This window comes from Solea senegalensis, linkage group LG3 (assembly GCF_019176455.1).
Source record: "Solea senegalensis isolate Sse05_10M linkage group LG3, IFAPA_SoseM_1, whole genome shotgun sequence".
Lineage (NCBI taxonomy): Eukaryota > Metazoa > Chordata > Actinopteri > Pleuronectiformes > Soleidae > Solea > Solea senegalensis.
This window is the reverse complement of record NC_058023.1, coordinates 22,474,611-22,700,045: the sequence shown is the minus strand read 5'-3', so window position 1 is coordinate 22,700,045 and position 225,435 is coordinate 22,474,611. Positions and strand designations below refer to the sequence as shown.

General features: G+C 40.0%; 6 protein-coding genes and 1 non-coding gene across 14 annotated transcripts; 4 read left to right on the top strand and 3 right to left on the bottom strand.

Annotated features, from left to right (window-relative positions):
- Window positions 1-156: 156 nt before the first annotated feature.
- On the bottom strand, window positions 157-15,254 carry LOC122766229 (plexin-C1-like). Its single transcript, XM_044020920.1, has 22 exons — window positions 14,089-15,254; window positions 13,386-13,511; window positions 10,794-10,928; window positions 10,602-10,702; window positions 10,417-10,522; window positions 10,172-10,337; window positions 9,705-9,798; window positions 9,509-9,584; window positions 8,925-8,966; window positions 8,043-8,176; window positions 7,304-7,483; window positions 6,303-6,411; window positions 5,084-5,263; window positions 4,565-4,729; window positions 4,140-4,239; window positions 3,917-4,018; window positions 3,329-3,432; window positions 3,191-3,232; window positions 2,335-2,459; window positions 1,394-1,592; window positions 350-496; window positions 157-246 (listed from the first exon to the last, which is right to left on the bottom strand). The coding sequence occupies exons 1-22, from the start codon at window positions 15,121-15,123 to the stop codon at window positions 157-159; spliced, it is 3,558 nt and encodes a 1,185-aa protein (XP_043876855.1). The 5' UTR covers window positions 15,124-15,254.
- Window positions 15,255-17,246: 1,992 nt separating this feature from the next.
- On the top strand, window positions 17,247-17,319 carry trnak-uuu. Its single transcript has one exon. It is a non-coding gene; the product is annotated as a tRNA-Lys (tRNA).
- A 2,208-nt stretch (window positions 17,320-19,527) lies between these two features.
- Window positions 19,528-47,750, top strand: rerg (RAS-like, estrogen-regulated, growth inhibitor). Of its 2 annotated transcripts, none has more exons than XM_044020259.1 (5): window positions 19,528-19,802; window positions 26,711-26,845; window positions 39,830-39,886; window positions 45,099-45,172; window positions 46,351-47,750. In XM_044020259.1, the coding sequence occupies exons 2-5, from the start codon at window positions 26,785-26,787 to the stop codon at window positions 46,759-46,761; spliced, it is 603 nt and encodes a 200-aa protein (XP_043876194.1). In that variant the 5' UTR covers window positions 19,528-19,802; window positions 26,711-26,784; the 3' UTR covers window positions 46,762-47,750. The 2 variants fall into 2 exon arrangements, with proteins under 2 accessions (XP_043876194.1, XP_043876195.1); XM_044020260.1 differs by having other exon boundaries at window positions 19,785-19,821.
- An 11,408-nt stretch (window positions 47,751-59,158) lies between these two features.
- Window positions 59,159-176,334, bottom strand: LOC122766362 (synapsin-3-like). Of its 5 annotated transcripts, XM_044021140.1 has the most exons (15): window positions 173,427-173,581; window positions 158,622-159,163; window positions 147,550-147,607; window positions 136,301-136,392; window positions 124,092-124,248; window positions 121,822-121,911; window positions 83,091-83,153; window positions 77,023-77,165; window positions 75,932-76,006; window positions 74,810-74,912; window positions 67,815-67,946; window positions 66,718-66,736; window positions 66,455-66,611; window positions 65,786-65,948; window positions 59,159-65,195 (listed from the first exon to the last, which is right to left on the bottom strand). In XM_044021140.1, the coding sequence occupies exons 2-14, from the start codon at window positions 159,101-159,103 to the stop codon at window positions 65,825-65,827; spliced, it is 1,695 nt and encodes a 564-aa protein (XP_043877075.1). In that variant the 5' UTR covers window positions 159,104-159,163; window positions 173,427-173,581; the 3' UTR covers window positions 59,159-65,195; window positions 65,786-65,824. The 5 variants fall into 5 exon arrangements, with proteins under 5 accessions (XP_043877075.1, XP_043877073.1, XP_043877071.1 ...); XM_044021138.1 differs by lacking the exon at window positions 173,427-173,581 and adding an exon at window positions 176,273-176,334 and having other exon boundaries at window positions 59,159-65,948; XM_044021136.1 differs by having other exon boundaries at window positions 59,159-65,948.
- Window positions 105,525-120,018, top strand: LOC122766363 (metalloproteinase inhibitor 3-like). Its single transcript, XM_044021141.1, has 5 exons — window positions 105,525-105,836; window positions 113,429-113,511; window positions 115,081-115,192; window positions 117,411-117,532; window positions 119,115-120,018. The coding sequence occupies exons 1-5, from the start codon at window positions 105,707-105,709 to the stop codon at window positions 119,310-119,312; spliced, it is 645 nt and encodes a 214-aa protein (XP_043877076.1). The 5' UTR covers window positions 105,525-105,706; the 3' UTR covers window positions 119,313-120,018.
- Window positions 176,335-178,910: 2,576 nt separating the features above from the next.
- si:ch73-252i11.1 (uncharacterized protein LOC553517 homolog) lies at window positions 178,911-189,963 on the bottom strand. The gene is made up of 14 exons (XM_044021957.1): window positions 189,605-189,963; window positions 187,596-187,731; window positions 186,499-187,210; window positions 185,834-185,860; window positions 185,707-185,757; window positions 185,474-185,603; window positions 185,089-185,254; window positions 183,871-183,991; window positions 183,685-183,781; window positions 183,522-183,600; window positions 180,297-180,427; window positions 179,817-179,968; window positions 179,203-179,540; window positions 178,911-179,140 (listed from the first exon to the last, which is right to left on the bottom strand). The coding sequence occupies exons 1-14, from the start codon at window positions 189,862-189,864 to the stop codon at window positions 178,970-178,972; spliced, it is 2,571 nt and encodes an 856-aa protein (XP_043877892.1). The 5' UTR covers window positions 189,865-189,963; the 3' UTR covers window positions 178,911-178,969.
- Window positions 189,964-194,075: 4,112 nt separating this feature from the next.
- etv6 (ETS variant transcription factor 6) lies at window positions 194,076-224,528 on the top strand. 3 transcript variants are annotated; one of them, XM_044021539.1, is made up of 8 exons: window positions 194,076-194,497; window positions 199,921-200,047; window positions 213,924-214,088; window positions 218,745-218,879; window positions 220,960-221,568; window positions 222,295-222,437; window positions 223,742-223,842; window positions 223,942-224,528. In XM_044021539.1, the coding sequence occupies exons 1-8, from the start codon at window positions 194,468-194,470 to the stop codon at window positions 224,042-224,044; spliced, it is 1,413 nt and encodes a 470-aa protein (XP_043877474.1). In that variant the 5' UTR covers window positions 194,076-194,467; the 3' UTR covers window positions 224,045-224,528. The 3 variants fall into 3 exon arrangements, with proteins under 3 accessions (XP_043877474.1, XP_043877473.1, XP_043877475.1); XM_044021538.1 differs by having other exon boundaries at window positions 199,918-200,047; XM_044021540.1 differs by lacking the exon at window positions 199,921-200,047 and having other exon boundaries at window positions 194,078-194,497.
- Window positions 224,529-225,435: the final 907 nt, after the last annotated feature.

Genomic DNA, 225,435 nt, shown 5'->3' with positions numbered 1-225,435 from the left:
CTTGACTTTCACTGCGCTGGACCTGTCTGACTACATCAGGAGCTATTTCAGTTCACTTCCCTGTCAAGCAAAATCCAGGAAACAAGTCGAGTTATTTTAGAAAACGTGCTTTCCGAGTTCATTAAGCTGTTACATGGTGGAGGAAGTGGTTCAGTATCAGTTGATGTGCACCGACGAGCTGTCGCCATACTCTTTGTTGTTTTGCACTTTCTGACACACACAAACTGTGGTTTCGCTCTCTGAAAACTGATGACAATCTCCATGAACACATGAACAGTGTTTATATGTAGGAAAAGGAGTTGGACTTGATGTGTGAAAGTGAAGATGTAACAAGTGTGTATTTATTCACCAGGGAGCTGAAGTCCTGGGCCTGCCAAAGCAGCCCGTCCTCACTGAGTGTGTAGAGAGCTTTCTGTGTCACACAGTCCACAGGTCCTTTGGTAATCTGCTGTGTGAGAGCACTAACCATCAGGAACAGGTGCTGGCCGACACTTTCCTGCGCAGAAAGAGAAAAGGGAACACAGTCAGTCAAATGAGGCACTGAAGCCATGCTGACTCTATGAGTGTGCTGACACTTTGTCTGGTGTCAAGTTGAAGTGGTTTAGCTTAATGACCGTGAATAACCCCACTGACTAATGATAGAAGCTTATGTCTATTGTCATGCTAATGCATCTACTCTCTGCAGAACAGGTAGGTATGTACGTTCATAACCTGCTGGGATGTCACAGAATATCCGGTTAAGAGATGAATAACACATCAAGAAAATAGTCATTCACAACACAGATGAGTGTTTTAGAAGTCATGCACAGTAACAAACGCACTTTTGATGCTTAGTCTGTGTGGGGGTGTGTGAATAATTTGAGTGCAGAAGCGGTTGTTCACTTCTGTAATACAGTGCATTTCCTCTAATACCAATGCAAGCCACAAGTAATAAATAGGCCCGAGTGACAGCGTCGCGCTACACTTGAGAACCACACTGTGAAGCAAGTTGGATCCAGATGAAACTGACAGTTTGATGTCTACTGTGTGAACACTTTTGTTTTTCATTTAGAGATACAAAATTTGGACATTTAACATTTGACTTCAGGATGGTGCAAAAACTCAAAACTCAACCCAACACTTAAACCAAAAGAATAAGGAGGAGTAACTGACGGAGAGAGTAGAAGAGTGGAGTGAGTTGTTGCACTTAGGGATATTCATATTCATATTCATATTCATTGGAACTTTAGTCGATACTGAGCTATTTCACTTGATAAGTGAGAATGTTGACCTGCTGGTGGCACTGGATAAAAACCAATCAAAACAATCAGGGTTAAGAGTTTTGACCAAACCACAGGTTAACACTGAGCGACAGCAAGTCGAGAACAAATATTTAAAGATAAGAGCAACAAACCCGTAGGAAGCCATAAAGGCATATGGACATCCAGTTGGCCAAGAGTTTCTCCACTATAGACTCTGTGCGTCGTAGCAAAAGTTTGGGCTGAGTGTTGCTGTTCTGCTGCATCAGATCCTGCAGCAGAGTCTTCATTATCTCCGTCAGGTACGACAAGTCACCGTGGAGTGCGACTGTTAGTAGAGATGCCAGCGCACACCTGAAACAGAGAAGTGAGAGCATAGGATAAGAACTGCATACAACTCGGCTGCTACTCAGACACGCACTGAGGTTGTAATGTTCGAGTAAAGTGAGTCTCCTCACTTAAATGTTCTGGACAATCTCTTGCTGCATTCTTCATTGTGGATCACAAAAATGGCCTAAAATGTATACTTGAGTAGTTTTTCTCCCACAATAGAGCTATATCACAGTATTACAAAATCCTCCATTTATAAGACTTTATCTTTTTACTGAATTGGATGTGGGGCGCGGCCTCATCACACATATGTTGAAATAATGAGAGGATCATGTTGGCTTATGGCTTATTATGTTATATGGGTGTGTTTATTAACACTCATTTACACTGTAATGAAGTTATACAAGTGGTGTTTTCAACAGCATATCAAGAAAACTGAGCTCAGCTTTTACTAACTGCATAAGGCTCCAGTTTGGGTTATATACAGGAAGACTGACTGAGGCTTGGTTTGTTCTCTCTCTGAACTGAGCTCTGCTGTCCTGATCGATTCTCTGTAGTGTGTGAAGCTGAAGCAGCTGCTGCTCTCTCTCAGAGTCAGTAGTCACAGCTGCATTTATTTTTCATTGGCGTTAAAAAAAAAAAAGCTCCTGTGAGCAAACCGTGCTCAACAAAATCATAACAGAATGATTGACAAGGTACAAGATGACAAGAAGAGAATAAAACAGCGCTCTATAGAAGATTCTTACAAGACTTTAAAAAGACTCACTTGTTCTTGATAGTGAAACTCTTCTGCTCCTCTAGCGCATGAACCATAGAAGTGAGGAAGAGCTGATTGTGGATCAGTCTGGAAAAGCTGTGGCAGCACTCATCAAGCTGAACCTTCACTGTGTCCTGGTCCCATGTGAGATACAAAAATATTCAATACACTAAATGTTACAAAGCTGTGCCTCCTGATCAGTGGCGGTTGCTGGTCTTTGAAACAGGGGAAGCTCATTTCAGGCCCAGTTATTTATAAATACATTTTCACATAAATTCTGCAAACTAGAACAAGGAAACGCGATAATTACGTAAAAGCGAAATGCTATAACATTGTTTTTATTTACGGCGTATATGTGCAAAATGAAAATAAGCTATACTGAGCAAATAACATCTACTGAGGCAGAAAAGGCTCCGCTGTTGTGTATGTTTCTGCAACGCTGTCAGTCAAAAACTGGCTCCTCCTTTCAGACAGTCCCTCTAATCATCATGCAGAAGCCCAGCATCTGTGTCCGCCCACTGCTCCGTTGACTCCCAGAGAAGCTGAGCTTCTGTGGAAGTGACGTTTTTGCTGAAAAAAAAAACTATTCTGTGCCATCCCATAGAGAACAGCTGAAGCTGAGCTAGAAGTTGTTTTAATGTGGAGGCAGCTATGGGAATCAGAAATCACGTCGTCCGCGATAAACAGCTGATTTTGAACAAACTAGTGACATGTTCTAATCGCGTTCTAGTGCACGTTTAGTATTGAAACCTAAACAACACGGTAAATACTTGATGATATATTAGAGGAAGCTGAGTTTCCCTTGTTGTCTTAAAGCAATCGCCACTGATCCTGATGTGAACCACAGCTGCTGTTAAAAGATTACCTGATTTATGTCTTTGATACACAACTTCATCAAAGCTTCACTCTGGGAAACAGTAACAAAAAGGAAACTCTGTTATTCTGGTTTTGATTGGATATTTCACAACATACACTGCATACACTACTGCTTTCTGTGCTGCACCTCAGGAAAAAAGATTCTGGAAGCAAAGTGCTTGTAGTCCAGGAAAGGAATGGCTCCAACATTTTCCATCAGCTCAGCTTTCTCTGTCTGCAGATCAACAAAACCTGTGCAAGACAATAAAGTGACAATGGTTTTATGGACAATGGACCTAAATGATAAAGCAGGCTATACGCATTTGTATGCAATGTCACATAAAAAAGCTAATTTTTCAAGCAAACATCAGTTAGCAGGAGGGTGTGAATATTAAAACAATTTCAAACGATATAATTTATATCTAGTTGGGTTTTTTGACCTCCGCTGACTAGGACAGGCAACGTTTTTAAAACACTCCTCATTTTGATTTACAATCAGCTGCCTCTGTAACAAGTTTTAAAAAGCAAGACCTTTGTATCACCTCCAATGCTTTCTTATCTGTTGATATTGTGTGTCGACTATGTCTGTTTTCCTTTTTTTCTGGGTCTGGGTCTGAAACGTGGTCTGTTTATAATTGACCTGGACTTTACAGTATTAACTGAAAGTAAAATATTAACCATTATCTGCGCTTTATTGTTATAGCAGAGAGAAACACGGTGAGTATTTAAGACTGACCTTGTCTGATGTCATTCCTGATGTCAAGCTCCAGGTTTTCCAGGAGTTGGTTCATCCTAGCCGTGAGCTTCCTCTGTTTGCTTCGGTACATTAACAACCCAACTGACAGACAAAATCCGGACGAGAAGAGAGAAAAAAAAATAGGGTTATCCTATTTAAGTTTGACTTAAAGCCTTGTAAAAGAACATGGTATAAATCACTCAACTCTACTTAATGTACTCACAGACAATAATGCCAATGATCAGCAGAAGAACAAGCACGATCCAGAGGAAGGATAATGAAGTTTGAAGGTGCAGTTTTACAGTCTTGTCTCCATACTTTAGCTGTAAAAAAGATTTTTTTTTTTTGTTTATTACATTTTGTTGATGTCTGCATTTAAAACCCGTAAACGCCTGAGACCCCCCCTTGGATTATTGTGAATAAAGCTACATCCATACTAATGTGTTTTTGTTTTAAACTGGCATTTTAAAACAAAGAATCTTGTATAGATGAGATTCTGATTATACACATACGACGACACAAGACCTTTGCATCTTTATATCCCTCCATTAATGTTTATAATCCATTTATGTCCATCGCTTTTGATTTACTTTTTAACATTAACTCTTTTAATGGAGTAGCAGTGTGGAAGTAGCCTGCCAGACTTACCACCAACTCTTTAAATTCAATGTTCGGTGTTGTTTCAATATCACATTGGATAATGTCAGTCTTGTGTGGGTTGTTGTCCTTCATGATGCAGGGGAATTGTTGTCCTCTGTGAACACCCCATGCTAATAATTCTGCTTTGGTCATCTCCAGTTTGTCTGCCTTTTTCTGCAAAATAAAACACACTCTTATAAGACTAAGAGGATCAGGTGCATTTTTTTTGGCATGACACCTGTATACAAACAGCTAAAATAATAATAAAAAAGAAACAAAAATAAAGACACAAAAAGTAGAGGTTTTTTTTTCTTCTGTGGCTGATTTTTTTTTTAGCTAATTTTCCTTTTTCCCCGCCATCTGATAAAATAGAACAGTTTAACAATAACAAATTAAACACTTAAATTTAACAGTAATGGATACTTTCTACAAACATTTTGTGTCTCCACTGCAGTCTTTTTCAAATAAAAATATAGATATAGATAAACCAAATATGCTTGATGCTTGTGCAACAGTAACGTTCCTCACCTTGATGTAGATGCGCACGATGTCTCCTTTACTGTCGTGTTTGAAGCTGATAAACGTTGGGTCTGGGTAGTAGGTGATGTTCTTGGAGCAGGGCAACGTTTCATTGGCTACTTTCAGATACACTGAGCTGGTAAAAGGTGTCTGAGTGTCTCCAGCTGCAAGTGTGTCGTAGGTGAAATTCTGCAGCAAAATTAAAGGAACATTCTGTGTTATATAGAGAATATTAACTATACATGTTACATGACACAAAGCCAGACGATAACTTAGGATGATATGATGCGACATGTACATGGTCATTGTTGTTGATCTGGTTTATTCGGTATTCTAATATTAAATCATTTAAAACCCTTATTCTCTGTATAGATATGTATGCCCATTTTGTACACCTAATTTGATCATTATATTATAAATGTGTATTCCTTTATTTGTATACAGTTATTTTTTATTGTACATATCTTATTCTTCTGTTATATTGCATTTCATCTCTTATAGCATTCTATAGTTTATATTTAAGAGTCAACGCCATGCTGGTGAAACACAAAAATGTCCCAGTTTTGGAATCAATAAATCAATCACCTATTGCAGAGATGTCAAACTGGTGGCCCGCAGGTCACATGTGGCCCACCACTGAATATCATGTTATAATAATAATGAAAACATGGCCTACAGCCTCCTCTTCCTTTAAACACAGCACATGTGGATGAGGGACCAGTGAGGTGATAGAATATAGAGAGACGATAATACTAAATATGTTTGCAAGCATTCTTTTTTATTATAATAATAATAAAAGGACATTCGGTTGTAATTGTATTATTAAAAGTACTGTATTCAACATTCAATTACAGTACATATATATAAGCTTGTTGGTGTTTTAATTACAGTTGTTCACATTATTGTTTACTTAATTTTAGAATTCAATTCTCTACTAGCTTTATTTTGCATCATAAATATGTTATTATTGCCAAGTAAACATCATTCCATATCAAAACAAGCACAGATATCATCATGAATATCTTAACTGCGATATCATGTTATCATGTTATAATTTACCACTCTTGACCATACTAGATGCACCCATTTAATTTGTGTTGGACACCCCTGACCTATTGTGTAACATATCTATAATAAAATAATGTGACAATGTAATGTAATGTACAATATATGGTAATTCATGTAAGATGGCAACACAGTGGAGCACTGTGCTCATCTGCAGACTCACCTGATATTTGCTCGTTGCATGAACTGGGATTTCCTGCAAGTTGTGACTGTGTCTGATCCCCTCCACAAAGTCCAGGAGAGAGACTGTGAGTGTGATCTTCCTCTTTCCACTACAGGAGACAGTGCAGCAGAGCATTAACGGCAGGAACAAGATATTTTTTTTGTTGTTCTTGTTTTTTTTTTTACAACCACAGCATGTTTTGAGTGCAATCACAGAAAAGCAACTTCAATGTCCAATTGACAATGACTTACCAATGTGTTGGCAAGACTTTTTTCATCTCTTTCTTAGCATTTTAAGTTTTGTGTCGATTGATCTATGACTTGTGGTTTTAAAACCATACGTTTCTTATCTATTGTGTCAGAAGTGTAACAAAGGCAGAAGTGGCACTTTCATCTAAAAAGTGAAGCGGTCGACTGGTAAAAGATGTTGCTGGGGGAAGTTACTTCAGTTCCTCAGTTATTACCACTGTTTCCAAGAATATGTCGCAGCAAAGTCTGCCTCAGAAGCACTGGCAGTAGATTCAAAAATAACGTGCACTTGAAAATAGTTTAATGGCGCTTTTTGTGGTTTTTAGTGTTCAAAGAGCCAACAGAGAGCATTGAAACAGCTTCATCAGTTAGTAGATATATATATAGGATTAATTCTAATTTTAAAGCAATAAAGTGAAACTAAAATATGCACCTTGTGGTTTTCCTTTAATTAAGATCATGTTTCCTTTCTGTAGGCGTCATCTCACGGCCTTTCTGCATTATAAAGATGTCAGTGTTTGTTTATATTCTTTACTATGCCAGTAATGATTTGGTGATGCTTCACTGATGGCAGCATGTTAGCTGTGTCAGGCTTCTTTGGACTGGTGAAACATTTCTGCATCACTATACCTGATTGGAGCTGTCATATTTGCATATGAGCAGCGTTTACACTGTGTTAATAAGTTATTCTTGGGACTTGAAATCATTTATTTTTCCCATCTATGAGTTTTGCACCAACACATCTAAACATACCTCATCCATGTGCTGCTTGGTTCGATGTTGGTGCAGGATGGTGACGAGCTGTAGGTGATTTTAGCACTGCCGTGACACGTTCCGTCTGGGAGGACAGCACATACGTTGACCACACCTTTACTTTCGATGCCGGGAATGTGAAATATCAGACTCTCGCCTGTGTTGTTCCAAACAGGAGCTCTGACACAAGAGCACGGAACAAACCACTTCAGCTTATTCAGTTTAAGACACATCAAGGATGCAGCAGACATGACTACACCATAGCTTTAGACTCACTTTGAGTTGTGCAGTGTTTTTTCTTAATTCTAATTATACTTCTACAAACATCTGTGCCTAAAAATTTGGCACAATCCTATACAGAGCATGAAAATAAGCCCACTTTTTTGTGTTTCACAGTAGACTTGAATTAAATTATTCCTAAACCTGTCAAAACAGCATTAGATAATGTGTCTGACTATCTGCAGCTTTAAGATAGAGCAAAGATGTGACACTGAACTGAAATATTGCCTATGTTTTGCACATTCAGTATGTGTCAACCACAACCAAGACAGAACTCGCACAAGATGTCAATAAATGTGTGTGGAGCAGAGACATAGTTTACACCAACCTCCAGTTTGTGGATTTAGTAAAGAGAAACACATTCACATGTATTGACTGGGCCGTTGCTGAGTGAATGTGTCACTTATATCACAGCCATTATTTGATGAGCATAATCTTAGCCGTGCATGTGCTGACTCACTCTTTTGGATTGCAGTCTGTGTGTCCCTTCATCCTCACTCTGGTCACATCACTGAGGTTATGACCTGACAACACCGCATTGTTTCTGCCGTGGTAAGACACCAAACTGGGAGTGATGGAGGAGATCTCTGGCCCCTGAGGGCAAGAAAAAAAAAAAAAAAAATATTAAAAGAATAATTTTCAATGTTTCTCTTTTGAGTGATGGTTATATCCCAAAAAAGCTGATTCAATTCAATTTAGGACAATGTCCTGAATTCAGCTTCGCAGATTTATGCAACAGAATTTGTGCAAAAATATTTCTACAACAAAAACATCATAAACCAATGCAGTCAACTCTATAATTATTAATAATTCACAGCAGATAATTTTGGACATGAAGTGTTAGCACAAATACAGGTTTTAGCACAAATCTAAATTCTTCAGACACTACACGATTTTTAAATAATATGAAGAATGAGCCGAAATGAATTTTAGTAAGTCACTGTCAATATTAAATGACAAAAAAAAAGCTTCAAACATATTTAATTATATCATCATTATATCTTATTTTATATTGTTATTATTCATAGTGCATTTTATTCATTTTTTTGTATCTTCATTCATGTTGGGTTTACAGTTATACAGGCTCCACCAAGCCTGTGCGCATGTTGTTGTAATAAAGGTATACAAAAAAAAGAAGCTCTGCCACTGGCTATTCTGGGACAGCCTCACCCGCAAAGGAAACACAAATACAACTAAGACAGCTCGCGGCGCAGTGCTGTGACGCATTTTGACGACATCCTGGCTATGAATACACAGTTAAAGCATGCAGTCTTGACTACTGAGACACGGCTTGTGTGTGTGTGTGTGTGTGTGTGTGGGAAAGTCGAGGGTTTGGACTCACAGTGAAGTTCATCGTTGACACCGTCATTTGGCAAACACTGTCCTGCAGGAGGAAGAAACAGAAGAAAACGGCTCGTATTAGTTATATTCCAACACGTATGATGCTTGGCCTATATTATGATCGCAATTTGATTTCTGGTATGACGTTTAAAGTCCAGTCTTCAGTTCAAAGTTGACTGTGTTTATAGGTTTAAAACGTTTAAAAGGAGACTCACCACATGAGATACATCAAAATGTCAAAATGTTAACTCTTGTACTTTAATGCAAGAATACAAACTAAAACATATGAATTATTGGCATTTTTATATCCATTTATTTAAAATTTGAATTGAAAATTTTATTAATTAATTAAATCTTTTATGAGCTGCTAAATGAATTGTTTCAAAATGTGTTTTTCATTAAAAATTACTAACTATGAATTGAAAATTAGACATTTTGCTTGAATATGCAAATAACTTAACACACTTAACTCCTTTTCTGTGATAGATATGCCATATTTGTACAAATGTTTTCATATGAATGTTGTACACAACATGAATGAATAATGGAAGAGCTCATTGTATAAATAAAAATGTGCATAATTACATTTGTGACTCCTTGATTTGCCCAAGAACACATGTTATTGCTCCAGCCACATCCAGCCCTGATACACTGCTGACACCTGAGGAGAACACAAATCATATCACGTATCATGGACACTGTAACACAAAATAAATAGATTTTTCTGACATGACATTACTAAAATATTAGTTCATTTGTTTGGAAACATCAGTGATCTTACAGCAAAGGTCCTCTGATGTCAGAGCAGTTGGTTAGTGTCAGGTGTTCCAATATCTCCGTCTTCCCGAGTTTGATGCCTACGTAGACTTCCAGACCTGGCATGTAAATAATACAATATTATTAATTGGCAATGGTTTGAATGTATGACATTTGTTTGTTTTTAAAAGTTATAAATGGTGGTTTTAAACTTAGTTGCACCAAAACCTTTGTTTTATAGTTTGGCATCTTTAGGTTTCAAAGTCACATTCCTACTATTCAAATGTCTTTGTCTATGTTGTTGCTGTGCATTTCACTATATTTTACTGTAAATAAGAGTGATCCCCTCAATGATTTCTCATTATGATTAATATGAAAATAATAATAATTTTAGAAGATGCTGAGCTTCCCCTGCTATCTTAGAGCAATCACCACTGATATGACAATGTTAAGGTCTTTGTTTGTCAGGTATTTCACTCAAAAAGTACCAACCTTCCTCAGGAAGTATGGTATTTGTGAGGGTGCAGGTGCATTGTGGGAACTGCGGCGGAGGATCTATCCCATCACAAAGCACACCGGATCTTGCCAAAAAAGCACAGGTGAAAGTAGACTGTGCCCTGTGGCCTGCGGTCAGGTGTGTCCAGATGTTCAGCGTGATCTAAAAATAAAAAGGTGGTGAAGTGAGCATTTAAAGGACTAAAGAGTGACGCAGTTAAAACCTCGTGCTTCATCTCTACCTGGCCTTTTGGCGCCTTCTCAACACTGTAGGTAACCATTTTCTCTTGGTAATCTTCGGGAATGGACAACCAGTCAGAATCTTTACAGTCGTCTTCAAATTTGCAACTAGGAGAATAAAAGTATGTTATAATAACCAAGTTTGTAGTTGTTTAAAGACGATGTCAGACGCAGACGTTTCCCTCACCTTCCCTCAGAGCCGCACCAGACACAGTGAGGATCCTGTGCAGACCAACACTCGTGCATATTTCTGTATGTGCTGCATTTTGACATAGGTACACGCCTCAACTAGAACAAAACACAAGCTGCTCAAAACCATTGATTGTTCAACACAGACTCACACGGGTATGTTTGTACACATACTGTACAATGAACTCACCTGGTTTGTCAGTGGCACATAAATATGTCTATGATCTACTTGATCCAGAAGCATTTTAGGAAGCACTGGACGATCGTCACTGGCTCTGTAGAGAACGATGGGACAGGAGGCGTGATAGTTGTTGTCCACAGCAAGCTGAAAACAAGAATGAAGCTGCGCTTATGTTTCTGAGATATTTTTTTGTTTCATATACATGGGTGGACTAAACAACAGGAGCTTCAGTGATCAAAACAAAAAAAAGACTAATATAGAAAAATGTGTCAAATTGTTTTTATTTTTTGTCACTGGCACTTGGGGATTCTCTTTTGCAAATAGTTTGAATGTTATGAAATGGGTTGGAACAAACTTTCTGGGAATGAGCAGTGTTAATGTTTGTTGATTACGCAAGTAATAAAATTAGTTTGCGTAAAGAATTTAAAGTAAAGAGGCTCATGTCCAAGCTATTAAAGTCTTAATTGAATCTGTCGACTCAAACCTGAAGTCATTCTATTTGTTTTTGGACAAGATTTTACCAGGACAGATTGAGTGTACAGACTATTATTTCAACCTCAGTTTGATGATCTGTAGCACCATTGTATCAGGTAAGCGGTGTTTCTACCTCGGTTTTTAATCGTTTTAGAGAAAAATTGAGCTACATCATGCTTCAGATTGCTACAAGGTTGCAGACTCAATTTTGGTTTTCATCTGTACACAATAATAACATACAAAATATAACCAGACCTTTTACTACTACTATTGTACTTGATTTACCAGCATTTTCACAGTAAGCTCTACTCAAAATCAAATTTGGACCCTGGAGATTTGGATCAATCTTAAAGGACTGTTATTAACAATTCAACTAAAGTTTAGAACAGTATAAAATATCACCAGACTTCTGTAATTACAAGATTATCACACTATAACACTGTATTCTGCTCTTTATTTTCAGAGACGGTGTGGAGCTTGCAGCTGATGTCGTGTTACGTTTGTGGTTCACTCTTTGTGGAAGACAAGCCACGAGCTAATGACAACAACCATTATGGTTGTTGAAGAAAAACCTTCATCCACTGTTGCTTTCAGACCTAATGATTGCAAATTGTTGTGTTTGACGCCACAAACAACTCACACCATCACAGAAAAAAGAAATGCATTATGTCGAAATCATGCTGGCAACACACCATGTCCACATCATGTAACTTCCCTCATGCTGCCTTACTTGGCCATTATCAAGTTAACAGGATATGTTGCAATCATATGTTGTGGTCACTCTTTACCCTTTATTCAACAGTTTTTGAGCATTTCTAGGTTTTCGCCATGTGTTCCTCTCCTCTGCAGGTCACATGACCTCTCATTCACCCGCACATCTGTATGATTTCACTGGCATGTCAGAAAATGTTGATTGGTGTTGCCCAAACGTTGACAAAAATTATTCAGTTTTCAATGATTTCTTCGTTAAATGGAGCAAATGAACCACAAAATGCTCACATTTAAGCAACAGAGAAATTTGAAAACGTATTTTTGCTCAAGAAAAAAAAACAGTGACAAATAATTTATTATTTGATTAATCGTCGCAAATGTAGCACCAGCAGCAATTTCCTATGCTACAAAGAAACCAAAACAAAAGAGCAATTTGCAATCTTAAGCAAATGCAAAATCTACTTCTTTTGTGTCAATATACTCCTCATATTATACAAGGGGAACAACATTTTTTTAAAATCCAGAATTTAGTTGCATATCACCACCAAAACGTAATATTTGTTTTCCTTAAACCAAGACCTACATTCCCAGATAATTTAATCCAAATCTCTCCATCTCCTCTCACATTTTTTTTATATTTTCAGTATTTTAATAATCTGTGGATGAACCTAACAATCAACTACTACTACTTCAGTTACTCCCTGAAGTGCTTGCTGACTTGTGATGAATTCTGTAATCATGTGAGTGTGCATGTATAGGTGTCCAGATATCAGCAGCTTTATCAGATAGATGAAGGGAAAAGTGAATGGTGTGATGTAGAAGTGGCAGGGTAAATAAAAAAGGGACCCACAGGAAACTGATCATTGTCGTGTCAGAGTAATTCGATACATGGTGCAATATTTCACAGGCCTTATTAGATAAGAGTAGAGTCAGTGCTTCTGCACTTACTCAGATCATATAGAACAACAATATGGATCAAATTCAATTATCTAATGGATCCACTCCAAAGATAAGGATAATGGCAGCATTTTAGAGCAGCGTTCTTGGCAAATTATTGCGACAAAGCAAGAAGTGTCTTCCTGAATGGCAATCTCACTCTGTTTGCAATGTCACAACAACGTCTGACAACGTTCCCACATTAATGTGACATTACAGGCCCGTTAAGACCTGGTATAGACACTCATCCTCAGTGATCCCATCATATGAGATGTTGATTTACATGGCATTCATTAAATTACACACGTCATATTTGTTTGACTGTATGGATGTGTCTGATGTCAGCGTGTTTGTTAGTATCAATGTGTCTGTGCTTCTGAGCGAGCGAAACAAAGACCCACTCACGCTGCTGTAACATTAAATAACATTTTAACCTGTAAAATAAAGAAATCATATGACAACGTATGGGTGATTACACACCTTAATGAGCTGCCCATCTCTTGTACCGATGAAGAAAACAATCCAGGTCTTGTGCCTCACAGCCAGCACAGAGGTCATGTTGTTCTGCCTGAAGATCACTGCCACTGGCTCCCGAGTGACTGGGATCTACAGAAGAGCAGAACCTTCAAGAAGGGATACTTGAAATAATTCTTAAAGCTTGCCAGATATACATTAATTATTAGTTGTTGTTATTATTATTAATTTAGGATCATGCCTGCCTTCTAATTGACCTTTTTATGCTCAGCTGTTTACAAAAAATGTATAATAATCTTTGTTTTGGATTTTATGGATGATTCGATATGATACACAGTATCGTCCAATAATGGTCAACGATTACTATTTGGATATCTGAATTAGAAGAGCGTTAAATCCCATATGATCATTTAAGCCTAAATATCACATAAACGCTTCACTTAGCACGAGTGAAGATATTGACAATTGAAGGTGTAAAACTAGGTTAGGAGGTGAAGGACACTGCATTTAAGGACTCTATAAACAGCTACCCAGCCTAAATATCTTGTCAGTTCGGAACTGGAGAAACGTCTTGAGAGGAAAAAAGTCTTCAACTTAACTTAAGTCAAGTTCCCTAACATTGGAGGTACAATGGCCTGGGTGACCATCACAGACACTAAATGAAATTAAATGCATGCCAACAACAATGTTGTCTATTAAAGCTTCATACTTTCAAATCAACCGTAGAGTCTGTTGAGCCGAAGAAGAATTCTGGATCTCTATTAGGTGTCCCCGTGAGATCAGGACTGATGTCAAACACCACCAGCTCGGTGTTGCTCCGTGATGCGTCCGCACTGAATATTCCGCTCCACAGCACCTTCAGAGACGCGCCCGGGATCACAGAGGAGGCCACGAGTTTGGGGTCTCCCCCACCAGAGTCAGTGATCTTGAGAGTCACACCCCGCAGCGATTTGAGAGTGTCGGTCTTTCCGAATTTGCCCTCGAGCCAAAGCAGACGCACATTGTTCTTCCTCCCTGTCAGGCGTGTGTTGGAGAGCAGATATATGATCGAATTTATCTGAAATGCGTCCACAAACTCCACCACGTCGGCTTTGTGTCCGAGGGTAGGAGTGCCATGGTTATCAACGAAAGAAAAAATGCCTCTTGCGTGTTTTTTATCCGCGTCTTGGATGTTAACAGTACGTGAGTCAGAAGTGCAGTTTTTCTTCAAGGATTTACTTTGATGTATCGCGCTCAGAATGTAAGTGTTGCTTTCGGTTGGATTCTTCAAAGTTATCAGAACTGCGACGGACGCTGTGTCGCCATGCTCCCAACTCAGTGATCCCGCCTGGATGGTCTCATTGTGAGTGCTATTGGAGATGTTGCTCAGCTCCAGAACCTCACAGTGTCCGCACCTGTTGTCTGTCACTCCGCAGCTGATCAAAACGTTGTCCTTCACGACCGGCAATAAGACGTTGATTCTGAAATTCGCTTTCCACGGTGCAGTCTCAGAAACCCGGTTAAACACGGAACCCTGCGACCCCTGGTTTGAGCCAGTAAAGACCCCTCTCTGGCTCACATTCTGGACCAGAGTCAGGTCATGGCTCAGCTTGTACAGCACCTCGTTTGTAGCCACGAACACCGCGTCGTTGGCCACGGCGTACTGGCGGATATCGGCGCCAAAGGTGAAGCCTCCATCCTTCCTGAAACAACAACACAGTTCTCCACAGAGAAGAAAGAAGAGCAGCGCAGGCAGCAGGATCATTGTGCAGCAGTGATGATAAGAGACACTCAGACACGGACAGCCTGCATGACTCCTTACAGTCCGCTCCGCTGTCACCAGAGCCGTGCGTAAAAGCGCAGCGAGCCCCAGTAGAAAAGAGAAGTACTGAGAGTGGGAGGAGGCGCGCTTCGAAAGTGAGAACTAAGAGTGAAACAATGACTGCATCATTACCGTTTTCACCCAGCTCAATGTTAACTATGTTTTCAAAACAACTAACGGGGTCTGATCACATGATTGACATGAATGCGCTCCTGACGATGGCAAGGTTTTGATGCATTCACTTGTTCACACTGTTAATGAGTATCCATCTCAAGAAGAACCACAAAGCAGTGCTACAATACGACGGGGATAAACCGGATCCTATTCATCTACAACACAGTAGGAGGCAGAAGGGAGTTGGCACTGGGGTCGCTGAGACCTCTCTCTCTCTCTCTGCACAGGAATCAATCTCCGATGAAAACGAATGGAGAATCAAAACTAAAACAATGTCAACTGAAAATCTCATCCAACAGCAAAGATTATAGCTTGAGCTCATCCTGCTTCTGTGTAATTATCAGTAAACAACTAATGGAGCAGACAGCTACTTCTGGGAATGTTCCATGAAAGGTAGTCTTTGGTTGCACATTGGGTTCCCAGAACATTCCCCTAATGTTACTTCTGTCACAACCTTTGTAGAACACTCTATTTGGTTGCATTAACATATATGACAGCATTTGGTACATGATTTTATTAATTTAAACAGTCTATACATTAGTACTCATGCTTGCAGTCATTGAACATGCAAACTTGATTGGATTTAAAATGTTTTATATCGATAAAATCACGTAGAAATAGAGATGTTTACTTATTTGAAATAAAAACAACAAACGCAATTAAAATATGAGGTCCTGAGGCCCCACTCCATCAATCTTTGTCAGATGGCTGAAAAAGTTGAACAAGAAACACAAGTTATATTTAGAATGAACATGCAAAAGTATACAAAAGTAAGACAAAGCACCCTACTAACAACCCCGGTTTTTGTAATCACAAAAACTGACTGTTAAATTTCACATTCATTTGATTAGTGTGAACATATAATCACCAACACAGCAAATAGAGGGATAATTTCAATTTGTTACCTTTGTCTGTGTGGGGCAAATGTGAGTGTTTTCCCAAACAGGTCTTTTATTTCTGCTGCAGTGAGTGAATGAAAGTTTTTCTGACAGGCCTCTAGAGCAGAGGTCAACGTGTAGACCTGCTTACAAATCAAATGAAAACTTAATCTGCCAAGCATAATAACGACGTGGACAACAAAATAACCTATATAGGGACAGGTCTTGGTCTTTCTCCCCTCAGGCGATATTGTGACAGAACATCATTAGTAGCTACTTCTGTTCTGTCCACCCATGGCCACGAGGAGATCAGTGAAGTTATACAAATTCATGTTTGAAGACACAAGTATGACTATATATATGATGAATACAGATTATGGCAACTTTATTACCATTTTGGTCCAATGTCGCAAGTTCGAATCCCACCTCACCCAAATGTAACATCCTGAATTTCGTTCATAATACTTTGCTACAATGTGTTTATGCTTCAAGGGGATTACATTTAGCATTTAAATTGTGAGGAAACAATAAAACCTTAATGATGATACTGAGATAACAGACCTTCATTTACGACCACTTCATTTATTGTTATTAAACGTTAATATAATAATACTGCCTTTACATGGTGGTTTTGGCAAAGATTGGAGTGGATCTTGTGACCACGTGGCCCAAAAACCTGCGTGGTCAAAAATATATTGCACCCATAGTGGTAAGCACTACCATAGAGAATGCATTGGAAAAGTTAAGGAAGTTAAGGACTACTATACCCGCGCAGGTGAGGACGAAGTGAAGTATAATAAATGAATCCCTCCGTTGTTCATATGTACAAAGTAAAATGTTAATGAAGCTGGGTGAAATACTAACATTATAACCCACTGGACAACAAGCTGTGTTCGGATTATTTTATTTCCCAGTGGTCCGATCATAGAGATTTACTCCGTGAAGTAGTCATTTCTTTCAGCGTGATGGTAAGTTTAGAGCTGTGATGGAGCGTAGCCTACCCTCCCAGCCAGAGCCCGGATAGCTCAGTCGGTAGAGCATCAGACTTTTAATCTGAGGGTCCAGGGTTCAAGTCCCTGTTCGGGCGGAAGTTTTTTTTTTGCCGTGGAATCACGGAAGTTACGATCTGCTGTGAAAATGGACGTCGTACCAATAATAATGACGACTTTCGCCCACTTTAGTTGGCGTTAATATATTGCACGGATGTACGAACATTCTTGAAGTTTGTATTTTCTTCCAGAAATAGTCATAAACATTATTTTTTCAACCGTTACACAAAGACATAATTGCAGACATCTGTAAAACGTGTAAGTGCACTTTGATAAGTTTGTTTACAAGCTAATTTGTTTTTTTTTAACATTATGTTAAGAAAACGTGCATAAAAAATGTGTTATTAATGTGGCAGATTACAAATGTACTGAATCTGTACTGAACGGCACCTGAAGTGACTACTATTTTGTCATGTCCTGCACAGATGTTCATATTGGAGATATTTGTTGTCAAATATAATACGTTGTTTCTTAATGTTTTATAACTTATTGACCCTCTTTGCTTATTTTGCTTGCAGCTAAAGGTTTATTGATCCTGATACGTATTTAATATTTTCTTGTAATATTAAGTTTCTTTGCTATCTTCTTTTCAACAGTAAAACATATTCTAATGTCTTCTGATGTGTACTGTAGTGTGTACTGTCTATTCATTAGCCTCCACACTGTCTGATGCATCTACAACAGATGCTGCTTCCTCTCTGCTGTGTCCTCCCTGCCTGCCTGCCTGTCTCTTCCGAGGATGACACATAGGTATGTACATACAAAAGTCTATATATATATGAAGAAATATAATCTTGTTTCTGCATGTTTATCCCACCTCGCTCTAAAAATGTGTTCTTTTGTCTGTTGTGTATTAGGCTGTAGACTACTCTGGCATGCCAAGCCTGGACCGAGTTGACAGCTTGGCAGTGTCAGTTTTCATTGCTGTCGTACATGTGGTTTTCTGTCATCGTTCGGTTCAGGTGAGCTCTGTGGCAAAATCTGCTGGGGAATGTTGAAAAGGGGGACTGGCACAGTGTCCAGATGGGATCTCATCCTGGTGGACACAAGCCAACCACTTTATATAATAAAAAAACCAACTTAAGACTCGCTGAGGAAATAAAGACAAACATCCACTGATTAGTTACACAAACAGACAAACAAAAACAGACAAACATAGCCAAATACACCACCTCCTTGTTAGAGGTAACAACAATGACAACAGTGTCTGAGAAATACTCTAGTTTATAAGCGAATTTGTATACATACAGTATATAAATATAAAAATTAAATATAATTTTAAATATAAAATTAAATATAAATTAATTTGAGCTTTAAATATATTAAACTAAAAGTAACTAAAAGTGACTAAAATGACTAAAGTGACTATTTACTTCAACTGCCCTGCAAACTGTTATTTCAAAAAGAAAACCCCCCAGATATGACTGGAAATATGACTACACTAGTGTAAGGACAAAAAATGATAACATAATAGGCCACACACCCTATATATTTTTCAAGAATTTCATTTCAAATGTTAAGAGGTTATTAAGTCCAGTTTTTTATGTATTGTATATGTATTGTTCTGTGTAGCAGTGTAGCTCACAAAATAATATCTGTGCTCCAGCTTCTGTGATGAGAAGTAGCACATACAGAGACGTGTGCTCTCTCCTTTTGGCCACAGGGTGGAGTATCTGCTAAAGTAAACACTGCTTTTCCTTTGTTTTTGATTGACAGGTAAGTGGCAGGTGAACTCCATGGGAGACGTGCTTGTTCCTCCCGGTTCTGTAGCGATTGCAGTGCGCCAGATTAATTTATACTATAATTCTTTTTCAGCGTGAGAAATACAATGTGTGGCGGGAGTGCGTGACAAAAGACCGAAAAGCGTGACTGTCACGCTCAAAGCGTGAGACTTGAGAGCCCTGGTACTGTGGCCTCCTGTCGCTCATGTCCTGGTCGACCAGCAGGTTGCAGGTAGCGTTTACAAGCCGATATAGTGACAGCGGGGACGGTCAATCATATGTACATTCGCAGGAAACTGCCAGAGCCAATCGGAGAGCGATAGTTAGGTTAAAGGCGGGACTTCTAGCAGAGACCATCTTTACCTTGAAACTGTTGAGCTTTCTCTGCGGGAGTCTGTGCTTTCACTTTCTGCCACTAGGGGTCAGTGCCGCCCTGGTTATAGACATGCAGAGGCATGCAGCACCAGTCAGCTCACAGTGACGAGGCTCGGGAACTCCATCAGCTCCGCTCCATATATTTCCACTGACCCTCGGTTTCAGAGATTCATTCATCTCCGTCAGAGTTGCTGTTCAGTCCATTCACCACCGCCTCCCTCTCTGTCTGTGCATCCAGCTGACCGTCTCTCACTCTCTGTGTGTTTTCATCCTGCGCTGCGTCCACATTCACACACACACCTGACGTCTTTTTTTTTACCCCAAACCAGCGGACCTGACAACTTTTGCTTTTTTCTAACCGAATCTCCTGGTCAGTGTTTGAACATCGGGACAACAACACTGCTTTCAGCGGGTGCTGCTTTCCGGTGAGTCTTGCATGCAAAGGTGCGTCTCTGCGACACTGACGTGTGGAAGATGTTACATCTTTTCCTGACTAAAGTGAAATCTGTAGGTACTGTAGATGACTTGACACTACTCTGATTCTTCTACGATGGAGATTTCTGCCATTACACATGGTTGTTATGTTTATGTTTCACACAAGGGCTGTAACAACTAACTGATTCATAATCTAAAACGATTTAAATAATTGATTTAAAAAGAATTCTACAATGTCAGCTTCCTAAATGTGAACATGTTCTGGCTTCTTTGCTGCTCTGTGACAGTAAACTGAATATCTTTGGTTTGTTAAGATACTTGACACCATGTCATTATTTTAAGGTTTGGGAAACACCTATTGACATTTTTCACCATTCACAATTTACAGATTAACAGAGAAAATGATTAAACAGTTAATATTAAGAAAATAATCATTGGAAGCAGATATTTAGATTTTTTAAGTAGTAATTTTTTAAAGTTGGAGAAATATTTCTAGTCCATTGACTCAGGATGTCAAAGGAAATCAAACTACAAGTTAAAACAAAGAGTGTCAAAATAATACTAATACTGTCATGTATCAGTGTTCATGAATATGCAGCTTCGTCTTAGTCAGCTACTTGATGTCCCTCCACTGCCCCCCTCTTGGGTTTCGGAGACGTGATCGGCATTCGTAAGCAGCTCTGAATGTTGCATAACAGCCCACGTCTCAATGGGATTTAGGGTCAATCATCACATCCTTGCCAAGCCAGAGTCCAGAGAACTCTGAGAGGTCCTGAAGATGGTTGTAGGAAGGATGCCAAGAACATTAAGATTGGCTTGATATCGGTGCACTAAATTCAAATCAGGCTTGAACAGCCCTGAAAACACATTTTATTGTCATGTGCTTATCAGGATAAGCTGTTGTTGAATGGATCATAATGACTTGTAGTGGAAAAACGCAACTGCCCTAACTTACATACAGTCCTAAAGTATCTGTAACCTTATCTGAGAAATGACTAAAGGATCTCTGGACTACTGTGTGTGTGTGTGTGTGTGAAGTTGCTCTTTCCCTCACCAGCATACAGAAAGAAAAAAATCTTATCTTAGAGAAGTGACTTGATCAAACAGGGGTCCAAAGTCTATCAGTAAGTAAGTCTTTACAATGCCTGGTTTCCCATTCAAATATACTGCAAATTCTGACCAAAGACTGAAAGAAAAGATTCCATCAACTGCTACAAAGCAAACATTGGGAGTTAGTTCACCAAGTTACAGTAAACAGTAGCATTAGTCAGCTCTTGATATATGGTTGTGTTTCTTTGCAGCTTCAGTTCAGTATTTTAGTACTATTTGTGTTTTGCACTAAGTCTAGGAACATTGTAGTTTCCTCATCATCCACATGTTCCCCCTCTTATCCACTATATTAGCCATTCTACTGTTTCCAGTACAGAGAATGCAGTAGGGTGAAACATTTCAGTTAGTGATTTCTAAACCTCCTCCTTTATTCATTAAAACAGTTTTCGTTGCACTGAAATGTAAAATCTTAAATGCAGATATTTTTTTATGCGCAAATTAAAAGTGCGTGTAAACACGGGGTGTCAGAAACCCTATTAACACAGACTTATGTCTTTTGAAAATGACTTAATATTCAATGGGAAATATCAGTAATGTAATACACTCGGGTAGGAAACTGCAGCATTCTTTCCCCCACTGGTTGTCATCCTGAGGCAGTGCACGAGTTTTCTATGTCTGCATGTTGATGACAGGCCTGTGGTTTTTGCAAGTCTTTCTATAGCCTGTGGAGCAGCAGGTCTCCTCCCAGGGTTTGGAGCTCAGAGGTCTGTAATCTCCCTCAACCGCAGCACCACCACCCAGATTTGTTTCTCAGGGTAAGAACGACATAGAATCCAGCTGGGCACGGAGTGGAAAAAAATACACGTGTCAAGATTGACAGTTTGATTGGAGCCCCTGTACAGCAGAGGAAAATTGGCTTCTTGGTGGAGGGCATCAGGTCCATACAACAATGTCATGGATTTCATGATTTCAGAGTGTACTGAGTAGTGCAGTGGTATAGTAGTGGTGTGTGATATAAATTGTCTGAGATTGATTTGAAATTGAATTGATGTTTTAGTAACGTGAAAGCTGATACAGCAAGAAATAGGCTGAAACACACCTTGACAGTCCACACATACACTGAATCATGTAATGCAGTGTGAGTGCAAGGCTGGTGTGCAAATGATCACGATGTAGTCCAACACCATCTGCTGGACAAGTTATCCTGCACAAGAGGAAATAAAAAAGAAGAAGTAATAAACCATCAGCCTCACAATCCACTTCAGGGGACTGACCTCACCCGCATTGGGTTTTGAAAAGATGGGTGTAGCTCAAGACAGAAATGTGCAAAATATATAACACTTGGTATTAAAGACAGCCTGACAGCTAACTAGTTTCAACAACCACAACATTAATCACAACAAAAGAATTATGACCACACAGAACATACATGCAGCAAACAAAACCATTCATACAGTAATAAAGGAAGTGAAGAAAGAGGAGAGGAAAACACAAACACCAAGAGATTTTACATTTTAAGACTTAAGCCGAATTTTGTCAGATATTTTCAAAGGATATCTTGATCGTCAAAGTCACAAAACACAGAGGTATTCTGTTTTTACGTCATATTGCACACTCACCCAGTATTAGTATGACTTAGTTACTGGATGTTGTTGTCTCCAGTAAACAAATTAGATACATATTAATTTGCAGTTATACATTGGGATAATTTCCTGTCCAACAACCACAGGATTCTCCAGTGTCTGTGCACTGGATGTAGCTCAGATAAAGTCAGTGGTGATGGACATGTTTGACCATGTTAAGTTGGTAAATGAGAATGAAATATTGTACTGGTTATTTAATTGCGTGCTACTGCTACTGTTGTGCAGTAGTACTGTGATATGTTATTGTTTTGTTTTTTTAAAAAAGCTTAGAGTTCACACCATATCATTTTGTGTATTGTTGGGAGTGTAGCAGTATGTTTTTGTCTCAGATTCAAACTGTCACTATGACTTGTTTTCTGTGTAATCAAGCAAAGAGCTGAACATCTTGCAACTTCATCATGTTCTTGTAGTTGAAGTTGTAGACATAAAAGCATTTTGGTAAAGGGAGGACATTTTGGCAGGTCCTCACACTCTGACACAAAGGCCTGTTTATGACTTGGTTTTGGGGTTCAAATTAGAATTAGACATTTTGTTTTGATGGTTTTATGGTTTAGAGTTAGGACCGGCAGGGTAGGAATAATGTGTGTTTGTACAAAGATAGAAGAGTGGACATTATTTTGTGGGCGTGGGTGTAAAAGAGAACGACAGAAAGAGAGAGGTGAGTGTGATTCAGGGTGATGGGTGGAGTGGGTGGAGGCCATAAATGGCAAAATCTGAAGAAGAATGGCCGTGTCATTAGGAAGACACTGCTGCATCTTTCACTGGTGTGTTTCCCTGGTGCTGTGTGTGTCTGCTTACAGTTATATGTGTGAGATATGAAACACAGAGCGGAAGTACATAACAGGAAACAGAAAGAGGAAATATCATGATATCACATTATTTAAAGGAATACTTCACCGATTTGCATGTGGCTTTGTATTGCTAGAATAGCAGTAGTATTTTTTTTTTTTTAAATCGTGCTTCCCTCCCTCAGTTTTCCACTGAATTGTAAAAAACTGTGAACTACATAGTTTGACTCAGTGTAGGGCAAACGTCGGTTCAAGGTTTGAAACTACAACGTCAGTTCTGCTTTTTTTAGACTCACCCATCTTTGCTAACAGGGAAAGGGAAAATACCTGTATTTCGGTTAAAACTAGAAGCCGGTGGTTGGCGGCGGGTGGCGGCAGGTAGCGGCGAGCACCGGAACTGGTCCATCTTTCCAACGGTGAAATATTCCTTTAAGTCACAATAAGACATTATCAGGATATTGCTAAATCATATTGTGACATTCTAACACCTCTAGTGAGCGAGCACTTTCTAGTGGACTGAAACAAATTATTTTTTTTTAATGCTAATACACAAAAAGTTTCAGTGAAAACATGACATAATATCACCACACAAAATATCATTCATTTAGTTCATGTTAGAGTCACTGAATACTGAGGGGGAGAGAAGTGTTTCTTGAGAAGTATTTGATGACTGATCATGACGAATATAGTCATTACCATATTAGAGAAGGGATGTGACACACGTGAGTATCAGGGTTTTTCCATTTCATTTCTTACTGTACACATATACTGCTAAATGCTTTCACTAAGCACATGCTTATGTTTTTCTTCCCTGTAGGAGCAGGATATTTGTTTCACAGTTGCATGATGTAGTTTTTTAAATGGCTTGTTAGTACTGGGGGTGAAAGCATCAGCACTATTAATAGATTTGCAGTTTAAAAGATGTAAAAACAATAGTATTGGGCTGAAATCAGTATCGGTTGAAACTCATGATAACGACAACGACGTGTGTTTTGGATGAGAACATTTGGTATTGATCCGTCGCCATAAAATATGAATAATTAACTTCAAGTGCTACTGAATAATTATACATTTTTTGTCTATTGTCAGTGCTGATGTGCGATGTGCAGTGTAAATGACTGCTGATACACACATGCTGTAAACAGATACGTAATGAAAAGCCCAACCATGTGACAAAACAAACCTAAAGCTAATTATAATTTCAAAATGAGCCATTTGTCCCTTTGTGAGCAGAGTACTACATGCACCAGCTGCCTGACAGCGCAGGGAGAGAGAGAACAGCGTCAGCACACGTCATGTTCATCATGATTCATTTGCTCTCACAATGAGACACTTATCGAAGACTCAAAATCACAATTAAATCACAAAAGTCACAGTCTGTACAGACAAACATCTGACATTTCAGCTTCACCGTGATGATCACACAGGAGCTGCTTCATGCATTTTGTGGCGCTAAAAGTACTGACTGAAATGAGAATGAAGTAAAAACTCATCACTACACCGTGGAGAACCACAGTGGACAATGGTTGGAAACCTTTGTACTGACAAGTTAATCCTAATTTAACATATTTGGAGTCATTGTGATGGTTAAATGTCTTGTTGCGGGGAGATTGGGGTCTGTCTCCACTCCCCCCTACCTAGGTTAGCAGAAAACCAGCCTTGCACAATGAGGGCCGCCGAGCCAGAGTTCTCAGAATCAGAAACACAAATTGCTTCACAGCCAGCCATACACACACACACACACACACACACCCTATATCCTGGTACCTGCTTTAAGATCAACGCACCAATAAAATATTAGCAAAGGGCCACACACACGAGTAAACACCTGAGGGTTTTTTTCAAATAGTGAGAATTGAAAACACAGAATCATGTAAAACGGATGCCGACTGTCATGGACATGGCTCCACGGCTTGTGTTCGCTGGCTCCATCAGCGGTGAGGTTTATAGTAGTAAGATAATTATTCATAATATTCAGCCCTAAATCACCAGGTTCTTTGAGTTTCACGACACCAAGCTGTGAGCCATGTCGGTTTATGTTGAGTGTGGATATGACGTGCATCCAATCATTTTTCTGTATTTTCATTTTGACACTGTATTGCAGCACAGTACTGAAAAGAATTTATCTATAGCTGCTATTCAGCCATTTAGCGTTTAACAGCACTGACCTTCCAGCTACACTGCTGCCATTGTTGCATAACATCAATGTGTGTGTGTCGGTTGTTTTATTATCTCAGTCAGCTTTGCAGATAATTGGAATGGCCTTGCTTACACATTAGCAGATCTGAGGATTCTTCTGTAGTCACAAGATATGGTTTTCAATTATTTTATCATCACTGACTGCTTGTTTTTAGTTACAAGTTGGAACAGCACACAGGAATAAAGTTGGGTTTGTTTTAGGCACAGCTTTCAAACAAATTTTATCTTCAAAATAACCGCACAGTGGGTTGTTTTCTTATTAAACAGACTTGTGCTTGGTTGTTTCATTGGACTGCAGTCGTTTTTTTTGAATATGCATGTCTTCAATCTTTCCCATTCTCTCCATCCTCTCCTCCAGTGTTTCCCATACTTCTCATGTTTCTGTAGGGTTCTACATTGAGACTCTTTGTCTCACTGTTTGATTTCTTTCTCCTTTGTATGGTTTATTATGTGCAGATAGACGATCAGGAGTGTGTGAGGGTTGTCATTTTCAGCTTATTAAATTTCCACATTAGAAAATCTTAGTGTTCTTTTTTTTTTCCAGATTTCATCTAAATGTACTCATAACCATAACAGCACATCACTTTCTGGCCGAAATTTGCATCAAATATGACTGTATTAATATTTATGTTCAAACTTGAAGGGGACAGAAAGTTAGTTAGGGTTAGGGTTAGACAGTAGCTTTTGTTATACTTTTAGATGTAGGTAATATGATCTTCGCATCAGCAGCTGAATTTATTTCGCTTTGGACTTATACAACTTTAACCAATCAGAAAGTGTTGTTAATGATGTGACCTAAAAATATTAAAATTCCCAAAATAGGGAAATGCACATAGCTGGGCCAGTTTCTGTACAAACTGGACATTTGCCAGATCTTCAAATTGTAAAGTTTCTGATTTTGAAAGTAATTTTCTCTTTTATTAGGTAAAAGCACCAGCTCATTATGGCTATACACAGGCGCCACCTGTGATTTCCTGCCATTTATTCCCATTGCCAAATAAAATGAGAGTGTCAGGGTTGTTATATTCTGATGTACCTGACTCTGCACCTGACCTGTGCAATTATTCACAGCCACTTATGTAAATTGAAAACTCAGGTGAAGGTCACTGAATGACTCTCTGAGAGGAATTGTGGGGGAAACAAACATATCCTTCTTTGTTGTGCTAAAAGGTAAAAAACCCTCAATGAAATCTAACCATCAAAAGTATGTTTTTTCAGACACTGCTGGATGGATGGCTGACCTGGGAACTCACTGACTGGCTCTTCGAGCTTTGCTGGTCACAGCTGCTGTGATGGCCAAAAGCCCAGAGGTGAAATTGGCCGTGTTTGGCAGGGCCGGGGTGGGCAAGTCAGGTAAAGTCTATGTCTATGTTTATTTGTATAAGAATGACGGTATTTTGGTCAAACCCTTAATTTATTTACAGGTTAAAAAAACCCAACTAATTTTGCTTCTGTGCATCCACTGAATAATATTCTTAATGACAGATTTCAAATGAATTTCCAGGACAAACTGCTGGTTATCATCTGGTGCTAATGTTTTCCTCCATCAACCTTGCAACATTTTTATCCTCGCCATATATTCATAACCAGTTTGTTTGTGTTGTCAGCATTTCAGTGGGAGGTTGTTTTTGGTCTGTTGAATACCTTTACTCCCACAGATAAGTCTGGTGAGTCATTACCTATTTGGGTTTAACATTCCTCTGTAAGCAGCAGCAGCAGCAGCAGCAGCAGCAGCAGCAGCAGCAGAGCGGCCTCGGCTGTCATCTTGTCGGTTTTCTCCAGTAGCTAAAACAATAACACAGACCATATGTTTCCTGTCAGATGCAAATCAAGACATATTGCTTCTGTGTCTCAGTCAGCTGTTTGAAAACATGCTTTGGGATGGTGTGCATGTTGGAGGAGGAAATTAAAATGGAGGTCAACTCAAGTTCTGCTCCACAAAGTGTAATAAATGAGGAAAGGAGTTTGTAATCTTCAGATGAATAGACTGGGGCTGTAAAATATGGCAGTGCAGATTTCTGGGTCTGACACAGTACTCCAATAACAATACTGGTAAACTGAGACCTTTAAGTAACAATCAGCAGGTTTTTAACTTCAAAATATATTGTGTACTCTGAGCCCAGCACATCAGCTCTTATTCTCTCTAAACAAACCCTGGAAGAAAATTCAAATGTGATATATTTTGGCATGTTATTTCTGCAGTGGATTAAATGTTAAAGGCTATATTTAACATCTTTACTTTCTTCTCTGAGTAACAACAGTCAATAACAGGTTTTGCATTCTAGAGTAGACACCTGTGCTGTATACTGTATTTGTTCTGATATTTCAATCAGGACCACGGCTGTAAAGCCCTTCTATCAGATTACTTTCACGATGGTCACCACATCAGATTATCAATCACAGTGGCATGGACTCTGGCATTCGTAATCAGGTCCGACACTGGAAATATGTCGGTCACGTCTTAATCTAGAAAAGAGTCTTTTTGCGCACAAATAATACAATGTTTTCTCTGGAGACGTGCGTCAGGCACTCACATAAATGAGAGTGACGCTTTTGCAACACTTATCTGTTGCACTGGGTTGAAAATATCGCAACTTTTTCAAATGTAGCAAGACTTTTGAAGCACAACTTTGATACTTAGGCCAAAAAAGCTAGCCAATCAGGTCTTTGCCTTCTTTGAGATAAGCTCTGAACCTCCTATCCAACAAACAAAGCTCCTGAGACAGTTGATGAAAGATAGGATTATCCCAGACCCGGCAAGAAATAATGACTTTAATTTAAATTTAGTTTAATTAATTCAGTAAAGCTGCAGCAACTTCAGTCACCTCAGCACCTCCCAGGTTTTGACTGATTAGTAACAACGAATGTGACAGAATTGCAGCCCCACAAGCGCCCTGGGTAAAAACACTCATGGCTTCTTCCCCGTGTCTTTTTTTTTACAAGCTGCTGCATATGAATGGCCCATAATTCTATTGCACGTGTCCTCTGGAGATACAAATGCTTGATTTTCACATGGACAGTTAATTCAGGCAGCTGTCACCTGCATGTCTCCTGCTGTCCCTTTTAATGGACAAAAACACACATGCAGCAGAGGAGTAGTCATTATTGTCACATCTGAGTGATCCATTTAATCACTCAGGCCATTTAATCCCAAATTCTGTACCAAATGTGGCTATAACCAATGTGACAAGGTTCAAGCTCACGGAATCTTGAATGCCTAAATACCTAGATAAAATTGGTACTGTGCATGTGACATAGCTATACAAGCAGCTATGTCAATAATGACAAAAAATTAAAAAAAGATATGAAATACGACTTGGAATTAAAAGATGCCTTTATTAAAAGGCATCTTCATTACAAAAGAGCATTTGTGTGTGTATCAGTCTTGACCAAACTACAGGACTACATGTTTTCAAACCTTGTGATAGACAAACTTAAATATTCAGATCATTTAGACACTCCATGTTCTCAATTCACCAACATTTCCCCTTTACTTTGGACAGCAGTGCATGTACATGTGCATATTTGTGTGTCTTTGTTTATGCGTATGGTTCTTGTTTTAGTTCGGCTCTGGTGCTGTAATAGGGAGCATTTACATCCAGAAGCTGAAAATAAGAGGGCACCAGACCCGCTGAGTGTCTTGGCGTCTTCATAGGTTAGTTGGCTTCTTTATAATGGTTTGACTTGGACTCCCGCGGAGAGATCCAGCACTAACAAAGAGTGTATTAAGTTAACTGTGGTTGTTCTGGCACTTGGAGCACTTCTGGCTTATTGACTCAGCTAAGGGGAAAATGGGGTTCAAGAAATACAATAAATTTGTCCAATTACTATATAGTCACTGTCCCACACACACGCAGTGAACTGTTAACCACAAACCTAAGTATTTAGTGGCAAGGTTTTTGAGTTGTCCTGCCAGCTGAGTAAACTGCACTCAACTGGCAAGGAGAAATACAAAAACAGGTAAAAAACCTGTCTATAATAACATTCATGAAGGCTTAAACATAAAGAAAATATAATGTCATTAAAGCTGCCAAGATGAGGCAAGCACAGACCACACTAAACTCAAACATCATAGCTTGTAGACGCAAACATTCAGAGAATAATATATTCTGACTCTGCAATTACCCTCAGCCCTGGAGAGCATTTTAGCATCTTTCAGCTAATTGCTTTGGCTTTATGGCTCATATGTACTTCACTCTTGCTGCAGTCACTTTTATTTTGGAAGCAAGCATCAATCTTATCCTAACCCTAACCCTACCCCACCACCACCGCAAACAAACCCTCTATAAACAAAAATGTTATGTAAGTGAAGATTACATTCAAGATACTTTAATGACAACAAATGACAGCAATAAAACCTGACTGTTTATGCTATGACGAGACTGACATGCACTGTGATGTGGGCTCTCAGGCTCTTTCTCTCCCCTGATTACACACTGCATGCCAGACTCTGTGCAGTCACAAGCTATGATTGGTGAATACATTAAACGGTGGTACAAAAGCTCTAATCAGTGTGTCACAGATAGATTTTATTCTTTGAGATAAGAGATGTGAAAAGGTTTAAAGTGGTTTTCAGAGCGACTGGAGTGACGTGTTCAGATGATGGGTGTGTCTGCTGTAGAGGATGTGAAATGACTGTAATGTACCAGGTGTTGCATAAGACTGAACTTGAAGCCTTTATTCTTTGAGATTGTGTTTATTTGTTCAGTTTCTATGTCGAGTTCAGAATTCATGATATCTCTCTGCTGTGTGGGTGAAAAGTCAAAGAGGCCTTGACAATTTGTGAGGATGAGGGAAAAAACATTCTGTCAGTATTCTTCTCAGGTATTCACTGAGGTTTAGTGGATGTGGGTGTGATTCAGACAAAGAAAAATCAAGTAGCAATGACATTAATGGTGTATCAGAATTCTTTAGACTTGGATGTTTTTCCCCACAGTCCAAAAACATGCAGATTTTGGGATTAGGTGAATTGGACACTCTAAATTGACCCTAGGTGTGAGTGTGTCCCAATGCTAACTACATTTTATGTGATTCAATTCAATTCAATTCAATTCAATTCAATTCAATTCAATGCAAGGCAAGGCAAGGCATTGGTGGAGAGAAAAAAAACCCTCCCTTTTAACAGAAAGGAATCTCTGACTGAACCAGACTCAAAAATGTGTGGCCATCTACCGTGACCGCCCCTGGTCTAGGTAATAACAAAACAATAATCATGTAGCCTGTTTGATCTTAGGGAAGTGGGCATACTAAAAAGATATGCAAACATATAAAATATGTGTATCTATTCATATGGTCCTTCTTTTAGAAAAGAAATTGCAACTCACTTTGCAACTTCAAGAAAATGTAAATGCTAAAAATCTTTCTGTAATATATGTAAGAAATATCATTTGTATCCATTTTAAATAAAGGATGGTTGTTACAGTCTATCACATTTCTTGTTAAAATATTTTGGGCCAAAATAAATATAGTAATCAGTCAGTCAAACAACATTAAAACTGTACTAGCGATCATTGATTATCTTAACCCTATTCAAGTATCAGCATCAAGCGTCTTTGTAAACTTTAGCATTATCTTGATGTGCAGACATTAACAGAGACAAATGGATGATGAACTAGTGTCTCTCCCTTTGGCCAAATAAAGTTAATCGGTGAAAACACCTTTTAGTTGTAGATAAAATGATCTAAATGCATTGATGATACTCGCATGTATCAAACAAACAGCTTTAACACCTCTGTTTGGTTCTTTTCTTGGTAATCCACTCATCTATGTGATATTATGGAGGTCATTCAATTTAAAAGAAATTAGTAGGTCATTTAAGTTAAAATAAGAGATTAAGCTGCGGTTACATTTATCTTTATTCTGTCTTTGTTAAAAACAAATGTTGTTTAAATAAAGATCAGGACTTTTGGATGCAATTCTCTGGTTCTGCAGTCTAACACCTCTGACTGTGATCACACCGTCTCACGGCATGTTAACTGCCACATTTCGCATACATTGGGCTTGACGCGCAAGTGACGTGATTTACAGAAGCCTGCGTGGTTCCGTAGGAAGAGAAGGGAGGCGTGACTTTTTCTTTTCACTATCAACTGTGGCTGAAGTTACTCAGATAGTGAGTAGAAGCTGTAGAAGTGTCCTAGAACACAGGGGTGACCACATGTCCTTCATTTCTGAAACTACAACATGACAATAGGACACTAGAGCTTCGGACGTCACGTGAACACGACCGGTGTCAGATCCAACCTGTCAGAGTTCACTGCGCACCTTAAATCCACAGAGATCGACCAATATACAGTATCGTAAAACTTGACGGACTGAATTATATCTAATCCTTGTAATGCTCCGGCGTGTTTACAAGTTTGGAAACAGCTGGAGAATGTAAAACCCTCTTCCGTTAGCCTGTCTCTAACTGTTTTGGCATCGCAGGGCACAATAGCTAACTCCAATCTTCACTTTTGTGGTAAATAGAAGAGTTTGCTTGCACTCTGCTTAAAGCTCTCCATCCTACACACTTCCTCCTTCACTGAAAACACACATAAAGAATATCTGAAGTTTGCTTTGGTCCTCAGAGGGAAAACAAGGTGCCACTGCAATTCACTTGAAGCTCTCTGAAGGACATCAATCCACTTCAGCGTCCAGACTACCTCCCTGAGTTTTTGTTCACCAACACTCCTTCACTCTGCACACTCACACTGGGACAACTAATATTAGGTTCCAACAGAAAAGAGAAACGTTTTTTTTTCTGATGTTCCTGCTAGCTTCATCCATATAAATATAAGCAAACAAATTACCCAGCCATCTCTTGACACTAGTGTAGCAGACACCTAAAGTGAAATAATCGTGTCATGGCAAGGTGGGTTTCTGGAGTGGTTATGCTTTCTTTCTTCTGCTATTTTTAGAGCACACCTACAACTCTCCACATCCTCCACATATTGTCCATTCCCCACTTGTGTGTCCTAACTTCCGCCGCTGCTCTCGACAGGCGTGCGTCATTGCTGGATATTTTCCTCCTTGCTTTTAAAAACCTTCCTCTCTGGGGATAATCATGGCCATTTAAAATTTCATGATGGATCCATTAAGTATTTCCCTTTTTGCCCCTAAAGCTGCTTTATCAGCTAAAGTTATGATTAATGTTTACTACTCAGGGCCACCTTCAGTTATAGTTGATTCATTGGCACTGTTTGCTTCCACCTTATATTTGCTTTATTTTGAGATAAATCAGACCGTCTGTTAATTACCTAGAAATGAAAACATTTTGCATAAATATTTTCTGGTTCAAGCGGCTCACAGCACCCAACACGTTGCGCTTGATGACACAATTTGTGTCATTATACCAGGAACTATAACTATAACTACAAGACAGGTGCCGCATGTACAGTGGATGAGGGAAAATTGTCGAAAAAAAAATGGTAGATTTTGTCTTTATAAGCATTTGGATGGACCACAGAGACAATCACAGCTTTTTTTATGGCATAATTAACAAAGCTACGCAGGGAAGGAGATGCATATTAACTGAATCAAACACTGTCTGAGATACAGAGACTTCCCTCATCTATCACACATCACAGAGGATTACAGTGTTTGGTCCTATTGGAGTATACATTCCTCTTCCTCTTAATCCACACTAATTTCTTTCTACGCTGCCTTGAGGTTCAGACGTGTGTTCAGCTTACTAGAAAAAAAATAAACAAATGTATTTTTCAATCAATCAGCTGAAGATTTTAATAGTCTGAGTCAGTGTGTGATAATATTTTAAATATTTAATAAATTGTCAGCCACAATAATGAGCCTCTAGTTCCACGGCACTGTCTACAAGTCAGCCTTAATGGTAACAACCAGCTGCTTCTCTTTTCCTGAGCCTTTCTTTTTTTTTACATTTTTACTTGATGACTACAGTGAAAATCTGTGGTTGAGCATCTCAGCCTTTATCTGCCTCACACATGGCTCTTTTTGAATAATGCTGTGGGGCTATTGTTAGACTAAATAAAAGGGATGAATGCAGTGTCTGAATCCTCACGCCCTTCCCGTTCTAACCACACAACTACAAGCTGCTGTCCTTTTGCATCTTCAGAGATGTGAAATCAAAGCCTCTCTGGTGTCCCACTTTACTGAGCCGCAGGGCCCTCAGGAGAGCGGCTGCTCCGCCCTTCTCTGCCATTGTGTGTGCACATGGAGTTTGTCCAAAGTGGAACTCACACGGGGGAGTCTGTCTGACCTTTACTGTCATTCAACTTGAACTTGATATTTACTGGGATTTGTTTTTACAATAAGACACCCAACTTCGCACTGCAACGGCAAAGTGTATCAAACTAAAGGTGTATTGAAAGGTTTCTTCTGTATGAGGCAGACTGGGGAGCACGTCACATCTCAAGCGTGAAGGAAGTCAATCACACTGGTCACTATGAGTCGTATTAAAGATTAAAGGTCTGTCTGATGTTTGCGCTTTACATAAGAGAAAATATTTAGTTGCTCAGGATAGTAAAACACTGCAAGGCCCGATGGTTTGATTTATTGTGAAAACATTACAGAGCTTGAGGCCAAAATGCCATTTTGTGACGCAGTGACTGTGTTTCCTGCTAAACAAATTTAAATGGTAGGCTGCCTGGCAGCATCAGACTGGAGGCCATACCCATGAATACACTAGGACATTTCACTTCTCTGTAGGTCTTCTGTGGCAAAACACCAGTTTCATGATTATTTGAATCTTCAGAAAGAAATCTATATGTCATATGTTGACATTTTTCAACATATGACTTAGTCTTAGTCTACAATGTTTACATTGACAGTGGAAACATTAATTAAATAATTAAGTAATCAGACACAGGAGACGATGTCTCTCATTTCTAGAGGACAATATTGATTTAGTCAGATCTGAGATGTGTATCAGTTGTAGCTAGGTAACTAATCTAATGATTAATGATTGAATTTTTCATGTTTACAGCTAACTTCCTCTAGACAAAGTGCTTTAACTTTTAACACTTGCGATCCCCCCGATCGCAAGTGTTAAAAGTTAAAGCACAAAGTTGATGTTTGACTGGATGGTTGAGGGTTTGTCTTCCACACAGAATTCCCCTGAAGCTCTGCTCCCTCCAAGTAAAATATTTGTCTCTGATTGGTCCAGACAGTGACGCTATTCTGATGACATGTTTACTGATGACTTGCGTTATTGTTAGTTTGCTCACTTTAGACGCCCTAAATCCCCTTCTTAAAGGCTATCGGTTAAAACCTAGTAAACCAAATAAATATGGATGGAGCCTGGTTGGTGAGCTGTGATCTGATCTGGAAAGGGTCAGAGATGATGAGATGTCTGACTCGGTCTCATTTATATTTGGCTGAAGACACAGATTGAATGTTTCCCCGGGGACTGTCAAGAATACTCCCAACAGTGCCTTTTCCACAGGGATGAATGCATAAATTTCTCTAATAAGAAATGTCATTTTCATCTGTCCAACTGAGAGACCGGGTGTTGGTAGTGTGGGATTCAGACATGCCCCAGGGAGAGGCTAGTGGTGAAAAGAACTCTGGGAAAGCTCAGGGACTGAGAAAAGTAGCCTGGCCTCTTGTTCAGGAAGTGGTTTTGGGCACTTTTGTAACTAATTTTGCCTGTTTCTATCATCAGTGCTGCCACATCACAGTGTGAACAAATAATAACCCCACACTATAACAAATACAGACGATGCTTTTTCACTTTGTACAAACTAGAATTTAACTGCGAAACTGGGAAGAACTAACGGAAAAAAAATGATTTATCACAGTACTTTTAGACTCTTTATTTGTCACATTATTTAAAAGGTGAATAAATCTGTGTGAACTCTGGAAGCAACAATTTCTCACTGTATCCATCTTTCACTTCATATTATGCTAAGCATGGTGTTCTTCAATTCAAGTAGTTTATTCCTGAGGCTTAAATCTGTGTAACCTCTGTCGCCAAAACACTGATAGTGTCACTACCCGCCAGACTTTCCCCACGCCTCAGGTGAGACTGCTGAGTTTTCTAAAAGGACAACTCTAGGACAATATTTCAACTGTTCCCTTTTTAACATTCAATTTGGTATCTTACAACCTCACTCAGGTTTCAGAGAACAGGAACAGAAAAAGTTTGCCATCTTCTCATTTTACTAGCATAGCTGTCACGCTTGCTCATGTTCAGAAGAATGGATTGAGCTTTGACAAAATAAGCCTTAGGATCAGAATGTCTTCATTTTATATTCTTATTTCCAGGAAATCATAAATTGATGATCACTGCACAGAGCAGTGCCAAATGTAAGCTTTATCTCAACAACAGGCAACAAGTGCTGGGGATCAGAAATGAAGGCTGCAACAAAAAGCAATTTCATTGTAAAGAGACTCAGGATCTTAAACCACTTGAAATCATTGGAATAAAACTGTTACTTGTGTTTAGGAGAAGATTCATGACTGATTCGATGGTGGAGGGCTCCTCTAAACGTCGTTTTTATGCCTCAGTCCTTTACAAGCATTCAGGGTCACATCATTTCTTAAATTGTAGCCGTGTGTCTGCCAACAGAACAGCAGGACAGCAATCGTCTGCATTTCCTCTGACAGAAATGCAATAAAACCCCAGAAACTGCTCGTCTGGTTAATGATTCACTGCTCTACTATCACGTAAAACATGAGGAAAACAACGTTTGTTGCCAGCTGAGGAGCAAATTTACACCAGATATGGTGATTATAAACACCATGTACCATGAGCATCATGTAAAACTTAGTGGATTTTCTTGTAGAACATTGTGTGCATAGCAAAAGTTTAGTTTGGATTAATTTTAAATTGCTTTAAAATGCTATTCACAAGAAAAAATATGACTATGCTATTTTTAAACAGTATTTTGATTCTGCCATCTGATTTCTTTTCAGTAAGCCTCCCTGTTTTATCGGCAGTGCTGGCCAGTATGACCTGACATGACATGACATGAACACAATAGGTGCAGAACTTAACTGCAGCTGAGCAGCACTGGGAGAGCACAACCTGCCAGCCAGTAAAGAGATGTTATTGTGGACTAAGTGACCAAAGAGCTATGGGGGTCCGTCTGATGACCATGGGGAATCAATAGAGACTGTTCAATCAGTAACACTGTTGGGCCCCTCTAATTGCTCTTACTTTGTTTGCAATTAGTCCAACATTCTGCTGCTAATGTGATTAGGTCATTTCAGACAAAGGCAGTTTTTGGCAAACTTTTGTAAATCTGAGAACTTGGTTGGCACTGCTCAGTTTATGCAAACAGCAGCAGCTCTGTGAAGTCTGGACTGAGAGATTTGATACAAATTGGATCCGTTTTATAGCTCTGACTTTAGCTGGAAAAGCTTAGAGGAAACGTGATGTTCCTCAACAAATACTGGTTGAGGAATATCATGTTACCTGTAAACTTTTCCAGTTTGCGAGAAGACAAAATAAGAACTGAGATGTTGCTCTGGAGAGGACCAGTAAATGCCTAGATCCAGGGTTTTCCACCACCGAATGGTCAAGGTTGCATGTCCGACGGTACAAAAACACTTATAGCGCCAGTTATCGCTATAGCATGAGTTGAATTTTGAGGAGGTTTTGCTCCAAATGAGGACAGACGAGTTGCCTGTGTTTTCGTAGTTACGTCTGCGTCCTTATGATGCATGCAGAGATGTCCTGTGGTATGCTACACGCGCATAACATAGCTTACACACCATGGGTTTTTTGTTGACAATACGAAAGTTCAGCAGTTTTCATGGTTACTATTAGTTGGTAGCAGCTTCAGGTTAGCAGCAGGAGGGAGCGTGTCATCGTGGTACAACGGCTTCAACCACACCACTGTGTTTTTCCCCTCTGGCACATTTGCAGAGGGAACATTTTTACCAAATAAAAATGAATATCAACAAAACAAAACTGGTGCAATTAACACCAACATTTATCAGCTTTTCTCTCACTGACCAGTCAGTGAATCACCTGACTTTGTAACCTTGTCATCGTAGTGAAACACTGCACACGACTATTCACACTATTCCTTGTGCAAACCTTCAGTGAATCTGGGCCACGACGTCCATACTGGCGCACGTTAACAAAGGCTCCTTTCTATTATGTGTACATTTCTTTCCAGTGGCAGTGAAAAGCAGGAGATATGGTTACCTCTAATGAGGAAAGGACTTCACACCCCATTGGTTGTTCTGTTCACCTGGAATTTAGACCACTGTAACAGAACTTGCATGGCAGAAGGTCAGTTGGAAAATGAAGCACAGAAGTAGAGAGTGACCAGAAAAGAACTTAGTGTGTCAGTCCACCTTCTCAAAAAGCGAGACAAATAATCTGCTACTGCTCTGCGTTCAGTACATTCAGAGAATGGTCTAAAGTCACGCAGTCTTTGTTGCATGAAAACACAATTTCTCCTAGAAATTACATTAATATTCAACTAATTAGCAGCAGCCAAGAAACCAGGATGAAGCGTTTCCACGGCTACTCCATATGTGCAGTTAATAAATTGAATCATCAAACACTAACCTGAGCTGAAAGGCTGGACTGAAGTGCTGTAGAAGCATAATGACATCTCTGGCTGATGTAACTGCTTTTCTTCACACTATTTGTCCTGCCTAATTATGAAAAGAAAAAGGGGTTGGCTGAGACGGGTGGTTTGTTTCCCTAGTTCAATAGCACAGCTCTTTCCTCATTATCTCCTTTCCTTGAGCAGCAGCTTAAAAAAGACGTGGGGACAGAGACCTAATCTGGACTCAAGTGGACCACTCCTGTTCAATTGTCTCTTGGTGTCTGTTCGCAAATAATTTACCAAAAAGCAAAAAAAGCTCCTGTATTTATATAAGATTACATAATTCAGCAACAAAGTCATTTACTTTAGGTTTAAAGGGTGTGAGGCAAAAAAGAGCATGCAGCAGTAATTGTTTTCTTTCTACATGACTTCTAGGTTTACAGTTTGAAGCTGAACCAAAGAGCAAAAGAATTTCCTCTTTCTCCCTCTTTCAAATGAAAAATGCTGCATTATGATTTCTGACAACCGCCCTCTGTACCTTGAAATAGACCATTCTGTTGTAACTTCCTGTGCAAATTACGACCACTGATGTGAAATATAGCACAAACGCAGTACTACAATATTCTTAAATGTTGTTTTTTTTAAACTCAGCTCAATATGCACAGATCAAGGACGATTTGTCACCTGCATGATGAACCTAAAGGAGATAACTCAAGGAGATTCTAGATATCCATCTCTACATGCTGATCACCTCCTTTCCTTTACTGCTAACCAACATACACAGCATTCCATTTCCAAGAACACATTCTGTTTTCCATTAAAAGAAACAAAAAAAAGGATGAACAAGAGGCAAAGAAGGGCCCTCCTCAATAATCACCTTCTGGCTGTAGCTCAATATTCATGTACAAAGTGGTATTGACATTCACCATTTATCTCTTACATTCAGATGGATGAACAGGTGCAAATGCATATTTGCATATATTTGAGATGATAACTATTGCTTAGTTGGATTTTACATTTTTATTTTCCTATTTGAAGTCATTTTGCACCTTCATAGAAAGGGCAAGTCTCAATGGCATCATGCTTTCCCATTGAAGGGTGGGAAGCACTTCAGTGTTCAGATAAAACAGGTGCAGAATTGTTGCACAGACCTTCAGCAGTGACTTGCTGTTGTTTCAAGGATGAACAAATGTTGGTGTTTCAATTAAATTACACTGCAATGCTTAGTTTGATGTGCCTAAAAATAATTTGTTTTCAAAATTACAAAACACAGTCCAACGGTCCACATTTTAATGTGAACAGACTCTGAACCAAGGACAAATTGTGGCTCTCTGCAATACACATTCAATGGCCTCCTTCATTCTAAAAGAACAAGACAAGCATCTCCATGCAGCAGATTACTTGTTGATGATGAGCCATTAACAGAGTGAGTCACTGACCTGCGGGAGATGCTTGTTTATACTGGTAATGAAGGGCAGACTTAATAGCCAATATGAAAGAAGCATCTTATGATGAAGTTTGAGAGCCCATGTCTCATCCTGAAGGCTGTGTGAACACGACCTCAATGATGCAGAACGGTTATTGTAGTTATTAGCATTTAGATGAAAGTCTCTAAGTGTTTTGGATCTCACGGCCTCTTGAGGGCTCATCCACAATTGATTAGCTACTGAAGTAGGACTGAGTGGATGTACATATTAGGACAATAATCTCATAGATTTAGCAATATTATTAACCCACAGTCAGAAATTAATGTTCAAGGCACAATATGAAAAAAAATATCCTCGTGATAATCCTACATTCATTTTGCAGAATGTATTCTGGAAACCATTAAGATGAACCTGCTGACTGAACATGTTTTTATCTCTCCTCTCTGCAGCTTTGGTGGTCAGATTTCTCACCAGGCGCTTCATCTGGGAGTACGACCCAACACTTGGTAAGAGACTTGCCATATCTGTTTGTTGTTATAACTGCTATGATCAGTACAACTGCTGCTGCTGCTGCCTCTGCTGCAATGGTAACTAAGCTTGACTGCTGCTGCAACACCATACTCCAGTGTGACTACTGCAACATGCAGCGATGTAGTTTTCAACTGACATATTCTTGTAGAACAGCTTCATTAACTTTGCATTAACATGAGAAACAGGGGAAACAGCTAGACTGGCAATCAATCTACTAAAGACACAATAATAACTAAATAAATAAATTAAAAAAAGGCACTTTTTTTAATTAATTACGTTTTTAAAAACTATGAATACAGTTCAGCCATCTTTGGTCTATTTATTTAGTCACTGTGTGTGGGCACCATCAGTCTTTGACAGTGTTCAAACTGTCAGTCATTTGTTTCCCTGTAGTCAAATACAGAACTACTAACATCTTTTTTATTTTTACAAGATAAATAATAAACCCTGAGTAGACTATGTAAAAACAATAAATCAGGACTGTATTATACACAATATTACAAGCTAGTATCCTGTTTCCTTCCATCAACTATAATAACTGTATGTAAGTACTTTTTTTTCCCATGTTTTACAAATATATATTCCATTTATTTTGAAGGTACAAAAACATTTGTCATTGATAGGTATTGGTGGCATGAGCAGGAACACACCAGTAGAGAGAGAAGGAGGCGTCTCTGTGCTACAGTCATTTATAAGCAGAGACGAGCAGAGCAAGTACAGGACAGGGAAACAAAGTATGTTTTTGGCCTTCAGACACGTACAAGGTAGCTAGGTGAGTTAGACGGGTGAAATTTAAAGCTAGAGTCTGCAAACTGTTTCTTAAAAATACTTAAGGATTCATTGAAATAAAGACAATCCAATGTGGGAAGAGTCTGGGAAAGGTTGCAATAGCTACATTGCAATGGGTGCAACCAAAACATCCCATGCGCTCATGTCTGCTCTATTGTCAAAGCCCCGCTCTCACAACACGCAGAACACACCCTGCCTGACGACCGTGAGAATCAGAGTGGAAGGTTTGTTGATACTGGCTACATTATCTCTGAAATAACTGTAAGAAATCACCAAATACATTGGTTAGTGACAATTATACCAAAGAATCCATCCATTCTTTGTTTGATCAATGGATGCATGGATTAGATAGTAATTGTTAATTAACAACAATCTAGTGCTTGTAATGATATTTCAAAGTATAGGTTTGCTTTCTGTGCATATTATAGGTCTGACCTTCTTATACACTGATGCCAGTTCCACATACTATAATTATAGGGCACAAAGGTACCGTGGCCTCTTTGTGAGCTGCTTTTCATTTCCTGGCTGTACACCAGAGTTTAGAGTCTGTGGACTGCTGCTCTACACAGCAGCACATCTGCTTTTAATGATATATCAGGTGCAAAAAAAAAAACCCAGCGCAATTACCAGCAAAATCAGACCTTCAGTAACATAGTTGCTATTTTTAAATCAGTCACCTCTTCATGGAAAAACATGATGATCACAATCTTGTAGCCATTAGGCTCGTGTGTCATAGCTAATGACTATGACGACCACTGATATTTTTAGGTGTTGTTGGGGTGGAAAACAAGACTTTAGGTGCACCACTCTAACAATGTATGTCCTGAAGCTTGGTCCTGCTTGGTGAACTTCATAGCAAAACTGATGAGGATGTGCAGATGGTGTCAGTGCTTGAGCTTGTTGTTCATTTCTGAACAAGCAAAGCAACAGACCCACAATGCAGTTTAGCAAGGTTTGACACTGCTCCATTCAAAGTCAAGGAGAAGCACTTTCAGGTGACACCTCCACCCCATACCGTATGTGAAAGTTGGCTGCTGGAGTTACTGCTAGAACCTGGGCGACATTTCATTATCCATTCCAGTGTCTGCTCCAACTTTAATCTACCTATTTATTCATTTATGGGTTGTGGCAGTCTCCAATGCTCTTTTCCACAGTGGAGAACAGGCATGCTTGGAGATTGGGGCCTTACAGTGTGGGGCAAAGCAATGAACATGCCATGGAGATATATGATTTTGTTCAATTTCAACAGTCCAACCAACATCCATGCAAGATTGAACTGATTATAGCACACATTCGAATACAAGACAAACAGCTGCCAGTTCTTGCTCTTGCACAACCTCATTCTTATTAAATAGTGATGTCTCACTTACCACTTACCTCTAAAAGGTCAAATGTGTAACATTTATAAGGGTTTATATTGGCAGAATTTGATAAATTAATCATAAGTATGTTGATGTTACTGTGTCATCACAAAAGAATTGTTTAGTTTTCATCTTTGAAATGTATGCATTACATTATTATATATGTATATATATGTATATATATACACATACATATGTGTGTATATACAGTATATGTATATATATATATATACATATATATTTGTACTTTGTACATTTGGGTACAAACAACAGCTAGAAGTAAGTAAGTGTATGCCTTGTGTATGCCTTGTGTATGCCTTGCTTTACAGAGGTTCCATCTTATAAACTGCCATGTTTCTACAGCAGCTCCAAATCAGCTTGTGAAGTGAAAGCTTACTACACAAACAAAGAATGTATTTTTCCGTATTAATCTGATGTATACACCAACAGAGAGAGTGGGAGATAGTGAAAGATTGGAGAGAGAATTGTAAGAGTGTTTACATCCTTAATGGTATGTGTAATTAGGAAAAAAACAGAATTACAGTGGCCTTCAGTCTTACAATTAGACATGACCAATTCTCACAGACTGAACCTATGATAAAATGAGCATGGACCATTAAAATGATGGAAAAAGGGGTAGCTTGGGAAAAGATATCAAATTCCTCCTTTTAAAACATGTAATTCTGCATGAAAGTTTCAGATTGAGGATGAAAAGTAGGTAATGCAAACACTTTAAATTCAACAATAGATAAGCAGTTTTGGTAACCAACAACTGGCAAAAGCTAAAGCCATTGGTGAATGTACATGCAGATCATTGCAATCATATTTTGGAATAATACCAGCAACTGAATGCCTGATTTTCAGTAATCTGACATTTTATTACTACAGAATATTATTGTAGGGAATAAATACCAATGAATTTATTGCACTCAAATCAGTTTGGCATTGTAGCATCAACTGTGCTTATTATTGCATCACTTTTGGGCAGTAAGAACATTTGAAATTTAAATATGTGGGGATAGAAGTTGGCGTAAAGGAACTGGACCAGTTTCAGGGAGCATGCATTAACGACTGGTTCTTGTTTTTGACACTTAAGAGTCTGGCGTGATACTTGCTCTTTCTGTTGTATGCCAAACGGCCTTCAGGCACTGAGGGGTTTTGAATTATGAGGTCTAGATTGCTTGCTGCCAGGAAAATTACTGCATTTGTTTCTCTCCAAGACCTTTAAAAAGAATAGCAGGGCAAGGGTAAATCATCTTGGCCCTGCCCATTGTCAGTGATTTTAGCAACAAATAGACAGACGGGTGGACGTAGACAGATTAGGTGCTGTTTGCCGCTGACAGAGTGATGTCTCCTGAAATAGACTGTCCCATGAGTCGCAGGCACATATCTCCTTAGAGCTGCTCCTCAAGCCTCCAGCCAAACAACTATAAATCGCCATGCTACTTCCGCCTCTGGCTCTCAGTGACATTTCATTTTCGTCAAAGGATGCAGTTCATCCTGGAGGAAAGTGCACACCTGGGACACAGCAGGCCCTACATGCAGGGACTGGAGCAACAACAAAGATTCAGACATGCTATTTTAGGCTCTCCTGTCACAGAGAATCTCAGAAACAATACTGATCTTACGTGTTACTGTCTGCACAGGCTAAAACAATTTTCATCAACAGCCAGGCAATTTAGCAAGGAAGTAAAAAAGGTTTTCAAGATACAGCACATAATTCTTTTTTTTTTTTTTCTACCACAAAATAAAACACTGGTGGTTAGCATAGTTTACTGGTTTACAATTCCACTTGGTTTTCTAACCAGTAGCCTTGGAAAAGTTAGTTATCCAGTCAGATCACTAAAATGCTAGCTTCAGTACAATTTATGAAGCTTCCAGTTTTAGTACAAACTGATGAGGGACATGAACATTTATTTCAGCATGGCATCAGGTGTGAATACATTTTGAGATGCCATTTTGCTAAGAAATTTGCATTTCTATTAAATTAGCATTTAAATATGAGAGAGATAAATCAAAGATGTAAACTGACCACACTAATCAGGCAGACACCAGGTTGACATTATCTTATCATGTCAGTCAGATGGATCAATAAAGTAGTGAATGTGATGCGTTTTTTTTTCCCAGTAAATCCTCAAGCTTTAACGTTCAGCAATGGCAAAATCTCAATCCCAATGAGACCACAAGCTTCATTTATCACTGACATACACCACTCTGGATAGATAAATTCATCAATGCCGTTTTACTAATTCTGACATCACAAGAAAGAGTGAAATAAGAGTGACGATAAAAAATGAAAATGCCGCCAGATGTGTGCTACTTCTTCAAATACTGATTTATTCTTTTAATTTCCTTGTAAACGGAATGCAGTATTCCAGTACTCTTCCTTCACAAATTAACCATGAGTCAGCAAATAGCAGAGCAGAAAAAACACATAACTCACAAGCTGAAAACAATTGTGAGACTGGGGTCACAATCTCAAACAGCTTTGATCAAGTGCTGGCTTAAACCCTCAGGTAGAGATGACGGCGAAATTGCATGGAATCTCTTGACAAGGAGGCTTTGGAGGGCGTCAGTGCACTCTTTGAGGTGTTTACACAGATGGATTTTTTTTTTCTCCAAACAAGGGAGCAATTCAGGCAGATAACTCCTGTGCTGTCCAAAGTGGAAAGAAAGGTCACGGTCACAGTTCACACCTGTGTTCCTAAGAAGATCTTATCCTGTTTTTTTTTGTTTTGTTTTTTGAGCCAGCTTGCGGTGAAGCTGCAGTCACTTCAGGTAAATGCAGGAGTTCCATCCTTGGTCAACCAAGAGGGTCCAACAACTTGCTGATGTGTGCAGATTTTCTTTTTTTTTTTACCTTCCACAACCCAGTGATAGGAACTGTGGTCAAACAAAGATCCAAGCAGACGACTAAATCATGTCTTTAGCACCCGTTGTCCCTATCAAGTGTCACTAACATCAAATTATGATTCACACTGGATTGAATGTTTACAAAATGGATTAACTCTTTGTCTTTGTCTTTTGTGTTTTACAGAATCCACATATCGGCATCAGGCTAACATTGATGACGAGGTTGTTACCATGGAGATTCTGGACACTGCAGGGCAGGTGAGAGAAATGATCCCACCATCATGTCAAACAACTGTATTTGAGTTATAACAAAATAGTGATAGAATAAAATAAATTTTATTCTATAAAAAAAAAGTTATTTTTTTCATATCCACTTGAACCAAGAGAGGAGACAGCAGACACAAGGAAATATATTATTCAGTATGATGATTTGGCTCCACTTGTTTTTAATGCAGCACACCTTCAGAAACTCAGATGAATACTCAGGTTACAGCTTTCTCTGGTTGCCTTCAGTGCAGCTATTTGACATTTACTTTGGGAAGACACATGGGGACAAGCTGTAGGAGTGGTTGAGATCGAGTGGCACTTAAAAATGATTATTTTCTCAAGCTGAAGATTAAATACCAGTGGTGTGTGTGCTGTCGGTGTTCTGCTGGCAACAGAATTCTCCTGCAACATTTAAACCAAATTATTTCACTCCAATTACAGTGTTGCCTATTTTCAGCAGGGATTAGGCAGAGGTCTTAATGTTTCTAGACTTGGCTGTGGTGTGTGTCAGAGCGCTCTTGACTCTGATTGTATCAACGCACAATGATTTGTGGAGTTGGAGTCTTCTAAGCTCATAAATCCCAGGTTCAAAAGCTGGTCAGCAACACAAACGTCAAGCTCTCCTGGAGGAATGCTGCATTTCTAAGCTTCCTTGATTAACAACTAAGAGATCAGACTGTGTGCCTCTCTTCAGTCAGATCTACATGGAGTTTGGGCCCACTTAAATGGGAATAACACGTTTATGCTTTTACGTGATAGAATAAGGAGCAGGACTACATTTATTTTGTCAAACATAACATGCCTCTTCGATGTTGTCCTCTTTGCCACCAGGCTGATTGCAGCACACAAAGAAACTACAATGACTCCACATCCAAAACACTGCACACAATAGCATTACCTCGATATCCACTGTGTTTCCCATGAATGCTGCTTATTAGGACACAACACAACAACAATGAGGAAAAGTACACGCGTCATTACAGGCGCCTTTGCTACTGCTGCAACTTCCTTCATGGCAATCACTTAACAGGATTCATGGGGACACGAAACCTGTGTGTTGCCCCTTTAATTCAGGTGCAAGTGAGCAGAGAGGACAAAAGCACAGGGACTGAAAATATTTCCCAGAATGCTCAACTATTACTTTGAAAATGTGGTTTATTTGATTTCAGGAGGACATCCAGCTGAAGGAAGGGCACATGCGCTGGGGCGATGGATTCATCATAGTGTATGACATCACAGACCGAGGAAGCTTTGAGGAGGTGGCACCGCTCCGGAATTTGCTGGAGGAAGTGAAAAAACCGAAGAATGTCCCACTGGTCCTGGTGGGCAACAAGTCAGACCTAGACCATGTCAGGCAGGTTGGCACGGAGGAAGGCGAGCGGCTGGCGGCTGAGATGGCGTGTGCGTTCTACGAATGTTCGGCATGTGCCGATGACGGCGGTGCTGTGGCCGAGGCTTTCCACGAGCTGTGCCGCGAGGTGAGGCGGCGCAAGGCCATGCAGGGAAAGGCCAGACGCCGCAGCTCCACCACTCACGTCAAACAGGCCATCAACAAGATGCTGACCAAGATCAGCAGCTAGGGAAGATACACACTATCGTCTGACGACACAAAATATTTGTATGTAAATATTTCAAAGTGCACAAAACATGCCTGATTTGATGTGGAATGTGTTCTTTACTTATTTTTCATTCATTGTCCATCAAAAGATGACAAGTGCAATGCCATTGCATTCTTCCAAAGGTAACTATTGTCGTCACTGGAAGTCTGTACAGATATTTTTTTTTGTCCAAACATTTGAACTCATTTGGACCAAAGTAATTCTGTTAAAAAATAATATGTTCTCAACTATTTTCAATCCAACTCTTTATAATAATAAATACGCCACAGAGGGCAGTCTGAAATGTGTGCATGCATACTCTCTCTTAGCATGCAATGAATTCAACCATCCGTTATGTGAAGAGTGGTTCTTTCTTCTCTGTATGTTGTGCCAATGTGTTTATCTGTTCTGTCAGCAGAAGAGGAATGAGATCAGAGAAGTGACGTTAGATAAAAGTAGGTCCACTGTCCTTCACCCGTGTCGGTCCTGGAAAATCACCAGAGGTGTTGATGGCCATCCTCCACGCCAACCTTGTAACAAAGTCCTCTATGTTCTGTTGACGTGAACCGTGGCTGCCTGTGTGTGTGTGTCCACGATGTGTGAACTCAATATCGCTTTCCTCAAGCTCAAAGCACAGTTTCAAAACATGTCAAGGCTCAGGAGAGAACATTTGCACGGTTTACTCTACCTACGAAAAAGAAGCCGTCGCCAGTTACAACTTATTATGTCACATTCCAAAGACACTTCTTATGGTTGTAATGTTAATACTGTAAACTACAGTATGTATGATATTGTATGTTGCCTTAAGCACTGCTGTGTCTTAGTTGTGTACAAATTCCAAAGAAATGTACAGCAGGTGATGCTGTATTTATTCAAATGTAATATCTGTTTGTTTCTCAAGTCATGTGATCTGTCACTACACAAAACAACCAGCTGTAAATTTACAATTAAAAACCAACATGTATCCCAAATGTCTCTTAATCACTCTGTTAATTGACTGAAAGAGCCACCCTAAACAACACAGAAGGCTGGACAAATAGATATACGGAGGCAAACAAAGACTACAAACACATACGTATATATATATATATATATATAATATATATATATATATATAACTCCTTAAACCCAACCTCCAGCTCAACCAATCAATATGTATGTTTTAACGATCCATGTGGACACTTAAGTTACATCTAATATGACGTTGCAAATGAACACCTGTTGCCCATTCCAGTGTATTATGAGAAACTACAGTATATCCCCACATCATGAAATGAAAAGCCGTTTATTTGTCCATTGTAGCTATTTTATACACATTGCACTATGAAAGACCCTGTGAAAGAGAACCTTCCCCTGGTTTAATATAAGGTCTCATGCTAGAGCAACAAAATCACAACAGTTCTTAATTAATTAAAACACAATTAAAAATACCATCTTCAATTTTCAGTTAATAGCTCCCCTCTAAATCCCCTCAGAATTGTTTTGTTCCCCCCTTTTTTGCATCAAATTGTTCCCTAAACCATTCGAGACCAAATAATTACTACCTTTATGCTGTAATTATGGAGGCAGCAGTTGAACATTTTCTGAGAGCTGATGCTGGTAAAAAGCATAACAACCATACTTCTTTGAAAAGTGAAACAGCTGTGCACTCTGCACTTGAAAAACCAGTGTCATGAGTCACAAAGCCTTCATCTTATTTATATAAATTCTCGGACAGAAAAAAATGCTGATTTGTTGATGTTTTTTTGTACCTTTGTCATTTTTTTTTGTTGAATAATAAAAATGATGCTGCCTAATCAATCAAAAAGGCTTAGTACTATTATCATAATCAATTAATCAAGGTTGATTTCTATTTGAAGCATATCACAAATATTTAATTGAAACTGAATTTGGTTTTTGGACAAAACAAGACATTTGAGTACATCATTTTGAGGTGTTGGAAACACTGATCAACATTTTCACCATTTTACTTCAATTAAATTAAATTAATGTATATAGCGCCATATCACAATAAACAGTATCTCAAGGCATTGCACATAGTGAGGCAAAAACCTTTTAATAATCAATTAATCAAGAAAGTAATTGACAGATTAATCAATTATGAAAATAATCATTAGTTGCAGCCCTAATTATAATACCTAAATATAGATATCTTTTCAAAGTTGAAAACACATTTTTCCACATATAGTTGCAGAGAAAAGCAAAGCTAAGTGTTACCCACTTCCAACAGTGAACATATTAAACAAAAGCCTCCCACTAAATACATGTTGTTATTTTAAATAGACTGCTGACTCAGGAGGAGGACATCAAAACAAAGACTGACTGACTTCAGACTGGGCGAAGCACACAGGAGTGGCCCTACTTTCTGGCAGTTAATTACTAGAGGCAAAAATCCCATAATATCCACAGAGATAAGCCACAGCGTGGCACCTCATTCTGACCTGTGAGACTGTTGCAGGTTTTCCCATCACTGACTTAACACAGAAAACCATTGTTGATGTGGTAAAAGGTCAATTATCACAAATAAAAACGTCTCTCTCTGCTCAAACAGCAGCTACTGCATTAAAATGAAACCATTGGCTATTTTAGTCCATGTTTACATCACTTGTACACTCTTCCGTCACTTTCTTGTCCAATCAGCATGCGACTCATTCTCCCAGAGCCGTCCTCCTTTTGTTGCCTCTCTCTCCACCACGTGAAAGCATGAAACACCTCTCAGACAGAGTTTGCAGTAGAAGAGGAGTAGTTACACTTTAACTGTACACATTGCAAACCAAGCAAAGCAACAGGTCCATGACATGGTTCAGCAGCACTTGGTCACCTGGCCAGGCTGAGCAACACTGACATATTCAAGAGTTCAGCTGGGAAATCCACATGCAAACAGCTAAGCTGTTAGGCAAAATTGTATAAATATGTTTTCAATGTGGTTTTCTGCTGCTTTCTGAGCAAATGTTGCCTTTTTATCACTTGAGACCAGCCTGGTCACTTTCCTCTGACCTCTGGCATCAACAAGGAATTTTCTACCAGAGAACTGCTTCTCACGGGATTTTCTTTTTCTCTTTTTCCGTCAAATCTCTGTAAACCCTGAAGATGGTTGTGTGTGAAAATCAAAGCACATCAGCAGTTTCTGAAATACTCAAAACTAGCCAGTCTGGCACCAACAACTGTATCGCATTCAAAGTCACTGAAATCACCTTTCCTCCTCATGATGATGCTCAGTTTGAACTACAGCAGGTCATATTGATCATGTCTACTTGCCAAGCTGCGTTGCTGCCAAGTGATTGGCTGATTAGATATTTAAGTCATGACATTAAACAGTTGTACCTAATAAAATAAACAAATTAACTATGTGTCAAAACATGCAAAGCCTTGAGTTTTCCCCCACAAACTTCTACTTTTTTAAGGACTGCAACATAAAAATGTCTTCTACACTTCAAAACATTTCAAATGAAACCAGGCTATACAGAGTTGGTAAACAGCAGTCCAAAACAAAAAAAGTGAATAACTTGAAAGACATGATACATATATATATATATATATATATATATATATATATATATATATATATATACACATACATATATATACATACATATATATGTATAAGTATTAATATCATATGTATTATATTATTATTCCTATAACTACTACAAAATGTATTGAATTGTTCCTATGGTACAGTGTTGTTTCTTTTCTGCATACTTTATATAAAAAGGTCAGTACTCACAGTTCCTTTTAAACTCAAAGCTGGTCTCCACTATCATCGTCCAGGTGACTAACAAGAAACCAAACAACATTAATAAAACTATTTTTTAACAACATATGTAGACTTGTATGTAGTGTATAAACAGTGACCTCACCTGTTGGTCTCCTCTCAGTCCAGCTGGTGAGGGCGTCAGCTAATTAGCTGCTAATGTCGCAGCTAGTGGCCTAAACATCTAAATTCCCCTTTTTAAGTTCCCATTTCACATTACGACCAATGAATACTAGACGCTTTACGTTTTGACTCATGTAAAACACATTATATAAACACAATATCACTGAAAACAAACATTTTCATGTCAAAGTAATCAATAAATTACCCTCGGTCCGTCTTCTGTGGGCCCACCCTCGTCGTCACTGATTGGCTACAGCAACATGACAGACACCTGCCTGACCAATTAACAAGGGAAAGAACTTGAGACGTTCAAACACTACTATAAGCGTAGGAAAATTGAGTCTCTTACCTCTATGCTTTATAGGGTTTGTTTGTTGAAATTTTCTGGGGATATATGGTTGACTCAATGAAAAGAATAGTAGATTTTGGTAATAATATTGACACTGATGCAGCATTTTCTTAAAACAAGTAACCATCCAATATTAGGGACTGTATTGCTCTCTCTGAATGTTTTCTTTTGTTAAATTAGGTTTTATTCAGTTCAGGGGAAAAAAAAGTACTTTGAGACTCATTGATTTTTAAAAGTTCATCCTCTGGACAAAATATGGAAACTCACAATCACAAAACAAAATTATGTTGAATGATCACTTGTCAAATAGTTCTTTTTTTCGTTTTTATTCAAGTGCTAAAAACTGTCCAAGGTCAATAACTTCCAAGATAAACTTTAATATCAACCAGCTGTAGGATTTGAACATGTCACTGTTGTGGGTGCTCAGTGTGTGTCAGCAGGGGCAACAAGTCCTTTGTGGTTAGAGTTTATTGGCTGAATATAAATATACTACCCATAAGTATGATTGTATACCCACCATCCCACCCACACACTATTTTAGTTTTTGTAGTCTAAGAATAATCCTTTTATATGCACTTTAAGCGAGGGTCTTGCTTTACAGAGGCTGCAATCTTGAACGGCCATGTTTCTACAGTGTAAAAAAAAAAAGTTTATTTATTTCAAACAGCTCCTCCCTGCTACTTTGACTGGTCAGTGTACTAAGTTGTTGGGCGCTTTTTTCCCCTCACCCTTCTGAAGCATTGGGTTAAGCTGAAGGAGAAAATCTTCAGCACACACCACTCCTGAAAAGCATAATATCTCTTGAGTGAAACCAAACTTCACCAGAGTGGAAAATAATTCCCATATCCTTGCAGAGGCTGATATCCCCACACATCCTGTTTAGATATGCAGTCAGGGGGAAAATTAGCTCTGCAGTGATTTCGGCACACTCCCATAAATAACCATGAGAGAACACGATGACAGACAGACGGAATGACTGAGGTAAAAAAAACAAACACACAACACAGCAGAAGACGACACGAATAAACAGAGCTAAAATGATCCGAGACAGTCAAAGGAAGAAATTACTTTTTGCACTTTCTTCCTGATATGTTTTTTATTCAGCAGAGAAAATGAAAGACCTGCAGAAAGAGCTAACAACCTTCAGCTCAATCTCACACAAACAGTTCACACGTCTTTCCCTGGTTAGAGAGGAGAGACACTCACATACTCACATGATTAAGTTCAAATAAGGAACGTTTATTTCCAAAGTGCTACGAAGCTCAAGGGATGGGCAGCATTTCTAATACATGCATTTCAAATAGAAAATATTACTTTGTAATTTCTCTTTTGTTGAGATGGTGAAAATGCCTTCATATTTTGTATGACAATCAGATCACACATAGTATCAACATAGTGGCTAAGCTTTCACTTCAGGCATGTTTTTCTTTTTAAATTATTCTTAATTACTCCATTTACTCATTGGAGGATTAATAATGTATCTTTTCTAGGCTATGAATTTGAATTGTTCTCGATCCTTTCAAATGGTTTAGTGCTATGGTGTGAAGGTCACTTCCTCCCTCCAAGCGTTTTATTGCACATTTGGTATTTTTGTTTTAAAATACATTTGCAATGATTCAACGACTGCAGACGCAGCAGAAAAATAAGCAAAAGCGGCAAAGAATCTTTAAGAATGTCAGACAATAAACAAAAGAAAATAGTGTTTCCGAGATGGAGGGGTGACCTCGAAGTCACCTGTCACTTTCGATACCTGAAGTAATTTCACAACTTGAAAGAGAAACTCAACAATCAACGCCATGATTTATCAACTATTTTACTCTAAATGGGAACATATTTTTACAAATTTGACATCACGTACTATTTATGAGAAGCTGTGACGTGCAATTGAGACCATTTACTCCTCAGGAAAAATGTTTACAGCTGTTGTAATAGCTTTTGCCACGTGACTATTTCTAATTATAGGGAAAAATAAAACTTTTACTTGAATCAAAACTTCATCTTAGCCATACACACTGTATGTGAATCAAGAGCCCACAGGGCCTTAGCATAGCTTTATAATTCACAGGCAGATGGGACTGATATCGTAGAGGAATAAAATCAACACATTTCTAAAAGGTATGTGTGGAATTTTCTCTTTACTGAGCCAAACATTTATGTTTCAGAGATAGCCCTCCTTAAGATTAATGGAAGTTCCACCAGTATGAATAAACAGTGCTTTAATAAAAGTGCTACGTCGTTTGATATCAGTACTATTTATTTTATTTTATTTGAAACGTGATATACTGCAGTAAACGGTTATGTAAACTGTAACTGTATTAAGGGAAATCCTCCCTTATCAGCAGTGCTTTTAGTGTGTTTAGTTCCACAAAAGCAATGCTGTGTGTCTGTATATATATGAATATATATATATATATTGAAAACGAAATAAATTGAGTGCTAAGTTGAGTTTTGTTTTGAAATACTTTCCCTACAGTACACAAAAACCTAGTGCCACTGAATAGAGCTGAGCATTTAATGACTTTGAAAATTGCAATCAAAGTTTCAAATATATTATTTGATCATTCTATGCCGATTTGATCTCCTCTGTGATATTGTAAGGGTTTGGGTGAGGGTTTGTTGTGATTTGGCGCGATATAAATCAAATTGATTTAATATGAAATGTGTAAATGAGTTCTCGTCTGTGAAATACAGCAGTTGATATTAAGAGGGTATCTCATGGGAAAATATTCAACTGAAGCTTATATTGCAAATTAAATTGCAATTGCAAGAAAAAAAACAAAAAACACAATGACATAATTTACCCACATTGTTTAACCCTGTGGAAAACACTGTGTACAGTGAGATCTGTGGAGTATCCTCAGAAACAAACATGTAAACAATGTCTTTTTTTAAGTGCAGTGGACGTGACTACAGTACTGGACTCTCCCTGTGTGTGTGTGTGTGTGTGTGTGTGTGTTGGCTAAACCCTGTGCTCCCATCCCGTCTTCCCCCAGTCACGTCTTCTTTGACGATCTTTTGTTTTATGTCACTGAGTGAATCTTGACCTCCACTAAGTCTTGACCCAACATTCTGTTAAAACAGGAAACACAAGATCATCAGCTGTGTCTCAGTAGATGGACCATGTTGTGCACTGGTCACTGGGTTAGAGGTTCAGTCCTCTGGACACTAAAGTCCAAACCCTCGCTCCTGTTGTTTACTCCCGTTTTGTTTGTGTGTGAGCGTTAAACAGAAGCACTATAGAACCCCCTCATTCACAAATGCATTTAAAATCCAGACCACATTGTTCTCAAACTGTGGTATGTAAGCTTCATCTGGTGGTAGTTGGAGAATCAGAAATACTGTTTTACTGTATATACTGTACAAGGGCATGTGATCAGAGTGGAGCCGAGGAATTTCGGCCAGAGTGCGTAGAAAATTAAACAAATAACAAAAAGAATGTATGTAAGGAAGAGGAGGATGACGATAATTGTATATAAGAGCAAATTGTCTTAATAGTCCATGGCCGTAGTCTATTTACACCACTGTATTTTAACATAACACAGTGATAATGGTGTTACTTTGAGAGCTCAGTATTTTCTCAGATGGTACCTGGGATAAAAAGATAAAAAGCCACATGTGCCTTAAAAGGGTCTAAATGATTCATATTCTTATTAATGGAGTTCATATGTAAACGTTTAACATAACAGTTGTATACGATATTTAAGTCATTACCAAATGAGCTCACGCGATGCTGATTAGATCAGCTGCAGTACAGCGTACGGTGACGACATTCCTGCGCCGCACACAGGAAGTGGTTCTTTTTTGGAGACAGACGGAAGCATCATTGTTTAAAAGTTCAGAGTTGCACTGAAAACAGAAGTGAATTCGACTGCTCATAAAACAACGATTGCACAAATCGCGTCTGTAGCTCGAGTTGAAATATTTTAACTTTTGCGAGTTGATTCTCAGAATGACGTCACGTACTTGCCAGCTGCCAGACTCTGCTTGGGGAAACATTTGTATTTGTGTGTGGACGCTCGGAGCTGTACGACACTTTTCTTCCACGTTTCTTCTCTGCAGATGTTTCCTCAACAGAGAGTGCAACAAAGCTTTGCCTGTTAAAATACGGGCGACTTGCAGCCAGTGCTCTGATTTAGGGAGAGATAAAAAAAAAAAGTCACGTTGTTTATGTTCACAAAGACCAAACAGGGGCAGAATAATAACATCAACAACCAAAGATACGCATTGCAGCTTTAACTCTGCACAGCTGCATGTGTCAGCCTCTCTCCCTCTCTGTGTGTGTGCGACCACAACCATGGAAACACGCGACAAAGAAATGCAGACAGACTGTGAACCAAAGTCGAGGATTTCCATCTCTCTCGTTCCCCCCCCCCCTTGTCTTTCAGAGCTTGGAAAAGCATCGCAGTTGCCAAGACAACCATGGCCCGTCCTTGTTTTTAAGATACTCACTATGGTGACCAAGTCATTGTTGTGGAGTTGCAGATCTGATAGGGTGCTAATGCACCCTATGCAGAACACTCAGATCCACCCACACATACTGTGTGTGAACATGTGCTCAGGTTAAATGAGGCACTGAACCCTCTGATGCACACTGACACCTTCAGAGCCTCAAACGCTGACATGAATGATGCTCTTTCCGTGGACTGGTCTGTGTCGCGCCACTGTGGAGCTGCAGGGAGGAGACCAAACATCAGCTGTTATTAATGAGAGAGAGCACACATTTCTGCAAAAGTGTCAACACGGATCAATACATGACGCTTCCCGAAGGAACACTGTTTTGCAAGGTTTAAGAAAATGATCTCCACCAAAATACACACATTTAGAAAATCCACAACCCTCAGAAAATGTTATCAAAATCTTGTTTGGGTTATGATGCTCAAGACCAAAATGGTAACTTGTTGAGATGCTTGTTTGAGGCGGATGAACGAGGATGATTAGATAAATTCATAAACAAACATAAATTACTCTCGGAAAGCCAGAAAACGGATTCAAATTGAATATTTCAACATCACGAGCATTAACTGAACTAACTGAGGAGATCACCAATGCAATAGATCGCAAATAGTATGCAGAGGGAATATTTTGGATCTTAAAAAAGCATTCAGTGCCATCAATCCTGACATCTTAATTAATAAATTGGAACAGTTCAGGGATAAAGGGGGTGAGAATTTATTTAAGGGACAGGAAGCAATCTGTTATGTTTCTAAAGTATTAAAGTTACTATCATTTGCAGATGACGGTAATGTTTTTTGAAAATTTAAATAACGCTATTTGGTCATTGTAACAAAAAGGCTCAAGTACAAATTTGGATACATGGTGTAAAAAAAAAGGTCTATGTTTTGTAATAGATGATAAAATAAGCTGGAAATCTCTCATAAAACACTCCACATTCTCTACTGTTCACCGGTACTAAAGTATTTGAATTACCTGTGTCAGAGATCATGCAAATCCACTATCAAAAATGTTAAAAATCTACTTTTTTACTGGTTCATTTTAAAAAGCATGCATAGTATAGAGCAATCCACAACCCGCTCCCAAAAAACATCCAACAACTATTTTCACTAAATTTATGGGAAAACTAAATTAAAACCTTCTGTGCCTGCACAATATTAAAAACCTTTCCTTCTTTCAATATGTGGTGTGGATAATCATGTTTTAGGGGTGTTTTTGTTGTCTTATTTCACACACTGCATGCTTATTTTGTTTGGTGTTTTTGATTCAGTGGAAATGTGTCAATATCACGAGTAAATTGCAAGTCACTTTGCCGAGACATGGAGAAGGGCTAGGGTTAAATAAGCATTGCTTCTCCTACTCCTTTTCGAACATGTTCGTTTTTGCATTTTCAATTATACTGTTTTGTCTTTTTTTGTAATACAGCAGCATGTTTGAAGTAAACCTTTGAATTGAATTGAAAATGGAACTACATGCGAGGTGTTTTAGTTAGAAAGCAGAATGGAGGCTGTAAGACCAAAAGCTGAAGGACACGTCCCTCCTGTCTTTCATCTGACGCACAGATATTTTTCTATTTCAAACATAGAAAAGCTGGGAATATAAAGAGTAACATTTGTGTGGGATTCAGACTTTTTAAGGATATCCGTGTCGCGTCGGGTCAGATTGGCATTACTCATAGTTGTGTAGCTTTATGCTGCATTCATATTCTCATGCAACACTGTTATTTTTGGTACGTTCAACTGTACAGCAATGTCAGGAGTGCTTGTGTTGCTGTTGTCATTATCATTATGTAACATTTAACACATTTACAAGGTGACTCACAATAAAACGAACAATGCAAGTGTTTGCGACTATAGATAGAATAAATAAATAAATGAATATGCCATATGATAAAAGTCAGTTTTCAAACACGATAGAGACAGAGTTTGCCTGAGAATGACATCTGAAGTGATATTATACTAGACACTGCAGCTGTATATGTTTGTTTTTAAGTAAATCACCTCTAATATCGCAGGTGAACTAATGTATGAATTAAAGTGAGCACTCGCCATGGAGACTTAATTTTGTTTCTCTTAAAAACAAGAGGTTAAAGATCACGTCCACAGACAAAGAAGGGTGAGTTTTGTTTGGGGGGACAACGCCCCCTCCTGGTTTGTAACTTCAGTTTGCTCGCTTTAGTTGTTTTGTTGTTTTCTTCCTCACATTTCCTTCCCTCGCACATGTACCCTCTAAAATGCTGCCCCTACTTCCTGCGGCTGTTGTGTAACGCACGTCTATCACCTCGCAATTACTGCCCAGTCTTCACAGAATCATCCTCCAATTCATCAACCACCACCATCATCATCATCATCATCTGGACTCTGAGTCCAAGACTCTACAAAGACTTAATCATCGCATTTCATGTATACAATCTGTAATAAATAGTTATTTTTCCACCGACTTATCTCTCCTGATTAATTAACCTATCGTGGGAGTGTGTAACAACCCTGAGCTCCACTTTGGGGGGGAAATGAAGAATTAGGACATAAACTTCAGGACCTTTGATTTATACAAACAGGATTATCCTCACAGAGCTGGTATGGGGGCTGCAGGAGCGGCAGGAGAGGCAGGTAAGGACCTGCGGCAGATGAGAGATTTGACATTCCATCTCCAGGGAGCCAGAAATAACAGAGGCAGTAGATTAGCATCAGGGCTGCCTGTAGTCTGGTATTCAACAACATGTGCCTCAGACTGGGACATAAACACAAAGCACAGCACAGTGGCAGAAGTGAGTGAAAAAAATATAAAAAAATGTGCAGTTTTGAGGAGAATTCTTTTTGGACATGGATTAAAGTGTGGTCACTTTTTTTTCTCTCGGGAGACCTCCTGATTCTGAGGACAGCAGGTCAGTGGTCCTGATCTCTGAAGGCTGGTTTTCCCGCTAACAGACAGAAGAAAAAGTGGAGAAAGGCCCCAATGTCCCCACAACGAGCCATTTACCAAACACAGTGACTCCCAAGCTGTTAAAGTAGTAAAAATCCTCCATTGTTCTGCTTGACAATATGATATTATGACAACAGTTTTTGGCAGAATACAACATTTAAATTTTTTTTTTTTGTCCTGTAGAATGTACACATGTATCAAGCAAAATAGAAAATGTCACTCTTCACCAGCTATAGCTATGACAGTGTCCGTTTTGTGTTTGTTATCAATTGATATTATTGTTATCTATCGTTTCAATAAATACCCGCAGTTCCAAACACTTTTCACCTGCTGTTTCACCAAATATTGTCAGAAATGTCTGAGCGATGAGGCCGTTGTTGGAAAGGTAATAAAGCGTGCAGGTGTGTGTGCAGCGACATTCTCGATACCCAATGTGTTTCACATTATCTTTTAACATTGGGGCGGATCACAATTAATGTGCAGGCTGGACGTGAAGTGGGCAGCACATGAAAGGCTGCGTCTGAGTCCAGCAGATTTCACTGTTGGCTTTTAACGCCACAAGCTTCGTGCCAAGTGGAATAAAATATGGTAGTAATCCAAGATGAAGGGATTTGGGGATTATCACTACATTTTCCGAAAGTTGCGTGCTGCAGACGGGACATTTTAACTGGAGAGTAAAGAGCCAGGATTTCTCTTGGGGTGACCATAAATGGAGAAAAGCGCTGAGACGCTCCCATCTCTGCAGATGACTTGTAGAAAGTGGAATGCGCAGCCACATGTATAGTAAAACGTGTTCCTTTTTAATAACAGAAATCTTGAACTTTGGGACAGAAAGAAGGAAAATTACAGAGAACAAAAATAACCTTGACACTAATACTGTAAGTTACAGAAACACATGAGATGCATCGCACGTCTCACAAATAAGCAACCGGACATTGATATCACATGACGACCAGATTTACACACCTGAGGCACAGAAGGACGGGCGGGGATGGGGGGGTGGGGGGGTCATGCCACATTTACACCAATATACAGAACATCACTACACTTTAAGTATCGCACAGTTCCACCCACCATTCAGCAGAGAGGGAGGGACACAGTGGACTGAAGGGAGCGGCAGATAAAACCCATGCAATGACAGTATTTCTCACATTTACAGATATGACTGGATTTGGACTTGGTTTGGCTATAGTGATACTATATTCAATTCAGATTCAGGTTATGTGTCAGGTCAACACACCCCCAAAGCTAAAAGACAAATAAAAGCTCAGCGTAGCAGAATATTGCATTTCTCTCCAAAGCAGTTCAAAACTAAGAGTGGAATCATAAAGGTGATAAATTAAAGGTGGGGTGAAGGGATTTTGTGAAATGAGCAGTGACTGTTTTAAAACAAAACAAGAAACAAACCACCTTGGTGTTGCATCTGTGACATCAACAGTAGTTTCTGGAAGAGTTGATTGCACGTTAGGAAGGGTGCGTGAAGCTGAGGCTGTAATCAGCTGAGGAAGCTGCCCATCTAGGAAACAGCATTAAAGGGCCAGTGTGTGATATTTAGGACGGTTTATGTAAACTACCCATGAGTATGTTTGCATAAGAGTGTACTTGCTTTCAGCATAACAATCATTTTGGTTTTCATAGCTTTTGAAAATAAAGGCCTTGCATTACAGAGGCCACCATTTTGTGTCGGCCATGTTTCTACGGCAGCCTGAATGGAAAAACATTTTGAAGAGGCCGCAAACGAATGACATCCTTTCAGAATGCCTTCAATCATTTGAAGTTTGAGTTTGTTTGTTTTCAAATGGTGCAGAGATTTTAGGACTGGGTTCTGCATCACAATTTCCTGTGAATTCTGGAAATATTCCAAATTGGAAACTTTCCATGGGAATTTATGAGACAACAGTCCACACAGCAGACAGCGTATACAGCATTTTCCTGTTGAATAAGATGAGAAAAAAAACAAAACTGTATTTGCATCAAAATTGGATTGTTTTAGCCAAGATTATGATGCAATACATTATTTACCAACTGGTTGGTAGTACCCAAACCTCCAAAATTGAAGATTTCCAGTTTATTCCCGTTAATTCCCACGGAAAGTTTCCACTTTCCAATTTCCAGTCCATATCAATCTAGTGTCAGCACACATGTATTCTCGCATTCCATTTTAGTAGTGACCATTTCTCACTAGGAAATACCCTCATTTTATGTCCTTGTATTCTTTAAACGACGAGCAGACTTCCTCTTTTGAACTCAAGCAAGTTTCCATGGTTACCATCTTCTTTGTTGTTGTTTTTTGACCAGCTACCTACTGGACTGCAAAGCATTGTGCTACAGTCGATGTTACGGTCTGTGCTGAATCAAACTGGAGGTGTCCACTCAGGGTCTGAGTTGACCTGTGCGGAAATGTATATCATGGCGACGCGGAAAGTATGACCTGACCCTTAAAACTGCTTCTTTAGAGGGCATCTTAGGACATAAAGAGAGTAACATTTTGAAAATGATTATGAACATATTTGAGAAGACAAATGTATGGTTACAGTTCAAGAAGATGTTGGTGGAGTGAGTGAGTAACTGAGCAGCTGCATGCAAATGTTTGAATATTGGAGGAAATCTATAAACACACTGATGTTCTTCTACAGCCCGTCAAACGCGTCTAAAAATGCTGCTCATTTCACAAAATCTTCCAGTACTACCACTCTACAGTCAGTTTCTGCAGAGCACTGCTGAACTTGAGGTAGTTACGATAGTAAACTTTGCAGCTCAGTTCAAATACGGTCCAATCAAATACATTAGCAGGTGTGTTGAGAGACTACACTGCAGCTGAGCCAGAGATAGACACACACGTGAGAAGCGGAAATCATCCACTCAGTGATTATAATCTGACCTCAGAGATGAGCACACACAGCAACAACTAGAACCTCAACTCCATTTTAAACCAATAGTGCAGAAGAGCTGTGAAACATGACATCAGAGTTAACCCCGACTTAAATTATTCAACTGTGTGGTGAATTCACTGATACATCAGTGGCTGTGCAGGACAGGCCACTGAACGCCTTTAAAGGTAACAGACACAGTGATCAAAGTCAGTTCATCAGTAACGTCACAGCTGTAGTAAAAATCCTCATGCTTTTAATTATGTTTATGGCTTATCACACTGCAGTATATAAGTGGTAGGCATCTTTACAATGAGAAGAAAACAATGTGACTTTAACCATCAGTGGGCTCTCACAACAACAAGATGCTAATTTGGTCCATTTTGACATGGTGCCAAAGGCAAAACACGGCATTAACTCAGAGATTAGTACCCACTGTATGAACACAACACTCACAGGATTAGGAACAAGGCAATAAAAGACAAGATCACTTGCGCACACTTCCTGGTGTTTAGAGGAGAACAGGCTGAGTTTGCTGACTCTAGAACTACACAGTTTAAAGCTGCTGTCAGTTTAAAGCAACCATCACATCTCAAGGGGGTGTAAATTGTGTTTTGAAACAGAAACTGCTGAATGTAAACTTGCCTGTGATTATTTATGGATTGAACTGTGTTTTAAATGTGCTAAGTTTAAATGACCCGGCGGCAGTCTACATATACAACTACATATTGGACATTGGTTCATTGTTCTCCCCGCAGTGGCTTCAATAAATAATATTTTCTATTATACATACTGAATTGAAAGGCTCATCATTCACTTAAAAGGGAGTGGAATGAAGTGACGCAGAACTGCATTGTGGGTCTAATGCTTCATTTTGCTCATGGTGCACCTTGCGGGTGTTAGCGCAAGGGCTGGCCAAACAAAGCACATTATGAAAATAAGCATTTAGCTCAAAGACTACACAGACTCTGCCCAACTATGAATCATGGGTAAAATCGGGCAAAAAAATCTGTTAGCCGTTGAATAAATGCTCCCCAGTCATCAAATATGTTCATGAGGTGACATAAGGAAGAAGGAAAGTAATGCTAACGATACAACAGACAGGACGTTAGCCAAAAAGTAAATTTCACTGACAGCAGCTTTAAATATAAAGGACAAATGCTCTAACAATAGCTGTAAATATTAGCAGTGTTAACCCGCGTACAGCTGCTTACATTACAGTAAGATGACTTCAGAGTTAAAGGAGCTTTCAGCACTACAATGTTTTTAGCATTCCGTCACTAACGTTCTAACCGTTTACTGTTACTGACATGAAAAGTCAAACAGACATTTTAAATACAGATGTAGCAACTCAACTTAGCAACTACACAAACAGCTGACCGTGTGCAGCTCCACACACACACACACGCACACGCACATCATTGCTTAGTGAAGTTGTTGGTTATGAGCAGTGTTGTGTGCATTGTCTCGAGCTAACACATACTGAGCTTTTTAGTTTTTTTAAAGTTACCGCCAGTTACACCGGACGAAAAATCTCCCCACAAAAAGCAAGAACCTAGAAGCTCTTAAGGTGTCAAGCTTAAATAACAATGGGGTAATTCTTATTTTTATTATTAACATAATTATTGCAAAGAAGGGCAGTCGTTTAGTGATAGAATTATTACAAACAGAAGTTTACAACTGTACACACACATACACACCCACACATTACTATACATTTTGTACAGCTTCATGCATTTGAATGTTTTTTTTAAAAACTAGGACCATATTTTATTTTTATTATTCTTATTATTGATAACATAACAATGAAAACTTCTGACTTTGGAGTCAGGACAAGTCCATTTAAATGACTGAATACTACTAACAGATACACTTACTGCATTTTATGATTTCCTAGTATGTTCAGGTCCCTTTAAACCAAATTGGAGAAAGAAGAAAAAAAATGATTAAAACATATCTGGGCTTATTGAGTTTGTAGCTCAGATAATCAAGGAGCCAACTACCTACCTACCTACCTCACATCTCATTCATTTCCTGCAAAACACTTTGGCTTTTCTCTGCCTGAAAAGAAACCTTCACTCTCTTTCTTCACCACGATTACAGGGAACGTTTTTCTGGGGGAAAAAATATATATTTCAATCAAATTCTTGCAATCTCCTATTGTAACATTTCCTGTAAAAGATGTAATTTGGTGCTGATAATAAATTAATATCAAATATGCTCATAATGAAATAGAAGTTTACAGCTTCAAAATAATAGAATAAAAGAATTAAACATAATAGAAGGTTAACCTGAAAGCAATTCCAATTAAATTAGACTTCAGTGAGGGCAGTGGCCCCGTAGTGGGTCCTGCAGTTACTGCAGGTTGGCCATGAGAGACTATTAAAAGTAAATTTATAAGAAGATTTGACATTTTCATCTTAGTGACAACATGAAATTACGTTAAAACATATTTGTTATTAAATTAAAAAAGTTGCTTTGCAAATTGTTGTATCCACACGGATGGATAATTATGAACAATTTATGTAACCTTTTGTTTTGTAACCTCAACAATGAAATGTCTGATTCAAAATAATGCATCCTCTACACTTTTGTGTTGATTAGAAGTATCAACTGTGCTGTGGCTGCCTTTTAACATTTGTGTTTAACACTTGAGTGATAATTATATCATTAAGCAATCACTGAATTTGCACAATTTCCTCATTCTTCCCAGGAAATTAGAAATAAATTACAGTTGCTGTAAAACAAGACTAGTTAATCATGAGCTTGAGTTGGTTTTCTGTCAAGTACATTCATTTCCATGCATTTCCAAAGCAGGATTTGTTAGAGCAGCGACTGTAGCTTCTCTCAATGCAGATAAAACACACGCACACACAGACACGTTTGCGCAGCAATCATAGTGAGGACCCTCGTGGAGATAATGCATTCATTAGAACCTTAGCCTAAATGCCTGATCCTAATCCTTACCCTAACCTAAACTCAATTCTTTCTCTAAAACCAGGTCTTAAACCCCCAATAGCCCTTTACAGATGTGAGGACCAGCCAATATTTCATCACTTTCCAAAATTCCTTCACTTCATATGGATAATACATTTGTTGGTCCTCACAAAGCTACCCATACAAGAACACACCCACACGCACAGCTATTCTTCTTAAGACAGCATAACCCATCATCCCTAAACTTAACCATAACCATTAATGCTTAATCGTAAACATTAACCATAACCACAATTCTCATCTAAGCCCTAAACTTAACCAGCTCTTCAGAAATGAGGTTCCGCCTCATTAGGACAAGGTTTTAGTCTCCATGAGGACAATTGGTCCTGACAAGGTCAGTGTATATGCCAGAAAAGCTCCTAAAGAAATGCAAAAACACAAACACACACGAGGCAAAAGATAGAGAAGGATGATGATGAATTAACTCCAATCCCAGCTGACACTTTAAGAGCATAAAGAGGATGAGGATATAAGAAGCAGTGTTACACAACTATTTCAAGCACATTAAACATCTCAGAATTCACCTCAAGTAGTTCTTATTTTACAAGCCCCCCACAAACTTCCTCCACTGTGCTTCTCGGTGCATCAGACAGAAGAGTGAGTGCAGGGGAAGATCTGAGCTGTGATGGAAGACGACGGCTGCGAGAGCCCGTTCAGCAGATTGCACCATGTGAAATCACAAGCGCATGGGTTTGATGGCTGTCTGATTGTTTTCCTGACCCAGTGCAGGTGGGGATTTTTCTTTTTTTTTTTATTTCACGTTATTAAAAAGCACTTTGGTAGTTTTAAGGATTCGAGGATTCAACTATGTAAAACCAATGTGTGTCTACAGCACAGGTACGTGTGAGAAAACGTGGCTGCTGGCGAAGATCGCTGGTGAAGCGTGCGGGTTCAGGTTCACGTGGGTTAGACTGCGACTGTTTTCAGATAAGAGTATTGCTGTTGACATCTGGAAAACAGATTGGAAGCTGCGTGTCAGTTGAAGTTATGGGAATACATGTGTCATAAATAATACATAAATAAATCACACGGCAAACTGTTTCACAGGTTGGACAGACAAATGATGGCAAGCAGTTACGGCAAGATCATGATTATTTACGGCAATGATTTACCACTAGAAAGGCCGGAGTGTGAACACTGATGTGAATGCGTCAATCACAGATGCTTTCCAACTGCACTTTAACTTGAAACATGCCAGATATCTCTTTAAAAAGGCTCAGTCCACCTACTCAAACCATGAAGAACTGTGGGTCAGACTGAACTTACCTGGACCTGGTAAACTGTATGTGTTCATGTAATCATGACTGAATAACAAAAAGGAAACAGATCACCAAGTGGAGTAAAACTTGCAGAAATTGAAATCATTACTTCAATGTTGGGCCTTTCTAGTGACAAATGTACGGTTCGTTTGACGACAGCGGGTTTTTCTGGGTCTTAAATTTCACAAACAAGGAGAAAGAAGAGGAAGCTGAGGCTCAGTGGAAGAGGAGAGACCCCGTAACAGTTTCACCAGTCAGGTTTTTTTTTTAAACCCCACACCTGATGATTAACAGGAAGAGGAAGCTCCCGGGAAAGTTCTTAGTCAGAGAAGAGGCTGGCGAAGGACTGTCGGAGGCTGCGGATGGTCTCGGCTTTAGCCTCGTCGTCGGTCAGGCTCCCGCGTAGCGTCTCTGTGAAGGTGTTGGTCAGTGACTGGGATTTGCTGCGCAGTAAACAAAAGAGCGGTTATGTTTAGAGGAAAGATGAAAGGGAGAAAAAGTCTAATCTTGAATATAATTTGTACTTTACAGATATGTAACAATCAAAAACAATGTTTTATCAGCAATTTAAAGAATAATTCAGGCTCTCACTGATATCACTGACCCACACCAAGGTCCATAGAGAAAATCAACAATTTTACATTAAGGCACAAAGGAGTTCAAATGTGTTATTTTGTGATGTTTAATGTTTGAAATCTTTTGTCCAATTTGCCTAAAGAGCACAGACTTATCAAACGAGGCAGCAGAAGACCAGCATCTCTCGTGTCCCTACAAGCTAGAAATACTCATTTTCTCTATGGACTGTTTTAAAGATATTGTGGACTTAAGCTGGTGTAGAGGCTTTCGTTAAAGCTAAAATCAGTTTTTCCTCCTGTTCCTGACGGCAGCCATGTGACATTATTACCTATATTTGAATAAAAGGTAAAGCAAAGTTTGCGTGTGGACTCACTTTAGCTGGGGTGACTGTTTCTGAGATCCAGGACCAGAAGGGGCAGGGATGGGTCCAGGCTGGAAGGCCTGACTGGGAGAGGTGGTGGCAGACCGGGCTCGCTGAGGTGAACCCTGCGCCGACTGGGATGGAGAGGTGGAAGAGGAGCGGTGTCCCCCTGTGGCAGAAACTGTCATTACATGTACTGAACATTGATTGTCATTGTTGTCCTGCACTACATCACTGCAGAGGTGAAGTGTCAAGGCAACGGAAGGATTTCTTACCTCGTCTGGGCTGTGTAGTCTGTCCATGCAGAGGGATTTAGAGAAAAATAAAATGTTACACAGTTCAACATCATTTTCTGTGTTCTGCCGGTACTTTGTGCAACTACTACTATTATCTTCAAATATATTTGATAGGAGCATTAGTAATAGTAATAATCGTAGGAGAAAAAGTAAAAATAGCAAAAGTAACGTCACTTTATTAATACTCGGTTACTTATTTATGCTTCAGTGAAACGTTTTAGTCGTCTTGGTTTAATCACACACCTCCAGTCTTTCAGTTGATAGTTGACATTGTATCATCCTGATTGGTAGTGTCAACCTCTTTATTTTTGTGCTACATTTTCATCATTTTGATTTCTTTTTCTTTCGGGTACTGCCTTTTTACGGCTCACCACATCTATGAATTGGCAGAGATTCTTACGCCGGATGTCCTTCCTGTTGCAACCCTCTCATATATCCGGGCTTGGGACCGGCATAAGGAGTACACACTAGATGCGACCTCCCCGTGGCTGAAGTGAGAGTGAGGTGAGCAAAGGGGATTGTGTACCTTGCTCGGGGGTACCCCAGCCCTTGACCTGGTGGGGACCTGAACTGGCAACCTGTTGTTACAAGCCAAGTTCCCATTCTGCTTGGCTATGGGCTCCCCCAAAATGAAGAATTTTTAATTATTTTATTGTACAATGTTTCTTCTTTATAGAATATAACTGTTACCATGTATATCATCTAGCTGTAGCTCATTTTCAGTCCATGTCCCAGGTCAGGCTGTTAAAGACTAAATCGAAGCTAAGCCATATTATTTACAGCTACTGTCAGTGATGTTGCCTTTTGGCTAATTTCCAGTTTGTTGTTACCCTGCCCACTCCTTCCTCCCAATGTCATTAAAGGAACATGACTGGTAAGATGTCATTTATTCACCTACTAACAGTTCTGGCTCCCGAGTGGATACAGTGGAAAATACCGTCAGCGCCGGAGATTAAGCAAACACCATAATCAGCATTTCAATTAAATTATTACATTGACAGCAGCTTTAAGTACTTTTTTGTTGGGCATAAAGTACTCGGAGTCTGAAAATAGCAGTAGTGCCTGTGTGAAGGTACCTTGACAGCAGACGGCTGAGGTGTGGACACTCCCAGAAGCACCTGGGCCATCTTGTTGAGGACCAGCTCTGTGATGAGCTGTTTATCTTCCTCCACATGTTCACCAATCAGAGGCATTGAGCTGTCCATCACCTACATAACAAAAAAAAAAACAGCCAGTCAGAATCATATACTGAACTGTTTCCCACCACTGAATTCACACTTCATAATCCCACCACTAGATGGCCCTGCTGTATTTCTTATCTTGAGAATCAAGTGTGACCATGTCACTGATAATAGACTCGGCGTTGTTTTGCCAGCAGTGATGAGTCATTTTCAGGGATCACATACATAGCAATGTTCCCTTACATGAAGCTATGATCTACACAGCAATCTGACAGCATTAAATACCATTAATCATCATATGCACTGAGCATGACACTGTCTTCTCTATGTTCCCATGCACTCTCATATTTCGTCCTGTGTCCTGTAGAAGGGTAGTAGACAGATTTGTTCTCTTAAATTTCTTTGAAAGTCATCATCCATCTCCAGTCGCTCAGGCTGCTCCGATAATACATCACATGAATAATGTAATAGTTAAAATTTAAACTCATTTTGTTTACTCTGCATGTGCAGCCTGACATGAAGTATTGCTGCATGTTCAGGCCTCATGAGATAAAAATGTTTAAACACGTTGACATAATCTCTACTGGAACATGGAGAGGAGTCAAAATGGTAAATTTGAATGCACATCTAATCTCAGATACAGCTATTTATTGGCAAAAAGGCACCACATTTAATATTTTTACCAATAAAACGTGACTCCATGTGTAAATATTATGTTACCCTTGGTATGACTCGGAGGCGGCAACACATCAAATCCACTGCCACACAAATAATTAACCTCAAAGGCAAACAAAAACAACAACTTTCCCACCACTTGAGCTCACGTGCACGCACACGTGTAACTCGCAGAACCGCAGAGCACATGAGGCTCAGAGTCCCGACGTTCCTGCTTCCCAGAAGACCAAAACAAACAGGGGCAGAGGAGTGTGGCTGCTGGTACTGATGGTTTGGATGCATTTGCCTGGAGTGTTGGACGAGCCTGCAGCACCGCGCCCCAGCCACAGGCTGTAAACAAAGCGCAGGGAATGCAAGCATGTGCTGATCCTCGCGTACACAGTTGACGCCAGCCGCAGCCCAACCGCGCTGCAGAGAGAGTGCACAACTCACACTCTAAATAAACACTGTGCCAGCTCACTCAATGTGTTTCGCCCCTTTTTTTCTCTGTGGCTGAAGCCGTTTTATTAGTGGCACCAACAGACTTGATTTGTCTCTCAAAAGGCAATTTAACCCTCATTTGTGAACTAAATCAAGGTGGTGTGGTTTCGTTTAAAGTGAAATGACATGATCTTTAATAGCACATGGCACCAGTGATGAAGATAAACACATTACAGAGACGGCAGCATGCAGTCCATAATGATACACTGATATAAACGTCTATATATCAGCAGCTGTTCATGAGCTTTGGATTGATTAACACCATTGGGGACATTTTAGGATCATGCAGAACAACCTGGAGCTGATTTTAAAATCTTTTTCTTCCTTTAATCGATTGCTTGTCTAGTCTATGAAAAAGATGGAAAAGAAAATCAATGCAAACTCCACCAGCCTGTGACATACTTAATCTGGAAAAATCTCTAAACCCCAATAGAACTGAAACACAGAAAAGCCTAAAAGAAAATTTTATTAAAGACCCTTTTTCAATAATTTCAACTCCAAACACACAAAAAGCAACTGGATTAAGCAGTGATTGGTATGAAAGGACAAGTTTAATAAATAAGCTAACTAACTGCAGGGGTAACTGATAACCACTGTCATTCAATGACACCAGTCACACGTCAACTGTGCTGTATCATTCTGAAAGTCTTCTCAATTGTAATGTCTCTTCCCTCTGAAGTTTGAAAAGATAAGTAGCCTAACTGAGCCTCACATGCCAAATAAGGTCAGAGTGATAACAATAATTTGATCACGACTGACTTTTCTCTGACAGAAACTTAATCAGATCCAAGTCAACTGACTCTACATGGACTGTCTTTATAAACACATCTACATGGATCATAGCTTGTAAGCCTTATCTTGTACCCCACTATTGTGACTGTGAATTCAAACAGCTGCATATGGAGCCATTAATTGGCAGCTTCAGGCAGGAAAATGTCATAATTATTTGTTGTTAATGGTATTATTATTCTGCCTCTGTTTGGTCTCAGAAATGATGAAACATGTTGCATCCTCCATCTGAAAACTGTCAGGCAATACTATCAGACGGAGGGAGCGTTTGTTTGTATACAGCTGCACTACAGGGGAGGGCGGGGACAAAAGGCATTTATCTCGTCAAACTGCTGAATGTGTTTTCAGTTTTCACTTCCTGTGTGGACCATGGTAATGTCACCGGGTGACAGGAGATCTGAACACTGTTACACAAGGAAACACAGACAGATTAGTCTTTGAGATTAGAGTTTGAGAAATTAAAATGTCAGATGTTTTTTTTTTAAACAGAACTTTGCGAGTCTGGATGCTTTTTTTGACTTTTCCTCTAAGGAGCTCCCCGTACAGTTTCGGAGTACATATTATGGCACCACTGTAAACATCCATCCATCCATCGCCTACTGCTTTATCGTCACTGTTATAAAAAACTCACTGCTGAAGCTCCCCCCTCCCTTCCTCTCTCCTGGCCATGTGCATTTGTTTTCAATGGAGCCGGTGAACACAACCAGTTGAGCCATGTCCATGCCGGTCGGCATCTGTTTTGCATGCTTCTGTTTTTTTCAGTTCTCACCATTCCAAAAAAGCCAATCTGATATTTACTTATGTGTTTTCTCTTCCTCGCTTCCTCTTACAACGGTTTTCTCTGCTTCTGCCATGATGAACATCTAAAATAATCTTATAGGTGGTGCCTGAGTGTGTGTGTCTGTGTAGTGACATTAAACTATTTGTGTTTCTTGCAAGACCAGAGACTTTGCGAGAACTCCTGATTCTTAGGACTCGGATTAGGGGCCCTGATCTTGCAAGGCTTGTTTTCTGCTAAGAGACAGCCCTCAATCTCCCTGCAACAAGCCATTTAACCACTGACAAAGACTCCGAAGCTGTTAAATTAGGGTAGAAATCCTGCATAGTTCTCCTTTAACCAACTAATTTCCTCTTTGTTTGCATGGTGTTGGTGTTTTAAGTTTTAACTTCTCCTCCTATTCCCAATACAAATTTTGCCAATTTTATTCAGTTAACTGGATCAACAGGAAGGCGCGTAGGCCTCAGTCAATGGTGAACATTTAAGTGCAATGAAATTGAATCTTGTAAAACTATATACTGCTCTGCCAAAACCAATGTTCAAGTATATCAAACATGACATACAGTATGTTTGGGTAAGACCTTCCAAAGCCTTCCCTGATGTTAAATCCTGTGTCAACCTCCTGTTTCACATGGAAACCAGCAATTAAAACATTTAATGGGAGCAGATTATTTCTTACATTCTTGAGTGGAATGTGTGCACCGGAATCTGGATGACTGAGGGAAAAAATATATAAATCCAAACATCCACACTGTGTTTTTATGTGCACGAGTTAACCAGTAGTGGGTTCACACGGTTCTACACAAAACCCTCACATCCATATTCGAGAGCCCCTTAAAGCCCGTCCTTTGCTGTGTGTTGCCAGGTTCTTGGCTATGGGATTGGTGGCGAGGTGGGGTGTGGCCTGGTGTTTTGGCCAGCTGAGTCATTACCACAGGGGACTGAGCAAAGGCCTGGCAAACGAGCACCAGGCTCCACTTCAAACGCTTTGTGGTGGCGAGCAGAGCTGAGATCCACCCTGCTGATTTATTGGGAAACAGAGTCATCTTGCAGAAGACCGGAGCTGCCACTGGCCTTTTGAGTGGTGGAACACAGAGGTGTTTTTCTGCACTTTTATTGAGCTGCAGTGTTCTGTCTGGACAATGTACTGCGCAGAGAGCACAACATGTGACATGTGCTCATTGAAAATGATGGTGCAGTCATGATTCAGGGGTGGGTGGTGGGATGTTTCCCTGGGAAAACAACTGAAGCTGTAAGATAGCAGCACTTGTGCTCCCTCTTGCCAGCTTAATGATTTTTATGATTCACCCACAAAAGTTTTCCATATGCTGCTCTTCTTCCTCCTCCCTGTCTCTGTATCATTCAAACAGCTGCTGTTTAGTCTAATAAGTGCACGTACTGAGTGAACTAATGTCATGCCATGTCCCTGTTGAATTCTGCAAGAAACAAAAAGGGGGAAAAAAAGCAACTTCCACATGTGTTATCAGCAAAGTGACATGTGTTAAGTACATGTCAAAAATTAATTTATAATGTACTCCTAAGCCTACAAAGGGCCTTTCTTTTCAAGTGTTGTTTTATTGTATGGTTGTTGACATGTGACATCATGCAGGGTTGGAAAATAATGTAAAATCTGCAATATGTTTATTCTCAAATATAATACCAGGAAGAGCTTTTTAGATGTTCAGTTAAAGTGGCAGTGTTGATGTATGAAAATACAGCAACACAAGTCTTTCGTTAGGTTAAGTCAAAATGAAATATGAGCTACATGTAAAGTATAAAAACATAAAAGGTACATTGTTTCCCTCTGAATATGGAGTATAGAGCAAACTACAGGCCAGTCCAGATGATAAAAAAACAACATGCTCAACAAATCACACATGATTCTAATTTTTGGTAATGTGAAAGCACTCTAAGAAGTAACTTTTCACAGATGGTAATGCTGCAATGTTAAAAAAAAATAGAAAGATTCCCCTGTGGTTTTAACAGACAGTGTTTAGTAACGCTGCATGTTTTCATGTCAGTACTTCGATTATTTGAAATAACATCATCAAGTCGTCTTGCACAACGTGTTTTCTTTTCGTGTTCGTTTTTTTTGTCACGTCACATGTCAACCCCTAATGTATAACACTGTCATGTCAGTTGACATTTGGCTTGTATCAGCTGTGTTGCGGGATAATCACGGCACATCATCCTCCACCAAGCACGTTTCCAGTAAAGTGTCACAAAGCCGGAGTTTGCGTCATGCAGTAAACTGCTCATGAAGAGTCTTCAAGCACCTTGTTACTTTTCATTAGGAAACGGTGTGTGATGTCTTTGTCCGGAACAAATAACAAAGTCCCACTGTGATGGGCCAACAGCTTGTCCCTGTTGTGGTTAATTAAATTCCATCATGCCGAGGGGTTGGAGAGAGAGAGACAGTTAGACATTGATGCGGAGGAGGAAATAGATCGTTGAGGGAACGTTGCTACGCCACTGTGTCACTGGTTTCACTGTCCAAACAGTCTGGCTCTACAACTACACATCTCTTGGGAGTCGCTAGATATTTCCTGAGATAGTTTGAGGTTAAAAAAGGGGCAGTTATTTTCTCACTGCTGACCTCACACAGCAAACAGATAGAGATGTGTAATGTCACGTTCTCTGCTTAAATGTGGACATGCCAAACGTCCTGTGGCAGCCTGTTTCCTATGATTTGATGGCACAGGAAGCCGCTCTAAAAACAACACTCACAGCCGATGATACAGCATTTTATCTCCTGGGTGTAATCCTAAAAAAGGGAATTTCCACTACTTATTATCTAATTATATAGTTTATCATCAGTAAACCATATGTGAAGACTGTCCTCAGGCAGTGTTCATCTTTCTACTATTCTTTTAACCTCCTGTACATCCTGTTTGAAAAAATAACCCCAACACAGTATGGCTAAACCTTTATAGTTTTTTCATGTGTCAATTATGAAAATGACAGCGAGACAGTGAGAGCAGAGTGAGCTCTTCTATTTGGGAGAGAGCATGGCATGCCCTTTTCTAAAAACCCTTGTTACTATATTGCATTCTAGTCTATTTTAGGCTCCTTATTGTCATTTATACCCCATATATACTGTATGACTGTGCCAAAAACAGCATCTCTAAAAAGAAGCCTGTGTTCTTCTTTGTGAGGGATGATAACCAAAAAAGGATTCATACTAAGAGCTAATGTTTTCCTAGTTTGGTATCAAATTGCCCCCCTGCCCCTAATATTTTTATATTAAACCTATATGATCTCTTTTTAGCTACTTGGTGAATGTTAGTCCAACATTCACTCTACGTTTAGCACAGTATTTGTTTTCACCAACTGTATCTTTAGCTGCTTATCAAAACCTTTTGGGATAAATATAAAATAAAAAAAAACCCAGATAAGGACTGTAATGGTGGACACACACAAACACAGTGGCGGGGTCAACAGGTGCTTAGTTTTGCTGACATGGAGAAATGTTCAACTTTTCAAGCATCAGCATGAGTCTCAGCTAATCAGATATATCAGATATAACGTATCTGAAAAGTTGAGTAGTGTGGTTTAAACACATAAACAACAACTGTAGAAGAGACATCAAAGCCCAATTTCAATAATTGTCTGTGAATTAATTACCATGAGTGATGCCTTTTTATTATTATTTTGTACATTTTCAGCACGTGTGGCCTTAGTTGGGTTAAAGTTAATTGTTTTACTGCTCATGTTCATTCCACTGGGGAATACAACCCTCCATATTTGAAAGGATAACCCTGCCAACCCTGGTTGTGTCAAGTCAGGCCAAAGCCATTTTAATTGTCTATAAACCTAAGGCTACAAGTCCAATGCCAAACTTAACCGCTGCTCAGAAATAAACAGCCCGTGCTGGCAAAAGCAATGAGTCCAACTGTTGAATCCTGTTTGTGTTTGGTCTCCAGACATATCATTATTTCAAGGTTCTGATAATCATGTGTAATTAGAGTGGCTGGACCCTTCTTCTGCTGACATTAACTATGATATGACAAGTATTATCAGCAAGGACAGAGACCAAATCCAAGGCACTCTTGACTTTAAAATGAAGCTGGTACAAACACACAGATGGTGCAGAATATTAGGGATATCCTGTCTCGTCAAACAACCCCTGTACAGAATTGGGTTGAAGTTATACTGAAAACACACTGACCTCGATGATATAGTCTTTGCCGTCTTTTCCGTGGACAGCCTTCACTGCACAGACATCAAGGCCACCAAACATCTCGGCGCAGGAGTCCACCCACAAGCGATATCTGGTACACAGCGACACAAATAACCGATAAGTCAGTATTTAAAGTGCTAACATGCTCCCATGATACCCAAAGTGTAATAATTAGTCTTTGGTGATAAAACAAAGCCATATAATGAAAATGTTGTGTGTTGCAGTCAAGTATAACAGGTGTCTCAGTATTCGTTAACCCCCTCAAAATGTCCTGCATGATGATGGAGCAGAGGCTTTCAAAGCATGTTCTATGATTTAAGTTTGGCATGGGCCACAGACGATTATTAGCATTTAAACTGGGCTTCTGCATTCTTGGCTGCTATGGAGGTATTTTAAAACATGAGCTGGACTTTACTAGACTTGAGACTGATTTACACCATTACTCGTTTGATAAATGATGCTGTACAAAGTTGCAGAAAATGTTTTATTTATGCTTCATTGAAAGGTTTTTAGTCATCTTGGTTTAATAACACACCTCCAATCTCTCAGTTATTCTTTCCACAAGTCGGCCCAGAATATGCAAGTTGAAATTTCGAAGAAGCCACTCAGTGCTTCAAATCACAGTATTGTGGGTATTAAAACCATAAACTTTGTATTTGAATTAGGGTTGTTTGATCGCTGTGAAACGATTCGTAGTTGGGGTGTGGAGATATCACATTCCAGTGCTTTTGTTGTTTTTTCAGCAAATCAGCTGCATTCCACAGAGGAAACACATGGCTAATTAATATGCAGCCTCTGTTGAGGAGGCTCCTCACTGTTACTGCTGCTTTGAGAAGCTGCATGAGTTTTCAATAATTTTGATTTCTTTTTCCTTTGGATACTCCCTCTCTAGGGGTCACCACAGCATATTGATTTGGTGGAGATTTTTACACCGGATACCCTTCATGCTGCAACCCTCCCATTAACTCGGGTTCAGTATCTATGAGTAAAAGCCACAAGGTAGTGGAAATAATTCATGATGATGAACTGATTCATGACACACAAGTTTCTTCAAAGGCGTAAAATCTCCAGGTTGGCATTCAACATTCATGTAATTGGAGGATTGCTCACCGGTCAGTCATTGCGATCTGTTCCAACATGGCTGAACCTGTGTTTGCCTTCCAGTTGCCAGAAATAGATGTTCTCCTGTAAATCAAAGGAAACAATCAGGAAAGACGCAACATGAGTGGGAGACGCTATTGTTAATTCCTCACAGATGATGATAATGACTGCAATCCACACCTACATTTTGTTTGTGTCACAGCCATTAACTAACATGCTTTCACAGTGAGGCCACCGAGGAAAAAACAAGAAGAGATAAGGTTTGGCTACTTTGGTGAAATCATTTCTTAGACATATCTTAGACAGAGAGACTTGAAAGATAAAGGGTGTTGACTCAAATTCTATGTAGCTATACACTTGGCTGCATTTACAGAAAAAGGGCTCTTGCTTCCAAATGGGTGTGTATTAAGGAGGAATGGGGCCGTGACTGTGTGGGAGCCAGGCATTGTTGCTGAAAAGTGCCTGCACAGGAAGAAACACAAAGTAGTATCTTTATAAAAGCACATTTCTGACAATCTTAACCTGCTATAGCCTGATATTGTTCTGATACCAAGTGACCTGCAATATTGTAGATGTAATCTTAAAAGTACATCATGATTAAATCATTTCACTGATGACCATTTATGACCATGACACTTTTTGATCATTTAGCTCTGTAGCTGCTTGAGATGCTTGCAGCAATAGTGCACTGCGGAGGCTAATCTGATATACCCAAGTTATATAATGTTAAAAAGATAAGCAGTAAAAATGACTTGGCACCACTGGCTTACCATTTTGCATTGGTCAGCATTAAGACAATATCAGTTATACTTTGTCCCATTTGTCTTGCATTGGCAATGGGTAAACTTCACCTATCATTGCAGTTGTAAGAATGTTCTACAGACTCCACCTGCAGACAAGAGAACACTTGCAAACCTCTACCTTTATGGCTGTAAAATACATAAATACATCCAAACAAGTGTGTATATATATATATATATATATATACATACAGTATATACGTATAGGGTTTGTGATTTGTGATCAGCCTTGACATACTTCATTCTACAGACTGCTCTTATCCTTAGTCAGAACTACTCCGGTTGTGTGAAACATCTTACATGTACGCCTTGTAGTTGTTGCCGATCTTCTGGATGCGGATATCGTACTTGGACAGGACGTAGGGCTCAGTGGTGACGTAGGTCCCGGCCAGAGCCACCACACTGGTGATGTCCTGGAAGTCCTGCTGGTTTTCCACTTTGATCTGAGGGAGAGATGACACTCGTTTTCAGCAAGTGGCTAATTACAAAGTGAGCCGTCAAAGCTGATAGTGGCTGCTGTTGAATCCCACAGGAATTTAACACTTGCACACAGGAGCGATGATAAATGGTGACTGGATGGAGACACTGCCAAAGAGACTGAAGATGTAGACTGAACATATCTGTTGCAGTAGCCACTCACCAACATAAGACAGTGATATGACATGAAACAGTTTTTACTGGAACTTGCAAGATCTCCTTTTCGATGCTCCTTATCTTAAATACAACGCAGTTCCCAGAGATCACCTGTCATTCAACGGTCAGACGTCTTCTTTAAAGATGTGTCTGTCCGAGTTGCTCTGTTCTTTGTAACATTTAACAAATGGCACACAGATTTATGAGGTATTTTCTATCAGGTCGTGGGAAAAGGTGCATATTAAGAGAAACACTCATTAATCAGCAGCTACAGTGTATGGTGGAGTGTCAGAGCTCGGTGTGTAGGATGGGAAATGATTCAGCCCAGAGTTTCCAATCACTCATCACGACCCGTCTCACTGGTATCATCACTGGTCTACACAGAGGAAGTTCCAAAAAAGACAAAACTCTTTGTTTAGCCATTCTGACAATGAGTTAAAAAATGTAAGTTTAAGTAAAAGTAGATGTAAGGGTCATTATCTCATTCTAAAAAAGCCATGTTTATATGGTTTTGGGTTTATTGAACAAATAGTGAAAACCACTTGAAGAAACACAAATTGCTGGGGTGGAACAAAGAAATTCAAAGACGCTTTTAAAATAAAGCAGCCCTGAATGAAAATGAAGAGAGCCAACAGTAGGAAAACAAATAAAGTCAAGCTGTGAATGGTGAGAATGATACCAAAGCTATGAAAGTAATGTTTAAAAGAAGGTCTAGCAACTTTAATGGTTTCTTGTGGTCTAATAAACAGTGTTGTCACTTTGAGGGGTAATAACAAGAATATGCTTGTTAAAACCCACATATGAAGCTGATCTACGGCAACAAAATCCATTAGCCTGTCAAATGAAGTCATGAGGCCGACTAGCAAATACGTTCACATTTAAGTTGGATGGAGCTTTAAAAACCATATTTAATCATCAGTATAGAAAAAAAAGGAAATAGTGACTGACACAATGGATGTCTTGATTACTATGATTATACCACTTGATGATCATATAATGTCCAAAACCTTTTATATGGTGAGCCACTTTTCAAAAAAGACAAGAGCAAATTTGTTCATGACATAATGTTTCTGACTACCTTTATAACCACATACTTTATTTTACAGCAAATATTATTTTGAATAGGTAAACCAGCTTTTTCCTGGATCTTCTGCTTAAGCGTAATTGGTATTCTTTACTTAAACTATCCGACTTTGATGTTTAATTAACAGTACAGGGGTCAGTTCATGTCAATGCTCATGCTAGCTTACTTCACAGGTGTGGCTGACATTAGCTGTAGTCTTTCCCTATCTTCTGCGATGGAGTGATATTGATATTGGTATTGGTGTATACTCGAGGTAGTGACGTTGTATTGTATATGAAAAAGAGTTGTCATAAGTGTCATAAAGAGATGTGTACCTAAACAGTTGTTATAAAGACGCGCTCAGGTAACTTCATATTGTGCAACTTACGAATCGTGAAAAACACTGAGGCTAAGCAGCTCTGAACCTTGTTTATTCACAGCAAGTGGGAAGAAGCTGAAACAACAAGATGAGGTAAATGGGGGGAAATGACTTACAGTTCACATCACTGATCTAAATGTTGAACCTGAGCAGAAGGTCCAGCACTGAGCTGTAAGCATATAAAGCCATCCAGAGTATGACACAATTCCTTTGAGCAACTGAATAGACCATGATGACGCAAAAAAGAAAGTAAAAAAGGTAAAGGTGAAACACTGGCATACAGATGAAGGAGTGCTTCTGGTGGAAAACTCATTTCACACTGGTCACTGTCCAGAATAAGTGACGTGCTAGCGGGAATACAAAGCCTGACCAGTTTGAAAAGACGTCAGGAGGAAACTGGGTGGAAAGTTTTCAGCTGCTGTAATGACACTAATATCTGTCAAAGGAAAGCGGCTCAGCAAGAAGCAACATTGAACACATAAAGTTCAGTCTTATGATCTGTCTATGTTAATATTATTCTCTCACTGATTAGCACACTACTATACGCACTAGCTGGCTCTGTTGTCGGGGGTGAGCATTTTAAAAGACACTGCAACAGCAACAAGGCTTGGGCAGTGGCCCACACACAAATTCACTTGATTGTGCTGACACAGCTTAAGTTGGTAGGTCAACTTGTAAGAGCCACTTTGCCTATGGCGACCACTTTTATTCATTTGCAGCACGCTCTGCATGTGTCCGAGTGATTGTCTTTGGGATCTTGGGAAAAGTCTTTGTCATTTTCCTTGGCGAGCCAGAGATCTTGGAATTTGGATTTTCCAGGTATCACATTATTGGCTCTCTCTTGATTAAAGTTACTGCCTGGAATCTCACACCATGGCAGAGAGAGAGAGAGAGTGTACGGTGCCCACAACACCGCTAGTAATTACAACTTGCCGTTTGAGCTACATACAGTACAAAGTACAAGCACTACAGGGTGCATGAAACAGTAGGTGGTGTCCTAACAATCAAGGCCACATCTGCGGCGGGAGACATTTACCTAAATATCAACATAACTTCTATCTTCCACAAAATACAAGCACTTTTAATGACCCATGTCTATTTATCTACTTTCAAGGGCCATGCATTTTCTTTTTCCGGATTCTCAAACTTTCAAGAACCCATGAGAACCCTGTAGTTATTTACACACACCTTTTTCCTTAGGCAAACATATTGTGTAGGAAAACATGCAAATTACATCAATACAAATTTGTTAAGAATGTCCTTAAATTTTAGGATTGGTTTTTAAGAGGAGACTGAAATGACACCCCGATAATTGTAAGCTTAATGTCACCAGCTAGCTTCAGTTAGGGTTGATGTAGGGCACCTGGGTCACTTTGGCCTGAAGTCAGAGAGTAATACACTCACTCACTGACTCACATTCTACTGCTTTATCCTCCACATAAGAGTCAGCAACACAGATAATAGTCTTGTCTAGTCTAGTCTAGTCTTGGCTACTCACTATGGCTCCTTTTATTCAAAATTATTGCAGATGTGAGATGTAGAATTCACATTTGAACTGTAATTATGTGCTAGAAATACAACTGCCTATTTAAATACTTTCTACCATATGATATGATGCAGCAGCACTGAGACTCCTCTCTCTCCTCTCTTTGGTATGCACCCCCTATTTTGGTGAAGAGACACAGTTAGCGTGGAATACCCACTAATGACCAAACCTAATATTCTCTGTAAGCTGGTTCATAAATACGACTGTGTACCAGGGACATCTGTGCACTTTGAGTGCATGTTCTTACCCTTGGGTAATACTGTAAATAAAAAGAGAGTAGCACTCTGGTAGACGGACTAGTAATCTGGTAAATAATATCAGAAATTAATTTGGGCCATTTTCCTCAACTTTTGGTTCTATAGCACCAATATAACATTATTACATTTTAGTTTAAAGCTGTCGGAGCTCCCTCCTGTTGTCAGCGATCACCCATTCACTAAGTGTTTATTCTTTCATATGTCTTGTGTGTTGTGAATACTCTAATTCTAGCAACACTGTTAATAGAGTAACATTTTATGGTGTATTAGGGAAGCGACAAAAGCACTGAAAGAGGCAAAAGCGTCTTAAGTGTCAAAAGCAGCAGGAGCCGCACATGTAGGGTGGGGTTGGGTGTTCAAATGTATTTGAACAAATTAGGGGTCATTATAAATTCGTCACCAGAAGCAATTTTGGGTTGCCCAGGGACATATCTGCATGTATACTGGAGAGCCAGGGATCAAACTCCTGACCTTTTAGTTGAAAGACGACCCACTCTACCTACTGATCCACAGCTGCCTTTCATTAGCAGAGTATACTATGTAGTTGGTGTTTGGCTTGGCAAATAGGGTTTTGCCAATTACTAGGACTTTTTAAGGTGGTATTTGAGCAAGAATAGATGTGTGTGTGTGCTCCACTAGCAGAGGCATTACAAGTGTCTGTCAAAAGCAAACAAAACTGCAACAAACGCTCTCAGGACTCTGTGAGGTCTGAGGGGTTAAATGGGGTCCTTCTCTTTAAGAGCCACAGAAGTTCCCCTCGAGTCTTATGGGAAATTCTATAGCATGTCCGGCTCCTGAACAGGAAACCAAGCCCGTCCAGACAGACGAGGGTAAAAGAGATAGGAAGTGCCGCACCCTGAGAATTCAAATGAGTGGCGGGTGAAGGAAACTGAAAGAGAAACTGCTACCAGTCTGAAAATTGTGTAATCATGTCTTTAGGTGAAAAATGAAACTACATCCATTTTTAGAAATACATATTCCACAACGTTCATTGCACATGTACTGTATGTACCAAACAGACATGATAGACATCAGTCTACAGCTATTTCCATGTTGGATCACAGTCTGGTATTTGCCCAGACAAGAACCAGGAAAAGTAAAACTGCACCTTATCAGTGCTGTGTGTGTTTGTGTGTATCTGCCTTTGAACCAATCAGATATGTGCTCAGTGAGAGTACATCCAACAGCAACACACTTGTGTGATTAGAACTGATTTGGCCAACATAACTGATTTTACCGATCATGGAGCATACAACTGTGGTGTTTAGAAACTGTCTGATCTCCACAGATCTCTCGCTTGCGCTTTAAACCTCAGACGAGTAAAAGCTGCTGTGATAACATCACGTGTTTGATTTGCATGCCTGGAATCTGGACAAATCTGAGAGTCATGTTGTAATTGGAGCGCTGCAAATCTGAACTCGCAAGCTTCTCCTGAGACGCAGATGCCTTTGTTTTCAAGCGTCTTAGCACGAGATAAGAGAACCCACTCATAAACAGTATCCTTAATACAAAAAACTTTTTTGTTTATGCTTGTCATTATGATGTTAAAACTGAGTGCACAGTGTGATGGTGATGAAAAAAATCACACCACCCACCTGGGTGAGGGTTTTGTGAAAGAAAAAAAAAGGGCTGACTCAAAGGCTGGTACAAAGGATCTTCATTATACCATATCCAAAACAAGGAAGAGAAAAGTTTTCCCCCAGCAGTAATCATGTTTTTTCATGCAGGTTTGGTTAATATGACAAAACACATCACAAGATCGACGCAAAGGTCTGACAAGTTGAAACTGCTGCATCTTTATGCCTGGAACTAAGCCGTTGCAAATAAAGTAAGAACATTTGGGAGGGTTTATTGGGAGAAATAAATATACTACATATAAATATGTTTGTATAAACATTTCAAAATAAATGTGTTTATTTCATAGTTTAGAATAAGCTTTTAAAATGTACTTAAGGTAAGGGCCTTTAATTAAGTCTATCACCTTGTGTCGCCATTTTTCTAGAATAGACAATGCAGCAAAAAAAAAAGCTGAAACTTTTTACTCAAATGAAGAACGACAAGGTCACCATAGTTCATCCTGACGCACCTGGGAAAAGGGAAGGGTGAGCGTTTGTCTGTATCTGTAATCTGTAGTACCACCACTAGGTGTCATTAATTCTTACACACTATAAACATTTAATGAGGGGGTCAGGAAGTAAATTTGGCTAAATACCCAAAAAGATCATATCTTAATCAAGTAAAATGGGTAATTTAAGAGATCTGTTGGGTTTTTTTTTAAAAAAAAGTAACTTGACTTAACCACTAGTGTCTTAAAAGTGCTCTTTGACTTTTTTCAGAATAAAAGGCTCTGAATTCTGCATGACTTTGCCATTTTGGTGAAGATAAGTAAACACAACCACATGACACTGGTTGCTTACCACTGCTTAAGACCAGGTTTTTCAGGGCAAGGATGTAAATATTATGCTCAGTGCTAATATTCATTTTACTCACCTTTCCCATACCAGCGTGAGCGTGCCCCATCTTGACCACCACAGGGTAGGAGGGAGTTGTAACCTGCAGACAAGGACACAGTATATTATTATCTGATGTGATGTCCTGGGTGGTGCTCAGATTTGTTTTCTTGGCATCTAAATAGCATTCCAATACAGGCCAAGTTACAGTGAGTGATAAAAAAACCCATTTCTGGGCCAAAAGGAAAAGGTCAAAGTTTACATATTAACATATTCTTGTTAAATTCAGGGCAGTGGAAACAAAGTGTGAATACAATCACTCTATCAAATTCATTTGGCAACTGCTTGCTGCGTCAAAAGATGTCGATGAGCATGTACAGAAGAAACAGTAAATGTGTAAGCCGTGATGCTATAAAGATGTATAAAGCAGCAGGTTTTAGTTTTCTGTGAGTTTCACTACTCTATCCAACACCTTTGCCTACATATCTCACTTGTCAAAATGTCACTGTGCAAGGAGAAAATGAAAGAAAGAAAAAATACGATGTGTTTATGTCTGCCTTAAGGCCAAGGACACTCAGAGAGTGTTGGTATTAACACTGGATATCACATTAAGTCAGTACATTCAGAACTGCCCTTGGTGATTCTAAATATACTGTAAGACAGACATGTGGTAAACACCACATTAAGACACAACCAAAAGTGGAAAACTATTTCCTTTGCAACTGACGCCGATGTGTACATGAAGTGTTCAGGAGTGTATCCTCGTACAGAAACGCACTGGTTTTTGAACTTAAAGCTGTCCACTTTAGGAAGCATGAGTTTGAGTGGGAGGAATGTTGGGTTTTTACAACACAATCAAGCAAAGTTCTGGGAAGCTGGGTGGAAGATCCCAGCTCAATGGAATCGGTCTGGACAAACCCAAACATGCTATTTCTTATGGTTTGTAGAAGTAAAGTGGATGAACCGTCAACAGATGACATCAAAACACTCTGAGGTTTTTAACGCCCCTTCATGAATCTACTGATATGACTGCGAGTGGTCACAGGGAAATAACACTTTGGTAACAATACCAAGTTACAGCTTAAGGGACTCTTGTGCTGAATGATAAACTGTACAATTGGTAACTGTCCAATTGTTTAGAATTAATATTTCTGTAGGTTTCTTCAGGTGGTGGACACAATTTAATAGAAATGTAAGGTTTATGCCTGAGGCACGGGACCAGATTGGGCATTAAAAAGGAATTACTTCGTCCAAACCCTGCCCTGGCACTGACAGTTGCTGCCGTCAGCGTGTGTAGTGCAGAGGCTGAAACTGACATGGAGCTGGTTGAGGGTGTGACTGTGAACACTGCTTCTGTTGACAGGTTCTAACAGTGCAGTCCTGGTCGACACGATGCCAAGATAAAGAGCACTCTGTCTCCTTTATCCCTTCCCAAGTGCCAGAATTCAGACGGGAGCTGAGACTGTAATGAGAGCAATGAGTGTGTTCAAGGGTCCAGAATCAAGTTTATTTCATCCATAAAAATGGAAACTGTAGTGTTTACACCCTGCTTATTGCACACTTTAAAACACCTGAAAATATGGCCAAAGTAAACAACCTCGGAAATTCGCATACACAAACTTAATTTGGTTTAAATTGTTGTTTCATAGCGTGACCTGCTCCCATGCAGCATAGTAGAAAATGAAAGCTTCAGTTTTATGATTACAAGTGAGCAAAGGTATGTCAAAGCCTCACAACCTTTTCAGGTTATATCCAGAATATTTGTTTGTTCAGTTTAAACAAATGCAATATTGTTCCTTGGATTTGCGTGTGTTTACATTGCCTTTTTCCAAACTTCCATTCAATCAATTTTTAATGGAATTTTGACCCGAGGAATCAGAATCAAATTGAATCGTGAGATTCTGAAAGACTCCCTCCTCTATTGAGTAGTAGGTGACATAAAGTGTTTGACAGAGGTTACGAGTTACAATCCTCATGAAAATCATTCACAGAAGCATTCCTTTTCTTGAGATGTGATTTGTGATTTAAGATCAACAATTTTCAGCTACAATCTCTGACATCATTCAGAATTTCTAATTCTAACATGGCATTTTTGCTATTGGTGTGCCAAAGAGAGGTGTGTTTGACTGGCAACTGACTTGGTGTCTTCAGTGTGATCAATTTAGAAGGGTTTATTGGTAGAAATTGTATTAGAGTATAATAATAAAAAAACATAATAAAAATAAGTAGGTTTTCATAGCCTTAGATTGTGTATTTTTACAAGGGCCTTTTTTACAGACTCTGCCATCTTGCACCGCCACATTTCTATAGCATTTTGACATAATGAAGCAGAAGCTTGTTAAACAAATAAAGTAATAGAAGATGTGCTGCACATAGATGTGCTGTATTAAAGTGTGAGTAAATGGGTGTGAATGGGTGAATGGCAAAACTGAAACGTAAAGCAGCTTTGAGTGGTCATCAAGACTACAAAAGTGCTATACAAATACAGACCATTAACCATAACGAACCAGCCGAACTGGGAAACAGCATTAAACCTGAATTTCCTGAGACTAAAAATCATCACCTTTCTAATTACCGTCATGTCTATTTTACCAAACCTATTATAGTACAGTTACTTTATAACCAATAGCAAAAACATTGGCGTAATGGTTTACAAATACAAAATAACTAATTCCTTCAGTTTCAATAGTAAAATCAAAAGCAAGTCCGGTATGCAGCTGCTCACAAGCAGCTACCTGTTTGCGTCACATGATGATTGATAAGATGACTGAGGTTTAGCAAGTGTCTGAGGAAAGCCCAGTCTTAACATTGTGGATGTCTGTCTGTCTGTTAGAGAGGTTGGGTGGAAGGGGCTGGAGCCACCCACTCTGTCTGGACATGTTCCTTCCAGCCATTCCCATCAGCATGGCAATGACGGCAGACACTAAACATGTCGGGGTGAGCTGACCACATCCTGTGCTCCTGACGAAACTGGGGAGGCAGACGGAGACGTGAGCAAACGGTTGTTTTCGGATTGATTCACAGACCAGAGAAACGCACCGTCACCTAATCTGATGTGGTATTATCAGGGAAAGAGAAAAGAAAATTCCACTGGATCACTTTCTAACCATTTAACTGGACGTTACATGTGTCAGACACGCCATAATGTATAATCACTGGTATTTTGATTTTAGATTAGCTTTAGGTTATTTGTGGGGCTGCAAGGATTAATCGATAATTAATCGATTAAAGTAATCATCAACTAATTTCAAGTTTTCTGCTTGAATGTGGATATTTTCTGGTTTCTTTGCTCCATATAACTTAAAAACATAAAATCTGAATAATTTTGGTTAGTGGACAAAAAAAGACTTTTGAGAACGTCATCATTTCCAGGTTTGGAGAACACAGATTTAATCGATTATTAAAATAATTGTTAGTTGCAGTTTTTGGGACTCTTCCATAATCTGACTATTGGTTTCTTAAAAGTTTGGTTATATTGCAAAGTGACATAACTGAGTGATTATCTAACTTTTATACTCTATACTCTTCTACTTCTATAATAGTGTTCTATAATTCTAGTTTTTGGGTAACTCTTTGACAATTTCATTTAGATTTGGCAATTTAAACTCTATTTATATATTTTTTCTTCTTCTTATCCATAAAATACAGCAGAGAAAGAAAACACACTGCTGTGAACTTTGACGGGAACTTTTCCCTCAGACATAAGGGAGGCATTTTACGTGACAAGTCTTTATTTTACTGTGATTGATATTCTTTATGAGATTGTAGAACAAAACATGATTCGGTCGGTAAAAAAAGTATTGGTGGCCTTTTTGCGGCGGTGAGTTTGTTAGATGTGGAGCTCATGGTTTCAAACTTCAGCTTTCCATTTCATTGCAGCTGCATACGTGCAACTCAGCCTTTTGTTCCAGGCAGAAGTCTGTAAAAGGCATCTAGTGTGGTAAAGATGTTAAGAAGTCACATGCTAAAAAAGCTAATTATATGGTGGATGATTTCACCAGTCTAGTTTTTATTTCGTAACACAGGCTTGCTTAACTTACAGCAAATCCACTAGATGACCAATGCCTGGCACATGCTGGGAATACTTGAGGGAAGCCCATCCACCCCTGCAGACGGCCCCATCCGTCTGGCCATAAAAGTTTGTTTTACATAAGTGAGTCACGTAGGATCGTCACTCAGGTCAGTGTCTGAGGTGAATCATGACTCCATTACTCCAAAACCCCTCCATGTGACATTCTCATCCAAAAAACATCCATCTGTAGACAAGTGAAAGTTTCCAAATCCCACTGTGGAAATTTTAAATGCATCCATTGGTGACGTATTTGTGTGTTCTTTAGACGGAAATATGCATGCAAAAATGGTTCCCTACAATGATTAAACCAAAGTTGAGGAAATTTTAGATAAAAACTGACTGTGACCCCAGTGCCAGTAGGCCACTCACATGTGTTACCTGTATATTTTATGATTCCATCAAAAATCCACACGTGGGCCAAATTTACACATTCAGCAGACACGTAGCAACTATTAGTATTCATCTGGCGACGCCTTTCGAGCTGCCAGGTGGATGTAAGTTGAATGTTCAGACTTGTTTTAGTTCCATATTGGGCTCCAACCCCAGAGGGAGATATTAGGCATTTTAGCAGCTGATTGCTTTGCCATGTTCAAAAAAGCTACAGCCACTAACCTTGACTGTTTGCCATTAAGTAGTGGGAAGGTACAGAAGTGCATTTTTAGGGCTTTACAGGTAAAAAAGAGTTGCATAATATGACTGGAAAAGGAGTTATAAATACTACACTCAACCATGTCTCCTAAAAGGGAGGTTACCACCCAACTACACTGCATTCACAATGAAGTTTTGTAAAGATGGTCTATTTTCTGAAACAATATAACGTGACTTATATCATCATGACTTATATAGTCATCTTTCAAACACCTTGGTCTCCAAAGAAACACATCGGAATAGCCTCATAAACACAAATTCATTTGCAGACAGACTTCATTATATTCCCTCAGCCTCCACCTCCAGGAGGACTTGTGAACGACCCCACTATTGTTAATACATCAAAACGAAATGTTAATTATGACAAATACATAAAATAATCCAAGAATAGAATAGAATATTTGACTAGTTTTGGAGAGAAAGCATTGTTAATGTTGAGAGGACTGTAAAACTCAATGAACCAGCTTAAAAGCTGTATAGAATTGAGCTAAATGATGAATCACAGAATTATACGTGATTTCATTTTATCAGTGCAGTGACTTTCATGCTGTCACCTTAGGAGGACAACGCAACCAAGAAAAGGTGTATTTCTCTATGAAGTAGACGACAGACTGGCCTTTGTTCAACAACCCTCAAAATCTTGAGGACCACTTAAATGCCATAATGAGCAGTATAAATGGTATTTATTGCCAACTTTAAATTTATATAGTAAAATAAAAATAATGTACAAGTCCACTGTTGCATTTTTGGGTCACACATTTCATTCAAAGAAAAGCTTATGAGTGCTGCATTTGAATCTCTCTTAGGGGGCACATGTATTATCCAACAAAACACATGGTGCATTCATCTAGCATTTATGATCTCTTAATTTACATTACGGCCGCTCAAATCTGCCACATGAAGGAGAAGTTGTGAGGTGCGATGGCCCGGGTAGACGACGAGAAGCGGGTAACCCCGACCTAGAATCCTTTTCAAGAGTCCAACCACAGCAGGACCAAAGACAGCCTGTCCACATCAAACCCTGCCTGTGGATAAAGTGAGCCTCACGAGACCAGTAATGTTTATCATGCATGTCCCACTGCTCATTTACAGACTGAAATCAAACACCTGTCAGGAGCAGATTCAGCTGTCTATGTTGAGTGTAAAGGTTTGAGTCGTTTTAAATCAAGTGTAACCTTTCACTCTGGAGCCATATATAAGTATACAGCTGTGGATAAAGATTTATTAGTACAGATAAGTCCCAGGAGAGACAAACGTTATACTGTGATGATGGGTACAAGAGCTCAGAATGGAGTACAGATGAGCTTTTTCGTGTGAAGGAGCAGTGTTTGCACTGGCAGAACAAAAACAGGGAGGTAAACACCAAAGAAGCTCAGGAAGGGAAGTGGTGTCATGGTTACGGGCATGAACTGTCAACAGAGTGACGTGAACACTAACAAATAGTTCATAGTACCTGTTAAAGCTTTTAAACCAAGCCCATATACTCATACTAAATAATCCAACCCTTTGTGAAAAGTATCCATTACCTCAAAGTATGACTGTACACTAAGTATGAGGCTGAAGCCGGAAAGTAATTAGCGAAACACGGCCTAAAGCCTGGAAACAAGGAAACCACTTCTAAAGCTCACTAATGGTATCCATCCAAAAGGCAAAGTGTAAAAACGAAGAGTTGCGGTTTTACGAGGATATGCTGGAGGATACTGTCACTATGAGTAGGTTGTAAAATGATGACATGTTTGGTATTGGGTACTTTTAAAACACCAAAATGATCAGAAATATTATACACATTTCCAAACTGCTCAGATCACTCTAAGGGATCATGTCTGTCTTCAGGCGTATTGAGTTATATTTGAAATAAGGATGTCCCGATCCGATATTGATATAAGATATTGGTCCGATATCAGCCAAAAAATGCATATCGGATTATATCGTGCCTCTAAAAGCTCCGATATAAGCGCTCCGATACAACAGTCCATTCTGCTCCAGCGCCTGTTGTGATCACGTGGGCTCCGCGTGTTGGATGCATGTAGAGCCCACGTGATCACAACAACAGCGTGTGTGTGCTGCTGCTATTTCAGAGATTAAACATTTTTCTTTCACCTCTGAAATCAGAGGCTACGAAGCTGCACAGCGAGCGCAAGTTAGCCATTAGCACCATGCCAGCTCATCCTGAGGCGAGCTGCTAAAACAACATTATTTGATAAACCAGCGCCACCTGTCGACTTTCAACAACCTCCGTTTGTTAATTATACCCCAAAAACCAGCCATGCCAAGAGCTTTGTGTGTTTTAAATGAGCTAAGTACGTCTGTGGGGCCGGTCCTCGGGCTCTGTGTTTACCTGCGGGACGAGTCACTCACCCTGTGTAGGTTGGGCTAATCCAAAATAGGTAAAACAAGGGGGGTGTTCTCTGAAGACACGCTGTTACCTGAAGCACGGGTGCTCTGAAAACACCACCATGAGCACTTGGTACTTTCCTCCTGATGAAATTATCCAGAGACTGTATGAAATTGACATGGAAAAAAAATCCAATATTCTTATGTTGAAGGTTAAAATTGATGTAACCCATTGGTAAATAATAAATGGGTCAGTTTTTCCTCATACCTACTGTTGCTGACTGTTTGTTCTGTTTAAGTAATATCACTTGATCAAGCCTATTCTAACATTCCACACTACAAAAGTCATTAAAGTATGTATGATTCGTGCTGATATCACATCGGATCAATATCTGTATCGGCCAATACTCAAGGCTGCAATATCGGTATCGTAATGGAAGTGAAAAAGTTGTATCGGGACATCCCTAATTTGAAATTGTGTTATTAGCTCCGTGAAAGGAAATTAGGTTTTTGTCTCTGAGCAGCATAATTCACAAAGTAAAGGACAAGTGTGGATTAAATTATCCTGTCCAAGAAAGAAGTAATTATACACTCACCACTGCTTTATAATATCTATATAATTACAAATATATAATCAGCCAATCACTCTGGACAGACATTGTCAAGACGACCTGTTCAGACTGAGAAGCAGACTGAGGAAGAAAGGTGATTTACAGTATGTGACTTGGCATGGTTGTCCAGTTGCTAAGTATTTCAGAAACTGCTAAAATGCTGGGATTCTCACACACAACCATCTCTTTCATGTTTTCAGAGAATGGTACAAACAAGATTGATGCCAAAGGTCACAGGAGAATGATCCGACTGAAGCAGCAGTGTACAATAACATGTGTACCTAATAAAGTGGCCAGTGAGTGGATTTGGTGGTGATCTGGATATCGAGAATACCTTTTTTGGAGTGTGGTGTCACTGTGGATGAGAAGACGTTCACCTCTCATGCAAGAGGCAAGACCACTTGACCACAGCAACTCTAGCCAACTAAAGATGACTATGACCTGGATGACTGTGAACCTTCACAGACTTGTTCAAGTGTTGACTTTAAACTAAATGCTTTTCAGAGAACTTGACACCACCCATTTAAACTATCCAGATGGTAAACCCTCTTAAGAAAGTTCCCAAACTATACGTGACATAAGCATGACACATGCAGTAGTTCCTGTATACGCCTCCATAATAGATATTTATGACTTGTCATGGCAACCTCCAGTGCCAACATCCGCCCACAACTGCAACCAACAGTAGATAGCCATTGTGTTAAAGTCTATACAGTAAAAGCTGTCTAATTGGGCATGGTAATTGTTGTTGTGGAATTTAAGCTCATCTGGCTTCCATTAAGGTCCCTCCTGGTGAATTTCCATAAGGAGACAGTTGTCTGGAAAACTTATATATCCGAGGATGGAAGTTTCCAGGGCGGTCGCTTCCTGACGACATCGAGGTGCTGACGGAGAGGTGACTGGGATGTTTGGTGGCATCTTTCGGTGGCCAAGCCACCTGCTTTTTCACCACAGCTCGCTAAGTGAGCAGCAGCAGAGGAGGAGATGTTGCCTATAGCGTCTTTGTCATTTTCTATAAAGCTTTTCAGAGCTGGGAATCATGCTATTATGTACAGTATTATTATTTATTCTCTTATTAAACAATACACAGCATTTGCAAAAACACTACTGTAGCCTTGCGAGAGGTTTTAGATTAAATATCTGCTTTTGAAGTTGAGTCACTGTTGAATCACCATGGCAGCTGCAACAGCCACACACAATTGGTTGCTGTCTCATTTTGAAGGTTTCAGACAACAGTCCCTTTAAGAAAACGTTTTAAGGGAGAAAACTTAATTAATTGCTTAGTAAAGCAAAATTAAATCAAGAACTAGCCAAATTCTTGGAGCCAGGAATGGGTCCTCAGTCGTCAGCTTTCATGTGATTTTGATTTAATTAAGATTGTTTTTGTCATAACAGTAGGGTGGCTCCATGGATGACAGCGTGGGTCCAAATGTCCTTCAGTCTGTCATGTGCTTCAGACTGAAATCTCTATTACAAAACAGATATATGGATTTATTTTAGATGTTCAGGGTTCTCAGAGTAGTTGACAGATCCAGTGAAAAATATACACAGTATATAAAGACGGCCTGTCACAAACGTATTCATGTTCCCCAGATGAAAAATGACTGTTAATTTCATTCACTTTTCATCTGCTGGCATTATCAAACACAACTGGTAACTGATGTGACTTCCCTTTATCTTTGCTGCAGTCAATGCTGTAGCTAAAGCAGCTATATGCACTCAATGCCACTTTATTAGGTACACAGGGCACCTAATAATGTAGCAAGAGTGGCATCTGGTGTAGCCTCTATTTTCTCTGTTTTGCACTATTCTCTGTAAACTCTGGAATTGGTTGGGCATGGAAATCCAAGTAGATCAGCAGTTTGGCTCCAGTCTGGCACCAAAAACCTCGCCATGTTCAGAGTCCCGTTCAGTTGCTGCCATGTGATTGAAATGCGGTTGAACAGGTGTATCTAATAAAGTGGCACAGAGTGTGAATGTCCCACACTGAAACACCTTCAAGAACTCTAATGAATTCCCCTTTGAGCAGTCTTTGAGAATATATACACAAGTGCTCTCATGGAGAAATTGCTTGTAATATCTAAATGATCTCACAGGTGGTTAATTGTGCGGCTGGTTAACCAACGGGACTTAATGACAGAACACACCCACTATTTGTGTAGTCCATTCATTTTAAATAAGACACACAGATTTGTTTGAAAGCCTGTGTTAAGTACATGTCCAGACTGTACCAAAGAGGAGCTATTTCAGTCTAGCTTCTCCGCAGTCCTGCTGTAATAGGGACCCTGACATGCCTTATTAGCACTAATCAATTCACTAACCTACATTCCTGATTCAGAAGAAAAAGGGCAGACAGACCTCGGGTGAGCCAGTCCTGTAAAAACCATCAATGCTGTGCCACATTCCTCGCAGTCTAAAAAGGAAAAGAGATGTTTCTTTCCCATTTTCCAGAGTTTCCTGCAGTAATAGGTCTCGGAAAAGACTGCGCGGTAATGAGGTGGCTGTGTGCACTTTTGGATTCAATGTCGCATGGAATCATTCCGTCAGTTATTTCAGCTTAGTGATACTGGCGAAACCAGACATACAGTACATTCAAACCTTGGCACAAACAGGCAAACAGCTGAATTATGTCATTTGTGATGACATATATGTAGAAACAGGGAGACCACAGGTCAGGGGCACACACTGTCAAGAGTTTCCTTAAAGTCCCTGTAAAGTGAAATGTTCTTCTTCAATTCTAAGAACTTCATTTCAATTTAAGGACTTTGTCACAGCACAAAGAAATGTCTTACTGGCCACTTTGCCAAATTTGAATGATCAAAACAGAATTAAGTGTATAACAATTAGGTTTTTAATCAGGTAAAATTCAGGAACATTCTCCACTCTGAGAGACTGGGGGTGTAGCTGCTGGAGGAGCTGAACACACACACGTACTGACCGATGCACTTTAGTGGCGACAAAGAGTGGCTTTAAACCACTTATTTCAGAAACATGAAGAGACGCAAGCTTTCTACCAGTTTGGTCGCAGTGTAACGACACAATTTACACAGAGCTGGTTTAGCCACAGACCTGCTCTCTGTCTCCCTCTTTCTATGTTAGTGGTACTGCAGCCTCACAGCAGGAGCCTGTGTGTTTGCGTCGAGATAAGACACATATTCGGGACAAAGACATGTCAGCTAGCTGGCAAACCAAAGGTAGTGAGGAGCAGGGGCAGGTACTGATGGGTGACCGGCAAACCACCGTCAGCACATGCTGAGGGATTTTATATCGTTGAGCCATATTTTAGACATGCCTAAAATAATCCTGACTTGAGTGAAACAGTTTTTTTGTTTTTATTTGGAATTCTTTGCTCCATGTTATGTTCTTCACAGCCACTATTTTCTAACATAGACAATGTGTGAAGAGGAGAAACTCTGAATTTGCTTTACAGGGACTTAAAATAATTCTTTCCTGAATGAGGTCCCTTCCTAATATCCTGTTTCCACACAAAGCAAATTAAATGCACGAGGCTGGATCTTCGAAATGGGCAGCGTCATTGCAGCCTGCAGGCTTTGAGAAACTGTAGGCGTCAGGATTAGACAGAGCACATTGACTGTTCTACTTTTTTACATTCAACACTGCATTACACGGTCACAGTTTTATGCTTTTAGTGTTTAAATGCTTGATAAGACACAGTACTCATTTCTCATTTAAAAACATACATTTTAAGGTTGGCCCTGGAGGTTGGACTGGTGACCTGTCCAGGGTGTACCCCGCCTTTCGCCCGATGTCAGATGGGATTGGCTCAGTGGAGAATAAAATGGTAGACAATGAATGACCTTCAAATCTGAGTTGTAGGATGGCTGGGCTTTGGACACTAGACTCAATCGTGTGCTGATTTCCACTGTTTGCATGAAAAATCGCCACACTCAGTCATAGGCATGCCTTTGCAAGGTCTCAGTCAAGTTTAAACGCACAATACACATATTCTTCGATTTAGTGCTTGCGGAGAATATTATTAACCATGATGCACATCATTAATAAATGTGTTTAGAAGTGACACTCCTAGGCGCTCCTTCGTCAACAACGTCAGATCACGCCAGAGAATTCCTCAAGCAATAAAGTGAGAGTTGATGCACTACAGTTTTAAAGGCGTGACAAAGTTCCTTCATACCTTCTTTGTTTTCAATAGACACTATGAACTTACATTTGAGTTAACAAGAGACGGGTGTATGAAGGCAAATTGTGACATCTTAGTTTAGTTTGAGGCAAGACAGTGTAATACTGTCGCATGTATGTATACAGTACATTATTTACAATCTGCGTACAACAGGTGCACATCATTTTTTTTTATTTCCAAACAGAAAGAAGGCACAGCTGGAATTAAAAAAGTTACAACATCACAAGACCTTCAAGCATATATTACTGTATTCAGAAATGTCCCCTACTCCTTATAAGGCTCAGTAAATGAAGGGAAGAGGTGTCAGCAACTTTTTTTGATGGGTGAATACCACGGCTCAGCTGTAATGTCAGCACCGCCGCTGTTTTCAATTAAGACACAGTACTAAGAGAGGAGACAGGAGGGGCATCAAGAAGGAAGATGTTTGGGAACAGCTGGATGCAACAAACCTAGTCTGTATTTATACCAGCTGTGCAAGCAGCAGCAAGGACGAGTGGAATCACACACTCCAGCCATGAATAAATTACATTTAGTTAGCACTGAATTGTGCATGAAGAAAAATGATGGAAATAATCGAATCCTTAATCTAGATGATTTTTGCTTCATGATTTATGTCATGCAGCAAGAAGAATCGGGTTCACGACCCGGACGGAACACGGGCCTTTCTGCATGGAGTCCAAAAACATGCAATATGGGGATTAGGTAAATTGATTAGGTAAATTGGATGTGTATGGCAGCTGAGATTGGTACAGCAACCCCCCGTGACCTTCATGAGGAGGATAACGTGGTAGAAGATGGATGGATGAATGGATTTATATCATGGATCCACATATTTTATTTGAGATTCTTTACACTGAATGTCCCACCTGACATAACCCAATCTATCAAATTACAGTGTCAGCTCTGTCCTCTCTCTGCAGATATATAGTGCCCGCTGTTTGCATTGACAAATGTATAGATGTAACATTATTACATTTTAGATGAAGAACGGAATGTCGGAGCATTCAAATCAATTCATTATAAATCATATATATATAAATTCTTTAGAACTTAATTTTTGGAAAAAATGACAGCTCTTACTAGAAGTACACTGGATGTGGCCCCAAGGATGTGTTCAATTTCGAGTGTCCAATTAAGAATGAGCAATGGTAAACTCAAACCGACAACCCTCCAGGTACAAGCTTAATCCCCTACCTTGGTCATGGGCTGCTCAGTCTTAGTTACCCATAAGTATGCAAAAGAAGACATTACTGAAAGTAATCAGTTATGTCATGAGCCTAACTATGCACCTTTTTTTTAACCACACTTTTCATCTAATATAAAAAAATATCTGTATATTTCCTTAACATCACAAACTATACGTTTTGGTACAAAATTTGTAGCAACTGATGAACCTGCATTTATTGGACCCCACTTCTTTTTTACTATTTAAGGAACAGGACAGACAAAAAACCCAACAAAAACAGCCCATAATTTAGTGTAATAATAAACAAATTAATGAATTAATACAACAATCTTTTGTCCCCTCCCATCAACCAAAACTTCAGGGGAAAAAAGTGGACATGATGTAACTGCTGTATCAATATGCAGAGAAAACACTAAAAGAAAACAGCCTTTGTTGCATTTGCATTAGTTCAAATGTTATTTATTTCTAAATTAAATCCAGGTTCACTTCCAGGACAAATAAAAGCACAAACAGAGTGGAGTGCTTGTGATGACTCAGATAACAGGACTCAGATCTCCTTAACAAAGACACTGTTATTGTAAGCTATCTAAACACCATTATGAATCTCTTAACAGCTAGAAAAAATAATTGTGTAATGGGACTATGTTCCGTTGCCGTGCATAAATGTTTGTTTAGAGTCTCATGTCTGGTTGAAGGGGGACTCCAGCCATAAAAATAAACGTGGGATGACTTACCTCCTGCTGTGGTTTATACAGCAAATCATGGTCAGCTATGGTCAACAAAACCCACACCCTCTGGTCTCAGAGGCGAAAGTTCATCACCAACCACAGAAAAACTGAGCCATCCCAAAGACTTGTAAAGGGAGTTCTCCCAACAACAGTTCATCATACCCCAAAACAAATACTGGTGGAATCTTTCCATTAGGTACTGGCAAATGCTAATTTAGTGACTCTAAACAACAAGTGGAGAAAAGCCGATCAAAAAACTGTCCTGACATATTAACCCTGCAGGTCTGTAGTGCTGACTTTGAGCTATGAATTATATGAGTCATCACTCTTGCTAATTCAAGCTACCAAGTCTGGGTCTGAGGCAGGGAAACCAATCTAATCTGTTTACATGCCTGCCAATGAAAGTCTGTCTGAGGCACAACCCCAGACGTGCATGTGCATGACGCCGCCAGTGTGGCCCAAGTTAATTCAACATTAATTAATCAAACACTGTGCAAGTGAGCAGAGGAGGAGGGGCTGTTTTTGAGCCTACTTTTCACTTATGCTATAAACATTTTCCTGAGGAGTTCAACTCCAGCTTTTCTTTAATAGCCCATGGAATTAATGTTCCCATTTAAAACAAAACAGACAATACACCACAGCACATGGAAGTGGAAACCAGCGTAATTGATTCAACAGGTGCATGGTTGTAGGTGACATTTGAAGTGAATTTCCATTTGCAAAAACTGTCATGGCACTGGTCACATTACGGATCCCAAGGATTCAAAATGCCGTGCTATGATGACTCCGCCCACGTTACCAAATCATACCAAACCGCGTATCAGTGGAAAAGCTCCATAATTAAGCCGACAAGAGGACACATACACAAAACACTGAAACCAAAAGGCAGTCCAACAACATCATATACAGTATATGTATCTTATAATCTGTTATAATCTACAAAGGAACAGCTTGGATCATTGTTTTTTAAATGTTTAATGACTAACAGTCAATTCTCTGGCATTTTTCACTTCCCACACACACCAACAGAAATGATACTATTCTTAAAATAATAGCTCTTCTTCATGCAAAGGCCAAATGACTCATTCTTAAAACAGTAACTCCTAAACTGCCTGAATTTCCAGCCAAAATAATGAGAAGCTTTTGGAATGGAACACATGCTTGGGTAAGAGGAAAAGAATGACAGGGGTGTCCTGACAGTGTGATGTCACTTCTAAATTTAGACCTGCCCGTGTCCCCACACCCATCAGTATGTGAAGTCAGCATCCTGTGGACCCTCTGTTTAGACCCTTGACTTCTGACCTGCTGATGACTCACTCAACCATCTTCTCTATGTTAACTTTCTCTCCCCATACACACCTTCCCTCGCCTGTGGAAGTTTCAGGGAAACACTAACAATTAACAGTTTTCTGAGCAGAGGAAACTCTCTTTCTACTACTGCCGTGTTTCCATCATGGTACGGTTTGGTTTGGTACAGTATGGTATGGGTTGGATTGCTAAAGCCCTGGGTCAGTACCGTTCTGTACCAAATTGGTGGAAACACGGCTTATGTTCAACAATAGTTACTTGATGTAGTAAAAAGGGATAAAGTTAAAGTAAAATATCTTTTCTGACTTTGTCACCCCAGATGAATATCGATATTTAATCCACAAATGAAGGTGCTCTAAGTAAACAGTCCCTGTCAGTTTCACTCGCCAGGCACTGCTTGGCGGAGTTTACAGCGGGAAATCTATGTTAAAAGATGCCCCATCCATGTTCAAGACATTTGACTTTTTGTATTTTTCGTACTTACTCTATGTTGTGAATAAATGGAGAAATCCTTTGAACCTTTCAAGGACATTTTTTTTTTCTACAGATATCATAATGCTAATGATATGACAACTGTTTTCCTTTTACCATTCATACCATCAGACCAGTTTAGACATGCTGACAACCTTAAGGATTTCCTCAAAAGCTATTTCTATGTTGTCATATGCCCATGCTTACGGTTATATCTGGTGTCTTATTGTCTCATGCAGTAAAACAACATGGTCATTTTGTGGGGCTTCCTGACCGCACACAGACCAAGTATGCACAGTGGAGTACAGCAGGGGACTCTGCGTCTGAGAAGTGAGCACTGTGGTTGCATTTGGCCTGCCTGAGTAGGAAATTACTGACCGTACATCACATTTTTATTGCAGGGGGAGTCCCATTGTGAGCAGGATCATGGGTCAGGGCCATGTTTACATTTCCTTCACTAAAATCTTGACTCCACATCAGAAGACAAATATGCTGAACAACTGGGTGCAGTGGACTGACAGACTGAATGGCAAATTAAGGCGCCACCAGGCTTCAATGTCACCTCCTGTTCAACTGGAAGGGTGGCGACAAGGACGCTACCCAAACAACCAAAAGAGAATCACTCTGCTTTCACTTATACCAGGGTCAGACTACACCTTATAAGGAAATCACAGCAAGATGTTCACAGCAGATGTGGGATTTCGGTACCCGTCAGCCCCCCAAACTGATTATTTTATCCAGTGTAATATGTTAAAGTTAATAACAATGAAGGCTTAGTCTTGGGCGCCTCCAGACAGGGTCATGATGACTTCCTTCTTTCCATCTTTATCATGTCATGCGTGAGGTCGGTCAGTACTGTGTAGTCAGCAACGACTTTTGGTCAAGTCATAGCACAACACGGCTGTCTATAATCTGGTACTGAACCATCGGAAAAGATGAAAGGATCCTGTAGATTCTGACCTCAACGTAACAGTCATTTCCAACTGTTCAGCATGTTCTGATCAAAGCAGGGCACCTAATGTGAAGTCACTCCAAACGGAATACATTCTAAGATGCGTTTGTTTCAGTTGTTTCTAGGGTTGTAGCTAATGACTATTTTCATCGATGAATCTGTCGATCATTTTCTTGATTAATCAATTAGTTGTTTGGTCCACAAAATGTCAGAAAATGAACCTGTTAGAATTACTAAAATAACAAAAAAAACAATGAATCAATGATCAAAATAGTTGCCAATTCATTTAGTAATCGATGAATAATCAATTAGTCGTACTTTGCTGTATATTCATAAAGAAGATGTCTCGGGTAAAGAGCTTTGAATTTCCCTCTAATGATCCATTTATATATACATAGTAAACAGAGTCACAGTCCAATAACACTACTCCTCAGGACTCATTCATTATTCAACAGGCACATACAATCTCCAATCTAGCGAACAGTTAGAATGAAGCACATTTACTGAGTAATGAATTACATGTCCTCAATGCACCCTTCTGCAGACCAGAGGTTATTCTGTCTGTCCCACTTAACTTGAATGGCATGTGAGCTGTGCAGCAGAGCTGGGTGAGTCAGTGCTGGGCACTCTGCTCTCAGTGGTGCTATCTTTACAAAATTCTGCCTCTTTCTGGGTCTCTTTGGCAGCTTGTCAGTCAGATGAAAGATATTTCCACTGAGTCATTGCTCTGTTTTCTTTTATCAACCGAGAGCCACACGGGCTGTTAAGACCTCCCGTGCACAATGCTGTTGTCATCTCCCACAGCGACTGGCCACACTCTACGCAAGTCTTTTTCTATAATTGGACTTTTTAAAGTGAATTGCACTTTACTTCATGTTATGTTTGGAGTCTGTTGGCCTAGTTCATGCAGAATCATTTCACAAGATCCTTACTTTTATTTTTTTCATTTCAGTTACATGAATCAAATCAGGTTACATGTGCACACACACATAACAGACTGTCTTCCATTTCATCCTGTCCCAATCTTGACAGTCAAGTTAAAGTAGAGCATGCAGTGGCCCACAATTCTTTCAGTCTTGGTGCATCATTTAAACATAATGACCTTGTTGTTGGACTCAAACACAGAAGAAAGCTTCATCTCTTCTGGTGAATCCAAATAGTCCAATGACACCTGACAACTGACAATATAAATATAGCAATAGCCTAATAAATGGCAAATGCATGTTGGACATAAGAAAGGATGAATTTCAACTAAAAATTGGTAATAATAGATTTTGATTCTAACATTTTTATTTGGGTATTCCACAGACTGTATATACATTATGTAAATAAAAAGTATACATACATTCAAATTACCAATAACATTATAAGGATATTATAACATGATATTACTATAATATCATGTCCTCAGTACCACCGTATTACCAATATCACTACCAGGCTGGAAATGGCAGTAGAAATAAATGGTATTATGATAATATTACCTCCCTATTTTAAGTTATCCCGATACTATATTGTTTCTGTGCTGCCATTTTTAAGTCTTACCCACCTCTTCCTTGACCTCAATGGAAAATGTCATGACGTCAAGGAAAGATGTGAAAGAGAATTTACAAGAATGTAGAAAAATACAACCATGGTGTTAAGAGAATTTGACTTTGCTTGTAATGTAATTATGTAATTAGGCAACAGCGAATGTTAATGACAAAGAGTAGGTTTGCTGTAATGAAACTACAATGTTCCAAAAAAAAGTGCATTACTTTGCCTAATGCAGGTTCTGTAAAAGTGGACATAACTAAAAAAAATGTCCCCATCACAGAGGCTGGACGCAAAACAAAAACAAACAAAAAAGAAACCTGAATGGAATACAGCACCAATCACAAATGTCAGTGTACTTGGACCGTCAAGACTCCCCACTGTAGATGTCCAAATGTTTTGTCTCTTCTTCACCAAAAAGGCTTTAGTGTTAGTTATATCAGCACCAGTTGACAGTATTTTTAACAAAAAATACTCACCTATGTGTGGACTAGGCCTTTGATTGTAGTCTAAACTATTGTGTGAGTCAAGAAGATACGCTGATCACACACACACACACTCTCTGCTTATTAAACCCCTTGGCAAACTTTCCCATATGATGAACTTGCCACATTCCCAGACATAATTTTGTCATGAAGTGTAGTAGTTTGATTTGCCTACACTTTGAAATTACTTTGTATCAGCCTGCCTTGTATAATTCCTGCATTTTAGAGGGTGGCTGTTGATAGAAACCAGAGGCCAAGGTTAACTTGTTTCTTTCTGACCATATTATGAACAGACAGAAGAGAGACTGTTTTTATTTTGTACTTACTGTAATAGGATCAATTCCATTTTTTGGTTTTCATGAGATTTGTTTACAGTCAGTACCTTTACATGAACCACTAAACTAACTAAAAACTGGACTTTTAAAATTATATGTTAACATGTTAGTACTTGAATTTTACTGCAGATCAGAATCAAATTACAACTTAATCCATAGGTTCATACTAACATGCAGGGAAAGTATTACCACCTAGCATAGGGGAGGCTGACACACATCATTCAAAAAATCAGTTCCTCACTAGTGCTTGAATAATTGGACAAGGACAGTAGTAATTGAATGGCGTAGCTAAACTTAACTGCGCATGGAAACGTACTGTATAATAAACATATACTAGAATAGAACTCTGGACATCATGTGACTCAGTTTCTATGAATGTTGGCAGCCTAAGATGCAGCAAAGATGAACTGTCAGAGTTCACTGCGCACTTTAAATTAATGGCGATCAACCAATATGTTGCAAAACTGAATTTGGAACCGCTGGAGAGGACATTATTCCAGAACTGCATTATCCTCACACACACAACTTCCTGATAAACCTCCATTCATCTTACGCAGAGTCAATGCAAGCGTACCCATCTGGAGACAAGTGAACACAATCTGGGTTTGTGACAAACATTCAACTCTGAAGTCTGCCCGGCTAAAGATAGTGTAGTTGTGCTGCGGTAGCATAACATTAGCATGAGAGGCAGTGTAATGTAAATAAATGCTATGTTAACGTTGCTGTGTAGACTAGCTCTTGGTAAATCTAGTCCATGATTTACCAAGAGCTACCCATGAAATCCATTGCTTGTGTCTTTTTCCGCTCACTGTGAGCATGTTTCATTGCAGCAATCCCGGGGCACAATATGTATTCACCATCTTCACTTTCATGATGAAAATAGCTGGCAAAGACACAAGTTGTCTGACAAATTGTCTAGTATACGTCGTCTATAGAAGTGAACAGCATCATTTCCTGCCAGAGGCTTTTACCTCAGTTGTGTGACGTCAGCTACCGGAGCTCTATACCATCTTTTAATGCCATCTAGGAACTGCCCCCCTCCCTTATTTGGTCAATTTCCTTCTCACGGCCTGATTCATGTTATCTTTGGGATATACAGTATGTGAGGAATTCAGGGCTGTTTTGAGTCTTTGCATATAGAGACGTCATATGTCATTTTACTCAAGTGAATCACTCCTTTTTTCAGTTTCCACGACTCTGACTCGTCCTGGTTTCATCGCCTCATTTAAGAAAAAAGAAAAACAGACATCCAGCTGTCACGCATGCCAATCCACTGTCTAACTAAGGAATGTAACAAATCTGTTGATGCGGACTTTGGCATTGGGGCTGAAATAATATCCGGCTGGGCATTATCAAAGGTTAACTAAAGCTATGCAGCGGATGTGTTTCCGCTTTTGTCTGCTGGAGCCATCAAAGCAGGTCTGGACATTACAGATTAGACCTCACGTCTGATAAAACATGATGGTGATTATGATGATGATGATGACGATGACGACGATGAATTTACACAGCTGGTTAATGTGCTGTTGTTCTTGACATCTGGACTGAGACCAGGAATGTGTGGCTGCACTGAATCTACTGTAAATGTTCTGCTGAACCAACAAACATGTTTATTTTCTATGTTTCAGTAAAAGGACAAATACACAGCAGGTGATGAGTTTCAAGGGTGAAAGGTGAATGTAAAACTATAATTTTTTCTCCAGTTTGCTGATCACTGCATTTCAATCTGTAGCTCAACGTACAAAATGGACTGATTAGGAGGCTAATAAATGATTTTATTAAACTGGCTTTTAAAGCTGAAATCTGAAGCACAAGCTCCAGCTAGGTAAAAAACTAATTATATATATATGGCCATGTATTTTCTTTGACATGAGCTAAGTGTTAATGAAGACACATTAAGGGTAGAGTTCCCTGACCTGATTATTTCTGGCTTGGTTATATAAGTGTGACTGGCAGCAACTTAGCTCCGTCAGTGTCTGCAGATAAGCCTCTGCAGTGATAGCGCATTTCCGCTCAGGTCTACGATCACAGTGAGTTAGTGAATTTGACAGAAAATTACCGGGGAAGACATTTTAGAATCAAATCTGAGATGGAGCGTTGAGTTACGTCTGTAAGGACACATTCTGTAAGCAGTGTATGACAGAAGCGACTTTAGACTAATTAGACTAATGTAAACCAACCAAAAACAAATAAAAACATAAAGGGATGGTTCAGATTTATCCAAATGTGGTTTTGACATATTAGACCTGACTTTGTTGCGTGTGATATGTGCTTTTCCTCTGAAATGCTGGGGGCGTGTCCCCTGGAGGAGTACAAGAGGCAAACACACGTATACACACACACACACACACACACACATATTTTAGTGTCTTTGTTCTTCTGGGTTTGTATAGAATATAAAGGTAAACTCAAACCTTCTCAAACTGGTATCAAACCTTCTGTGAAGTCTACCTGCTTTAGTCCCTGTGTGTGTGTGTGTGTTGGATTTTCTAACATAATGTGTACAGAGGAGAAACTCTGCATTTGCTTCGTTTTCACCTCATTTAAAGATAAACAGTTGCCTCGGATTGTTGCACCAGACAGAAGGAACCACACTGTGTCCTGGATTCAATATTCAACACACACTACTGATAAAAAAAAAGGTGTAATGTAGGATGACTATTTAAGTGTCCAAAGTGTTAGTGTTTTTAACTAAATAATAAAAAAGATCAAACAATCGTATGCATTATTATGTCTGTAGTTAAAAGAAAAATGTGTTTCAAGGGCAGGGGTGGCGTTGGAAAAGTGAGAAAAGTGTGAAAAGATGCTGACAAAATCACAACCTCTCTGGTAGCTAATCAGAATATTTCTAAGGAATTTGATCTGCAGTAAATGTTTAAATCACTTGCTTAAAAAAAAGAAAGAAAAAGCTTAACAACTTGTTTTATGTGACGATAAAGGGCACCGACTGTGCACTGGTGGTGGAAGCAGCATGTCCGAAGTGCAACCTGGGGCCAAAAGCACTGACAAGCTGGGGACTGACTTTCATGTGGGCCTCTAAATGGCCCTTCCCACATTATTGTTGTTGAATTAAGTTCAAGTTGTGTTTTGTAGCAATGTTTATCACCTTTTTAAAGTGCTATATATTTGAAGATATACAAGGTCTACTGAAATATGTCACTGAAATAAAAATTGTTAATCTACTGTAGGTCACTGTGATTTTGTCTTCTTTTTACCGGCCCCCACATAGTTTTGTCATGACCTAATCTGGCCTGCATTCAAAACCCTGGCTTGTGACTCAAGAGGACACTTAAGTGGGGACAACACCTCTTGCTTTTGCACTGATGCTCAGATATAAAATAGAATTTGAACTCATGTTAGGTTGAAGGAAAGTGTGAATCAAACCAAGCTTTTTTTTCCTGATGCCTCTGTGTAGGAAAATTACAAGTGGTGGTAGTTTCTGCTATATTTCTGTAAAGAGAACAAACGAACTGTAAAAAAAAATGTGGCAGGGAAAACTTCCAGTAAGTCACCGTGTCTGTGATTACTGAGGGACATCCGCGGCCGCTGATTGGCCGGCCCACACACGCGCCGCTGGAGCGCAGAGGGGGCGTGAACGTCAGCTGCGCGCGCTATATGTACGACAGTGCGTCTGAGGGGATTCAGAGAAACGAGCGAGCGGAACGAGAAGAAGCAGCAGCAGTAACAACAACAACAACAACAACAACAGCAGCAGCAGCCACAGTTGAAAACGACACTTGGAGACTTTACACAGAGACTGTTATTCCTGCGGCACCAGCACTGACTCCGCGCAGTTAATTCCAGCAGAGAGAAGAGAGCGCAAAGTTTGGAGAAATGCAGTCAGTGTTCCAGCACCTCATCAGCCTGCTGTTCGTCTTCAGCAGCCTGAACGTTGAGCAGCTGACAGAGGGCTGCTCGTGCGCACCGTCGCATCCGCAGCACGCGTTCTGCAACTCCGAGATAGGTGAGTGAGTGACGGCGGGTTTTGTTTTATTCTGCCGCGAATCGGCCCGTTCTCCCGTTACCTCCAACCACCTGCTGCCGGACAGCAGCGCAGTCTGTCCGGCAGCGGTCTGCTTCACTGCACATGCTCCTCTGTTACTACACGAGTACACGCAACACTTACTGTAATCAAGGAGATATTTTGATTATCATTCAAATGGGTTTAACCACATGTAACATGAATTCCAGTAATACTACGAGTTAAAGGGGTAGTTCTTGTTTTATGAAGTGGCTGTGTATAATGTTACTGGAGTGTCAGAGTGTTATATACAGTCGACATGTGCAGTGAACACTGTCTGTTCAGAGAGGGAGACAGGAGGAGCTGAACACTATTTACAGAGTGTGTTGATGTGAATGGGGACAGTAGAGTAAACATGTTGTCGAAGGCTCACTAGAGCTTGGAAGTAATAATCATGGTTCAACATTTCCAAGTCAGTCAATATCAATAAATGTCAGACGAATAGTTGTGCGATAGTTGACTTATTTTGTTGTATAAAATATTCATAGCAATTTTGGTGTATTTGCACTATGCATACACATATCGACATACATTGATCCCTTTATCGTGTTGATATTAAAGACAGTTATATAATTGCAAAGCCTTAAAGCTCACCTGAAAATATATGAACACAATTCTTACTCTGCATTATATATATTTTTTTCAAGTTCACACCTCATGTTATGCAAATTTCCCGTGTGATAATGAAGCATCACACATAGATGCCACGTTTGGCATAATTCTCTCATGTTTAAACATTTGAACTTGAGACAAAAATGTAGGTTACTCAATGTTGCGAAAGCCAGTCAGCAGCACTGATTCTATGTCTCAATGTTGTATCAGAAATGTAGGTCTGTTGTTATGTGCACAACCCAGACAAGAAAGACTGGATGAGGGGTGAAGCAGCCTTGGTTGAAATGACTTACTGTAGGATGATGTACTACCTGGTAAGGTCTGAAAAAAAAGGAGTGTGTCACTTGACTGACTGTTGTTTGTTGGTTAGGTCAAGCATTATCCTCAGATGAGGAGTTGCTGGTTGTGTTTAAACACTAATGATCCAGTGGCTTAAATTGAAGGTGCATTCATTAGAGGATAGATGTCAAATAAACAATCTAATGCATTGTTATATACAGTAGCTTCAATAATAAAAAAAATATGTTGAAACATGCCCTGACATCATAGCAAACCGCTGAAAATGCTGAAAAAGTAGTGTACAGTTAGGATGTATATATAATGGAACCGACTTTTATGGTGGCAGCTAAACATATAGGTTCTCCATTCCTTCTGTCCTTGTTATCCTCAAACTGACTCATATCAATGAAGAGACGAATCAATGTCCCCACTTGATTCACTTCACCTCATATTCATATTCTGTTCAAATGGGAAGTTTTTCAGTGGAGTGGCAGAGCTGCAGCTGTGAAGCAATGCAAGTTCTCACAGATAAATGAGGCATGTCACAATTCTGTCTCTGCCCTCAGATCATGATTTTTTTTTCTCTTTCTGAAAGAATGTGTCTAGCTTTTCTTACACACTGGTAAAACACTTTGAACTAAAAATGGCTTGTAAAGCTGGCAGCGTAAATTGTCACCTGTATATAACACGAGCTTAGATGTTTCAAAATCTGCCTGCAATCAGTTGTAACTAAGATATGCAGAACCTCTGGTTCAGGAGCAGCAGGTGAAGGACGTTTTCATAGCTTCTTTTACTGCTTAATTATTCTTTCTTGTCCTCCCCACAATTATATGAACTTGGGAACTGGGTTAGGCTAGAACATAAATCCCACCTGACCTGTGTTTTTTTAGATAACAGTGGGAAAGACACAAAGATTGTCTGATCCACCCTGTAGGCAGAGAGGCTTGAGGTTTTCAATGGGTTTAGTGGCTGAAATGCAGTGCAGGGATCGAACTTGATTTATTGTGGAGAGTTTGTGTGGGGTAACACATGTGCACACGCTCACACAAACACAAGTGTAGCCCATGTGTTCTCCTTGACCTCTAGTTTCAACTAACAAGGGAAGTCCATGTTTCTGCAGCAACACCTCTGAACAAAATGTTTACTGCTTGACTTTCTGCTGGTCAGTGTTTACTTTACAAAGGAACTATGGTTACCGGTTGTTTGTTTTTTACACGTTTTGTTCATTATCCACATGTCTATAAACTCCAAACATAAAATAAAAAATTGCTCTCTCTATCAAGTCCACTTTCATCCAAAAGTCAACAATAAAGACGTCATTGACATACTCGTTGCCTCACAGTACGAAACACCTGAGACTTGTTACCCTCTAAACAATGCAGTGCTTTGGGGATAATTGGCAAGAGTGACTACTCCCCCCTGTGGTGGGAGGCTGGCAAGACAAGAAGACAAAATTACTCTTGCAACAGATATGGAAAGTCACATGGGTCATATTGCTTTATTCTTACGTTAAATGTCTACTACTTTAGACTCAAACCTATAATCTCAAACAAAAAGTACAGGGTTGAAAAAGCCAACGCTATTAGGGGGAAACCCTGTAATTCTGACAACATCAAAAGGTGACGGCCATGAATCTTCCAAGTTGAAAACCTATAACTTAAGTGCTTTGCTCTTGTTTTCTTTGGTCATAATCATGTACAGGCAAGCCACTGGACGAAGCACCATCAGGTGAAAGGGCTAGATGTTCAGAGAGCATCTTATCAATTTTCTCTTCCACATATCTGAGCTCCAGAAGGTGAACTGGCCCCTTTTTTTTAATGTAAAGACCGAGTTGGCTACTATTGGGCATCAGATTTACACCAGTCTATTCACAAGGTGAAGTGAGCAACGCTTGTCTCTCCAAAGCTCTTCGAGGGCAAGATTAGAGGCCCAGCGGTGAACTTTGACCGTGAGTTTTAATATTGCTGCGTAACGATGCTCATTCCCAAGCACTCGGGGTGATCGGAGGAAACCAACACATACTTGCACTGTGAACCAGGTCAGTTGCTGAGGATTAGTGTGATATGTGTTCATGCTTGGATTTGGCATTGGGGATCAGTACGAGAAAGGTATCCTGTGCCACTGTGTGCGTTTTGCTGTCAAACAAGTGCAGCAACGCAGGTTTAGAGCGATGCATTGCGCGGAGCTTTGTGACAGCATCTTCCTGGTTCCATTACATCCTCCTCCTGTTAATGAGTTATGTACAGTAGTTGAATCAATACACCCTCTGTCAGCTGTTCTACCCCAGCTCCTCTGTCGGTCAACAGGTGACGGATGATAACTAGAGCAAAGCCAGGACTCCTGTTGTGAGATGCATTATGCAAGCTTGGATAAGATATCTATAGTTTTCCCTAAAGTGAGTTCAAAAATGACGAGATGTCAAAGGCTCTGGATTCCGTACTAGCTTTGGATTGTTGTCCACTGAGCAAGGAGTATCACATGTCCCTGTCTCTGATGACCACACAGCCCCTGCAGGGTCTACCTAGTAAAATACAGTGACACATAAATCGTAAATTAGTGATTTCAATGCCTTGAGTTATACTTGTAAAAAGGCATTATGGAGAAATATGTGACCTTGACAAGTATAGTAATAAAAGTTATAGAATTCATTCCACACAGGCATGTCACTTTTATCGGAGATGGACTGTAACTGTCAGAAAAGCAGTATAATCCAAGTATAACAGCTGGGAAAAAGAGTGAGAGAGAACGACAAAGATATGAAGAGCAAGAGATGGAAAATATGAAAAGTAGATGCTTAGGAAGCACAGATAACACATAGCTGACAGTCAGAATTCCAGGTGTTGGTTGTAACTCTGTCCTTGTGTATTCATGGATACACACTAATTTGCAGGCAAGGTTTGTTGTGGAGCAATTTATTTTAAACACTTTGGTCAAAACCTACTAAAGGCAACAATTTTAGCCTTGACAGCTAGTGTTTTTGAGGTCAGCGAGCAAGACACTTGAATTTAAATGACTAGTTGGTTAAATATTCCCATGCCTCTTTCCAGCTGAAACATTGTGTGAAAAGAAAATGTGTTTTCTTGTTAAAAACTAGGGACGGTTGGGAAGGGGAAGATTTTTTTTTATTTGTTTGGTTCTTTAAGGTTACGGTGGCAGCTTATGTTTGGAAACCTAATCTCAATATGTGTGTACCTGACAGTCAAGGGAGCCTATTACGTATTAGATGATGGGAAGGCCTGATCCTTGGAGGTGGAGGCATCAGGAGATAGGAGAGCAGTATATGTTGTGGCCAGTGTCATAGCAAGAGTTGCTAGCATTGCTAAATTGATAGTGATTCCATGACTTGTGTTGCTGGGTGCACAGCAATGAAAATACAGTTCCTTTTCCTAGATCTCCATTTAGGCACATACTTGATTTAGCATTAATGCATAAATATGATGTAATGGGTTGGAATATTTGCATAACATGATTTGATTGACTGATGCCCACACTACATGCTGCACATAACGCAAATAGAGGCATTTCTGTTGTCACACCAACCCCCTATGTGTGAGTCAGCAATCGGTTTACTAACCTCATGTGGTACTTTCCCACTGTAATATAATATATGTATCAGTTGTTTTATGTTGAACTTAAATATGGCCAAACATTATAATGCTATTTTCATTAAAACCTTAAGGTCAGTACAAAGATTGTGACACAAGCGGAACATCATAGTATCGGCGACTCATAAGCTGCCTTTGCATTTCACCAATTAGTAAGTAGACGTCGACGACTTAATGCTCCAGGGTTTTCCATCTGACACATGGCTCTGTAGCAGGGATTCAGTTTCAGTGTTTATTTTTGAGCGCAGTAGCATGTCGTCCTGAGAATTCCTCTTCCTCCCACTCGCCTCCTCAAACTTGGAGCACTCACTGAATACTAAAATCACCGTCGCTCGCCCCACGCCTCAATGTGTTTTTCTCCCTCACACACACATATACATAAATGAGTCACCTTATTCATGTCATGCCTGCAGTTTGCCACTCTGTACGTAGGCTGAAATCAATGCCTAACTAAATTACATGCTCACCTTTAGATTTTGCATTTTGCATTAGTACACCCTGCTTTAGGCAAGCGATACAGACTAAAAACTGATTCACTCATTTCTTTTTTTTCTGTTTGTTAGACACTGGTTAGCTCTCTCATCACAAAATGCCTCCCACTCTTTAAAAATGTGTGTCAGTTCCTCTGCAGAAAATGAATATTTGTGCGTCACAGCACTGGCCTGTAATTTCTCATGGTTAGCGAAGTGAGAGAGACTCCTACATTACAGTGTAGAGTCGCTGAGAGATATTTCAACTCAACTTTATTTAACTGGGACATGTGATACAACAGGGGCTTCTAACCTTGCCCTCCAGAGAGACAGTAAAATCATTTAACATGAATAGATGTTACTTATTTAATGAAAAACAATTGCTGATATAACTATGCATAAGCTATTCTACAAGTTGAAAGGTATTGATAGTTTGATATAAATAAAATTCTATTACAAAATCTAATAAATCACATCATAAAAAAATAACCATATAAATTGGTGAACATATATTAATTTCTATATAGATAGGTTCCACTTGAGCCAGAGTGGTCAGAAATCACACTGTAAATCTGGGCTAAATAAACATTTCTAATGTAGACCTTTTGACATGAGCAGGCTGCCATGTGGGTGTATGTAAATATAACTGCTGAATGGATGGGAGGTCAAGGGTCACTATAGGGGAAAGGCACAAATCCTCCATCTCCAGAGCAGCTGAGGCCCTTCGCACATTCCTTTGGGTGATGCACCATCACTGGCTAATTAGTGGCTGCCGTCCAACAAGGTGGCTCTATCTGGGTGTACTTCATTTGAATTAGCTGACCTTTGGACCTTGAAACACAAACATCTATGTCCCCTGAGGGCTAGTTTTGAGGTAAGAGCAGAGGAAGAAACTAGGTTTTGGGGTGACAGTTGAAAAAACAGCACAAGTGCATTTAACGGAGCCAAAGGTATCCTTCTTTAGCCGCACATTCCTCTGTAATTGTGGTCTGGTTCCTCTGAAACTGCATCTGCAAATTTCTGTCAAACCCCATTTAGGTTCATTTAGCAGAGGTCGATCAGGTAATAGGAGTCTTGGGCTTACATCAAAATAGATGACAGATTAATGGATTAAATGTACTGGAGCAAATTGTTTGCGAAAGGTCATAAAGGGGAGGGCAGGCAGTGAGCCGGTACAGAGCATTAATACAAAAATGACCTACATCTGCGTTGGTTTGGAGATGCTAAGAAAAGATGTCAGGGAAAGTCAGAGAGGGCAGAGAGGTTAGTTTATGTTTTTGTCTCTGAATTTGATTGCATCACGACACTTGGGTGCTGATTTGATTTGTTTAGGATTTACTGCATTTCTACAATTATTACAAGTCGATGGTATTAGATACCCGATTCTATTCATCAAGTTAGCAGAAATTTTGATTTTGAGGGGGAAAAATTGTTAAAATCATCTATTGTGTTGAATTTTGCTACAATTCCAACAGGAATGATACAAATACTTCACGTACAGGCACTCTCATCACTTGTAATTACATTAAAATATACCCAACATACAATTTATTTTTCTGTGTAAAATTCTGGATGGCCACAGTTTTGAATCTCTTCATACTGGCTCAAAATAAAAGGGGGTTATATTAAGAATTGGACATGGATAAGGGTCGTCACGTCCAAAATAAATGTGTAGTTACCACTTTTGGGTGGTAAAAAAATTGACCTGATTCCTGTTTGAGTTGTATTTTCATACCCATTTCCATTTGCCTGGAGGCAGGGCAGCTAGACAAATCCAGACCAAACAGAAGATGCCACATGCCTCATTTCTTTCTCCAATTGAAAAGAATGAAAGGCTTCTCATTTTTCCCCCTTCTGGGGAATGTGCGCCCCCAAAGAATGTGGGAAGGAAATTCCTCTTGGAGATGATAACAAACACAGCCGGTGTTAGTTGTGTCTGTGGTCGGGTGCTGCTGTGGGCAGCAGGTGAACTTCACAGATGTTTGGCTGCTTAAATGCAGGGCCCGCAGCTCTGGTTAGACGAAGCACAGGCTCACATTATCACTCATTTCTACACTTGGCAATCTGGGCCTTCCACAATGAGCCCCCTTACTACCAAGATGTGTGAAAGCAAACAAATTCAAGTCGCCGCCGAGCATTTTCACCTTGCTAACGTTTACAGGTGAGTCCTGAATGCAGCTGTGATCCCAATATAGAAGGAAGCCTGTTTAAATAGAGGTGACACACACCGACACCAAACAACCTATATTGTGTTACATCTTCAACATCAATCACGTTTGTCCAACTCTCTGCAAAATCAAAACAGAGCTACAAAAGCTGCATGTGAAGTGTAAAGTGATTCTTTGAGGGAAACTCAAAAGGGCCTCTAGTTTTTCCCCCCCATTGGCCCACCTTGGCAAATGGCAGCAATGCAGAAAATCGGATAAAGAGATTAACTGTGGTGCCAACATGGTGCTTCAATAGTTTTTATAAGGAGGTTTGCTAATACCTCCTACCAGCCGAGGTAGTGAGTTGTTTGTTAAAGTTATCTATTTCAGAAGGGTTGACGTGTCTCTTCCTCTCTTCACAGTGATCCGTGCTAAAGTGGTGGGGAAGAAGCTCCTGAGGGATGGACCTTTTGGAACGCTGCGGTACACGGTCAAGCAAATGAAGGTGAGCGGATTAAACCATCTCACAAGTAACTGACCCTTTTCCAAGTTTCAAAGAAAGTGGAAATAATGTGGAATTATTCTTTTAGCACACATGATGAAAAGGGATGAAGACAGTTATGGTGTGACTGAAATGGACAGATAGCACAAAGCTATTTCAACTTGTGTTGAGCTAAATAAATTTAGCTCTGACCACGTTTCCAAGTTAGAAGAAAGCCGCTTCAAATATCTGCATGCATGTACATGTCCACAGTTACGATCTTACTTAAAATGGGGATTTATCAGTCTAGAATTCAACGCATGTACCGAGTGGTTCATGTGTTGGTGCCACTAGATCTACGCACACAATCTCAGGCAAGTGTCCATGCTCACCATCTTCTACGTTGTCTCTTTGATCAAAACAAGAGTGCATTCCCCACTGGACTCTCAGTCTACATAGGATTTGTGCATACTACCAAGGAAAAGGCGGCATAATGACATCTACATCACAGAGACACTAGCAGACTTCTCCAGAAGCAGAAAGTATTACCCAGCCCAGAAGTGCCTTGAAACATGTCAAATGTGATTTATTTGTGCTTATTCAAAATAGCATAGTATAGTTGTAGGTATTTCATTTGATTAAACAGGCAAAACAAATCTGTTCATTCCGTCTGCTACTGTGTGACAGCTTAATAGCCATTTGGGATATTTAGCCTGAAATTCCATTCTTCGCTTTCCCTGAATTGTTACATAATGCTGCACATTTCTGACGGATGCCGACATCGGGCCTGCTGCTCATACAGCAGTCAGGCTGGAGGATTAGCAGGCTCACAGACAATGTTACAGCTCACCCAAACTCTGCAATTCAAATGTAAACACTTGAATGCTCTGCATCTGTACAATCAATAAAAGCATTATATTAAGCAGCATCTTGTCAGTGAAGCACGCCAGTTAGCACTGTAAGGATTATCCTCAAGAACTAGATGTGACCTTTGCACTTCTTGGGTTGCTTGTTTGGATTGCAGGCTGGTTTCTAATGCAAACAGTGGTTTTCCTTTTTCCCTGTGGGCTGATGCAGAACACAATTGCTCCAGATTTCCAACAAATCCTATGAGATAAATGTCCTTGGCTTTCCCAAACCTCCACAGTTTTAGGCTTAAGTAACAGTTTGTTCTGCTTTTCTGGGAGCGACGCGTCTAAACAGGGATTTCCTGTTTTTCCCAGACAAATAAATTGCACTGGAAAAAAAGCAGTTCTCAGGACAAACACTGACTTCCAGTTCTTGCTCTGCATAGCTGAGCTGAATAGATGGACCTCAAGTCCACTGTTTAGCAATGACCTTGCAGACAGAGAATCAAAGTCGGAGCACATTACACAACGTAATTATGTTATCTAAGATTCAGTCAAGGGCTGACTCTAATACTCCATGAGGAATTCCTTAAGGAATGTCATCTGATAAGCTCAGCTCACTGTTTTCAATCCTCATTGTTTGTGTGAAACTGAGTAAGGGGTGTAGTACCAGGTGAAGGTGGGTGCAACATGGTACTTGTTTGTGTCATATCTTAACTCCATATTGGGTTGTTATGTCTTACAGATGTACAAAGGCTTTGACAAAGTCCAGCATGTGCAGCACATTTACACAAGCGCCTCGGAGGGTTTGTGCGGTGTCAAGTTTGACATCAACAAGTACCAGTACCTGATCACAGGTAAGACAATCATGCTTGTCATGGATCAACCACAACTTACTTTGAAAAGTCAAATTGCCTGGTTACATTTCTCAACCTTCTATGTGTGGGAAAGTTTGAGATACCCGAGGTCAGTCATCCCATCAGCTGTGGGTTTTTTAAACAAGCTGTAGTTGCCATTAAGTCAAGTGGCTCACTGTACATTTATCATGATGAAATCCATTATAATTATGTTTTTTACACATTACATTTTTATGCATGTTTTTAAGTATATGCGCATTTTGTCTGGTTTGTGCAAACAAAATTTCCCCTCGGGGACATCGTGGATAATAGAAAGATTTTCCAATCCAATCCAAATTGTAAAGCCATTTATACTGCTTTGATAACCACCATGCAGTTATCATAAGCTGCGCCAATTTTTCCTTACGTGCTCCCACATGATCACTGGTCATTGTTCCCTGATAACACAGATGTACTGTACATTGTAAATAACCATTAGTGTATAGATGAAAAATAGAAAACCCCATCAGTGTGACAGAAACCAACCCGGGGAATTGATTATGGTTTCAATATAAGCTATTTGTTGCCCTGCTGTGATCAGCTGTTCTGGGCACGCACCATAGCTGAGGTGCAGGGAGAGAGGAGAATGTGTTTCTGGACCAGTGCAGAGAACCACACTCCAGGTGCCTTCAGGTGTCACCAGTGAACCGACTCATCTGCTGAGCTGACAACAGTAACTGCTGGGGCAAACAAAAAAAAAGGTCTTTATAAAAGATATACTGCTGTGGTGATCCACTGTGCTTTGCGACTGTCATTGTCTCCCCAAAGAGTGCATCTGTTCTTATGGTTATTCTGTTTGCACTGATGGTGAGATGGGCTCTGTGGTGGGCGTGACATGACAATGTAACCGTGGTATTGTAATTACGGCCACAGCCCGACACAGAACAAATGTGAAGAAGAAATCTTTGAACAAAACCACTTTTAATTGTATTGCTAAATAAAAAGCAATCCCAAAACTGCTGAGCAGATATTTCAGTTCATATTCTGAGCTACTAACACAACAAAATGTGTTTTTATTAGAGAGATGCTGGATGCTTATTTCTTCGCAGAGGCCTTTCAGTGTCTTGCCAAGCAGCATTACTTGTTACCACTATTCTCTACCTACTCCTCTTCTCACCAAGCAGTCATTCAGTGGTCCTTTGAAACCAACTTTCCCACTTTTTTTAAATTTACCATTTTGCCACTGTGCAAGGAGGCCAAACTTCCCTCAGCGTCTCAAGTGAGAGACGGCAGTTTCCTCTCACAACCTGTAATTAACAGCGAGCAGAAAGTGGCTGGTATTTTCCAGTCAACACATTTTATGAGTTACTATTTCCAACAGAGGTGCAGCTTACCTTGGACACTGTCATTCTTAGTGTACATAACGGTTGCTAGGTCCCGACCTGTGACGACTGCAGCTACACCCCACAGTGCAAGTGAAAGAGCTGCCGTTGCCAGGCACCCATGGCTATGTTTATGCGACCTTGGTGCCACTGACATCATCGCCGTCTTTTGCTGCTCTCGGGATGTCTATAATAAGTCCTGCATATGATCAGCACCGCATTACTGTCAATTTAAACACAGCAGGGCCTGTGAAATGAGCTGCTTGAGTCTCCTTTGATCAAGCCTCGAGTGCTCTGCTCCTGATTAGTATTTTAGGGGCATGTCACACACTCAACACCATGTAATAAGCGTGTGAGTGACTCCAGTCATGCCAGAAAGGGGAAGTGGCCAGAGTGGTCGGGTCGAAGAAGCACATATTTGCAAGCTGTCAAATTCCTGCATGCTGACAACATTGTGGAGGAGACACATGTAACACATCGTGATGTTCCTGAGGGCTTGCGGGCCGTTGTGTTGCACCTGTCTCAGGAGTTGTAAGCTACAAATGGTCGAGCACTGAAAATAGATGTCTGCTGACCTTTAGATATTTACAAATAGGGGTGTTGGTATAATATGGGATTAGCTTGTCTTTCCACACATAAATGAGTTGGATTGCTTGAACAATGTGTTTATATTCTCCCGTGTTAGACAAATAATGAAATAACATGGGTTTGGTGTGGTGTAATTATCCTACACTTTGGTCGGGAGTAACATATTACCATGGTGATTTGCACAGCCGTTCATTGTCCAAGTATACACAATATTGCATTCAGCTTGCGACTCAACACGACCTATTGTTTTCATTTGTTCGCTTTGTCAGGTCGAGTGTACAATGACAAGGTTTACACCGGGCTGTGCAACTTCAATGAGCAGTGGGACCGTCTCTCATTGGCCCAGAAGAAAGGCATCAACCATCGCTACCAGCTGGGCTGCAAGTGCAGGGTGAGTGGAAACCAGAAAAGGAGACAAATAACCTCTAAACTAGAGTACTTTAAATACACTTGTTTCACTCTGACTCTATGGGCAAAGGTCCGTTCAGTTTGATATCAATAACACTTCTGTTTAACTACAGGAAAAAGAGACTGAGAGCAAAAAGTATTTACCCACATTAATAACCGTGGTTACATAGCAGTTGTGCATATTTATTGAGATTGAATTACAAGTTAACTTTAGAGACTCATTTCCACCATGATTCATCATGGATGTCCAGCTGAGACAGAAATAGAGAGAAAACAAGTTTTAAGACTCACTTTAGCAGTCATTAAGTAACAGCTCTGGAATCAGTTCAAGTCTCCATTCCAAGGTTTGGCTGACTCAACCGTGCAGCCTGCCGCTGCGCAGCTGCTGACCCATGTAGTAAGCGTCCTACTGTACAGCAATGTCCTGGACATCTGCTAACACCATCGGCCCCCTATCAGTGTAAGTGGATTAGCAGGAAGAAACCTGCTTGTTTCCAGTTTGGGCCAGTGCCTGTAAACTTTGTTCAGTGTACATGGCAGCAGCCCAGAGGCATCCAGCGAAGGCCGTCAATCAAGTGAGATGTCACTGAGAGAGTCCGTAAGAGCAGACAGGCATAAACATCATCGCACTTATAAAATGCTCCTCACAGTCATTCACCACATTCCTTCACAAATAATGATTTACAGTGCTGGAAAGTAGGAAGCACTTTGCACCAGTTACAAAATTATTCTCCACAGATCATTAAACCACTCAAATTAGGAAGTTATGTTGAGGATCTCTGATCCGTGGAGGACAGATTCTCCAGGTGTGTATAATGGAAACATACGGAATAGGAAGTGTGCCCTCTAACTTTCGAACTGAAATTGCTGCTCATTCATTCACATTCACAAGCTCTTTGCAGCTTAAAGACTCCACTTTGCCGTCACAGCATTTCCATTCATGCAGCATATTCATCCACGGAGCTGCTTTTTTGTGTGAGCACCTGCAGTCATGACGTATCGTAGAGGCTCACGAAAGTCAAACTGACATGACTGATTCAGGAAGCCAGCCTTTCTTTTACTGGTTTCACACTTATTACAAAAACTTTTTTTTTTTTTACACCCGATTCATTAATCTTTACCAGTCAGTGACTGAGAAGCAAAGCTGACATTTCACATACAAAATGGGTTATTAAGTTAATTGCATTTTGGCCTTTGCCTAGAATGTAAGTTTGCATTACTCACAATTGCAGTTGATTTGCTCAATAAGTTGTTTTTGTTAAGACTAAGATGAGGTATTGCTCTTATTACTAACCATAATGGTGCTTTCACACCAAATGTTAGGTGAATGATGATCACATGAGCGCTAATAAACAATAAGATAATACTATACACTCACTTTCTGCTCATGGTCTTTGCCCAGATTCACTTACTTTCATATAGCAACAATAACTTTGGCCTCCATTGGTGATACTTTTAGCATTTACTGAAAGGAAAAGCAGTGATTTCATTAGCTGTTGCTGCTGCACAGTTCTGTTTCCTCACCCATGGTGACATCTGTTTCATATTCTCCTCTCTGTCTGTAGATTAAGTCCTGCCACTACCTGCCGTGCTTTGTGACCTCAAAGAACGAGTGCCTATGGACGGACATGCTCTCACACTTTGGCAGTTCTGGCTACCAATCCCGGCACTACGCCTGCATCCAGCAGAAGGAAGGCTACTGCAGCTGGTACCGAGGCATGACCTCCCGAGACAAAACCACCATCAATGCCACCGACCCCTGAACCCAGCCGCACGATGCCCCGAACCCCACTGTCGCGTCGCTGACTCTGTCTCTTCTGTAGAGTATTTCAGGACTCGTAAAGCTCACTGATTTGGGTGACTGTTCCTCTTAAAGGGGCAAAAAGAGAAAAGAACAAATCCATTGCAGTGCCTGTTTCGTAGCACAAAGAAAACAATATCTATTTTGTTTAACAGATCTCCCAATTGAACTCTTTCGTGGTTTTCCCTTTGGTCACATTTAAACAATCCTTGCAGTGCACTGTCTACATTAGGGTTCAGTTGTATTCAAAATACAACAACGACTGACAGTTAAAAAGCTAAAACGCATGTAAGTCCTTGAACAATGTCCACTGGGAAATACAGAACTTAACTTAAAGACACTGTTGTCGCTGACACAAGTATCTCTGTTGCAGTTCCTGCTATTATCGTTCTGTGCTTGGAGGCTATACTTGTAAATCATTTACCTGTCGTCCCCTTAAAAAACCTAAGCTAAACTAAGTCGTTAAGTATCAGATAAATGTCCAAACGATGGAAAAAGTACAATCGGCATGGATCAAAAGGTACATTTGAGATGTAAAACTATTATACTGTTATTGCCAAACAAAGTTAAGGTATGACCCAAGAATATTATACCTCTTAGTTTAGCTTCAAAACTATTTTTTGATAATGGTGTTGTTTCATACATACACACACACACACACACATGTGTATTCATATATATATATATATATATATATATATATATATACATAGATAGACTATGTTCATTTTTTACTGTATGGTGTCTTTACAGATGATAGTGTCTTTTTCCCTGAAGGTTCGTGATGCAACACTTTTTTTTTTGCAGTTGCATCACAAACACGCTCTGTTTGTGTTGAACACTGATGAGCATCAGCCGAAAGGCTGAGAATGTCTGTTACAGTGGCAACACGGGGGAAGAGCTCATACTTTATTTTTTTGCTGTATATAACATAAGCTAAAGAAATGAACTATCAACTCAGCTGAAATCTCTGTTCTTACATTTATTTATGTTTAACGGATTACACATTAGTGGTCTGCAGTGATGACAGGCAACAATCACAGCCTGTTCAATCATCTAGAATGAAGAACCAGCATCTGAAAATTATATATCATGGTACTTTTTGCTCGACTATAGTTCCTCTGACTGGTGGCACTCTCCACCAACCAAGTACAGTATCAGCAGAAGTTTCAGAAAACGATTTATTTTGTAAGAGTATATTCAATCTTTTTATTTAACTATTTGAAATGGACATTATTATATATGAAAATAACAATATTATCACTAAATTCACTCTTCTTCTTTGCCTGTACCCATGTGGGGAGGTTTCCCCTACTCTTTATTTTCTGTGCAGTACCTTCATTTCATTCCATTACCAGACACAGATCTGCCTCAAAGGAGTAACAGCCCCTTCAACCCACACACACATTAAAAAAAATATAGCCTCGCTATCACAGAATACAACTGTATTATGTGCATAATGTGTCAACATTTTCATTTAAGAGCTACATTTATCAATTTCAAACGACTGAAATAGTTCCACCCATCCAGGCTGTCACAGGAAATTACAACTCACCATATTAGAGGAGATAGACAACAACTGGCTTGTACCAAACACAGATGAAAAACCCCAGTTACAATAATTATGTCCCTTTTGCATCTTAAGTAATTATTACTGAGCTTTGACACGAAATCCTTCAATGAATCCTGATATTTAACTTTATTTTGCTCACATTTTTGGATTGTGAGTGAACTTCTTACTCGCTTGCTATCATAGATCCATCATGTGTTTCTGATCTGATTGGTAACCCTTTTTCTTTGAGCTTAAAGGTGCAGTGTGTAAAATTTGGAAATACTCATTCTTAGGGTGTTGGAGAATCTATGTAGCTGTTAGTTATGGTAAAAAATATGGTGGTCCAAAATGGTGCCCTGGCTTCTGATATGAATACAAAAGCCACATCCTGAGGTTATGAAAACAACACTGGACACTGAAGAAAACATTTCACCTTCAATTTCTGCCCATTTAAAATAATTTCAACTGAATTTTACACAATGGCCCTTTAATGGTGTGAGTACACTTTCAATCATGATAGAACTCAGTTACTGAATGCGATATTTAGGCTGTGTCTCCCACTGTGGCGTTTCTGTGTCAGTATTTCTGTGGTTCATATTTGTGTAAATATCCTGTCTGCTTAACACAGAAATGCTCGGTCAAGTTTGATCCTACAGAAGAAGAAAAAAGAAAAAATCCCATCATGGAAGCTGTGTACAGTTTGTGTGTAAACACTGATTCCTGAAGTGTGGACGGGGGAGTTTCCTTGTCGGGGTTATAGAAATGTTTGACTTAATTTCTGTGTTTTATATTTTTATAATAAAGATTTAATGAAAAACTGGCCTCAGGAAGTCTGTGGTGATCTTTCTTCTCGTTCTTTCCACATGTTATTTTGTTCTGTGTGTGGTTTAATGACGAAAAATAACTGAAAGGCACTTACCATCTGCATGTGGTTGGGATAGAAGGTTTGTTCATTCAGGGGGAATTTCTCAGGACCCAAGGAGTGGTAGAGTTTAATCATCTGAGAAAACTGCAAGTAGGAATAAACAAGAGAAGTCAGATGGTGCTCATGCAGCGGAGGACAGGAGAGGTTACGTTTTTAGGAGGTACACCTGTGTTCACAGCACATTTACAACTGAAGCACACTAGAAGTAAACATCTGCGAGATGCTTGTAAAATGTGACCCAGTATAGTTACACCACCAAATTTTGATTTTTAACATTCTTTGGCCCGATTCTTCAAATCCTGGTTCAACTGAGGGTCACCCTGTGTGTGGGGTTTACATGATCTCCACATGTGAGTGTGGGTTTTCACCGGATACTCCAGCGTCCGCTCACAGTCATGACAAAGACATGTGTAGATTGGGGGTTAGATTAGTCTACGTTCACATCAACAGCCACATTATTCAAATCCTATTAATTAACTCAAAGTGTCTTGAATCTGACTGTGACTGCCCTCTCAAATGGCATGCATGTATCATCAACAACAACAACAACGACCTAAAATGTTGTTTTCATGGGACCACTCAGGTACACAAGGGCAAAAAGCCTCATAGATCAGGTAATACGTGCAGGGCGCTGAGTTGGAGGAAATTTGGGGACCAGGTTGCTGATAATTTTCACATATTTTGGAGCTGCCCAGTCATTTGGGCCATATTATAGAAAATCTTTATAAAAAAAAAACAAATCTTATAGAAAGAATACTCTCAACACATTACATATTGGGAGTATTCTTTCTCCACCATATACCTGGGTGGCATTGCAGCTAATCTATCAGCACAAGACAAATATTTATTGAGAATAATATTAGCAACCAGTAAGAAAGCTGTAACACGAAAGTGGCAGCAGCCCCAGCCTCCAGCCAGGGCCGAATGGATGGGCATCGTGACAGATGCCCAAACAATGGAGACTATAATCTTTTTGCTGAATCAACAGACCAACACATTTTGATCAATGTTGAGATACATGGATTGTGTGTATGTCAAATTCCTAATATACCCATGTATTTGCCATGTATTCCCATCAGTGTCCCATCCATCTAATCTCGGACCACGTACTGAAGTGACACAGATGTGATTTCCAAAAAATCTGAATTGGTAATCTGATTTCTGTCTCCTTACAGACCTAAATAAAAACAGATCTGAGTCACAACAAACAAAAAAATGAGTCACTTCAGCCTGGTAACCCAAACATAGCCTTAGTTTACGTTTGTCTCTGTATGCATGTTAACGAAATGGCGTCCAAAGCGTGTGTCAGCTGAGACTGGCAGTAGAAGCAGTAGGTGGATGGATAGATTCTTAGGCCAGATGAATACCGTCTGCATCCACAAGTCCACAGATGTTTTCTGTGGTCCACGTGAAAGAAATATCATCATCCACCCATGTCTGTAACGTTACATGCATACCCTAAGTATATGCGCGTGAACAACCCTAGAGTCTGTGAACGTCTGTTGCACTACACTTTCCAGTCAAGTTGTTGGTGCATCTTGTTTTAGTCAAAGATTATAACTAAGATTACGAGACCCAGGGACGCTTGCTTCCAAGAGAGCTTATGCCAGGTGGTTGTAAAGGCATAATCCTCGGCAGAAGAAGATCTAGACTGATCCTCCTTTTTATATGAATGGAACCACAGCCATGAACGCATAAACAGAAATGTGTAGCAACTCCATGCAGACACATGAAGTATGTCGGGGCTTTGAAGAGCAATTAGAAAACATTTAATGGTGAAGTGTTGTAATTTCCTTTTCCTGTTTTTGTTACTTCCAGCAGTACGTTGACGTAACAGATGTGAGGTTGGTTTGAAAATGCAGATGTATTGTATTCTAGGCAGTCGTATGTCTGGTAAAACGGTGTTGTGTTGTAAAATGTCTGTAAAATTTGTAAAATAGGTAAGTGAGCTATAGAGAGAGTTACATGAACTGATATGTATTCAATCAACCTGTTGGATAAGTATCATTGTGATCCCATGCAGAGCCAAGCACTTTTCCAAGGCAGTCTTATGTATGTTGTTATTCTCACTACAGAGTGAGTAATAATGTGTGGTGGTAGTGGTGGAGGAGGACACCTGCTCTGCTGGCTCCACAGGCAGGTGTTACAGCTCCCTTAAACAGCAGAAATAAATCAGTCAGAGGCAGCCGCTGAGGGAGGGACTAACATCTCCTTTGTGAGGGCCAAAGTGGAGGGAAGAGAGCTGTTAAAATAAAATCGCTTACCACCCAAGGTTTGCTGCAGAAGTTGTAGATAGAGAAGACGGAGTTGATACTTGGGACGCCACCAAAATGCAGGCCGATCACAAGGTTCCTGAAGTCCTCACCGGGGACCATGCTGTAGGCGTGCTGACGAATCAGGACAAAGTCTGGCTTGAAGGACCTGTAGCAAACATCAGAGAGGGGTTTTTCAGAGATATAAACTGATTGTTAAGTCTGTTCTTCTGACTTTGAAGAAAAATGTCTTACCTACCACCTTGCCAAAGTTTGGTGCATGATATAAAAAGTCACTATGTTTGTAAGAATTAGGTTTCAAATCATGTAAAACTCAAACCCAAACACACACACAGCGTATACGCTTGGTTGTGTTAGTCCACTAACATTGCTGTTTGTCAGTGTTTGAAGTAGGGCTGCAAACTTTCACCATTTAAAGAATTAATCATCAATTATTTTGATAATCAATTAATTGCTTTTTAAATAACTAAAGTTCTTTAAAGATTATTTAGCTTCTTAATAGTGAATATTGTGTGGTTTCTTTGATCCACATAACAAAATCATCATTTCATGACAATCATTTGAGAACATCAATTTGAGGTTTTAAACAATGATTACATTTTTTTTTTTAATTTTATGGACCAAATGATTAATGGAAAAAAAAAACAGATTAATCATTGCAGCCCTAGTTTGAGCTTAATATTAAATGCACCAGTGTGTGATTTTTCATCATCTTTCCATTTAACACCTCTAACAGAACATTATTTATTGACTACTGGGTGGAAGAGGCAAGGAAAAGCTCCTCACTGCACTTAATCTTTTTGAACCATCTATCCAATTAACACAGCCTAATCCTTCCTTTTCAAACCGTTCTGGGAACAAGGCCAAGTGACCTATAAAGCACCTGGAGGCCTCCTCTAAACCAGACAATCACAGGAAATCCACTTTGACAAGAGTCATTTTTCACTCATTAATGTGTTGAGCTCTTTTTTTCATGTACAAAAGTGTTTATATCCCAGTCATTCATTTTAGTTTTTCAATGGATTAATTAGTCAAGTATTAAAGATATGGAAAGCAGAGAATTGTTTTGAATTATTGACATACATAATCCAGACTGAGCTAGAGTGTGTAATCAATGACTGTCTCTCAGTGTCAGGGCTCAAAAAATAGGAGAAACATTTCCAATATTCAGTGAGAAGCCGCAAAGTTCATAAAGTCACTTTGATAGTAATGGCATTAGACAGGAAGTTGGCCAAAGTATCGCTAAATGACGACATAAGGGACAGCAGCTTTAAAACTACAAAATACACAATTCAATCCAATATAAATCCTATGGATTCACTATTACAGACTGCAAAATTGTACATACAAATCAGCAACTGTAGTTTTGTTGATTTATATTGTATCGTCTTATTCAAGAAAGCAAAGTATTCTTAGTCCATTAAGTCATTGAAATGGCTGCAAGATGTAAAAAGGCTGTATTGGACTAATATTGGTGTTGGTATCAAACATGAAATGTGATATCGAAACCATTCTTGACATAAAACCGAACCCATTAATTGATGAACAGGTGGTTCGATGTTTTGGTAAACAGAGAATAACCGATGGAAAGCTTTTCAAAAAAAACAAACTGGCCTGTAAACCCAAAAGGATGGAATGGAAGATACGAAAAAGCTCTGTAGGAGAAGTAACAGGGATTTTACATCACATTCTTATGTTATTAACTGTTAATACAAATGAAAACATGTAAAATACCCAACAACTTTCCAGCAGCTACACAGCCAAAGATTTAAAAAATGCAGTGAGTTGAATTATGCCCTTCTCAGTGCAGCATTGTCAGGATTTGTACAACATCTGAACAGAGCGTCTACAGCTGTTCCTCGTTGTTGCTGCTGCTGCACTCAACCCCAGTGGCAGCAGACCAAAGGCTCTCCTATTTATACTGGACAACACTGTTCAGTGAGGTTTCAGGTCTGAGTGAGAATCAAAGCTCAACGTGAAACTCCACGTCCTGATGAATACACAGGATGATTTATGCAGCATGCTCTCACGAACAAGCACCCAAAACTTAAAAGGAAGCCATTTAACGGCATTACAAAATATAGTGTGGTATCCGAGACATAGGTGAATCATCTCATTCTCTACTGACAAATATGCTGACACATTTTGTGCTACATCATTACCACGGAACGGCCAGATGCAGAGAACATTCACCTACGCAGAACGCCTTTGGTTATCGGAGGCTGTGCCCTGTAGCGGCAGAGCGTTACTGAGGGTCATCGCCCATTAACTTTGTTTTTCTATCTCTTCACTCTGACAGTTTCTGCAGAGGAAAGGTGCCTGTGGGTTGTGGATTAAACTGCAGCAGGATATTTATGCTTTATGGTCCAAAACGGCCAGGCCCTACAGACTTTACTGCACGGGCGATATGCTAATGCACCCTTTGAATGGGTTATCAGTGGTGCAATAAAAGCTGATAAGAGGCAGTGACAGCAGGGATAATAGGGTTTTAGATTAGGACATGAGGGAACTATGGATCCTCGTAGAATCATGAGCCTGATTAACACTTGAAAAGTAATATGTGAAAGATATAGACTGATGTTCAGGGCAATGGTGTAAGTGGGAAAAAATAAGTGCCAGTATTCCCTTTATCCATATGACGCATGTATGTCTGACAGTATTACTAAATCATTAAACAGTAAATTATGAAAATCTTCAGTAAATAAGACACCATAAGATGATGTTCACATCTATTTATTGAAATATTCAGTCTATTATTATTAAAATAACTAAAAACTGGACTTTAGTATGTTTCTCATTTTGCCAATTTTTATATTTAGATCATTCTTTAACATTTCCAACAATGATTTAAACAAGCACACAGTCCTTATTATTTGGTGTCCTGTTATTATGCTGTCCTCTAGAACACGAATGTGGCAGTGAATATAATTAAACATTAATGAAAATGTTTAATAGGGTTAGGGTTAAATATATTTAATATGTTTAATAAATAGATATTGTTCTTGTTCTCCTTCTTCCGGCTTTTCCCTTTAGGGGTTGCCACAGCAGTTCATGTGCGTAGATAGATATTGTTCTTTTTTAACAATAAAAATAAAAACTGTAGACACTAAAAATAAACACTAGACTCCCATGAGAACGGGCGAGTTCTGAAAAATAATTATTCTGGGCCATAATAATGAGTTGGACAGATAACCCAAACAGAGTTATCTTGTGAGAAGTGCCGGTACTTAAAATAGTCAAATTGCGTACTGGACTGTACCGGTCCACTTCCAGCACTGGTTCAGGGAGTCAAAAGCTGATGAATCACAGTGAGACTCATAACCGTACCCTGTGTGTCCCCTCGCTGATAGTGTTTTTAGCATCTATCTGCCTCTGGCCCGAAACTTTGATGTTGTGGATTTTGAGTATTTTCCAGATGCATCAGGCAGGTGTTTCATGTGAAAAGGCACCGTTAACCCCACAGTGTGCAGGAGTGGAAGATCTGTGATGAAAGGCTTCAACAAACTTTGCTTGAAGGGCAGAGAAAAGATCACTACACCAATAAATGTGCCTGTTTATGAACACAGTGCAAGCGTGAAAGACAATTACACAGTACTGTGTAACCCAAAGGATGTTTTCATCATAATTCATTGAACAGGGTTATTGAAACCCAAGACAATGCGTCCCTTCTATTTGGTCTCCAGATCCATTTATCTTACAGAATCTCTGACCTAATAGGCTCCACAGGGATGTTTGAATTGTGGGGAGTATTTGTCCTCGTAACGGCCCTGTGCCTGAGAGCCTTATCTTCTTCCATCAGCCTGTCTCTCATTGATAAGGATAATCAGGGTAGAACTCTGCAGGAAGGCCAAAAATGTCAAACTGTACATGCTTGCAGCAGCATTTGTACACAATGGTGCATAGTCTCTGTCACTTGTTTAGTATTCAGAAATATGATTAATACTACTTTCATATCTGTATGTTCAATGTGTAGGAATTAGGGAAGTACAGTATATATAATATAGGATATAAGATTCTTATGACGGTTTTCCATTATAAAGTTCCAACACAGCTTGGCTCGACAATACTCCGGTACACTCACTTTGAGGAGTTACTATAGTAATGGAAAACGATATTCAGATAGCAAACCGAGTAGAGCCGAGTAGTGCTAGAACTAGTGTTATGTAATGTAACTGTACTTGGCAAATTTTACTCCACTACATTTCCTAAATAAATTGTGTACTTTTACTTAACACTATATTTTCCCTATCTTTGTTACTTGTTACTACCAAATAAAATAAAAAACTTATTACAGTAAATGTGATATATGTTAAGGTTTTTACTTAAGTAATATTAAAAAAAGTGATTATAAAATTTATACCAAAGTAATTTTTGGTGAGATACTTGTACTTTTACTTAAGTATCCCTTTTAGGTACTTGCTAGAACTGTATAATGGAAAATAATTTGTTCACTCCTCCTTTTTCCAAGCACATCAGGGAATTGCATCACCTTCACATAACCAAATTAGTTTGCAAAGTAAGCTTCTGCATAGCTTAAGCTTCTGCTTGAAACGTGGAGGCACAAGATGGTAGCCACTTTAAAGAAAAGTTCAAATACAAGGCTTATTTTATGGCTATGGAATCCAAAAAAAAATTTAATTTTCCAAACCAATAAACCTTTCCAAATATTACACAATGGACCACCAAATATGGAGCTGGAGCTATAAGGCAGTTAGCTTAGCTTAGCCTAGCATAACAACTGAAGAAACACATGGTCCATCTACCAATTCCAATAAAAATACTTAAATTATATAAAACAGTTTCCCTCAGCACTGCGGTGCCGTTAAGCATCTTTTAGCTAAAATATTTTGTTTTTTAAGCAAGAAACTTACCTCCCCTTTACTTATTAATTCCACATTATGCTACTAGCACAGTCCCCAACAGCTAACAGAGAGAAAGCAGGTGGCTAATGAACAGCAGCAGTGGACACTGGACATAACACCACTTAATATACATGGTAATGTCACTTTGTGTCTGCTCAATGAGTGAAAATGTACTTGTTTGCTAAGACATTCACCATTTACTATTCCAGAAAGTCCAAATTAAATAACTGTTTGAAACTAAATGAATTTGCTTTTACAGATTCATATTCTATCTACTGAATAATTAAAAAAGAAACACTGCGTGAACTACTGAGCATTGTAGATGTAGGTCGGCAGTAATATACAGTCAGCTATATAGGCTATTATGATTCCATGCTCCACAAAGTGCAGATTCAATGTTGGTATCAGGATTTTAGATTTCTAAAAATAATATTACTGAAATACTGTTTTTACTGTATTTTACATTTAATTGTTTTTGAACAGTAAATGTAAGCTACTTGCAACCCAAGGCCTTGAACTTCTTTTCCCCTCCCCACTTAGTGTTTTCTGTTTCAGCCCAGGACATTTCTTGTGCAACTGTGTGGATAAAACTGTTGCAAATCCAAAGCAATTTAATTCATCAATCCCATGAGACAGATTACCCTGACATACTTTCCAGCAGTGCTCACAATTTTGATGCAACAAAAACATTTTGTCACATTAAATATTAACCTCTGGGTTTTGATGTACAACTTGCTGTGGCTCCACAGCATGAGCACAGTATGATCAATGTGGATTAAAAATAAGTTAAAGAAAATTGGATATGCAGCACAACTAGAAATGCTATTCAGTTCTAAGGTTTTGGATCAAGTCATAGTGAGTGAACCAAATTCCAAGTTTCTAAAGACTGTCCCAATTAGTCAGTGTACTACCATTTCTAAAACCTTAAGAACTCTGGGTTCTTGGTGTGTACACTGCCTCCGTGTAGCCCTAGCATCATGTTGTGGTCCCCTGGCCTGGATCTATGGCTCCCTGTGGTTGCGGTTGTGGCTCAGGGACCGGAGTCTGGGCGGTGGCCCGGTCAGGGCTGCCAGTGCTCAGGATCGCCTTCAACTGACTTTGCACTACAACGCTCATGCCCTCACAACGCTGAACACACCGAAGGTCACACATAAATCAAAGCACATGAGTCAACAATTAAACAAAGTGCTGTGGATTATTTGAATTACGCCTCTCAAATGCAAACAGGAGATGGTATAACTTGAGCACATCAGTCTCAACATGAATCAGAGGTTGTTTAGTTGCTTAACAGTAATTGTGTGGAAGATTTGAAGAAGAATCCCATGGGCAGCAGATGTAATGAGGAAAGGAGCTGCAAGAGCGATGGAGCACCAAACGACCTCTGGCAGAAGGGGAAATGAGTGTTGTGAGGAGTAAGAGTGAATTAGCGGGGCCATTTGTATTCATGGGTATATCACAAAAGCAGGGATGGTGGAGTGGGCCTCATGGATGGTGTAAGCTTTCATTACAGTCTGAGCGCTCCTAAAGGAAAACCACCCCCAGGCCCCCTAAAGCCATGTCTGAACTCAGCATATCTGTGAGTGGGACTTTTTTGCTCTGTAACATGATGAACCTGCCTTAGGTTGAGGATGTCTGGGCAGACAGACCCTCACTGATGAAAATGGGCTTTGAAAAAGGGTCAAGGCAAATGCACATGTACTTCTGAATTGTCTCTGTGTGGTCTCAGTGATAAATCGTCAACTGAGGTAACGAGAGGAGAGGACTATTGTTGTGACTGCTGTCGGTAGAGGAAATAGAAAAAAAAAGTGTGGCCCTGCCTGTCTGAAACTGGTAGCTTTTAGTACAGAAAATGTTATGGATGGGGAAAAACAGAATGAACTCAGACAAGGGTCTGTTAATGTGATCAAGCTGCCTCTTCCTTTGCTTCATCTGTGGTGCAAAATATGGCAAGAAATTAGACCAGACAGAAAAACACCTATTTGTGCCCGCAGCAAACTTGTATCAGCATTGTGGCTGGTGACGCTTCAGCTTTTACATACTCACAGAAAGTTTACAACTAAAACTAACAAGATGAGGCCCATCATTTCTTGCTAAATGTAGCCCTGCTCATAGGGCATCTTGCTATAATGGCTTTCACTGAACATAAGCCAGACCGCCTTTAAACATCCACTTACAACTGAGTTGAGCCAGCTCAGTTAAAGTCATTATCTCCATGTATATAACCCCCCTGTGTGAGTGGAGCACAGGCTTTCCACCGACTGTGGCACAAAGGCTGATGTGTAGGCTCGGCTGTCCGGTTCCAGAACTCTGAACTACTGCCCACAAACAGACTTTGCTCAGCAAGTCTGTTTTTGTGCCCAGTGTGTCTGCTGGATAAAGAAGCAGTGGACTGAGGCACCCAAGTAATCTAACGGTCAAATGAAATTTCCACCATGATGTACAGTGCAGTTCAGCTAAACACAGTAACGGCCAACTCACAAGTACTGTATGTGCCGGAGGTGTTAGCTGAAAGTATTTTCATTCATTTTGAATAGAGAACAATTATTGGAGAACTGCACTGTGGGTCTGTTGCATCACTTTGCTTCAAAGATCAGCAAGAGTGTCTGCTAATCCAGCCACATTGGGCAAATATTACAACAGGTGCTAACACAATGCTGAGACATTTACATTTCCATCGTGGGGGACTCAAATGACAACCCTTCGGTTACAAGCCAAGTTCTCCTTCCACTTGGGCATTGGTTGCCTTAATGTAGCTGTTAGTGGGCTATGGGGCGTGATTCCCCTTGGAATTAATACAAGCGTTATTTAAGATTTGTTACCACTGTGTACTAAAGCCATTTTAAACCACTTTTTGTTTTAAACATTCAGTATTAGTGGAAGGCATCAGTCCTTACACCAGGGTACCATAATGTGAGTAGAGGTGTTAAGTGGGCCCTTTAAGAGCTATAACTTTTTATTGAATTCAGACTGTTGCCACACTCAAACTTAAACATGAAATGGCGGAAAAAGTCCCCAACAAAATAAGGTGAGAACTCCGCATTACATTCACATTTTAAACATCAAGCTAATGTTGTCACCCAAAACTACTTCCAGTTGAGAAAATGGTAAAGCAAGCTCAATTAAACCCCTTGAGTCACCGACTGTGCCTGTGCACATCTAATTAATCTCAGTGTTTATTAACCACAAGAGGAGGGCGATGGCGGTGGAGAGAAACACCACTGTGTGGCTTATCATACTTGGCCTGCTGTGTGAACCGTCTTTCAGCCAGACCAGTGATCCCACTCAGAGCCAAACAGCCTGGAGGTTTTGGCAACAGAGAGTGGTGAAGCCAAAGGGCTGACTACAGCACTGCAGCAGGAAACATCATGCCAGAACTACTGTACTTTGTGGCATGTCGCTCTCCTCCAATGTAGCCTGTACAGTATGTGCCACGTTGCACATCACAATGGGGCACCCATGTGGTAGCTAAATTACATGTAAAGTTGACTTTTTTCAATTTATTTTATGCTCTACAAACAGCAAGAACCAGAGGTCAACAGAATGAACTGTCTCTGGGAGAAATGTGTCCCCCAGAGGGCATAATGGATTATTTATCATGCTCATTTCCTGTCTGGTGAGTTTTTATTGATGAAGTCAAGACGGCGTTAACAGACACCTCACAGGTAAACAAACTACTACTCCAAATCATGCATTCCTTCTGCATTAAAGCTCCAGTGTGTAACATTGTTACCACACCCCCTACCCTCTCTCTCTCAATGAGTTTGAATATATTTGAATTAATTATGGGTCATTATAAATGTGTTCAAACTTGATTTTTAGAAAAAGAGACAGCCCTAGCAGATTCCCATATACTATTTCCTCTGACACTTTGCATTTATCATGAATATATCTTGTAGTCAGTGGATTTAAGAAACTCAATTGTCCCTCAGGGATTAAAACATTCCCTACATGTTTATCCATAAATGAGCTAAGAGTAAGTGTCCGGGATCATTGTCAATCTTATTGACTAAATTTAATCTACACAATAAATTCATTGTAAATTTAGCTGCCATGATGACACAACCGAGGGAAACCTGACAGCACAAACAACTGTGAAACCACAGAAGTGTGAGAAAGTGTGTTGGTGCATGGAGTCAGCTGAGGAGACGTGGTCAGTCAGAGCATGCCTGTGGACAGAGGTCACGCCGGTCACAGCACTGTGAGCTCAGCAGCCAGGAAAACACGTGGAAAAGCAGGAACTGCTTTAAATATACAGTGAGTGACGTTGTTGTCATTGTGTTATGTTCTCTTGTCCAACTTGTCTTTGGTGCTCATTCTTTTGTCCGTCTCTTTCTCTCTTCTGTCTTCCCTTCCCCTTGTCTGTCTACCCCCCACCCTTAATCCCACACCATGAAACCACCTCCGCCAGTCCGGTGCTGTGGCCTCACATCACACAGGCAGAAAATACATATGTCTAAAAATAAATAAATAAACAAACAGCAGGTCAAGTATGACAGATTCCTCCCTGTGTAGATCAAATCTGTCCACCTTGAGACATGCTGGACAGGACGTGTCACACACACACACAGATGTGCACACATAAAAACGCACACACCAAGTACAACTCCTTGTTTTAAAAGAAAACTTTAGTTTTCATTGGTCAAACTATGGCATCACAGATCAGTTTGTATCTGAGGTTTTGTCCAATTATTTTATCCAAAGAAAGGAAACATGATGATTGAAGGGAACAAGAAAAAAGGTCCACTTTCAGGACGGTCTATCACAATATACTGTATAGTGCTGTGATGTTTTCTTCATTACGAATAATCGCCGAAGTTCAATAGCGTCACAACCAATTGCATTTTATCACATATTTAAAACTGTATTCATTTTGAAGTCCATTAACAAGGTAAAGCAACTCTTACCAGTGTATCTGAATCGGAATTAAAAATTAAATGCAAAGAAAGTTGCTTTATGAACTTGACTTTTAGATTGATTTTTCAAGTAACTAATCCACAGACTTTTTCCCAAAGTCTCTTTTTATTCCAGATGTTATTTAGTTGCAGATGCCACAAAACGATCACTGAATGACTAACAACAGGAAGAAGCTCCAACAGCTTTAACTACAATGCAATAATGTTACATCAGCTCAATAAAAAACATAGAACAATAGTTAAGGCAATGAGCCAGACTTCCAATTCTGATATTTTTTTGCCAGAAATCTGATCTAGTGCGGCTTTTTTTTCCAGAGCGCACAGATGTTCCTTGGCACAGACAGATATTTATGAGCAAGCTTAGAGAGGTGTGGTTAATTTGTGCACTCCGTGTCTCTCCACCAAAGCAGCGTCTCGTTATCTCCACAAAGAGGAGTCTCCTTCATGTATGTTTGCATCTCCAAGGAGCTGTCGCTGCTGTGGCTGCCTTTGCCAAAGTCACTCTAATGCACAGGTCCCTCTTGTGCACGGTCACTGTCATTTGTGCCCTCTGCTGGATCCCAAAGGATACTACTTCAAATGAATTTCTAACAGGTCATTACAGCTCCAACATGAACTTTTCACCCCATGTTTGAAGAATATTGAGATTTGAAGAAAAAGTGACAGCCCTAATCCATGGTCTGTCTTTTTCACCAGTTTTCAACTGCTAGTTAGGCTACAGTGATCATACTCAATCCCCTGAAAGAAATCTAATGAATTGTTCAATGTCAACACAGCGGTGGCTAGATCAGACATATAAAACAGCTTGGAATATTCTTCTAAAATGATATATTTGGAGGAAATAAAACTCTGGATTTGTGGTTAATGGTTGACATTCCTTCTGTTAATAAAAGAAAAATAGGACAAGATAGAAGATATTGCAGAAGCATCATTTCTAAACCTTTAAAATAATTTAATAAATCAATATTTTGTAGAAAATTCCTTTTTAGTAAGTAGCCATGGAGGTTCCAGAGCCTGATATGAACAATTAGAATATTCACCATGAGGACCTTTTGTACAATAGTCATAAAGAACAAGCTCAACCTCAACAAGTTGGCAGTGAGTATCAGTGTTTTCTGAACAAGGCAGCACAGTCACACCATCTGCAGCCAATTTGGCTTTGTCATTACAGCAGTATCGCCAAAAAAATATTCAGCGCAACACAATGATCTCTGTGTCAGCGCTGATGACAGGTTGCATTGTAATGTGAGCTGCGTTACAGCCCGTGCCTGCGATTATTCAGGCTTGATTTCGCCGATAGGAAAGTTATTTCACGAGTTGAAGTGGCGAAGTTGAAGCCAGAACACAGATTAGCTGATTATTCTCCAGACAGCCTAAAATTAGAGCTGACACTGGAAGGTATGCAGTGAGTTAGCTGGGTTACTCAGTTGGAAAGCAAGACTCAGACTAACAAAATATTTACAGCCTCAGTAGTTTTAGGTAATGTCCTCTTCTGCAGCTATGACACTTGATGTCCTGACAGATTTCTGTTCTTTGTACGACACAAGAAAAATATAAATGTATTCTCTAAATCAATTTAAATCTGTGCACCACCGCTGCTGGGCTGTAGAGAATCCAGTCCAAAGATAATCTTAAATACTATGGTTCCAAATTTACACTAACAAGTCGGGGTGCAACTGATGATTACTTTCATAATCAATTAATCTGTGGTTCAAAAACGTCTCTGAAGCCACCTTCACCGAAACAATGTATTAGATATATTTAGATATTTAGAGAAAAACTTTAAATTAATTAATAATTGCAATTATTTTTTGACTAGTGAGAGAGCGTGAGAGAAGACGTCCTCACTGGTTGAGGCTGCATGAAAGAAGGCAAAAATGTACTATTTTCATTCAAAATGGGAGGAAGAATTTATGTTGACGTTTTGACAATTGTTTATGTATTGGCGCCTTTGATGCAGTTCTAGCGCGCTACTTTCTGTTACTTCATAGTACCTCCTCAACGTGGATAAATAAATATTTCAAAAAATATCCGAAATATTCAAAAAATAATAAAGTCACATTCATATGGAGTGATTTGGTAAATCAAACACAAATAGACTGAGGCAAGAACACGATGTCATCTTTGTGAGCCAGATCAGCCGACCATCAGCTATCTCTACAAGTGGCACCTTCACGTCAGAGGGCAGTCTATTTAAACTCCCAGCTTTATGTGTCCATCTGCTCCTGCTGCAACAGGAGCTGTTTTTTGACCAGAGGCCTCCTCTGCCACTGCAGGGAATGTTTAACATTGGTGCATTGGTGGCTAAATCTGTTTTTGTTATTTACAAATTGATTTGTCACCACTGAGAGTCTTTGTGCAGCCTCACTGACGCTGACGCAGATCGAAGCAAACGAGCACACTTGTCAGGCTTTCAGCAACGTACCTGACCACTTTAGTGCCACCTTTGTTGACCTGCATGTCCACCATACACCCCGAGTTGACGTAGGAGGCCAGGTTGATCTCGGAGAACTCAGCCTGGAACAAAACACACAAGTACACTGATTAGAGGCATTCAAAGACGTTTGTTTTTTAATTTAAAAAAAATATTTTTATCTCCTGCTCCTGACACATGAATATCCCGTGACAGGGATACATATTTGGGCTCTAGCTGCTTTTACTGATAAAACTATTGACAGGAAATGTACCTATGACCAAGAAAATCTCTCAATTCATTTCAAAATTCTGTCTTTGCAAAGTTGATAGTGAAAGAAAGTCAAAGAGACAGAGGAAATCTGCAAGAGGAGGCAAATTGTGTTATCCCCGGGCTGTGTGGCCTCCCAGACAGTTAAGGCCTTGTGAAAGGCCGTAACCCAGCTACCTAATGACTCGGTCAAACTCTCAGTCAAGATCCTCAAAAAGAGGGGGGGGGGTGACAGTTGACTTCTTGGCATAGACTTTCTAGAATGTTGAGGGGCAGAAAAGGGACAACTCAATTTTCTTTTCTAATGACTGTCACTGCAGTGAAGAAATGTATATTGTGTTAATGCGTTTTCGCTGTCAATCTGGTGAGTTACTCAACTGATCACATAAACAGTATGTGTTAAAAAGAATTGTTGGGCTGCAACAATTACTTTCATATTTGACTGAAAGCTGATGAAAAATTCCTTGATGAATCAATTAGTCGTCTCAACCATGAAATGCAGTTTGGAAAATGACCATCAGTGTTTCCTAAATCTCAAAATGACAACATCCTGAAATGGATGAATGAAATGAACCCGGCAGATATTCAATTTACTGTCATAGATGTGCAAAGAAATTATTTACATTGAGCCAGGTAGGTTTGGATAGCTTTTTTCCCTTTAGTAAATTAAATCATCATCTTGTGTTTTCGTGTTATCTTTGTCTAATATTAAAATTTGTTTGGTGATCTGAAACATTTAGGTGCACTGTGTTCTTTAAACACATTTAAAGGCATTTTATATAAGAAAAATGTTTTAAATAACCTCTTTGAGAGGTTCGGATTGGTATGGCCTGTATACTTCTGCAATTCACTTTTATATTCTGTTGTGAGTTTTATATCTGAAATTGTCTCGTCTCTGTAACTATTTGTGCCATCTATACTGCTATCTTGACCAGGACTCCCTGGAAGAAGATATTTTGTATCTCAATAGGACCTTCCAGGCTAATTAAAGGATAAATGAAATAAAATAACAGTGAGAAATATGCAATAAAAAATAAATAAATAAAAAAAAAAGGGCACACAGACTGTGTCTTCTTCAACAGTCATCTGCTCCAGGTGCACAAAAGCTTTGTGGGAAGGCTGAACAGCAGCCTGGTGACATCACTCATGAAGAAAAACACTAACCTACGAAGTCAGCTACTGATTTAGACTGCGAGTACTCCGATCCTGAGTCAGCACTGGAGCACACCGGATCTTACTTCCAATCAGATAAAGAACAAAGTCATGGTAAATGGTTTGTATTTGCATAGCGCCGGCACAACTGTCAGGAGCAATGTGGGGTTAAGTGTCTTTCCCAAGGACACAACGATATAGTCAGGAATCTAACTCCAAACCTTCAAGTTGAAAGACGACTCACTCTACCACTGTCACGCCAAGATGAATTCAGCCGTGTTTATCTGCTGCTAGTGTCACATGAACATGGAGGAGCACAATGCATGGGTTCAACTAATGTTTATAAAAGTTAATCACGGACATTATTAGTTCTGCTGTTCAAAGACAATGACAGTTCCAACTGTTTTGCAAAAGTTTGTATTGCATTTTGGGAGAAGCACACATGTAGAGCACATGCTGACAGCATATGGCAGTCAGCTACTCAAACACTTCGGCTTATGACTGGAGGTCATGGATTTAATCCTGGACTGGCTACAGAAATAGAGTTAAAGTTAAAAGTCCAACCACGGTAGAAGGAAATCTTTGTTGATGGTTTGCACTTCAAACAGTTTCGCAAAAATAAAGTTAAGAGCATGTTTGTATCTTTTGGCACTGATCAATATTTCCATATTAGCAACGAGTCAGATAATGATGATATTGATGATGTGTGAAATGACAGACTTGTTTTTTATCAACAACTACACAGTGGATGTAGAAAAGCATTTAACAGATAAAGAGCTAAAGATTTTTGCCTCAGATGAGGCAAAAGTCTGAACCAGCAATGGAGATTGCCACTGGATAGATAAAACATATGGAACTATTGCAACTCCAATGAGGTCATCTTTCCCTTAGTTGTACTACTAGTGTACTATCAAGGGATCTGTGGACGACCTGCAAAAGTAGCCTCAGCTTGCGTACGATGGCTTGCATGAATGTGGTAGGTGGAGCTTCTGATGGAGTGCTGAATGGAAATGAATAATACGGTCCCAAGAATATTTTATATCTTGTGGCAAGTGGCAAAAATTGAGGACCTCTGCCGTAACACTTTCGATGTCGTAACAAGTTCATGAGTCCCACGAGTTAGGACGCATGTGGTAGAAGGAGGAAGGAGCACAAAGTGTCCTACTGAAGGAAACCCTCCAGTTTTAGTTTAAAAGAAATATCTTCTTCTGAAATTATTAGTAACTTGATGCACACATAAATGAGATGTATGTTACATACTGTTACATGTTTATACCATACCAATGTGTGCACGTGATAAGGATTGCACTTGTTTTGAACTGAATTTGGCACGTTCAACAAAGTTCCTCACATGTAATTTTGATGAACATTCTGCAATTTGAAAAAAAAACAAAAAACATTAAAAGGCAATACAATAAAGGGCAGTTATTCAAACATCAGATGAGATTGCGCAGACTCGCTTGATAGTGTTCCAGCACTCTAACTCTACAGTAAGCTGTTCTACTTTGTACAATCCACTCAGTGCAACACCTCTCATACAGATCAGCCTTTGGAAACATCAGCGTGAATGAGGAGGGAGGCAGATCCTGCTACTGACCCTATAGTCAACCCGGATCCTGTAATTTCCATAGCAAGCTAAGACAATTGCTATCTACACATTCAAATGCTGTGATCATCGTTTGAGACGCTAAGCCTGCTTCACGCAAGCTTTCATCTCCATAACAAGGGGAATATTATCAGCAATATTCTTTCACAGTTGAATTTCCCTTTCATCTAGTGCCGTGGCCCAAACTCTGCATGGGGGAGTGAGCCACTACGCACCAACGTAACAAAACTTGTTTTTTAGCCAAGAGAGGAGGAAAAACTCTTTTATTTATTGTGTTGCGCTCCCAAAGGGAGTAGGGGTGAGTAAATGCCGTAATCTTATTTATGGGACAACGAGGCGCCACTCAAACTCAATGCGCCTCAAGGACGTGCACTTGGCTCCCTTCCTTTTCTCTGCTCCTCGCTTCTGATACCCACCTCTGAAAGAAACATCTGTGTGCTTGCACATGCCTGGCCAAAAATGACTTAAATGCAGAACACACACGTCACACACACACACACACACGCGCACACGCACACGCACCCTGCATCGCAGCTCCCAAACAAATCCCATCCCAAACACAGAGGCCTACGCTGACTTTTGCTACGACCAGATAAAGCCAGAGAGTGGGCAGCATTTTGGCCAAGGGCCTAGCAGTCAGCATCATCTCTGATTGGCTGGTTCTGGGTTAAGAGGAGTGCTTACAGCTACTGCCATTGGGCAGTAATGGATGAAGAGGCTGGTGTAGGGCACAGGACCAGAAGCCAGGACAGGAGGCTTTTCACAGCACCATGGTTACCATCACGGTAACACATTCAGACACTTGTCTTGGGGCAGCTCTTGCCTGGGAAAGGAAAACAGGAAGTAGTACATGGAAGAGCTGCACCCAGAGCTAATTCCCAACTGCTGACCTGCATTCAGGCAGTTTTTCAGCTGACCTGTGTCAGTCGGAGTCATTGCAGTTGTGATTCGATTTAGCTATGTTCGACTCCTTCAGGCTCTTCAGTTTGACTGCTGTAAATACACTCAGTATCACTGTTCTGTCTTAAAATATACCAGAGCATCACATGGATTTATTCACATATAAAGAGCAGTTGCATCTTATTTTTCATTTACTTGACACGTGCTATTGAAGTGGAAACACAATAAGAGCTTGGGAAAAGTCTCACAAGTCTCACTTATCACTTCAGTGAACCGTGCAGTCCATCGTGACTGCCAAACCATGTGAACATGTGGACAGTAGAGTAAACACCACTTGACAGTAGCTCATCTGGAATCTTGTGGAGTATTCTCAGATGTGGACTGAGGTTCATTTGATTGCAGTAACTTTTTTGTTTGATCATGAGTCAAAAAGGGAAACTGGGATCTTTTTTTCTTTTGGCAAAAACAACAACGGCAAACTGGTCAAGTTGCTCTTCAAATATAATTAAAATATAATTTACTGTTGAAGAATGAAAAAAGTTTCAGTTTATGGTGGCGTGATAATGTGTGTTGATGAATTATTATGTTGTATTCCAGGGGATTCATTTTATTGTTAAACAAATACAGTTCTCTCAATCAATGCATAAACCTCAACGCTGAATATTTAACAAAGGAAAAATGTGTTATGGCTCAGGAGAATATCTATGTTTGCACAATTATTATGCAAGTAAATGTAACGCTTCCCACGCACTAGTTTATTTTCATTTATTAGAGCTTCTGACATTTCAAAAAATATTCAGTGACCAATGTAGCCACCCTTCTTTTCAATTACTTAGTTTCATTACCTTTTAATGATCCGCTTTTCATGCAGCAGCAACCACAATGCTCCAAATGCTATTCAAAGAGGTGTATTGTCTTACCTCATTGTAAATATCACTTTAAGAAGAGTTCTCAACAGGGTTTAGGTCAGGTGAGGAAGGGGGCCACGTCATCATTCTATCATCTTTAAGGCCTTTGCTGGGTTGCCATGCAGTAGAGTACTTGGATGCATGTGATGGAGCATTATCCTGCTTAAAGATCATGGCCTTCTTGAATGAAGAAGACTTCTTTCTGTACCATTGCTTGAAGAAAGTGCCTTCTAAAAACTGGCATTAGGTTTGGGAGTCGATTTTAAGACCATCTTCAACCCAAAAAGGTCCAACTAGCTCGTCCTTAATAATAGCAGCCTATACCAGTACCCCACCTCCATCTTGCTGACGCCTGATTCAAAGTGGAGTTCTGTGTCCATTAGTGATCCAGCCACAAGCTAATCCAGCGGGCTCATCCAATCCAGCCACATGCTCATCTATCTCACACAATCATTTCATCTGTCCATAAAACCTTTAAAAATTCATCTTCAGATATTTCTTAGCACTGTCTTGACGTTTCAACTTATGAGTCTTGTTCATGACGGCACTGGAGGTTAATGGGTTCCTGGTGGCTTCACATTTAATTCTTCTCAAGCAGTTACTGTGTGTGTTTTTTTCTCCACACATTTCTTGCGACCCTGTTGACTATTTGCGACCAAATGTTTGACTGTGCGGTGATCACGCCACAATAGCGTAGCTACTTCAAGAGTCAACGAAGCTGAACAGTTTACAGGTAGAAGCTTTTCAGGTGGAGGAGAACAAAGCTGGAATGAGATGATCATTTCAGTGCATAGTGCATGCACTAAGAGATAGTGTGTGTTCGGCTGTAAAAAGTCAGTGAGTGAATATGTGAGAAGTGGTGACAGGTTAAATGTCACGTCAAGTGGCAGTACGATCAACTTAAGGAGAATCTGGTTACATGGCAGTCAATGTATCAGCAGTGGAAGCAGTTAAAGTGTCAGCTAAAGGAAGACATGAGAGCAATTAAAATAGGATTTGACACTGAATTCTGTGTCAGTACAACACCAGTTCCTGTATGTATATCTGTATCCTGATCCAGGTCTATTCCCATAAATAACTAGGTTTTGAAGGGGCATTTATATTTCAACTGGCACAACTTTTCTAGCCTTAAGGCACGAGAGGTGCGAGACATTCAGACCAATTTCATGCGCTGTATATTACCACGTGATGACACTTATATCAGCGAGTTGGGACCACACGTCTGGCCCGCTGAACGTCTTACCTCATTTCAAAGACATTTTCTCACAGGATTTTAATTAAGACTAAATAAACTGTTCTAGATCATTCAAGATGAAAATAATATATTTAAAACAAAGATACAAAATACAGATAATTATATTGATTTTATCAGTGACCTTGTTTCAGGGATGGTTCTTTTCATTTTCGTTTCCCTATAGAAGAGCTGTTGATAAAAATCTTTTCTAATCCAGACAAAGCTGCTTGTTGAGCGGTTTCCTTTCATAGATGAACACAGTGTTCTTTCCAGTGCAGAAAACACTGGCAAACACAAACCTGACTGAAAAAAATAAATAAAAATACTTAGAAGGAAAATGGTTCGAAATGTATGTATCGAAAAACTGTCTGGCAAACAAGTTAGGAGTCATACAAGGTAAAGCTTTTCAGTTTAAAACGACACTGAAGAGACAACAGTCCGCAGGACAGATACTTTCTTATTGACAATGTCTGAATGTTTTAGTAACGCCTGATAAACTTGGGTTGAATCACATACTGATGCAATTCAGAGGTCTAAAGTACAGTGGACCATTTGTATGCACCACAGAGAAGTATTTACCACTAATCACTCCCACCTTGCACAACAGTGAAATAATCCATTGAGGCATTAAATGCTGAAATGTAAGACAGATGCTAAAAGTAATAGTGTACCAGAAGGCATGACAGCAGCTGGGTCAGTCAAATGTCTCCAAGCACCAAACTAAATCATCTGTCTTGTGCAAGTTCTACCCAGATGCCCTATGTCATGGGCAAGTACATGCCAAAAAAGGGTAGGGATAACATGCTGCCAACAGCCTGTGAACTGCCATGGCTGTGTGGCCGACGCTGAGGTCATGCGCCTGTTGAACAGATGTTGCCCTGCACGACCCAAAACCACACATGATACAGCAAGCCTGATAACTGGTCCTTGTTTCTTAACAAACAACAGGCCACTTCATATTTAATGGCCTTATTTCGTCCAGTTATGTAATTACAGCATTTATTATGTGTGAGTTGCAAATGGGCCGATTGTTCTGCAGTCGTTTGTTGTCACCATCTCGTATGTGACTGACACTGACTGCAGGATTCAGGATGGAACCTGACAGATACAGAGGCTTTACACTTTTAAAGGGGAACAGAGGTAATTGCTCTGTATCAGTCAGGGAAGCTCTGCTTCCTCTAAATGTTATAAAATAAATGGTCAAATACCTACGGTTCTATTTACATTTCAGTACTAAAAGGCCATTTTACCATTATATACAGTACAGTAGTTCTAAGACTACTCGGCTCTACTCGCTTAAGGTATCAGGCGTTCCCGTGAGGTCCTTTTATACACATACAAAAAACTAGTGACGGGCAAAGCAGTTTCGGTGTACTGAAACATTATAATCAGTTAACTAAAAAGATTTCTCCACCAAATCGTGCAGTAAATCCTGCATAACCAGAGCTCGGAGGGTGGAGTGGCTCAGTGGTTAAGACTGGTACCCTATGTGCGAAAAACATCATGGTCGCAATGGTCGCAAGTTCGATTCCACCCCTCGCTGACTGTACTCAATTCCATTGTAAGTCGCTTTGGATAAAAGCGTCTGCTAAATGACATGTAATGTAAAGCTCAGCCACAGTCACTGAACAACAATACAGCTTAATGGGCTGCGATATGGCTCACAATGCCGGCTTTCAGCAGTGCTGTCGCTAAATGCACCAGATTCCACTGCAAAACCCGGAAACCAAAAGGCGGAACCACTATTTGATTGACAGAGTTGCCGAAATAGACACAATAGCAGAGCTTCTGTCTCAATCCCATGCAGATTTTGCTAGTGAAGTGTAGAAACATGTATATGCTGTCGGAGATATACAGTATATATTACCTTAATCATTTTTAATTCTAGAACAAACAAACAAAAATGAAACCTTAGTTAATCTAACACACTCAGGGGCATTCACTGTTACAAAGTCAAACCAAAAGCCTTGTTTACACCAAAATTTAAAAAGAATATATGTTCTTAAATATCACCAATTTCTGTATTATTTGTGCAGTCCACACACAAATAATGCAGTTATTTTCAACAATTATTATTTTCAGTTCCTTGATGAGCACAACAAATAGTTCCTGTCTATATCAGGCAGTAAAAATTATATAATTTAGCTGTACTGTATATTTTTCCAAAGATGTGGAACTACTGCTTGAAAATGACCTTCTCTGCGTGAATATTCAAGGGAGGTAGACACTCAGCACATCGATCTACTCAAGAGAGACAGAAGGAGAATATGTTTTAAAGAGTTGAAGATGAAATGTCCACATGGAGACAGTGACTACCAATACCAATGCACAACAAAATATGAAAAAGCAAATTGTAAAGGTGACATTTTCTAACCATTTCCTCCACACATTTAATGTATTAGAAAACAACCTTTAGTGTCATAACCTTTTCTGGATCTCTGGATTTAAGGGAGTCCTTTGGAAGTTCTAGACATTTGAACATTAATCTGATGATTTTTGATAGTGTAACATGATGATGTAACGAGATAAACTCTCCATATGTCCGTCATATAGATGAAACTGTGAGGGTAGTCCAACATGTTGTCCCCACTAAGAAATTCAAGGATGTGATAAAAAAACCTGTTTTTATTAGTCACACAGGAGCACAAAGAACCACCACCGGCACTCTTCATGAGCAACAGTTTATAGGAGGAAAAAAATAGTTACCCAGTGAACACAGGACCTCAGGCGTCTACCAAATGTAACTTCAAAGTGGGTCCCGGAAATAAGGGGGGAAGAGCTACGACACATTTGCTGTGGAACAGTGGCTGTGGAGGGTAGAGGTGGCAGGGCAGCTTTAATGACTTCACCACATCTGAGAATGGAAGCTGCTCCGTTTTTCTTCCACACTGGCATCAGGCCTCTACAATCCAGCATCACAAGCTGTGGTGAGGGCACCTTATATGGCAGCAAGTACTGCAGAGAGGAGTTACGACGGTGCTTCAGAGAGCCTTTAAAGATGACGGCAAGATCAGTGTCCATCTAAACCCTGTGATCACACACCAACGCAATGCCAAGGGCGGCACCTGGTCGCCCGAAGCAGCCTGCAGCACAGCTCTAAAAGTAGCAATGACAAAAGTGACGTCGTGCAGCTGTATATGAATTGCTCTGCAGTCACCTGACATGATGCTCTCTGTAAATAAAAACCAACATAAAACTGCTGCTAAAGAACGATCTGGCATGCTCATGAAGGTTAATTATTGTGATCTGTCACTGAAAGTCTCATGCAAATTGGCAGAAAGGCTTACACATCACTGCAATGTGTCGACCATAAATGCCTCTGTGCACTGTGCAACACAGCTGATGCTTAATGCAACTCTGCCTGCTAAAGATGCTAAAGACTTTCTAGACGAGACAGAAACCTCTAATGTGTGTGAGGGAGAGAATTTGTGCTGCTGTCTACAGAAATAAAAACTAACTTAACTGTTATTGATTTCCAAATGCCTTATTTTTACTGATTTTATGACAAAGGCTTCTTATTTTTAAGTGTACATTTCAAATGACAGACAACAAAGGCATTATTGTATGACTTTGAGAAAGTGAAACACACTGCTGCTATAAAATAAAACTCCTAATTTCCTAAGATTACGTTAGGGCTGCAAAAATTATTTGATATTAGTTTGTTTTTTTTTACAATTAAAACAAGCTTTGTGATTTTCCGCTTCTTACATTTCCTGGAATCATTGCTCCATTGGACAAAGAAATCATTAAAACTAAAAAATGTTGTTTGAGGACAAGACAAGACATCTGAGAACATCATCATTTCCAGATTGGGAAACGCAGATCGACATTTTATGGACAGAATAATATCAACAGCAAAAAATATAATATATAATGCAACTATTTAACATGGATATTTGCTGGGTAAAGATGTTAAGTCAGGAGGAAAGTGGGAGTGAAGCGAGGATAACAGAGTGCATTGGGCCTCTCTGCTTTTATTGTCATCCACTAAAAGGGTTCACCTCAGCATGTCGCTACATTTTCACACAGAGATTGGGTTTCCATCTTCCGAAGACGCTCAGCGAGGTGCACTGACAGCCTGAGAGTCTGGCTGCTAAAGGCAATTAGCTGCTAACTTGTTTCTATCAGTGCTAATGGCCTGAAGAGAAGATTGAAGGATGCAACCAGACTGAAGTAGGTCAGTGGGACTTAGAGCTCAGTTTTGTAGCACTTGTGTTCTCCTCACTATCAACACATCCGGCCACTTTACCGCTGCCGCCAGCTTTTATTGTGGTTCAATAACTGTGACACTACAAGATTTTAAAAAAAAGCACAAAACAAAATAAAACAATTCACATCTAATAGAAAAATCACAAGTCACCCCTGCCCCTAGCACTCCCAGAGAGGAGAGGATGTGACCACAACAAAAGAGAGTTGTACAAACAGGCTATAAAATCACCAGTCGCGCTTTCTGTGGTACATTTTTCCTTCTCCCATAAAAAAACCTACCACTACATATCAAAGACAGCTCCAGTCTCAACAATGGGTTGCAGATGTAGAACAGGTACATTAGACGTTATCTACGTGCCATAAATTCTGTATGTCTAGACCTATAAACCTTATTTGTGTGCATATTGGTTATAATAGATGCAGTTAAATTGAATTAAATCCAAGCTAATTTTGAGAGTTATAAATCTATGGTAATTTATGGTATGGTAGTGCTGGGGGCGGTTCATACTGAAAACCTGCATTTATTTTTGGTACTGGTATACAAAAAAAAATAACCTGGCACAGCAAAACTATGAAGAAAAATGTTCATCAGCGACCCTTTTTCATCGACGAAAATAAGAAGTTAAGGAACTAAAAATAAAGTTGAAATGACAAAAACAAGACAAAATCTACTGACACTTTCGTCAACTAATAAAAAACGGACAGATCCAAACAGACTAATCTCTCTGCGACCCTCAACACGGAGGACACACGAGGAAAGCAGTTATATACTGGTACCATTCGTTGTGCATTATTACTTTATGATATTGTCATTGGATCATTACTACCAGAGAAAAAAAACGATCAAAACTATTTTGTTAATGGATGACAGGTCTAAAGCATGAAGTTCAGAAGTTCATATACAAAATTCAATTCAACACTTTTAAATTTGAAATGATTTCAAACCTTTAATTAGACAGAATTTAGGTTTAATCTTCTTTACCTGCTCCACTCGGATCTCGTACTCTCCATTCAGCTTCTTCCCTCTGAAGTACTTGGCCCTGAATGGGGAAAAAAAAAAGGAGACAAACTATGAAGGAACAGCCAAAAAAAGAAGTGTTTTTCAAACATTATGGGTGTCTTTTATTCAGCTTGTGTTCATAACACATCATTTATACAGTGCAAATCCATTTTAAAAGTAGAATCTGTGAATTTACCTACACAATACTAATTAATTATATTTAAAATTCAACATGAAGTTTCATCCCCGGTGCCAGCAGTGCAGTGTACGTGCTGCAAACTCTGCTAACAGTCAAAACAACCTTAAAATATCCCTTTGTTTATTTGATAGTGGGAGAGCTGAGATTTCAACAAAGCTTCCAAAATACCTTGTGAGTGGACAAAATCATGACTCACATTTTCCATGATTACAGAATCTGACCTTGCGGGGCTTCACGTAGGCAGAGTCCCTTGTAAAAGAAAGTGCTTTTAATAAAGTTTGCTCTTCTATTGCTTTTTATTATTTCCTCCTGTGATATTATGGCATGTGCTTTGTGGTCAAGGAAAACTAAAGCTTCCTTAATAAACCTGTTTTGTTGATTCTGCATCAGTGTCAACAATCCAAAGTTTTTTAGGCTCAAGATGTGAAAAAAATATAATGCAACAGCAAGGTTATAAAAACTTATTGGCACCAATACCAATCACATTTAATGAATGTGTTTGGATCACAGACTACATGATTAACCAACCAACAACGGAGACTCTATGAGAGCGACAGCACGAAAGGTAAACATGGACGACAAACTTCGAAGAAGAAAGGACAGGTATGGGTGAAGTCATGGAGGAGTCGACATTGGCATATTTGTTTAGATACTCCTGCTACTTCCTGCCGTCTTCTGTCCTGTGTCCCACCTCCTCTTTTTCATTGACTGTCAGATTTCTGTGCCAACTTGCCATGCCAACTGTCCCCAACAAGTGCTGACTGGAGCAGACTCTGCCCAACTGTGAATCAGGGGTAAAGTAGGGTAAAAGACATCTTGTTTTGGAAAGACTTCTCTGGCAGACACCCTGCACTGCAGCACTGGGGCGTTAACAAGGTGCGGTTTGCCACACCGGCTCAAAAGTCCCTGCACCATGAAGTAATGTGGACAGTGAACGTCTCTTCAGCTCAGTTTCACACATTATAGATGAAAAAAGAAACAGACTCACAGCTGATGATGCAGACAAACTGCTTTTCATCAAAAAAGAACCTCTCTCACTGTGACAAAAAAAAGCCTAAGGCCTGGTTCACACTGGTGCACACGTCACTTGTGCATCGCAGCAGCATTTTCACCTCACTCACTCATGTTAACAAATGAGTGTTCACACTACACTCGCACGTCTACATAAAACTGACACCCGCCACTTGGTGTCTAGGTTGAATCTGTATTTTTATATTTTCAAAACTACTGTAGTTGAGCAAACAAAAAAGGTCATAATTATATTGGTGGTGTGGCGAGATTAGTGAGACCCCAGCGTGTGTGAAAGACAGCAGATGTGCAGCCAGTGAGAACACACATAGGTGAGCTAGAACGCAAGCGAGACACAGCTCATGTCACGATACAGGTGTGAACCAGACCTAAGTCGTCCTCATGCCCTTTGAGCAGTTGCATGTCGTGTGTTACTAAAAATCCAGTGAACGTGTGACAGGTTTCCTTAAAGCGTGATGTGTGGAAAATGAGACGGATAGTTAACAGTGAGGGGACAAACCGACACGTGCAAGCGTTTGTTTACTCCAGAAGCTTCTTCTGCTTCTACTTCTGGAGAATTAGACAACACTGCACATGTGAAAAATAGTCCATTCCGACTCAACGCTTGATGCATGTGTACGCACGTCACAATCAGATCATTTCATTCTGGGTCCATGTAAAGAATGGAATCGTCATAGCTAGTGATGCTCTTGCGACATGATGGCAGCAGCGCATGTCTTTCTCGTCTGGGGCTTTCGGCTCCATTTCGTTTGGGTTTACAGATCAGATTTTACACAGTGTGCGAATCATCTTCTTCTGTTACTAAGATGTTGTTGACGACTTCTGTCGTAGCCCAGTCTGTATGACAAATACTTGATGCCCAAGTCAACTTTATAAGATCTATATCACGGACACAGCATGATTTATATGTTCGCTGAAATCCCACAGTCCATAAGGACAAGGCATTTTATTGCTCTGTGTTTCGCAGTCATATTGTGTCCCAGTGCTCTGTAGGTCTCACCACTAAACTCTCACCCGTCACAGGCGTGGGACAGTTAACAATCTGTTGAGGACTTGAGGCTGGCACTATGTTTAATTGAAGATCTTGAGTACATGCTCGAGGCTTTGCTTTACTAGGACAGGCTGTTTGGGGGATTTAGAGTGCCTCTCAACTTACCCACACCATAACACATTTTGCTTTTCTCAGAGCCTCTCACCAAACAAAGCCTCTTGTCTTCCCCATGTCTGCCTATTTGTTTTTCATCCCCCTACATCAGCCTTTTATGTCCCTTCATTATCATCCATTACAGTCACTGAGGTGGATCTTGACTTTAACATCTCCCAGCTGTTGGAGTTAAGTTTTGGGTCTCTTGCCGCCTCATTCCCTGTAATTGTGGAAGCCGTGAATCTTCAGCATGACTGACCTACATACTACATGCCCCCTCTCACCCTGGACCACCACCACTACTACCGCCGCCACAGAGCATGAGCCAGGGCCCACAGGCTCAGTGCCTAAAAATGACTGGTATGCATTTCAGTGTATTGCAAAACATGTCGTCACTCCGTGTGATCAATTTAATTTACAGGCCACCCCGGTTTGAACATGTGTTTAAAGATAAACAGTCAGATCCACAAAAAGGTCTGGGCTTTCCTTCTCTCCGTCGTGCACACACCCACTGTATAAACATCGCTGAATTCCTTTTTTTTTATTATTTGACCATGAGAATGAGCTCTTTTTTTGTATCGCAAAATAGGAAGTCATGCATGTAGGCAAAACCAGCTTCTCTTGCTCTTATATGTGTCCATAACCCTAATGCATTATTTAAAGAAGGTGGCTTGATACCACTTGTGCACTATACTCATGCTGATATAAGCCTTTTTCCATCTTTTCTTCACAATTCTGCAATTAATAAAACAGCTGTAGTGATGCATTTACCACCAACCTATAAAGAATCATGTCCAAAACCTAATGCTCCAACTGTGTAACCAATATTTTTCTCCCATAAAGAAAGAAAGAAAGAAAATAGCTCACAACAAGACTCAATGCTGCTGTTCTTTTAGCTCAAAATAAGTGCACAGAAAGACAGTGGCAGAGCAAACCTCTCTTAGCCTGTGCAACGCATTCATGTGATTTTTTATGTTTCACAGATGACATTAGATTTAAGTTATTTCTTTTTCTGATATCTGATCCAGTGACAAGGATCAGACTAATGGCAATATTGACAAGTGATTAATCCAAGAAAGACAATTAGCTATTTTTTTGTGTGCCACATCATCATTGGAGTAGGGCTACAACAAAGGACTCTTTTCATAATTGATTCATTCATATTTGTTTGGTCCATAAAATGTATTCAGTTTTAAAGATGTTTTATTTTGTTATATGGAGCAAAGAAACCAGAAAATATTCACGTTTACGAACTTTAACTATATAGATGATTTAAAAACAAATCACTCAAACTGATTAAACATTTATTTCCAAAATAGTTTTACTAGTTACTAGTATTCAAGTAATTGTTTCAGCCCTATAGTGGAGTAGAAAGATTTTGTCATCCATGAACTGTAATATTAAAAGGACAAGTGTGTAGGAATTATTGGCATCTCAGGGCAACTAACAGGATAAATTCTGCTTTCATATTATCAGTATGTGAGACACTACAGGGGAATTCAGGAAGCATAAAAACATTAAATCTTTTTTGTCCACTCTGTGTTACTGTACAAAAATGGCAAAATAGCAAACTCCACGGAAGAGGGTCATCTCCTTGTGTAATTAAATGGTCTCACAGTTTTAAACTGGACCTATGAAAACATTACATTAATTTCCTTTGATAGAATGTCTAAATCCTACACAGTGAACCTTTAAGCTCTGCATCCATTAAGGGTTTCCTGTAGTGTCCTCAGTGATCAGACTAACTGCCATTTCATTTCAAGCAAACCGAGGCCTCTAAAGCTTCCCCCACAGCGTTTGTTGAAGTTCCTGCAGTGGTGCATAATGACTTTCAATTACAGGACTTCCATAAGAGCTTGGAACGTCAAAGTTGGACTTTCAATTACGATTACAAACAAATTAAATAATCCTGGTACTTTTGTGTGTTTTAGAACTGCTGGTGTTTAGAAACTGCACTCCAAAGCTGCGGTTAGGGATGCATGATATTATCGACATGATATCGGCAAACACACCAAGCTCTGTCGATATGACTAATGATTGCAACAGTAGGCTAAATAGGCTGCTACCTCCTTGACTGCTGGCACATTTATTTATTTTGCTCATTGAAGAAAATGTATATCTACATCAACAGGAGTAGGCAAAATACTATGTTAACTTCACGACAGAACACACTAAATTACCACTGCAGTTGGGCGCCCGGAAAAATGTGTGTGTGTGTATATATATATATATATATATATATATATATCATTATGGGTATCGGTCATCAGCCCAAGCACTCCCCATATCAGCAAAAAGTCCAATATCGTGCTAGCTGCAGTCACACTGGACACGGTGAATGTTTCATGCAGCAGGTTTACACACAAAGTCAATGCACAGATGCGAGTAGATGCGTCAACTGTGTTTTGCCGGCATTCGCTCGAGTTGAGAAATTTTGTGAAAACCAATCAGTGTTGAGATTCTTTGAATGATGGCCTCACGATGCAGGATGAAGGAAAAAGCATATCATTTCTGTGTGTGTTCCACAAAAGACATTAGCCATGACGGTGGTAAAAAGAAATATCTGCTCTTCCCGGCTTCTCTTCCGTCCCAAACATTCCCGACATACAGTGTTCACGCTACTCTTGTGGCAGAGGCCAAAGCTCACAAAGTGCACAACAGTGATCACGAATGCATGAATGAGGCAAATGACTAAACATGAAATTAAAACTCATATGTACATATAAATGCCGAGCAATATTAAGTAGTAAAAACTTTGCCATGGTAGGGCTAAAGTGAGCAATCAGATGCTCACATCTTTCAGGACACAGTGCAAACAGATGGGACAGTTTTTTGGCTAAATGTCTCACATATCAGCCTGAGAGTGAGAGAGAGAAAACGAAAAGGAGGGATCGTTGGTGATGCTCTCGGAGTCTTTGACTCAGTGTTGTGTACTGCTATTGTGCATCAGTCATTGCTGGAGGCCAAGCCTGTCAAGACAGAGCAGCGTTCCCTCAGAGACCTCAGTCTCACTGCTGGAATGTCCAGGAGCAGATTCAACCCTGAGGCAGGAGGCGATGGATGGACGGACGTCCTCTTCTCCTTCTGATACATGCTCATATGTTTCAAGTCAAATGATGGGTCAAATAGTTTTGAGAATTTAATGCTCTACAAAAGACATTGGTGGGCAGTAATTGTGACTGTTTTCCGTGGTGTGGACGAACCTTTCCGTGGTGTGGACGAACCTTTCCATCAATTTGTCGCCCACATGAAAACAGCAAAACAAAAAAAAATATCTTGTTGGTTGCTGTGGCCCAAGTTTAACCAGTGACTGCAGATGGAGTAAGACCAATGTTGATTTATTGAAATGCTTGAAAAACAACACATCTGCTTAGAAAGTGACTCCTGGTGGACTCAAAAAAAAAAACATCTGGAATCACTACAGGACCATAAAACAAATTACAACTTTGGCCAGTGTGGTCAAAGATTTTGGAGCTTAACTTTTTCTTTTTAGAAACTCTGCACAAAAGCATTATACAAAACACTTACTGTATTTCCTAATGTTCCTGAAACAACAGCAGTGAGAGGATTTAGTCACCCGAAAGCAAGCTTCACAATGTTTTTAAAGCAAACACTGTGACAGAAAAGCTCAACAGTGTGATACACACACGTTGCCAAAGCAGCAGCCAAATACTTGGTCTTTATAACAAGTTGTAGTTCTCTCAGAGGGGTGAACATTAACTGTTCAGCTGCTGCTTTCACGACCTACCTGCAGCTTTTGAAGTGGCCTCTGAGACTCAGTGACATTTTATGAACCACGCACCTTAACCTTCAGAGTAGGACTGAAGAATTCATAGTTTTTTTAATCAAAATCACTGTTTGCTGTGTACATAGTCTACTGAAACAACACAAACAAAATAGGCTGCAATTTAGCAAATACACTACATATACCAGTGGTTTGCAAAGACTGGGTCGGGGACCCACAGATGGATCGTGGCAGATTTTCTTTGGGGTCCCCAAACATATTTACTGAATTTTTCCTAACCTTTTAGTGAATATTTATGTGTCTATGAAAACATAAAAATTGTAATTATTTACATCCAACATATTGTTCAAAATATCAGGTGTTACAGACATGTCTGTAAATAAGTTGCTCCATTATGCACACATTTGCTCATGTCACAACTGATATTGGGATTCGGGTCACAATTAATTGCCATTTTTTTTTAAAACTGGGCTTTATACCGTAAATGAACAACAATGAAATGTAAAACATGAACGTATTGGAAACAATTCATTTAAATGTTTTTATGCCTGCAGTAAAATATAGAGTCTAAAATACAGAATCTATTAAAGTGACTAAATTACGTAATAAATTAAATCACATTTGGCAAAGTGGCAATATATCCATAATGGAATTAGTTTTTATTTCATTTTGACTTTTTGTTTTTAAAATCAGTTGGTTTTAATTAGTTTTTAAAGTGAATTTGCTAGTTTTTATCTTTTGAAAAATGCTTAGTTTTAGTTTTTATTAGTTTTAGTGTTCATTTTCATTTTTGTATGAAATTTTGTATTTGCCAGGTGCAATATTCAAAAAGGACATAAGTATAGTAAATACAACCTTTCAAAATCGTCGGCAGAGAAAAAAATAAATGGACTTCATATGAACCCAAAAGGATTATACTCTACATAGTCGAAAACTAAGCACATTTTCACTAGTAGCACTAAAAATGACTTTTAGTGCTACTTTAAATGCATGAACCACATGTCACTCAAGTAACTAGTAGTTTGACTAAGTGTTAAGAAAACTGACATGTTTCTTTTATTGGACATTTACAGGCCGTTAATCATGGATCATTGAGACTCAAAACTGCTTGTGAACCCCTCACAAATCTTCATCGTCCTAATCTGCACTGTGGACTTTGAATCCATCTTTTAACTGTTGCCCTCATATTTAGATTGAAATGTCACCAGGACATTGCAGCTACGACTTTTGCTCCTAGGTCATCATCACACTCTCCATCCCCAAAAGAAAGGCCTTTTTCATCCTCTGCTGCCATCAACCTGGAACCGAAGCTGTCAAGCCTGATTCCCCTGAATGATTTCAAATTACTTACATATGATCGAGAGAGACTGTGGGAAATTGCTTTGCACTTAGCGGCTATTTAAAATCTATTCATGATTGTTACAGCCTTTGTATTAAATGTCCTGTGGCTCTAACCAGGTCTCCCTTGAAAATGAGACCATGCGTCTCACTGAATCTCCAGTGTCAGAGATTCGCCTCAGTGGGATTATGATCTCTACAGTTTAAAGTACCAGTTATGAGGGGAGACCTTGATTTGCATAGCGGTGTCATATTCAATGCCAACTATATCCTTCAAGGTGTCTGTTGTTGTATACAGACAGATGAGTTTTAGGAAAAGCTTCAGGGTTACGTGATAGAAATCAAGTAGTCCAGGTTGAATAAAGGACAAAATGAATATTTATCTTAATATGGCCCAACAATGTGATTCTACTTAAAATGTGGATTGATAGTGTGCAGTATCTCAGTGACAAAACACCCAGCTTTGTCTAAGATGAGATGCTGCTGCTGCTTACAAAACATCTGCAAGCCTCAAAACACAGCAAGTGCTTCTTCATGTGAAACTCATGATCATATGATCATATATCACCATCTGCTGGTCAAATCCATTCACTCCGACACTGAAATAAAACATGACAAGAATTGACAAAGCTTTGATGAAACTACAGTGCCACTTGGTGGGCAACAGTGGAACAGTCCGAGTTTAATTTAACCAAACCCAAACTTAGCAGTATTAAACTGGAAATATGAGCAAATGATCAATCATTTTCTATTCTTCAACAAATGATAAATCATTCAATTTTTCACTTCCTTTTTTCCACATTTTTGTGATAGAAATCTTTCTTCAAATAGAAAGCTTTAAATACTCCAGACTTCCTCCTGACATAATATAAGACATTCATTTACACAGTCACTGCAGTTTAGACAACTCACTTAAGCACACAGGAAAGTTCATCCTTCAGGTGAATGTGAGAGAGACTTTCGACACTGTAGATCAACACAACTAAGTGAAGTAATATCGTGAAATTCAGTAGAACGGCACCGCAAACTCTGATGTCAAATCTACTCTAATGTCCTGTTGCACTAGATTGCATTATATCGTACAAGTGTTGCTGCACAAACCCCCACAACCTCACAAAAAATTAATTCCCTCAGGATAATTCACTTAAACAGCTACAGACCACACCACATGTCAAAGCCTCCAACGCTCTCTACAAGTAACTGAATTTGGTTTGGTGAATAACAACCCCTGCTGTTCTGTCAAGAGTGAGGATGAGAGTCTCAATGAGCCCAGACGCCTCAGAGGGGGATGATCCCCTGATGACTCATGTCAGAAACACCAGCAATGTGAAGAGGAACAGGTCCATTTTGGGCATACAGCCAGGCGGATTAATTAAAAAATAAAAAAAGGGAAAAAGAATCAGGCTATCCAGAAAATTGAACGCAATTTTTGGTGCTTTTGACTTGGCTGTCAGCGGGGTGGTTTAATTTAGTCATCATTTTTAGACCTCTGTGGGCAAATCCCCCCACAGAGTGTCAGACACAGATGCTTTGGTACAAAATGATCCTCTGCAGATAAACTCAAAGGGTTGGAAAATAGCTAATAACTGCTTTGCTGAGGTCGATTTACCAGCAAATGTCAGGCAACAGAAGAGCACTTCATGAACTTGATAATGGGTTTATTGATTAGTTGCTGGATATCTTTGACTGCGGCTCCAGATCAATTAAACTGCAGAAAAAGACAACTGATCTCAGCCTCTGACATGTAGGTAAAAGATGGAGCCATCTCCTCTCATTAAAGCTAATTTATTTTACCTTCCTCTGGTTACCATGGCAATTTACACCCGAGCACAAAGAACCATGTTATGAGCCAAGGACATACAAGTCTAATATAAACAATAGGATGTCGCGCTCCTTTCAAAAATCAAACCCATTAAGCTTTTGGAGCACAAAATGAAACCTCTGACACATAACGACAATTGAACTAGCTCACAGACACTTTGTTCGTAGATAAGTTAATAGTGATTCTAGATTGAGTCAGCCAATACTGTGGGACACGATACGTGATACCACGATACAGCAACTCTGTGACAGTCAATATATTGCAAGACAATTATATAGCTATACATCACAACCTCTGTCTGACTGAAGAAAATAAAACGTCTGTGAAAGTGAAAAGTCCAGAGCTGACTTTGCTCGGCCTATTTACACGACTCTATTTTAACGTTTGGCGATAATGTTGTTACTTCAAGAGCTCAATATTTTCTCAGGTGCTACTTTCTGTTTGACAACCACTTATGTAGTGGAACTTTACTTCCCCTCAACAGAATAAGAGTAGGGATGCACGGAAATAATTCTCCCCTAGTGGGCTCTCCGTATCCAACGCAGCCTGGATAATTTCTCTACACGCTGCTTCATCCCCACATCCAAGTACATGTACAGTTGCAATGAAGTGCAGGGGATCCGTGGAGATCTTAGTGAAACATGTTAACAGACTCTTAAGAGCGCACTTTTCATTGTTTTCACTCCGTGGTCCGTCTCCACCTTTGTGTAGAAGATGCTTTAGTGCTGCAATTAACGGAATAACGTCTACCACAGATGCATCAGATGAGCTGATGTCTTTGGTTAACTGCTCAAAGGTGGCGAAAAGAAAGAGAATGTTCTCTGGTGTGAAGTGAATGTCGCGGGGAGTTCATACACTTCCCAGCATTTAAGGCGCTGTTCCACCGTGTACTCACATCTTGTTGGACCTGTTTTATTGGCGTTCCACACTGATCTTGGACAGACTAAGCAGAGAAAGACAGGCGCGTGCTGGCCGCAGTTTTTGCATGTGTCATCACGTCGTCCTGTTTCGGGCGTGTTGTTTCAGTGATAATAGTCTTTCGGCTGAAAACTGAAAATGCCTTTTTTGGGTATTTTCGGACGAAATTTTTCAGTGGCTGAATTTTCAGTGCATCTCTAAATAAGATAAATAAATAGTATAGAAAGAGATGATGTAAGATGTTCCTTGACTATTGTCATTGAGTGTAGATTATTTTATTTTTTTCAACTAAAAATGCGATTTGAATATTCAATGGCATTATTTATCCATTATTCAAATTTTCTAAACGCACATGAGAGCAACTGAAAGTAATGCAGGGTTCACATCGTGTTGAGCTACAGGGAGCGGCTTATGAGATGCATTCAAAGACCATGGAAAATTTCATCACTAACACTCGCAGTCCACTGTCTAAATGTTTGCCGTTGCTTAATACAACAGAGGCACCATCATTGGAATCAAAATATTTGGGGGTTTTATAAATACGATCACTGATAAAACATTTATTTTGTAGCTTTTTTAACATATAAGGATTAGGTTCAGTAACTGACTTCAGTTCAATCAAGCAAATAATCGAGTACTCATGCCCATCCCTACACCAGACTATAATGATTTTGTTGCCAGGACACTCAAAAGCAAATAACCTTACATTTTACTTCTCATTTTGTTCAGCAAGGAGCTGATAAATCATTCAACTCACAGAAGTCTTCTCAAATGTTGCTTTTGAGCATGGGAGTTCAGTACTATTTTCTGCTCTACTACCCACCTACACACATGCTAACACCATGAACCTTCCACTCACCAGTCTGTGTGTTGATCATCAATCACCAGCAGGATCTTGGGCTTGCGTACGGCAGGCTTGGCGGGCTGACAGTTTCCTGCTGAGACGCCCTCAGCTGATGCCGCTGCAGCTGATTTGGCATGTGCAGCAGCGGCGACATTCTGGGCCATCTGAGCACTCTTCACTACACTGGAGAAGGAACTGAGGAAGCTCCCGGTTCCTGAAGCTGAGCCCGAGCCCAAACCCACTCCTGAGCCTGAACCTGAGCCTGAACCTGCAGCTGGGCCTGAACCTGCAGCTGAGCCAGAGCCAGAGCCAGAGCTTGAACCTGAGACCTGGGTCTGGCTCGGGATGCTTGGTGGCTGCCGCCTCTCTGTGGCCGGGGAAGCAGGAGAGGAGGTGGATGAACCTGGAGGGGTCGGCCTCTGCAGATCCATCATGTAGCCATTGGGAAGGTTGGCCACAAAGCTGCTGTCTGAGAGGCGCCGGCGAAGGTAGTTCATGGTGATGGGCTGGTGGGTCTGTCAGGCCAGAGAGGATGAGGGGGAAGAATGCCTAAAATCCTGTGACAGAGAAAGAGAAAACGCATGTGTTTACCATCAGTCATTTAACAGCTGGGGAGTCATTGTGATGATCAAGTGGCTTTTTCTGGTGAGATTGGGTTCTGTCTCCACTCTCCCTGCTGCCTGTTAGCAGAAAACCTGCCTGCAAGATCAGGGCTGTCGACTAGGAGAGGTCTTGTGAAGTCTTGGGGCCTCACGGGAAACACAAATTGCTTTACGGCACTACACACATCAGGTAACAGCGAGAGCTGTTTTTTGAAACCTTCTCAATGTTTGCTATTGTTGTAAAAGCATTTGCTCAACCATTTTTATGAACAATGTTTTAGGTGGGTGGCTGTTCTTCCATCGGCATGGACATGGCTCCATGTCTTGTATTAACCAGCTCTGTTGAAAACAAATGCACATGGCCAGAGAGAGGGGAAAGGAGGGGGGAGAGTCAGTGGTGAGTGAGGATAAAGTGGTAGACACAGGGGGGAGCTCTGTGTAGAAAAAGGCAGGAAAAAAAAACAACAACCAGACTTGTAAATTTCTGCTTTAAAATAAAAAAAATGTATGGTTTCATAGCCTTAGAATAAGCTTTTTATATGTACTTTAGGCAAGGAGCTTGCTGCTGTCTTGCACTGCCATGTTTCTACAGCAGACAAACCAGCTAGAGTCTGCGTATTATGCTCTAAAGCAGAACCTTACAACTAAGAGCAGCAACAGGTTTTCTTTTAGATGATGGAGGAGTGAGCAGACAAACACGCCAAGATCTCCCAATGACTCATGACTGAAACAGTAGGCTGAATAGGCTGCTACCACCTTCGCTTGGGCCCTCTCCAACCATTACTTATTTACATTTATTTATTGGGAACGATGAAGAAAATGTATATCTACATGTGCTGCATCATGAGTATGCAGAGGCTTATGTTAATTTCACTGCAGAAATTACCTCTGCAGTTGGATGCATGGAAAAATATTGCACTGCCGATATATTGACATATGGGAAATTAGCAAAAAAATCCAATATTGTGCATAAATATTTAAGGTGTGTTCTCAATTGTAAATTGAATATTAAGCAGAGCGGTGTCGCTATCTTGACCTTCAAAGCAAAGGCGAATTTTTACAGTTAGTTTCCAATCGACTGGTTATTGTTACATTCATATTGCTAATAAATTATTTAAATCTGACAATAAGGCCTTATTACAGTACATGGCAAACATATGATGGACACTGAATCACTCATGACACCATGTAGACAAACAAAACAGGAATTAAAAAAAAAAAGAAAATGATTGACATAAAACCAATGATCCTCGATGAAACTAGACAAGTCTAAAAACGACAGACCCACCTGCGCTAAAAGAGAGGATTTGGAGAATCGTGACACCCCTATAAATACTTTCCTCTCTTCTTCAGTGTTGGCTGTATGTAGGTATTTCTCTTCCTTTTATTAAGTAAAATGATTGAGGACCAGCTCATCACATTCCTCCCACAATGCAAATTCATTACAGGTCATTTTATTATTTACAGGTTATTTATTACCTTAATCATGTCACAATGAATGTAAATAGTGAAAAGTTCACCACAAAATTATCCACATTTTCATGGACAAGTGTATTTTGAACCTGTGGCTAATATGATTGAATTTATGTGGCCTTGATGGAAATAAATGTGATTTCACAGTTCCTCTGACAAACACCAGCTCTGAGGTGAGAGTGAGACCCGCACAGCATTCACATGCAAACGTGAAACAAAAGCTGATATGCTGTTATACTGAACGCTTTTTACTGACGTTTTTATTTTTAAACAGCCAAGAATCTGCTCAACCTGATTTGCATAACATTAAGTTACCCGGGCAGAGGGAGACAGAAACCTGCTGGCACATATTTCAGTGACACAGCAGCGGTGGAGCAAAGCTCCAGCAGTTATTCACAGCGTATGTTTTGGGGGAAACAGACAGACAAAAACCCTGCAGGGAGACAGAAAATGGTTACATAACACGTGGCATAGAAGAGACAATCAAACAGATTATCTAGACTATCAAACTGCACTGAGGCAAAATGCAGCCTTCAACCTGATTAAAATTAGGCCTCTCTCAAAGTAAATGGAGCTTGGATGAGATGAAAGTGTATTTCTTACCGAGGTACGTCTCCGGGAAACGTGCCTGGTGTTCGGAGCAGCAGTTGGTTTATTTATTTAATTATTTTGAAATAAAAAAGAAGAGAGAGCGAGAGAGAGAGGAGGGGGGTCTAACAACAGCAGGAAATGCATGCGGGTCAAATGTTTCATCTCGGAAGGACAACGTAGTCGGGCGATAACAATCAGGAAGTCATTACGGGAAATTGTAGCTTCTGCCTGAAGAGTTATGTATGACAGATCTGACAGCCGAGCTCCACAGGTTCTGTACCTCATTAGGATTACTATTAGTGCTAGTCACACAAACTAATAATGACTGAACACCTGTTTGTTGACTCCTGATCGTTTACTTACACTTTATCTACTGCTTTTAAACTGTACTCTTTAGTGACATTTTTACTTTAATACAATGATTAAATCGATATTTTGTTTGCAATTTGTCCATTTTGATTTTGTGGAATTCACAGTGTTGTTTGCTTCTTAAAGCAACAAAATCTGATTCAATAGATACCCCCCTTCCAGATAAGATAATTGGCAATAAAAAAAGAGAACAATATTTTATCTGTGATTATACAAAAATAAAAAAACAAGTGTAATTTCACATGTGAACCACACTAAACCTCATACACACTAACATCAAAAAGACCAAGAGTTTTGCCTGAGAGCATTTCAGCAGGACAGATGCTTGTTGTCAAATAGAATAACACTAAAACAGGAGAAGCCAACATGAGCAACCTACCTACTGAGTGGGGGGGTGGCTTCCCCTGGGAATTCTGCTCAAGTCTCAACTACAACAGGGCTTTTAAACAACAAACTCGCAACACATGAGTCAAATAATTGCTATATAATAACTGACAGAACAGAGTTGAACAACAAACAATGGCAATTACAGTGACAGAGACACTGATTGCTAGGCTCAGCCCTCTCCGTAACGACGACGTGATCTCGTTGGACAGATAAGCAGCCATCTGCTTGAAAATCACTATCTTCACACTCACTGGCACATTTCCCACTTTCTCAGCAACATGAGCCGCTTTCTTTCTGTGCCTACCGAGCACATCTGACGCCATTAAATCCTTTAAGGTTTCGCTTCTCGGCTCTCACTGCATTAGATCGCAACGTGTGGGAAGCACGTGCAGTGCATCCAGTGCTAGGGGGAAACTGTGTGCTTTTTCACTGCTGACCTGGGCGCAAACATTACTGATACAGTGATACTGTATGTAGAAAATAGGCATAAACATCTCTTGTCATGATAATCATGACCAAAAACATGACTCACAATATTGTTAACTAAAAATATGCATACATGGTTGGTTTATTTATTTAATGAATAGGCAGGGCTCTCAGTCCGTAATCTACCTTAATTTGGACTACATCAGATTAATTAATGACATTAACATTAAAAAGAAAAACAGTAATATCAACATAAATGTGATAGGATACATTGTTTTTTTTGAATGACTGGAAAGATGCAGGCTCCCCCCTTGTGGCACTCCAAACATTACATGTCATTTAGCAGACGCTTTTATCCAAAGCGACTTACAATGGAACTGAGTACAATCAGCCAGGGGTGGAGTCGAACTTGCGACCATTGCGGAATCATTAACAATTTCTGCCATTCACAAATACAAATAATGAAAATTCACCACAATCAACTTATTGTGAATGCTTTTCATCACCATATTGCATAATTTATCATCACATCCCTGCATTTGGTGTCTTTTTTTTTTACAGAGTTAGTTAGGGCCTCACTATGAAATGCAATAGAGACGTTATGATCATATTTACTTCCAGACTGAACTAAAATAAAGGTGGCCTGTTAATATGTTGTACAACAGTTTGAGGGGAAAAATTAGAGAGCTGTAGCAGCAATAATAACGGGAAGGAGCAGGATACGGTCACACCACACTGAGGCCCCTGTTGATGAACCGTTTCCGCACACGCACATGCACACTCTGATGAACACAGAGCATGATTGCAGCTCCTTGCCGTTGTTTTTTTCACATCCTCGCCACATATCTGTTAAATCTATCACATATTCTGGAAGACTGTTGTGTGAAGTAACACACCAGACTCTGACTAATTAGTGAGAGAAATGACAATGTAACTTTCCCCATGTACAACTATGCAAATTATATAATATCTTCATGTCTTTGTTTTTTTTCAAATGTTCAGTGAAAATACAAAATGGTGATTTCTTTAAGTGATGTGAGGCTCACGTCAGAGCTGTAGCTTAATCAAGTTGGTACTAATGCAATTAAAAAAAATGTTTAAAATATTTTCCTCATAGTGCAAACTAAATAAACATAAAACAATTATAGTTGGAGAGCACACAAGCATTGAAGTCAAGGAGGTAGCAGCACATTCAACCAATGCCGTTTTAGTCATTAGTCATATCAGGGGACCTTTACATGTTTGACATTGACTGCTAAAACAATTTAAAGCAAATATCCATGCCTATAGAGTAAGCGTACCAATAAAATCCCTACTGGGCAGTTCAGATGTGGCTGTTATTGAATGAAGAATTAAATAAAAAGGTTCTGTATTTGTCCTGGCACTGCAGGGCCTTGTTCAGACAGCCAGAAAAAATATTTACTCAAGTCAGCAGGACAAACCACATATAGAGGTGGTTTGAAATGCGATTCAGTTGAGATTTCTACAGATGCTTCTCAGTCAGCCACTTTCTCTCGTCACTGAGGCCTTGTTAAGACTGCAACTCAAATTGGATTTTTAAGCATATCCAGATTGTATCTAGCTTGATGTTTTGGCAGTGTGGACAGCTAATAAACACATGAGATTAGATGTGATCAGATTTTTATGGATCCATTCAAATCCAAACATTTGGTTGCTCAGATAGGATTTCAAAGTCTCTTCCCCCTGGTCTTTCAGGTCGGATCTGATTACTTGCAATATATAATCTGAACAGTTGGTCAGGAAGATCAGATTCTGAATGCATATGCTTACAAATCTTATTTGGACTGTAGTCTAAACAAGACCCAAATACTCTTATGCCACAGAGGAGTTCAGCACCACGGTTTGACAGTGCGTCTACAGAACGAGACGATACACCTCCATTTTCTCCACATCTGTCTTTGAAATCTACGTCAAACATGGAGTTACACCCATGTTGTTACCTGTTACGTAACCTACACTGAAAGGTTGATTATGTCACGACACAGAAATATGATTTAACTGGCGCACCTGAAAATACCTGACTTGAGTGTACAACTTTATAGTCTCTGTTGCTACAAATTATGACTTGACACATTATTGTGTCCTATATTGATACTCCTTGAATTCCTGCCAATACCGATATAGTCTTATACCTACTTTAAACAACTTGGCTGTTTTACACGACATTTGTTCTGTTCCAAGGATTTTGCCAAGTAATGGTATATATATATATAACAAAACAAGCCGGGTATCATATCAATTTATCCATGCTAAAGATATTATAAATTAAATGATTTAACCTATGTTTTTTTCAGGCTTCTATAAAGATACTGGTAATAGATGGAAATCTTGATCTTGAACAATATAGGAAAATGCCTCCTCCTCACAGCTCACACCAAGTCAATGACACACACACACACACACATTCTTTGGCCAACAGTAACACTAACAGGATTATCAGGGTCACTGTGTGTCTCCCTTCTCCCCAGTGTGCAGTGTGTCACCTTGGGGTAAGGGCCGCCAAACTAGGCTTTCATGACTCGTGATAGTGTGAGCTGAGGTTCTGGGGGGGTAATTAGTTAGAGCAGAGGGTCAGTGGACTCTATTCGAAGTGAAATAAAAGAAAATGAAATAAACATGGGAGAGCGTCATTGTAACATTGGAGTGATAGGATTAGAGGTGGCATTTAACCTGCACTAAGGCATTCTGGGGGATTACAAATGAAGGTGTGGAGCTCTCTGCCAGATAAATGATTGTGACACTTTCTATTTTGGACATCAGTGTAAAAATCCATGATGTTAAACCTGCCGTGTTTGTTATCATGGGCTGTGCATGAATGCTACTGTACCCAGGGGAGTGTGGTGGAGATTAGCAGTGTCACTCTGACCATTATAGGAAGAGTAGCTGCTACCATGGTAATAGCTTATAGCCATAATTCTCAAACGGTGGTATGTGTACCACTAGTGCTACACAAGCTAAATCAGGAAAAGATCAGGAGGAACTGTTCTACTAAATTAACAATTGCAGTTACCTTATCCCTCGCTCCATCTTATCCCTCGCTCCATCTTAATCTTGGTTATACCAGTGTCTGAAGTGAGGAAGAGGAGGATGAGAGAGAATTATCTTATTGAGAAAGTGGTACTTGGTATAAAAACGTATTGGGATCCAAATAAACAGAGATACAAAATCCTTTTAATATTAAATAATAAGGTGTCACCCATATGATGAAATTAGATTATTTGGTTTACTTCAAAATAGAGTTTTCAGGATACTCAGGAAAATCCTCGATACTATTTTCATTTATATTTATCAACACTATCATGCTGTCTCAGTAAATACAGCATCATTTAACTGTTAAATATAATAAGTAGACTGTGGTTTATTTTGTTGATTTCCAGCTTCAATTTGGGGATTTTAACACTTTGAAACACAAAAGCCTGTGTTATTGAATTACTATTATCATAAATTAAAAAAACAAACAAAACTGAAAGAATGTTTTAACAATAGACTGCATTAATAAAACATATTTCCATATTTCCAATGACTACCTAAGTGGTGGTGCATGTATTACCACAAGGTAGTTAGTGGACTGCATGTGTTTAAAGAATTTATCAAATTTAAGAGGTTTCCTGAATGTATCTTGAAGCACAGTATATACCCCGCAGGGTTATATGATGCCTGCATTAATATTTTTACTCACCGTCATGCTCTAGAGTTTTTGTTTGTATTCTTGCAGTGGAGAATTTCCCTCTGACAAAAATTATGTCCTATGTCAGAAACCTAATTTAATGTCACTTTTTTACTCCCTTAAAAAAAACAACAACAAAAAAGACATAAGGACATCACAAGCTGCTCTTCTAGATCTTTAAAAGTTGAGGTGTGGAAGAGCTACTGTGATTAGAAACTTGCTGTTTTTCCACATACTATACTGAATGACTCTCAAAGAAAGGAGGGACAATTTCTGTCTGTTTTTGGCCTGTGTGTGGCAGCAGGGTGGGAAATATTAGCCTCTGTCAGTCATGTTGCAATTGGGTCCTACCTGTGATGCAGTAACAAAGCAACATAACACAGTACACGATGACGTCATGTTATGACTCATCATCACAGCATGTTTAGCGCTATTCTATCTTCCTAATGCTACTGGGAGTTCACTATGCCATGACCATAAAGTGTTGGCATCGCAAATAATCTCCAAGTGTGAGACAAAGAATATGCAGGTCACACTGGTTAAGATACGGGCAGTTACTTAAAAAACACAAATCACTTGTAGAATTTGTTTGATTTGAGATCAATTCAGATAAACCACATCTTGTTTAATTTTAAAGCTGCAGTGTGTGACATTTGGTGATTTTGTTTTCAACGTTATTATTCTGCCCCCTTTTGGTCTTCATGAACAGAAACAATGTGACAATATTACTGTTACATCCTAAATCGGAGAGTGGGCTTTGTCAAGCAACACTATCAGACCCGACTGAGGGTGCGGAACGTTTCTGTGAGTATACAGCAGCAGCGCAGGGGTGGGTTGAGACAGGTAGAATTTTTTTCCTGCCAACCTGCTGAACAGATTCACTGAGTTTGTTTATGCCATAAAATGAACTTCTGCTAATCTAATTCTTTTCTTCCTCTGCAGTGATATCTACAGCTAATGAATATGCTATTAGACTAAGGCTGTTGATTTCAGCACAGGAAAACTTATAAAGTCAGCGTAACACTTCGTTTACAGACTTGAAGATTAACCAAACAGTATGTAGTCAGTTAATGACAATTATGACAACCCTAAGCCACTGTTGCCAGATTTGCCGAAAATACGGGAATAAGACGGAGCACTCGCACACTGATAAACTGTCATCATGCACACACACTGTCCCATCAACTTTTATTTTTATAATCACTGAAGCTATTTGGTTGACTTTGGCGTGTCAGACACCGAAAGTGAAAGTGTGTCTGCTTAAGAGAAGCAAAGGAGAATTATCACATGACAAGAGGGGACGACAAGGTGACAACTCCCTGTTATGCTTAATTCCTCATCCAAGAGAAAATTATGCACACAAGCATGTAATTAACTCCCTCTTCGCTTTCAGCTATCTATATTTTTAGCATCTCCACTGTGCCACTCGAGCCGTATATTTTTTGTCCGAATGGGACCAAACCCGAAAGAATATTCACCAAACCCGAAACCCAACACGTGTCCCGAGTGTGATAAATACCCCACAAAGTTAGAGTAAGCTGGAGCGCGCTGGTTATTGCAAATGACAAAAAAAATATGATTATATGCAGGAGGAAGCCACTACTAGCCCTATGAAGGAAGACACACACACACACACACACACACACACACACACACACACACACACACACACACACACCTCATGAGTTATCACTAACATTTCAGATTTAACATTCACAACAATCAGTTTTTCTTTCTAAATTCTTGTTCAACTGTAACCACTGATAACTATACACATCCAACCATTGTGGTTTGAGTTGTTGAGGAGGAAAATGATGACACACAGGATTGAACAGCCTGCGTGATGCGTACAATGTGCTGGTGCAAATAGTGCAAGATGAGATTTGTTTTTGCTGGCTGATTCAGAACATGGACATGGTTTCATTTGTGGTATACTTTAATCTGGTTATTTTGTTCTGTTTGGATGGATTGGGAACTTTATTATGTAGTGCACCTTGTTTTGCAGTGCAGTGATTGAGATAGACTATGAAAATGTGATAAGGTGAGATCCTGCTGTACAAGACGTAGAATAAAAAGTGCCTTTTCAGAGCAAAAAAAGAAGATTCTCTCTCCCGGTGTGTTTTTCTTGCACCTACAACTCTCTTAACAGAAATAGGTAATCCCATAAAAACCCAGGATTACAATAGCAAAACCCAGTTCTAAACAGAAACACTAGGTCTAACATTCATCAATTTTCACTACATCTATTTCTTAAATGAAAACACCACATATTCAACAAAGCAATTAAAAAACATAACTTAAAGTCAACCTATTTTTTTCTACGTTTCACTAAAGCCATGAGTGGATGGTTCAGTTTGGTACAGTAAGGTACATATTTGTTTGTGTTTCCATAAGGAAGAGTACCAAAGTAACCAGCCCCAACCGTTCCATTCTTTGGCACCCTTCCCTTGGGGTACCAAAGTGAAATGGTATGGTCTAGCTCCACCCACAACAGTCAGCTGATGTTCAACAGCTCAACAGAATGTCCCTTTCTTGCAATCAGTGTAAATATCCCATGGAAGTCAAGGCAAATGCTAGTAGACTATTTTCATACGAAGCTTGACGTCAGTACGATGTCACACTAGGCGGCCATCGGGCACGGCCCACATCGTGCCTACCAAGTAAAAGTACTGTTTACAGTCAAACGCAAGCCTGACCCAGTCAAGCTGTACAGTACTGTACCAAAACATGATGGAAAAGCAGCATAAGAGGGTCTTGTCTTGATATTTTTCAGCTTCTTAAATGTGAATATTATCTGTTTTTTCTTTGCTCCATGGAACAAAAATCTTTGAAACTGAATATTTTTGGTTTGAAAATGACACTGATCATCATTTTTCAACATTTTCTCGGACCAATCAAGTACTCCATTAAATAGTGAAAATAATGGACGGATTAATCAATTATGATGGTTGCAGCCCCACAAAACATAAACAGAGTTTGTGGCCTGCAAAGGAAAATTTATTCTTTGAATAAACATGCTGTTTGGATGTTTTCTTCAGTCTGAGGTGACACATGGTAATTTTATGTTTAAATGCAATCATTTTCTTTTTTTAAATAGATGAATGAAAAAAAATGCAATGCCTAAAATCGTGTTGCTTTCTGCTCATGGACAAGATCCCAGCGGAAATCAGCAAGTCATTATCCATGAACTGTGAACCTTGATGACTGCGGCGACAGAATGGGCTCAGTGACACTACAGCCTGAGCTCACAGTGAGAGAGTCTGCAGCAGCAGCAGTTGCGGCAGTGACAACTGGCTCGTGAGGCGAGGAGTTACGGTCGAGTCATCACACAGTCACCTCATCACTGCCAATGCTGCTTTAGTATCCACACACACACACACACACACAGACAATGACACAGGAGATACGATAACCTCACAGTTTTCTTTCTCCAGGTTCGCTCAAAAAAGACCGCATTTATACTGCACTGTTATAGTCGTGACGACCACTCAAAGTGTGTTATATTACAGTTATGCTGTTCAACTGTTCACTATCAGCTTACATGTGACCACATTTTACTAGCTTGAGAAAACGCATATTGTGAAAAGGGAAATAACCACAAAACCAAAACAAGCACATACTAAATTATTTTCCTGTAAAAATATCACCCATTCATATTTGAGGAATTGTTTCCATTTAAACAGCATTAGCGGTGTATTGATTCAAAGCTCCATTCACTACAAACAAGCCTACAATTTAGTACAACTTCCACATCTTGGACCCCACTCAAACCCAGAATAAATAGCTGTACTGAGTTTTCAGAGCACACTCCATTCAGGTCAGAACACTCACAATCCAATTTGAATGGGTCCTAAGATCTGATCACAAAAACCAGATTACTCTGATGCCATTCACACTTATCATAGGAGTGGGTGATATGGCGATATAAGCTTGTGAAGGATCAGTGTTGATGATCTACCGAGGCATCGTCGATAGGGCACATTCTATCCACTGCTGCTGCGCCGATGCTCTTGCGCAAACACTATTTGCTAGTCTGCTTCCTGCCCACGATAGAGAAAACGACAACCAACCAATCATAGCCAATTGCAAGCAGTGCCATGGAGTTCTCATTCCCCACTGTGTTTGAATCAGAGTGTAGACTGAAGCCACAGCTGAAAATTTAAGCAAAACAGAGGAGTTGGTGCATAAAAAGAACTCGACCTCCATTATACGGAACTGGTTTGGCTTTTCCCCAAACAACAAGGCACAAACAACAGTTATTTGCAAAGCGTGAACTGATGAAGTTTGCACAGCCGATGGCAACATGACAAACCTTTTCAACCATGTAAAGAGACAAAAACCAATATGTCCAGAGTGAAATAGCTAGTCGAGCAGCCACAACACAGGTAATGTAAGACCTAAACAAACCACTCTAGCACAGGCATTTGATCAAGAGTCCGAGTGAACGTACATACTTGTTAAATGTCCTTTGCACTTGGAACAAGTTGGCAAAGTGAAAATAATCCACAGACTAATCGATCATGATAATAATCATTAGTTGCAGCCCTAGTTTCTTTTATCCGGACTGTAAACGGAATATGTTTGGCTTGAGGGCAAAACAAGACATTTGAAGTAATTTTGAGGTTTGGCAAACACAGACATTGACATTTTTCACCGTTTTTCTGACATTTTGTGGATCAAACAAATGATAAATTATTCAAGAAAATCGCTGACAGGTGAATCAATGAAAAATAAATAATAATTGTTAGTTGCAGCCCTTCATTGGACACTTTTCTGCATGGAGTCTGATGCACACCGAGTAGCGCCAAGGCAGCTAATTAAGGGCAAAAAGGTCATTGCTATTTTACAATTAATCATTTCCCAAAAAGGGAAAAAAGAGAGGGGTGGGGGGGTCATTAGTGGCTGGCTTCCATGCTGAGGAGCATCTGCTGGGAGACAGAGTAGATAACTGGTTATGGATGGAATACTTAAGTCTGCTGCCCTCTGATTGACTGATTAATATTTCATGCTGCTTATCAGGCAGTATGGCGGCATTATCATAAATATTTAGGCCCGAGCTGTAACAGTGCATGTGTATATGGACGTAGAGAATTTTTTTGTCTCCTAAAAAACAGATCTATATGATTGGGTGCAACACTAAGCCAATGAAAAATGCATTTCATAATATAATATGAGCTGATCTGCAGCGTCAGCACGGTGTGGTTGACAGTGGCTTGGTCCAAATGACTCTGCAATAGTTATTAGATTATGATTCAGCATTCTAATTGGTGAACAGAAATACAAAACCAACTGTGTCATCTCTTTAAGAGTATCAATGTTATGCATGTAATGAAAGACTTATGTCTGACAGCCTGCATTGCCATGTAGCTTTATTCTGTTTTTCTGTCCAACTACCAAGTAGAAATGAGTCATTTCTCAGTGTTGCAATGATAATGTGTGAACCTTCAGAAAAACAATCAAAAACAATCACACCAAACATGTGGTGAGCTCAGTATGGGACATTTTCAAAGCTGAAAGCAATTAACATCTGCAACAAACTGATGTTAAGGATATAATGTTGGTGTTTTACCAGCTCATGGACTGCAGCTGTAGCTGCCACCTAGTTGTAGTTTAGCTGCCCCTCCTACTAAAATAAATGCAATCATACGTAGTACAAAATAAAGATGAAATGTATTTTAGATTAAATAAAAATGAAAGCCATTTCAAAACACTGTTTACCACAACTAACATTATTTTACATAAACAGGTGAAAGCTGCTTTTATCTGTTTATTTAATTAAGCTAGTAGTAATATCACAAAGCTGGAATAAAAAAAAAGAAAATCTAAAAACATTTACACTGTCCCTATATATGTATATATTAGTGATGCACTGAAAATTCGAGACAGAAGCGCACAGCGCAGGAGTGGTGCGCAGAAGAAAGGCTTGTCTCGCTATAAACGATGAGATCCTCCTAAATATTTTCATAGATTCTTAATTCATTCATTCTTTGAAGCATGAACATTAATCTATACAATGGACAATGCAATGCAATGCCTTGACTTGAGTGAGGTAAGTACACACAGTCCCAGCCATAACAACAAAATCTGATTGAAAAAAAAAAACCTAATTTGTGTGATGATGTGTGATTGTGTTGTAGGTGTATTAAATTGCGTACCAGGGCATTTTGGTCACGCCTCTCGCGTGATAGACGCGTTTGGTGAGCAGTGACGCGACAAAATCGCACCCATCGCATCTGTCACACAAATCGCATCTGGCACACAATGGCCAACAAGCATTGAGATTCTCCAAATGACGCCACATACTTGCCAGTGGCCATACTCAGCTCAGGGAAACGTATTATTTTTGCGTGTGGACACTCAGTACGTCACTTTATCTCTCACGTTAAATTTGGGAGTCCCGTATGGGCGAGAGTCTCTCGACTTTCACGTGACAAGCTCGCGGAGCTCCTGAAGTTAACGGTGAAGCTCGCCACGTGGTGTCCGGCTCTGTATGGTGTTGTGAAACCACACAAGACGACGGTTTCTTCTCTGCAGGCGTTTCCACAACAGAGAGTAATTCTGATGGTGAAAATATATGCCCGTTACTTCTGTTTAAAATGCGGCGACTTGTGGCCAATGCTCCCGTGTCACAAAATGTACAAATATAGTGGTGCAATAGACGCCATGGGCGTGTAGCGACGCGACAAATATCGGTGTGAACACAGGATAAGAGGTTACTGGCCTTATAGTCAAATATTGTTTTGTTTTTTTAATACTGCAATGTATTGTTATTCTATTAGCTTGTGGGTTTTGTTTTGGTTTTTATGGGGGGGGCTGGCTCCAAAGGCACCAAACCACCTAGAACCGCCACTGCACAGTACACATTGACTTTATAATCCTCTCTGCTCATGGTCACAATCATGAAATGGATCCCCTCCCTCCCTCCCTCTCTCCCTTTCTCTCCCCACCATCACTATCCTCCTCCTCCTCCTCCCTCCTGATACAATACAGTGAGCAGAGAAGTGACTGTGGGCTGCAGAGACGAGGCTGAGGGGAATCCCTGCACAAACCGTCCACTCACACAGACCTGACACCGCAAAAAAACAACAACAAAAAAACGCGCGTTTATTTTTTACAATTAAAACCGCATTTTGTGGGGTGGGGGGGTTGTACAGTCAACAGCTTCTGTAGCATGAGGAGCACGAGGGTCATTGTCAGGAGACGGACACGCCGAGGAACATAATAATAATGACGAGAAAACAAACGTGGAGATAAATGATGCTAGCAGCGTAGACATTAGCTTACCTGAGCAGCTGTCAGTGATTAGCGACTGATGAGCCTCTTCCTCCTCTCCTTCCTCTTACTCTTCTTCTCCTTCTCTTAACGATGCTGCTGTTTCTTCTTCTGCGCTCAGCTTCACTGTCTCTCCCTCAGCCTCCAAACCAAACCAAACCTCTCCCTCTCCCTCTCTCCCTCTCTCCCTCTCTGTCTCTCTCTCGAGCGCACGCGCTCTCTCTCTCTTTCACACACACACACACGCACACATTCATATTGTTTCCACATTGCATGCCGGGAACGTGAGGGGTGTAGTTCATTCATGACTGCAGTCAGAGTGCGTGAACCCCATTGGCTGAAAGGATAATTAAGCTGATTTTTCAAATTAATATTACTAGAAAATTACAGAATCAACCAAAATATGAATCACCACTGTAATTTGATTGCATCCTTACATTAAAGGTCCAGTATGTAACATTCAGAAGGAGTTTACTGGCAGAAACTGAATATTCTACCACTGACCATCATTATCAGACAGGGGTAAACCTGTTTACATTATTCCAGTATACATGACATCTTGTAGTCGTCGCTAAATTAAGAGAAAGCACAGAGTACTGGACCTCATACTTGGTGTTTAATCAAATGATTTCAGGGAGGAGATTGCCGTGATTTGGGATCTCACAGAAACTTGTGCGATTTAATGTGACTTCAGAATATAAATAGATGTGGAGGCGGACTAGCTGTGTTTTGTGCTGAGAAAAGCAAAAAAAAAAACTGCAGTCGGAAGAGCCAGATGGGGACCAAAATCTTGTAGTGTGGGGCAGATTTCAGGTGAAGATGCAACTGCTTTTATCTTTTTTATCTGTGTGTGTGCCCTGCTTTTAGCCATTTTAAAACAACAGATGCTATGGCAAACAATTGTCCTACTTCAGGTCTTATAGTATGTGCCCAAAGACGAGAAGTGCTTCATGAAGACATCCCTTGGACCAGACCCGGCCCAAGGCATTTAAAGTTAACTAAGCGAAGATTCTTGGTGAGACCCTGATCACACTACTGTTGAAACTGTAACACTAACAATAGTGTGTAGAGTAGAAGTTTGCTCATTTAGTGCACATCTGAAAACCAAAGTCATTAAACTGGTTTAGTGCAAATTAATACAAGGCCACTTTAGTAATTTTACTGCCCTTTAAGGTTAAAAAAAAACCCAAGAGTGACTATAATTTATACAATTTAGAGTGTTACCTTTGTAGCACTGGCTACTCTGAAAAACATGAGCTTTCAGTTTCAGTTTTTTCAACTGATCACCGGGGGAAGGTGTATACATGATGGGAAATATTCCAGTTAATACTGGCATAACCCATCTTATTCTCATAACTGAAATAAGGGCATATGATATGATATTATATATGAAATGCTAAGGTAATAAGTCATAGAGTTACGGGAATACTTCCGTACCATGATAAACAACCTAGGTATTGTGTGCACGTAAACATGGTCACCGTTTGTAAAAGTGTATAATTGTTTTTAAAAATTAAAACATTTGTAGCCCCAAAAATTTGACTTTTATAGATATCTTAGGCAAGCGCCTTGCTTTACAGGGGTTGCCATCTTGTGGCGCTATGTTTCTACTGCAGTAGAAACTGTGTGTACGAATGTACATATACTGGGATTGTGTTGAAGCTAATTACACTTTAATGAGAAGCAGTGGTCCAGTTGCTGTGATAGCAACTAATTGATTACAAATGTAATGTTACAACACTGACTCTAGCTGTGTTTCACTAGTTAAATGCTAATGCAGTGTCTCTTCATATGTCCCCCCATATCAGACTTTGATCCGACTCTTGTAAAAGAAATGGTGCCCTAATGGACAAAAATGCTGCTCGCTAAAGTGACTGTTTGACTCACAGCCCCACGCTAAAACCAACTGCTAGTGCAGGGGTGTCAAACGTATGGCTCGCAGGCCAGAACCGGCCCACCAGAGGGTCCAATCCAGCCCGCAGGATGAATTTGTGATAATTTCACATTATAATGTGAAATACTATCATTTTCGGGCCACACGGTGGTGTAGTGATTAGCACTCTTGCCGCGAGAAGATCCGGGTTCGAGCCCCGGTTGGAACAAGGGCCTTTCTGCATGGAGTTTGCATGTTCTCCCTGTGTGTGCGTGGGTTCTCTCCGGGTTCTCCGGCTTCCTCCCATAGTCCAAAAACATGCAATGTGGGGAATAGGTAAATTGGACACTCTAAATTGACCATAGGAGTGAGTGTGAGAGTGAATGGTTGTTTGTCTCTAGCTGTGTGTGGCCCTGCGATGGACTGGCGAACTGTCCAGGGTGTACCCCGCCTATTGCCCGATGAAGCTGAGATTGGCACAGCACCCCCCGCGACCCTCTGGTGGAGGATAAAGCGGTTAGATGATGACTGACTGACTATCATTTTCAGTCTCAGAAACAAGATGTATGTGTAAATGAAGCATAACCTTCTTGAAATTGCACTTATTTTTCTCAGGGAATGTCAGGTTGTTGACAGTTCTTGTCGTTTTTGGTTAATATGCTATTATTTTACTGGTCCTGCCCACTTGAGATCCAATTGCGCTGTAGGCGGCCCCTATGACTTTGACACCCCTGCTCCAGTGGTAAAACCACAAGGAAGTGTCCAATGGCTGCTATTTATATGTGGCCTCTAAAGCAAAATATACATTAAAAAAATTTATTGTTTCTGCCTTGAGTACTAGTGGCACCTGCCTCACCGGTGCGCAGTAGGTGCCTTTTTAATTTTTGACAATAGGTGCCCTTCCAAATGTTTGTGCACCACAGGTGAGTTTGTTTGCTATTTTCACTAATGTAGCGCCAATTCAGGGACAAAGAGGTGGAATTACCTGATCAACAGGTTCTTCATGAATCCACTTGGGTTGCACACAAGATTTCAAACGCTCAACGAATCATCTCCTCCTAAAAGCCAAATAAAGATCTGACTCACTTCCACTCAGCCTGGGGTTCGGCCGACACAGCATTCCTCCATCAGCAAGAACTGGAAAAAAAACAAAAAAAAAACAACAACCATGACTCAGCAGGAGCATAAACACGTCAAACAACATGGGGGAATGGGGCCATTTTTAATTTATAAGCACTTGCGATACGCTGAGGTCTTGGAAGCTCAATCCTCCCGCTCTGGAGGATCTGCTCTGTCTTCCAGGAAAACAACAGCCAGGACAAGACGCAACAGCAGCCACCACGGGGCATACACCAGACAGGAAGTGGCTTCTTAGGCTGCTTAATGTCAGTGGATATTTACTGTCACTGGGTGGGCTAATGCATCCTGCAGGGCACAGCTGCATTTACCACAGGACAGCTCCATCTTACTGGGCAGCCAGCGCATAATGAAGCAAGCAGGGGGGAGGAGGAGAGATGGATGCAGTGGTGGTGACAGCCAAATCCATTCTCACCCTGGGAACTGCCTCTTTGTGTACAGCCAAAGCTGTTTGTCTCACAACATCCAAATGATCCAGCAAAATTCAAATATTTATTTTATTTTATTGGTTACATTATTGAGGCTTTAATAAATGAGTTTTTATTTTACTTTTGGTCGTGAAAACGAGCCAAGAGAACTTTGTACTGTGACGTACTTCCAAATTTCACAAATTGAATCCAATTTTGAACATTGAGTACTTTTTGCTCAGGTGTGTTTATACAGAGAAAAGAAAAACAATGTAGTGCTGACAAAAAAAGCATATAAGACACTCTGTTCATACTGTACATTTGAACATAATAATGGAAAAAAAGCAGCCTAAATGCTCTATGTTCTAAGGGCTAAAGGTATATAAAGGTAGCAGTAGCTCATTAGCGTGTGTGTGTGCAGACTCTGTCACAGTAAGCACTGACAGCCATAATATTGATCATTTTTCATGTATTGCCTTCATTTCATTATGAGGCCCTGCCCCACTGCTGATGCCATTTCATCTTAATTCACTTTTGAGACAGGAAGAGAATGAGAGAGAGAGAGAGAGAGAGAAGGAGACGCTGCTACAACAGAAACCAACACTGCTACAATTACAATTTGTTTATTTTTTTTAATTAACATTTATTTCAAATGCACATAATCAACAGTGAAAACAACGCATGGTAATATATTTCCAGAGCAAACAGGATATCTGAATGTCAACAAGTGGCTGGGGCGCAGTGTAGCATCTCTTCATATAATGAATTAATCATCAATACATGAATATATAGATGTTTGTGATAGATACACACATACACCAACTGCTTGTTGATTTCCACAACGGAAAAGCCAGAAATTCAGGAAATTATTTTATTTTATTTTTTTTAATGCATAGTTAAAGTTGGAATCTTAAAAAAAGAATTCTGAACAAAGTGGGTTATTTATAATGTATCTAAGCACTCTATGTTCTAGCACGGCTCTCTCCGGATCCTCTCATCAGGCACCAAACACAAGAACGTCTGCATCTTGTTGCTGTAACGCTCTTGCCAGTTTTTGAAAAATGGCAGGTTAGATTCTCGTGTTCGACGGCGGGCTCATGACCCGGACCAATCAGTGGCCGGATGACGTCACATTTTAGTATCGGCTCGGTTCACTTGGACTCTCCCCGGAGCAGGTACCAAAAAAGGCACCAGGTACCGGGTACGGTCGCAAATGGAAAGGCAAACAAAACTGAGTGGAGTCAAGCAGAGTAGTGCTAGAACTGTCTAATGGAAAATTCATACTGAAAGTGTTAAAGAAAAAGCGTTGTTTAGAGCCAAGAGGACCATAAGCTTCCTCATATGAAGACATTAAAAACAAATAGATCACTGTAATATTTAAAGGAACATGCATTTGCTTTTTCTGATTTCTAGATTAAGTGTTGGTTAATCAAAATTGTGGTTAATCAATGTAGTGCTTCTTAATAATGAATAACCCTTTCCAAGTGATGGCTCAGTTTTTACTTCAAACATGGCTCCCAGCAGGGACTGACCAGATTTAACCCATGCCTGGTTAAAGTCTGCAATATTTTAGGAATTTGATCGCCACTTTATCTTAAAATTGATGCACAGACACATGCTGATCCACTACTGCTACCATCATTAGATCAAATGTGTTAACTTTGTGACTCTGGTGTTTAAAAGTCTACATTCAGATAAGCAGCAGTGCACCTACAGCTCCCGTGTCCCAGTGAGCTTAAAATGCTGGTTTTCTCTATGGTCTTTGGTGTAGGAGAGTGAACTGTATTTAAATGTCAGTTTCCAGCCAAAAGAAAAATGCTATCCAACAGCAAGATAAATTGGCAAATAGCAGGCACAGAATTTTGTTTTCCTTGTGTCCCTGCTGACAGCCATGTTCTTTTCGACAACAGCAACTGTCCCTTTGTCAGACTGGTTCACGGTGTCAGCAGAAGTCTTTACTGACAATGTGTAACTCAGCCACACTTCACAACCCCCCCCAGTGATTTAAGTGATGCTGTAGTAGCAAAAAAGCCGCTTCTCATTTCAAACAAGAGAAAAGAAAGCAACCGTCAAACGAAGTTGATTTCTATTATAGGTCATCTAGTGCACAATGCACATTATTTATTTCAACGTTGCACCTATGCAATGACACAGGAGTCAGGGCTTTTCTTTGGTGTGGAGGGAGGAGAACTGGCTAAGCGTGGTTTAGCAGGTTCGGCGGGTTTGTACTGGTACGTGCCTGTGCCGAGATCGTAGTGCAAAGTGCTAGGTTGAGCTGGTGTGCTGGGTCGGTATGGAGATACGCTGGGCTGAGCCGATGTGCTGGGTCGGTATGGGGATACACTGGGTTGAACTGATGTGCTGGGTGGGGTTGAACTGATGTGCTGGGTCGGTATGGAGATACGCTGGGTTGAACCGACGTACTGGGCTGAACCGATGTGCTGGGTTGAACTGAGGCCCTGTACTGCAGCAGATACTCTGGGTAGATTTGGTGCTCTTTAAATACCACAAAGATAGAAGGGCTTATGACATTATCCACGCAGCTGTTATAGAGATTGACATTCCCGTCGTCCTTGGAAGGAGCGCGGGTGTAGTCTGAGGAACCTCTGGTGTAGTCTCCCACCAGCACCCGCGAGATGAACATGGATTTGACAGCAGAGTTACTGGTGTAGCTGTGGGAGTATTTGGCATCACGGGCAAAGTAGCTTCCTACGTTTGAATACAAAGAGGTATCAGCATTTTGAGTTACTGTGAGAAAACATGAGTTTATAATGTACAGGTAAGCTAATGTTTTTAAACTAGTGTCGAGGATTCATTCAGTATCACATACAAGACAGAAAAGCATTTCATAACAATTATGAAAATGAATTCACTTAATTCATTCACTTAGTTCATCTTCTTCACAACACAATGCAGCGCAATGTCAATTTGTTACCAAAACAAAAACTACGAATCACAAAGAGCACATTTTATAGAAAATTGCACCTCTTCCATAAGCAGTTCCATGAGTTCCACAGATTCGCCAGTCAAAGTTGGTGAGGCAGATGGCATCAATGTGTTCGGAGTCAGTGCCGTGAAAAAGCTTTCGTTCCTTCACGTTCTGTCCATCGTTCGCTTTCTTCATCTGATTCTTCTGCCTTCATTAAAACATACAAGAAAAGAATCATTATGCAAAGTACATACACAAACACATGAGACTGTATACAAAAAAAGCAACTCTATTTCTGTCTTTATTTATAACCACACTAGTACTTTAAAGACCTTTTACTGCCTCTTAGAACATGAAGATAACAAGTTTATGGTCATGTTAACATTCAAGGCCTTTGCAGGCACATTTTTAGATCGAGGTCGATTTTTCAAAAATGTTTTTTGAAGCGTCTGACAGGTACACGTGTAACAAATCAGACTTGAGCCATCAGGTATGTGTTAAAGGAGATACTTCAAAACCTAAGGTCACATACTTACCACTGAAAGACTTCCCAGAGTGATATATTCTGAATCCTCTCGATACTGACGATGTCAAAGCCTTTCATGGTTTTACAGAACAAAGATTCAATCTCCTTGAATTCATCGGACGAGCTTTCGAGGGAGACCCGCTGGAAAATAAAAGCCACAGAGAAATTTGTTGCAGTTACAGTAACTCAAAACATGTACTTTTAAGAACCATTTTCAGGTACGAAAGGCAGCGGTAGGAACACATGTGTATATACAAGTGTGTGATTTCGAGGTGTTTGAAATCCTCTGTTAAAATGTACCTGAGATTTATGTATTTTATATTATGGTAACGTAACACATTGTCTCCACACACAAACTCTGCTCAAATAACCCTACTCCTCAAACCAGACAAAGACCCCACACTCTTGACCAGTTTTCTCCCTCGAAATCACTTATAAATGCTTATCTTAAAATCATAAGCCATTACTCAAGGGCAGACCTTGAGCAATATGATTTTAAGATACCAACAACACACGCAGTTTAATTAACAGATTACAGCTGTACACATACTGGAAGCAATAAATATCTCACGCCTTTATGCAGACGATTTATTACTTTTGCTACGAAACATGCAAACTTAACTTCTTCAAACCGTTACACTCAAGCTCTCAAAGAACATCATCTACTCCTCTGCAGGCAGGCAACATCAGATACCTGGGTATCAGTATTTCCTCCAGACTTTTAAACATGCTGCCTCTTGGTCATCATCCGCCGCCATGGCCTCAGCTTTCGTTCCTATGCCAACAACACACACCGATACAAACCCTCCACCCTTCTTCCCCCACAGACACTTTGTCAGCTGAATGATTAGAGATTAAAACTTGGATGTCATCCAACCTTCTCGTACTCAAAAGCAGTAAAGATTAAGTCTGCCGTGGAAGGTTGGAGAGCTCCACCGTGATGTCGATAGCTGCTCCACCCCTGGTGGTTTGCAACCTAGGTGTCATCATGGACTATATAATTACTTGCATTCTATGCGGCTATGTGCACTTGTAAATAGATTGTGGTATGGGATACGAGAAGACCTATCAATGTCCTCTAGGTGCCCCAGCGATGTGTTTTTGTTGATGCTCAAATGGACCTGGGGTGGACCGAGTTGTGGGTGGGAAGGTCCCTCTGGTTTGGCAGTGGGGGCCAACTGAGATTGTGACAGGAACTAGCACTTGGTGGCAACTACCCCCCAATGGATGGACAAACACTAACGGGTTTCCCCCTCCCTCAGTTAATGACTTAATATGCTGTTACAAATATCAATGTCATGTCCTTAACTCATTTCCAAGCAAAAGCACTCCAAAGTTTCAATTCCCGAAATTAATTATTTTTTTAACTAGGCTTTTATTGTGAAATATTTTAATGACCACCACATGAGTGACATCACACTGAAGAGTCTTAGCATTTTATTGAATACAGAGGAGCAATCAGTGTGTTTAAATGTTTTACAACAATTTTCATAGGCCAACCCTAAAACAAAGCAGATGACATCATTAAAAGGTGACCAATGAACGGTCCGCTACCTTGAATTTAAATACAGATGTCTGTGGGTTTTAAATACTCAGTATCAGCCAGACACTAAACAAATCTGTTTATTACATGCTTCACCATGCACAGACAGTATATCTGTTACACAGTAGGAGAATTATGTCTTTGAAATAGCTTGCAATGGTTGCACAAATGTGTTATTAACAGCTTCATAGTTTAAAATGTCTAAAATAACTGTACTGTACCGATATCAGTATTGGCAGATAATCTGGTTTGTGTAGAAAGTGTTTTGGCTAATAAGGGTACATTGAAAGTAGCAGAAAGTAGCAAGCGCTATTCAAACACATAATATTTTAATAATTTCTATTAGTTTAATACAGAAATACATGTAATAGCTTTAAATGACTTGTCTGTTTTCTTTTTCGCACTGTCCCTGCTGGCAGCCATGTTTTCACTCAGCATAATGTGACCCGCCACGAGAAAACCAGCAACAAGTCAGCCCAGCACAAATTGAGTCAACAAAGAGAAATTGATTTTTTTACAGAATATGCAAGTTGCAATTTCGAAGAAGCCACTCAATGCTTCAAATCCCAGTATTGCGGGTCTAAACACCATAAACTTTGTATTTGAATTAGGCTTGTTTGATCGCTGTGAAACGATTCCGAGTTATGGTGTTTCAGTGCTTTTGTTGTTTATTCGGCCAATCAGCTGCGCGTCACAGAGGAAACACATGGCTACTTTAGTTACTGCTACTTCAAGAAGCTGCGTGTGTTTTCATCTCACTTCTGCTATGCTACGGAAATGCTACTGAAGAAGCCACAACGTGTAGCCCCAAACTTTCTCCCGAGCTTATAAACAACAAACGGGTGGATTCTTTAGCAACCGAAAGAGTGGCAGGACATGAGAATAATTGGACAACTTGCATCAAACAGATGTGAGCATATTAATGTGAATAACAAACCAACCTGATGTGCTTGAATAATGTGCGAATGACAGCTTTGTGTATGAAGTATTGACTGGGATGCTAATGATTTAGCAACTATCTGAGAGTTAGCACATCATCAGATCATTCATCAACAGACTGATCCATCCACACTACACCACAGAACCACTTAAATGTATATTATTTGATATTAGAAATATGTATCTATCTTTGATACTTCTAACTATTAAGTATATTACCTTTCTTGTTTTTCATTTTTATGAAATTTATTCATATTTCATATTATTTTTCTCTGGGAACGCCCTGGGACCTCTTCATAGAACCCTCGGGGTCCCTAGACCTGTTATTGATAACTATTGTTCACTACAATAGTTTATGTCCTGTGGGCTAACAGATACCAGATGTCACCGACAGCTAGACCAGGAGGGGGTTAGACTATGTAAATGATGATATTGTCTCTTGGCTCCCAGAAGGTGTAAATCTATGAGGCTAAAATTCTTCCTAAACCAGTTTGAGGAGTGCCTAAATTCAAATGGCCACATCTACTTTAAATATTTTCAGATTCCCAAGTGTGACACTGTTGGAAAGCTTAGAAATCACACGTTCAGAGTCTGTAAATAACTCAAAATGCCCCTCGGGAGACTTGATCCTGGTTTTTCCATGACACAGAGCACAGCCAGATGAGGTGTAGTAAGGTGTTGATGTTGTGTAAACACTTCTACCAACCATACAAGTATCCCTCTACAACAGGTGTTGTGTTGTATTCATAGTACCCTGTATCCTGTTTCAGGAAGTTGGGTCTTATCCCAGTGGCCTGGTGTATGGCAAAAGGTTGGTTGACTCTTAGGTCTCCTGGAAACAAAAAGAAAACCCCAAAGTAGTTAAGTGTTGTTGTTTGAATAAAAGGAGATGTGCACTTTATTTTGGATACTGTACCTCACGCTCTTTGTCAGGACGTCTGCTACAGAGACAAACTGGGGTCGTCTCCTCACAAGCCTCTTTGTGCCATAATGTTTGTTCGTTTGGATCATTTCTGATGTAAAAGCAAAAAACATTACTATTACACCACTTTGATATTTTATTACTGTAAGCTTGTGACTCATTTGCATAATATTTGATTACCCTGGAAACTGAGTGAGTATGACTGTGAGCCAGTCGTAAACTCCACCACATCTTTGTCATTGATCAGAAACTTCTGCTCCAGTTTGGTGCTGTCAATGTCGGCTGTGTCATGTCCACTACCCTGCAAACAAGACAAATGAGTGTGTGTTCAATCAGTAGTCACTTTGGTATGTAGGGATTATTGCCTCCTCTGAATTGAAGTAAAAACAAAAAAACACTTGTTTATGACAAAGAGGTTAATTAAATGGTGCAATAAGCCACTTTTTTTTGTAGCTTCACATATAACAATTTTTAATGGAGGCCACCATATTGTTCTGCCATAAATAGTGAGAACCATGGATCTATTGATCTGCTTCAATGCAGGGCAGCTCCACCACCTTCAAATTTGATTAGATTATTTGACAGCCTGATAAGGGAAAGGCCATATTTACTAGGTTCTGTGTCCAACTCATGTTTAGTATGTGTATTCGGTGGTGTCATTAATACTGTGCCATTCAAGCGTTACTAGAATGGCTCATTTGTGTTTGAATTGGACATGTGTGGGTAACAGCCATCCTCCTCATATAACCTCCAGGAAGTTTCCATGGATTGTTTTTGTAATTTGGCTACTATCTGGGTTGGGTTTGGCAACAATCTAGCGACTGGCTGCAGTCAGAGCAGGAGATGTTCACCCCTCTGCAAATGAATTGCCACTGTTGGCTGATCCATAAATAAAATCTAAAATATATAACTACTTTAAGAAATTACAACATAAACTGAAAAAGACAAGTGAGCCAAAGTGTCTCTTTTGCCGGCCAGCGTAAAAGGAGGAAGGTTGTCAGAATTGTGACATTAAAAAAAACAAAACAAGAATTGTTTCATTTGTAGTTCTTAACATATTTAAGATGTTTTTTTGTTACTCACTTTATTGTCCCTCCCATGATATTCTTCTCTCCCAAAGCGTCCATTACAAGAACATACACACTGCCAATTATGCAAATGAGGTGAGGACATCATTTAGCGAATTACAGGACAGCTACAGGACAATAGCTACTTTCCTGACAGAGGAGTTAGCAACACTGGCTACTATCCTCACTGCTATTAGTCGCCGTCCTTGAAGAAGCTGTTGTGACGACATTTTTTTTTAGCCGTGAAATGGGTTACATTATGTGTGGATGTAAAGGTGCTCAGGTGTGTTCTCACTGAATGAAAAGGAATGCGTGTGACTCAGTTACTCACAGGGGAAGAGTACATGTTCCATATCCCTGAGCCATCCTCCCAGTGCCAGATCCATTCAGTGGTGTACATGAAGGTGGGCTCCACCAAAGAGTTAGGAGTAGAGAGTCGCCGTACGTTGTTCTGTCCGCAGGTCATCGTGTCAAAATGCACTGGTGGGGTGCTACAACTAAAGACAGTAGACGTAGAGTGTTAATTCGTGGACTCTAGTTTCCTGAAACCCAAGTCTCTAAGGATTTAAAGAATGATGGAGACATTTTGGCTAATATAATAATATACTCAAAAGAAATGTTAGATATCATATTTTAAAGAAACAACATCTTGTACCAGAATTACACAGCATAACATAAACATAACATAAATCCCCATTAGATGTCAGTTGAGGTACCTCTGTGATTTTTTGGGGTCACAGTAGTCCCTCTCAATCTCCTCATTATCAGGCAGGGCGGTCCACTGGTCGCCCTCTCTGACCTCCCACCTGTACGGCATCTTGTCGTGAACTTTGTAACACTTGTCATCTGAGGACACATGGACGACAAGAAGAGTAGGAGTGACAGTTCCCAATATTGCGATGATCGCGTTCAAGTACAAATGACCTTAGATTTTTAATTGATAACTCACCATCGTGTATACATCGTCCTTTGATGAAAAACAGACATATCTCCGTTTTCTCTAAAGGAAAAAAGAGATTTGATTTGTGGTTTTACATTTCACCTTTTCTTGTTTCCTCCACTCAGATGAAGTTTACCTCTCACTGGTCTTTGTCTTCTTCTCCCTCTGGCAGTTTCAGTCAGGTTCCACTGTTCTCCTCTCATCTCACCATTGTCGCTGCATGAGTCATTGTCGTCTTCGGTGCACGGATGCAAGGTACCAATGGAAGCGAGGATGTCACTAGTGGAACGGGCCCGTTGTGTAAGGTTGCTGTAGTTTCCTGTGTTCCCTCTATTTCCACTGTTGCCTCTAAAACCTCCATCTCCACTGTAGCCGCTGTTAACTTCATCTACACTGTAGCTGCTGTTACCTCTCTCTACACTGTAACCTCTGTTACCTCTCTCTACACTGTAACCTCTGTTACCTCTCTCTACACTGTAACCTCTGTTACCTCTCTCTACACTGTAACCTCTGTTATCTCTACACTGTAACCTCTGTTACCTCTCTCTCCACTGTAGCCTCTAACACCTCCATCTCCACTGTAACCTCTGTTACCTCTCTCTCCACTGTAGCCTCTGTTACCTCTATCTCCACTGTAGCCTCTAACACCTCCATCTCCTCTGTAGCCTCTGTTACCTCTCTCTCCACTGTAGCCTCTGTTACCTCTATTTCCAACATAGCCTCTGTTACCTCTCTCTCCACTGTAACCTCGGTTACCTCTATTTCCAACGTAGCCTCTGTTGCCTCTGCTTCCACTGTAACCTCTGTTACCTCTATTTCCAACGTAGCCTCTGTTACCTGTCGAACCCCTGTTGCCCTGGTGACCACCTCTCCCTCTGGCTGCTTTATCCTGGTACTGTTGTCTGTTTCTCTTCTGATCACTGTCGCTGCTTGAGTCATTGTTGCTGTCATCAGCAGGGTCACTGGTAGTAGAGTTTGTCTCTTGGTGCTGACTGGCGTCTTCACCTAGACCGTCTTCAGTGTACAGATCCAAGTCATCGATACAAGTAAGGATGTCGCTAGGGGAAGAGGATCGCTGTTGAAGGTTACCTCTGTTGCCTCTGGTTCCCAGGGGACCACCTCTCCGTCCGTACCACTCTGTTTGTGGCAAATTCAGACCACCGTCACTGCTTGCATCACTCATGCAGTCGTCAGCAGCAGACGCATCACTGTTAGAGGACCTTGGATTTCTCCGCTTATGGCTGCGCGTGTTGCTGTGGTCGCCTGAGGCCTTATCAGAGTTTTGGATGGCCTCTTTATTTATGTAAATGGTTTTCAAAGAGCTCATGAGAGTGTCGGGGAAACCTTTACTCTGCAGGACTTTCAGTGGCTGTGGAGCGTGAAAAGCATGCACCCTGAAGCAGTGGCAGTCACTGTTCAGGTAACGCTCACAAATGTGCAGTCTCTTACAGTCATTTCCGTCCTTACATCGGCCAAACTCCCCATCACCTTTATTGTTGTAATCATGACATATCTGACAAAGGAAGAACAGGAAGCAGGGGAAAAGGTGGTTAAATGAAAATATTGATTGTAATCTGTTTAGAAAAAGTGCAACTGGCAAATTGCAAAGGCTTATAATTGAATTGCTCCATTTTGATTACTCTATGTTCATGTACATATATACCCACACATGTATGTACATATATATATACATATACTGGAAATATATTTCCAATATATTGTGCAGCCCTAAAAGAAAACTGAACTATCCAATTAATATTTACAGGGACCCATGTTTCAATAAACAGAACAAGGTTATTGTTTTTAATTCTAATCCACCTTGTGCCTGTTCAAGCTCTGTGATTTCAGTAAGTCCCCCAACGTGCACATGCTGGTGTTGTGTATGTTGTCAGACTCACATGAGGCAGGAGCGTGTAGTCGCTCTGCAGCAGCAGTGTGCACAGCTCTGTCCTGCTCAGACTCTCCAGTTCATGCTGTTTCAGTATCCCTTCATTGTAAGCAGAATTCAGCTCATGGCAGAAGCTGCACACTCTCCTGTCATAAAACAACAAGCCACGGCATGAGTTTGACTGTTTGTAGGCTGTGTGGAAAACAAGAGGTGAATAAATCATAAACCATGGACTATTCAACTCTGAACTGATATGAACATATTACACTCAGGATCGCACAGGGGAGTAGTGGCTAGCACTATAGACTTGCAGCAAAAATACCCAAGGTTTGTGACCTTGGTCTTTTTGTCTATCTCTATGGAGTTTGCATGTTCTTCCCCCCTATGTGTGGGTTTTCTCCAGATACTCTGGGGTCTGTCCAGGGGGAGAGCAGCTCCAGTCTTGCGATGGACTGGCAACCTGTCCAGGGCATACCCCACCTTTCCCTCTATGTCAGCTGGGATTGGCTCCAGTGACCCTGTGACCCTCATGAGGAGGCAGTTGATAGTGAATGAATATTAAACTTATTTCTTCATAGAATATTTGTGTATTTCCAAAGAAAATACAGATGGCAGTGCTGAGTCTTTGCTCTACACTGCGTGTATTGGAGAGGCCACAGAGTCACTGTTGACTGGCTAATGCTGTCAGGATCAGTGGTTCCTGTCACTTGAGTTTTGTCCAATCAGTTGATTCACTGGCACTGTTTCTCGTGAGTGAGTGTTTTCCTAATGTGGAGAAGCTATGAGCAAAACAACAAACCGGCTCAATCAAAAAACTAATGAATGAAAAAAATAATGTACTTCAATGTACTAATGTACTACTTGTTTACCCATCACTACTCTGGACACCCAGAAAAAAAATCCCCAAAGATCATTACTAGTTATCCTTGGGGTCTCCAGATTGTTTTGGAGACATCAGTTAATTTTCAGCTTAAATAATATAAAACCATGCAGGATCAGAATGAGGTTAGGTCTGATGAAGCAAATGTGACTTGAATAGGTGGCTACAGGGTGGCTCTGAAACGTGTGTTTTAATTCTGACTCATGCAAGATTTATCTGCATCGATAACTGTGAGGGCTGAAGGTCACAGTGCATTGGGATTATGAGAGGAGAAACTCTTACTGTGGAATAAAGATCACATGATACTTCAAAAATAGGACAATTACTTAAAGACTAGTCATAATAACTCTAAACCAGTGACGTGCGGTAAGGTTCATGACTGGGGAGGCACTGACTCCTCTGGAGTCGGATGTACAAATATATAAACCCAAAATAGAAGCCTATATTTCAATTTTGACTTTAATTGAAACATTTAGTTGTTTCAAAAGCTTTTGATTATGCAATAATCAATTCCATACTGTTCATAAATATGATAGCAAGAAAAACAAAATAATCTTAAATATAATTACATAACACATTAAACGATAGATGATTTGTTTATTGGAAATGGAAAAAAACAATACCTACCAGCAAACAATCAGCAGCCAGGAGTGCCACAGTACAGAACTGTCGCTACTCCCTACAACTATACTTTTTGTTGTTGTTTTTTATTTTAATACCAAATGGAAGTTGTTTAATCCAAATCTTACACACCGGAACTGAGACCTGCCCTCACGTATTGTTTTTGTAGAGTGAGTACTTTTTTAGTGTCTTTGAGCATCTATTAAACGCATTACGTGAACTTGCAGGTGAGAGGACGACATATCCCAACTGCTGCAAGTGTACGTGAACGCACCACGTGATTCAAGGCCCTTAAACCAGGTGACGTTAGCACTTTAACCAACCCAGAAACTGACCTTTACAGAGGGTAATTTATTTATTAAACTAAGTTAAACACGAACTAACGTGTTAAGACATTTAAAAACAAATCACCATTTCCACTTATTCCTCGCAAAGTGCTCACGCAAAATCATAGGCTAGTGTTAAGCTAGCTGTCCCCTTTAAATGTCAGTTCAATTAACACCTCTCAGGTAGTTTACCTCGAGCAGCATCCGCTGTAGAGGAAGTTGACACACAGGTGGAGACCCCCGCACGACCACGGGCAGTCTTTCTTTCTGCACAGTCTCAGTCTGGTCCTGGCCACCACCTTCGGCTGCCCGTTGAGACAACACAGAGCAAATTTGTCCCTGTTCGACAGGGTGTCAGTGGAGTCACTGCAGCACACATTGTAGAGCAGCTCGTCGGTGTTCACTGCTCCCTGGTTGGCACAAATAAACTTCAATATTTCTGTTTCCTCCATCTTCGGACACGCTCTCACTCCGTGTCGTTTACCCTCCTGGTCTGAAGGCGACGAGCAGCAGCTTCTGTGGTGTTCAAAGGAGGCGGGGGGAGAGCAGCTCCAGTCTTTGTTTCATTTCTGATGTTTGGAAACCGAAACTTATCTTTTCCCCAGCTGATGATGACGCTGTAACGCCGCCATTGTCCGCTTGGGGGCGCCTCGGTGCTGTATCTTGTTGCCATGACTATGGACATACAGTATTTAAATCCATAGGCCATATCACTTCATACACATGATATAAGTTTACATACAGTATCAAATTATGCATTTAAGGAAAATGAGCTAAATATGTCACATTTATTTTTGAGACAATGGTCTCCAGTAATTCAATATCTTTGCTTTTAATTTATTTATTTAATTTTCTTTCTTTCTTATGGCTTTTGGTAGTGATATGTGTGCTCTGTAGGATCAGACCATTGTAGCCCCACCTCAAGACTGTTCTCTTTTGTTATATGAGGTTAATTGAAATGACATTTTTTTTGAAAAAAAAACCAAAAAAATTATATATTTTTGTTGTAGTTATTTATTTGGCAAATAACAAACTGAATTCACCTTTTTATACATGAATTTGAGCCGGCTCACAGGGCTTCTTCTCTGAGAAGTCAGAAATGAATCAAGCATAACATTCAACCATTCTGTTCAGGAATGCAACTAAATAACAATAATTTGACATTTTAATCAAGAAATATGGGCTTTGATTTATTTTTAGTAAATTTTAAAATTCATGGATAACAATAATAATCATCATATTTAAGCATTAAACATAATTTTTCTTAAAGAGCTTCTACTATACCATACTGGTGTATTAACCATTACAGAAATATAAAAAAATATCAATGCTGTAATTTAAGGCAGCTGTGGCTTTGTGTGGTGGTCTAATAAATATGTTAAGTACTTTACATATTCTCTTTATGTAGATGTGTGATATTACATTTGTGACTTTCAGTAATATAATGAATAATAATCTGCATACTGTGACCCACTTACTGTCAAATTCAATGCATTTACACTTTTATTCATGTGTCACATAAGTTAAAATTGTGACAATTAGCCTCTTCCCAGCTGCACATTGTATTTTTCTTTTTGATGATAAAGTAACAACTAAAATAGTGGTCTAGTGACAAGTAAGTCTTGGTCTAAGGGAAATTAAATAGTCATTTATAAAATTCTAATTATGACCTCTAATAGATTTTAAAGATTGTATGTAATTAATTAATGATAAAATGTGTCACATTAAGTGGCATACACTTTACTACCCATAAGTATGTTTACATAAGTGCATAATTACTTAAAAATAAGAATAAACAACACAAATATTATTTGTTTATATCTCATTTATAAGGTTAGTTACAGGTTAGGTATAGTTACATTTGGCATCACATGCTAAATGGACTAAATAAAGCACAGCTGTTTATCCTGTCATTTAATCTCACAAAGATTTCATTGGAGAAAAACCAAGTAAACCAGTCTGACAAGTGTATCTCTGTGTCTCTCTTATTGTTGTGTGTGTGTGTGTGTGTGTCTTGTGACTTTGAGGTCACATTATTTGGCCTAAGACAAGTCTTTATTGGACATTTTGGCTGATTTGATTAGTTCAAATGGCTTATTGGAGTTTTTAGGGTTTGATGAAAGTTCATGTTAGGGTTGGGGATGGGTCCTCACAAGAGTGTGCATGTGTTTGCATGCACATATTGTAACACATATTTTGTAACGTTTTTTAGCACCTTTCCTGGTGCAAATATTGACCTTGTCAGGACCAATGACCCACATGGGGACCAAAGTCTGGTCCTAATGAAACCAAACCTAATTTCTGAGGTCCTCCTTAAGGTTAACACGTGACTGGGTAAGTTTAGGTATAGTTGAGCATGAACTGGTTATGGTTTAGCCCTGAGAACAGAAAGCATTAGTACAACCTGTCCAAAGCAGAGCAGAGCAAGTACAACCGAGGCAATCATTTTCATTTTCACCAACTATATAAACACACCTGCGCTACTACTACATTGGATTGAATTTGTGAAATAAGGAAATGTGTCACAGTTCAAAGTTCACTTGGCCTCAAGAGTGTATTTTGCGATATAAAATGAATCATAACTTTGACTCAACAACACAATGTTTTTTTAAAGTCTTAATATGTGTCCTATAAACACCCCCCGAGGATGTTCATATAAGGAGTGATGCGTTATTCCCACAGCAATTTACCATGGGTGCACCTGCGGCAAGGGTTAAGTTCATGTACAGCAAATACAGACATTCCTCTTCACCAGTGCCGGCCTAAGCCTTTATGAGGCCCTAAGCTGAATTTGATTTGAGGGGCCCCCTACCACCATCTCCGAGTGTTCAGTGCTTGAACATTATTGATACAAATGTAATACTGTAAATTGCATCCATTAGAGTTGTGTCATTTACACCAAACCACTGTCACTCTTGTTTTTTAACCCTAGAGGGCAGTATAATCATAAAAGTAGCCTAGTATTGTGGTGTGGTGACTTAGAGCAGATGTGCAAATGTGTACTGAATGAGCAACTCCAAAATGAAGACAAATAACTTAAGCTCAACACTATTTAGATATCTAAATATATTTAAAGACAATATTTGGGGCCCCTGATCACCCAGGGGCCCAAGCAGCTGCTTAGTTTGCATGTGCCTTGGGCTGACTCTGCTCTTCACACAGGTAAAATGTGAAGAAGGTAAAAGTGTTTGGTAAATAATCATGGAGCAAAGACTGAAAACAGTTTCTCTCCAGTCTTCTGATCAGGATTTTTTTAGGTGAGTCTAAAAATATGACTTAATGACGCACAGGAGCTGCAGTTCACATAACATCACATAACAGTCCCAGTCACATGACAAAACCCACAGGGAGCTTTATTAGCAGTTTACTATTCCATTTGTGAGTAACTGCACCTGCTCCTACACTACTGCCTTTTGTTTGCGAGCTAGTCAAAATGCCTTTGTCACTAAAATGCATCTTCTCTGAATGCAAAAATACACCAAAGCTCTGCCACTTTATTCAGAATTCCTTAAAAATGAGGAAATGAAGTAGAGAACAAGAACAGAAAGAAGAGCAGACTCCTGCTGTGAGGCTGATGTACCACTAATAGAGGAAGAGGGAGACAGAGAGCAGGAGTGTAGCTGAACCAGCTCTGGTTGTGTGAGCCAAATGAAAATGTCACTTCTCTACATTTTTGGTATGGAGTATGGATTTAATTTTGTGTCTCTGCAAAAAGATTTGCAAACAAAAGTGTAGGATTCTCAAAGAAAAAATTTGAATTTGCATACAAAACTGGAATTTACAAAAATAAATTGTAGCAAATAATCAAAAGTGAGCAGTGCTTTTGTTTGCTTTCGAATCCATTATGTTTGCTTGCCATTAAAGACACACAATTAAACCCATACTTAAAGGGCATTTTACTAGTGGTCCAGAATTGAGGTTCTGCCTCCAAAATGAGGCAGAACCTCAATTCCGAGGCTGTGGTTTAAATTAGAATAGAGATGTGGATTGTGGTTCACAGTAAAAATGTATTATGATGCAAAATGAATCTATAAATGTCAAAAACAGACAGGAAAACTCATAACCTGATGCTGCCTCCCAATGAAATCAATTGGATCAGCAGTGCAGATGAATGTAAACCAATGCACCTACTGTAATTTATGCTTTACAACTAAAATATAAAATATATAATTATTATGATTAGGGGGATACAGTTTTGTATCAGTGCAGTGCAGGGTCCTAACAAGAGTAGCTGTGAAAACCTGTCTGTTTGTGCGTGTGTGAGTACTTTAGGGACCCTTTCTGGCATAAACACTGACCTTGTCAGGACCAAGACATGGTCCTAATGAGGTAGAACCTCATAACTGAGTAACTGGGAACGTTTAGGCTTTCACTTTATATAGTTAAGGTTGGGGATAATACTTTGTTTAGGCTGTCCAAAGGAATTAAAGTCGACGAGGGTCCTCGGAAGAATATCTGCGCAAACCTGTGTGTGTGTGTGTGTGTGTGTGTGTGCGTTTCAAACGCGACCTGCTGCGATTTCCTGCTTCGGGTTTCCCTTTAAAAGGGGGCATGGCTCAATGCTGGGAATTCACGTCATTTCGCCGTTTTACACACATCCAGATCAATGAGAGAGCGATAGAGAGAGAGAGAAGGAGAGAGAGAGGGAGAGGGAGAGAGAGAGACAGACATTGAGCGCGAGCGAGAGAGAGAGAGCGAGAGCGAGAGACTCTTCCAGGAAGAGATTATTAACTCGCGCGCTGCCGCCGACGTGTGAAGGGAAAACACTCGCAGCAGAGACAAAAGAAGTTTTCGCGCAGACAGCCGCGCCATGGCCGTGGCCAGCAGATGAAGCGGGCTGCTGCAACAGGAGAAGAAATAAAGAAAGCAAAGAAAAAACATTCAGAAAGAGAAAGTATTTGTACCACAGTGACGGGGCCGAGCAGTCACACCGCTGCCGCTTCAGCCGCCGCTGCTGTGCGGGTTTCCACAGGCGCGGGCAGGAGGAGATAAAGAAGAGAAAAAAAAAAACAGAGGAGCGGAAAAAAGTGGAAGCAGAGAAGTTGACGGGAGATAATGTCTGAATCCTCCTCCGCTGCGACCAAGGTAATAACACGGCCTCTCTCTTTCTCTTTGTTTATCCGTGTCATGTTGCTGCAGGGACTCACTCCTCCACCTTCATTCAGCCGCCGCCGCGCAGCGACATTCACTTTTTGTTTTCGCTCGGCATCTGTTGCTCCACCGCGCTCTGAGTTCGCCTCCGCTCCGCCACCGCCGAGGGCAACAAGTCGTGACTGTGACACGCTCTGCGTCTCATTTACCGCCCGCCGCCGCCGCCACACACACACACACACACACACACGTAAACACGTTAATTAACGCGAGCGGCGACGGAAGCGAAGCGTCACTATTGTAAATGTGTTATTATTATCAGAGTCAACAGTAGATACACGCACACACACGCCTACATTTACATATACAGGGGCACCACCAGAAATGTTGGGTCCCCTGCTGATTGTGATATCGAGCCCCCCATTCCCCCCCCCACACACACACACACATACAACAAGGCTACATCCATGCTACTACATGTTAAGAACACATAATGTCCATACTCCCCAAAACTGATTTAAATGCACCACTCTCTCAGTTTTAAGTTGGAAACTTTTTAGGGCACACACATGTTTGCTAAAACATTTTGTATTCTATCGGCTTTAGGTGCATACAACCAATACGCAACTTTGCAAAGTTCTAACCTAACCTTTGACCCAGCTGGCTTTATGTACATGCTGCACGTCTTATTCTTAGTTTTTGGTGTATTTCTCTGTCAGTGTTACAGCGCCACATTCAGGACTGGCATTTGACGGGTTGGTTTTGGGGGTTTTGTGTGTATAAAGATTTTATTTTTTTTAATGATGCTGTGTTTACAGAAAATCTTTTAAGAAAAAAAAGGGGCCGACATCGTATAGGGAATGTTTTATTTCTGTGTGGAAATGATGACGCAGTCGCTCACATTCACTTCCTGATTGGTTCCTATGACTCCACTTGAACACCTTAAATTCTACCTTGTTGTGTGCTTTTCACCATTGCCATTTCTCATCCGTACCCCTTTTAGAAATTAAACAAATCAACTGTTTAATGTAATATACAATTTTATGTTCTTAGTTAGGATGCAGATTATTGTACAGTGTGTTATGAAGTAGAAATACTTGTCTGGACTCTGCTGCTATTAAATTAACATGTAATACTATGGATGTGGCCTACAGGTGCATTTCCACCAAGTAATACAGTGATGTTCAGCTCATCATGGTACGGTAAACCTTGATTTAGCTCATGTTACTACCTTAGGGCTTGACAATATGGCTTATAGATAATATTGGGATATATTGGGCTATAAAGCTGCACACAAGTTGTTTCTCTGGGCTCATGAAAAGTTTTCTTTTGAGATGTTTGTGCTTCTCAAAGGAGAGAGGCAGTTGGGGCTGCTATGGTTATTCGATGATTCAATGACTAAATGACTAGTTTGAGTGTTTGTTTTTTTCAATAATTAAAACAAGCTTTCAGATATTTCAGCTTCTGAAATGAATATTTTCTGGTTCCTTTGCTCCATATAACAAAGAAATAATTGAAGTATAATAATTTTCGTTTGTGGACAAAACAAGATAATCGAGAACATCTCAGGTCTGGTAAACACTTTGACAAATGACATTTTACAGACAAAACGAGTATTTGCTTGATAATAATAATTGATATATTGATCGATTATGAAAATAATCGTTAGCTATACACTCTAAAATAAAATAGCTACAGTTTGATTTGTAATACATGCTTGTACATACAGTCAGACAATACCTGGTTTATTTATTTGGCTGTTTTGTTATTAAATAAAGGAGATCTACTTGTGTTAGAAAAAATGAAAGTGACTATAAATACATGATCAATTTCTGCGAATAACACAACTAATAAGGTGTTAACACAACACAAATCTCACAAGTCTTATTACAATTACTTCTATTCCATTAATCAATACCTTATATAACATTAGTGTATTTCTGTAATTTATTCAGTATGATATGAAGATTATCAATGAAACAGCCTTTAAAACCAAGAAAAGTCATCAGAGATACTTTATCATTTAAAAAACCTGAGACCATATCTTGTCTCATGTCAATATAGATATAATGTCGACATATTGCCCAGCTCTACTGTGTAGACAAAACAGCCAGTAGCTGCGTGAGCCCTGTAAATAGTGTCAGTATACATCAGACAGTCAACTCTGCTGTGCTCACAAAAAAGAAACGCAAATGGCCTTGAATCCTTTCTCTTTCTTGACGCCCGGTCTATTTAAAAAGGGCGTATTTTGTTTTTTCCACTCCCATTGTCGCCCTGAAGTGACGATTGTCTAATAATCTGCAATGCGTTTTCGCTCCATCCTTCTGGTGGCAGACCACTGTGCTTGGTACCTGAACAGCAGGGTGCGCAACAAATAATTGCATAACTTAACAATCTGGGAAGTCACATTCATTTTTTCCCTCTGTATTTTATGGACAATACATCATACAAAAGTAATTGTTGGTACCAGCCATAAGTGTGTATTTAAGCCTTCATAATAGGAGGTTAGGCTGTGCACTTTGTGATTGTAATCAATCATTTATTAATCAGTAATCAAAGGGAATGTAGTTGCAGGCCTGTAATGGGGAGAACACAATCAGCAGCAGAGAATAATTCTTAGTCCCTGTGTGTGAGATGCAGTTGCAGGATGATGAGATTAAAGGTGTTTATTCTAGATTAAAGAGAGCAATAGTTGGTTCAGGCGTCTCAAATGTGAAGATTTATTTGGTTTTAATAACAATTTCTTTGGGTTTTGTCACTGTAAAACCCAAGATGTCACTGTAGGGTTTCAGAACCTTTAAAAGGGAAATTTTTTTGACTGGTTAATTACTGATATAGTCCAGCTTGTGAGCCTCAATATGCATTTTCTTTTTGGCTAAGATCAGGGGCCTGAAGTAAATGAAAACATCACAGGCTTCACCAGTGGCCTGTATTGAAATACGTCTCTGTGTTTTGTTTATGAGAGGGATGAGAGGTACTCATTACTGAATCTGATGTCACTGCACGACTGCAGAAAGGCCAGCACTTCAATTCACTCTGCGAGAAGTTTTCCACCGCTCACAGCCTGCACACAGACAGGACTCTGCCTCACCTTCATGCTGCAGTCTAGTCACTCTGTCCCAACTGTCGCCTCTCCACTAAACTAACCCAGGACCGGCTGTGAAGCGACAGACGAGAGGAAGACAGCTTCCTTTCTCTGGATGACAGAGGTTTAAGAAAGTGGACGTGACACAGAGGGAGACAGAAAGAGAGAGAGAAGACTGAAAGATTACTGCTTGGCTTCCACAGGAAAGTCCCGGTACAGGTCTCAGAGTGGCTGACCAGTGACGACAGTCTAAACCTGACTTGTGCTTTACTGAAGAAGCTGAGGCAGTGTCACTTTCTTCCCGTTCTCGCTTGCGAGAAGAAAAGAAAAAAAAATATGCAATGGAAAAACCTCGCAAATTAACCTAGATGCAAGACGTGTGTTGTACAACAGCAGAGACGCACTGTCCCCAACAACTGCTTTCATCATTACTTCATCTGCCGAGCATCGTTCCAATTAACCGATGAATAATTTAGTCTTACTCTGCATCTATAAAAAAATGCTCATTTACTGTAAATCCTCCAAGGTGACGTGTGTGTAAACTGCGGGTTCTGTTTGACCAACCGTCCAAACCACATCACATCAGACACAAGTAACACAGAAGTGGAGGAGATGATCATAAATGAGAAGCTGCAACTAGTGACTCTTTGCCATGTTTTGCCTGATAATTGAGTTAAGTGACTGACACAGAGAGTGAAATGTGATTTTTAAAACAGCAGCAGCTTCACTTGAAGGTTTAGGTTCACTTAAAAAGCTTCAGTACAAAAGCAGGTGACGTTTTAACACCACTTAGAAATGATTGTTACCACGTGTAACAGAAAATGATCACAATTGCTGCCGATTAAACTTGAGCCAACTACGTAGTTGATTTAATGAGTAATCAGTTGGTATTATTGAGCAAAAATAGCTTGGACCAAACAAAATTAGGATCTCTGTTAAATGCGACATGTGTCATATCACGGCGTTTAATGTCCTCTGGGTTTTTCAGTGTTGGCCTTTTTACAAAATGAGGAAGTTGAACGTGTTACATGAAGCTCCTTTTTGTTCCATGTATTGTCAGAGATTGTTGGATCAGTGTTTATCAAACCTGAAAATGTGCTGTTTTGCCTACAAACCAAAATGATTCAATATTGACATTTAAGAAGCTGAAATCAGACAAATTGTTCTTATTAAAAATTGGAAAAAGAAAATTGATTATTTACTGCTGCCTAAATAGACATTGTTTACAGTTTTCCTAGATTTTAGAGAAATATTGATTCTTTCAAACAACAATTGAGAGATTGGTCAATTAAGATAATGTGTTTTTTTAATTCACATTATATTGCAGAGTTGGATTCAATTTGACCGTTTTTTAAATTTATTTATTTACTACATTTTTTCAGATCTTTTACTCATAAAACTTGTTATAATTGACAGAAACACAGTGTAGGGCTTTTATTTTCTTTTGAAGGCAATCAATTTTTCAATTCCAACTTCCTCTGTTGTTCCTCTGGGAATCAGACATGTATCTCAGATCCATTGTCTGGTGATCAAATAACACATTCATCTCTGGAAATTAGTAAAAAACAAAAACCCTGTATATTTTTTTGCGTGCAATGGCCCTAAAGATTTATGCTGCACAGATACTGCCAAATAATAGTGATAATAAATTACATTTATTGTGCTCATATTATTTAAAAGGTCGACCATTGTGGGGTTTTTCTTTTTTTTTCTATAGTCGATGCCAAATTTTAGAAATCAAGGCAAACAATGGCTAATAACTGATGCCAATATATAGCCTTGGATGAAAAAATTAAAGATTTAGTGACGTTTTTGAGAACTTTTTTTTTTTTTAACAGAAACATTTTGTAATTTTTTAACAGTCGGCCAATGCAGATTATTTAGAATATGTTAAGAATCAGGTCATTTAAGTGGCCCTACTGATTAATCCAGCTACCTCTAATATATTTGAATAATTAATTGAATAGAGGCTGGTTCCAACTTTTTAATGTGATTCTGACCCAATTGAAGATACTGAGGTCGTCTTTGTGTCAAACCCTGCTCTGCTCAGTTTAGAACTTTACTGCACTGCATAGCAGCACATGTGCTAAAGCATGTGTGGCATTTGGTATATTGGTGTGTCTAGAATGTGTTTCCACGGCGTGACAGGCCTGAGCATCAGTATGTCAGACACACAGAGCGCACGGTGCTGTGTGTGGAGATGAGACCGGGGCTGCTTGATGTTGTGGGTGCATGGCGAGGTGAGGCGGCGTGGGGCTGTTTGGGTTCAGGGCCGGTGCGTCGTGAAAGCTTTGTGAGCCATGCTTTGTGTCTCTGTGTCTATTCATAGCAGGAGAGGAGCTCTTTCAGTCCTTCCGCGAACCCGCTGCCAAACTCCACTTCCTCCCCCGTCCATGCTCCCGCCGCGAGGCCAGCCAGCCGAATGGAGGACGAGCCTGCCAGGCTGCCTGCGCACCTGCGTGAGTCACACTCGCACATGAACACACACACACACACACACACACACGCACACACCACACAGACGTACTCACACTAACACAGAGAAGAGCAGTGACTCCTACAGACATTGATTCCTTGGTCATTTGAACAGCGCAGATTGATTTTTGTGTCTGTGTTTTTAGTGGCTCGCACTGTAAATGTTTGAGTGAAGTGGTAATCTGGGAAATCAGATTTTTATTTGCTCTCATCCCATAAACCGCCTGTCAATTAAGTTGTATGGGTGGGATTATGTCTATTATGGCAGTATATGACAGTTGCACTCTCACTTTTCCCAAAAATCACGTTTGAACGAGTATAACTGGACATGCTGTTCCTTCAAAGATATTCAGACGTTTATTATCATGTGCGTTACTTGTCTGTGATGCCTCCTGCAACGCCTCACTCCGCCAAACAGGAGGTGAGTACGCTTATTTGTTTGTTACTTTGCCATCAAGAAAGAACAAGCGGAAATACTTCCACACGCTGCTTTTCAGATGCTCTGGTGTTGTGATTATCTGCTCAGAAGGACGGATTGGCTAGTTTGTTTTTTAGCAGCAAAACACAAAAGACAAAAAGGTGCATTCACACCAGCCGTTTTTTAAATCGAACCCTAGCTCGTTTGCTCGGAAAGTCCGGTTCGTTTGGGGAGGTGTGAATGCGCAACCGAAACTCTGACGCGCCTCTCTTCAAGTGAACCACATGCAGGAAGCAGACTACAACGCAGGGCATTGTGGGTAACATGCAGGGCGTAGTGGCTAGGCCCATTGTTGTGTGTAGTTGTGTGTAGTATTTTTGCATAAAACATAATAAGACGGATTTGATGCGGCTCCATGTTTTGCTCGTGTGGAGGAACCAGAGGTTGCCCCTGCATTAACCAATAGATGAGCGAGTTTTCTTGTTCACTGTTGTTCTTGTCTTCACCTTCATTAATTCTTGATGCAGAGGACGGGAATAAGTTATTCAAAAAGTTGGGTTTGTTTCACCAAAGTGCAGTGAAAACAAACTCAGACCTGCTGAATGCTGCAACCCCCAATTGAACCGAGTCTAGTGGACTGTTAGGTGTGAAAACGACCTAAACTGCCAAGCTGTGCTCAGAGCGCCCCCCGCTGGTCCATGCAGAAATGACTTCAGACAGTTGACGTCTCAGTCTGCCGGCTTTGTGCCAGAACGCTCGGTGAGAAGAGCCAACACGAATACATAAAAATGTAGGACTGCACTTCACATGGTCCAGTCATAACACACACACACACACATACACACACACACCATTATCACTGCATGGCCCAGTAATGCTACAGGTCTCAGTTGGGAGGTGTTGAAGCAGATCCAGGGTCAGACGCCTGAACCATGTAACACTTGCACTGGACCAGAACTGACCTACTACACGGGAATAATCAGCAGTTAGTGATCAGCAATCAGGAACAGATAATATGCAGCCGAGAACACACAAGTGCTGGGGATTTTTTTTAGACTAAGAGTTTAATGCAAATAAAGTAAAATTTGGTCTCAAGTAGCTTCTGCCATCTTAGATGTTTTTTAATATCTTAAATAGGATCTTGAGGAGCTGCATTGTGGGGTGGTGGTCAGCAGGGTAGGTAGGATAAAGAATGAGGATGACCAACAGATGTAAAGGTCGCTGAAGCTGATTTATAGAAAGAATCTACTTGAATCTACCATTTCTAACCACGTCATAGAGCAAACTATGGATTATTTGAGAGAGATAGTCAGGAGATTGATAGATACTGTGCTGAACCTTTAGTGTTGTCCAGCAGTTGTAAAAGTGTCCACTAAATGATTCTGTACAATATGATCGAGGAGCTATCGACCACCAAGGAAAACCAACTGCATCACACATGAACCTGACACTATCTGCACATTATTGATCTGTGGAATAAGAGAGTCTATTTGGTGAAGACTGGTGTTTTGATAAAGTGTCAGAAAGGAAGGCAAGTGTCGCCTCGGAGCTTTGGTTTGGTATTGGTTCGCTGTTGTTGTTGATTAGCCAATCACAAAGCAGGTGGGGCTGGAGCTGTGCCAACAGATAGCCATGATGTTCAAAGAGTAAAAACCTGAGCTGCTTTGTCCATGCGTCTGTCAATATTTAACCAGATTTTCTTTTTTTCTGGCAAGTGTCAAGTTCAGGGCTTGTGCAGGTAGTCGGACTGGGCGCCCGCAAAGGCTGAGGCTCGATGATTCGCGCAGGAAACTCCCTCGGCCCACTTCCCCTTTTGCATTGTTGCAGAAAAAGGAAGAACGTTCAGCAGGTCCGCGTTGAGTTTCCTGTCGAGTGTAAACCGATGGGTCAGCTCACATCCGCAGACATGTGGAAGTCCTGCTTTGTCTCAGTCACATTTCAAACATAACTGCTGCCACAGTCATGACTCGCACACGTGTGCAGGTCAGGAAAAATGGCCTTTTTCCCCTCTAATTCTCTGTTTAGTTAGTCTACATCTGCTCCAGGCTGGGATCCACTCTGCTTCTTTGTCACTGCTGCTCACACAGTCCTAAACACCTCTGTCCTTTCTCCTCCTGCCTATCTAAACACACGTGCTGGAAAACAAACTGTCCACTAACCCCCACACACTCAGAGGGAGTTTTGTCCTGAGGAGGGGAAAAGGGAGGTAGAATGAGGGGGGGGAAGGGGGAAGGGGGGAAGACAGAAAGAAAAAGAATGAGGGAGGAAATTGCAGTGTGGGCAGAAATCCGCCTTCTCCATTTCCTGAGGAGGAAGTGGATTAGATCGGGGAGAGTTGCAGCCTTCTCCTCACACTGAAGAATGCTACCATACTCGACTTTAACCCTTTTAAACAGACAACACACCACACACCTTTGTTTTCTAATCACTCCCTAAAATACAACATGATGTTCATCTTTTCTTTCACGTCTTTTGTGTTTTTTTTTGTTATGTTAAGACCTGACTTGTCGCTCATTTGAAAAGACATGTCACTAATAATTAGGGCCGATTATGAATCAATGACTTGACTATTTTGATCATCGATTTATCAGTTTGAGTGTTTTTTATTAATAATTAAAACAAGTTCTCAGATTTTTCAGCTTCTTACATGTGAATATTTCCTGGTTTCTTTGCTCCATATAACAAAGAAATCATTCAAATGGATTCATTTTGGTTTGTGGACAAAAAAAAGAAGACATCATCATCTCAAGAGTTGGGAACACCGATCACCACTTTTATGGACTAAACAAGTACTCAATTAATCGAGAAAATAATTGACAGATAAATGGATTCTGAAAATAATCGTTAGTTGTTATTATTAGTACTAAATGTATATATAAGAAAAAATCACAAGTAATATATCTTTGGGGATAGTGATCTCAGGCGTTTGGTTTTCATAGCCTGAGAATAATACTGTTACATGTACATTCGGTAAGGGTAGAGTTTTCTTCTGTGTTTCTACGGTAGCCTGAATGGACAAACCAGCCAGAGTGTGCGTTTCCAGTTCTGAAGTGGAAGCTCACTTTGCAATACTAATACTTGCTGTCTTACATGACCATGATCTAAAGTTTTACACAGTAAATAAACCTCTGTATTCACGGCAACCTCGTCAATTTGACAAACAACTCAAAATACTTGTTGAATTACATCCTTTCTGCTATATATATATATATATATATATATATATATATATATATATATATATCAGAAAGGATGTAATTCAACATCCTTGTATGTGTATATATATATATATATATATACACATACATATATATAATGACACATCTGCTCCTTCTCTGGGCTCTGCTTACAGTTTCATTTGACCAATTGGCTGTTCTGCTACACCTCTGCATACAGGTCCTTTCCAGGGCTGTGGCGTAAAAACTTGTTGACAAATAAATACAACAAAACACATCGGCAGATCGTTCTAGGGATGGAATAGGTTGAATTAGAATACAGCTGAAGAAAAACGGGTAGAATGAAAGTTTCAAATCAAACATGAGGGCAGGAAATAAACCTGCGGAGGAATCGGTCTCGGTACAAAAATGCACCTATCGCCACCTTTAAAGGTCGCTGATCTTGTTTATTTTAGCGACTTCCTGGAATCTTGTTGGTTGCCTGGTAACATCATGACGACAACAAGACTCCAGGAAGATACTGGGCTCATCCAACCGCATGTAATAAACACAACATGTCCTTTTGGGTTTCACACAAAAAACCCAAACAAAGTAGTTTGAGGATTTCTAATGGAAAAAGTAGCAGTTTCCCTTTCATGCTAAGCTAAATGATCTGTCTGCTGACAGTAACCTTGTATGTAGCAAACAAGAGTGATGTCAGTAGGTTTAGCCACCTGATGGCCAAAATAGGCCAAATTTTTGTATTGTATTGTCTTCAAGAAATTGAGAACAAGGAAAGAGAAGTGAGGTTTCCAAAACCTTAAAATGATGATATCAAAAAAGTCTTATTTAGTCCACAAACCAAAATGAATCAATTTTTTTGATATCTTTGTTATATGGAGTAAAGAAACCATAAAATACTGAAAACTGTAAACTTGGAGAGCTCTCAAATTGAAAAGTACTAAAACTGATGATCAGAAAAGTTGACGTGTAAGTCATTTATCAAGTTATAATCAACGCATCGACTAATTGTTGTTTCTAAATTTTTTGCTCAACGTCCTGTCGGGATTCTTTTGTGAACTCTGAACACGGACGCGAACTGAAGAGCTGGGTTTGTCTTTGGGTTCGAATTCACTCGCAATCCTGCCTTGAGACAGGGCCAACATACTCCAAACATGACGCAACTGAGAGTGAGCAGTCGGTGAGAAAAGAGTGAATTATTTAAAGGGTCCAAAAACAAAAGGTGTTCCAAGGATATTTTTTTTTACAATGAATGTGAATGAATAACACAATAACTGTGGCTTCAGGAGGAGAAAGCAGGAGGTGATTTAAAGAAAAAAAAAAAAATCTATGTCCATGGAAACAAGACTGGTTGGTTTCTTCTGTGCATGCGCGTGTGTGTGTGTGTGTGTGCGTGCGTGCGTGCGTGTGTGCGCTCACAGCTGGGTTTGCAGTGTGCATGCTTGTATGAGTGGGTGGGTGAATCTTGTGTCTTTGTGTACGGCTTGCCAAAGGTAGTGTAGGTGTATACTGTATGAGCGTATGACTAAATATGTGTGCGTATGTGTTACCATACATAACAGCTGTGTATGTATGTGTACAGTACTGTGTGTTACCGTACATGGCAGCAAACTCCCACAAGGTTCCTCTAAACTCTCTTTCTCTGTCTTTGTGGTGCATATATTCCCCATTTTACTGTGTGGGGGAATCAGTGTATGTGTGTGTGTGTGTTTGGTCTTTTTGAGGGGAAATTTCCTGCCCCTGGAAGCAGCTCTTGTCCTCAGGAATTTCCTGAGTGGGCAGACAGAGCTTCCTGAATAAATGTTGTTGTTGTTGTGTGTATGTGTGCGTGCGCGTGTGTGTGTGTGTTTTAACTTGATCTCTTTTCTCCTCTGAAAGGGAAACTGTTCTCACATGCCAGCGAGGGAGCCGAGCGCAGCCCCCTTCTCTTCCTGTTCACGACACACTTTGCTGTACCCAGAATGTCACACTCGACACACATCATGACACAACAAACACACAAACGCACTTGAGTTCACTGTGTCATGATGTGTCTATTTCAGGCTCTTGTAGAAGAAGTCAGTCACATATAATCTTAAGAAATATTCTGGCAAAGCTATCTTCTCCATTTGTTCTGGTGGCTCTTTCCTGAGTTTTAATATCAGTGGTATGCTGGGAATAATGAAAAGAAGAAGTAGTGCTGGGTGTTTCCTGATGGTCAGTATAGGGTCCAGTCCAGCCGTATTGTAAGAGATCAAATGTGATCCTCTTGACGTGACTATACTGTGCTGTTTCACACCATTTACAGCAGCCAAGCTCTGCAGAGGTGTGTTTCATCACGTACGTCTTAATCTCTGTACTCAATTGCTCAAGACTTTCTATCGCCGTCACTTGACGCAACTGAACACGAGGTGACATTTTCAATATATGCACCGGAGGAAGGTTTCAGTTGTCGCCGTGTAACCGCACACCTTCAGCAGACTCTTTCTAATTGTAGTGATTTCTTTCTACTTAAAGCTGCAGGGTGTAACTTTTAAAATATGCAAACAAATAGCTGCACATTCAACACATGGTCAAATGAGCTCATACAATGCTGATTAAGTCTACCAGCTCCACACAACTCTCTTAGATCTTGTGTCGCCGGGCGGCATTCTCACATGATTGATGTTTTTTGCATTGCGCGAATAAAGCAAGTTGGCGGCAAACGATTGAAGCTTGACCGGAAACACAGAGGAGCCCACAAAACAGAAGTGATTTCCACTGCCTAAAGAAAACCCAGTGATTCAGCAGTTTGACTGGATAAACCCTTATCGTCCCCGTCCGCCCCTGCTCTGCCGCTGTATAAACCCAAACACACCCCAGTCAGGTCTGATAGTATTGTTTGACAGAACCAATTTCCAGTTACATTGTTCCTGAACCAAAAGAAACTCTCATTTGAAGACGTCATACGACCGAGAACTCTGGGAAATGTAGTGTTGAAACATGATAAAGTTGATAACTTAATACGTTTAACTTGCACTAAATCTAAAGCACTTAACTTTCTCCACATGGAAAGACAAAAAAAAAGAGTTTACAGTGCAACACGGGCTGTGTGTTTCAACAAGCAGGGCCCTTTGATATAGTTATCAAGCTTCTTTGAAACTGCCGCATTCTCAAAAAAAAGAAAAGAAAGAAGAAGAAAATTTGGCCCCTGAACAAAAGGAAAAGTGGCAGTTAAATGCATGGATTCAGGAACTAACCTACAAGAGCCAGCTTGCTCCTCCGCTCAACAACAAGCTATCAAAAACAGGTTGTGCTACTTCCTGGCCATAAAAGTTGAACGTGAGTGATCTGTTTAATGTTTGTTTTGACTGGATGAAGTCCAGCTTTGGTGGACAGGGACAGGTACACACACGCTGCAGGAGGAAGCATGAATATTGGGGAAGAAGTGAAGGTGCGTGCGTGTGTGAGTGTGTGTGGAGTAGGTGGATTTTCCCCCACCGCACCCACCTGACAGAGAATCGATGTGCAGTGAGATACAAAGTGATATAGTGTGTGTGAGGAAGGACTGACTTACGACATGGGCTGCTCTCATACCCGGCCCTCCTTCTCCTTCCCCTCCTTCCTCTTTCCTTCCTCCCCCCTCCGTCTGCAGGAAGAAAGAAAACAACCTTTTCTCTATTGAGATAACAAGACCAATATCCGCCAACTTCTGCTTTGAGAGAAAAGGCAAACATTTACTAAAGAACTGACCGAGTGACCAAGGAGGTTTTGGTTTGGGGAGCAAAGTCCCAGCCTGTACTGATGCAGCCATGCTTTTTTTTGTTTGTTCAGTCATAGTTATATTGTAGCCTGAGTCTGGAGATTCTTTTGTTCATCACTTGTGTCTGTGTGTGTATTTGTTGTTCAACATAAAGAGTTTCTTCTAGACTTTCAGATCCTGCTATGACTCAGAATAATACGTAACAGGTAGAGATTGTTCCAACAAACAGAGAGGAAACAAAAAAGATGACGTCTGTGGAAAAACTGAACAAATTGAATCGACCATGGTTTGAAAATGACTAGAGATATACTGTACTATAGAATATAACTATAGAAATCATATTTAAACAGTCCATTATTTGAAACATATATTTGACTGTTTTCATTCATTCATGAGTGCTTCCTAGAGGTCCAGTATGCAACATTCTCCCAGTCCTTATCCCTTTTGTTGTTATTGTAGCCGCTGTCAGGCTGCCAGTTGCATTTAAGGACCCTTTATATAAATGTGCTGCGTTCTAACGGCGTTGTCTGTCATTGAATGCAACAGTAAAATACAGGTAGTCAGGAGCAGTGGACTGTGAAAGAGTTCAAAGCATCCAACTGAAGGATGAACCCTCCCTTTTTTTTGGCTAAAATGGCTTCACACTAGGAGTGAGAGAGATCAGAGTGAAAATCAGTTTGGCATTTTGGAGATAGAGAAATCTATGAGCCGTGTTTAGTAAGAGAAAGTACTTCCGACTGAGCATCAAACTGAATGCGCCTCTCTGGATTTACTTGTAAGGAAAAGCTTGTTCTTTGCCTAAAACTGCACCAGACGAGGACAGGGATTAGATCGAGGTTAATATTTGTCTGGCATTTCCAAGATGTACGGATCTATGAGCTGTAAAAGGGCTCCAAGTAATTGAATTAATATATTAAGTTACATGTTTTCTTTTAATAACCAGCTACAATTAGGGATGTGCAAGATATTTTGTCTAAGATGCTATCGTGATTTAAACATATCCAAATTGACATTTTTGAGTATTTAAATGACTTGGCAAAAAACAACGACAGTGAAATGTGCACAAAAGCCGTGAGCAGAATTCAGTTTCACATGACCACTAATGGCACACAGGTTATATGCTAATAAGGAGAAACCATGGAGACACCAGCCCCCCATAAGCAACAATTAATGGGTTATTACACAGACAATTAAAATAAAAATTTTCAACAGACATCGACTAATTATCGTTATTGCCAAAATACCCAAAAATATCAAGATACCAAGTACCCTTTTAAGTTTTCATTTAATTTAGAGACTTACATACCTACCACACTGCTAATTTCGCTATTGCCGTGCAAAGAATCCTGGGATTAGTTTGGCCAGAGAACATGAGAACAGGGAGCTTTTATTTTGGCCCACAGACATGTGTTACGGTTTGTCTTAGTGAAAACCCTTTTTTGTCAGTCCAGTTTTCATCAGGCAGTTTATGTTGCCGTTTTCAGTCGGGTGGGAGAAACATAAGCAGCACGGGCAGCAGTGTGACAGACTGTGAGATGTGCGAGCGAAGCTGCGATTCTTCTTAAATCTCCTCATCAGGTCGGACCTTATTAACTTGTCTGGGCTGAGAGGGGACGTTGTGGACTTGTGTACCGCAACAACGAAATAAGATACGAGTGATCTCATCCTCCTCTTCCCTTCATTCATCCCAAGCACTTATGAGTTGCCTTGGCAACTTGTGCACTGTGTGTGTGTCTGTGTTAGTGAGTGTGAGCGGGGGCCTGAGAAACCACAGAGTGAAAATTATGTGTCATCAGAGAGGATTAGGAGCCCACGGTTTGGTAAAGGGCTTGGGATCCTGCTGCTGTCATGCTGCAGGTTTTAATTCAATGTAAACACACACACACAACTATGCCACGAACCTGAGATGCAACCAACAAAGGCAGAGACTAATGACAATGAACAGCGAAATTGATTTTCTCCCTGTAACCTGCAGCAAACACATTCTGACGTAAAGCAACCAGATAGGAATAATTTATCAGCTGGAGGAAGTGTGCGAATGTGTTGAAGCATCCACACTTTTCTCCTCACTCTATTTCCTTGCTGTGTATTTCCTTTCTTCCTTAAGTCGAGCAAAGCATGTTTTTGTGGCGACACAACAAAAGGTTTGTTCTGGCTGGACAGGAAATTATGAATATGAGATAATTAAGCTCCTAAACTTACAGCTTGAGTGTGATTCGAGTGTGATTGTGATTTCAGTCCTGAAATTGGGCAACAGACAACTTTCATATTAGTGATACTAGTGTTTGCTGTGTTATTTTCTTTGAAATACATGTGAAAAATGGGGTTGTCTTATATTAAGGGTGTAGATTTGTACAGAAATGAGTGTGTCCCGAGAGGACTGAAGTGACGCCCTGCTAACTAGTTAATCTGTGACCACTGCAGCAACCATTCACTCAACAACCATTCACTCTCACATTCACACCTACTGTCAATTTAGAGTGCCCAGTTTACCTAATCCCCATATTGCATGTGGACTGTGGGGGAGGAAACCAGAGAACCCAGAGAAAACACCCCACACACACACACACACACACACACACACACACACACACACACACACACACACACAGGGAGAACATGCAAACTCCATACAGAAAGGCCCGTGTTCTAACCGGGTTACGAACCTGGGTCTTCTTGCTGCAAACGCATGAGTACTAACCACTACACCAACCTTGTGGCCCCTATAGTCCGATGCGCTTCTAGGCTGTATATTTTGAACTTGGAAGAAGATTTTTAGGTTCAAGTGTGAACTCCCCTCCTCTCCAAATTGTGGATAAATGAATGTGACAGTACTAGTAAGGTCATTGGTACTCTTCCTTAGATGCTGTATCGTAGACAGCACTGAATTTAAAGGCAGTTCCCCCAAAATTGTTGCTGTGAACCAATGTAAATCGTTGGTTAAAGATGACTGGGAAACATCTCACTGTGTCATCGCTGTATTTGCTAAGTTCTGACACACTTCTCATTTCGTGCCCGGTCCGCCATATTGTGATGTGTGTACTGCTTGAAGGGACTAGAACTTAAAAACACCTCGGTCTTCATGAAGCACATATTCAATGACAGTGGGATAAACCCAGCTGACAAGTAAACCCACTGTGGACAAGTGAACAGTCGATTACAAGGCCAGAATTCTTGCTGTCAAAAGAATCACATAGAAACACATGGCCTGAATATATTCCCACACTGTGTAAACATAATCTAAATACTGACTTTGTATCAGTTTCCCTCATGTTTGCTTTTCCTTCCCTTTTATGCCACTGTTTATTTCCTCTTGTCCCTGCCATTTTATCTGGACTCTTTTCTCCCTCCTCACACAGCATCCCGCAGCTGCTCTCATCACTCTTTCCTTTTCTGTTTCCACTCTTCCTTTTCTCCCGTCTGTCTTGCCGCTGTCTGTTAATAAACCTTGCCGCGTCACCCTCCCTGACCTTACCGCAGGAAGTTTCCTGTTGCTGAAATGAAGCCCACGCTGGATTGCTTCCTGCCAAAGTGCGTTGTGGGACACGTTTGTTTGGGCCCCCTTCTTCCTTCTTCTCTTCCAACGCCTCCTCCTCCCTTCTGCTCCCCGTGTTGCTTCCTCCTCTGGGCTCTGTGCAGATGGCTGAGGCCGGCAGACCGGAACCTCGGAGGGGTTTTGGCAGAGCAGCGCTGCTGTCCGGCCCTGGAGAGAGCATACCGCAGTCGTGACCTTGTGACCCAGGCCGCACTGCTGCCTGCCCTGGACTCACTGCTCTCACAAGTCAGCCCCGAAAGACAAACATGCAGCTGATGCATACAGTGCAGCTGGCAGATTGACTCAATATTGAAACCACATCGACACTGTAGCTGGTTTTGAAGTTTTCCAGTGACGTTGACCACGTTTATAATTTTAGCAATATTTAAAATCGTTCTTTTACCACTAATTTTACCCAAGCAAATCTCTAAAAATGAATAAAACTAGACATCCAGGAAGAAAATATGAAGACATACAGCGCCTTATCTACCCCCATTAGTTCCTGTGGTTGTGAAACACCTGTATCCCCCCCTTCCCTGACACATTCTCAGAATGTCTGTTGACAAGCTGTTGGTTTGACAAGCTGGAAGCTGCGCTTCAGATAACCTAGGCTTTCGCAGGCTTATTGCTGGAGCTCGTGCCACTGGCTGAATAAAAAGGACTAGTAGGAAGGGGAAGAAATGGGAAGCTGACAATCTAGACAGGGTTTCATTTTTATATTGATTGTTCTCTGTGAAAACTTCCTCTGTTTGACGGGGGTACTGAAAGTGAGCACATGGTTCCTATTACTTGTGTGACAGTGACATTGGCGGCCACAGATAACAGCTGTCCAACTCCCAGGGGAAGTGTTTGAGTCTGGCCGATAAGTGAGATGTAAGAGCTGAGTAGCTATTGCTCTGCGATGGTGTCCTGGATGTTCTGATCGCTGCTATAGGCTGTTAAAAGTCTGTCGTTCTGACCGTGCGTGTGTGCGTGAGAAAAGGAGATGGAGACAAAAAAAAAGAGAGGGGGCGAGTCTGACTCACACTGCAAATCATTGGGTTACACAAAGTGCAAAATGATATGATGATGATGAGGCGGCAGTGTCCATGTCAACCAAGCTAAATAATGGTTTGAATCATTTTGTTGTGTGTAATGCTATAAAAGTGAACACGACACGAGAGCCATTAGCCCCCTTTTCCACCAAGATTTCCAGGAACTTTTATTACCAGGAACTTATTTGCCCGCGGAATATAATTCCCAGTAATCTGTGTGCGTTTCCACTGCACCTCAAAGTTCTTGTTTTTTTTCTAATGTCACCGTGTGAGTGGCGACGATGATGAGGATGATTACAAGAGCGGTTGCAGTGGAGTTTGAGTGGAACGGTGTGTGTAAAATCAAGCTTCAAAATAGTTTTCACCGAAGTTCGCACTGAGCTGCTGAGTGTGTGTGTGTGTGTGTGTGAAACCTGTGATGTGACTGTGATGCATTTTTTCCCCCCTCGTGCTCATAATTTATTAGTTTCTAAGCATCATGCTTCATGTGCATGGGAGGGTGCGTGATAATTCGCATCCAAATAAATCGCAATTCCGTACATTTTTGGGCATGGACCTTTAGAGCGATACATGCTCTCACGCCAGTGTCTCGCTAAATTAGCGACAAAGTCCCACGTCGCGTGTATGTACTTCTTTCAGGGAAAGTTTGGGGCTAATTTTGGTCGCACTGTCGCACACTGAGTCGTAATTACTAGCGTTGTTGTGGACACTGTACACTCTCCGCTGTTGACGTGAGATTCCATGCACAACAATGAGTGAGTAATGTTAAGTTAAAGAGAGCAAATCACGTACTGTCTGGGAAATGTAAATATCAAGATCTCTGGCTCAAAGACTTGCTTGACCAAGATTGTCTATTCATTAAAAGTGGCTCTGACAAGTTACCCTCCCATCTTAAGCTGTGTCACCATGTTCTGTCCTTGAACTTGAGGGACTGGTCCTGGAAAGTCCTTGAAAAGAATTTGATGTCAACCAAGCTTAGGTTGTAGTAGCTCTACCTGTAATATTGCTTTCTTAATCAGTTAATTAGCTTGTGTCCAAAACTAAATAATAATATAATTGCCATGAATCTATTTTGGCATTTCAGCTGGCAAGCGCTAAGTTGCACCAGGGTTAATCAGTGCCTCAGTTCTAAAAAAGTTTAATAGAAGATACATTCGTGAACCTGAAAATCTAGTGGAAATAACTAAAAGAGAAGCTCCAGCCTGAGCAGAAGTCGGTGTCGCTGTGGTCAGATCATGCAAAATGTGAAAGGAAATTAAAGTTTCTGTTTTGTTGGGGATTTTTTTTACCTCCAGTATGTTTATATTAAAATGTTTCAATGCTCCAGAACTTTTGATGAGATGATCTGTTTTTTTGCACTGTTGATGCTAAATGGTTATTGGCCACCAGAGCAGATGTTTTACACCCATGAGAAACAAACTGAAAGTGTGTCTTTTTCCTCCATTTGTCCTCATGCATTTCCACACAAACTGTCTCTCCGCTAATGTGTGTTCAGTGAGCAAAGAGCTGAACAGATCAAATGTGTGACTTATCTTTCTCTTATACTCCCCCCCCCTCCCTCCCCTTCTCTGTCATCCTTGTGATTTATTCTGTATTCTTCCCGTTAACCTATCATCTTCTAATCATTAATTCTCACCTCCTCTGCCTTTCGGAGTGGGCCTCCTCTCCTTCTTCATCTTTTTTTTTGTATCTCCGCCACCGTTCCCATAATCACACCCTTCTTTTGGCTTTTATCCCCACTTCCTCAATATCCTTTTTACTGCCTCTGCCTCCTTCCTTCCTCTCTCCCCACTCCCTCCCCTTCCCCTCCCCCCTTCCTGTCTTTCCTTCTCTCTTCCTTCCTCGCCCCATCCCCCTGCCATACTGTTTTTTGTTTTTTTTTCCACTCACTGAGCTCATTTTTCTTCTTTCATTATGTTGCATATGCATCAAACTATGGCCTCACCTTTTTTCTTCCTCTTCTTCCAAATCTACAGGTTTGCAGCCAGTGTTTTGGAGCAGGGAGGATGTGGCCCAGTGGCTCCGATGGTCTGAAAAGGAGTTTGCCCTGCGGCCGATCACCAGCGGCTCATTCCAGATGAATGGCAAAGCCCTGCTGCTGCTCACCAAGGAGGACTTCCGCTACAGATCCCCCCACTCTGGTACTCCTTTTCCTATCCTCGTAAATGCCTTGGAAGCATTTTTTTCAAGGCTGGGGAACAGATATGATATGAGTTCAAAGTTGTGCAAATGAATCACTTTCACTTGATTGATCCAATAATATTTCTCTCAACACCAAGACTGGAACATAAGCTTCAGTTCTAAATCATGACATCATGGAAATTGCAGTATGGTTATAGGTAAAACATTTTTTTCTAAGGGATAAAAGCTAATACCTGCTGTTGCAAATGCCTGACAGGAGCATGATAAATTAACTTGTCAACATTTTGTCTCAAAGCAAAATGAGATTAGAAAAAAGGCTTAAAGGCATTGGATTCATTCATTTATATATATAAAAAAACCAAGGCCTTAATTGGTATTAAAATGTCAGATTCATCATTCAAAAGTCTTTTTTTTTTCTAATTGAAAATCGCAAAAATAATGAATAAAAAAAATGTATTGAATGCCTCTCACAGTAATTTCATGCAGATCAGGAAAGTGGAACATATAAAATTAGCTTAGCTAGTCACGTTATCCCGTACGGTCATGCATGGTTCTCAAACTGTGGTACGTGTCCATTGGTGGTACATGGACCACAGTACAAGAGCATCCTTGTGGTGGTACTTAGAGAAAAATCAGAAATACTGTTCCACTGTATATACCAGAGTATGTAATCAGAGTGAAACAAACAACAAAAAAAATATGCAATAATGATAATTAGAGTCACTTTATATCTCGCTCCATCTTCATCCAATTTCATTATACCAGTGTCTGAAGAGGAGGAGGATGACGGAGTAAAATTATCTTATTGGGAATAAATCTGCCTGGTATAAGAAGTTTGAGAACCACTGCCGTATGGCACGTGCAAGTTTTAATTGAATAAAAATTGGCAGTCCAACCCAAGATTTCGTCCCATGAGGCATAATGTGTTTAGTGCAGGAAGTGTTTCAAACATGACACAGTGACAAACACAGAAACTCGTCCAGGAACAGAATTCTAGAAAACATACGGGGAACATAACAAATTCAAGACTATTAAAAAAAGTCTGAGCTTCAGCTGCACATGACGATGTGTGTTAGTGAAATGTGTTTTCAACCAAACTGTGCCCTTTAAAAATCAATCAAGTCAAAGTGGAGCATGCAGAGGAGGGATGGCGACAGTGGAGAGAGGCAGCTGTTACAGCGAGGCTGCTGGGGGAGGAAGTGGGAGACAGTTGATCAGGAAGCACAAATCAACCTCAACTGTCGCCCGGGTAACACCACCAGTCAGGTTACTTAAAATACTTTTTTAAAAATTACATTTCATGGCAGATTGTGTGTGACCGTTGGTGTTTCCGGGAAATGTAACAGTGCATGGGGATGAAGTCAGTGCTGTCAGTGGGATGCGGTTCAGGGTGATCAATCATACGAGTGGGATGTAATGAGTGGTCACTGTTGTGAAACACGGAGATAAGTCACGGGACAAAAAAAAAAAAAATAAATATCCTCCACAATTTTAGGCTCAGAAATGTGTGCAAAACATGCTGAGATACTATTTGAAATAAACACTTTTAAGCTGAAATTACTACGAGAAATGATTAAATTAAATTATATGTACTGTATGTATAAGTGTGGCATTCATTCATAAAATATATTTTGTTCAGTTCTGCTTATCTACATTTGTTTATATGTCCAGGTCAATATGGTAATGATGTACTTAAGTGGTACTTAACTTAGTGGACACCAATATTAATTCAGCTCTTTTACTTAGTGCCTGGTTGGAGAAAAACAAACAATCATTTCATATACCTAGATATGTTTAGATTTAGATATCATCAAACTGGTTTACCTGTTTCAATTCAATTTCAGTAAAAACCACACTTAATGAATACAAACGTGCAAATCAGTACTAAGCCACCTTTGTGATTTTACTGCCTTAAAATGTTCAAAGAAACAAACCAAGAGTGACACTAATGTGGAGTAAATAACACATCTATAATGAGCAATTTATAGAGTTAAATTTATATCAATAATAGTCAAGCACTGGCTATTCCAAGGTGATGGGAGGGGGGGGCCCTTAAACATGTAGTCTAGTCTGTAGCTTTTGCCTCATAAACATTAGTATTGTTTATCCAAGTACAGAATAAACACAATATGAGGTGGAGTAATTCAGCTTTTATTTAACAAGTGACTCTTAATCAGTTATTTTGAACTTATTTTGAAGTAGGTATTAATAAAGCATTCACCTCATTCGCCCTTTGTAGGTCTGTGCCGTAAAAGTTGCTCTGTACAGCTGGAAAAGAGCGAGGTTGTTTCCCACTCTATTCAGAAAGCATCTCCAGAACGAGAGATGAAACACCTCCAAGTGCTGTATGACACGTTATGACACATGATCTGCAGTCGGAGAGAGAGAGGGGAGACTCAGCTGTTGCGCAGTTCATTTCAAGACGTTTCCATGTCAAATATAAGCAAAAATGTCAGACTTTTAATATCCTGGCAAGACACTAAGTTCTAGGGGGTTTAAAAACTCTGTATAGCGTGACTTGTGCGCACAGATTCCATCAGTTATTGTTTCTAACGTGACAATAAAGTCATTTAGTTGTGTAATGGTTTTAAATCAGGAGCTATCTTTCGATTTTTCAACAGCAATTTGTCCCTAAAACTTAATCATGCGGTGTCAAGTGATACAACTGAAAGTGACTGATAAGATTTCAGCAGTTGCTCAGGTCCTTTGTTGTTAGTAACACCAATGAAAACATCATTTTAGGGAAGAGAGCACTTTTTTTGTGTCCGTTTCCTCCTTTGAGCAATTATCAGGATGGATTTCACATCAGTCTGCTGTGTACCACACGTTCCTCTGCAGTAGTAGTCGTAGTAGACCATGTAGTAGTCCTTGTTGTTGTACATAAACTAGGCATTTGTCATTGTAGTAATACTTGAAATAGAGGCTGCTTTTCTTTGTAGTGTATATACTTGGAATAATATATGTATTTTTTTAATTGTAGTAATACTATGTAGAGTAGACTATGTTTTTCTTTGCATTTATCCTTATATTACAGTAACACTTATAAAAGACCACATTTCCTTTTCTTTGTATTATAGTTTTTGAAGTAATACTTAAAATAGTCAGTGTTTGTCTTATCTATGCTTTGTAGTTATCCTTAGAATACAATAACACTTAGAAAAGACCACATTTGCCTTTAATAGACCATGTTTTCTCTGTAGTTAGCTTTATAAAACAGTCGTTCCCGTGAAATACCACATTTTGGTTTGTGTTTATACTTATAAATTAGTCTTTTTTATCACAGTAATACCAATAATAGACTTGGTGTTAAGCTTGTAATGATGTTTACTTAAAATTGCTTTTGCTTTTCTGTGTAGTTATCCTTTTGATTGACAGTTTTCTACATTTGTACTTCATAGACTATGATTTTTTGTATTAATAATTAAGTCTTTGTCTTTGCACTGATACTCAGAGTGGACCATGTTGTTTCCGCAGTGACGCTTTCATTTCAGCAGGTTTTCCTTGTAGCAACCATGACACCAGAACATGTTTTTGTCGTAATACTTAGAATTCAGACCACAGAAGGTTTTGTTTTTTTCTCTTTTCCATCTTCACCTCACCAATTATCTGCTACATGTTTTGACTTGAATATGTTTCATAGGATGTTTTAAAGTTGAAGGCATTTTTATACGACTTCAAGATAATGTGACACTACAATTACTTTCCTAGTAACTGTATTTGATTAAAGAAATTTACATCATTTACAGATTCAAAGACACAAAAGAAAATTAAAAGAGAAGATATTTAAATCAAAGCAAACTTTCATGCACCAGGAAGTAGGGATTTTTCCTTCTTTGCAACGTAATACCACACAACAGAAAGTGAGAACTGAAAGGGGTGTGTGTGTGTGTGTGTTTGCGTATACACGTTCTCCCTAATTTCCTGAAATGAGAATCATTTCCTTGTTATGGTAAGTGCTTAAGAAAGGGAAAGATCATGTGAGATGGCAGCCTTTGTTCAAGTCTACACATCTCATGGTTATTTTTTAACCGTGTCAATGTTTTGTGACGACGGGAGTGGAGTCGTTGTTGTTAGTGTTGAGGCAAAACAAACAGCTGTTAATCATTCAGTGAACTTCCTGCTCAGGTTTTCTGCCTGGTGTCACCACTGCTGTATAACCACTTAAAGGAGAGTGGCAGAGTACTATACATAGAGCCATGGCCCATTTACTTGTGTCAACAGATAGTCCCATGTTTTCTGGGGAATAGACTCGAATTGACTAGATGTCTGGTGATTTTCCTACGTGGAAGACGTTTGCATTATTTGTATGACACACAATTTTAATAATCATCATTTGAAGTTAACGTAGAGGAAAAACCCTTCATTTAAAGAAAAACTTACTGGGTACAGTCCAGTCACTCAGTGGGTCATGAGGGGTGAACATCAAGGAAACGTTTCAACATTTGATTGAACTCGCTCCTAAAATGTGTCTGCCTCCTCACTGGCTCTTCCATTATTGCTCAAGCTGCTCTGCTGCCTGGAAAGCAAAGAGAAGGAGAAGAAGAAGTTGTCGTTGCCGTTGACGTCATTGCTGATTTTTTTTTTTCCCCTTTTCATGCAGGAGTGAAATGCTGCCAGGAGACGTATGCTAACCTCTGACCTTTGTATCTCTGCAGGGGACGTCCTTTATGAGCTGCTGCAGCATATCCTAAAGCAGAGGAAGCCTCATGTGTTGTATCCATCCGCCTACTTTCCAGGGAACTCCTTCCACTCGCTGCCTGAAAGTGCTGTGCAGCACCTGAAGCTCGAAGGTCAGTCCACAAACCAGAAACACAGCTTCATTAGGCCTTCACTTGATGCATCGTTTGAGTAATAGTAATATGAATAACGTAGCCTTTATACATAAATCTTAAGTAAAATGACTTCAGATGTCACTGAGTTGCTGTAACTGTGTTTTAAGTCTCAGCTCAAGCTACACGGCTAAGCTTTGTAACACAAACAATGGAAAACAACAATAACATTGTCCAGCAAACTAGCATTAGCTTGTCAGTTAGCGAATTTGAATAAAGTTTAAATAGTACAAAATGTCAAATGTTCTTGCTGTTTAAATTTAATTATAGTAGAGTAAAGTGTTGATGCTAAATATGCTGAAGTCGAGGTACGGGGTCACATTAAGAACAGGACAGGAAATCATTCCTACCTATTAGGCTATACAATGCCTCACAGCAATGCCCACGAATCACACACAAATAATTTAAATTACTGGCAACTAAAACTGCACCTTAAATATATATATATATATTTATCTTGCACCTTAAAATCCACTGCTAAGCATCTTATTGTATATAGTGTATAGTATAGTACAGTATGGCATGATGTGTATTGTACTGTGTCAATATCAATATTTGCCTTAACTTGTGATTGTATTTTTATTTTATTTTTTGTATCGTGATTGTATTGTATTTTTGATTTATTTGTACCGCTGCTACAATGACCCAATTTCCCCTCAGGGATAAATAAAGTTCTAGATCTATCTATCTATCTATCTATCTATCTATCTATACTATACTATACTATACTATACACCTAACCCTAATTACTATTATTACTTATTATTTCCTAATTAGGAAATCCTCATGATTCATTTTTGAACCAATTAATAGAGACATTTTCTTCACAAAATGGTAAATAATACATTGAAATGGGGACATTAAAAATATGTTTTAGGAATATTAAAAGCAAAAGGTATTGTGTATTTTGTGTATTGTGACAAAGATACAGACACTTTTGGTTTCTCTTCTCTCAGACTGATTGACCTCTTGTTTGTTGCTATTAAGGAAGTAATTGTGATACCTGGGACTGATTCCTGGCACTGATTTGAGGAAATGTGACAACAGCTATGAACTTAGATGGAGCTATAATTTTAGTGACAAGATGTCGACTGTAAGAACCTGTTCGACGAGGAAATGCCGTATTTTTTTTATTTTGTTTTTAACAAGCTACTGCACATGACACCACAAACATTTGTTGTGGCATGTCTCAAATCAAGTATTTATCAATTGTGAGCTGTGTTGAGGCCTCTGTGTTTTCTTGTGTTGCATTTGAATAATAATAGAACACACTCAAACTACTTTCATCACAAACCAGGGAAGTGTACCAATGTTGTTAAACATCAGAATGCTCAGCCATATTATATGACTTTAGTGACACCTAGTGGTCCTTTCATGTACTCTTACACTAAACGTCTTGGAAGAATGTTGCACATCTGAATGCCTTTTTCTTTGTTAACAACATTTACTGTTGGCACACCTGCATGGCAAAAAATGTTGCACATCCAAATTATGAACCCAAACGCTTTTGCAAGATTTTAATTGATTTTTTGCAAAGATCATCTGTCAATCAGTCTGTCAGTGAATGGAGTCTGTCAAATGCCGTGTTCAATTTCCTAGATCCATAATACAGAGATAAGGCAAAAAAGTAGTATTTTTTTTTTATTTTTTGATTGGACACTCTAAATTGACCGTAGGAGTGAGTGTGAGAGTGAATGGTTGTTTGTCTCTAGTTGTGTGTGGCCCTGCGATGGACTGGCGAACTGTCCAGGGTGTACCCCGCCTATCACCCGATGTAGCTGAGATTGGCACAGCACCCCCCGCGACCCTCTGGTGGAGGATAAAGCGGTTAGATGATGACTGATGAGAAACTTATGCTACTTCTTATTTGGATAGGGTTAATCCATTCATCGTCATCAAAGTCACATCAGTTTTTGCATGAGCCACAACTAAATTGTAAGCAGACTATAAAACGGCTAGCTTTACACAACGTCTGCGATGATAAAATCATTTCAACTTGCTTTGCGTAAGGTTGGTTTAAGCCACTCTTCTGTTTTCACAGAAACGGTACGACGAGGGCCACGTGGTACAGAGCCACTCCCCCAGCATCCACCAACCATTGAGCTGCGGCACCGCTCCCGCTCCCCTCATCACCCAGCCCCGCGTCGCTCCCCTCTAGAGCCAAACAATACTCGTCCCACCAACGAGGACTCCCTCCAGACCTTCTCCCAGCTCCCCGACAGCAACCACCACCTGCCCGAAGAAATGTACCCACTGTCGGTGTCCCCGGCTGCACCCAACGGGCGTTGCACGACACCCCGTGATCCCCCGTGCCCGGGCAGCCCTGGCGGCCAGGAGGCGGGCCCTCCTCGCGTCATCCAGCTCATGCCCAGCACTATAATGAACCCTCTGCTCCTCAGCCCGAGCAGGAGCAGTGGGGCCGCCGGCATGGACTTTAGGAACAGCCGCGTTGGACCTTTGTCCCAGGCGACGCTCGAGAATGGGCGTGAGAGTAAAGTTCATGGCCACCACCATCAAATACAGCTGACCCAACAGCAGCAACAGCAGCAACAGCACCTGCTGCAGCAGGAGGAGGCGCTCTACAGGAACCATGTCATCATGCCAGTGTCGCCTCCAGAAGAGCAGCAGATGCCCATAGGAAGGATAGCAGGTAAGATTTAGGTCGAGGCCAAAAGGTCAAGTTTGTAACGTTAACAACAAATGAAATTTAATTTATTATTGTTGTATTAATTATTCATTATGAAAAACAAAAATCGATATATTTGTAACTTTAAAATTTGTATTATGTAGGACAAACCAGCAGGAGCATGCATTTTGCTTTTTGAATTGGAAGCTTACTATGCAAAATGAAAGGCTCTGCCAAAATAAACCTGTATAAACCAATGAAGAAGACATAGCAAATAGCAGAGAGCAAAGGAGAGTTGGGACGAGTGATTATACTCCACTTTAAACCTGAACCTTTAAAGCTGCATGAGGTGTAACCGTGATTTAATAATGTCTTGTTTCTTTAATCACAATGTAATTTTTGATTTGTGCATGAAAACAGCTGAGTAGAAATCCAGAAAGTTCCAAAAAGTCTAGAGAGATCGCATGAAAATGTTTACACTTGAGGGAGAAAAGTTCATGCACTAGTGGAAAAAGATTTGTACGCATCCATCCCTCTTGTACATTACAGCTAAATTTTCACTTTGCAGCAATGGATAAAAACACATGAATCCATGTTTTCTTTTACCAACTTTGAAAATGTGGTTTAAATTCCCAATCAATTTTAATGGAAACCTCACGACTGACACAAAGCAGCATTATTAGGACGGGAGCTCAGAATTCTTTTCCTTGCAAACTCACTCAACAGTGTTTCCTCATTGTGTCTGTGCAGACTGCAGGCTGCTGTGGGACTACGTCTACCAGCTCCTGTCAGACAGCAGGTACGAGAACTACATCCGCTGGGAGGATCCAGAGAACAAAGTCTTCCGCATCATGGACCCCAACGGCCTGGCAAGACTCTGGGGCAACCACAAGGTAAACACACAGACACTCTGTCACAGTCATGCTTTAGGTGGATCAGTGGGCAGGGGTGTGCCAGATTAAGGCGAGAGAATAGGCTGTGGTTTGTTTTTGGTTTTTTACAACACAGATTTTTTTTACCAGCAATAATCTCGATAAGAGAATATATGTAAGGTCAAATCTGAACTCACAAATAACTATTAGTTAACTAAACAAAACAAAGATCACGCACAAATAGTTCATCTGGGTTCATCCGAGTTGCCTATTGGAACTTAGACAACGTTTTTTGATACACGAGTCAATTAAGTAGGTCAAACTGGTCTTTGTGGTCTGTGAAATACGTTTTGAACCTACATCATTCAGAGGAAGCTCCTGAATCACTTGGTAAAGGAGAAGATGCACCCAAAACAATCAAAACACCCAAACTGTAGCTTTAAATGTCTCAGAGAATCCAAGCTTTCGGACTATGCTTTTGCAAAATAGTATTTTCTTTTCTTCCTCTTTCAGCTTTTCCCTTTAGAGGTCGCCACAGCGGATCATCTTCCTACATCTTGTCCTCTAACCCTCTAACCTTGACTCTTGTCCTCCTTCACAACATCCACAAACCTTGAACCTTCTCTGTGGTCTTCCTCTTTTTCTCCTGCCCAGCCCTCCTCCAACATCCTTCAACATCCTTTGTCCAATATAATCACTATCCCTCCTCTGCACGTGACCAAACCATCTCAACCGTTCAACCTGAATATACTCATTTCTAATACTGTCCACCGGTGTCACTCTTAACGAAAATCTCAGCATCTTCAGCTGTGCCCTCTGACGTTTAGACGGTGCCACTGTCTCCAAGCCACACATCAGAACAGGTCTCACTACTAAACCTTCCCTTTCACTATGGCTGCTCTCCTTCTGTCACACATCCCCCCTGAAACCTTTGCAAAATAGTATCATTCTTATTATTACAACCGCAACCTTTTCACTTGTGCTTTTTTCCCCCCTTAATTCTTAGTATTTTGTTTTCTGTAGTTGTGCCCTCTCTTAATATTTTGGTGAAGCAATTGCCCCATGGAGATCAATAAAATATTTCTGAGTCTGAACCTGAACGAGCACAACGTGACCTGTAAACTACTGTTGGCCTTCGACCACTCTGCAATTTAGACCTTAATCACATACTGCCTGACGGTTTGCAGTGAAGACTGCTCAGCATCTAACAGGAAAGCTCTGCAAAGGGTCAGCACAGAGAAATCCTTGGCTAGTACATGATAAAAGACTCCTCCCATCCTGGTCATAGCAATTTCAATAAAGGCCTTTTACTGTATGTGTTACAGAACAGGACAAATATGACATACGAGAAGATGTCGCGAGCACTGAGACACTACTACAAACTGAACATCATCAGGAAAGAGCCTGGGCAAAGACTTCTGTTCAGGTATGACAACGTAAATGTACATCCAGGCATTGAATAAAAATGAATAGTTACCAAAAAAAAGATCCAACATGGTTGTTTCCTGCTTGTAACGTTCACCAGGTTCATGAAAACCCCGGATGAGATCATGAACGGACAGACGGAGCGGCTGGAGCACCTGGAGTCCGACACAGACGAACAAATCTACATTAAGGAGGAATGCTGAGGAATTCTTGAGGGGATAACAGTTCACCGACTACTTACTTCTTACTACTACAGCCGCTGATGCCTTTCAGACGCAGCTTGAACAATCGATGTTGACTCTGGAGCGCGTGGACGTTTCCTCGTACCAGTCCTTTACAGAGACACGTGATATCTGGTCGCTCCTAAAATTGCCTTAGGATGATAATTTTTCTGTATAAACAAAAAAAACGACAACAAAAAAACAAAAACAAATGAACAGCATCAGTGGTTTTGATTTTTCCTGATGGTCAGAGCTGAAGGGACTTTCTGAGTGCTCTCTTTTTATTTCTGAATGAACTGCAAAAGCCAATCACTTTGTGCTTCAATGTCACTTTTCTAATTTGTTTCTTGTCTCCTCACTCGCATTATACTACCGAATTTTGTAAAAAAAAAAAGAAGAATCGTGTGCGTGTGTGTCTGTGTGTGACGGAAATGTTTTCACCACGGAATAAACATTTTTGATCAAACTGAATCCTCTGATTATGTCAGGACACAAAGACATAATATGTCCATCACTAATTGTCTGGTGGATCATGATGTGGATGAAGACGTTTGCTGAAATACACAAAGTAGCCACTTGATGGCACTACTTAACAACTTTTAAAACGTATGGACGCTATCATTTACTCCTCAACAGTTCACCTAACAGTGAGGTTTCTAGCAAACGTCAAATAATCTGAATCATCACCAACTATAAGATCGCACTAAAACAAATACACACTATAATTATTACAATTCACTAACGTGGTAATAATGTCTAGGTCATAACAGTGGTAGTATAGTTTAATAATGCAATACAGTCAGTAATACCGTGTTCTTTCCTGAGTAATATCCAGTGTAAAGCTTGGTAATGAGATTCCTTATCAGTGCAATACCATTTTAACACAGGGACTTGTAATCTGGAGGCCACAGCGGTAGTTGCTGTGCGATAACCATCAAACTGTAATAATAAATAATCAAACCGCAAAACCCTCTGGTTAACAGACCACCTGCTTTATTCACTGAGCCACAGAAATATCCTTTGATGATCAGTTTAATGTGGTTAGCATGAAGATAAGCACAAACAGGTCAGTAATTCATAGGTATTACACACACACACACACACTACTACAGCTGTTTCCAGATAATAAATGACTATATTATGTTTGTCCGACCAAGCTTTCACCCTGTGAATAGCTCTGTATTATAAACTTCTTATTAACACACTATTATTGTAATATTTTTATGATATTACTTCATATTGAGAATTATCGGCATACAAGTATCACACTACAGCATTGTTAGTACTGATCTGGTGGGTTTGCCTTACATTCCCAGTTCTGTTTTTTTCATTATTCTACTATTAACTGCCCAAAGTGAACCACGTGACATGGG

Bases quoted from the DNA above. Each gene is read 5' to 3' on its own strand.
- LOC122766362 (XM_044021138.1), bottom strand. From the start codon at position 159,103: ATGAACTACCTTCGCCGGCGCCTCTCAGACAGCAGCTTTGTGGCCAAC. The intron at 83,154-121,821 runs GTAAGTGCCTTT...CCTTGTCTGCAG, and splicing joins ATCCCAACCACATGCAGATG to GTTACAACTCCCTCCTACCC. The intron at 77,166-83,090 runs GTGAGTAAAATG...TCTCTCCCTCAG, and splicing joins CTCACGCTGGTATGGGAAAG to ATCAAAGTGGAAAACCAGCA.
- rerg (XM_044020259.1), top strand. From the start codon at position 26,785: ATGGCCAAAAGCCCAGAGGTGAAATTGGCCGTGTTTGGCAGGGCCGGG. The intron at 39,887-45,098 runs GTAAGAGACTTG...TGTGTTTTACAG, and splicing joins GGAGTACGACCCAACACTTG to AATCCACATATCGGCATCAG. The intron at 45,173-46,350 runs GTGAGAGAAATG...ATTTGATTTCAG, and splicing joins TTCTGGACACTGCAGGGCAG to GAGGACATCCAGCTGAAGGA.
- si:ch73-252i11.1 (XM_044021957.1), bottom strand. From the start codon at position 189,864: ATGGAGGAAACAGAAATATTGAAGTTTATTTGTGCCAACCAGGGAGCA. The intron at 187,732-189,604 runs GTAAACTACCTG...GTTTTATGACAG, and splicing joins TACAGCGGATGCTGCTCGAG to GAGAGTGTGCAGCTTCTGCC. The intron at 187,211-187,595 runs GTGAGTCTGACA...TTCCTTTGTCAG, and splicing joins ACTACACGCTCCTGCCTCAT to ATATGTCATGATTACAACAA.
- etv6 (XM_044021538.1), top strand. From the start codon at position 194,468: ATGTCTGAATCCTCCTCCGCTGCGACCAAG. The intron at 200,048-213,923 runs GTGAGTCACACT...CCAAATCTACAG, and splicing joins CAGGCTGCCTGCGCACCTGC to GTTTGCAGCCAGTGTTTTGG. The intron at 221,569-222,294 runs GTAAGATTTAGG...GTGTCTGTGCAG, and splicing joins GCCCATAGGAAGGATAGCAG to ACTGCAGGCTGCTGTGGGAC.
- LOC122766363 (XM_044021141.1), top strand. From the start codon at position 105,707: ATGCAGTCAGTGTTCCAGCACCTCATCAGCCTGCTGTTCGTCTTCAGC. The intron at 113,512-115,080 runs GTGAGCGGATTA...TATGTCTTACAG, and splicing joins ACACGGTCAAGCAAATGAAG to ATGTACAAAGGCTTTGACAA. The intron at 117,533-119,114 runs GTGAGTGGAAAC...CTCTGTCTGTAG, and splicing joins AGCTGGGCTGCAAGTGCAGG to ATTAAGTCCTGCCACTACCT.
- LOC122766229 (XM_044020920.1), bottom strand. From the start codon at position 15,123: ATGATCCTGCTGCCTGCGCTGCTCTTCTTTCTTCTCTGTGGAGAACTG. The intron at 10,703-10,793 runs GTGAGTTCATTG...GTTTTGTTCTAG, and splicing joins ATGTGCCACTGACAAACCAG to TTGAGGCGTGTACCTATGTC. The intron at 10,523-10,601 runs GTGAGGGAAACG...TTATTCTCCTAG, and splicing joins TGGTGCGGCTCTGAGGGAAG to TTGCAAATTTGAAGACGACT.